The sequence below is a fragment of the Rhinoraja longicauda genome, chromosome 16 (assembly GCF_053455715.1).
Source record: "Rhinoraja longicauda isolate Sanriku21f chromosome 16, sRhiLon1.1, whole genome shotgun sequence".
Taxonomy (NCBI): domain Eukaryota; kingdom Metazoa; phylum Chordata; class Chondrichthyes; order Rajiformes; family Arhynchobatidae; genus Rhinoraja; species Rhinoraja longicauda.
The window spans coordinates 43,756,944-43,977,413 of NC_135968.1; the positions used below are offsets into that span (position 1 = coordinate 43,756,944).

At 41.7% G+C, this 220,470-nt stretch overlaps 2 protein-coding genes and 1 pseudogene across 3 annotated transcripts; 2 read left to right on the plus strand and 1 right to left on the minus strand.

Annotated features, from left to right (window-relative positions):
* Nucleotides 1-2,877: 2,877 nt before the first annotated feature.
* LOC144600837 (protein CC2D2B-like) lies at nucleotides 2,878-111,050 on the minus strand. Its single transcript, XM_078412727.1, has 31 exons — nucleotides 110,796-111,050; nucleotides 104,726-104,857; nucleotides 95,373-95,541; nucleotides 95,064-95,200; nucleotides 82,242-82,451; nucleotides 80,051-80,136; nucleotides 78,839-78,979; nucleotides 76,092-76,239; nucleotides 64,947-65,220; nucleotides 61,795-62,165; nucleotides 60,090-60,243; nucleotides 53,752-53,899; nucleotides 50,762-50,888; nucleotides 49,570-49,773; nucleotides 37,549-37,641; nucleotides 34,939-35,033; nucleotides 31,149-31,316; nucleotides 26,650-26,746; nucleotides 23,760-23,869; nucleotides 21,073-21,169; nucleotides 19,901-19,996; nucleotides 19,648-19,812; nucleotides 19,419-19,445; nucleotides 19,097-19,300; nucleotides 13,241-13,330; nucleotides 12,865-12,978; nucleotides 10,372-10,506; nucleotides 8,813-8,932; nucleotides 8,013-8,071; nucleotides 4,852-5,029; nucleotides 2,878-3,066 (listed from the first exon to the last, which is right to left on the minus strand). The coding sequence occupies exons 1-31, from the start codon at nucleotides 111,048-111,050 to the stop codon at nucleotides 2,878-2,880; spliced, it is 4,593 nt and encodes a 1,530-aa protein (XP_078268853.1).
* Nucleotides 111,051-155,146: 44,096 nt separating this feature from the next.
* LOC144600838 (uncharacterized) lies at nucleotides 155,147-155,770 on the plus strand (annotated as a pseudogene).
* A 12,883-nt stretch (nucleotides 155,771-168,653) lies between these two features.
* LOC144601503 (RNA/RNP complex-1-interacting phosphatase-like) lies at nucleotides 168,654-218,623 on the plus strand. Of its 2 annotated transcripts, none has more exons than XM_078413710.1 (13): nucleotides 168,654-168,680; nucleotides 169,375-169,428; nucleotides 200,129-200,204; nucleotides 202,613-202,744; nucleotides 202,837-202,960; nucleotides 207,656-207,716; nucleotides 208,676-208,722; nucleotides 208,815-208,890; nucleotides 211,299-211,418; nucleotides 212,738-212,827; nucleotides 213,990-214,205; nucleotides 214,731-214,820; nucleotides 216,080-218,623. In XM_078413710.1, exons 2-13 carry the CDS (start codon nucleotides 169,400-169,402, stop codon nucleotides 216,384-216,386), a joined length of 1,368 nt encoding a protein of 455 aa, XP_078269836.1. In that variant the 5' UTR covers nucleotides 168,654-168,680; nucleotides 169,375-169,399; the 3' UTR covers nucleotides 216,387-218,623. The 2 variants fall into 2 exon arrangements, with proteins under 2 accessions (XP_078269836.1, XP_078269835.1); XM_078413709.1 differs by lacking the exon at nucleotides 168,654-168,680 and adding an exon at nucleotides 169,074-169,166.
* The last annotated feature ends 1,847 nt before the right edge of the window (nucleotides 218,624-220,470 follow it).

Sequence of the window (220,470 nt, forward strand, 5' to 3'; positions counted from 1 at the left end):
CAAAGAAGGAAAGGACAGACAGACTGTTGGCGAGGAAGCCATTGCTGGCACCACCTGGTTATATCTCATGACTTTCATCAATATCTACAGATGCACCTTAGAAAGCATGTATCCAGATGCATCACAGCTTGGTTTGGCAACAGCTCAGCCCAAGACTGCCAGAAATTGCGGAGTATTGAAAGCAACCCACTCTATCACGCAAACCAGCCTCCCCCCACCTCCCATCAATTCCATCTACACTTAATGCATCCTTGGGAAAGCAGCCAACAAAATCAAGGACCACTCACTTTCTCTCTTCTCCCCTCTCCCATGAGTCATAAGATACAACAGCTTGAAATTACATACCATGAGATTCAAGAACAGCTTCTATCCCGACTCTTGATTGGCTTTTCATATGGATGAATTTTCTTGTTCCAGTTTCATCCATAAGAAGGAACATCCCTTCCATAACTGCCTTGTCAATGTCTTAGGATCCCAAGGTCAGGATCTTAAGTGTTTCAATTAAGTCTCCTCTCACTCTTTTAGACTCTAACAGATACAAGCTTTGCCTATGCAATATTATGTCATAAACTACTTGCTCAATTACAGTATTTGACTTGTAAATCTTATCTGAACTGCTCCTAATGTTTTATCATCCTTCCTTAAATAAACATAACAATGCAATGCACAATATCCTGAATTGCTCTCACCAAGACCCTCTCTCTTTTTATTTAATTCCCCAATTAAAAATAGTAGCCTAATGTTAGATTTCTGAATTCCTTCTTGAACCTGCATAGGAAGCTTCTGTGAATCTTGTACTGGGACATGATTCCTCTGCATCACGGAGCACTACATATTCTCAGCATTTCAGATAATGTTACAGGTACCTTTTTATTTTTCCTCAAAATGGAATACTTCATATTTCCCCATGTTATATTTCATTTGACTTATATATGGCCATACGTATAACCTATCTATATCATCTTTATATCATCTTCACAACTTACCTTTTTACCTATCATGTCATCAATCAAGTTAGCAACTATATTTTCTTTTTTTTCATCTACATCCTTTACATGATTTGTAAAATATTGAGATCCCTGCACCAATCCCCCTTCGCCCACCACTCATTACATCTTATTAATCAGAAAGGTTCAATTTATGCCTACTCTCTTCCTCTTATTAGCCATCAATCTTACCCATCCCAATATGTTATTCTCTACTTCATGAGCTTTTATGTTCTGCAATAATCTTTTATGCTTCTTTCATTCTGAGTGAATTGTTCACTATTAGAACTTCCCTGTGACTTCTTTTTCCTTTTTTTTTAAACGCTTAAATCTTCCTGTGATATGCCCATTATTTTCTGTTTTAGTTCACTTTTAAAATAATCTTTATTATATTTATATTGACTCCTTTTGCTATTTATTTATAGATTTTCAATAATTTTAAAGAATCCTAGTTATTTTACGTCTTTTTTTCTATTTTCCCTGAGCCTTCTATTTAGCTTTGGTTAAAAAATCATATTTGTTTGTCAGATTAGTGTTCCTCAGTCTATTTAATTCACCCCAAACTCCTATGAGAGTAAATCATATAAACTCATCTACAATAACCAATGACAGAGGATTTAATCAATTACAGATTTTCAAATCCTACATATAAAAAGAGAAATCTGATCGGAGAACCATCAATATATGTTTATAAGAAAGTTCCAAAACCAGTACAACATCAGAAACTGATAGACACTGGCCTCCTCCAGTGCTATAGTGAGGCCCAACGGAAATTGGAGGAACAGCACCTCATATTTCGCCTGGGCAGTTTGCAGCCCAGTGGTATGAACATCTACTTCTCCAACTTTAGATAGTTCCTCTGTCCCTCCCTTCCCCTCCTCCTTCCCAGATCTCCCTCTATCATCCTGTCTCCACCTATATCCTTCCTTTGTCCCGCCCCCCTGACATCAGTCTGAAGAAGGGTCTCGACCCGAAATGTCACCCATTCCTTCTCTCCCGAGATGCTGCCTGACCTGCTGAGTTACTCCAGCATTTTGTGAATAAATCGATTTGTACCAGCATCTGCAGTTATTTTCTTATATAGACTCAAATCCTCTTTCGTCTCTGATAAGATGAGGTCACAGTTGCCATGGGTAAAAGCTCTTCCCCCAGTTCCAACTAACAAACAGGTAATTTGGGAGAGTATTCTGCCACCTTAGTTCTGTGTGTGTAGCTACATGATAAATGATCTTTAAACTTTTTGATTTATATTTTAAATCTAAAATGGTATTGAGTATATTTTAATGAAATATTTGTGAGATATTATCTGTTTTTCGTATGTACACCACCAATATTTTTAATCTACACTTGCAACTGGACACAAACGTTTATTTCCAAAGTGAAAGTTGTTGATTTTATTTGTACAGAAAAGATAATAGAATAAACTGAAAATGTTCGGTCTCTTTACACTTACAAACAGGATTGCAAAAACTGAAAATCAATTGTACGTTTACAATTGGGTATCTCTTAATGAATGATTTATATTAACTATTGGTTGCTGATATTTGTTTTTTTATATTAGAGTTAAGAACACATCTTGATGAGGACAGGAAATAAATGAATTTCATAAAATAGTAACAGGAAGCTCCAATGAAGCAGATTGATGGAGCATTTTTTTATTTTTCTAGAAAGCAGAAAAGGTTGAAGTGGGTGATTTGAAAATTATTTAATGTGCTCAATTTATGAAAATAGTGCAGCCCATTGGACTAGAGAACCTAAACTTTATTAATAATGTCCACGTACAACCAACAATAGGAGCTCATGTCAATAAAATGTATAGCATAGAAAAACATTACAACAAAAGGGTAAAGCAAGGTAAAAAATACTAAACAATGACAAGTTTAAGTATTTTTTAGATGTAATGAACTAAAGATGCTATGTAGATCCATACTGATAATACATTGCTGGGGTATGGATAAATGTACACGGCAACAGCAAACTCAACATTTGGAATATCAGTTTTATGAATACCGGTACTGTAAACTTTATCAAATATTGACTCCAACTTTGAATAACACATTTGAATAGGAAATCCAGAAACCTGTCAAAATAAAAAAAATACATTAGTTGTCTGAATTATATGCTTCATAAACCAAAACAGATTTTCAAATCAAAGAATGAGTAATCAGAGTAATCAAAATTGTTGGCAATTGTTGACCAAGTTGACAATCTTCATGTGCTATGCAGATTCAAACACCTTTATTCATTTAACCCTTTCTTTTCCCTTCCCCCTTTCATATATAACTTTTTCTTAATTACAACCTTGTTATTCTTGATTGCACTCATTGTGGATGCAAAGTCCTATTTTCATGCAGAGAATTTCCAATGTGGGAATGTGATTACAAAGAAGGATGTTAAGATGCTCCAGACGATAATGGACAAGCTAAGTGAGTGACTGAGAACATGGCAGAAAATGTGTGATCATCCTTTTTGGTGCACATTACAGAAAAGCAAAGTATTTGGTAAATGGTGAGAGATTGGGTAGTGTTGATGCTCAAAGGGTCCTCGGCGTGCTTTCACGGAAGTCACTGAAGACCAATAGGCATTTGCATCAGGAGGGCAAGTAGTCTGTTAGCCTTTACTACGGGAGGGTTTGATTGCAGTAGTACAAAAGTCTTACGGTAAATGTATAGGGCCTTGAAGACAACATGGAGTAGTGTATATAGTTTAGTCTTGCATTCAAGCAGCTCTGCAAAATTGGACTCATGGGAAGCCTGGCCAAGCTGATCTTAGAAAAGTGGAAAATTTAACTCCACATTAAAACTAGCTGGACCAGACATTCAGTATGAACTCACAGGTTAGTGATACTATGGAAGCATAGGTGTTAATAAACACACGCAGGGCCATTAATCAGTGATTGGATATTCAACGAAAGTGTCAGTCAAGGGAAAGAGAAATAATAGAGATGCAGACTGAATGTGGACTCACTTTCCTGCCTCTCTTATTTGAGGGATTGTTTTCAAAGCTTACCCCAAACCTATTATCCATTAATGATGCTCCTATCTTGCTATCCAATTAAGAACAGGCATACTCCTGCACCTATTGTCTATTGTCTAATTAAGCCATGAGAAGTTTTTTGTTATATCATAAGCTAAAACCATAATTAAACCCCATCAGTAAGTCAGGGCGTTGATAATTCTACCTGGTGATCAGTGCTAATTCCTGCTGGTGGTAAGCAGTGCAGTCAGTGAAGCCAGGCCTCAAAACAAGAGTCAGAGGATGGCAACAGCATCATCAAAGGCAGGAGACTAACCTTCATGAAGAGCAGACAACCCTTTACTCCAGGAGCCCAACGAAGGCACCTGTGACAAGCCCCAAACATGATGGATAGCAATTTGAGACTTGGACAGATAGTTAGAACCTAAATATTGCATGCTTAACTCTGTATGTGTTTGAACTGATTGTATCTATTTATGGTATATCTGATCTGTTTGAATAGCATGCCAAACAACATTTTTAATAAACCTAAAACCTAAAGCTAACATAGAAATATGATACCACTGTAATATAAATTGTTGCCAGCACTTTGAAACTGAATGGCCAGAAAATAAAGTTTCATTTTCAACTGTTGATAATGGGTAGCTAAAAATGAGGAGTCAATTCATTTCAAATGTTAATAATATAATATATTCCTTTATTCGTCCCGCACCGGGGAAATTTAAAATTCTATACCTTAATAAATATAAAGTTCATTACCAAATTTAAATGTAGTTATATGTTTTACAGATACTAGAACATATTTTGTATTATATCAAAGTTCAGAAAATTTAATGTTCAGAATAATTTAACTCCAAAAATATGTTATGGCCTGAAGGGCATAACCAACCTTGTATTCTTTTAAAAGGCTCTCTAGACCAGCGCTCTGTTCTTCACTTACTGAGCGACCAAGATTTTGCTCCAGCAGAGGAAGAAAATTTTGAAACACTCCAGTACAGTATCGATTCCATCGAGTGGGGCGTTGGACTCTCCATTCCATGATTTTATTTTTCAGTGCCCATTCAATTCTAAGTCACAGTGAATAAGCAAAGAGTAAATCATAGACCAATTTTTTAAAGTAGCAACCCAAATAATTTGCCATTTTATTGATCTCCCTTGCAGGACTCTGACTTTTCGTTACCCATTATTGATCCAATGATGGGGATATCATTTTGTGGACTTAAAGATAGTGTTGGAACTTTGTCTGGCTACACAGTCATGAGTACAGAGAGAGTAGAGCATGGAACTGAGCATGTATCCATGACATGCCCCTGTGCCATGGCTAGCGAGGGGTAGGTATTGTTGCCAATTCGATTGCGATCTGCCAATGAGAAAGCCAAGGAACCATTGCATAGGGAGAAACAGAGACCTAGTTCCAAGTTTGACAATTGCTTTGGAAAGAACGTTGGGGTGGAACATTGAGCTGTAGTTGATGAACAATAGCCTGAGGTATATGCCCCGTTGTCCAAGTGGTCCAGCGATCACATCTGCTGTCGATCTTGAGTGGCAGTAGACAAATTGAATTGGGGCCAGATCATAACTAAAGCAGGGGTTGATTTGCATTATAACCAACCTCTCTAAGCATTTTATCACAATGAACCTGAGCGTTGTTGGTAGTCATTGAGGCATGTCATCTTGCTCTTCTTGGGTACTGGCATTATGGATTTTCTTTAAAGCAGATGGGAACCTCGGGCCTTGGTAGTGAGAGGTTGAAGATGTCAGTGAAAACTCCAGCCAGTTAGCCAAGTTCTGCGAACACAGACAGGAACACCATTAGTGCCAAAAGTTTCTGACGTTGGCCTTCGAGACTGAGATCACAGAGTCATCGAGAGCTGTGGGGGCTTGTAAAGTTACATTGGTGTTCTTCCTTTCAAAACAAGCATTAAGCTCGTCTTGGAGTGATGCATCACTTTCACTTGAGCTGTTCATTGCCTTGTATGAACTGATTTGTGCAAGTCCTGCCACGGTTGCCGAGCCATCTGGGCCTCCATTTTAGATTGGTAATGTTTGTTTGCATTGTTGATGGCCTCTTGACATCGTACCTGGATGTCTGGCTCACCTGACTTGAACGCCTGACTTGAAACTTTTGGCCCTAGGTAGATTGCAGGGCTCCTGGTTCATCCAAGGCTTCTTGTTAGGGAACACAAGGATGTTCTGGTAAGAAAACATTCCTCCACACATTTCCGTAAGAAGTCACTAACTTCTTCGTGTGGCGTATTCATTCACGTCCATTGCTGAATCCTTGAACATCGCCCAGACTACTGATTCCAAGCAGTTGTGAAGACACTCCTCTGCCTGCCCTGACCAACTGTGTCCAATCCTCTACTTACAATCTGAGCTCTTCAGTCACTACCCATAGAAAGGAAGAAGGTCCAGAAGCAAGTAGTCCGATTTTTCATAATGTGGGCGAGAGACTGAACAATAGACATCTTTGATGATGGAATAGCAGTGTTGACAGTATTTGATCCCCTGGTGTTGCAGGAAATGTGCTGATCAAATTTCAAGGCAATTATTTCCTCTTTCCTGGAAAGGTTCATTTTCCTGCAGAGAACTCGGTGTGCCATGTAAGTTTTTACTCATATTTTTTTTTAATTCATTTTCACTTTGGAGACTGTACCTGTTTCCCCAACAACAAGCCCTGGGTCACCAGTGATATACAGGCCCTTCTCAACCAGAAGAAGAGGGCTTTCAGAAATGGTGACAGGGAGGAGGTGAGATGTGTGCAGAAAGACCTGAAGGTGAGACTAAGACAGGGCAAGGATGACTACAGGAGGAAGCTGGAGCTGAAACTTCAGCAGAACAACATGAGGGATGTGTGGAGCAGTATGAGGAGCATTACAGGCGACAAGAAGACCAGTGGCCTGGGAAGGGAAAGCAATCAGGATTGGGCCAATGAGCTAAACCTGTTTTTGTTAGTAGATTTGATGGTGGGGCCTCTGCCCACGCTCCCCTCTGCTCCCCGACCGACTCTCACCCTCAATTCCCCCTGTCCACTTCCTCTGCCCCTTCTTTGTCACACCTAACCATCAAGACTGAGCAGATGAAGAAGGAGCTGAGCATGCTGTGGATGCAATACAGATTCCTCAGGGATATCGGTGCCATTTTCACCCAAATTAACAATGTACTTTATCCTTTCTCTATCTTCTTTCTTTTCATGTGAACTTATCAAATGAATTTTGGTAGACAACATAGATAATATCTTAACATCTCCATTATTCACCACTATAGTATCATCATTAACAGTTAAGCAAATTAGTCAGACATTACTCAATATTCACAAATTAATACTGAGTGATCGTTTGAGTGCTCTGTAAATCCTGAAAGATAATTTCTAGAATTGACAGTAGACAGGAATGTCCAGCATTTTTAAATGATAGATTTAATTTATTTTCTAATCCAACAGCATAATTTATGGATCAAGAAATGCATAAATGCATCAGAACAGTATTGTTAATGCATTTAAAATGTCCTTACTAAATTATTTTGTTACTCTGGCATGGAAGCCACTGGGCCCTAGAGATTTGCTTTACTTGAGCATCATCATTTTCTCTATTATTCATTCTTTTATTTATGTTAAATCCAGTCACTTCTATAAATAATTCATTTCATTTTGCACTGTACTCCTGGTACTTTGACATTTTTCTCTACTTTAAAGAAAAATGCAATGTTTTCATATACTAATTCTGCTATTTCCTTTATTGCCAGCTGTATACTCCCCTGGCCATTGTTTCACTTAAATATATTTACAGGATATTTTATTGTTAGCCTTGCTATTCTTTGCAAGTATGTTTTTCATATTTACTTTTGGTTGTTAACATTTTCATAATGAGTTATACTTGTAATCTCCCTTTCCATGATATTTCCGCTTGTTGCATTTCTGTAAGGTATGTTTAATTTTATTCTGTATCTTGCCCCTTGCTACCAAACTGACACAGGTTAAGGTTCTGTCATTACACAAAGATCATGTATTGTACCATTTTTAAATATATGACAGTAAAAAAATGTTCCTACCTGTTCTGTAATTTATCCACCAGGGCACTTTCAGTGGAATAGTAGATTAATTCTTGTGGCTAGAAAATATTTCCGTGTTACATGTTGCAGATTTGCTTAAGATCTAACTCTTGTAAAAATATTATTGAATCAAAAGACTTAAAATATCCTATGCACAACAATCAGAACAAATCTTCATTGTTAATAAAATTAGCTTTAAAACAAACTATTTTATGTTTAGAGTTAAATGTTAGTTCTTGACCATTAAGGTTAACAGAACCAAATTTCAAAAGTGGATGGCTATGTACAGCTAGTACTATTTAGAATACAGTAAACCCTCATTACAACAGGCCATAAGGTGGGAGGGGGAGGGGAATGGTGTCCGTTATTGCTGATTATCTGCTATAAGCAAGCCCAATATATGGCATTTCATGTGTAGAAACCCAGCAATAAAATTTAGACTGAGCAAGAAATGCATTGACAGAGATGCCTTTTTCAGCTGCGATTCAAGTGCCACTAAACCATTGCCTTACCTGCCCTAAGCTACAAAACTCCAAGGTTTCAATACAGCAATACAGGCAGTGGTGGCAGGCATCGCCAAGAAGGCTGTGTGGGCTGGTGGTGGCATTAGCAGGCATGTGCCAAGGAAGCGGGCCGTGGTGACATCAGTAGGTCTGTACACTATAACTGAAATCCATTATAAAGAGGTCCAAAAAAACAAGGGTTTACTGTATTTATATTTTCAACTGTGGATAAAACTGTGGATAAATTACTAGCCAACAATGGCATCTGAAACTTCCAAAATAGTAATAATAAATTACCTGCACAGAAGACAATGCACGATGTTGGGGATTCTTGAAGAATGGCTGCCAATTATGTTCTTTTGAGACGTCAAAACTTATGTTCATAGGACGACTAGTCTTTTGAATATTAAACCAGATCTATATGAATATATTTTGAAATTCATTATAGAACTTTAAAAATATTTTTTTCTATTATACAATAATTAAAAGTACCTTATGCAATAATTAAAGTCGTAACATTAGTTTTATCTTGCCTACCATCTGTCAAATTTACAAAGATGGATCATTTTGTTTTTGCAGAAGAAAAGGAAAGCAACAGATCAAGATTAAGTCAGAGTGTGAGCCGCGGTAAATTAATATTCACAGCGGGCACCACCTCCAGATCATACGATAATGCTTTAAAGGTGAAAACCTGCTACAACCTGATAATTTGAATGGTGAAGAACTTGCATTTTGCTGTTTTTGTGTTGTCTTTAATTTTATTTCATGTATTTGGTTGAAATATTTATTAAATATACAATTAGTTTAGTTTCGAGATGCAGTGTGGAAACAGGTCCTTCGGCCCACCCAGTCTGCGCTGATGACCAATCACCTCACACACCAACACTATCCTACGCACACTAGAGGCAATTTACAATACTGAAGCCAATTAACCTAGAAACACGTTACTCTTTGGAATGTGGGAGCATCGGTAGAAAACCCACGTGGATAATGGGGAGAACAAACAAACTCCGTGGAGACAGCATCTGTGGTCACGATAGAATCTGGATTTCTGTTACTGTAAGGCAGCAACTCTACTACCGTGCTGTGCCATGGTGTGGGGCTTATACATTTTTTATAATGCTTATAAATCTTAAAATCTTACAAATCTTATAAATGCTTATAAAAATCTTAACATTTTATTTCACATGTCTGGATTGTCTTCAAGCTACTTTTACAAACTTATTTTCGGTCTGGATTTGAGCTCTCCATTATAGTATTTGTTTAACCTAATTGGTTGTGGTTTTAATAATGATTCTGAAAGTTCATTTACATGTTTGTTCTCAATTACTGGAGGTCCTACAATGTATTATATGTTAATTTTCAAATGATTCCAAAATCCAGAACCATCTTTAAAGTGTTTGTGGGTACTGCAACCACTTTTGTTTGCTGTATGCACTCATATTTTGGATAAAGTGATTAAATGATATCATAACATGAAAATCATGCCAAATAATGCCAAAATCCGTCAATGCTTTAGAAACGAAAGGGGAGGAGGAAGGGAAAAAAATTACTAGATAGGGAGAGACAGACAGTTGCCGTAATTATGTATAATTTTGTAGTCAATGCCTAATTTTCCATACATTCCCACCCAGTGAATAATAGGGTGGAGTCCACTTCATTTAATGTTTTATTTGGACAACCTGAGTAGCTACATGGCATATATGCATCATTTTCAGTCTACTTATTATTCGACGCAAACTCAACATGCAGATGAAATTTTCAATATTTGTGGTTTAATTTGCTAATTATTATTTGTATAGCTTTTTTATGCACATTGATTGAAAAAATAAGATCTTATTTTCAAGAATACTCACATTTTCACTATTGATCAAACAATCAGCACTTTGCAGTGGACAAAAAGCATTAAATTGCTCATAGCAATCCCCAGTTTCAGGATTCCAAATCATGGTGTTCATATTATCTTGAGTAATCACATAAGCTGATGGTCCCTTCAAATAGAACATTTTGGATTATGAGTCAGAATACCTTATGGATAAGGATATTCAAAGTACAACAAAAATACACAACTAAATTAACGTGAGAGATATATTTTATTCCACATGTCTGCATTGTCTTCAAGCTACTTTTAGGTAAACAAGTACAGGCACGAGGGTAGAAATTACTAAAACATAAATTTGGAGAAATCTTTCAGAAATTGGCAGTAATTTTGTGAGAATGTTGCTATTAGCTATGGAGCCGATGGTATGGAAAGGCCATACATAGGATTGACATTTCACTCCATCGTCCTTCTAGATTATCACAAAATTAGGAAGATAGCCCACAGTTTGTGGGATGCATGTATCTGAAATGGGCTCACAATTTCGCAAAAAAAAGACTGAGGAGATTAAACAGAATAACATTAGAAAATGAATGGGTGGGAAAAACAGGAGGAACATTCACCCTTGGTAGAAAGGTTGTTTGATACATTAAATTATTTACTAATGGCATAAGATGAGAGATTAGCAAAAGTCTTGGAATTCAATGATAGGTAGTACTCCTTCACATGAACTGGAGGCATTCCAATGATTGTAGAGCCTTTCAAGATCACTCAAAGCTGGAGCAATTATCATTCAAGTATTATTGTTAAAAGTGATTCTTATATCATTACCTTTGAAGCAGGAGCTCTTTGAAATGATGCCTGGACAAAATATTCATAGAACGAAAATTAATGCCAAGCTGTGTTGTCTCTTTAGCATGACCTCATTCCCTTATTGCAAAATGCTTAGTCAGATATAACTATCATTTCTAATAATCCACTAGAAGTGATATCATTCCCAAAATTATGCCTTCATTTACATTTTCTCCTTCGAGAAGGCCCATGCATTCTGATATCATTTAATGAAAGATCACCTTTTAAAAGCACTTTGAAAATCTTTGATCATTGCTTAACCTGCTCTGCATGTGGTTCCAGAGTCCAAATGTACAATTCAGTTGTGAGAAGGAAGACCAACATAGCATTAAATCCTTGCCTGTACCTTTAAGTCACAGGCACATAGACTCAGATGAGCACACAAAAACAAATGATATATAGATTACACATAAATTAAACATAACATTTCTAAAAAAAAAAGAAAACTGCAAAAAAGGTGATGTTGGTGCAAAACCATAATTAGAAAAAAAAACAAGGCTGTTTACTACAAGAAGTAAACGGTACAGTTCCATTGTCAAGGCAGAATTAGAATTGTGCAGGGTGATTTAAGACTTAAGATAGTTGTGGGTTAAATATCAAAATATTTAAGGGATCGTCATTTTCCTCTTGGTCTCTACAGTGTATTTCATCTAATTGGGAACTGAAAATCACTCCGTCACATCTTATTGATTATCACTTCTTTCTAGGTTGGACACTAGCCATTTACAATCATTTTGCAGTAATAACTGCAGTCGTGAGAGTAAACTCTGAATGGCAGTGAGGCAGCACAATGGCGCAGTTGATAGAGCTGCTGCCTCACAGCACCAGATACCCAAAGTGATCAAAGTGATCCTCACTTTGGATGCTATCTGTGCAGAGATTGCACATTCACCCTGAGACCACATGGGTCTCCTCCAAGTGCTCCGGTTGCCTCCCACATCCCCAAAGACGTGCAGGTTTGTAACTTAATTCTCCCCTGTAAATTCCACTGCGTTTGTAGGGAGTGAGTCCAAAACTGGGAAAACTTAGAACTAAATGAATGGGTAATCGATGATTGGCATGGACTTGATGGGCCAAAGGGCCAGTTTCCCTGCTGTATCTCTAAACTAAACGAACTAATGCATAGATTTAGCAAACCGATGCTACCATCATTTCCCAGGCTCTTAGATGTTTTCAGTCAGCTCCATTAGCAGGCCACATTGTTTGTATACCCAACACCAGGCACCCGAAGCTGATGCTCTCTTCCAAATCTGTTGTAAAAGGAGATTTCCAGGCACCAAGAAAAAAAGTTTCAAGGATGTGCTCAAAGCTTCCCAGAAGAAATGCAACATCCCCATTGATTTCTGGACACCTCTGGTCCAATTCTGCTCAAAACAGAGAAAGAACATTTGGGATGGTACTGAGAAACTCAAGGCTATACATTGAGAGTCCACAGAGAAGGATGACTCGTGTTAATTCTACTACATTTACCTGTCAACCCTCATTTCAGCACTATTATTTTCAAACCAGTATATTTGAAAAAATGTTTAAAAGCAATGAGATCAAATTGTCTGCATGTCTTGTTTCTTAATCTTCCCAGCTTTTCTCTACCTTAAATATCAGATTTGCCATGTAATTAGATACTGTAGATTGGAAAACGGTCAGCAAAATAAAGTTTTATAAATAAAGTTGAACTTACTTCGAGAATTGAGGTTCCTAAGAGTACATATGCATTCATTCTCATGTACAAGAAATAGTTACAAAGAAGAACTGCATGATCCTCTTTACCTCCAAGTATTAGATTAAGAAATTGCTGAAAGAAAGCACCATGAATTTGGGAATTTACTATTTGTTGACAGATAACTTTGCAATAAAAATTGATCATGCATGAATTGCAAAGATGATTGTAATAGCTGTATCATGGCTATAGATTTATATGGAAAAAACATCAATGGACTACCTACCATAAATCCTCTTGCAAACTATTAATAATTAAACTATCACAGGAGAGTTAATAACGTAATTTACCATTTTATAGTTCTTCCTCTTCCCTTAAATACACCATTATTGCATACCTGTGATGTCAACCAAATATTGCAAGCATCGGAAAATCCTAAATGATCTGGAAGGTACGGAATCAAGGAGACAAATCTAGCTACAAGATTCTAAAATGGAAAAAATATATCAATTATTTTGTGTTGATTATGGTCTAAATGTATAAATGGATACAATCAATTCTTTCAAAAAATGCCAATCATTTGGTATGCTTTTATTAATTTAAGTACAATAGATTCTCAGCAGGGAACAATAACAGACAAAAAACCCAAACTAAATTTTAATATGTTTGAACATCTGAGTTCAATATATCCACATAATTATAATATTACTTCTACCCTTCATGTCTCCGATGCTCAATAACAAGCATGGTGTACACTAGTTTAATGTAATGATAGGGTGATTTATCTGGAAACAATTCAAAGATGGCATTTGGAGGAATTGTGTAAAGAGATAGCAAGACTAAAATGAACGCACTATGATTGAAGGTACCGCCATGGTTTAACATGCTAAATGATATTATGTGGGAGGCAGTGGGAAGCAGAAAGAAGATCATTTTCCCTATCAACAGAAGAAATAAAAATGTTGCCATTGCTAAGATGTTGAGATTGATGCAGACGGTGGGAGGTGCGCGCATGGCAGTGTAGTTAGCAGCTTGTGCATTAAGGCCCACGCTTGTGCTTGAATGACTTAACCTAGTCAGGAAATATGAATACAGTTGCATTTTCACTTTCATTTTATCTCACCCACCTACCCACATTTAACCTATTATGTCATCTTTGTCTCACAACCACAAGTTTGAGAAGCACTGTTGCTTACTTTCTTTGAGCTTCCTTATATTCCAAACTATCCAACAATCAGGATCAATTAAACTGAGTGAAACATGTAGATGATAATCACTGTCGACACATATTCTCTGCCTGAAAATTATACCTGCAGTCTCATGATGTCCCCATCACTGAACATATTTTCAGCTATCAAAAGACATACTTCCAGGCATAATTGCAAATACTTGAATTTCAATTGATACTTTTACACTAATCGAAGGTATTTATTCACAAAATGCTGGAGTAACTCAGCAGGTCAGGCAGCATCTCAGGAGAGAAGGAATGGGCGACGTTTCGGGTCGAGACCCTTCTTCAGACTGATGTCAGGGGGGCGGGACAAAGGAAGGATATAGGTGGAGACAGGAAGACAGTAGGAGGGGGAAGGGGAAGAGAGGGACAGAGGAACTATCTAAAGGTGTCGAAGTCAATGTTCATACCACTGGGCTGCAAGCTGCCCAGGCGAAATATGAGGTGCTGTTGAGGCACCAATTTCCGATGGGACTCATTATGGCACTGGAGGAGGCCCATGACAGAAAGGTCAGACTGGGAATGGGAGGGGGAGTTGAAGTGCTCAGCCACCGGGAGATCAGATTGGTTAACGCGGACCGAGCGCAGGTGTTTAGCGAAGTGATCGCCGAGCCTGCGTTTGGTTTCGCTGATGTAAATAAGTTGACATCTGGAGCAGCGGATGCAATAGATGAGGTTGGAGGAGGTGCAGGTGAACCTCTGTCTCACCTGGAAAGACTGTTTGGGTCCTTGGATGGAGTTGAGGGGGGAGGTAAAGGGACAGGTGTTGCATCTCGTGCGGTTGCAGTGGAAAGTGCCCGGGGATGGGGTGGTTTGGGTAGGAAGGGACGAGTGGACCAGGGAGTTACGGAGAGAACGGTCTCTGCGGTACGCAGAAAGGGGAGGGGATGGGAAGATATAGCCAGTGGTGGGGTCCCGTTGTAGGTGACGGAAATGTTGGCGGATGATTTGTTGGATACGCTGGCTGGTGGGGTGGAAGGTGAGAACGAGGGTGATTCTGTACTTGTTACGAGTGGGGGGAGGGGGAGCAAGAGCGGAGCTGCGGGATGTAGAAGAGACCCTAGTGAGAGCCTCATCTATAATGGAAGAGGGGAAGCCCCATTTCCTGAAGAATGAGGACATCTCTGATGCCCTCCGGTGTACACAACTCGGTGTATTTCACTCAGTGTCTCACAATTTATAAGTGAACATGAACATGTGAATTATAATGGCAGGGACAATAAGAGTTCATATCCAAATGCTCCACTTTGAGCTTTGCTCAGCAATTCACATTTGGAAATTCACATTAGGCAGGAAATGGCGTTGGGTAGACTGATGGGACTGAAGGCTGATAAATCCCCAGGGCCTGATGGTCTGCATCCCAGGGTACTTAAGGAGGTGGCTCTAGAAATCGTGGACGCATTGGTGATCATTTTCTAATGTTCTATAGATTCAGGATCAGTTCCTGTGGATTGGAGGGTAGCTAATGTTATCCCACTTTTTAAGAAAGGAGGGAGAGAGAAAACAGGAAATTATAGATCAGTTATATTATAATCAGTGGTGGGGAACATGCTGGAGTCAATTATAAAAGACAAAATTGCGGAGCATTTGGATAGCAGTAACAGGATCGTTCCGAAGGGGAAATCATGCTTGACTAATCTTCTGGGATTTTTTTGAGGATATAACTAGGAAAATGGACAGGGGAGAGTGTAGTGTACAGGGATGTAGTGTACCTTGACTTTCAGAAAGCTTTCGACAAGGTCCCACATCGGAGATTATGGGGCATAATTAGAGCACATGGTATTGGGGGTAGGGTACTGACATAGATAGAAAATTGGTTGGCAGACAGAAAGCAAAGAATGGGGATAAATGTGTCCCTTTAAGAATGGCAGGCAGTGACTAGTGGGGTACTGCAAGGCTCAGTGCTGGGACCGCAGCTATTTACAATATACATTAATGACTTGGATGAAGGGATTAAAAGTAACATTAGCAAATTTGCAGATGACCCAAAGCTGGGTGGCAGTGTGAACTGTGGGGAACATGCTATGAGGATGCAGGGTGACTTGGACAGCTTGTGTGAGTGGGCGGATGCATGGCAGATGCCGTTTAATGTGGATAAATGTGAGGTTATCCACTTTGGTGGTAAGAATAGGAAGGCAGATTATTATCTGAATGGTGTCAAGTTAGGAAAAGGGGAAGTACAAAGAGATCTGGGTGTCCTTGTTCATCAGTCACTCAAAGTTAGCATGCAGGTACAGCAGGCAGTGAAGAAAGCTAATGGAATGTTGGCCTTTATGAGTTGAGTATAGGAGCAAAGAGGTCCTTCTGCAGTTGTGAGACCGCACCTGGAGTACTGTGTGCAGTTTTGATCTCCAGATTTGAGGAAGAATATTCTTGCTATTGAGGGTGTGCAGCGTAGGTTCACTAGGTTAATTCCCGGAATGGCGGGACTGTCGTATGTTGAAAGACTGGAGCGACTAGGCCTGAATACACTGGAATTTAGAAGGATGAGAGGGGATCTTATTGAAACATATACGGTTATTAAGGGATTAGACACGTTAGAGGCAGGAAACATGTTCCCAATGTTGGGGGAGTCCAGAACCAGGGGCCACAGTTTAAGAATAAGGGGTTGGCCATTTAGAATGGAGATGAGGAAAACCTTTTTCAGTCAGAGAGTTGTAAATCTGTAGAATTCTCTGCCTCAGAAGGCAGTGGAGGCCAATTCTCTGGAAGCTTTCAAGAGAGAGCTAGAAAGAGCTCTTAAAGATAGTGGAATCAGAGGGTATGGGGAGAAGGCAGGAACGGGGTACTGATTGTGAATGATCAGCCATGATCACATTGAAAGGTGGTGCTGGCTCGAAGGGCCAAATGGCCTCCTCCTGCACCTATTGTCTACTGTTTATTGTCTATTGATGTCAGGGCTTCTCTTTCACTTGCCATGATTGAACACCTTCATCCCTCAAACACCACTGGTTCTTTTTGACCCCATCTCTAATAATTTCCTGAGTGATTACCAGAATCATCTTTGAGGAAACTCTTGACTGCACCCTCCTGTTTTTCCCCAACTGCTCATTGACAAAACTATAATTTTGATTAGGTACCAGATAAAAGATTGAAATGATGTTCTCGTTTGAAGTTTAACACTTGCCCTCCACTATCACTGACAACATTCTACCAGCCTATCCCCCTTATAACCCCTAACACTCACTTCTGTACAGTGCTTTCTCAAGGTAAAGGCACACTCATTTCATAAAGCCATCATTCTCACAAGATGATTTTAGCTACATAACGCAACATGTAGAATCAGGCCTTTAATAAGCCTCTAAGTGTGGTACTATGATATCATGGCTAAGGGTGAACCCACCATAAAGAGGTACTAAATTTCATGAATCTATGTAAGTAAACACTAACACTCCGAAATAACCCATACTTACTTATGTGACTCTGGAATCGTGCAAATGGAAAAAGTTAGCAGAATACAAATGTCGTTGGGCGAGTCACCTGAAATACTTGCTCCACATAAGCATGCTGATAAAAGATCTACCACACTGTTATATAGTTAATAAAATTGGGCTAATTGTACTTTAAAAGGGAGACGTAAACTAATTTAGAATAAGGAACAGAAAGTAAAAAATATAACTCAGAGCATTCAGTATCCCTTGTACTTATGTAGACCAAATAAAAATAGCAGAGATAATGGGATTGGATGAAGGGATTAAAAGTACCATTAGCAAATTTGCAGATGATACAAAGCTGGGTGGCAGTGTGAACTGTGAGGGAGATGCTATGAGGTTGCAGGGTGACTTGGACAGGTTGTGTGAGTGGGCGGATGCATGGCAGATGCAGTTTAATGTGGATAAGTGTGAGGTTATCCGCTTTGGTGGTAAGAATAGGAAGGCAGAGTATTATCTGAATGGTGTCAAGTTAGGAAAAGGGGACGTACAACGAGATCTGGGTGCCCTAGTGCATCATTCACTGAAAGGAAGCATGCAGGTACAGCAGGCAGTGAAGAAAGCCAATGGAACGTTGGCCTTCATAACAAGAGGAGTTGAGTATAGGAGCAAAGAGGTCCTTCTGCAGTTGTACAGGGCCTTAGTGAGACCGCACCTGGAGTACTGGGTGCAGTTTTGGTCTCCAAATTTGAGGAAGGATATTCTTGCTATTGAGGGCGTGCAGCGTAGGTTTCCTAGGTTAATTCCCGGAATTGCGGGACTGCCATATGTTGAAAGACTGAAGCGACTAGGCTTGTATACACTGGAATTTAGAAGGATGAGAGGGAATCTTATCGAAATGTATAAGATTATTAAGGTGTTGGACACGTTAGAGGCAGGAAACATGTTCCCAATGTTGGGGGAGTCCAGAACAAGGGGCCACAGTTTAAGAATAAGGGGTAGGCCATTTAGAACGGAGATGAGGAAAAACTTTTTCAGTCAGAGAGTTGTGAATCTGTGGAATTCTCTGCCTCAGAAGGCAGTGGAGGCCAATTCTCTGAATGCATACAAGAGAGCTAGATAGAGCTCTTAAGGATAGCGAAGTCAGGGGGTATGGGGAAAAGGCAGGAACGGGGTACTGATTGAGAATGATCAGCCATGATCACATTGAATGGCGGTGCTGGCTCGAAGGGCTGAATGGCCTACTCCTGCACCCATTGTCTATTATCTATTGTCTATAATATATTGCTGCTTTTATTTGACACATGGAAATGTTTGTGTATTGTTTGATACCAACATTTATGCACATGTAATGTAAATGAGAACCTCCAGAGTCCAGATTGTCAGAGAACATTGAAACCTATCAGGATCAAGGATGTGGAGTAAGTAGTTCAAGGGATAGTAATTAGGTACAATCTAATGGACTGTTGATCACATCTAAAATTGCACATTAGAGTTCCCGAAAAAGGTAATGCAGGGAAAGAGATGGTAGCGGTGGCAGAGGGTTACTTAGCCAAGGATGGAGATGAGCATCTCTTTCATAATGTTGCACTTTTATTATCTCCACTTGATTTGTTAGCTCCGGTTCCATAAATAGTTAAATGTGACTTACAAAGGTCGCCTCTGGATTATCTGGAAATACATCAAGTAGCTCTTGTGGTGGACTAAGCGGCCTGATATATCTCGTAACAATGCCAACTCTGCATTCACTGTCAATAATATTGACAACAACTCTTCTCTTTGGGTAAAGATTACCAATCTCCTTTTGAAATGTATGTGCCAAGTGTAAAATCTCCTCATCTTCTATTGTTTCTAACTAAAAAATTGTCAAAAAAGAAAATATTATTCAAGCGTACTTTAAGAAACAACGGTATTGTTGCAATGTATTAATATATACAAATGAACAAATATTTATTCCTAAATAGATTACTAACCTGCCATAGAGGGGGCTGTTTGTCTTCCTAAGGCAAAATAACACAAGTTTAGAAAACAATTACAATTTACAATAAAGAACACCAAAAAAAATGCACCAATCAAATCAATGATTACTATTTACCACAAAAATTATTCATATGTTTTTTACAGATCTAAGAAGTGAATAATTATAATTGTTTCAAATTTGAATTGTACATTTAAATAAATTGCAATGAAATAAGGACTTACGTTGTCTGAACAAGCAACTTGAGGATCCAGGGTAATAAAAATTGTTAAAAGTGAGCTTTCTGCAAGTCCAAATTCATAAAATTGTTCACAAGAACCTGTTTCTATTTTCTTCCATGTGTATCCTAGTAACATTACTGGGGTGTCTATTCTGAAAGTTCCACTGACCTAAGCAAGCATTTGCAAAAAAAATTATATATTTTTTAAAAACAATGATAGTTGGCGCAGCTACTTTATAATGATTCAATTAGAATACCTTTGATTGTTCCAGGATAGTACTGAAAGGGATAGAAATGCATCCCAGCCAATTCTGGATATGTGGCTTAAGTCTGCATGTCTCAGGGCATTCGATCTATGATCAAAGATATTCATTTCATTATTTGTTTACTCATTGTATCAAATCTACGAAAACTAAAAATATCTAATTACAAAGTAAGCAAAGCAAACCTGATTTTCTAGAAATCACAAAATGTGGATAAACTTTTTCCAATTCAATTTCATGAATTTGTTCAGAGGAAGAAAACAAAATGACATCAAATTGATGAAGGGGATTGATTTTGAAGTGATTAACATACTGCCCTTATATAGCAGGTACTTCTGTTCAAAATCAAGGTTCAAAATTTGCTTATCAATGAAAGATCGACCACATCTTTCTTTTTATGTGGAGTTCTATGAAGCAATAAATGATGAAAAACGTGATAAAATAATATGATAAAATGTGAGTTGATGACAGGAGACATACAACATGACACAAAGAAGCACAGCGAAACACTAGGAAAGAGGCAGATTGATAAATAACATGTAAATCACCAGGAACGTACAGCAGGCTGTCGCATCTGCCTTAACCACCACCTCCAGCAACATGTCCCAGCCACTCACCTCCCTCTGTGTAAAAATGCTGCTCTGCACATCTCCTTTAAACTTTACCCCTCTCAAGGTAAAGCGATGCTCTCTAGTATTTGATTTTTCCATTCTGGGAAAAAGGTTCTGACTGCCTACCCTATCCATGACTCGGGTCATTTTATATAGTTCTATCAGGTCTGCCCGCAGGATCCAGTGTTCCAGGAAAACAATCCAAGTCTACCCAAGCTCTCCCTGTGGGTTATACACTCTAATCCAGGCATTGAAACTCCCCTGCACACTTTCCGAAGCCTCAACATTCTTCCTTGTAATGGGGTGATCAGAACTGCATGCAATATTCCGAAGTCCTATAAAGCTACATCACAACTATTTTGATTCTGATGAAGTGTACGGTCATGAACTTTAGTAGTAGGGATAAAGAAATTCCTAGATTATTTTCTAAACAGAAGGAGGATTCAGACACCGGAGGTGCAAAGGGACTTGTGAGTGGTGGTGCATGATTCCCAAAAGGTTAATTTGCAAGTTGAATTGGCAGTAAGGAATATTGTATTATGTCAATTTTATTACCTCTGCAGTAGCAACAGTTAAACTATCAAATACATTAATTAATATTTTGTCCTTCATTTTGCATAAGGCTGTACTGTTGTAATCTCCATTGGGTGATCTACAATTAAAGAAATATGATGAAGCTTTCATAAATTAACCAACAACAAACATTTTTAAATATCTTTTGCATTAAAATTATGGCATCACTCTTTCCTATCCTTAAACTTTGCTGTTACTGTGGAGTTATTCTTTTACATTGATTGTCATTCTTTGGGAAGAAAAGATGATAATGATATCATCATTTGCCAAATTCCAAGACACGCAAGAATGGAATCCAATCATTTTATTTACTGATTGGTTTTATCGACCAGTCAGTAAATAAAATGATTGGATTCCATTCTTGAATGCCTTGGAATTTAGCCTAATAATATATCATTTTATCTTCCCAAAGAATGAATTGCAATATGAAAGAATAAGTAGGGAGTTACAACAAAATTCAATCTTACCCAGTTCGTATATCAGTGATTTGGATGAGAACATGCATGGCAAGATGAGCAAGTTTGCAGATGATACAAAAGTGGGTGGTATTGCAGATAGTGAAGATGATTGTCAAAAATTGCAGCAGGATCTTGATCGGTTGGCCAGGTGGGCTGAGGAATGCGGAATGATTGATGAAATTTAATACAGAGGAATGTGAGGTGTTTTGGAAAGTCTAAAATAGATAGGACCTACACAGTGAATGGCAGGGCTCTGGGAAGTGTAGAGTAGAAGGATCTAGGAGTGCAGGTGCATAGTGAAGGGGGTGTCCCAGAGAGAAGAGGTTGTCAAAAAGGCTTTTGGCACATTGGCCTTCATCAGTCAGAGTGTTGAGTATAGAAGTTGGGAGGCCATGTTGCAGTTATATAAGACGTTGGTGAGGCTGCATTCAGAGTATTCATAAGATCATAAGTGATAGGAGTAGAATTAGGCCATTTGGCCCATCGAGTCTTCTCCACTATTCAATCATGGCTGATCAATCTCTCCCTCCTAACCCCATTCTCCTGTTTCCGCCCCATTACCTCTGACACCCGTGCTGATCAAGAATCAATTTATCTCTGCCTTAAATATATCCACTGACTTTGCCTCCACAGCCTTCTGTGGCAAAGAATTCTACAGAATCACCACCCTCTGACTAAACAATTCCTCCTCATCTTCCTAAAAGAATGTCCTTTAATTCTGAGGCTATGACCTCTAGTCATAGACTCTCCCACTAGTGGTAACATCCACTCGATCCAAGCCTTTCACTATTTTGTACGTTTCAATGAGGTCCCCCTCATTTTCTAAACTCCAGCAAATATAGGCCCAGTGCCGTCAAATGCTCATCATATATTAACCTACTCATTCCTGGGATCATTCTTGTAAACCTCTTCTGGACCCTCTCTAGTGCCAGCACATCCTTCCTCAGATATGGTGCCCAAAATTGCCCATAATATTCCAAATGCAGCCTTACTCAGCTATTGTGTTCAGTTCTGGGCACCATGTTAGAGGAAAAATGTTGTTAAGTTGGAAAGGGTGCAGAGAAGATTTACAAGGATGTTGACAGGACTCAAGGGTCTGAGTATAGGGAGAGGCTGAGCAGGCTAGGATTATTTTCCTTGGAGCGCAGGAGGATGATGGGAGATCTTATTGAGGTGCATAAAATCAAGGGCGGCACGGTAGCGCAGCGGTAGAGTTGCTGCTTTACAGCGAATGCAGCGCCGGAGACACAGGTTCGATCCTGACTACGGGTGCTGCACTGTAAGGAGTTTGTACGTTCTCCCCGTGACCTGCGTGGGTTTTCTCCGAGATCTTCGGTTTCCTCCCACACTCCAAAGACGTACAGGTATGTAGGTTAATTGGCTGGGTAAATGTAAAAATTGTCCCTAGTGGGTGTAGGATAGTGTTGATGTACGGGGATCACTGGGCGGCACGGACTTGGAGGGCCGAAAAGGCCTGTTTCCGGCTGTAGATATATGATATGATATGATAAGGGAGGAATAGATCAGGTAAACACTCTTGCCCAGAATAGATCAGGTAAACAGGTCTCTTGCCCAGAGTAGGGAAATTGAGAACCAGAGGGCAGAGGTTTAAGGTGAAGGGGGAAAGATTTTATGGGAATCTCTGGGGTAACTTTTTCACACAAAGGGTGTAGGTGTATGGATCGAGCTGCCAGAGGAGGTTGCTAAGGCGGGGACTATCACAATGTTTAAGAAGCAATTAGACAGGTGCATGGATAGGACAGGTTTAGAGGGATATGGGCCAAACGTTAGCAAGTGGAACAAGTGTAGATGGTTGGTGTGGACAAGTTGGGCCGAAGGACCCGTTTCCACACTGTATGACTCAATGACAATCTTCACTTAGTAATAATGAGAAATTATTTTACTGGTCATAATTTTTTAAGATAAATTGCACCAAGTGTAATCACAATCTGAAGATAAAGACTTCTCCACAACATGAATTTTGAAAATTGATGCCCGCGTAAACTTCAGCTCTTTCAAGTTTTCAGCATACTCTGTCAGAAATTTTCAATTGACAAGTACAATTTTCTTCAAGTTTAAAAAGCAAAGAAAAATCCAATTATTATGCATGCAATGATCTGCATGAATTCTCAAAAGCATTCCAAATAAATTCTGATTTGATGATTATACATCACATACATTGTACAGAATAAATGATTTTAAGTAAATTACCTGAAATCCATTTCGAGTTTTTCATTCCAACATGGCTGGGATCCATCAGCAATACTTGTCTGATACATTGATTGCTGGAAGGTTACTTCCACAAAGGGTTGCACTTGAATCTATACAAGATAATAATACATCTTACTTTCATGTGCTTTCACCTTCCTCTCCAAAAACAAAGCTGATATTTTGCTCAAGTCATCGTTTTTGTAAAATGAGTTCAGTTTGGAATGTGGCAATTCTGGTAAACAGAAACTTTGTCCACAATGCTATTAAAGCAAAAATAAATTGAACATATTTTTTCTTCAAAAAATCTTGGTTACAGGCATAGAACAAAATTGTAAACAATGGTAAGACTCTCTTAACTGGTAGTAGTTCCCAGTTTGGGAGCCAATATGTTATTGTGGGAGAAATCCAAGCTCATAGGGATGAAATATTTAAGTGTACAAAATTCTGAGGTTCATTGCAAGCTTCATCAATTAACAAAAAATATCTATGTGATCTTTCTATTCCTACCAAGTCAGTTAGCATCTGGCTGGATTATCATTTATTGTGATATATTGTGACACTTCTGGCTATCCCAATGTCTGAGACATTTTTATTTGGGAATCTTCAAAGCAGATCACTGCCTCTAAATTTATTAATCCACTTTCTCATCTTGAATTCCTTGCTTTGTTTTATTGCGATATCTGCAACCTCCTAAAATAATTGTCAGTCTTCACATATCTACTCTTTTCTCACTTTGAATGCAAAGCTGTACTTTTCTTTCACAGTTGGTGACGAAGCTTTTATCAAATGAGACTGTGTTTTGAGCCCTCTCCCCCTTCCTCTTCCCCTCTGTTCCTGGATTTCTCCCTACTTCTCTCCCTTTCGGAAATTAAGAATATTACCTATAGTCAGAAGAACAGTACTAATTTACATTTGGAAATGTAGGGATTAACCAAAGATGGTTAGCATGGCTTTGTTTTGCGGAGGTCCTATCTCAATAATTAGTGCATTTTTTGAGGAACATTATGTATAGATAAGGACTATGCAGTTGATGTAATCCAAGCGATCTTAAATATGGTCTTTGGCAAGGTTTCACATGGCCAACTGGTCTAAAAGGTTGTAGTCCATCTGATCCAAGACAAGTTGGCGAACCAATCCAATATTGATTTGCGGAGGCAGAGGGTGATGATGAAGGGTTGTTTCTATGTTTGAAACCCTGTGACCAGCAGTGTAGCAATGGGGTTAGTGCTGGGACCTTACATTTTATTATACACATTAGGGCCATTCTTAGTCACGTGTGTGACCAAAAATGTGAAAAATTGTGGAGTACATCTCTTCTAATTCTGAAAGCATTACAGGTATATTGTTTTTTACTGTATATATAGCTTATATATGTCGAAGTTTATCAAGTGAAATTTTTATATGTTATGCTGACAATGTTTGTTTAAGGTCAGAGTTCAAATATGACTGGTCACATGTGCAACCATGTGAGGTCACACACCAGTCATTTTGAAGATTCCGCAAGCCCCTAGAGCTCTATCTAACTCTCTTTTAAATTTATCCAGTGAATTGGCCTTTACTGCCTTCTGTGGCAGAGAATTCCACAAATTCACAACTCTCTGGGTGATAAAGCTTTTTCTCACCTCTGCTTTAAATGGCCTCCCCTTTATTCATAGACTGTGGCCTGGTTCTGAACTCCCCCAAAAATGGGAACATTTTCCTGCATCTAGCTTGTCCAGTCCTTTTATAATTTTATACGTTTCTATAAGATGCCCTCTCATCCTTCTAAATTCCAGTGAATACAAACCCAGTCTTTCCAATCTTTCCTTATATGACAGTCTCGCCATCCCGGAGATTAACCTCGTGAACCTATGCTGCACTGCCTCAATAGCAAAGATGTCCTTCCTCAAATTAGGAGACCAAAACTGCACGCAATACTCCTGATGTGGTCTCACCAGGGCCCTATACAACTGCAGAAGGATCTCTTTACTCCTATACTCAAATCCTCTCGTTATAAAGGCCAACATGCCATTAGCTTTCTTCACTGCCTGTTGTACCTGCATGTTTACTTTCAGTGACTGGTACCTGCACGTTTACTTTCAGTGACAGTGGCTTGCTCGAGATTTACAAAACTATGAGGGACATAGACAGGGTAGATAGTGAAAAAACTTGCCCAAGCAATAGAATGTCAAAAACTGGAGACCATAGGTTTGTGGCTAAAGGGGAAGAGGTTTAGAGGAGATCTGAGGAATTTTGTTTTCACTCTGTTGGTGGTTGGAATCAGGAATGGACTGCTTGAATGATGGGTGGTACTCTCACATTTAATAAGTATCTGGACAAGTACTTAAATCACCAACACATAGATGGCTGAAGAACAAGTGCTGATAAATGAAATTAGTTAGATAAGTATTGATAGTTGGCATGGACGGTGGGCAGAGGGACCTGTTTCTGTGCTGCTCAGAAGGAACCTGTATGACTGCATAGGCTACTATTTAAAGTAAAATCTTAAATCTAGCAATGCTGCTGTAACTATTGTGATAGAACAAGAATATTTACTATGTTGATTTGAGATTTTACAGATGGTCCGATGTCCCAATGCATTATCCTGCCAATGTGCAATGATTTTAGCCATCTACATCTGATAATTCAGAGCTTTCGTATCTAATGCATATCAACACTATAGGAGTGGCATAACATAATTGTTACTACCTTTTTGAACTGGAAAGAAATTGTTATTAAATGATCACTTTTGAAGTGTTATCATATTAGCTGTAAAATATTTGTCATGTATTGACGTTGTAAAAGACACGATTTATTTCTTATTTTTATTTTTATTTTTATTTCTTATGTTTTATTTCTTATATATAATTTTCCAACACTAAATTTTTAACCATTGGCATTATTTGACTACCTGGTTAAAAGGATCCTCTTCACCTTCAGGTTTCCTATAATGCATGTTGCTTGACATTCCAGACACTGGAGACATTAGACCAAAAAGTGGCTGTGCCCTAAAAGTAAAAGTATTCCACAATTTATATTGATTATTAACGACTAGGATGACTGACAACATTCAGAGCCACAGCAACAGATGTCCACAAAATATATTAAATTACACAATGATTTAATATAGCATTTAAAATGCTTTTAGATATCCAAAACACAAAATCAGGTATTTGTGCACAAACAGCACACTTCTGAATACGGAATCTGGGTCTTGTGTGTTGTAAGATACATTTATGCACTCAGATCATAGGTCACATGCACTGAAATGTCAAATGACTAATGCTACTTCAGCGAAATGTTACCTTTAATACTAGACTTTGAATACTGGAGGGTTGAGACCTTTTTTTGCCAGTTAGTTAAAGGCTCTTACCTACCTGGGCAACTACCAGGGACTGCAGGTCCTCTATATTCTTCCAAAGGGATTCAATATCTTTAGATTGTTAATGAACATTCCAGATCTTTTTCTCCCTGTCAGATATGAAGCTTACCTCAACCAGATTAACTACCCAAATCAAATTCCTTGGTTGCACCAACTATCTCCCCAGATTTTATTTTCATGGATTATCTGTCTCTATTTATCTATTCCCATGAACTTTTGTGTTCTAGGCTTCCAAACTGTCTCCCTGATCAATCATCTACCTCGCCCATCCTGACTGGTAGTCAGTGAATTCCTCCACACACCACTCTCTGCAATGGTAGGAGATTGCAAGGATAAGAACTCTGTGCAATTGGGATTTGCCAGTTTAAGCATGATTTTTTTTTTAATCAACCATTTCCTGATTCCTACATCATCCCATATGAATTGCAACATAGCTTTTCTGTCATTTAACCTTAGGTGCAGCTCCTTTGTTGTATCCAAAGCTTAACTAAGGAAACTTCATAAAACCTAGTGTTTGTCTTTCAGTTCCTTTATTCTTGGCAGAAACATTATGCTCACTAATTTTTTTAGAGGGTCTTGTGTGAATCCTTTCAAAGAAATGGGTGTTGCTGAGTTTTGATATCTGCTGCAGCAAAGATTATGAGATAACTTTGGATCTGAATTAGATCAGCACCATGAGGAAGTAGTAAGGGGTGTTTAGGCAGTAGAAGAGAAGCAGCATCCTTCTGTCATTCCACTACATGGATTGTTAGAGATAGACATAAAGTGCTGAAGTAACTCAGCAGGTTAGGCAGCATTTCTGGAGAAAATGGATAGGTGATGTTTCAGATTGGGACCCTTCTTCAGACTGATTGTAGTAGGACGGGCAGGGGGATAACCACAGGCAAAGAGGTTTTGTGATAGGTTGAGGGAGAAGAGGAGGAGGGAGGTGTTTGCAGGAGTTACCTAAAATTGGAGAATTCAACGTTCCTCGTACTGGGTTGCAAGCTACCCAAGCAAAATATGCAAAATATGAGGTGCTTTTACTCAAATTTGCATGTGGCCTCACTCTGGCAATGGAGGAAGCCCAGGACAGAAAGGTTGGAATGGGAAGGGAAGTGAAGTTAAATTGGTTAGCAACTGGAAGATCCAGTAGGCCTTGGCAGACCAAGTGTAAGTGTTCAGCGAAACGGTCGCCGAGTCTACGCTCTCTCGCCAATGTGCAGGGGCCTTCATCAGGAACACCGGATGCAGTAGATGAGATTAGAGAAGGTGCATGTGAACCTCTGTCTCACCTAAAAGGACTGTCAGGGTCCCTGGATGGAGGGAGAAGGTATAAGGACAGATGTTACATCTCATGCATTTACAGGGGAAAGTACCTAGGGAGGGGTTGGCTGGACAGGAAAGGATGAGTGAACCTAAGAGTTGCGGAGGGAACGGTCTCTGCAGAAGACAAAAAGGCGGTGGGATAGGAAGATGTGATAAGTTGTGGGATCACATTGGATGATAACAATATGGATTGGTAGCTCAGCTCCATGCTCCCTGCATCACCCATCCATCTTCTGTCAATTTTACAGCTCATTACTTTCAAAACACATACAGCACTAATACTGTTTGCCTCCATCTTTTGTTGCCCTTAGAAATTGTATAGTTAGAAACATTGCTTCTTTTTTAAAAGTTCTCTTGATACCCATATTCACTAAATGGAAATAAGTTAACAAATAAATGAAGTTTCTCTAAACCAATTTCCATCTGACTCTCTTCATTTAAGATCTCCGTAATTGTCGCATTATTGTAGCATTATCACATTTTTTGTAATTTCCTAAATTTTCTTCTTGATTCAGAATTCTTTATTTGATTACATAGTGAAGCTATTGAAATTATAGCACCAGTACCAACTTTTCAATAATAATTTTTTTTCCGATATTGGGAAAAATGTTCTGGGGAAACAAAGACATTGAAACTGATGTCATGGGATTTTGTGAAATTCTCTCAGAGCACACCAGGTTTGAAGAAATATATTTTTACCCACCAATCCAGATCTCTCCAAATAATTAGTGTAGATGGATGGGAAATTATGCCAAGGTATCACCTTGGAAAGGGAATAGTCAAGGATTTCTCCAGATTGCATCATTAGATCATGGGTTAGGCTGGGGGGGGGGGGGGGGGGGGCAAAAGGGGGAGCCGGCGTGCTTTGTAACTTTGTCAGCGCAGTAGGTGGCTGCTATTTGTATACATTGTGTATGCAAGCAAAGAATCCCACTGTGCCTGTCACACGTGACAATAAAGTATTCCTATTCCTAGTTTACCATCATTATCAATTGGTCTGCTATCAAGGCACAAAGAAGAAAAGGCCAATTTCATATCCAAGAAGCTAAAGGCTAGAAATTACTGGGCATTGCACATGAGATAGAAATGCTTCTACCCACAATAAACTTTACTACAGGTGTGATTTTATTGCTGCTAGCGTCCAGTTTTCAATCACATTCCACATGTAAAGTTGCATGCTTGGTTTTACACAGAGTGCACAAGTTACTAGGCACTTGGTAAACCAGGTGGACCTGTTCCTGCATTAGTTAACATCAAAGCAAATCCCAATACTAACTCTAACATTAGATTTATGGTTAGCATGGCAGGAAATTGTTTCAAGTCATTGTGGTGAAATAGATGCAAGGACAACTTTACTTGGCAGGGTGTCGATCCTCGGATTTACAGATACTGACTTGAGTAACCTCATGGATGAGGTGGAAACATACAGGGAAGTCTGGGTAGGCAGTGTGGCTTTTTTGAAAACTATCTATATACTAAAACTCTCGTTTGTTTGTTTGTTTGTTCCTGAACTACAGCCAAAACGGTACATGATAGCACGACAATTTTAGGCCCACCTTACTCACCGTCATCCCTTTGGTGCTAATGGAAGAGGTTTTATTGAAATCGGTGCTATTTTTTTAAAAGTTATTCACATTTTTAAGTTTAAATCTATCTCCTAGGGAGGGAGGAAGGTGGAGGGATAAGGAGGGAGGATAAGGGGGGTTGAGGGGGATGGAGTGGGGGGTAGGTGAAGAGGGAGGGGAAGGGGGAAGGGAAGGGGAGAGGGAGGGGAAGAGGGGAGGGGGAGGAGAGAGGGGGTAAGGGGAGGGAGGGAGGGAGGGAGGGAGGGAGGGAGGGAGGGAGGGAGGGAGGGAGGGAGGGAGGGAGGGAGGGAGGGAGGGAGGGAGGGAGGGAGGGAGGGAGGGAGGGAGGGAGGGAGGGAGGGAGGGAGGGAGGGTGGGAGGAGGGGGTGCTGCACCAATGCAGAGAAGGGTTAGGTCCAAAGGGTCCACTTGGTCTAGTAATATGTAAAAGAAAAGATAGTGAGACGTGACCTATCCCAGAGTGAAGTTTATTTCACATTCCAACAGTTGTTTTGTTTAAATGTTTCCTGATATCTAAAGATCACACAATTGTCACATCAGGAGGGTGAACGGGGTAATGTTTCCAGCGCCTTCAAGGTCGGCTTCAGGAGGTACCCCCAGAACATAAAGATGGCCGGGTCATGAGAGGGACATCAGTTTGCAGGCCAATCCAGTTGTAGGCAACGGAGGGAACCCTGGGAGATGCCTGAATCGGGGGCCGCTCCAGTAGACCGAGCACAATGGCGGTCTGGACTTTGGACTTTGAAAATGGCGCCAAAATGTGGCGGCGCCTACATGTGTAATTATGCAATAATAATTTCACTGTGCAGTTGCACACGTGACAAATAAAGCACCTTCCAATATAGCAAACCTGGATTTCTCAATACCTTTGCCAGCGATGTCTTGCTGTATGTTAAAAAAAATCGCTGTCAAAACCGATGCATATTCTTTGAGAGCATTATTTTGGTGGAATTGTCTGGAGGGTAGAAAATGTTAAATTATCACCCTTTAGAAAGGAGAGTGACAATAAATTGGAAATGAAAATTACCTAATAACCATATTGAAATTAATAATCATAGCAACATAATATTCACGTGGAAAGAATACGAGACATAATTTCTTACAAACCTTCACAAAACGTTATACATTTCGTACCTGGCAACACACTTCCTCATTGGTATGTTGTATGCTCCTATTACATTAATAAGCATCTTAATATCTCCATCCGACAAGGCCTGAGCAGGTATTTTCTTTCTTTCCTTACGCAGAGGTTTCAATGTTTTTCGAGGTGCAATTACGTCGAACAAGGTGATGCTTATTTGGCTTTAATACAATAATTAACATTGATAAGTTAGGCAAGTGTGCTGCTGGCTTTCAATTACAATAGATAAAAGAATATAAAATGTAAATTTGTGTTCATTTTTATTTCTCTAATAAAAGATGAGTATGAAGAAATAATTTTTGTGAACTTAAACATAGTGACTTCCTTCCTCACAAATCTTTTGGAAGATTTATGGTGAGACAGGTGTGCAATACTAACCAGACATGTAGTTCATTACTTCTAAACATCTTTAATGGATATCTATTTTTCATTCACTGGGGCCAAACTGATTCATAGTTAACAGAACATGTGGATAAACACCTTCCTCTACCAAAACATCTTTGCCATGGTGTTGTTGGGACATCAAACATTCTTAAATTCATGTTCTTAGAGGATGCAAACAGGAGGAGGATGACACAGTTAAAAGGGTAATTTGCATCAATTGGATTGTCACAGGTACGCTATTTGAATATAAAATAATCAGAACTCAGTAAAGATTTTTTAACACAACCCTACCTCAGCACCAAATTAATATGGAGTCTGAATAAGTTGCAGTGCATACTTCAGTTTGCACAATTATAGTCTGATTACTAAAATTACTGATAATTTATTATTGATTATTGTATATTTATTTATTTTGCATTTATGTGCCTTTATAGCTGCAGCAAGTAAGAATTCCATTGTTACATTCCCGGTGAATATGACAACTAAACATCCTTGACTCTCTTTGGAGCATTTGTTTTCCACAAACTGAGTGATAGCAAAGGTAGGTTCTGTCACAGATCACCTAAGGTTTAAGAACAAAAAACATTTACATTTAAAGAATAGCTTCCAGAGGAACCAAAACCAGATCTGACTACTATGAGTCAAGAGTAAATATGTACATGTGTGCCATTGGTTATAGTTAAAGGTCAAAGCTACTCCAAAGACATACAGATATGTAGGTTAATTGACTGGGTGAATGTAAAAATTGTCCCTAATGTGTGTAGGATAGTGTTAATGTGCGGGGATCGCTGGGCGGCGCGGCTCGGTGGGCCGAAGGGCCTGTTTCCGCGCTGTAACTCTAAATCTAAAAAAATCTTTAAAAAAATCTAAAAAAAATGTATTGTATTTAGATCAGGTCGATACTGGACCCCATGGAAGGGAATTTGTCGAGTGCCTCCGAGATGGATTCTTAGAGCAGCTTGTAGTAGAGCCTACCAGGGAAAAGGCAATTGTGGGGATTTAGTGTTATGTAATGAACCGGATTTGATAAGGGAACTCAAGGTAACGGAACCATTAGGAGGTAGCGACCACAATATGATAAGTTTTAATCTGCAATTTGAGAGGGAGACGGAGCTATGGCAAAGGGGACTACGGAGACATGAGGGAGGAGCTGGCCAAAGTTGACTGGAAAGGGACCCTAGCAGGGATGACAGTGGAACAACAATGGCAGGAATTTCTGGGAATAATCAGGATGATGCAGGATCTTTTCATTCCAAAGAGGAAGATTCTAGGGGGAGAAAAAGGCTGACAAGGGAAGTCAAGGACACTATAAAACTAAAAGCGAATGCGTATAAAATAGCAAAGATTAGCGGGAAGCCAAAGGATTGGGAAGCTTGTAAAGAACAACAGGGTAACTAAAAAGAAAATATGGGGAGAAAAGATGAAATGCGAAGGCAAGCTAACCAATAATATGAGGATAGCAAGAGTTTCTTCAATTATATATAGAGCAAGAAAGAGGCAAGAATGGACGTTGGAGCGCTGGAGAAGGATGCAGGAGAAGTGATAATAGGGAATAAAGAAATGGCAAAGGAGTTGAATAACATTTTTGCATCCGTTTTCACACTGAAGAGACCAGCAACGTGCCTGGAATTCAAGAGAGTCAGGGGATGGAAGTTAGTGGCGTGGCTATTACCAGGGAGAAGGTGCTTGGGAAGCTGAAAGGGCTGAAGTCACCTGGACCAGATGGACTGCATCCTAGGTTTCTGAAAGAGGTGGCTTTAGAGATTGTGGAGGCATTGATAGTGATATTTCAATAATCACTGGAGTCAGGAGTGGTTCCAGATGATTGGAAAATTGCCAATATTACTCCGCTGCACAAAAAGGGAACAAGGCAGAATAGTGGGAACTATAGGCTGGTTAGTCTGACTTTGGTGGTTGGTAGAGATTTTAATAATAATAATAATAATAATATTCATTTATTGTCATTGCAACGAGTACAACGAAATTAAAAAATAGCCAATCCTGACGGTGCGTACAAACATATATGCAATAAATGCAAAAACAAATAAATACATAAATACAATTATGTTAAGTACAAAGATTTTTTAGTGTTGCCTAGTGCAAAGGTAGTGTTCAGTTCTCGTATGGCCCTGGGGTAAAAACTGTTCTTAAGTCTGTTTGTTCGGGATTTTATCGACCTGAAACGTCGACCAGAGGGCAGATGAACAAACAGACGGTGGCCGGGGTGGGATGGATCTTTTATTATTTTGCCTGCTCTACTGAGGCAGCGTAGGCTGAACAGGTGCTCCAGGGAGGGCAGTGAGCAGCCGATGATTTTCTGGGCCATTAAAGTCCATTATAAAGGATGAGGTTATGGAGTACTTAGAAGTTCACGATAAAATAGGCCGAAGTCAGCATAGCTTTGTGAAGGGTAGGTCTTGCTTGACAAATTTGCTGGAATTCTTTGAAGAGATAAATAGCAGGACAAACAAAGGAGAGTGAGTAGATGTTGTTTACTTAGATTTTTAGAAAGCCTTTGATAAGATGCCACACGTTAGACTTTATAAGGCACTGGTCAGGCTGCATTTGGAGTATAGTGAGCAGTTTTGGGACCCATATTTGAGGAAGGATGTGCTGGCATTGGAGAGGTCCAGATGACATCTACGAGAAAGATCCTTTACCTTAAGCTCCCTAATCAAATCTGGTTTGTTACACAATACCAAATTCAAAATTGCATTTTCCCTACTGGGCTTGACTAGAAGCTGCTCTAAGAACCCATCTCATAGGCACTACAAATTCCTTCTTTTGGGATCCAGTACCAATCTGATTTTCACAGTCTACCTGCTAATTGAAATCCCCCATGACCACTGTAACATTGCCTTTTTTATGGACAGACAACGTTTTGGGTCAGGACCCTTCAGTCTGCAGAAGGATCCCAACCTCAAACATTGCCTATCTATTCCCTCTACAGCTGCCTGACAGCTGAGCTCTTTCAGCATTATACTTGTGGTGTTTGGTCAGTTTTAATAAGCCTTTTAAAGGAATCCTGTATTATTGTGCTCTGTAAGCCTTGACTAGTCTTCACCACCTGAAAAGGCTTAGTCTGAAAGAGAATAGGTGCAAGAGAAACTATTTACATTCCTCACATATCCATCAGCTGGTCCACTCTATTCTTTACCTCCTTTCCCAAAATCTGTAACAAAGTATTACCTCCTATGTTGTGATATTCTAAAATACAAACTCACTGGGGATAGCAGTAACTGCAGCTTATCAGCTTCTATAAATATTGCCCAGGTATTAATACTGATTGGGATCATTTTTACTCAAATTTTGCATCATTTGAACATTAGTTTAAATAAACTAGGCTGAAATCATTTCAGCTACTATTCCATAATTTAGTAACTATATTAATCAGCTCACCTTATGGTCCTGATATCTTCACATTCCACAACAATATCTTGCAAAGTAAAATGATGTTTGACCCTTAAAAGTCTTTTCATCACAGAAGTTTTCACCTTCAAGAAAACATGTTAAAGAATTATGTACACAAATTGTTTAATGAAAATGTTTTCTAGGGTGTAAAAAGCTGATTTAATACCTCCAGTGACAATGTCAATCTTACACTGTGCACATGAAATGAATGCTTTATTTTGCTAAAAATATTCACTTGTAGATTTAAACGATATAATTCCAGTAAACTGAACAAATTATTAAATAATATTAACACTAAATCATTACTACAGCACATTCATCCTGGAAGTAACATTTTCTTGATAATATAAAATGTCACAAATAAACGAATGGCATTTTATACAATGCTTAATCGATAACTGAATAGAAGCAGCAATCTGATTTGGGGCAGGAAGGTCAGGAATTATAAATTCAAGAAACAGTTTTCAAGTTAAAGGAGTATAAATCTAAGATAGCACTAGTAGATTAAATAAAAGACTAAAATGTATTTACGTAGAGCATGCTAAGAAAGTGAAACTCACTGTCACATAAGATAGTTGAAGCAAATAAGATTAATGAATTTTAAATCTACTGTACGTGAGAGAGAGGAAATAGGATATGGGAGCAGGGAAGACTGGGCCTTTAGAGTGGGAAGTGGAAATTATCTGGATTATAAAGACCAATGTATCTTAATTATTTAGTCAATGCTGTAGGTACTATGGAGTGCATATGACATGTGCAATGGGTATGGATATAACAGTCTTCTTTGGGCAATTCATATAACTATAATAACAACAGAAACTTGCAACAGCAAGCCACAGGGCCCTCTGAGCCTACTTCATCAAATATATCATCACCATCATCATCTGGCTGGATGTCAGGGGAAAGTACTAAATTGGGGGAATTAGGCAGGAAACCGGGAGAGTAAATTGGGAGCAGCTATTATTGGGTAAGTCTACATCTAACATGTCGGAGTGATTAAAAGGCCAGCTAGTTAGAATTCAGGACTAACAAAGCCTGTGAGGAAGAAAGACAAGGATGGGAAGAATTGGGATCTTGGATACATGAGATGCTGTAAATTTAGCCAAAAAGAAAAAGGAAGCATTTGTAAGGTTTAGAAAGCCGAAAATGGGCAGCCTTTGGGGAATATAAAGGAAGCAGTTAAGAATTTAAGACAGGAAATTAGCAGGGTTAAAAGGGACCCTGAAATGACCTTGGCAAGTAGGATTAAGAAAATCCTAAGCATTTTATCCAATAAAAACAAGAGGGTAGCTAGGGAAATTATGGATTACTCAAGGAGAAAGGAGTGAATTTATGCCTGGAGCCAGGGAAGTGGGCAATAGTAAATGAGCATTTTGTATCGGTAGTCATCAAAGAGGATATTGAGATCATTGAGGGGTATGTGGATATTACTCGGACATGTTGATATCAGGAAGGAGGAGGTGTTGAGTACTTTAAAGAATGTTACGGTGGATGCCACCAGACCCTAGTATCTATTCAATTATTGAGGGAGGAAAGTGAGGACATTATTGGGCCCTGGATGGCGATCTTTGTATCCTCTTTAGCCACAGGGAAGGTCCCAGAGGACTGAAGGATAATCAATGTTTTACTTTTTTTTTGAAGGACAATAGTGATAATCCAGCAAATTATAGCCTGGAGAGCATATATCATTTGCAGGGAAATTATTGGAGTAGATTCTTAGCGATAGGTTTTACTGACACATGATAAAGCATGGACTTTTAGAGATAGTCAGCATTCTATCAAGTTCCTCATGGTAGGCTGATCCAGAAGATTAATGCACATAGGTTTCAAGGAATCTAGATTGGATTCAAATTTGGTTTGGCAATAGAAGAGGGTAGAGGTGGAGAAGTGTGATTCTGGCTACTGATCTGTGACCAGTGGTGTTCGCAGGGATGAGTGATGGGACCTGTGTTGTTTGTGTGTGCGCGTGTGTGGGCTCTGGTCAGGAATAAGGAGGCACACATCAGATTTAGGCAGTCGGGATCAACAAAAGCTTTCCTCGAGAGGGTTTGATTCAGATGCTTGATTCAGCAAAACCTCAGAGGAGGAGCTGATAGAGCCATTCAGGAAGTGTGAATGCAGAGTCAAGCATCAGGCAATGTTTTTAATAACACTTACCAAGAGCACACCAACTCCTACAAATTCCATGGTAAGTAAATATGTTTTGGAAAGTTGGTACAGAGACTTCACACATTGACAGTTCCTGATGTTTTAACCCAGTCTTAGTGAGGCCTAGAACACCAAATAAATCAAAATACTCAACCATCGAGATTAATGTGAAACCTTAGCAATGCAGACCGTGTGTTTGGAAGAAGAGAATGTTTCTCTTTTAATTGTTGCCAGGCGAAGAAAGCAAAAGGAACTAAGGATAAGTTGAGGATGAGTCCTATCAACAATCCCAGCCCCAAGCAGATGGTTGTCATATTTTCATGCAGGAAACATACATTAAAGGGACATTGGCATTCACTAACTGAGTTGTCAAGATCAAAAAACAACAGATGTTCCAAATGTGTTTTGTTACTTTGTTAATCTATATTGTTTTTCACCACACTTTGCTACCTTCTCAAGATATTTAAGTGCCATCATTCTCTGTTCTGTCAGTGAATCTTCTCCCATTATTATAAAAATATCATCCTTTTGAATTTCAAATTCCTAAAGAAAGATGAAAAACATACTGCTTTATAAAGGTAAAAGCAAAATGTAATAAAATGATATTGGAAGATTTTATAATTGTAAACAAACTCTAAATGCTCCTTGGCCTCTTACCATAGCCCTGCTAATACTTTCCATTCAGATCTTTATGCTGCTCACATTTGAGTACTACAATTAAATCTGCCTCTATGGATATTGCTGGCAATGCTAAAGAGATGTGAACAACTCACTACATTGCAAGATTACTCTTCATGTCATTTTTCATTCTTTTACAAATCACTTTCATTTCAAGACTCGTCTTCTTGATCCTGCTGCCAATGAAAATAATTATTCTTTATCTAAATCTGTCTATATCTTTGGCGATTTTATATACCTCTATTATGAACCTCAGCAACTACCTCTATGTCCAGGTCAGCTCCAGTTTCTCCAGTCTATCCACATTTCTATGCCGATCCCTAGAATCATTTTAATAAATCACTTCTGCACCCTCTCCAAAATCTTCACATTCCCTAAAATGGACATGCTGCCCATGTTGTGGCCAAATTAGTATGTTATAAAGATTCACCATGACTTCTTTACTCTTCCACTTAATGTTTCTATCCTACTTGGCCTTTTAACCACTTTCTCATATTCCCTGCCAATTTCAAAGGGCTACGGGTCCTCCCAAGTTACAGCAGGATTCTGCTCCTGGAACTATTCGGGTTATAAACAGATCACAAGTTGCAAATGCGTCAGCGGACCAATGTGCCACACACCAAATGCCTACAGTGGTGGGTTTTCCCACAGGAATAGATAGTCTAGAGAACATTTTAAATCTCGGTTTGCCATTCTTAATAACAAAGTTGATATTAACAAATTTAGCCCAGACCTATCTCATATTAAAACAGATATTATTTTTAAAGATTTTACTGGCAACGAGGCTTTAAATGCTATTGATGGTTTTGAAAAGGACATTGTCGTAGGTCCATATAGCGAATCTTTAGATTCGATTTGCAAAATGTACATCAAAGTGTTAACTAGAATGTATTCTTCCTGGGTTCAAAGTGGCAAAATTCCAGCTGGTGTCAAGATATTCACCAGCAGCCAGCATATCATTGGAAATCTGGCATATCACCCTGCCAGACCCAAACGCATGTTCATACAGTGCATTCAAAAAGTATTCAGACCTCTTCACTTTTTCCACATTTTGCCACGTTACAATTATTTTGAAATGGATTAAATTCTTTTTTTATCATTAATCTACACACAATACCCCATAATAAAATAGCTAAAACAGGTGTTTAGAAATTTTTGCAAAGTAATTAAAAATAAATAACTGAAATATCACATTTACATAAGTATTCAAACCCTTTGCTATGACACTCAAAATTGAGCTTATGTTCATCCTGTTTCCATTGATCATCCGTGAGATGTTTCTACAACTTGATTGGAGTCCACCAGTGGTAAACTAAATTGATTGGACATGATTTGGAAAGGCGCACACACCTGTCTATATAAGGTCCCACAGTTGACAGTGCACGTCAGAGCAAAAACCAAGACATGAAGATGAAGGAATTGTCCATAGACCTCCAAGACAGGATTGTGTCGAGACACAGATCTGGGGAAGGATATAAAACAATTTCTGCAGCTTTGCAGGTCTCAAAGAGCACAGTGGCCTCCGTCATTCTTAAATGGAAGAACTTTGGAACCACTAGGACTCTTCAAAGAGCTGGCCGCCCAGCCAAACTGAGCAATCGGGGGAGAAGAGCCTTGGCCACTCTGACAGAGCTCCAGAGTTCCTCAGTGAAGATGGGAGAACTTTCCAGAAGAGCAACTATATCTGCAGCACTCCACCAATCAGGCCTTTATGGTAGAGTGGCCAGACGGAAGCCACTCCTCAGTAAAAGGCACATGGCAGCCCACTTGGAGTTTGCCAAAAGGCACCTAAAGGGCTCTCAGACCATGAGAAACAAGATTCTCTGGTCTGATGGAACCAAGATTGAACTCTTTGGCCTGAATGCTAAGCAGCACCGCTCATCACCTGGCCAATACCATACCTACGGTGAAGCATGGTGGTGGCAGCATCATGCTGTGGGGATGTTTTTCAGCGGCAGGAACTGGGAGACTAGTCAGGATCAAGGGAAAAATGAACGGAGCAAAGTACAGAGAGATCCTTGATGAAAACCTGCTCCGGAGTGTTCTGGACCTCAGACTGGGGCGGAGGTTCACCTTCCAACAGGACAACGACCCTAAGCACACAGCCAAGACAATGCAGGAGTGACTTTGTGACAAGTCTGTGAACGTCCTTGAGTGGCCCAGCCAGAGCCCGGACTTGAACCCGACCGAACATCTCTGGAGGGACCTGAATATAGTTGTGCATCAATGCTCCCCATCCAACCTGACAGAGCTTGAGAGGATCTGCAGAGAAGAATGGAAGAAATGACCCAAATCCAGGTGTGCCAAGCTTGTAGCGTCATACCCAAGAAGACTTGAGGCTGTAATCGCTGCCAAAGGTGCCTCAACTATGTACTGAGTGAAGGGTCTTAATACTTATCTAAATGTGATATTTCAGTTATTTCTTTTTAATTACTTTGCAAAAATTTCTAAATACCTGTTTTCACTTTTTTATTATGGGGTATTGTGTGTAGATTGATGATTAAAAAATGAGTTTAATCCATTTTTAAAATAAGGCTGTAATATAATAAAATGTGGAAAAAGTGGTCTGAATACTTTCTGAATGAACTGTATGTTGTGGGCTGCATATAAGTCAGGCGTTCTTAATCCAGACACAACTTGTATGCACATATACCATCATATTTTTCTCCTTTTATGTTTATTTTTAGGCCTTGACATCATTGAGAAGACCAGCAATTAGTGTCCATCTTTGACCCTGAAAAGGCGATGGGAAGCACTTTTTTGAACTGTCCTCTGGTAATGGTGTTCCCAAAAGAGCATACCTCTAAATCAGTATGCTGTTCGATGTGGAGAAGAGCGTGTAAGTGGTGGTGTTTCATTGTGCCTGATGGCCTTTCATTTCTTGGTGATAGAGATCACAGGATTGGATGATGCTTTCTGATTTGCTTGGGTGAGCAACTGCAATGCATTTGTATAGTGAACACACTGCAGCCACAGTGTGCCAGTGATGAAGGGTATTAATGTTCGGGTTGGTTGATGGAGTACCAGTAGAACTAGTTGCTCTTTCCTGAATTATGATCAGCCTCTGAAATGTTATTATCTCCATGGTATTTACCTGACTGGTGTAGCTGTGAATAAACCTGTGGTGGCTAATTAAGCTGTACTTTTCCAAGAGACTGTGGCCAATTCATATGCTTTTGGGATGTGGGATTAAATTGAAGCATCTGGAAGCAAACCTGGTCACTTAAGTGTTTTAATATTATCCATGATTATTGTTTCTGCAAATTTCCCCATTACCAACATTAAACTGACTAATTTGTTGTTACCGTTTTTTGAACCAGGATGAAACATTTGCAATTTACCAGTCCTCTGGTCCTCAGTTACAGTCCCTGAATCGATAGTCTTGTGGAAGATTATTATCATGATGCCTCGTACAATTCAATTAAGTCCTTCTCACTCTTCCTAAAGCCCCTGTCCCACAGGCGATTTGTTAGGCGACTACAGACGACTAGGCTGTCACCACACGGTCGCCGGGGTGTCGCCTGTATGGTCGTGTGTAGTCTCCAAAGAGTCGTATCGTTTTTCTGGTCGCCACTGGATTTTGAAATGTTTAAACATTTTCGGCGACTTTTAGTTTGATGCTAATGACCGTAGCTTGATGTCTCCTGACGTAGGCACTGTCGTCGGTTGTCGCCAGGTTGTCGCCAGATGACGTAGGTTGTCGCTGGTGCTGACTTCGGTGAATTCAATTGGCGACTACCTACGGTAACCGGCGACAGGTTCCGGCGTCAAAACCGGAGGTGAAAATGTTTACTGAATTGACTTCAGTTGTTGCCGACAGGGTCGTAAGCTTGTCGTAGCTTGTCGCAGGGACGTAGTTTGACTTCAGTTGTCGTAGGTTGTCGCCTGTGTGGTTGTAGGTTGTCGTAGGCGTGGTTGTAGGTGGAAGTCCTAAGTCGCGATGATTGGGTCGCTGGTTGTCAGTGGCTTGCCGTAGCTTGACAGGTGGTAGGTTATTGTAGCTTGTCGTAGACGTTTTTCGTAGGAGGGGTCCAGTCACCGGTTTTTCGGTGACCTGCTACGACTATGACAGTCACCGGCAGTCACCTAAAAAATCGCCTACGTGGGGCAGGCCCCTAACTCTAAAACATAAAAGCCAAGTTTCCTCTAAGCCATTCCAGGAATTAACCAAGTAAACTTTCTTGATCAACTTCCAACATAGTAAACATTCTTTCTGAAATAAGGAGAGCAAAGGCTCCAGATTACGTCCTATCAATATTCCACAAAGCTAAAGCATAACCTCCCTACTTTGTACTCAGTTCCCCAACTATGATTAATAACATTTTGTTAGTCTAATTAGTTGCTAAACCTGCGAGCCTTTTGAGAATCATGTACTGGCACTACCAGATCCTTCAGTATAGAAACATATGAACAGAAGTGAACTAATCAGACCTGCAGACCTTTTCTACTGCATAATATCATGGCTAATCTTTGACCTCCCTCAATGTGCCTACATATTTTCTATATGGCTTACTAGATTTGGTGAGCAATATCGACCAGCCTGACATTAAATAGTAAAAATTGCCATTTTCTGAGTTAGCTACAAATTACTACCATCCACTATTACCTTCACTTCCAAAAGGCCACGTTCCAATTTTTTGACCATATAATATACGTCTAGACCTACAATCATCAGACTCCATGGTGGATGGCCCTCAGTGTACAATATAGTACAAATTGTGCTTTTGACACCAGTTTTGAAATTTGACTTGATTAGAACAATGGCAGAGCTAACAGAAGTGGTGTCTCCTGGCTCAAGTGACTAGGTTTGTTTCAAGGTGCTTCAGTTTCCTCCCACATCCCAAAAGCATGTGAAGTGGGCACAGTATATTAGCCCTAGTGAAATAGGTGAGTGGTGGAACTTGGGAGAAGTGATGGGAATAAAATAATGGGATTAATGTAGGAATAGTGTAAGTGGATGCTTAATGGTCATGGTGGGTCAGAAGGACTTTCTCCTTACTGTATGACTCAATGTTTAACTCGCATGGACCCATATTTTTTGACGCAGGATAGAACTTATAGTCACTATCATGTGATGCTTTTAGTGCCACAGAACACCAAGGACTTTGAAATAAGCTCTCTTGTCTGAGCTTGTAGCACAGTTAAAAATTGGTAGGTACGACATTGTGGGCATTAGAGAGACATGGCTGAAAGAGGATCGGAGCTGGGAGGTGATTATCCAAGATTACACGTCCTATCAAAAAGACAGACAGGTGGGCAGTGGGGTGGGGTAGCTCTGCTGGTAAGAATGAAATGTGGTCCTTATCAAGGGGTGACATAGGATCAGAAGATGAAGGATCCTTGTGGTAGAGCCATGAAACTGCAAGGGTAAAAAGATGCTGATGGGAGTTACTTTCAGGCCCCAAACAGTAGCCAGGATATAGGGTACAACTTGCATCAGGAGATACAATCGATATGTAAGAAAGGCAGTCATGGGGGATTTCAATATCCAGGCAGACTGGGAAATTCAGGTTGGTAATGGACCACAAGATAGGAAATTTGTAGAGTGCCTACGAGATGGTTTTTTAGAGCAGCTTGTAGTTGAACCCACCAGGAAAAAGGCAATTCTAGATTTGGTGCTGTGTAATGCACCAAATTTGATTAAGGAGCTTAAACCATTTGGAGGAGTGGCTATTACTAAGGAGAAGATGCTTGGGAAATTGAAAGATCTGAAGGTGGATAAGTCACCTGGACTGGATGGACTGCACCCCAGGGTTCTGAAATAGGTGGCTTTAGAGATTGGGGAGGCGTTAGTAGTGATCTTTCAAGAATCACTAATCAGGAGTGGTTCCAGACAATTGGAAAATTGCAAATATTACTCCGCTGTTCAAGGGAGCAAAGTAGAAGAGTGGAAACTATAGGCCGGTTAGCCTGACTTCAGTGGTTGGTAAGATTTTTGAGTCCATTATAAAGGATGAGGTTTCTGAGTACTTAGAAATTCATGTTAAAATAGGCCAAAGTCAGCATGGTTTGTGAAAGAGAGATCTTGCCTGATGAACCTGTTGGAATTCTTTGAGGAATTAAATAGCAGGATAGACAAAGGAGAGTCAGTGGATGTTGTTTACCTGGATTTTCAGAAGGGAAATACTAACATGGATGGCAGGTTGACTGGATGGCAGAAGGCAAAGAGTGGCAATAAAGGGTTTTTACTCGTTGGCTGTCAGTAACTAGTGGTGTTCCGCAGAGGTCGCTGCTACTGTTCACGTTGTATATCAATGATTTGGATGAGGGAATTGAAGGCTTTGTGGCCACATTTGCAGATTATACAAAAATAGATGGAGGGGCAGGTAGTGTAGAGAAAGCAGGGACTCTGCAGGACTTGGTCAGGTTGAGAGAGTGGGCTAAGAAATGGCAGAAGGAATAAAGTGTAGCAAAGTGTGGAGTCATGCATTTTGGTAGTAGGAATAAAGGCGTAGACTATTTTCTACATGGCGAGAGTATTCAGAAATTAGAGGTGTGAAGGAACTTGGGAGTGCTAGTGCAGGATTCCCAAAAAGTTAATTTGCAAGTAAGGAAGGCAAATACATTTATTTCGAGACGACTAGAATATGAAAAAAGAGTGATGTAATGTTGAAGCTTTATAAGGCACTGGTCAGACTGCATTTGGAGTATAGTGAGCAGTTTTGGGCCCCATATTTGAGGAAGGATGTGCTGGCATTAAAGAGGTTCCAGAAGAGGTTTACAAGAAAGATCCCAGGAATGATTGGGTTAACATAATAAGCATTTGATGGCATTGGGTCTGTACTCATTGGAGTTTAGATGGATGAGGGGGGGGGGGGGGGGCTTCATTGAAACTTACCAAATAGTCAAAGTCAAAGTCAAAGTCAAAGTCAAAGTCAACTTTATTGTCAATTTCCAGTTAGTTTACACAGACAGAAAATCGAAATACCGTTTCCCACAATCCCGAGGAATAAAGTGCATTAAATTAAGTTAAAATTAAAAAGGCACAGCAAACAACAATCAATATAAAATATAGTCACTTCAATGAAAAAAAGATGAAGATGAATATATTACAATAAAAAATAATGAACAGTAGTGCAAAGCCTGTCCATAGCAGCGTTAAAAAAAGTGTCTGGTGCTGGATGTGCGTGTGTGTGGGGTGTTAAAGTCCAGGTCCAATGGGGGCAGGGGAGAGAGGAGGGAGGGAGGGGAGAGAGTTCAGCATCCTGACAGCCTGGTGGAAAAAACTGTTCTTTAGTCGGGTGGTGCTCGACCTCAGGCTGCGAAACCTTCTCCCTGAAGGCAGGAGGGTGAAGAGGCTGTTGGAGGGGTGGGAGGGGTCACCCACAATGCTCAATGCTTTGCGGGTGAAGCGGGTGGTGTAAAGGACCAGGAGTGTTGGGAGTGAGGCGCCAGTGATCCTCTCAGCAGTGTTCACTATGCGCTGCACGGTCTTGCGGCTGGAGGCTGTGCAGCTTCCAAACCACACAGTGATGCAGCTGCTGAGGATGCTCTCAATGGCGCCTCGGTAAAAAGTGTACATGATGGGTGTGGGGGCTCCCGCTCTCTTCAGCTTGCGGAGGAAGTAGAGGCGCTGCTGGGCTTTCTTGGCGATGGACGTGGTGTTGTTGCTCCAGGAGAGATCCTCGGTGATGTTCACCCCCAGGAATTTGGTGCTGCTCACCTGCTCCACAGCAGCACCATTGATGGTCAGTGGGTGGGGGTGTTGGGTGTGCGTTCTCCTGAAGTCGACAACAATCTCCTTTGTTTTCTCCACATTCAGGAAGAGATTGTTGTCTGTGCACCACGCGGCCAGCTGGTTCACCTCTTTCCTGTAGTGGGTCTCGTCGTTGTTGCTGATGAGACCCACCACGGTTGTGTCGTCCGCAAACTTGACGAAGTGGTTGGAGCTGTGGGTGGGTGTGCAGTCGTGGGTCAGCAAGGTGAAGAGCAGGGGGCTTAGCACACATCCTTGTGGGGCCCCCGTACTCAGCGTGATGGTGTCCAATGTGTTGCTGCCGACCCGTACGGACTGGGGTCTGGCAGTGAGGAAGTCCAGCAGCCAGTTGCAGAGAAGGGGGCTGAGGCCCAGATTTGTTAGTTTACAAACCAGCTGCTGGGGGATGATGGTGTTGAATGCTGAGCTAAAGTCTATGAACAGCATCGTAACATATGAGTTTTTAGTGTCCAAGTGGGTGAGGGCTGGGTGTAGAGCAGAGGAGATGGCATCCTCAGTGGACCGCTTAACTCGATATGCAAACTGAAACGGGTCCAGGGAGGGGGGGAGGTTGGATCTGATCTGCCTCATGACCAGCCTCTCGAAGCACTTCATGATGGTTGAAGTCAGCGCTACAGGGCGGTAGTCGTTGAAGCAGGATGGAGAAGACTTCTTGGGCACAGGTATGATGGTGGTTTCTTTGAAGCACGAGGGAACAACAGCCTGGCTCAGGGAGATGTTGAAGATGTCTGTGAGGACATCTGTGAGCTCAGCTGCGCAGTCTTTTAGCACACGACCAGGAATGTTGTCAGGTCCAGAAGCTTTTCGGGTGTTAATCCTTAACAGTGTGCTCCTCACACTGCCTGGAGACAGACAAATAGCCTGGTCGTTGGGGGGGGGGGGTTGTTTTCTGTGCAGGTGTGTTGCTCTGTGCTTCAAAGCGAGCGAAGAAGCCGTTGAGGTCGTTCAGGAGAGAGGTGTCACTGTCACAGGTCTGTGGTAAGGGTTTGTAGTCCGTGATAGTCCTAATACCCTTCCACAGGCTCCGTGTGTCTCTGCTGTCACTGAAGTGGGCTGTGATGCGCCGGGTGTAGTGTTGTTTGGCTTTCCTGATGCCACTGGAAAGGTTGGCCCTGGCTGCTCTGAGACCGGCTGGATTGCCCTCTCTGAAGGCAACGTTGCGGACCCTCAGCAGCCCATGGACCTCCCCTATCAGCCATGGCTTCTGGTTAGCCCGGATGGTGATGGCTCTGGTGTGGGTCACATCATCAATGCATTTGGTGATGTAGCCTGTAACTGTCTCTGTGTATTCCTGAATGTTGGTTGTGTTGTTGTATGTTGCTGCCTGCTTGAACATGTCCCAGTCTGTAGTCTCAAAGCAGTTTTGGAGTGCAGCTATGCTGTCCTCTGACCACACACGTACCTCTTTTGAAACCGGTTTGGTGACTTTCACCCGGGGTCTGTATGCCGGTTTCAGCAGAACGGTGAGATGATCAGAGAGGCCGATGTGGGGGAGGGGGGAAGCCTTGTATGCTCCTTTGATGGTCATGTAAACAAGGTCCAAGGTGTTGTTTTCTCGTGTTGGGAAATCAACATGCTGGTATATTTTAGGCATGACAGTTTTTTAGGTTAGCATGATTGAAGTCCCTAGCTACGATGAGAAAACCATCTGGGTGTGCTGTCTGCTGCTCAGAGATGGCCCGGTACAGTTCACAGAGTGCCTCCTCTCTGTCCTTGTTGTTGGAACTGGGAGGGATGTAAACAGCGAAATACCTAAATAGGGAAAGACCTGGATAGAGTGGATGGGGAGAAGATTTTTCCACTAGTGAGAGAGTCTAGGACCAGAGGTCCATAGCCTTAGAATAAAAGGACATACCTTTAGAAAGGAGAAGATGAGGAATTTCTTTAGTCAGAGGGTGATGAATCTATGGAATTTGATGCTGTGACAGAAGGCTGTGGAGGCCAAGTCAATGGATATTTTTAAGGCAGAGAGTGATTAGTACGGGTGTCAGGGGTTATGGGGAGAAGGCAGGAGAATGGTGTTGAGAGGGAAAGAAAGATCAGCTATGATTGAATGGTGAAGTAGACTTGATGGGCTGAATGGCCTAATTCTGCTCCTATAACTTATGAACATGAACTTTCCATCCATTCTGTCAGTTCTCCATAATATTTTTAATTCTCACCCTTCAATTTTATAGGTTTCAGGAAATGCAACCCTCATTTGTATAATCAATTCTTAGAATTTAATCCTTTGAATATTATAATGGTAAATCAATGCAGTATTCTCCTATGGTCCAATAGTAAGTTGTCATGTGTGGAACTATTCATAGTTCTCAATGCAAGTTTGAACTGGGGTTTGTATATCTGTAACATAACCTTCATGTCCTTGTATTTCAGATCCTCTGCACATAAAGATCACACTTGCAGCGACATTTTTGATGATATCTGAAAAGTTTCATGACATTTTAAGTTCTATGTACATGGATCAAATTTCTTTGGACACCGATAGTAATGAAGTGCTTTGAAAGGTTGGTCCTCTCCCACATCAAAGCCTTCACCCCTGCCTCACTAGACCCACATCAGTTCGCATACAGAGCAAATAGATCCACAGAGGACGCCATCTCTCTGGCTCTTCATACCTTCTTGACTCACCTGGAGAGACAGGGCACATATGTGAGGATGCTATTTATAGACTATAGCTCCGCCTTCAAAACTGTCATCCCCACTAAGCTCACCTCCAAACTCCACCAGCTAGGCCTCAGCTCATCAATATGCAACTGGGTCCTGAATTTCCTGACGGAGCGCCCTCAGGCAGTGAAAATGGGCCTCCACCTGTCCTCCACTACCACTCTCAATACTGGCACACCACAGGGTTGTGTATTGAGCCCCATCCTCTACTCCCTCTTCACACATGACTGTGTTCCTGCATTCGCCACCAACACCATCGTCAAATTTGCGGATGACACAACGGTGATCGGGCTGATCTCCAACGGCGATGAATCAGCCTACAGAGCGGAGGTGCAGAACCTGGCGAGCTGGTGCTCAGAGAACAACCTGTCCCTAAACACAACTAAGACCAAAGATCTAATTATCAACTTTAGAAGATGACAGAATGCGGAATATGCTCCAGTCCTCATCAACGGGGATGAAGTGGTGAGAGTGTCCAGCTTCAGGTTTCTGGGCACACACATTTCAGAGAACCTCACATGGTCCACTAACACCACTGCGCTAGTCAGGAAAGCACAGCAACGGCTGTTTTTCCTGAGAACGTTGAAAAAGGCCGGTCTGCCCCAACAGTTACTGATGACCTTCTACTGCTGCACCACAGAAAGCATACTGACATATGGCACCTATGTGTGGTATCTCAGCTGCACGGATAGGGTAGGAGAGCTCTTCAGCGGATCGTCTGCAGAGCGCAGAGGATCATTGGAATACAGCTACCAGCCCTGGATCTACTACGCACGTTGCCTCAGGAAAGCTACCAGCATCTACAAGGACTCCACACATCCGTGCCACCGTCTGTTTGAACTACTTCCATCTGGCAGACTTTACAAGGCCTTCTACGCCCGCACCTCCAGACTAAGAAACAGCTTTATTCCTAGAGCTACAGCAGATCTAAATCAGACCTGCTGAGAGCCCGCCATGATGATCTGTCTCTGCCCCCAGGGTCATCTGGCACAACTGACCCTGCATGAACCTTTTTTGCACTTTACCTTGTTTCCTTTTTTTTCCCCCTCCCTTTCTGTTGTTTTTGTTTTCGCCGTGATTTATTATTTTATAGCATCGATATGGAAGTGGCATTCTTAATCTCATTGTACTTGTCCAATGACAATAAAGATATTGTATTGTATTGTATTGTATTGTTGCTTCTGTACTTGTTGCTTCTGTTCTCTATGTACTTGAAGCTACATTCAGATCCCCTGCATGTGCTTGAAGATACTTGAAACTTGGTGGTCAGAGCTTCTGCTATTTTCGTTGCAACATGCTTAGTTAACTTCTCATATTATCCTTCACATTTTGTACCACTACATTATGCTATACCCATTTTTCTACCAATGTAGCACTTTAATATTTTGAAAGATAATTCAGTTGCTAACCTCAAAAATATGCTCTGGTATCTCTCTTTCATATGGCGGCACTTGCTTAAAACAACAATATTCAGGAACTCCAGAATTTCTATGCATCAGTAGACGAAAACGTCTAGACAGCTCCAATTTTTCATCTGTTATAAAGTTAAACTCATCTTGCATTTGCTGTAATCTAAAGTATTTTGGGACACTTTGACCCTCCTCAGTGGCATACTGTCAGAAAGAGCAGAAGTACAAATTACACCTTAGAATCTAATCTTGTTTGATAGATAAGTTATGTTACCTGATAGATGTGATGCAGGTTTAGATAATATTTCTTTTAATATTTCAAAGAAATCTTAATTCCCTAATTCCCTAGAAATGTAATCACAGAATGCTTATTTTTTTCAACATCATGATACTTAAAATTAACTTACCACAGCGTAAATCATGCTTCCAACCATTTCTAATCAATTCATTTCAATTGTACTAATATAAAGTTGTTCAGAGAAGGTCGTGCTGATGGAAACATGCCCTTGAGCCTATTATTCATGCTGACTATCAAGTACACATTTACACTAATCCTAATTTTCATTCTCTCCATTTTCTCATCGACTCCCCTTGGATTCTACCAGTCACTTACATAGTCGGGGCAATTTACATTGGCCAATTAACGAACCATTCCACACACCTTTGGGACGTAGGAGGAATCCCATGTACGTGATCACAAGTGGTTTGGAGGGAGTTGTTGGGAAGAATTACAAATGGGATAAATGTAAATGTGTAATCGGTGTTTGGGCATCTTTCTGTGCTATGACATGCAAACAATGCCAACAGTACCAGGAGATCAGGATTGAATCTGGGTTGCTGGAGTGTGAGTAGCAGCTCTACTACCCAAGCATCACGGACCACATGCACAACCAAGCTTGGATCAGCTTCTTGAACCAGGTTGCAGAAATATGGGAGGATGGGCACAATTTCAAGTGCAAGTATATGAAATGACTGTTAATGCGTATTCTCGGCCTTAGATCTCCATTATAAGTGGCGTCAAAGCAGCGAGACATCAGCCAAAAAGACTTCAGTTCCTCTGTGTTAATGCAATTCTGCACTCCCTTCAAAGTGCACTGGAATTTCTAGGCAATCATGGATAATATGTTTTGTAAATATATATATATATAGTTATTCTGCTTCATCAACCAACATATTCTCATTTTACACTAACCTTAATTACATGCATCAAGTTTAAATTCTGGGGATCATTGGGATCAATTCTGGCTTTTTTTGCCCACTTGGCAAGTTTCTGTAAATCATTTATCCGAGACATTCCAATTGAGGCAATAGCATCCATGCTAAAATTAAATGGAAAAGAAAAGCTAATTTGTCACATTTGTTTCATTGCACACGTTATTCCACTCGCAAAACCAATTTTTACAATATGAAAGTTTCCTCTGAGAATTGGCTCCAGCAAAATTTGATTTAAAAAATTTGGAGCTGCATTCAAGGAATTTTTGGTAAAGCCATGTTGTAAATCAAGTAAAGGGTGCAAGATTCATAAAACAATTCAGGATCCATATGTCAAATTTATTTGCGAATTTCCTATATTCTTCTGACTCTGGCTCTCATGATTACAGTTTGTGGTATATTGAATGTTTTTTGATAAATCCAGCACACCGAAGGAAACATTTAAATGACAACAAAACATAAATATTGTATTGACAACTTGTATACTGCGGACTAAAAGTTGCTGTTAATTATTGACAGTTTTAATGTGAGATATTCAAAAACAGTTGAAATAAATGTAAGCAATTAAAATGAACTAAAGTATTTTAAATTTTTTCCAAAGTCTTTAAAAATGCATGTTACTGACATAAATCGAGTAAAAGACAAAATAAAACACAAAAACAAACCCTTCATTTCTCCACAGTGACTCCACTCAGATGAAATAGGGCTGTGCTCACAGTGCTGGAGTTAAAGTGGATGCCACCCTCAGCTCCGTTTACTGAGATTCAACACTGCTGAATCAAACATCAGAGTTGGTGGTCAGATATAGCCCAATATTTTCTGTACAATATCTCCTCCCACTCAACTTTCTGTAGGCCATTTATTCTGCTCATCCGATTTCTTTGACTACATTGTATCTGTTCCGATGATAATACCTTCCACACCAAGGTTTATGAGATTTTCTTTTTTTCTCTCATCAATGAATTCCCTTCCAGGATTCTCAAGACTGTTCCATTTCCCACTTTTTGCTCTTACTTCCTCTCCATCCAGTCAGAGCCATGATAGGATTCACCTTGTCCACCTCAATAGTCTTCACATTCAGTCAATCAGTCTCCATATATAAGTGTTATTCCCTCTTCCCTCCTGTTCTTTTTCAAAATTCCAAAGGGATTGTTGCTTCCATGGTTTCCTTGTATACTCATCCATTTCTACGACCCCCATGATCTTCTCATATTCTCATGAATCTGACTTTTCATCTGAAGGGTTCAACATCTAACTTTTTACCTCTTTGATTCCTACAATTCAAGGACCAAAACTCACCTCCAAGATCAACCAGCCTGTTCTTCTTCCAATTTGGCACATTACATTTGATGTTCATCATGTGCCTTCCTCCACCTTGGAGAAACTAAACTTAAGTAGGGTTGATGCTCTGTAGAATATCTGGGTTCAGTTTGCAGTGATAACTTTGAGCGTCCAGCTGCCTTTCACTTTAATTCTACTGCTCCAACCTCTCATTCTTTGTTTCCTGCACTTTTCCAATAAAGCCTGTAATGTTGTCCAGATCTCTCTTTTCACAAATGCTCCTGATATGCCTGTTTCCCCAGGATTCTGTGTGTAGGAAGGAACTACAGATGCTGGTTTACTCCGAAGATGGACACAATATGCTGGAGTAACTCAGCAGGCAGGCAGCATCTCTGGAAAAAAGGAATAGGTGACGTTTCGGGTCGAGACCCTTCTTCAGACTAAGAGTCAGGGGAAAGGGAAACTAGAGGTATGAAAATGTACAAAGAACAAAAGAATGAAAGGTATGAAAAGAACAAATCAAGGCCAGCAAGGATGATCACGGAAAGGTGGAGCCCACAATGGTTCATTGTCGGCTGTGGAAGAGATGATAACGAGGGAGTGCAAACAGTGAAACTAAGCAGGATGACAGTAAAACTAGAAGAATAGGGTCTGGGTCCGTTTCTTCATTTCCCTCTCCACTGACTCTCAGTCTGAAGAAGGATCTCAGCCCAAAATGTCACCTAGTCCTTATGCTCCAGATATGCTGCCTGACCTGCTGAGTTACTCCTATATTTTGTGTCCATCTTCCCAGGTTTCTCTTTTATTTAAGGCTGCCAGAATTGCCTTGCTTTGAACCTCACAGTTCCAGATTTCCTTTCTTATTCTGACTCCTTTAATGTAATTCAATTCCTTTATTGTATTTCCGGTTGATAGGACCAGCTGTAAATAACTCCGTCAGCCAGTTCCTCCTCCACAAGACATTTGATCTGTCAGTCACCAGCCTATAAACAGACATTCCCTTTATTCTCTCAACCTTCCCTTCAACTTAATACATAATGATTTCTAATACATGTTCCTTTTCCCCATTCTGATGAAAAATGACATGCCAACTACCTATCTCTCTCCCTTCAGATGGTGCCTGACTGTTCACCATGTCCAGCGATTTTGGATTATATTTCACATTTTCCACATCTTTTCATTATCCTATTATGTTTGTCTGGTTCAGAGTCATTTTTTGTTTATCAGCACTCCTGTGAATTCCCCAGGTATTTAGCTAACAAAGCTGCCATATTAACAGATGTTTGGGTAAGCCTGTAAGACTTCTGCTTGATTATCTTTGTTATTATTTAATTCACTCATTTCTAAAACTTGTGCACCATATCATAATTATTACAAATTAATACCAACTGCAATCTAACAAAACTATTTCCTTTATTGGTATTTATCAGTAAAGATACAAAATAAATTAATTGAAGAAAATGGTTCTCAAAAAGGACTACAAGAATCTTTAAAAAATTGAATAATTGGCATTCATTCGTTTAAAACGAACAATTGATCCATCAATGGGTTGTTTTTATTGGAAAACAAAGTGAAAAAGAATTAGAAACTAATAGAGGCAATAACATTCCCAAAATACCATTAAATTTAAATAGTGGTCTTCATTTAAATTAAAACCATTAATTCTTTATCTGGTCCACAACTCTTTACCTTTCTTTATAGGTTTTTGGCTTTGGTGCTGGTGGAGCAAGGGAAGTGCCATTCTCATCTATTCCCCATGATACGGCATATAGTAATCTTCCAGATGTCAACAACAAACGCTCTCCAGATTTCCCCTCATCTATCACAAACGGTGTATCTATCCATAGAAAATAAGTCAATTGTTAGATGGGCAAAATATTAAACCTTTGGCTTACACATATTCCATTTATCATAGCCATGACAGATAATTCCTCAGATATCAGATCTTGAAATCCCTCTAATGCCCTTGATGATGAACATGGTCATCTTCATGCATAAAATTTAAGAAAAAATGGATCTGGAGGAACAAAACTCGTAGAACCTGGTACTCGTGTAGAAATCAGTTGTGCTGTGCCTATTTTCATGTTGTGCTTTCTACAATCCTTACAAGCCCTCAATGTACATATTGATCGATATATAAGAGATGAATTCACGTTGAGAACCTCCATGACAATCCTAATATAAACGCATGCTGCAAATTGCAATATGTCATGACAGCCACAGCACAAACATAGAAAAACTCAGATGAAGAAATATATGTAGTGTCACCTTAACAGCTTCCAGGAAAACAACACTTAAATGAATCTTTGACTGCACCAGACATTTTATTTATAGGATTTTGAGTTTCCAAAAACATTGGTCTTCAATGAGGTGCAGTTTAGAGTTTTCCTGTCTTGATATCCTTGTAATTGAGGGTTTACAGTAAGATCAACTTTCTCCCTCCAACTTCACATTTAATTTCTTTTTTCCTTTATTTTTGACACGTCAACGAGGCCCAGTGGTGCAGCTGGTAGAGTGGCTCACAGTACGAGAGGCCTGGATACAATTGTGATCTAGGATGCTGTCCGTGTGGAGTTCACACTATCTCCCTGTGACCGTGTGGGTTTCCCCCAGCTATTCCAGTCTCCTCCCACATCCCAAACTTTTGTGTGTCTTATTCTTGTCTGTTTGCATATTCTATTACTTTTGACATGCAACTGATGGTAGTTTCAAGTGATTTTCTCTTTGGCATCTGAATAACCTTCCTCTGGAAGGAAACCACTTGAAAGAAATTGAAGTCTTTCTCTCTTATTGAACATCATGGACTCAGCAATAGCCCTGAAGAGGGAACCTATCATCTGAATGATGAACTGACAGTGTTTGTTGACTAGAATGAGTAATGTCACAACAGATGACTTAACAAAAAAGCTGGTCAGAAAAGTGGCTTGAAGGTAGGAAGCTGAAGGTGATGGTGGAGGGTTGCTTTCAGACTGCATACCTGTAATGAGTAGCGTGTCACGGGGTTTGGTGCTGGGTCCACTGTTGTTATCTATATTAACAATTTGGATGTGAATGTAGGTATTGGGATTAGGTTTGCGGATGACACTAAAATTAGTTGTATAGTGGACAGCGAAGTTTATCTACAAATACATTGGAATCTTGATTAACTTGGCAGATGACGTTTAATGCGGATAAATATAAGGTGTTGCATTTTGATTCGACAAACCAAAGCAGGACTTGCACAGTTAATGGTAATGCCCTGGGAGAGTGGTAGTACAGGAAAACCTTATCCCATGATGTTGACAACACAGAAGACAGGTAAAGAAGGTTTTACCACACTTATCATCATCGGGCAAGATAATGTAAGAAAATAACTGCAGATGCTGGTACAAATCGAAGGTATTTATTTCACAAAATGCTGGAGTAATTCAGCAGGTCAGGCAGCATCTCAGGAGAGAAGGAATGGGCGACGTTTCGAGTCGAGACCCTTCTTCAGACTGATGTCAGGGGGGGCAGGACAAAGGAAGGATATAGGTGGAGACAGGAAGATAGAGGGAGAACTGGGAAGGGGGAGGGGAAGAGAGGGACAGAGGAACTATCTAAAGTTGGAGAAGTCAATGTTCATACCGTTGGGCTTCAAGCTGCCCAAGCGAAATATGAGGTGCTGTTCCTCCAATTTCCAGTGGGCCTCACTATGGCACTGGAGGAGGCCCATGACAGAAAGGTCAGACTGGGATTGGGAGGGGGAGTTGAAGTGCTCAGCCACCGGGAGATCAGGTTGGTTAAGGCGGACTGAGCGAATGTGTTGAGCGAAACGATTGCCGAGCCTGCGTTTGGTTTCGCTGATGTAAAGAAGTTGACATCTAGAGCAGCGGATACAATAGATGAGGTTGGAGGAGGTGCAGGTGAACCTCTGTCTCACCTGAAAAGACTGTTTGGGTCCTTGGATGGAGTTGAGGGGGGAGGTAAAGGGACAGGTGTTGCATCTCCTGCGGTTGCAGGAGAAAGTGCCCGGGGATGGGGTGGTTTGGGTAGGAAGGGACAAGTGGACCAGGGAGTTACGGTGGGAACGGTCTCTGCGGAACACAGAAAGGGGAGGAGATGGGAAGATGTGGCCAGTAGTGGGGTCCCGTTGTAGGTGACGGAAATGTTGGAGGATGATTTGTTGAATACGCTGGCTGATGGGGTGGTAGGTGAGAATGAGGGGGATTCTGTCCTTGTTACGAGTGGGGGGAGGGGGAGCAAGAGCAGAGCTGCGGGATGTAGAAGAGGCCCTAGTGAGAGCCTCATCTATAATGGAAGAGGGGAAGCCCCGTTTCCTGAAGAATGAGGACGCCCAAGAAACACCTCATCCCAGGCGCAGATGTTGCGTAGACGGAGGAATTGGGAGTAGGGGATAGACTTTTTGCAGGAGACAGGGTGGGAAGAAGTGTGGTTCAGATAGCTGTGCGAGTCAGTGGGTTTATAGTAGATGTCAGTCACTGTCTCCTGTGATGGAGATGATGAGGTCCAGAAACAGGAGGGAGATGTCGGAGATAGTCCAAGTATATTTAAGAGCAGGATGGAAATTGGAAGTGAAGTGTATGAAGTCAGCGAGTTCTATATGGGTACAAGAGGTAGCACCAATGCAGTCATCGATGTAGCGGAGGTAGAGTTCGGGGATGGGGCCAGTGTACGTCCGGAACAGGGATTGTTCGACGTACCCGACAAAGAGGCAGGCATAGCTAGGGCCCATGCGAGTGCCCATAGCTACGTCTCTGGTTTGGAGGAAGTGGGAGGAGTCAAAGGAGAAGTTGTTAAGGGTAAGAACCAGCTCTGCCAGGTGGAGGAGAGTGTTAGTAGATGGGGATTGGCTGGTTCTACGGTCGAGGAAGAAACGGAGGGCTTCAAGACCATCCTTGTGGGGGATGGAAGTGTAGAGTGACTGGACATCCATGGTAAAGATGAGGGAGTGGGGACCTGGAAACCGGAAGTTATCGAGGAGATGGAGAGCATGTGAGGTGTCTTGGACGTAGGTGGGGAAGGATTTGACCAGGGGGGATAAGATGGAGTCGAGGTAGGTGTAAATATATTCGGTGGGACAGGAACAGGCAGAGACAATGGGTAAAATCATCGGGCAAGGTGCTGAGTTGAGGATTTGGAACATTATGTTACAGTTGTAAAATATGTTGGTAGGACCACATTTGGAGAAATGTGTAATTCTGGTGGCCCTACCTATGGGAAGGATGCCACTAAACTAGAAAATATGCAAAAAATATTTACATGGTTTGAGTTATAAGGAGAGATTGGAAGGGCTGGGTCCTTTATTTTGAATCACAGGGGGCTGAGGGTTGAGTATACAGATGTAAAAAAAAAAGCACGACGGGAAAAAGGTAAGGTGAATACCAATCTTTTACAATGGTTGGGGATAGGTTTAAGTTAAGAGCGGAAATTTAAAATAGACCCAAAGGGCAACCTTTTCGCACAGTGGGTGGTGCCTGTATGGAATTACCTGGATGGAGAGAGGTATAATTACATTTATAAGAAACGTGGACAGGTAAGTGGATAGGAAATGTTTGGAGGATAATGGGCCAGGCACAGACAAGCTTGGTTATGCAACTTGATCGGTGTCGACATGTTGTTCAGCTCTCTGCTGCTATTTTTTTGAAGCTACATATTCATTCCATGTATGCACCACTGGATTTAAGCTTCAAGTTGTAAAGGGGTCATTTTTGTATGAATAAGAGAATGTATAATAAAAACATAAAGAGTAAATGGGAATTTGTCCCATTGCAATGAGTAACAAGATCTAGGATTGTGTAGTGCCCTTGTACTCATAAACCAAAACATCCAAGACCCCTCGGATGAAATGAGAGAATAAAAGGTTGCCATGCCAGCCATACAGAATTAAGGCCAGGCAGCCTTACTGTTCCCACAGTTCTCCATCAGGTCTTGCTGGAGGAAGAGCTACAAGGTATGGATAAGTTGGGCTGAAGGGCTTGTTCAATGTTGGGCAGCTCCAGGATGCTATTTTTTCTGAAGCTGCGCACATTCCATTTATGCACCACTGGATTTGAGCTTCAAGTTATAAAGCATAAGAGCTACGAGGCATACAGTGATCATAAGTTCATCTCAACTTTATTGGCTCTGTTCTAATAAGAGAATGTTTGTGTATTGGGTGAAGATGTTGTAAGATACTGTACCACGTCTCTGATTTTGCATTAAATTGTAATACTTTGTACGGTATGAGTGATTCTTTTCATCACAAAAGAATGACTAAAAAAATTAGTTTAATTCACAAATCAAATAAAACCATGAATGATGCTACGACATTGCCGCGATTTTTAGGTGAACATCTTTCTTCTTTCTCCTTCTTTATGACACTATTAGTATGATGCTGTGTCACCACCTGTACCTGCTGCTAAGTTCATGGAAAGCTCCTATTGTCACTCATGGTAAGAGTAACATAACAGGGACTGCTTTACTGCTGCGTCTTGTCATGATTGCAATCTGGAATAATTGGCGGAAGACAGAAATGAGAATCAGTGTAGGAGGAGAGATACTAATTTTCTGAGGGACAGCAGTACCCTCAGGGTTCAAACTGCCAAAGGAATTCCCCTGGAACTGATCAAACAACAGACTGTGTATCTGCTGTAAACCAGATTGTACAACTACATTTACAATCTCTAGAAACACATTAACTGTACTGGTGTTCGTATGGGCTTTTCTATTGTCACATGTACCAAGATACAGTGAAAAACTTTGTGCTGCATGTTACCAAGGCAAATCATAGTCGTGCAAAAGTGAAAATAAATAGAGTGCAGAATAAAATGTTACAACTACACAGAAATTGCAGTTAAATTTGTGCAAGGTCAGTAACAAGGCAGATTGGAAGTTTGGCATTCATCCTTAACATAAGAACGGCCCGTTCAAGATTCTGATAACAGTAGGGATGAAGCTATTCTTGAATCTGGTGATAAGTGCTTTGTACTTTCTGCCCAACAGGAGAGGAGAAAGAGAATGACTGCAGGGGTGTCAGGTGTCCTTGGTAAGGTTGGCTTCTTTCTTGAGGCAGCATGAAGTACAGATAGAATCATGGGGGGGGGGGGGGATGGTGAGACAAGTCCATCCAGTGTTTTCACTGGAATGCTAAAATTTGAGAGAAAACTTGATGGAGGTTTGTAAAATGATGAGAGGCACAGATAGAATAGACAGTCAGAACATTTTTCCTAGAGTGGAAATATCAAAGATTGGAGGGCATAGTGGTAAAGTGAGAGAGACAAAGTTTAAAGATGTGCGGGTCGAGATTTTACACAGAGGGTTGTGGGTGCCTGGAATGCACTGCCAAGGGTTGTAGTTGAGGCAGATATAATAGTGGCATTTAAGAGGCTTCCTAAGCTAACTAAGCCCTGGGAGTTTTGCCACACTGCATTTATACAGTTTTGGAACATTGAAAAATCGGCATATATGCCCTGGTGACAGTGATAAAAATAATTTTCAAAATTACAATATGCACAAGAATTGAGATATTGAAGCAAATTATGGAGAAAAACCAGGTAGGTACTTTATTTAGTGAAAGAGGGGAGACTTGGGAAAGACTTACTAGACCTTTAAACATGAAAGGCTTGAGGTGGAAGGAATGTTCCCCTTATGGAAACTCCAAATTGAGGAGTTTGATAACAGTACAATTATTGTAAATTCAACAAGAAATAAGAATTGTGTTTTACTCAGTGTTTAGAATGTGGAACACACTACTGCACAATGTGATTGAGGCAAATTGTTGAGATGTCTTCTGAAGAAAACTTAGAGAAAGATATACTGGTAAGCTGCAATGGACAGGTGGAAAGGGAGAAGGTTTACACTGTGTATGAACACCAACACAGAGTAGTCGAAGCTGGTTTCAGTGATAATATTGTCTGCAGTCTGCACTAGGTTTTGCAAGAATGGGCAATCTGTTTCCAGCATTGAGGTTCCCATATTTCTAGGCTAGGATTTGAAGAATCCTTAAAAAAGCCACAGTGTTTTAAAGTTTATATTTTCGGTATTTCAATACTTGTAGTTATACTTACTGCTTCCAACTCCATCATGGTCAGTTACAACTATCTCATCACTACTGAATTCTATCTCTTCCAAAGCAACTGTGCTGGTAATCATGGTTACTTCAGGAACAGGTATGTATAGTTTTGCCAACATGTTCATCCTTGTGTTTATTAATTCATAAATCTATCAAATAGAATGACATAAGATTGTTAGCAGGTGGTATGATTTTTGTTGTTGTTTATTGATCATCTAAATCAATACCCCTTGATATTGTCCACAATTCAGACAAGAAATCAGTTTCAGAGCAGTTGTAAATTTGTGGAATTCTCTGCCACTGAAGGCAGTAGAGGCCAATTCACTGGATGAATTTAAAAGAGAGTTAGATAGAACTCTAGGGGCTAGCGGAATCAAGGAATTATGGGGAGAAGGCAGGCATGGGTTAATGATTGTGGATGATCAGCCACGATCACAATGAATGGCGGTGTTGGCTCGAAGGGCCGAATGGCCTCCTCCTGCACCTATTTTCTTTGTTTCTATGTTTCTAAGTTACTAAATTGCATGTCTAACGCATGCGGTCAAAGGGATGTAGGGTAAGGACAAATTTCTAGTCCATATAGGATAGGATAAGTCCAAAATATATGTAATTAAAACTTTGTGTGTATATATAAAAAGAGTGAGACAGATGCTAGAATACCCATGAATTCTATATTGAACCCATGACTACTCAAGATTTGCTTTATTTAAGTGAACATATAAGCACTAACTTGGCACATTCATAGTGTTATTTAAATATAATGCTGGGTGGCCACATTTCCGACTTGAAACTTGTTTGAGTTACAAACAGTTCTTAGGCACAGAACCAACCCTGTATTAACCAGGGAGGACCTGTATCACTATTCAGTCTGGAGAGGTGAGCCTTAGCTTCCAGCTATACATAACATGAATTTCCCATCCCTTTCCGACCAACTTCTCTGCCTTTGATATTCAATGCTATCACAAAGAAGTTCAATATAAAGTATTTCTATCAAGCATTCTAAGGGACTTTAGACTAGTCCCTTGGAATTGTATGACAGCTATAGACATAAGGGAAATACTCAAAATTGAAGATAGCTCAAAGATATTTCAGTGGTCATTAGGAGGTTTTGTTTGAGGAACCGATGTGGAGAATGGAGATCCTTAGCCCCATCACAGAGGTAGTAATGCCTCCAGACAACCAGTGAGAAATGTTTACAGAGCAGATCAATGTAAAAGGTTTAATTCCCAGGATGTGGATACAAAAAGTTCAAGACCTTATTCTACGATCACACAGCCTGTATCTTATCCCACCGAATAATTTCTTCCTTTAGCTGATGATAAATGTTATAGCACTTGCTAACTGCACTGCAGCAGCTTGTCAACAATATCCATGCAACACCCCCCCCCCCCCCCCCCCTCAAACCCCTCATCCGAAATCCACAACACCTACCACCTATAATGGCAAAGGAAGAAGTGCATGTTCTGTCAGTACTTGCGGGTTTACCTCCAAGTCAATGACAACCCAATCGAAAATGTATTTATTCTGCCTTTGGTTCTATGTACCACAATTTGCAAGCTAACAATACAATGGTAGTACCTTCATCAGCACCATCATCATTAGGACTGCAAAAGTAAAAAAAGTCACATTATCTGGTCATTCATAATCCAATACTCTTGCTACTCAAGCCTATAACAATAACTAGTTTTAATAATAGTTACCTCGAATCTAATGTTTTCAGGTTTGTGTATAATCTGAACATTGAATATTTGTCGAAATTGTACAGTAAAATCTGATTGCAGTTGTGAAGTGATAGTGGATGAAACGAGTTTGTCATTATAAAAAATACTAATGAAGAATTTATGGTTTCGCATTTCCATTCTTCTACGTTGTTCTCCCCTGAAATCAGATACGAACAACATTTCTTTACTACTGCAATATTTCATACTGTAATGAACGTTAAATATTTGTCTTAAATATTTTTTCATAGTGTATTCAAGTTGAAGTAAATGCACCCTTTTGTATTGTTTAATGTGAAATGCGCATAATTGGCAAGGCCAAAGGTTATCATCTGGCCTTAATTTCCCTTGAGCTGAATAAGTAGGACAATAAGTAGGACAATTCAGAGGACAATTAGACATAAAAGGACAGATTTTATTTCCCTGAAGAATATTTGTGAACCAGATTTGTATTTTTAGGGTTATCATTACTAACACCAGCTTTTAATTCTATATTTATTTCATTGCATGAATTTAACTTTCTCAGTGTCACAATGGAATTTTAAATTCATGTCTCTGGATCCTCCCTTAGATTGCTGCATATCACCTTGTGATTTAATTGCTAAACTATCACACACTAAAATGTAGCCTTTAAGGAAAGTTACTTCATCATAATCATAATCATATTTTGTTAGCCAAGTATGTTTTGCGAGGAATTTAATTTGCCATACAGTCATACCAATAAAAAGCAACAAGACACACAAAATACATTTTAACATAAACATCCACCACATTCCTCACTGTGATGGAAGGTGAAAAAAAGTTCAAACTCATCCCTTCTTTGTTCTCCCGCAGTCGGGGGCCTCGAGCCTTCTGTTGACGGGATGATCTTGGCTCCCCTAGCCAGCGGTCAGGCCCTCCACATCGGGGCGATCAAGCTCCCGCATTGGGGGGATCTCAGCTCCCCCGCGCCGGGCGCTCAGACCCTGGGTCGGGGCTGGTCGAACCTCCTGTGACTTTGGAGCTTCCCGACATCAGTCTCCACCCGAGACTGCGAGCTGCTCGATGGTGAAATCCGCAGGCCGCAGTTAGAGCGTCGATCCCAGGCAAGGGATCGCAGGCTCCAATGGTAAGTCCACGGCCCCACGGTGGGGCTCAAAGTCAGTCTTGAGCAAGGTCGCCAGCTCCATGATGTTAGGCCGCAGGGCGACCGGAGATACGATACGGAAAACGATCGCATCTCTGGCAAGGTAAAAGATTGAAAAAAAGTTTTCCCCGACCCCCTCCCCACCCCCCACATAAAACAAACCAGAGAACAATAACACAAACTTTTTTAAACACACTAAAAATTAACAAAAAAGACAAAAAGACAGATAGACCGTTGGCGAGGCTGCCATCGCTGACGGGGCCACCCGGTGGACTAGCGGGTGTACTTTGCCTTGAAATTAAAATGATCGCTTCATAACCCCTTAATAATCAATAAAGAGTCTCCAGTTTTGGTTGCTAATAAGCTATTAAATATGCAAACCTGATTAAATAGTTGGATTGAAAACACAATGCACCCAGTTCCTTAGAACGATGCACAAGATTTTAAATCAAACCTGATGTATGCCTTTACTTTGCCAAAATTATAAGGATGAGATAGATATTTTCTATCTTTGGTTTAAATAGCCCAGAAAGGAAACACAGGAAAAAGTTGTTTAAATCTTCAGCTAACAGCTGTTAGCAGATGATCTGTTCTTGAAATAGTGTTGATGGCTCTCCCAGGACATCATTAAAGCACTGTTGGTGAGACTGCTACACATGTTGGTTACAATTCATGAAGCGGCTAGGAATCAGTCCAAAACATAGTGACTTGACAAGAAAGAAAACAGATAAGACATGAAACATATGAGACTATTAAGGGATTGGGCACGTAAGGGGCAGGAAACATGTTCCCAATGTTGGGGGAGTCCAGAACAAGGGGCCACAGTTTAAGAATAAGGGGTAGGCCATTTAGAACGGAGATGAGGAAAAGCTTTTTCAGTCTGTGGAATTCTCTGCCTCAGAAGGCAGTGGAGGCCAATTCTCTGGATGCTTTCAAGAGAGAATTAGATAGAGCTCTTAATGAAAGCGGAGTCAGGGGGTATGGGGAGAAGGCAGGAACGGGGTACTGATTGTGAATGATCAGCCGTGATCACATTGAATGGCTGGTGCAGGCTCGAAGGGCCGAATGGCCTACTCCTGCACATATTGTCTATTGTCTATTGAAAGAAAACAAGATATTTAGTCTGAGTAATCATAAAGCCATATCATAGAGGGCAATGCACTGAGGTGCGAAATAGGATTCATGTTAATATGATGGATCAAATAGCCTCCTCCCATGCCATTAATGTCTATATCTCTATGGAGTGGGTGAAAGAGATTTCCCTTTTCATCTGCAGTAGAATTTAGCTGCTCATTAGAAATTGTGTTGAGGGGAAGTGAAACACCTAAAGAGGAACAGTCAGTTTTAGATCCAGAAAAAAAAAAATTGTAAAATATACATCCAGTTTAATGTAAAGTTAGAGTTTTGAGAGACTAAAAGTACTCTCCATCTTGTACTTTGTGCTGGCCTCTGACAATTCAGGCCATTTCATTTTTTACTGTTCTTCGAAAGATACAACTTCCCTAAGCACCCCAACAGTCCGCTGGACACATCTGGAGGTATCTTTCACTCCCATAGGAAGCCAATGGATCTCCAGAAAAGTTGAGCTATACTGCACGAAAGGGAACGTCATGAGTCAATAAATGTTGGACATGTTGGAGGAGCAAAGTTCTGTAATACAGCTTCTTTCAGTGATTCTGCAGACGAAAATAAACATGATCCGGCCAATATAACAATTAAGGAACATTGTTGTGTCTTAAAGATAATCTTTAAGATTAAAAATAATCAGAATATTGAAGGAAAGACTAGATTTAGAAGTAGAATTTCATACAATTTCTGAAAGTTAAATGCCTTTTGTACCCAGCCATCCCAAAGCTATTGTAAATCATGCATAAGGATCGTAAATGCATAAAATAGCCAATCACATATAATAATTCAATTTTGAAAACAATCTGTTGCAAGGTGTCTAAAATATTGTCATGCAAAGCAGAATTTCTAGTTGCATGGAATTTAATGGCCTATTTAATACAAATTATGAAAAATTGAGTAAACAGCATATATTTGAAGAACAATTCATACCCAGAGCAATTTAAATCTGGTGTCACAACCATACTGTGTGACAGATTAGGAATCAGAATAGGTTTTTCTCTTTGACGGAAATTAACTGCAGTTCTTGATTTTGCAATATTTTCTATTGTTGCTCTATCAGTTGGCACAGAAAGTTTTGGAGGCTCTTCTGATTCATCATCAGTGTATTCATTGACTGATTCATCTCCTTCTATACGTTTGTTTTCCTTGGCTTTCTGGAAACATTCAAAAATATAGGCTTAAAATTTAAATTTAGTTAGTTTTATTATTAAAATTAACTACAAGTAGCAATCAAACATACCAGAAGGAGTAGCATTGCTAAATGGTGGAAGTTTTAAGTGTAAGGCTATGAATCTTTTCAATCTATTTTCCTATAAGCATCAGATTTGGCACATATAAAACCAGAATATATATTTGGAAACACTTGTTATGAGAAAGCACTTGGATGCAACTGAAAATTGAAATGGGAACTGCTCTTTCCTATGCAAAGAACCTATCATTAGACCATCAATATGAACTATCCAAATTTAACCAGTAGCTAAATTGTTCCTTAAAAATGGCATCACAGGTAGATGGGATGGTCAGGACGGTTTCGGGCACATTGGGCTTCATCAGTAATTATATTGAGTATATAAGTTGTGAGGTCATGTCACAGGTGTACCAGACATTGACGCACTGTGTTTTGTCGAAGTCACTCTGTTATAGGAAAGATGCTATTAAGCTTGAAAGGGTGCAGAGAAGATTTATGAGGATGTTGCCAGGTCTCAAGTGCCTGAGCGTTGAGAGGTTGAGCAGGTTAGGATTTTATTCCTTGGAGCGGAGGAGGATAGGTGGCGATCTAATAGAGGTGTATAAGATCATGAGAGGAATAAATAGGGTAAATACACAGTCTTTTACCCATAGTAGGGGAATCAAGAACCAGAGGGCATAGGTTTCAGGTAAGAGGGGAATGATTTAATAGGAACCTGAATGGCAACGTTTTTACTCATAGGGTGGTGGGTGTATAGAACAAGCCTCCAGAGGAGGTAGTTGAGGCAGGTACTATCACAATGTTTGAGAAACAGGTACATTGATAGGATAGGTTAAGAGAGATATGGGCAAATGCAAACTGATGGAACTAGTGTAGATGGGGCATATTGGTTGGCATGGGCAAGTGGGCCGAAGGGCCTGTTTCCACGCTGTATAACTATGACTATTATCAACTTTTTTTTTGGAATTATATTGGAAAGTATCCTCTTATAAATACTAATATTTTCAGTTTATTTCATTAGCCCAAGGAGAAACAAAACCTCAGATATTGCATTCAATGTGCTATGGCACAGGGTAGGACATCAGTCTGAAGAAGGGTCCCAACCCCAAATCTTCCTTCTATCCACTTTCTTCCTGCCTGACCTGCTGACCCTCCAACATTTTGTTTTTTTGCTCAAGATTCCACCATCTGCAGTCCCTTGTGTCTCCAGGGTATGATATGTGTCTTTTCCCTTATCCTCAGAACTATGTAATTTACACAAGGAGGAAAATTACTATTTCACTTATAATTCTACTAGCCATTCAGAACAATGCTTTTCAGCTCCAGTAAATGACAATACTGAGAAATTCTAGGATCAGCTGGATGTAAATTACCTAAAGGGGAAAAAAATGACAAAAGCTAAATGACCCTTTGTTGTACCAGGGCCTGATGGTCTGCATCCCAGGGTACTTAAGGAGGTGGCTCTAGAAATCGTGGACGCATTGGTGATCATTTTCCAATGTTCTAAAGATTCATGATCAGTTCCTGTGGATTGGAGGGTAGCTAATGTTATCCCACTTTTTAAGAAAGGAGTGAGAGAAAACAGGAAATTATCGACCAGTTAGTCTGACATCAGTGGTGGGGAAGATGCTGGAGTCAATTATAATAGACGAAATTGCGGAGCATTTGGATAGCAGTAACAGGTTCATTCCGAGTCAGCATGGATTTACGAAGGGGAAATCATGCTTGACTAATCTTCTGGAATTCTTTGAGGATGTAACTAGGAAAATTGACAGGGGACAGCCGGTGGATGTAGTGTACCTTGACTTTCAGAAAGCCTTCGACAAGGTCCCACGTAGGAGATTAGTGGGCAAAGTTAGAGTACATGGTATTGCGGGTAGGGTACTGACATGGATAGAAAATTGGTTGGCAGACAGAAAGCAAAGAGTGGGGATAAATGGGTCCCTTTCAGAATGGCAGGCAGTGACTAGTGGGGTACCACAAGGCTCAGTGCTGGGACCGCAGCTATTTACAATATACATTAATAACTTGGATGAAGGATTAAAAGTAACATTAGTTAATTTGCAGACGATACAAAGCTGGGTGGCAGTGTGAACTATGAGGAAGATGCTATGAGGTTGCAGGGTGACTTGGACAGGTTGTGTGAGTGGGCGGATGCATGGCAGATGCAGTTTAATGTGGATAAGTGTGAGGTTATCCACTTTAGTGGTAAGAATAGGAAGGCAGATTATTATCTGAATGGCGTCAAGTTAGGAAAAGGGGACGTACAATGAGATCTGGATGTCCTGGTGCATCAGTCACTGAAAGGAAGCATGCAGGTACAGCAGGCAGTGAAGAAAGCCAATGGAATGTTGGCCTTCATAACAAGAGGAGTTGAGTAGAGGAGCAAAGAGGTCCTTCTGCAGTTATACAGGGCCCTAGTGAAACCACACCTGGAGTACTGTGTGCAGTTTTGGTCTCGAAATTTGAGGAAGCATATTCTTGCTATTGAGGGCGTGCAGCGTAGGTTTACTCGGTTAATTCCCGGAATGGCGGGACTGTCATGTGTTGAAAGACTGGAGCGATTAGGCTTGTATACACTGGAATTTAGAAGGATGAGAGGGGATCTTATTGAAACATATAAGATTATTAAGGGGTTGGACACGTTAGAGGCAGGAAACATGTTCCCAATGTTGGGGGAGTGCAGAACCAGAGGCCACAGTTTAAGAATAAGGGGTAGGCCAGTGGAGGCCAATTCTCTGAATGTATTCAAGAGAGAGCTAGATAGAGCTCTTAAGGATAGTGGAGTCAGGGGGTATGGGGAGAAGGCAGGAATGGGGTACTGATTGAGAATGATCAGCCATGATCACATTGAATGGTGGTGCTGGCTCGAAGGGCCGAATGGCCTACTCCTGCACCTATTGTCTATTGAAGTATAGAATTTTGGATCATACATCCAGTGTGCATGAGCATATACTAGCAAATATATCTGATTTGTGCAGCATACATATGGGAAGCAATACATGATTATTAGGAAGTTCAACATAAGACCACAAGAAACAGGATTGGGAGAAAGCCATTCCATCTCTTGGGACTGCTCCACCATTCAATAAGATCATGCTTTTCTGACTTTCTGAAGGTCTGCTCTTGCTCCTTAATGCTTGATTCCCTCACAAATTAAGAATCTATCCATTTCTACTTTGAATATATTCAAGGATCCAGCCACCACCGCTATCAGAAGCAGTGAATTCCAAAGACTCACAACCCTTAGAATAGTGAAATTATTTCTCATTTCAGTCTGAAATGGGTACACCTTCTTCTGAGATAAGGAAGGACACACTGTGCTGGAGTAACCCAGCGGGTCAGGTAGCATCTCTGGAGAACATGGCGAAGTGACGTTTCAGATCGGGACCTTTTTCTGGGCTAATTGTGGGGGGAGGGGGGGAGTAAGCTGAAAGAGGGGAGGGGCAGGACAAAAGCCTGGTATGCACTACATGTATACAGATGATGAGGGCTTTGAAAGGCAGATAAAGGCCAGAGATAAAAAGGCAGAAGGGGCAGACAAAATGATTGAAGAGTTACAAATTATGAAGCTGGAGGAAAGAATTTAGGTGGAAGAAGAGGAGGAGAGAAATAGATGCATGTCCAGGTGGGGAGAATGGGGGGGGGGGGGCAGGGCTGGGGAGAGATGGGGAGTTGGGGGAAGAAGATAGAGGAGGATTTTGTACTTAACAACATTTGGAAAATTCAATGTGCATACCAATTGGTTATAGGCCAGATAACTGTGGCAGTCGGTAGGTCTGTAGTTCAATTATTTCCCCTTTTAGTCATTTACACCAAGTTGACCCCAGAATTTCAGTCTTGCAATTTTAATGGAGCTGAACACCATTGTTCTGAAAGGCCAGTAGAATTGTATGTAAAATTATCATTTTCCTCATTGTGCAAATTACATACTTCTGAGGAAAAGGGGCAAGATAGAGGAACAGATAAATGTCACTGAGAAGCTGGTGCGACTTGGGTGGGGGAGGGATGGAGAGAGAGGGAATGCCAGGGTTACTTGAAGTTAGAGAAATCAATATTCATACCACTGGGCTGTAAGCCGCCCAATCAAAATATGAGACGCTGTTCTTCCAATTTGCGTTTAGCCTCACTCTGACAATGGAGGAGGCCTGGGACACAAAGGTCAGTGTGGGAATGGGAAGGAGAACTAAAGTGTTTAACAACCGGGAGATTAGGTAGGTCCAGGTGGACTAAGCGAAGGTGTTCAGCGAAACGATTGCCCAGTCTACTTTTGGTCTCACTGATGTAGAAGAGTCTACATCTTGAACCACGGATATAGGAGATGAGGTTGGAGGAGGTGCAAGTGAACCTCTGCCTCACCTGAAAGGACTATAGGCGTCCCTGGACAGAGTCGAGGGAGGAGGTATAGGGACAGGTGTTGCATCTCTTGCGGTTGCAGGGGAAGGTACCTGGGGAGGAGGTGGTTTGGGTGGGAAGGGATGAGTTAACCAGGGAGTTGCGGAGAGAACGGTCTCTGTGGAAGGCGGAAATGGGTGGAGATGATAAGATGAAATCCACAACAAAACATGGAGATGATAACCACAACAAATCATCCTCGAACATTTCCGTCACCTCCAACGGGACCCCACTACTGGCCACATCTTCCCATCTCCTCCCCTTTCTGCATTCTGAAGAGACCATTCCCTCCGTAACTCCTTGGTCCACTCGTCCCTTCCTACCCAAACCACCCCCTCCCCGAGCACTTTCCCCTGCAACCGCAGGAGATGCAACACCTGTCCCTTTACCTCCCCCCTCAACTCCATCCAAGGACCCAAACAATCTTTCCAGGTGAGACAGAGGTTCACCTGCACCTCGTCCAACCTCATCTATTGTATCCGCTGCTCTAGATGTCAACTTCTCTACATCGGCAAGACCAAACGCAGGCTCAGCGATCGTTTCGCTCAACACATTCGCTCAGTCCTCCTTAACCAACCTGATCTCCCAGTGGCTGAGCACTTCAACTCCCCCTCCCACTCCCAGTCTGGCCTTTCTGTCATGGGCCTCCTTCAGTGCCATAGTGAGGCCCACCGGAAATTGGAGGAACAGCACCTCATATTTTGTTTGGGCAGCTTGCAGCCCAGCGGTATGAACATTGACCTCCAACTTTAGATAGTTCCTCTGTCCCTCTCTTTCCCCCCCTCTCCCTTCCCAGTTCTCCCACTGTCTTCCTGCCTCCTCCTATATCCTTTCTTTGTCCCGCTCCCCCTGACATCAGTCTGAAGAAGGGTCTCGACCCAAAACGTCACCCATTCCCTCTCTCCTAGATGCTGCCTGACCTGCTGAATTACTCCAGCATTTTGTGATACCATAAGATGAAATCCAATCTTTTTATTTACTGACTGATCGATAAAACCAGTCAGTAAATAAAATGATTGGATTCCATTCTTGCATGTCTTAGAATTTGGCTAATAATAAGATATCATCTTTTCTTCCCAAAGAATGACTTGCAATGTAAAAGAATAACTCCACAGTAACAGCAAAGTTCAATGATAGGAAAGAGTGGTACCATAATTTTAATGCAACAGATCTTTTAAAAAGTGTAGGAAGGAACTGCAGATGTTGGTTTAAACCAAAGATGTCTTGACTTTCTATATTTCATGTGCAATGATTCGCTTGCAGCCCCCTTCCCATAATGGCTTAATGTTGCAATGGTCTGCAGTCTTTACCCATATGATAATCTGTTTTATCATTTGTCAATGCAAGTGAACAACTTTACATCTTTCTCCATCTTTTGCCTACTCACAATCTATTTTCTTTTAATTATAGCTTACAGCTTATCTTTCCACCTACGTCTATATCATTTGCAAATTTAGCTATTTCACATTTGCTTCCTTTCTCTAAATCATTCATATAATGTCAATACAGCTGATTGCTGTGGCACCCCACGAATAACAGATTCCTACCTAAAAATAACCCTTATCCTTACATTCTGCTTCTTGTTAGGTAGCTAATCCTTTTTCTCCAGCCTGATTTATTACCTCCAAACAATAGGTCTGATCTTACAAAGTAACCATTTTTGTGGCACCGTATGAAATACTGTGAAAATCCAAACATATTCCATCTACTAATTCATATTTATCCTCTCTAGTTCATAGTTTCCCAAATAAACTGATACTTTGTCAGGCATGGTTTCACCTTCATGAAGCCATGTTGACTCTGCTTGATCAGATTACGATTTTGTAAATATACTGCGGTTCCCACCTTAATAACAGACTACAAAGACGTACAGGTATGTAGGTTAATTGGCTGGGTAAATGTAAAAATTGTCCCTAGTGGGTGTAGGATAGTGTTAATGTACGGGGATCACTGGGCGGCACGGACTTGGTGGGCCGAAAAGGCCTGTTTCCGGCTGTGATATGATATGATACAATACATTCCATTAATAAACATTCAGTGAACTGACCTATATTTACCCACAATTTACCTCCTACAATTTTGATATGAGTATTATCTTGATAATTTTGCAAGCCTCCAGAATCAAAGGATTTTTAGAGGATTACAAACACTGCATCAGCTATCTCTGTAGCTACTTCATTTAGGATCTGAGGATGCAAACCATCATATCACAAGAACTTGTCAGACTTTACCTCCATTGGTTTCCCTAATTCTTTAATGATATGACAATATTTAATTTCTCCTTTGGACTTTTTATTAATATTGGGACAGTCATAGTATCCTTTATTGTAAAGACTGATATAAAATATCTTTAGAATTCCTCTGCCATTTTTTTATTCCCCGTAACTATTTCCCCAGCGTCATTCTCTTTCACACCTCTGTTCACTTTTATCTCTCTTAATATAGAACTGAGAACACAGGAGAGTACAGCACAGGAATGAGCTCTTCAGCTCACAATGTCCAGGCAAACAGAATCTCCTTTGCCTGCACGTGATCTATATCCTACAAATGGTATCCTCCATTTCCTGCATATCCACGTGCCTATCATAAACCTCTTAAATGCAGGCATGAGACAGGGAAAAGCAGAAGAAAGAGGAAGAGAGCTGAAAAAAGAGGAAGAGAGATGAGGGCAGCAGCCCCTTTATGCAGAACATTTTTGATAATTATACCTTGAAATGACACAATTTCCTTGCTTGTTTACCCATAATTTATCCTGCTTTTTAAAAATTATACCTTACAATAACACATTTTACCTGATTGAATCAGGTGAAAAAAAGAACATTATAGTGTCTATGACATACAGACTCTTGAATGCTTTTGTTTTTCAAATAAGACAGTTCTTATATTTTAACACCATAACAAATCAACTTAAGCAAGTTATATATTAGATGGATGCAATGTATTTCCATTATCTTTCATGGGTTTGCCAAGTCTTGATACAGACTCCCTTTTTTGTGCAACATGTGCTTCTAACATAAGCTCACATACCTTTATTTCTGATATTGATGAATGAGAATCAGCTGTTAAAGGACAAAGTCATGTTTAAAATCTACACGCTCAATCTCTGGCTTTTCTTCTGCTGCTGTAGTTTATGAGCTTTCTTTGCAAGCTTCTGGGCTACGTCCATCTTTTGCTTTGCTCCATGCTTCCTCTCAACAGGCTTGGTCAAAGCTAGCCTTTTGCGACACTCTTCAGTGACTTTTCTGTTTTCCTTCTAGCTCTTCTGCATACCGCTTCCTTGCAGTTCTGATGTTATGATACATCTTGACGTCTACTGGGTCATGCTTTGGGTTCTTTCGTGTGTACAGCTGTAGAGCACCTTTCCCAGTTGCGCGGTTGACATACTTGACAGTCTGAATTGTTGAGTATGTGAGGCATGTGAGAAGACTTGGGATCAATAACATCTCCCATCACATTAAATGACCCTTCCACCTGAGGGCCATGGAAATAACTCATAATAGAGTTGCTGCCTTACGGTGCCCGAGACCTGGGTTTGATCCTGACTACAGGTGTTGTCTGAACGGAGTTTGTATGGTCCCCCTCTTACCTGCGTGGGTTTCTCTGAATGCTCCAGTTTCCTCCCACACTCTAAAGGCGTACAGGTTTGCAGTTAATTGGCTTGGTATAATTGTAAATTGTTCCGAGTATGTAGAGGATAGTGTAAGTGTGCGAGGATCGCTGGACAGCGCAAACTCGGTGGGCTGAAGGGTCTGTTTCCGCACTGTATTTCTAAAATAAACTAATTAGTAAGGGTATCAGGGGTTATGCAGAGAAGGCAGGAGAATGGGGTGAAGGACGATAGATAGATCAGCCATGATTGAATGGCGGAGTAGACTTGACGGGGAGAATGGCCTAATTCTGCTCCGAGAACTTACAAACTTCATCCAATTCCTCTCCTTTTCACATCCTGGGAGATGTTATAGAAATCCTCCTTAGTTTAGTGTAGTTTAGAAATACAGCATGGAAACAGGCCCTTCGGACCTCCTACACACTAAGGACAATTTACAGAAACTTATTATCCTACAAACACGCATGTCTTTGGAATGTGGGAGGAAACCCAAGCTCCCAGAGAAAACCCACGCAGGTCACAGGGAGAACATACAAAGTCAGTACAGACAACACCCATAGTCAGGATTGAACTCGGGTCTCCGGCACTGTAAGGCAGCAACTCAGTTTTTAGTTACGATTCTTCACTTGTCCTTTCTGTTTTATAACAGTTTCACTGTGGTTCCTGCTGTTTCTCCATTGTTATCCCTCCATTCCATTTCATCATACCATGTAATACCCCTCTATTGCTTTCTAGCTTTTTTAAACAGAACATAGAATTGTACATCACAAGAACAGGCCCTTCAGCCTACAATGCCTGTGCCGAACATGATGCCAAGACTAACTCTTATCTGCCTGCACATAATCCATATAATCTCTATTCCCTGCATATCCATGTGTCTGTTTAAAGTCTCTTAAACACCACTATCATATCTGCCTCCACCACCACCACAGCAACACATTCCAGGCACCCACCACCCTCTGTGTAAACAAACTTGCCCCGCACATCTGCATTAAACTTTGCTCCTCTCACCTTAAAGCTATGTCCTCTAGTAGTTTATATATCCAGGGGGAAAGGTTCTGTGTCTACCCTCTCTATGCCTCTCATAATTTTTATATACTTCCCTCAGTAATATAAAGGTCTCCCCTCAGCCGCCAGCATTCCAGAGAAAAAAATCCAAGTCTGTCCAACCTCTCCTTGTAGTTAATACCCCCTAATTCAGCCAGCGTTCTGGTAAACCTCCTCTGCACCCTCACCCTGCACCTCACCCTTCCTGCAATGTATTATCACGTTAACTCTGATATTCATCATTCCGCTATCATTACAATTCAATTCTACCGTGTAAGGTTATGTTATTGTGATCCCCTGCCCTTCCCTCTCTATAAATGCAAAGAACTTCTCTCCTGGAGTTTAATCTCCCGTTCCGTTGGACAAAATGCAGGCTTACTATGACTGCTGTGGGTGTTTGGAGTTAATCTACCCTCCACCCGAGTACCTTTCACCACCAAAGGCAACAACCCATAAACCCCGACCGCTTTGACTGACAGAACTCTGGCCATCGAGTTCCGCCGGGTCCTAGCGCCCGACGAACTCCAGCAAAAAATATGTTTTTAATTTCCTTTACCGAATTTCTAAATCCGTGGAAATCCACGGAGAAATTTCACGGGTGTAAATGCCATATCTGCTTTCATCATCAACCCTGGCACGTGTTCCAGGCACTCACCACTCTCGATTAAAAAACTTTTTTTGCAGCTATATCATACACTGTATATGACACAAACACTCAAACAACACACAAAATATAAATTCTAGATAAATTATACATGATAATGAAAAGAAAAAGATTGCAAAAACAAGACAAAAGTGTAAACCACAATTAGAAAACAAATCTATAGTAGTGCAAGAGGTGGTCCATTGTGTTCTATTGCTGAAGCAGGATTGTGGTTGTGCAGGTCGCTTCAAGAACCTGGTGGTTGTTAAAATAGTTGCTGTTCCTAAACCTAATGGTGTGGGACTTTAGGCTTCTGTACCTCCTGTAGCAGGAAGAGGGCATAGTTGGAATGGTGAGGATCCTTGATGATGTATGGCATGTGTATTTACTGGCAAGGTATTGTACAAGCATTTGTTGTAAAACTCCTGGGTCAATTTTTTTGCATTTAAGCCAGCACATTTAAAAACATGAAGATTAAATAACATTTCCAGGTTTTAAGTTAGTTTTAGATATTCTCAATTTAAAAGGTTTGAAATAAATCTTTCTGTTTTAAAATGATCTTAGCGATGTCCAGGAACTTTGAAAATCTGTGCTAGGCCGGTTTCATGGCAAAGCTTGTTCTCCCTGGCAGGGTTCACATCTGCTGGAATTACATTGTTCAAAGGTCTATTTCTGATCATGAACTTTTTGTTCAGTTCTAGCACCCTTTTTACCAATAAGATTGACTTCTTAAGCTTCAGAAGTAAGTTCTGGAGAATAAGGAACAAAGCCTGTAAATAGGGAGCCTGTAAATAGGGAACAAAGTCCTGGCCAATAATAGCAATGCCAGTTCATTCCAATATGTACGCCAAATTTTGAACATATTTTGACTTCGTACTTGATTTAGTTAACAGTTAGCTTGATCATATCTACTACAGTGCTACCATTCAATCTTAGGAATAGATTTTGAAGTTAAAGCAAAAAAAAACATTCAGACATATCAGACAAGTGGAAGTACCATCAGTGTATAATGAATAAATATTAATTCTGTGAGCTGCAGGAAACTGTCAAGGTCCTGGTTACATGAAAAACATCACATGCACAGGCAAAAAAAATTGCTCATTCCATCGACATACAAAGCATTTGACTATCATTACTTACATACCTGTTTATTTTTCCAAACTTCTAATTTTTCATTATATATCTCCATTTCTTTATTGAATTTATCTTCAAATTCTTGTTCTAGTTCAATAACTTCTGCAGTGTACTCCACTTCACATTGCTTTCCAAGTGATTTGTAATTCACTTCCAACCTGTTTGCAACATTACCATATACTGAAAAGAATGTTGAATTTTACATCCCTTCCAACAAAAAGAAACTTCACCTTTAAATAAGAGAAACCAGATGCTGAAATCATGTGTAAAACACAATGTGCTGGAGTAACGGGTCAGGCAGCAATCTGAAGCACATGGATGGGCAATATTTCAGGTTGGGACATTTGAAGAAGGGCTTGACCTGCTGAGTTACTCCAGCATGGTGTGTTCTATTCACTTTTAATTATTTTATTTTGTTACTGGGAAACATTGTTTTTTTGTAAACTCTGATGTCAAAAAGGATTCCAAAATGAATTTCTTTGTCTTGAAAGACCACCTGGAAATTAGGTTGTACCTGCTGATTAAGCAATTATTTCCCCAGGCACATAAAATAAAAGGTAACAGTTGGAAGATTGGGAGAAAGAAGACAATCTAAACACCTGATTTCTTATTAAGATGGGCAGAGAGATGTTGGTTAAGATTGTCAACAAAGGGATTAAATGCTGATCGTCTCAATCAGTTATGCTTAAAAGTAAAGGAAAGATGAATGAAATAAATTTTAAATATAAAACAATTTTAATAGAAAGATAAATAGAACAATTAAATTAAGCAAGCTGGGTAAGATTAAAAAAACTTTCAAAATAGGTATTTATTAAATGAGCAAAATCTTTTTATTATCATGCATTGAGGGAAGAATGCCTAGAAAATTATTTTACAGGACAATTTAAATGTAATAGCTTTAACAGGAACCTGGCAAAAAATGAACAAAAATGGAAATCGTACAATACAGAAAAGTTGGATAAAAATCACTTTCCTGATGAAAATAATCCTAACATGTTATATAAAATAGTTTGCATATGTCGTTATTCAATGCGGGAAACTATAACCCACTGCAGCAACTTGCAAATTTCTTAGAATTTTTTTGAAAATGACTAGTCAAAATACTATTTAAGAAATTCCTTTTCCTTACTTAGATGAGTGAATGAAATCAGTCAAATTTGGAACAGAAAATTTTAGCCCATAATAAAGTGCTGTATGAGCGTCAGAAAATAACAGCTTAATTCTTAAAAACAAAAATGCTGGAAATACTGTGCAAATTCTGTGGTAAGAGAAATAGAGTTAACGATTCGCGTTAATGACCTTCCATCAGCACAGTATTTCAGGGAATTATTGCATCCAATAAAATCTCCAAAAACCATCTTATCATCATATCATATCATATATATACAGCCGGAAACAGGCCTTTTCGGCCCTCCAAGTCCGTGCCGCCCAGCGATCCCCGTACATTAACACTATCCTACACCCACTAGGGACAATTTTTACATTTACCCAGCCAATTAACCTACATACCTGTACGTCTTTGGAGTGTGTGAGGAAACCGAAGATCTCGGAGAAAACCCACGCAGGTCACGGGGAGAACGTACAAACTCCTTACAGTGCAGCACCCGTAGTCAGGATCGAACCTGAGTCTCCGGCGCTGCATTCGCTGTAAAGCAGCAACTCTACCGCTGCGCTACCGTGCCGCCCTATCTTCTCTTTGGATTTGAAGAATACGAGGATCAAAAGCACTGCTACTTATAACTGTGCCAGCTCCTTGTGCAGAAACATCAAAGGAAGAACTTGTCCCACCCACAGTCACCACCAAGCTGTGCTGTATATCAGAGTAATTGCAGTTGGCCCAATATGTTCCCCAGGTGAAAAGTAGACCATTTAAAAAAATGTTGGCATGCCTTATCTTTGGCCATGGTGTTTATCTAACATATAATAAAGATATTGCATTCATTAGCAAAAATCACACATTTTATCATAAATTAACCGGGGGGGGGGGGGGGGGGCTATAAATCTGCCTTTTTCTGTTATTGTGCAAATATTGACTTAAAATGCATGTTGCATACTTTGTATGATGTTTTGGAAGTGAAATAAAGATTTGAACATGTAGAATATAAATACAATTATTCTGTTATAATTAACCACTAATATAACCACAATTAAATAATAATTATTTTTCTTATTAAATTGCATGAATAATTAAGGTTATCATTTTAAATGGCTCTGTGGCCTAGATTACATATGGCACCACTCTTGAGTAAGAGACACAAATTGCTGAAGTTGATGTATTCTGGAGCAAAAAAACAAGCTGCTGGAGGAACTCAGCGGGTTAGATAGCATCCATAGAGGAAGAGGAATCATCGATGTTTTGGGGCAAGACCCTGCTTTGGCCCTGAGAGCTTAGAGGAAAGATAGCAAGTGTATAGAGGTGAGTAAATAGGGTGAAGTTGGCTCTGCCAGACAATAGGCAAAACCAGATGAGGCAGAAGATAATCTGCAGATGGAGGCAAGGTGGGGATGGGTCAGTGGGGGGTGGGGGAATAGAGTTGGGAGACAGCAGCTGGTGGCTGCCAGGTAACGACCGATAGAGGGAGAGAAAAAAAGGCACAGATGGTGTCGTGGGGATAGGGGAGGGTGGAAATAGAGACAGAGGCTGAAAGGTGATAAGTGGAGACAAAAGAGTCTGCAGGTGCTAGGATTTGATAAGTAAATAAAGGTAATACATGGAACCAGATATGGGCGGGATGAATATTTGTAAAATTAACTTACTTTCGCACTTGGAGCTTTATTGGTGTACGGATGCATTTCTCAAATTTTCTCAGACGTTTTATTTGTTTCCAGACATTCAAAATGTTTGTAAGAAGGGTGCGGTCTTTTTCCATTTCCACATTCAGAAACCTCTTTGTTTCCCTAAAATACATAAAGGATATAAATATCTAGTACAGCATATGTGTCCAACCTGTGATTGATAAATTCCTGTATTGTGAGCTGTGACTGTGGCAAGCATGTCATCATGGAGGAGTCTCAGGATTCAAATGTATTTTTCAGGACAACCATAGGTGGATAGGATGTCCCATAAGAGTTCCCTTGATACCGAGTCAAACTGACAGAAAGGAGAACTCGTATGGAACATCATTTTCTGTCAAACCTGTGAGCATTTTTTTCATAGTTTTAATAATTGGATTTTGGCTTTCATCTTATATATTCAGAAATATTTAGATAACAAAAAGTATAATTATTCTTAAGCAGGATTCTCATTCAGAAAACGTTATTTTTTTCGGCTGGAAACTCTGACTGGTGTGGGATAAGACTCCCTAGTATAATCAGCGGAATTTTTGCAAGACAGGATTTTGCCAATTGATTTCATTTCAGAGCAGCTGACTGCCAGTGATACCCTTTGGAAATATAATAGAAATTGCTGGAAATACACTGCAGATCAGTCTGCTGCTGTGGAAAGAGAAACAGAGCTAATGTTTCAGAGCAAAGTTTCTTTGTCAGCCTTGAAGACCAGCTATTTTAGATTTCTAGCATATGTTGTTTTTTTAAATTCCCCTTTGGTTTCATTCTGTGGATGGTCACAACATCCACATAATAGCCCATTAATTTTTACCAGCAGCTTCAGGTACAGTAAGAAATAGCAAATATTACAAGTAGTCAAAAAATCTTAGATAAATAGTTAAGAGCCATCAGTGTGTGAAGAACGAGAGCTGGCAACAGGAATATACCAGATGATGCAGAGAGAGGCCAGTAGTAGAAGAGAGCCTCAAGGAATTAAGTTTAGTTTGATGCTTAGTTTCAAAAGCTTGTGGCAATAAAAATGAAATTATATAAAAGTTATGCTATCTTTACTTCAGGCATGTTAAAAATATTATGCACACACATGCAATTAATGATAAGATTGTGGAACCGGAAGTCAACAGTAAAATTAAACCTTCCTAAGAAAACACAACCGAGAAGAACATAAGCTATTGGGATACTTACCCTATTTGCTTCTTTATATCTTCAATTCTACTGAGATTTATGGAATTTACCTCCAAGCTCATTACCATCTTATTTAAGGTTTGAAGCTATGATAAAGCAGATGACTATGTAAATTGAACATAGTTCTAAATTAATTAAATCATTACATGGTTTTGCAAAACATTTTGCATTTTTGAATTGATTTAATTTCCAGCTCTTCTTCATTTTCTGCATTTCAAGGCAGAGCCACAGAAGATCTGTGCACACTTGACAGCAAATGGGTGACAGAGGTAGGCACAGTTTGTTCCATTATCTTTATTTTCATAACCAAATGCTGGTATCAATTAGCTTTATATTTCCTCTATAATTTGATATGCATAAGTCATAATGCAGTGCCCTAACTTAAAGAATTATTTATTAGTCAAATATGAGATGGAATTTTAAACTGATCTTTTAAGCAGGAAACTGACCAACATATTGATCAAAAAGACATTATAGTGTGAAAATGCATCAGCGCACTTGCACACAGTATCCTGAAGTTAATTAAATCATATCAGATGGTGACATGTAACGTGGTCAGTTTCCTGCTTGTTGTTGTTTGTCACTCATTCACCTGGTCTATGGTATAATATATTACAGAGATGGCTAATTAAATGGCTGATTAGGCACAATAGTTTATTCCACGCAGGAGAGAGTTGCAGCAAATCTGTAACACCAAGGATTCTTGATTTTCAAGATTCTCATTTCCTCTTTGCTTCTTCCATTGCAGCTTCCTCATATGAGTGAGCACTGCTTTTTGTGTGGGTATGCCAAACAAAACAATCAATGCTTGTTGCTCGTAGTAGTGTGTATCAATGTGGAAACTCTTCAGGGATGTTCTAAAAGACTATGAATCTCTTTTTCTGTCCACCACTGATTGTTTGCCCACAGCTATCTCCCCATAAAGTAGCTGTTTTGGTATTCTGCCATCATATGTTCTTTTGACATGTCTTGCTCAATTCCTACACAAGCTTGGTTATTCACTTGAACTCCCAGATCTAATTTTCTTTCCTTCTGCCAATATTTATAAAATTTCAGCCTTCCCTATTTCTGTACATGTTCTATAATTTCTCAAAGACACGTCTCATCAGCACAGAAAGTAAGTTTCATTTTGGCTCTGCATGTCACAAAGCAATCTGATAACTAAAAACCAAATGTTGAATTGGATGAAGTTGTGGCTTTTTATGTTAACGGTATAAATATGAAATCTGTATAGTGTTTTTGCAATTTGTTTACTGTGGCAGGCACACATTAGAAATAAAGATCTAAGGACAGATCTGGGATGCAGCAATAGATACAGCATTAACAATTTTAATACTTCTGCCAATAAGCTGCCCCACTATAGGCTTCTGAAAAAAAGTTAATGTTCATAAAGTGAGAGGAAATGTCGTGGAACAGAGGGAATGTTATTTGTTAAACAGCAACAAAGGTTGACAATTATTTGGAAAACTCTGAACGGGAGACTGACTAAGGGCAGTGTATTCCAGTGATTAATTGATAAGTGAAGGTTTATCAATGACTTGAAATTAAGCAGAGCGACCACAAGAATGAACATTTTCTAATAGTACACATCCAGCAAAAAAAGTACAGATGTTGAAAGATTAAGAGATTCATGGAAAATTGTGGTACAATACAGGGAATTTTATATCAATGCATTATTGATGGGTAAACAATAGAAAGATTCTGACGTACAAGAAAAGGTTAAAATAATTATTAGTTGAAAATTAAAATACATGTAAATAAAGGTCTATGAAAGAGCAATTACATTTTAGCAGAGCAAGATGTGCAAGCCAATAATTAGATCGGATTTACGGTGCTTTTAATGACTTTGGCCATCCCACTAAAAAAAGTGCATTGGGCCTAAATCCCCACAATCATAATAATCATCTATCCTCATAAAATGGACCTTTGAAAGTGTAGGTAGACACAAACTGCTGGAGTAACTCAGCAGAACAGGCAGCATCTCGGGAGTGTAGTTTGGCTTTTACATTGTTAAAATCAAATGTTAATATCAAATGAAGCATCTTAAATTGAAGGCATTATATGCAAAATTACTAAAGGTAATTATTCCTTAAAACGTTCCAAAAATTGACAGTATTGCTGGGTTATTTTCAATGTCATAGTTGGTAGAAATATTAAATAACATGTTTATTATCATAACATTGCCACTTACTTTCTCAATCAAGAGCTGGCTGATATTTTTTCCTTGCCTCTGTTGGTAATTGTCATGAAGCTGCATTAGCTTTGCAGCCAAAACATGTTCTCTGCTGAATAAAGGATGATGAATAAAACGCAAACTTGCAATATTGATATCCAGCTGATAGATTTGAGAAACCTCCTTAAAATTACCAGCTATATCAATTACAAGCTCACTAACTATTGCCTGTAAAAACAATACAAAACAGAATAATCTTAAGAGTCAAGGTTATTAAACACAAAGTACTCTGTAATCATATTAAAGAAACTCAACATGGAATGGAGTATTTAAAACAGTCTTGGTGTTTGGATGATTCTCCATGATTTATGAAGTGTTAGCTTAGTTCATTTGGTAACATTATTATCCACATCAGAAATTCAGAAGTTGAACCATGAATCCAGGCGTCCAGAGCTTTTCCCTATTGCTGTTCAATCCAGCTAGTAGGAGGCTTAACCAATTTCAAAATTCTGGATGCCAAATGAATAATTTGCTGCAGCTCATTCACATCTCAGTTGATCCAACGTCTAGAACTCTGTAGAGAGATTCAGCCAGTGAAATTTCAGGTTGCAGGTCTGGAAATGCCAATCAAAGAGTAGGGCATAGCTCATATATGAAAAAGATGGAAGATTCTCGTCATATCTTACCCAATATTCCATTATACTCTAATGTAAAATAACTAATTGCCGCTATATTTTAATCATTTACTATATTTGATTTTCAGATTTGCATTTACATATATAATAAAAGTGCCTTATTACACCTCAAAAGTTGTGTAGGAAAATAACTGCAGATGCTGGTACAAATCCTGGAGGAACACCACCTCATATTTTGCTTGGGCAGCTTACAGCCCAGCAGTAATAACATTAACTTCTCTAACTTTAGATAGCTCCTCTGTTCGTCTCTTCCTTTTCCCCTTCCCAGTTCTCCCACTGTCTTCCTGTCTCCACCTATATCCTTTCTTTGTCCCGCCCCCCTGACATCAGTCTGAAGAAGGATCTCGACCCGAAACATCACCCGTTCCATCTCTCCAGAGATGCTGCCTGACTCCATGAGATACTCCAGCATTTTGTGATACCTGTGACACCTCAAAAGTTTATTAGCACTTAGCAAAAATTCTACACATTTTTTATAACAGATTTACTTGGAAACAGAAATCCTGAAAGAGATCATGCACAATTACAATCCAGAATATATATTTCCTTTCCAAAATTATCTAAATTATAGTGTGACCGAACAATCATAAAGTCAAACTCTAAATGTCCACTTGTTTTTGCCATCTTACCGATATTACTCTATGTTCTACACTTTCAGAAGGTTGGGGGATCGTTGCGACGCTTGTAAGCTAACTTTGCATAAAATAGATTAAAAAACAACATACCATTTACATAATGAAATATAAATTCCTAGTTCTGTGAAAAATAAAATTAGTTCTACAGCTGACCTAGACCTTTTATTTGTTCACAAATGCAGATCTCTCTAATAATGCTAGCAATTAATATCCATCTCCAATTACTCATGAGCAGGCATCAGCTGGCAGTTTAGAGCCAAGCACGTTGGTGGGTCTCAAGTCATGTAGAGGCCAGCCCAAGGCTGTGGATTTAAAGGGATTAGCACAGATGGGTGCAATGGTCAGCATGGATCTGGCAGGTTGAAGGGTGTGTTTCTGTGCTATACAACACTACCATTTCCCCCATTGTCCTAACTCATTCAGTCATACAGCACAGAAACAGGCCCTGTGGCCCAACTTGGCCATGCTGACCAAGATGCCCATCTAAGCTATTCCATTTGCTTGTTTGGCCCACGTCCCATTAAACCTTTCTGATCTGTGTATTGTCCAAATGCTACCTGCCTCAATTACTTCCTCTGGCAGCTCATTCCATATGCCCACCACCCTCTGAAAATGTTGCCCATCAGGTTCTATGAAATCTTTCCTCACTCACCCTAAACCTTTGCCTTGCAATTTCTTCTCCAACTTCCCACAGTTTTCGTGGAAATATCTGATCAGGTACGGGAGATTTATCTACCTTCATTCATCTTAGGACATTCAGCACCTCTTCAATTGTAATAGGGACTGTACTCAAGAATTCTCCATTAACTCTCCCAAGTTCCCTAGTCTTTATATTTTTCTCCGTGTCAAAAACAAAGGAGAAATATTAATTGAGGACCTTGCTCAATTCCTGCAACTCCACACATAGATGACCACTTTGGTTTCTGAGGGGCCTTTTTCTTTCTCTAGTTATCCTTTTTCCCTTAATATACACATAAAATATATTAGGATTCTTATCTGCCAGTTATCACATGCCCCCATTTTGCACTCCTGATTTCCTTCTTAAGTCGACTCCACAACCCCCTATACCCCTCCAAGGATCCACTTGATCCCAGCTGCCTATACCTGACCTATACCTAATTTTTCCTGACCAGAGCCTTAATTTCTCTTGGGCATATTTTGCTTGGGCAGCCTGCAACCCAGCGGTTTGAATATATTGATTCCCGTAACATCAAGTAACCCTTACTTTCCCTCTATCACTGTCATTCCCCCACCCTAGTTCTCCGACTAGTTTCACTGTCCTCGTGATTAAATGTTACTGCTGTATGCCTCATTGTCACCTTCTTCTCAGCTAACAATGAACCATTCTCCATTTCCTTGATCATTGTCTGATTTGATCTGTCATTTCACATCTTACCCTTCCACATCTCTCATCTCCCTCTCCCCCGACTCAGTCTAAAGAAGGGTCTCGACCCAAATCGTCGCCTATTCCTTCTCTCCAAAGATGTTGCCTGTCCGGTTGAGTTACTCCAGCATTTTTGTGTCTATCTCAATTTCTCTCATTATCCTGGGTTCCTTACTCCTACCTGCCTTGCCCTTCACTCTAACAGTAACATACATAAGCTGAACTCTCACTATCACCCTTTTAAAAAGCACCCCACTACCTGGATGTTCTTTTGCCAGCAAACAACCTACTTCAAGCAGCTTTTGCAAGTTCCTGTTTAATACCATCAAAGATGGCCTTACCCTAGTTTAGAACTTTAACTTGTGGATCAGCCCTATCCTTATCCATAACTACTTTAAAGCTAATAGACTGTGGTCATTGGCCTCAAATGGCTCGCCCACTTGCACTTCATTCATTTGCTATGTGCAAGTTCCCAACAGTAGGGGCAGCACAGTGGTGCAGTGGTAGAGTTGCTGCCTTAAAGCACCTGAGACCTGGGTTTGATCCTGACGATGGGTGTTGGCTGTACGGACTGACCTGCACGGGTTTTCTCCGGGAGCTCCAGTTTCATTCCACACTACAAAGATGTGCAGATTCGTAGGTTCTTTGGATTGGTAAAATTGTAAATTGTTCCGAGTGTGTGTAGGATAGCGTTAGGGTATAGGGATCGCTGGTTGGTGCGGACTTGGTGGGCCGAAGGGCCTGTTTCTGTGCTTTATCTCTAACCTAAACTAAACTAAAGTAGGTCAGGTTGTAGGGCTTTCTTTGTAACGCCTAAGGAAACGTTCATGAACACACTTGACAAATACCACCCCAGCTAAGCTTTTGGTACTATTGCAGTCCTAGTCTACATGTGACTAGTTGTGGGTTCCATATCTGAGGACGGATGTGCTAGCATTGGAGAGTGTTTTTTGGGGTGGGAGTCGTTGTCCAGCAGTGATGTTATCTTTGCCATCATCCTCCTCTCTCCCACCGCCTGTACTGAGTCGAGGGGGCAACCCAGGACAGAGCTGGCCTTCCTGATCAGCTTGTCAAGTCAATAGACAATAGACAATAGGTGCAGGAGGAGGCCATTCGGCCCTTCGAGCCAGCACTGCCATTCAATGTGATCATGGCTGATCATTCTCAATCAGTACCCCGTTCCTGCCTTCTCCCCATACCCCCTGACTCCGCTATCCTTAAGAGCTCTATCCAGCTCTCTCTTGAATGCATCCAGAGAATTGGCCTCCACTGCCTTCTGAGGCAGAGAATTCCACAGATTCACAACTCTCTGACTGAAAAAGTTTTTCCTCATCTCAGTTCTAAATGGCCTTCCCCTTATTCTTAAACTGTGGCCCCTTGTTCTGGACTCCCCCAACATTGGGAACATGTTTCCTGCCTCTAACGTGTCCAACCCCTTAATAATCTTATATGTTTCGATAAGATCTCCTCTCATCCTTCTAAATTCCAGTGTATACAAGCCTAGTCGCTCCAGTCTTTCAACATATGATAGTCCCGCCATTCCGGGAATTAACCTAGTAAACCTACGCTGCACGCCCTCAATAGCAAGAATATCCTTCCTCAAATTTGGAGACCAAAACTGCACACAGTACTCCAGGTGCGGTCTCACTAGGGCCCTGTACAACTGCAGAAGGACCTCTTTGCTCCTATACTCAACTCCTCTTGTTATGAAGGCCAACATTCCATTGGCTTTCTTCACTGCCTGCTGTACCTGCATGCTTCCTTTCAGTGACTGATGCACTAGGACACCCAGATCACGTTGTACGTTCCCTGTTCCTAACTTGACACCATTCAGATAATACTCTGCCTTCCTATTCTTACCACCTAAGTGGATAACCTCACACTTATCCACATTAAACTGCATCTGCCATGCATCCGCCCACTCACACAACCTGTCCAAGTCACCCTGCAACCTCATAGCATCTTCCTCACAGTTCACACTACCACCCAGCTTTGTATCATCTGCAAATTTGCTAATGGTACTTTTAATCCCTTCATCCAAGTCATTAATGTATATTGTAAATAGCTGCGGTCCCAGCACCGTGCCTTGCGGTACCCCACTAGTCACTGCCTGCCATTCTGAAAGGGACCCATTTATCCCCACTCTTTGCTTTCTGTCTGCCAACCAATTTTCTATCCATGTCAGTACCCTACCCCCAATACCATGAACTCTAATTTTGCCCACTAATCTCCTATGTGGGACCTTGTCGAAGGCTTTCTGAAAGTCAAGGTACACTACATCCACCGGCTCTCCCCTGTCAATTTTCCTAGTTACATCCCCAAAGAATTCCAGAAGATTAGTCAAGCATGATTTCCCTTCGTAAATCTATGCTGACTCGGAACAATCCTGTTACTACTATCCAAATGCTCTGCAATTTCGTCTTATATAATTGACTCCAGCATCTTCCCCACCACTGATGTCAGACTAACTGGTCTATAATTTCCCGTTTTCTCTCTCCCTCCTTTCTTAAAAAGTGGGACAACATTAGCTACCCTCCAATCCACAGGAACTGATCCTGAATCTATAGAACATTGGAAAATGATCACCAATGCATCCACAATTTCTAGCGCCACCTCCTTAAGTACTCTGGGATGCAGACCATCAGGCCCTGGGGATTTATCAGCCTTCAGTCCCATCAGTCTACCCAACACCATTTCCTGCCTAATGTGGATTTCCTTCAGTTCCTCCGTCACCCTAGGATCTCTGCCCACTAGAACATCTGGGAGATTGCTTGTATCTTCCTTAGTAAAGACAGATCCAAAGTACCAGTTCAACTCGTCTGCCATTTCCTTGTTTCCCATAATAAATTCCCCCGCTTCTGTCTTCAAGGGACCCACATTTGCCTTGACTATTTTGTTCCTCTTTACATACCTAAAAAAGCTTTTACTAACCTTCTTTATATTATTCGCTAGTGTACCCTCGTACCTCATCTTTTCTCCCCGTATTGCCTTCTTAGTCATCTTCTGTTGCTCTTTAAAAGAGTCCCAATCCTCTGGCTTCCCACTCTTCTTTGCTTTGTTGTACTTCTGCTCTTTTATTTTTATGCTGTCCTTGATTTCCCTTGTCAGCCACGGGTGTCTCTTACTCCCCTTGGAATCTTTCCTCCTCTTTGGGATAAGTCTCTTCCCCTCCGCTGCTGAGATGCTGCAGACCACTCCATAGAAAATGGCTGATGCCACCACAGTGTTGTAGAAGGTCCTTAGGAGTGCCCCCTGCACTCCAAAGGACCTGAGTCTCCTCAGCAGGTAAAGTCTGCTCTGGCTCTTTTTGTACAGTGCATTGATATTTTCGGTCCATTCAAGTTTATTGTTAAGGTAAACACCCAGGTACGTATAAGAGTCCACTCTCCCGATGTCCATTCCCTGGATGTTCACCGGTGTGGGGGGGGACGTGGCTGTGCCTGCGGAAATCCACCACCATCTCCCTGGTTTTCCCCGCGTTGATCCGGAGGCGGTTCCGCTGGCACCAGTCCACAAAGTCCCTGGTTAGTTCTCTGTACGCCCTGTCATCGCCGTCTGTGATGATGCTGACGATGGCAGAGTCATCAGAGAACTTCTGTAGATAGCAGTTTGCTGAGCTGTGCCTGAAGTCCGCAGTGTACAGGGTGAACAGGAAAGGAGCTAGCACTGTTTCCTGCAGAACCCCTGTGCTGCAGACCACCATCCGAAACATAGTCCTTTGTCCTCACAGACTGTGGTCGGTTGGTGAGGTAATCCAGAATCCAGGATGTGAGGTGGTGATCCACTTCTGTGCGCTCCAGCTTGCCCCCCAGAAGCCCAGGCTGGATGGTATTGAACGCACTGGAGAAATCAAAGAACATAATTCTCACAGTGCTACCAGGCTTCTCCAGGTGTGAGAGAGCTCTGTTCCGCAGGTAGATGATGCGAGTCTGGTAGGCGAACTGCAGCGGATCCATTGATGGTCTCACCAGGGGTCGGAGATGGGCGAGGACCAGACGCTCCAGTGTCTTCATCAGGTGCGATGTCAGTGCCACCGGCCTGTAGTTGTTGAGTTCCTTCGGGTGCTGCGTCTTTGGCACCGGTACTACGCAGGATGTTTTCCACAGCTGTGGAACTCTCCCCAGTTTCAGGTTCAGATTGAAGACATGCTCCACTATTCCGCACAGCTGGTCTGCTCAGGACCTGACGAGCCTCGAGCTGATGCCGTCCGGACCAGCCGCCTTCCTCACATTGATTTTTCTGAGCTCATTTCTCACCTGGTCTGTCGAGAGAGACAGATTGAATGTGATGTGGACAGAATAGATGTGAAGAGGATGTTTCCACTAGTGGGAGAGTCTGGGACCAGAGGGCATATCCTCAGAATAAAAGGACGTACCTTTAGAAAGGTAATGATGAGGAATTTATTTAGTCAGAGAATGGTGAATCTGTGGAATTCATTGCCACAGACGCTGTGGAGGCCAAGTCATTGGGTATTTTTAAAGCAGAGATTGAAAGGTATTTGATTAGTAGGGTGTCAAAGGGTTAGGGGAGAAGGCAGGAGCATGGGGTTGAGTGGGAAACATATGATTGAATGTTGGAATAGACTCGATGAGGCCTAATTCTGCCCCTATGACTTCTGACCTATGACAACCCGATTAGTCTTGAATCTGCAATCTCCTGGCATTTGTGTTCTAGTTCCCATTAAGTATTCTGGAGCCGATAGTACAATCCTAAAAAGGTGAACATTCCCTTCGCATTTCTCACCTCCACCCGCATAGACTTACTGAATGATCCTTCAGTAATGTCATCTGCTGTGATATTAACTTTAACTTATAAAACAACTTTCCCCTCTCTTTCCCGCACCAACCTCTATCTCGCCTGTAGCACCTGTACCCTGGAACATTTAGCTGTCAATCCTGTCCCTCCTTTAGGAAGGTTTCTGTAATGGCTATAACATCCTAGTCGTACATATCTGTCCATTCCCCAAGTTCATCCGCCATACCTGTCAGGATCTAACATTGAAATAAATTCAATTTAATCTAACAGGTTTTCCTTGCTCCCTGCTATGTTCCTGACGTTGCTATCATTTCCTTCCTTACCGACCTCTAGCCCTCCACTTGCCTCACTCCTGCATTGGATCCTGTCCCCTTGCCTATCTGGTTTAAACCCTTCAGCGTAGTGTCAGCAAAGCTGCCCAAAGGATATTGGTTTCCCTCCTCTTCAAGTGCAAACCATTCCTTTTGTACAGGTCATTTCTGCCCCAGAAGAGATCTCAACGGTGCAAAAATCTGAATCCCTGTGCCCTCACCATACTGCTCAGCCATACATTCATCTATCCTATCTTCCTATTCCTATATTCACTAGCATGTGGCACCAAGTGTAACTGGAGAATACCACCTTTGAGGTCATGTTTTTAACCTTTTGCCCAGCTACCTATATTCATTTTGCAGGACCTCATCCATTTTTCTGCCTAGGACAGAAAACTGCAGATGCTGGTTTAAATCGAAGGTAGACACAAAATGCTGGAGTAACTCAGCGAGTCAGGCAGCATCTCTAGAGAGAAGGAATGGGTAACGTTTCAGGTCGAGACCCTTCTTCAGACTGATGTCAGGAGAGGGGGCGGAACAAAGATAGGATGTAGTAGGAGACACGAAGACTAGTGGGAGAACTGGGAAGGGGGAGTGGAAAGAGGGGGACAGAGGAAGTATCTGAAGTTAGAGAAGTCAATGTTCATACCGCAGGGGTGTAAACTGCCCAAGCGAAATATGAGATGCTGTTCCTCCAATTTGCGCTGGGCCTCACTCTGACAATGGAGGCCCAGGACAGAAAGGTCAGATTGGGAATGGGAGGGGGAGTTGAAGTGCTGAGCCACCGGGTGATCAGGTTGGTTAAGGCGGACTGAGCGGAGGTGTTGAGTGAAACGATTGCCGGGGTCAGATTGGGAATGGGAGGGGGAGTCTCTCTCTTTCGCAGGAGACAGACTAGTGACCAACATCTACTACAAACCTACTGACTCCCATAGCTATCTTGACTACACTTCTTCCCACCCTGTTTCCTATAAAAACTCTATCACCTACTCCTAATTCCTCCGTCTACGCCGTCTACATCTGCTCCCGGGATGAGGTGTTTCATATTAGGGCATCAGAGATGTTCTCATTCTTTAGGAAACGGGGGTTCCCCTCTTCCATTATAGATGAGGCTCTCACTAGGGTCTCCTCTATATCCCACAGCTCCGCACTTGCTCCCCCATTCGTAACAAGGATAGAGTCCCCCTTGTCCTCACCTTCCACCCCATCAGCTGTCGCATACAACAAATTATCCTCCAACATTTCCGCCACCTCCAACGGGATCCCACTACTGGCCACATCTTCCCATCTCCACCCCTTTCTGCTTTCCACAGAAACAATTCCCTCCGTAACTCTCTGATCCACTCGTCCTTTCCCACCCAAACCACCCCCTCCCCAGGTACTTTCCCCTGCAACTGCTGGAGATGTAACACCTGTTCCATTACCTCCCCCCTCGACTCCATCCAGGGACCCAAACAGTCTTTCCAGGTGAGGCAGAGGTTCACCTGCACCTCCTTCAACCTCATATATTGTATCCACTGTTCCAGATTTCAACTTCTCTACATCGGCGAGACCAAGCGCAGGCTCGGCGATCGTTACGCTGAACACCTCCGCTCAGTCCGCCTTAACCAACCTGATCTCCCGGTGGCTCAGCACTTCAACTCCCCCCTCCCATTCCCAATCTGACCTTTCTGTCCTGGGCCTCTTCCATTGTCATAGTGAGGCCCAGCGCAAATTGAAGGAACATCATCTCATATGTCGCTTGGGGAGTTTACACCCTAGAGGTATGAACATTGACTTCTCTAACTTCAGATAGTTCTTCTGTCCCTCTCTTTCCCCTCCCCTTCCTAGTTCTCCCATTTGTCTTCCTGTCTCTTACTACATACTATCTTTGCCCCACCCCCTCCCCTGACATCAGTGTGAAGAAGGGTCTCGACCCAAGACATCACCCATTCCTTCTCTGTAGAGATGCTGCCTGACCCGGAGTTACTCCAGCATTTTGTGTCTACCTTCATTTTTCTGCCTATGTCATTTGTCTATTTGCACAACTTCTTGCGGCTAACAACGACCTCTGGCTGTGCACAGCGACTTCCCAGAGCCTAGTCCAGTCGCAATCCTCAATGGGCCAGAAACATCAAGAATGTTCTCCTGAACACACTATAGATGTTCTTTCCCCCTCTTTGACCCTTATACTCCTGTTACATTGTTCTATATTTAGATGAACAAAGTTCCTATGCCACAGTGGCACAGCAGGTAGAGCTGCTGCCTCACAGCACCAGAGACCTAGGGTTGATGCTGACCTCGGATGCTGTCTGTATGGAGTTTGCTCGTTCACCCTGTGACAATGTGGGATTCCTCCGGGTGCTCCAGTTTCATCCCACATCCCTCAGACCTGCATGTTTGTAGGTTAAGTGGCCTCTGTAAAATTGTCTCTATCGTGAATGCAAAAATTGGATAACATAGATCTGGTGTGAACAGGTGATCGATGGTTGGTGTGCATTCAGTGGGCTGAAGGGCTTATTTCCATGCTGTATCTTTAAACTAAAAGCTAAAATAAATAAGCATCTGACCCATCATCATCAGCAATGTAAAATTAACCAGGCAGTGAAAATATGTAAACACTGTTACACTGCGAAGTGGGATTAAAAAACATCTGCTAGTATTGCAAGGGTAAATCAGTATTGGTTACCTATACAGTGCCACATGGGCCACCTATACAGTGCCACTGTACAGTTGAGCCCATCTATTTGGGAACAGAAGATTTTCAAGCTCCATATCTTTTCCTTCACTCTCAATAGGATAGCTATTCATTCCATTAAATGACCAAAGATGTAAAAAAAGAATGTGCTTGACCCAAATGAGACTACGCTACAATTCCGACTCTACTGTGCCTCAAATTCATCACAAATATGGAGGAAAGGTGCTTTGCAAATTGTGCTGACCATAAACTCACAGTTAAACTGTAATGTCCTGATGACTTCACTATCACCTATAAGTCACAGGACTTCCATAAGACATATTCCAGCATAAAATATTTAACATTCAGCAGAATCAACTATCCAACAGAGACAATCCCTTCAATGTAGCAACATTTCCACCCATGTCAAGCAGAAACCCTAACCAACATGATCACTCATAATAAAAACAAGGAACTGCAGATGCTGGTTTAAACAAAAGGCCACAAAGTTTTGGAGTAACTCAGCGGCAGCATCTCTGGAGAACATCGGTCGGTGAAGCTTGGGATCAAGACCCTTCTTCAGACTGATATACAGGTACTAATGTCAAATTAATTTCCAAACAGCATTTATTATCTTTTCATATCCTGTAATTTGAAATCTGTGCCACCAGGAAATGAAGTAATTACAAACCTTCCTATACACAGTTTCCAGACCTGGCTGAGGGTCATCTGCATTGCGATCTGATGGTGATTGTCTACAATTCCAGGGAAGCTTAATTGGATCTGGTAATGCGATTATATTTCCATCTTCTCCAAACCAGCATTTATTCTGTTACATTATAAATAATGGGGAAAGCATTTAATTTTGTTATTACAATAATCACGACTCACAACTTTCTCTAAAAGTGCTACATAAAATCAGCAAATTATGTTTGACATTTTGAATTTTCGGTTACTGATTTTAAAAGATAGTAAATATCCTGATATGTTTCAAATCATTTGTTGGAATCAAGTAGTCAGACTGTATAATAACAACAAATGTAGCGATAAAATTTATTATCAACTCACACACTATATATATTCACGGTGTTAAAAAAATATGTACAGGCCCAGGTCCTCTGGTTTCCTCCTGCACCCTAAATGTTGCTAGGTTAATTGGTTATCCCCAAGTAAAGGTAGGTGGAAGCAGAATTGGAGTGGGCTAAGCAAAAGAAGAAAGGAATAAGGATGGGGGAGTGATAGGATTACTCAGGGAGCCATGTAAGCTGAGCAACCATATGAGAATATGAGAACTGGTGAAATACCTATTTGAAGGCCATTAGTAAGAAAGGCTGCAAGAAGAAATTTCAAATTATATTGCTTTGAAATAAGTTTGATACAATACCTTGTGGTCCATCACAGACCAGGGTCCTGACAATTGACGCCAACCACACTTCACGGTGCCTTAAGAAAGAGGTCAAGGACCTTTTCTACCCTGGTAATTTCCTCATCTCCCCACTCCCATCAGGCAGAAGATACAAAAGCTTGAAAGCATGTGCCACCAGGCTCAGGAACGGATTCTTCCCCTCTGAACAGTTAGAGGGGAACAAGCTAGAGTACAGTCCCAATTTTCGCAACTTACCTCATTGCAGACAATAGACTTTTTTCTCTGGAACAGATATGCTACAATGCTAAAGAAACTATATTCAACACTGGTATTTTTATCTTTGCTATACCTTTTGTACTTGTCTATGGCTTGATTGTATCATGTATAATATCTGATTTGATTGGAAATTCGTTGAATAGAAGATTGGTCAAATCTTAGCTAGTGAACAGCATTCAGGTTAGTGACCCAAAGCATGAGAAAGGTATGCTGCCTGTCAAGCTCAAAATGTTAAATGAGGACAGGCTATATAAAGTTTTTTATCCCTCAGGGTGAGATGGTTTCATGGTGATCTAACTGAGGAATTTTAAATGATTACGATACAGATAAACTATTTCCTCTGGTGGGGCATTCCAATGGAAGTGGGGATCATTTTAAAGTTAGCTAGATCATTTGCAGTGAAATATGAAGCGCATTCTCACAGAGACTATTAGAAATTTAAAACTATTTCACCCATAAGGCTAATAATGCGAGGTCAACTGAAATGTTCTCGTCCAAGATTGATAGGTTTTGTTAGGCAAGTGATAGACACAAAGATAGGCAGGTGGAACTGCAGTAGAAATCAATCTTGAACATTGATAAATGATGGAACTGGCTCAAAGTATGAATGAATTATTCCTATATTTTCTCTCCTGTTCAGCTATATACTGTTGCCCTTCTTACTCTTGGGAAGAACCATTGCACTTCAGCTTGTTATTTTCCATTTTCTCTCATGGGTTCTATCCATAGGAATAGATAATAAAGACATATTTATCAAGTTACCTCTCTTTGCATAAGAAGACGATTCTCCATTTTGTTAACTACTTTTTTCAAAACGTCTGGTTTTTGACTGACATAAATGCCTTCATCCTTCAAGATGCGAGGTGCAAGGCTTCTTGGAAGCTTGCTACTTACAGCTACTAAAGAAAAAAATAATTTGATATACTTCCAATTTTTTGAAAGATATTTATTTGATGCAGTAATTATTTTTCATCGTTGAACAGTGGTATGAAAAATATCATAATAATATATTGTTCATTGTATAATACAATGACAATTCTATTCAAAATATAAACAGTCGTTTTATAATACCTTCTGATGTACTGGGGTTAAAAAGATTTAAATCCCTTTCTCTCCGTAATTTTTCATGCTCATATTTAGCAGGTATCCTTTCAATTAACTGTTCATTTATATACAAGTCAAATTTGGCTTTCTCTTCTGACATATTACTGGCATTTTCAAGTTCATTCTCCGGCTCTTCCTGAAGAAGTAAAACAAATGGACGAGTTTCAAAAGTAAAATCATTGTTTTTGTTAATCCAGTACAATTATATTGTGCTCTTAGTGCCAAAGTTTGCTCAAATTAATGATAAAATGAATAACAGTAGTAACTGACCAGATTTAACACAATTTGTATTATATTCAGTTCAGACATTTGATATTTATACAAGAGTAAGCTCCTAAAGTGAATAAAGCTGTTCTTCCTCTTTGGTCACGAAATAAGTGCAAAGAAAATGGAATGACCTGGAAGTACTTTGCACTCAGATTATCACATTGCACCCATATTTCCGCCTTCTGCTCATTACTCATGCACACTGAGTGTGTGTCCACCTGATTGCATTTTTCCACTGAGCATATATCCATCACAGGAAAGAAGATCATTATTTAAGAAAAATCTTGATCATTCCAACCTTTTTCCTTTGCATGACTGTCTTTCCCTCGATCTTTTTTTCTCTTCATGGTTACCAGAGTGTATTTTCCACCAGCATTCTTACCCATAACTTATTTCTTCAGCATACCTTACTCTGGACAACCTATCAAAATCATTTTCATGTGCTTTTATCTTTAAAAGCTTAAAGATAAGCTTTTGTTATCCCTAGAGTCCCTTTTACATCCCTGATCAAGATATACTCCATTCAAATCAATTTTCTCATATCTTTTTTTTTTAAGAAGTATGCAGACCATCAGGCAAACAGTGATGGACATCCAGAACGAGTTAGTAATAAAGTAATTTCCCCATTTGTACTTGGACATGAAACATCTACAGAACTTTGCCAGTTGCTTGCCAAGAGTAGCAGTCTTTTACTCTGTCCCTACAGTTGTCCCATCTGTTTCTGCAAGAAAAACATATTAAGCTAGAATGAAAGAAAAAGCACCAATATGGCGAGTCCGAAAACTTGTTGGTTGTAGAAGAAGTTTATTGCAGCCGCAATATTCGAATACAGAGTTAAACAACAAGGTAAAGGACAACCATCAAAAACTTACTGTCTTCTTCGAAGACTTCGCCGAACTCTATTTCGGGCGCCAAAAGCGCACATGACCACGCTGGCCAATCAGCGATGTCGCTCTCTGGACCAATCCCCACGGTCGCGTTCACACGTGACCTCGCTGGCCAATCTGAGGGTTCGACGACCCGGACCATTCTCTATGGTCGCTACATGACCCCCCCAGAACCCGAGGTACGGAACCTAGCAGGGAGCCGGATTTCGCGACCATAACGAGTACGGAGAGGGGCAGCCTGAACCACAGGAGCCGGGGGTTCCGGACTTGGAGGAACTGCCGGAACGGGGGGTCCTGGTGGAACTGCCGGAACGGGGGGTCCTGGACGAACTGCCGGAACGGGGGGTCCTGGACTGAGGGGAACTAACGGAGGTCGGCCTCTCCTAGGGGTTTGGCCGACCAGGACTGGTTGATCCGGATCCAAGTGTGCAGGTTTGAGCCGGGACACCGAGACGAGCTCACTCTTGCCGCACATGTCTAAGGTGAAGGTAGCCGTTCCCTTACGCAAAACCCGGAACGGCCCTTGATAGACCCTCTGCAACGGGGCACGATGGGAATCTTTTCGCAGAAACACAAACTCACAGTCCTTCAGGGAAGGCGGTTCATGTATCATGGGACACCCATGACGTGAAGTCGGAACTGGAGCCAGGGAACCCACCCGTGCCCGGAGAGATGCTAATACTGATGGGACTGTAGGCAGCTGGTCTGAGGGGTCCGGAAACAAATCTCCGGGTACTCGAAGTGTCGAGCCATATACTAGCTCCGCGGACGACGCACCGAGATCTAGCTTAGGAGCAGTCCGGATGCCCAGAAGAACCCAGGGGAGTTGGTCTACCCAGTCCGGGCCTTCAAGCCTTGCACTGAGGGACGCCTTAAGTTGACGGTGGAACCTTTCTACAAGTCCATTTGCCTGGGGGTGATATGCAGTAGTGGGTTGTAACTTGGAACCGTACAGTTCTGCGAGCGCGGCCCAGAGGGACGAAGTGAACTGCGGCCCCCTGTCAGTGGTAATAACTGCCGGGACCCCGAAACGAGCTACCCAATGGAGGGCCAAAGTCCTGGCACAAGACGCTGACGAAATATCAGACAATGGGAAAGCCTCTGGCCACCGGGTGAACCGATCCACCACCGTGAGGAGGTGGGTGTAGCCCCGGAAGGAAGGCAAAGGCCCGACTAAATCCATGTGGATGTGGAAAAAACGAACTGCTGGGACCTCGAACTCCTGTACGGGGGGCTGGACATGGCGCTGGACTTTAGCGGTCTGACAGGGAACGCAGGCACGCGCCCAACCCGCTACCTGTTTCCGTAGGCCATGCCAGACAAACCGAGCTGCTACCAAAGCAGAGGTGGAGCGGATGGACGGGTGCGCCAGCCCATGAATGGCATCAAAAACCCGGCGCTGAAGGGAGGGCGGTACTACCGGCCTGGGACGGGGAAGGGAAACATCACACCAGACTTTCGTGCCTTCCGACCCGCAGGCTACCTGAGCCAACTTCAATCCCGAAGTGGTGGACTGGTATGCCGAGGCGGTATCCGCTAGAAGCTGTGCCTCCGCAAGCTCCTGGGGATCCACCTCGCAGTCCACCGCCGAAATAGGGGAAAAAGCAGGTCTAGACAGGGCGTCAGCAACGGCATTAAGCTTACCCGCGACATGACGGACATCGGTGGTAAATTCGGAGATAGCAGTCAGGTGCCGCTGCTGGCGGGCCGACCATGGGTCAGACAATTTGAAAAATGCAAATGTTAAAGGTTTGTGGTCCGTAAAGGCCACAAATGGGCGGCCCTCAAGGAAATACCTGAAATGACGAACAGCTAAATAGAGGGCCAGAAGCTCTCGGTCAAATGCGCTATACTTCAGCTCAGCCGAATTTAGTTGCCGGCTGAAAAACGCCAAGGGCTGCCAACGGCCACCGACCTGCTGCTCCAAGACCCCGCCCACCGCCACGTCAGAGGCGTCAACCGTCAGGGCCGTGGGGGCGGAGGGGCTCGGGTGGACCAACATGGTGGCGTCTGCTAATGCTGCCTTAGCTGCTGTAAAAGCCGACTCTGCGGCCGGGGACCATATCAACTCTACCGGTTTTCCCGCAAGGCACTGGAAGAGCGGGCGCATGACCCGCGCAGCTGCCGGAACGAACCTATGGTAGAAGTTAACCATGCCTACGAACTCCTGTAGACCTTTTACTGTGGTGGGCCTGGGAAATGCCCGGATAGCCTCCACCTTCTCGGGCAAAGGGGAGGCGCCGGCAGGGGTAATTCTGTGCCCTAGAAAATCAAGAGAAGGGAGGCCGAATTGACACTTGGAGGGTTGGATAATGAGCCCGTGGTCTTGGAGCCGCTGGAACACAGTCCGCAAGTGGACCTGGTGTTCCTGCACTGAGGGGCTGGCGACCAGGATGTCGTCTAAATAAATAAACAAAAAGGGTAAACCCCGACCCACACGGTCCATCAGTCGTTGGAAAGCCTGTGCCGCGTTCTTTAAACCGAAAGGCATACGCAACCATTCAAACAACCCGAACGGAGTAATCGTGGCGGTTTTCTGTATGTCCTCCGGACGCACCGGAATCTGGTGGTATCCTCGCACCAAATCGATTTTGGAGAACACCACCGCTCCTTCCAGCCCAGACGAAAAGTCCTGTAGGTGCGGTATGGGGTAGCGATCAGCCGTGGTGACAGCATTGAGACGCCGATAATCGCCACATGGTCTCCACCCCCCAGATGCCTTGGAGACCATATGCAACGGCGAGGCCCACGGGCTGTCGGACTGACGGACAATGCCCATTTCCTCCATCTTCCTAAATTCCGCCCGTGCCACCACCAGTTTGTCTGGCGGTAGTCTCCTGGCCCGAGCGAAAACGGGAGGGCCCTCGGTGCGGATGTGATGGACCACGCCGTGCTTGGCCGAAGGCGTGTCAAAACGTTGGATGAGCAGCTCTGGAAACTCCGCCAGGATCTCAGCATACGTGTCAGGGGCCGCGACGACGGCCTGGACAGTAGGGCTGGGCGGGGAGGCGATTGTCGGAGCGACGGGCTCCTCGCCGGCAGAGGGTCGGAGGTCGTTACCGCGGACATCAGGGACCAGTGAAAAAGCCCAGAGAAAATCTGCGCCCAGGATCGCTTGTCTGACGTCTGCTATGATGAATGGCCATTCGTACGTGCGGTGGCCTAACACAAGGGACATCTTCCGTATACCGAAAGTGCGAATGGGGCTGCCATTAACCGCGATGAGGGTGGGACCTGTCTTACCCGTTCTGGTTTCGAGGTCGGTCGGCGGCACTATACTGACGATGGCTCCCGTGTCCACCAAAACTTCTGTGTCCGTGAATCGATCGTGGACGTAGAGGCGTCGGTTCTGGCCAATCGTAACTGCCCCTATGTACGATCGGCCGAGGCATTTCCCGCGAAGGTACAAGGTGAGCGGCAGTTGCGGGATTCTCTACCCCATCGTAGGTGATAATAGCACCAGCCGCGCTTGTGCGGATCTTTTTGGCGGGCTTTCGGAGAACTGGCGGGAGACGCGGCGCCATCTTGATGTCGCTGTGGCGTGGTCACTGATGTCGAGACCTTGTTGATCGAACCGCTTGCCTTGTTTTTAGCCGCTATGAGCGCGTCCGCTTTCGCTGCATATGCTTCGGGGTCCTTAAAAGAACAATCCGTGAGCAGCAGTCGGACATCCTCAGGAAGCTTCTCTCGGAATGCCTGTTCGAACATAAGGCAATCCGTATGCTCACCGGCTAGCATCATCATTTCGGCCATGAGAACAGACGGCCGTCGATCTCCGAGGTCCGGTAGGTGCAGAAGTCTTGCAGCGCAATCATGCCTATTAAACCCGAAGGTTTGCAGTAACACTTTCTTCATTGCCTCGTACTTGCTTTCCGCAGGCGGATTAACGATGAACCGCATCACGCGTGTGGTCGTCTCCGGTGATAGAGCGCTGACGAGGTAGTAATACTTCGTCGAGTCGTCCGATATATTCTTTATATGAAATTGAGCTTCGGTGTGGACAAACCAAGATTGCGGTGAATGTGTCCAAAACAACGGAAGGTGAACGCTTACCGCGCTTAACTCCGGTGTGCCAGGCGCGGCAATCAACAACGAGGCGTCGTGTTCCTGCATAGTCGGTGATCGTCCAGATCACGTCGGGGTCACCAATATGGCGAGTCCGAAAACTTGTTGGTTGTAGAAGAAGTTTATTGCAGCCGCAATATTCGAATACAGAGTTAAACAACAAGGTAAAGGACAACCATCAAAAACTTACTGTCTTCTTCGAAGACTTCGCCGAACTCTATTTCGGGCACCAAAAGCGCACATGACCACGCTGGCCAATCAGCGATGTCGCTCTCTGGACCAATCCCCACGGTCGCGTTCACACGTGACCTCGCTGGCCAATCTGAGGGTTCGACGACCCGGACCATTCTCTATGGTCGCTACACCAAGTACATTAGCATATTAACAGGGAGAAACCACTGTGGAGAACAGCAAGAATACTGACAGTACTTGATAATTTATATGCAGACCTCTATTCCAGAAGGAAGTGTCATACATTTGCACGGAGGATGAATATTTCTCCATCTAAGCTTGAGCTATACATCTTTTGATCACTTTACAATCTACTAGCACCAACAACTAGTAACTAGTTCAACCTTACATTAGAACCTCTGCTTTCATAGGTGGCTGGCACTGACAATGTTTTTGCTGTAGCTATCCTGACGCTCCCCACATCACAGGTCGGGGTGGGCCAGAGGGTTCCTATAAAATGGTCCAAATCATGATTTCCGTAACAAGACGTCGTGTCATCTGTGCATATTTCAAAAGTTTAAAAAAATATCTTTATTTATTTAGTTCTCCCATATGAATTTCCTGAGGGCAAACTTTATTCTGTACCTACATGTTTTCATGATGATTTGTGAATATTGGAAGGGCAAGTTTTGGCAACACAAATGGCCATTAGAGGTTGCCACTATATATATTTTCCGGAACAAAGTTCTGGAAGTAAATTATTTACTTGTCTCATTATAAACTGTGGATTGGAGTGTAGCTAATGTTATCCCACTTTTTAAGAAAGGAGGGAGGGAGGGAGAGAGAAAACGGAAAATTATAGACCAGTTATTATGTTATAGATATAATATAAAATTATATAATTAAAATTATAGATCAGTGGTGGGGAAGATGCTGGAGTCAATTATAAAAGAAGAAATTGCGGAACATTTGGATAGCAGTAACAGGATTGTTCCAAGTCAGCAGGGATTTACGAAGGGGAAATCATGCTTGACTAATCTTCTGGAATTTTTTGAGGATGTAACTAGGAAAATGGGGAAGGGAGAGCCAGTGGATGTAGTGTACCTGGACTATCAGAAAGCCTTGGTAAGGTCCCACATAGGAGATTAGTGGGCAAAATTAGAGCACATGGTATTGGGGGTAGGGTGCTGACATGGATAGAAAATCGATTGGCAGACAGGAAACAAAGAGTAGGAATTAACGGGTTCCTTTCAGAATGGCAGGCAGTGACTAGTGGGGTACCACAAGGCTCGGTGCTGGGACCACAGCTATTTCTAATATACATTAATGACTTAGATGAAGGGATTAAAAGTAACATTAGCAAATTTGCAGATGGCACAAAGCTGGGTGGCAGTGTGAACTGTGAGAAGGATAATATGATGATGCAGGGTGATTTGGACAGGTTGTGTGTGAGTGGGCAGATGCATGGCAGATGCAGTTTAATGTGGATAAGTGTGAGGTTATCCACTTTGGTGGTAAGAACAGGAAGGCAGATTATTATCTGAATGGTGTCAAGTTAGGAAATGGGGAAGTACAAAGAGATTTGGGTGTCCTTGTTCATCAGTCACTGAAAGGAAGCATGTAGGTACAGCAGGCAGTGAAGAAAGCTAATGGCATGTTGGCCTTAAAGAGGTCCTTCTGCAGTTGTACAGGGCCCTAGTGAGACCGTACCTGGAGTACATTGTGCAGTTTTGGTCTCCAAATTTGAGGAAGGACATTCTTGCTATTGAGGGAGTGCAGCTTAGGTTCACTAGGTTAATTCCCGGAATGGCGGGACTGTCGTATGTTGAAAGACTGGAGCGACGAGACTTGTATACACTGGAATTTAGAAGGATGAGAGGGGATCTTATTGAAACATATAAGATTATTAAGGGATTGGACACATTAGAGGCAGGAAACATGTTTCCGTTGTTGAGGGAGTCCAGAACCAGGGGCCACAGTTTAAGAATAAGGGGTAGGCCATTTAGAATGGAGATGAGGAAAAACGTTTTCACTCAGAAAGTTGTAAATCTGTGAAATTCTCTGCCTCAGAAGGCAGTGGAGGCCAATTCTCTGGATGCTTTCAAGAGAGAGCTAGATAGAGCTCTTAATGATAGCGGAGTCAGGGGTATGGGGAGAGGGCAGGAACGGGGTACTGATTGTGAATGATCAGCCATGATCACATTGAATGGCGGTGCTGGCTCGAAGGGCCGAATGGCATAGTCCTGCACCTATTGTCTATTGTCTATAAACTATTGCTTCCTTTGCCAGAGTGACCTAAGCACCTTCCTTCAAAGTTCGATGTGTCTGACTGCCTACGTCAATGTTTCTCTTTTCAGTGCCATTTGGACAATCATCCCATCATAAATTAATCACTCCTGTCATCATATCGACCTTTCCATTTGATATTCATCCTATCATACTTCCCTAACTCTGCAATTGCTATAAAATGTTAAATCTCTCACTTCTTCCAGTTCTGGTGAAAGGTCATCAACATGAAATATCAACTTTGTTTTTCTAATTACAGGAAGCATGTGGAGGCTTTGGAGAGGGTGCAGAAGTGGTTTACCAGAATATTGCTTGAATTAGAGTAGATGAGCTATAAGAAAAGGTGGGACAAACTTGGATTGTTTTCTTTGGAAGATCTGAAGTTGAGGGTAGAAGTATATAAAATTATGAGAAACATAGATAGGATAGACAGTCAAAACCTATTTTGCCAGGGAGAAAATGTCAAAGAGTAGAGGGCACAGCTTTAAAGTGAGAGGAGGAAAGTTTAAAGGAGATGTACGGGGCAAGTATTTTTTACACAGAAAGTGGTGGGTGCCTGGACTGCACTGCCAGGGGTGGTGATGGAGGCAGATACGATAGAGGCATTTAAGAGGCTTTTTAGATATAGACACATGGATATGCAGGGAATGAAAGGATATGGATCACATGTAGGCAGAGATTAGTTTAACGTGGCATCATGTTTGACAGAGACATTGTAGGCCAAAAGGCCTGTTCCTGTGCTGTATCGTTCTATGTTAAATCCAAGGGTGAACATTGTATAATCACTTTGTTAAAACAATAATTCTCATTTTAAATGATCACTAATATCAAATTTTTACCATCAAATATTAATTAGTAGCCATCTAATCCCTTTGTATAAAAACATATTTTTAAAATTGTCAAAACAACATCTTCTTTTGCATATCTTGTCAGGTTTTTTTTACTAACTAATGTCTAGTTTACATATCCGGGATACTGCAGTGAATGCTCTTTACCATAGCCAATGAATGAAGGGCATAATGATTAAGGGCACATTTAGGATAATGTGCTCCATCAATTGTGTTAGGTGATCAATAACCTAAGGGTGGCAGCAATATTCCATATGTAAAGCTGGTAAAATTCAAACTTCACCTGTCCCAAAAGGAAAAATTTAATAAATGTTGACTCTGAAATATAAACTAAAACAAATCCACGATTGTAATACGAGGTGAAAAGGACTAACCATTTGAAAAAGCATCGCCCACATGTCTCATGAGATGGCTTGATGTACCTCACTGGCCTATTTCACCAACATCAGGTGCTGAAAACTAATCAAAGCCCTGACCTGTGTTCTATGATCTAAAATTGTGCATATATCCTGTTTGCCATATTCACATGAAGAACTGTTCTGAATCATTTTCTCGTTGCTGGTAAATTTGAAAGAGTTTTGTTTAATCAGTTCCAAAAGGAGAAATGTTAATGGATATTCACAGATATATCATGAATCAAAAAGTTCTAATATTTCATTAGAAAGTCTGATATGCCCCATTAATTCTGTCTATATTTTCTTATCTCTTCCCATTTGTTCACCATAAATTATTGTTAATGTTCAATAATAAACATGACATTTTTACATTTTTCACCTTTTGTTTTACTTCTAGTTACCTCCAATCCAGTGAGATGAAATTCAAGGGGTAAATCTCTCTGCTGTGCCATTCCATGTTGTTGTAATGCTGATTCCGATGTGTCATCCAAAACACAGGTAAAAAACTGATTTGCTTCATCTGTCTCTATTTTCTTAAATATGGAAAAAAATTAAAATCAAATCAAATCTGTAAAATCCTCATTATATGTCATAATCCCCAAAGATATTTCTCAGATTTAGATTCCCCGTCATTCTTGAATAAAGTAATAGTCATAGATGTTCTGTTTTTTTTAAAAAAGAGGGGTGTTAAAATGCCATAGTAGATAGTGGATACGTAACCAAGATATTCATAGTGCCAGTGTCAAAATTTGGTCAAAATGAAAAAGAACACACATGCAAGGTTTAAGAGGATGGAATCAGATAGGGTCTTTGAAGAATATAAAGAATGGAGGAAATAACTCAAATGGGCAATTATTAGGGCCAGAAGGGGCCACAAAATGATTTGACTGGTCGGATTCAAGAAAATCCCAAAGCTTTTTATACCTACAGTAAAAACAAAAGGGTCACCAGGGAGAAGGTACGACCGCTCAAGGATAGAGGGTAGTTGTGCCTGGAGTCTGGGGATGTAGACGAGGTACCATACAAGCACTTTACATCTGTTTTCATTAAGAAGGACATTGAGTTCAGTGAGATTAGTGTGGAGAATACTAATATGTAAAGTAGACACAAAATGCTGGAGTAACTCAGCGGGACAGGCAACATCTCTGGAGAGAAGGAATGGGTGACGCTTCAGGTCAAGACCCTTCTTGTGACTAATTCTTTCTTACTAATATGTAAGGGCAGTGTGAAATTATGAAGGAGGAGGTGTTGGGGCTCTTGGAGAACATGGTGGATAAATCCCCAGAAGCTGATGGGATCTATCCCAGGTTATTGAGAAAGACAAGAGAGGAGACTGCAGGTGAATTAAGGCATCTTCCGTAGCCATTGGCAAGATCATGGAGGACTGGAGTAGCTAAAGTTGTTCCTTTATTTAAGAAGGGAAGTAGAGAGAATCTTATGAAAAGATGACAAAGGTGGTCGATGAGGGAAAGACAGTGGATGTTGTCTACATGGATGTTAATAAGGCATTTGATAAAGTCCCCAAGGTAGGATGATCCAGTAGACTAAGATGCATGGGATTAACAGTAACATGGTTGTATGGATTCAAAAATTGTCTCACTGGTAGAAGACAGAGGATTGTGGTGGAAGGACAATATCCAGGCTGATGGTCTGTGACAAATAGAGTTGTGCAGGATCTCTGCTCCAAGGAGTGGTGCTTGGATCTCTGCTGAATGTGATATATACAAATGATTTGGGCATAAACATAGATGGGTTGGTTAGGAAATTTGCTGATGACACCAAGATTATTGGCGTCGCAGACTGCAAAGAAGGCTGTCAATATATATATCAGCTATAGTCTATATATCAACTATACTCAAAGTATAAATCAGCTACTGAAATGGGCTGAAAAATGGCAGATGGAGTTTAAACCGAGCAAGAATGAGGTGTTGCACTTTGGGAGGACAAATGCAAAGGGAAAATATGCAGTTAATGGCATGACCCTTAACAGGATCTTAGGGTCCAAGTTCATAACTTCCTGAATATCACAACACAAGTTGATAGTGTGGTAAAGAAGGCATTTGGTATGCTTGCTTTCATAGGTTGGGGCACTGAATATGAGTCAGGAAGTCCTGATGCAGCTATTTAGGATGGAGGGTAGGCCACATTTGGTATTATGTGTAGTTCTTGTCGCCCCATTATAGGAAGGATTTGGAGGTTTGGAAAGGGTGCAGAGGTTTACCAGAATGATGCCTGGACTTGGGGGTATTAGCTACAGGGAGAGGTTGGACAAACTTGGATTGTTTTCATTGGAACACCGGAGGTTGTGAGACCTGACAGAAGAAAATAAAATTATGAGAGGCATAGATAGACAATCAGTATCTTTTACCCATGTCAAAAAATATATATTAGATACTACAAATATTAAAATACTAAATACTACTACAAATAGAAAATTAAATTTATGTCCTACAGATCAACTGAAAATATTGCACTCTGAATAAACAAAACACCTAAATAGATGAGTAGAACTTCTGTTGGCTTTGTACATGAAGTAGTCAAGACCAATGAAAACTTCAGATGTATTATTATTCAGAGGTATTATGCATGAAATAATTTGATAAGAACACCCTGATGAAATTCACTCACTATTTTAAATGCACTTATTTTAAAATTCCAGTGGCCACATTAATATTGGAAGAATATAGTGGATCAGGCAGCATCTGTGTAGGGAAAAGGCAGATGACAATTCGGGTCATACCTGGCCAGTTAGAAGGATCCTAATTTAGAACATCATCCGCCCATTCTCTCCACAGATGCTGCTATATTCCTCCTTTTATAGACACAAAATGCTGGAGTAACTCAGTGGGTGGGGCAGCATCTCCAGAGAAAATGGATAGGTCACATTTCGGGTCGGGAGCCTTCTTCAGACATTATATGGGGGAGGGGGGAACTGGAAGCAAGAAAAGACCATGACACATCAGGGCCAAAAACAGATTACCTCAGGAAGGTAGGTTCCCAGATGGGCTGATTGTTGGCTGGAGATTGTGTGATCTTTAGTGGCATTTGGTATGCTAGCTTTCATAGGTTGAACCAATGAGTATGAGAGGGTGGTTTTGGTGGGAATTTTCATGCATTCCTTCCCATCTGAACCACACCCTCCCCAGATAATTTACCTGCAACCACAGGAGATAGAAACGTACAAAAATAGGTGCAGGAGTAGGCCATTCGGCCCTTCAAGCCAGCACCGCCATTAAATATGATCATGGCTGATCATCTAAAATAAGTACCCTGTTCCTGCTTTTTCCCCATATCCTTTGATTCCTTTAGCCCTAAGAGCTAAATCTAACTCTCTCTTGAAAACATCCAGTGAATTGGCCTCCACTGCCTTCTGTGGATATAATACCTATTCTTATACCTTCTCCCTTAGCTCTATCCAGGGATCCCAACAGTCCTTCAAGGTGAGACAGAGGTTCACATGCCCCTCCTCTAACCTAATCTACTGCATCCAGTGTTCTCAATATGGGCCCCTGTACATTGTCAAGACAAAGTGTAGACTCAGACACCGTTTAGCTGAACACTTTAGTATGCTTGGTCTACAAGGCCTATGCATCTCCTGGTTACTAACGATTTTAACTCCCCTTCCCATTCTGGTCTTTCTGTCCTGGGCCTCTTCCATTGTCAGAGTGAAGTCACACTCAAATTGGTGGAACAGCACCTCACATTTCACTTGGGCAGCTTACAACCCAGCAGTATGAACATTGAATTTTCAAATTTTAGGTAACTTCTACAAACACTCCCCTCCATCTTCTCCACCTTCCTCCACTAAAGGTTGGTCAACCAGTTCCAGCTCGCAACAATGTATTCATCTTGGGACAATTGGCCTATCATGGAATCTCCCTGCTTGAGGTCATTTGTTGCCGGCCCTGATTTGTCCTGGTCTTTTCTTGCTTCCAGTTCCCCCCCACCCCACCTCCACTTCCTCCCCTCCACACAAAATTAGTCTGAAGAAGGATCACGAACCGAAACATCACCTATCCATTTTCTCCAGGGAAATCCAGCATCTGCAGTTCCTTGTTATTACATTTATTATATTCTTCCTGTTTATTGCTCAAGATTCCAGCATCTGCAGTTTCTTGTGTCTTACGACTGTACAGATCTCTAATGCTCATATTCATACAAACTGACGGAGAAGCAATGTCTCCCGACAGTGTACTTACAAATGATAAGATCACTTAAGCATAAATGTGAACATGGAATTTACTTAGAAACCTATAAAAAATTATTACAAATTTGAAAAATCAGCTTCTCACATGATTATGCATTACCCAACACAGCATATATGCCTGGAAATTCATCTTTCAGTACTGATAAATAGGCAATGGCATGTTGCACTCTGTTTCCAAAATTGAGTTCCAAAGAAAATTCCTCAGCAGTCAAAATGAGCCCAATCTAACGTCCGGTACCTTTCTCACATGAGTTGATGTCTGTGATCCAGAAAGACTTTCAATTCTATCTAAAACAAATTCCTTAATCTAAATTGGAATTGTATCTCTGTTCCTTCCTGGGTTATTTAAGTAAAATAAATTGAGGGGACAAGTACTAGGCCTGGCAACGAGTCAATAGATGATAAAGAAAAATAAACAAAAGATAAACAACGGTAATGATATAGGTGAGGAAAGTAAAACCAGATAGGAACAAGAAAGGCAAATAAAGATTCAGGACTTAGAATTGGTCTTTATATGGGCAATGGGAAGGCAAAACTAATATTAACTGGACCTGAAAACCTTAGGGTGAGAGGGGCAAAGTTTAAAGGAATGTGCGGGGCAAGTTTATTTTGCACAAAGAGTGGTAGGTGTCCCTGGAACCAACTGCCAGGGGTGGTGGTAAAGGCCCATACGATAAGGACATGTAAGAGACTTTCAGATAGGCACATAGCAGGGAATAGAGGGACATGGTTCATATGTAGGCAGAGGAGATAAGTTTAATTTGGCAACATATTCGGCACAGACATTGTGGACGGAAGGGCTTGTTCCTGTGCTGTAATGTAATGTTTTATGAAAGAGTAGGGAGAGTGAAACATAAACAAAAATGTTTTAAATAAACTTAGGTCAGGCAGCACCTGTGGAAAGAGAAACGCTCAACATTTCAAATCTGCAACCCTTCATCAGAACTGAGATTGTTTACATTGATTGAAAGAAACAAGAGAAAAAACACAATATGAAAAGCTGGAAGATTAATGTGCAGGCAGTTGCAAAGATGCTGATCCACTAGTTGGAATTTTGAGTTGCAGGAAGATAACAACAGACTAGAAAATTACAAATACGATTCCATTGTTCAAGGAGGAAGGCAGGCAATGTAAACAACTATATGCCCATTATCTTGAAAACCTTTGTTGGGAAGATACTGATTTCTGTAATCAGGGAGAAATAACTGGTAATTTGGAGAAACTTAATATAATTAAATCGTCAATGTGATTTTATGAAAGGTAAATCATGTTTGACAAATTTGCCTGAGTTCTTCAAAGATGCAACAAGGAGAGTCGATTGAGGGGAAGCCATGGGTGGAATGTATTTGTTCAGTTCAGTTTAGTTTGTTCTCACATGTACCGAAGTACATGAAAAGCTTTTGGTGCTATTACGTATGCGAGGAGCAAAGAACGACCAAGGTAGACCGTGTATAAAAATGTAGGTTTATTCAGTCACGGGACAATCGGGAAGTGAAGGGTGTGAGATCTGGCGGGGACTAAATACATGCGTGAGTGTGGACAGACATGGAGTGAGTGACACGTAAATGACCCGCTCCAATCGGACCCAATACAAACAGCTGAGTGACAGACAGGGTAGCGTGCATGCGCCTGTGCGCGTTTCACGGGGCTATGCGGGCTACGGCGCCCGCGATCATTGCGTGTTAACCAGTCAGCGGAAAGATAATACATGCTTACAAGCGATCCAATCACAGTATCCAGATGCATGATAAGGCAATAATGTTTAATGCAAGATAAAGTCAGTAAAGTCCAATCAAAGATAGTTTGAGGGTCATCAATGAGGTAGATAGTAGTTTAGGACTGCTCTCTAGTGCGGTAGGAAGTGATAAGATGGCGGCGCGCTCAGACGCAGCGGCTATAAGCTCTCCAGCTCGGTGCTATTTAAGTGTGTTTTGTTTGTTTTGTCTACTTGTTAATGTTGAGTTCTGTTGGGCAAATTACAGTTACAGCTGTAATTACAGCTACAGCTATAGTCGACCAGATATTTTAAATATTTTAAATAGAGGACAACGAAGCAACCAAGGAATTACAAGTGAATTTCTGTAATCACACAACATACCGGAGGAGATTGCCAGAACACCGGGCTCTCCGTGGATTGTTTTCGACCTTGGCGAACGTCGAAGGAGGAGGAGAAACAGGAAACAAAAGTGCGGATAATGGTCGGGTCTACTTGCTAGACTAAAGAAACAACCGCATAAACCACCTCTTCCCAGCGTATTTCTTACTAACGCCAGATCCATTACCAACAAAATGGACGAATTACATCTACAGATTTCCACGAACAACCTCATAAAAGACTGCTGCATCCTACCAATAACAGAGACGTGGTTAAACTCGCTCACACCCGATGCCGCCATGGAGCTAGCAGACCGCACAGCGTTCCGTTGGGACAGAAACAAAGACTCCGGTAAGACCAAGGTGGGGTTTGCATCTACGTTCACAACGACTGGTGTACTAATACCAACATCGTAGACAGCCATTGTTCTCCTGATCTGGAGTACCTAACGGTCAAATGCAGGCCCTTTTACCTTCCTCGGGAGTTTACCGCTATAACTGTTACAGCTGTTTACATTCCACCGGACGCCAATGCTAGCACAGCTCAAGGCTACCTACTAAACGCCATAAACTCTCAACAGAAGACTTATCCCGAGGCTGTCCATATTATAGCCGTTGATTTCAACCACGCAGACTTAAAAGCAGTTCTCCCGAAATTTAATCAACACATTAAATGTGCAACCAGGGGGGAAAATACTTTGGACAAAGCTTATTCAAACATCAAGAGTGGCTACAGGACAACATCACTACCTCACTTGGGACAATTAGACCACCTATCCATACTCCTAACCCCAGCATACACGCCCCTAAGAAGGAAAGCCCCCCCTGCCATCAAAATTGTTAAAATGTGGCCTGAAGGAGCATCCTCGCAGCTTCAGTATTGCTTTGAAAGGACTAATTGCGACATTTTTGAGGACTAGGATTTGGAGGAGTACACATCAACAGTACTCTGTTACATTCAGAACGGTGTTGACATTGTCATTGTCGACAAATGCATCCGGGTGCACTCAAACCAGAAACCCTGGATGACAAAGGAGGTCAGAACTCTCTTAAAGGATCGTAATGCTGCCTTTAGGTCCAAGGACAAAGCCCTCTACAGCGTGGCTAGAGCCAACCTTAAGAGAGCCATCAAAAGAGCAAAAGGAAATCACAAAAAGGAGATTGAGGACCACTTCACCCACAAGGACCCACGACAACTTTGGAGGGAATCCAGCACCTCACAAATCACAAAACCAGCAACTACAAGATCGCTGATGCAAACGCCTCGTAGGCAGAGGAACTTAATGGCTTCTTTGCCTGTTTTGAGGTGAGAGCGGCAAAGTTCACACCATCTACACCTGCCTTCAACAGCCACACGTTCACGGTAGAGGAGCATGAGGTGAGGCGTGTGCTCAGGGCTGTCAACATAAGGAAGGCTGCAGGCCCGGATGGAGTGACGGGAAGGGTGTTGAAAGAATGTGCAGACCAGCTCTCAGTGGTCTTCACGAAGATCTTTAACCTGTCCCTGTCCAAAGCCATCATCCCATCCTGCCTGAAATACGCAACAATAATCCCACTGCCAAAGAAACCAGTCATCCATAATCTCAACGACTACCGTCCTGTTGCACTAACCCCGGTCATTATGAAGTGCTTTGAGAAGCTGATCCAGCAGCACATCAAAGCCAGCCTCTCAGTCACTATCGACCCACACCAATTCGCTTACAGATCAAACAGGTCTACAGAGGACGCCATTACTACTGCCCTACACACCGCACTGACCCATCTTGAGCGGCAGGGCAGTTACGTGAGGATGCTCTTCATAGATTATAGTTCAGCATTTAACACGGTCATCACGGTAAGACTGGTTTCTAAACTAACTGATTTAGGACTCTCCCAATCTATCTGTAACTGGATTAACGACTTCCTGACCAATCGGCCCCAGATGGTCAGATTAGGCCCTCACACATCCTCCACTCTCACAATCAGCACCGGCTGCCCACAAGGATGCGTGTTGAGCTCCCTTCTCTACGCCCTCTACACCCATGACTGCACCCCCACTCATCCTACCAACACCATCATCAAGTTTGCAGATGACACGACTGTGGTTGGACTCGTCTCAGGAGATGACGAGACAGCTTACAGAGATGAAGTCCAAAAACTGATAGGATGGTGTGCGGAAAACAATCTGGCTCTGAATCCTTCCAAGACAAAAGAACTCATAATAGACTTCCGAAGACACAATACGAGCTACACACCACTGCATATCAGCGGGGTTTGTGTGGAAAGGGTCCCTGCCTTCAAGTTCCTGGGCACGCATATTGCTGAGGATCTCTCCTGGACCACAAACACCATAGCGGCAGTCAAAAAGGCACAGCAGCGGCTCTACTTTCTGAGGATCCTCAGGAAGAACAACCTGCAAGAGCAGCTGCTAGTGACTTTCTACCATTGCACCATCGAGAGTGTGCTGAAGTACTGTATTTCTATGTGGTACACCAGCAGCTCAGAGGCAGACAAGAAAGCCCTTCAGAGGGTCATCAACTCTGCAAAGAAAATCATTGGTTGCCCACTGCCCTCTCTAGAGGAACTTTACTCCGTCCGCTGCCTCAGCAGAGCAGCCAACATCCTGAGGGATCCTTCCCACCCTGGTCATCAGCTGCTCGAACTGCTGCCCTCTGGTAGACGGTTCAGGTCCATTACATCACGGACTAATAGACTCAAGAACAGCTTCTACCCCAGCGTCATACGTGAGCTGAACACTGCCAGACACTCACATAAAACTGAATGGAAGGAACGGAACTGATCGGAACACCATCAGTTACTTGTCAGAAAACATAAGCCTCAATTTAATACATGTTTACATCCTAATGCACTTATATTGCTTAACATTTGCTAAACTTATTACATGTTACACCCGACCGCACCTTATATTTAATTACATTATTTCTTTTATTTTTTTTTTAAATGGCACTACCGATGCATTTGCAATATGTTAGCTCTCATTGCTGTGCAATAACTTGCTGTCTTGATTGCACTGTACACTGCCTTGACCGTATTGTAATTGTTTTGCCTATATTGTATTAGAGGTCAGTTTGTTTAATGTAGATTAGATTTAGCTTGTTATGGATAAAGGTTTATCCTTTGTACTGTCTGCTGTGTGTGATTGCATCATCTGGACTGCTTTAATTTCGCTGTACTTTGTGTAGTGACAATAAAGGTTTTTTTACATTTTTTTACATTTTTACATTTTTTTTTTTTACATGGTTCAGTTGCCTGATAACAGCTGGAAAGAAGCTGTCCCTAAATCTGGAGGTGTGCATTTTCACACTTCTACACCTTTTGCCCGATGGGGAGAGGGGAGAAGAGGGAGTGACCAGGGTGTGACTTGTCCTTGATTATGCTGCTGGCCTTGTCGAGGCAGTGTGAGATAGAAATGGAGTCAATGGACGGGAGGTTGGTTTGTGTGATGGTCTGGGCTGCGTCCGCAATTCGTTGCAATTTCTTGCGGTCTTGGATGGAGCTGTTCCCAAACCAAGCTGTGATGCATCCCGATAAAATGCTTTCTACAGCATATTTGTAGAAGTTGGTGAGAGTTGTTGGAGACATGCCGAACTTCTAAGGAAGTAGAGGTGTTGGTGTGCTTTCTTGGTCATTGCTTCAATATGGGTGGTCCAGGAGAAGTTGTTGGTGATATTTACTCCTGGCACCGTCAATGCAAACTGGGGTAGGTGTATCGTTTCACTTCCTGAAGTCGATTACTATCTCCTTTGTCTTGCTGACATTGGGAGAAAGGTTGTTGTCTCAACACCAGGACACAAGGTTCTCAATCTCCTTCTTTTCATTATTTAATATCCATCCCACAATGATAGTGCCGTCTGGGAATTTGCAGATTCAATTAGATTTGTACATGGCTGCAGTCATGGATGTACAAGAGTAAACAAGGGGGCTGAGAATGCATCCTTGATGAGCACCAGTGTTGTGGATTATCGTAGAGGATGATTTGTCCTCTATCCGCACTGAATGAGGTCTGTTGATCAGGAAGTTGAGGATCCAGTTGCAGAGATGAGTGCTGACTCCAAGTCCCACATGTTTGGTGATGAGCTTGGATGGTATAATGGTGTTAAAGGCAGAGCTGTAGTCTATGAATCGAGTCTCACATAGGTGCCTTTCTTATACAGGTGTTCCAGGGATGAGTGTAGGGCCAGGGCAATGGTATAGTCCGTGGACCTGTTCTGGCAGTAGGTGAACTGCAGTGGGTCAAGGACCTACAAGTGGCGTTTGACAAGATACCACATAAGAGTAGTGACTTAACTCATGGTAAGTTGTTGAGTTTATTTTCATATGCATAAGTACGATGAGGCACAGATACAATGAAATTCTTGCTTGCAGTTGCATCAAAGGCACATAGACAGCACACAAATATATAAATTGTATATAAATTGCACATAAATTATACATGACAGTGAAAAACAGTGGCAACTTCAGTCCTTCCCACTGAAGTCCTCTCCGGTTGCCAGCTTCACGGAGGAGTGGAGTGATCTTTCTTGACCCAAACAACAACAGAGATCATCACAATGTTTCAGTTTAATTAGTCGTTTATTGAAGTATTGATACAAACAGATTAGTATTTCTCCCGTCATAAGTCTGGTAAGAATTATATCCTGCCACAGCTTCTCCACGTCTGATGCATCACGTCTCTGCATTCCCAATTATTATACTCCTAATTCTGGCTCCTCCCAGTCCATATATGCCCATATATGTATTCATCTTACGACAACCCCCAAGTGTCCAAAAATAATACTGCAAGATACAAAATAATATAATATGCTAATAAACACAAATGGTTCCTACACACTGCCCCTAATTGTTCTATGTATATAACGAAATAATTACTAATAAACATTAAAAGAAGCCATAAAAACCATACATATTCAAAATAAAGGATGTTTATTATGTTCGTTGGCATGTAATCTACTTAAGTGAATCTTCAATCTTAAATGCCACCAGTCTTTGCTGCACTCAGGTATCATGTTCTAGGAGCAGACATATCTTCGTTATCGGTCTTTCCAAGATGTTGCTCTTAGTCTGAAGTCGAATTGTGCGCACAAGACCTTGTGCATCTGGTATGGTCTCCAATATTCTGCTCATTAGTCAGGATCTTCTTCAATCTTTTTCTCTTCCAGCTTAAGAAGCGGTTTGCTGTTAATCCTCTTGATGTTTCATCTGCAGGATTTTCCTTTGTGCTAATATATCTCCATTGTGATATATCAGTATCATCCCTTACAAAACGTTGTTAATGTATTTATGCCCGTTGTGCTATCGGTCCAGAAGATGGATTTGTCCAGTTGAAGCTGTAAATCTTTTCGCAGCATTGTGTCAACTCTGACAGCTAGGACTGCAGCTATAAACTCCATTCTATGAATCGTCATTTGTTTTCATGGTGCCACCCTGGATTTTCCCATTATGAAAGCAATATGCACCTCTTTGCTATTGTTTTCCAAACTTAGATATGAAACAGTGCCTTAGCCACTTTCGCTGGCGTCTTCTTGCTTCAAAAGGTAGGTCTAGACAATAGTGTCCATCTTCCACTGTGCTCTGGTTTCTCAGTTCACCATCCAGAGTTGCCATTTGTAACAGACATTTCTGGATGGTCATCTTCAGTTTTGCTGGTGATGGATTCATTTAGTTTTCCACCATCAATAAAAACTGTAGAGTTCTCTGCGGAACTAGTTTTTTCAACAATTACTTTGGTTGAAATGTCTTCAAGGTGTGCTGGGTTTACTGGTGCAGGATCCCCTGAAGTTTCCAATTCTATCATTTCTTGATCCGAAGATTCACGATTTTCTGGTACTACTTCAGTTGAATGCAACAGCGATGCATTCTCCTCCAGCACTTCATACGGTGGTTGTGGATTAACACTAGAATCCCAAACAAAGCCCACAACTGCTTTGGAGGAGATGCAGGTTTCATTGTACACAGTCAGTTTAATATCTGGTATTAGTTCAGAGTTGTTCTCAGTCATCTCTGTGCACAGACAAGTATTTTCAGGCCCAGATTCTCCAGCCAATGGATCCGCTTGGACTGCTTTGGAGGAGATGCAGGTTTCATCACCGGCCCCAATATGGCGACACGTTTGAGATGGGAGAACAGCATCACTCGCAATTGGCTTTTAATTCTGTTTTGCATGTTCTCTTAGTTTCCGCTTTCTTTCCTCTAACGCTTCAATTAACAATTCTATGTCTTTCAATTGTTCTTTTCTTAGTCTCCTGATCTGTTCTTCTTCTTCAATCTCACTCTGGCTTTTCAGGGAGGCAACCCATTCCAAGATGTAAGAGAACTTTGAAGTTCCTTAGAAGGATGAGGGGGGATCTTATTGAAACATATAAGATAATTAGGGGATTGGACACATTAGAGGCAGGAAACATGTTCCCAATGTTGGGGGAGTCCAGAACAAGGGGCCACAGTTTAAGAATAAGGGGTAGGCCATTTAGAACGGAGATGAGGAAGAACTTTTTCAGTCAGAGAGTGGTGAAGGTGTGGAATTGTCTGCCTCAGAAGGCAGTGGAGGCCAGTTTGTTGGATGCTTTCAAGAGAGAGCTGGATAGAGCTCTTAAGGATAGCGGAGTGAGGGGGTATGGGGAGAAGGCAGGAATGGGGTACTGATTGAGAGTGATCAGCCATGATCGCATTGAATGGCGGTGCTGGCTCGAAGGGCTGAATGGCCTACTCCTGCACCTATTGTCTATTGTCTATTGTCTATAAAATGAAGAAAAACCATTTTCCGTTACGGAATCCATTCTGATGTCGCCACCTTGTGGCTGAACATCAGATCTAACCACAGACATAGGTAGGTATCACAAAATGCTGGAGTAACTTAGCGGATCAGGCAGTATCTCAGGAGAGAAGGAATGGGTGACGTCTCGGGTTGAGACCCTTCAGACTAAAGAAGGGTCTCGACCCGAAACGTCACCCATTCCTTCTCTCCTGAGATGCTGCCTGACCCGCTGTTAATCCAGAATTTTGTGATACCTTCGATTTGTACCAGCACTGTAGTTATTTTCCTACACAGACATACTTGTACATCGTATCTTCACAAGAATTCAAAACAAGCTGATATATCTTGAGATGCTCAAGGTCACTTCTTTGTTCTCAGAATTCCAAAGCTTTCAGTCCCTCTGCATAGCCCTAACCTCTCCCATATCTGGCAAGGCCATTCTATTTACAAGGATCTGTGGGCCTAAGGGGATCCTAAGGGGGGGGGGGGGAGTCTTAGCAGCTGCCTTTGATGTGGTGGCAGCAAAGGCATTGCCCTGAGAGACCGGATCAGAGATGCCAGTATGGGCGCTGCATTTAATTATTGTGGCCGGGAAGGGCGAGGGCCTGCAGTGTTGCAGATGCTAGCCATGCCTCCTGCTGCTTGCCTGCCCTGGGCTTGGGGTATGGGGGTGGAGGAATGTTCCATTCTAGGTCGCGTTGCTCCACTTCTTCATCTATGAACAGGGTTTACTCGTTTTTTTGTTACCAATTGTCACTTAATTTTGCGACTCAATCAGACCTTTTTCCTTTGTTTATCATGCCAATTACATTCTGCTTGTAACTTTTTCTTACTTTACCCAGACTCCACTCTCTGCGGTTTCTTCCCAGAGACTGGTTTCAAGTAGTCTGAATGTCCAATTATTATTATCTTACTTTACACAGACCCCACTCTCCACGGCCTCTTCCCAGAAACTGGTTTCAAATAGTCTGTATGTCCAATTATTATCTTACCTCAGTCTTCCTCTGGCTCTTGTGGTTCTCGGCAGGGAACCAGATCAACCTCAGACAAGGGACCAGGGTGTTCCTGTGAGCTCGCTCAGGAGTTCAGACTCAATGGATCTGATAGTGCACTTTTTACTTCCCTCGAGGTCCCGGCTGCCTCGTGGCCACTTACTCAGTCGTCGGAGATTGTCCCAGTGAGATTCTGCCAACTACGCCAATGTTAAAGCCCATTCCCACTCTGAAATAACAAACACTGTCAGACACTGATAGTAAAAACACAACGTTATTATGCTAGCGGGGGTGGAAGAGTCACTGCAAGTATGGTCAGGGGTTCAATAAGATCCCCTCTCATCCTTCTAAATTCCAGTGTATACAAGCCTAGTCGATCCAGTCTTTCAACATACGACAGTCCCGCCATTCCGGGAATTAACCTAGTAAACCCGCAATACCAAGAGTATCCTTCCTCAAATTTGGAGACCAAAGCTGCACACAGTACTCCAGGTGCGGTCTCACCAGGGCCCTGTACAACTGCAGAAGGACCTCTTTGCTCCTATACTCAACTCCTCTTGTTATGAAGGCCAACATTCCATTGGCTTTCTTCACTGCCTGCTGTACCTGCATGCTTCCTTTCAGTGACTGATGCACCAGGACACCCAGATCTCGTTGTACGTCCCCTTTTCCTAACTTGACACCATTTAGATAATAATCTGCCTTCCTGCTCTGACCACCAAAGTGGATAACCTCACACTTATCCACATTAAACTGCATCTGCCATGCATAAACTGCATCTGCCATGATCTACTGATTTCCTCCAACACTGTTCTTTCCACCAACGTGCAAGTAGTATAAATTATATTTATGAGTGATTTGTTAATGTCCATATCAAAATTCTTCTTATCTTACAGAAACTTTGAATGAAAGAAGTTAAAAATTCATTTTCTATAACTTGGTGTCACACTATGCTTCTCTCCAGGTTACAATGATTTTTTTTTAAATTCTCCATAAATTAAGTACAATAAAGTTTTAATAGAAACTAGAGCAAGTGGACCCGTTGGGTCCAAATCTCTCCTGCGGGCCTCTCCTGGGGCAACCCTCCCCCACCACTCCCCTACTTTAAAATTTCTGTAACTTTAAAAATATAAGACCAATTTGAATGAAACTTGGATGAAAGGGTCCCCACGACAAAGGTGAGTATCTTCTTCTTAAGCCCTTTGCTCCTCTAGGGAGCATAGGCCATTGACAAATGTCCTCCGCCTCACTCGATTGTTGGCGGTTCTTTCGAGATCTCCCCAGTTGAACCCACTCCCAGACATTTCTGCCTGGACACCTCTTCTCCAGCTGTTCCTGGGGCAACCTCTTTTCCTTTTTCTTTGTGGGTTCCATCTCAGGGCTTGCCGGGTGATGTTTCTGCTGGGTTTTCTGAGGGTGTGTCCAATCCATTTTCTCCTTTGAATTTGTAAGTCAATGGGATCCTGGCTTGTTCTTTTCCACAGGACCACATTGCTTACTTTGTTTCTCCACCAGATGTTTAGTATTCTCCTGAGGCAGGTGTTAATGAATGTTTGCAGCCTGTTTGTAGTGTGTTTTGTTGTTTTCCATGTCTCTAATCCATACAGCATTACCTGCTTCACATTTGAGTTAAAAATGCATATTTTGGTGTTGATTGAGATGTATTTTGAGCTCCAGATCTTCCTGAGCATGTTAAACACCATCCTAGCCTTATTGATTCTGCTTTTAATGTCTGCATCTGCCCCTCCAGTGGTGTCCACAACACTGCTTAGGTATGTGAATGTTTCTACCTCCTCCAGGGCAGTGCTGTGCATGAGGATAGGGTTGCTGGTTTTGGAGTGGATCTTCATCACCTGTGTCTTTGCTGTATTGGGTGTAAGACCAAGTTCTGTTGCAGCTTGTAAGAGTCTGTCCGTCTTCTCCTGCATTTGTATCAGTGTGTGTGAAAGGAGACCTATGTCGTTTGCAAAGTCAAGGTCATCTAGCTGCTCCCACATTGTCCATTGAAATCCATTTCTTTTCCCTTCAGTTGTTTCCATCAAGATCCAGTCAATTGCCAGGAGGAACAGGAATGGTGACAGTAGACATTCCTGCTTGATGCCCGTCTTGACACTAAAGCTCTGGGAGAGCTGGCCTGCATGCATAACTTTGCATGAGGTTCTATCATACGAGTTCATAAAAGCTGCTTGGAGCTCAACCTGTGAGGAGGCGCTAGGGAGAAGGACCCAAAAGCACAAGGAGTGGATAACACCAGAAACCCTCAACACAATCCAACAGAGGAGAAAGTTCAAAGAGAAAGTGAACAACTCAAGAACAAGAGCTGAAAAGGCTTTGACCCAAAAGGAGTACAACAGATGCCACAAAGAAGTGCGAAAGTACACCAGGAGGGACAAGAGAACACTGGTGGAGAGGCTAGCCAAGGAGGCAGAAATTGCGGTGACTCAAAGGAACATGAGGGAGTTGTATACCATCACAAGGAAATTGTCCGGGACATACCTGCACAGTAATAAACCAATTACAGACAAGAACCGCCAACTGCTTTCAACCCAGGAGGCGCAGCTCCACAGATGTGTAGAGCATTTCGAAGAGGTCTTAAACAGGCCACCACTGGCAGTGCAGCCACATATTCCCAAAACTAGGATACCACTACATATTAAGTGTGATAGACCAACAAAATCAGAAATAAAGGCTGCAATCAAGCAACTGAAAACTGGCAAGGCTGCTGGCCAGTTTTCCACCTGAAGCCCTTAAAGTTGATATAGACTCATCAACAGACATGCTCTAAGGCCTCTTTGGGAGAATTTGGGAAGAGGAAAAGACACCCACAGAATGGGAAGAGGGATACATTGTAAAAATGCCAAAAAAAGGTGACCTAGAAAATGTAAAAACTACCGAGGGATCACCCTACTTTCTGTACCCAATAAAATTCTCAACCGGGTCATCCTCAACCATCTTCAGGAAGCTGTAGATGAGAGGCTACGGGACAAGCAAGCAGGATTCAGGAAGGATCGCTCATGCACAGACCACATAGCAGCACTACCCATCATCATTGATCTGTCTATTGAATGGAACACATCCCTGTACATCAACTTCATCGACTTTGAGAAAGCGTTTGAAAGTTTAGACAGGACAACACTATGGTGCCTAATGGACCACTATGGAATTCCCACCAAGATCATAAACTTAATCAAGAACAAAGGTGAGTATGGTGGTCCTAAAACTGTAGTGCAATCGTGTGACGGGAGCACAAAAACACGGCTGATAACTAACATCCTGACGTAATAAATAACAAACAAATAACACAACAAACAGGCAGAGAGTTTTAGATATACGTAGATAGATAGATGCTCCTTAAAGTTATATTTTCTATTTTTATTTCTGGAAATTTGCATTTACCACCCTCCGTAGACCACCAATGGGAGTATTTTTGAAAACAGAGCACTCAAAAGAAATTCTATTTGTGATCTGCAGAGCTAATGGAACATGCCACCACAAAGTAACCGGTCCTTTTTGTAATTGGCTGAATATGTCCGTGCATAAACTCCATGACGTGCTATGAAGCAATTTAAAATAATTTTCTGAGAAACTCCATGTTTAACTTTACATAGTAGTTTAAATAACTTATTAAATATAAGTATTTGCTTACTAATATCTTATCCAATCTTGTCACTAATCCCTCATCTTTTATCTGCTGCAGACGGTGTGAAGAAACGGGTAAATCTCGTGCCAATGAACTTGCAATCCCTCCCTATGAAAGAGATAGGTCACATTTTCCATTCACAATATCTCAGAAGATGCAGAAATGCTATATCTTTAACAATTATTTTCATGATAACATTCTCACCTTTACAGCTTTCAGCTTTTCTCTAACTCTGCTTCGTATCACATCAGCTAGTTTTTTATCACCTGTAACAGAACCTGTCCATGGAAGCAAAATTCATAAGATCCACTCCAACTAGGCAAAGTAACCATTTCAACGTAATACTAAATACATATTAAAATAAAATTTACTGTATACTCAGGCATAGGTTAAAATCACATAAACCTAAAAAGTCATAAATTGCCTATATTTTTAAAAGGTGAGAGTTCAGTTTTTTGTTCAAAAACATTAAGCAAAATATGGTTCATCTCATTTCTTCTGCCTCCACATGAAAAATTCTCTTTGTATCCTTGCAATGCCCGAAAGTTCCTAGATGTTTTTTAATTAGTGGAATTAAAAATATTTGGTAATGACTTGAGGAAAATAAGCTCCATTTTTTTTCTTTAAGACAAATGCATCCATATCTTGCATTTTATTCCTGTTGCCTTGATAAGTAAATAGGTCTAATACATAACTAAAGATCCCATTTTGATCTCAATAGATTCTCTATTAGTTCGTTGGTTCTTAACTGCAATACTAGACTCAATTTGGTTAACCAAACAAAAACTGCTGAAAATGTAATGCTAGATGTAATGATTAGAATTTTTTTTTTTCAAGAACTTAACTTAGAATGCTAGGGAAATCATACCTTGAAAAAAAATTAAAAACAAGACCATTAAAGAGAAAGTCGTTTATGTCTCAAAACTTTAAAAAGCCCATTGGAAGACAAGTTTAAAATTGTATTAATTGTTATATGCAGAGACAGATCAGATTAACCAAATACTTAAAATGATTAAAGAACATAATTCTGAAGATAAAAGGGCTAGGTATTCAGGTTCAGGCAAAAAAATAATAATCATGACAGCCAAATGTTTATTGGAAGAAAGTTTCAATGATTAACTGTAACAAATAGTAAAATATCAGAGTCATCTTCAGTTATTAACATAAACTACTGTAAATACATGTCAAATCAGGCAACATTACACTTGTGAAGCATGACAATTGTGAAAAAAATAACTTATTTCTCTGCCTTTCTCAACCCGCCGACAGTCTTTGAGGCAATTGACCTTATAAACCCTCCTTTGATGTTCACCACACTTGCCTGCCAGGATGAGGAGGGGGGACGGATGGGAGGCACAGTGGTGCAACTAATTGAGCCCTTGCTTCACTGCTCCAAAGACCCGGGTTTGAGCCTGACCTTAGGTGCCTTCTGTGTGGAGTTTGCACGTTCTTCCTGTGACCGCATGGGTTTCCTCCGGGTGCTCGTTTCCATCTCACATCCCAAAGATGTGGGGGTTTGTTGGTTAATTGGCCTCTGTAAATTACCCCTAGAGTGTCGGAAGTGGGTGCAAAAGTGGGATAACATAGAACTAGTCTAAACTGTCAGAATGACCAACATCTTGTACTGAATGGGCAGAAATTGGAGCCTTGTTCCACAAAGTCTTAATTGAAACTGTTCTCCAGTGCTGATACCAGGCCTCTACCTGATATCTGTCTGAATTGATTGAAACCATTTGCTGCTTCTATGTTTTATTTGACTCTGAGATCAACCTTGGATCCCCTATTTAATCCATCACTGAAACTATTGCAAGCTGATTATTATCACCTGACTTTATCCCTACTTCAGTACATCTACTGCTATGTTGCTCTGTGACTTGATTACTCCAGGACATCCTTGCCATGTTTATTTTACTTGTTCAATTTTCAGGATCTGGATGTCATTGGCAAGACCAATATTTATATCTCATGCTTAAATGGCCTCCTGAAATTGGTGAGCCTTCTTGAACTGAGTAGTCCTTCCGGTGAAGTTTCTCTCACAAAGCTATTGGGTAGGGGACTGCAGGATTTTTATCCAGAAACAAAGAAATAATAGTGTTAGGATAGTGGGCAACTTGGAAAGAAATCTGCAGATAGTGGTGTGGAGATCATCCAGAACACTCATCCCTGCTTCCTAACATGCAAAATGTACTGTTTGTCCATCTCCACAATGCTTATTCACCAATATTAGTTCCCAGTTAAACAAAGATTTAAATTTTAAATTTTCAGATGTTTAAATTTTGTTCATTGCATCATTTCATTCAATCTCCATCATCTCCTGGAGCCCTTCAACTCTCCAATATATCCGTGCTCCTACAACCTTATAATATTGATCATTCGCAAATTTAATTGTTCATCAATGTAGGTGTGATTTCAACAGTCAATACCTCAAGTCTGGAATTCTCTTGGCCCGTTCATCTATTTCTTTCCTCCTTTAAGATACTCTTTTCTGTCCAGGATTTTGGATATTTTGCCTAATATCTCCTTTTGTGTTAACCTTAGTTTGATAATGTTTTGGTGAAAAAACCATTGGATGTTTTACTTTATTAAAGGTGCTAAAGATGTTGCTGATTTAAGACCTTTTATCAGAGAAAATTCCAAACAAATCTATATGCTGGGGAAAATATGCTAAAAGGTATTTTGTTATGCCATTAAATGATAGAAGTCCTGGAATCAATGAAGTGGAGAACCACAAAAGTAAAAGCTAGTTTACCCCTGGTTACCATGAAATACAGAAACTGGCTATCTAATTCTAGAAAAGCATAAAGCTGCATGTTTAATTGTTGATTAAAATAATAAAGACTTGGTATATGAAGCATTTGGGATAGATAGTAGGAGGACTTCGCTCATATCATTAAGGTAAGGTAAACCATTCCTTAGGTCATCCGTTTGTGGAATTGCCATAACTGTCGAAAAGGGATAGGTTTCCATTGGCAGCTAACATAACATTGCACAGTTGAGCTTATAGGACTTGGTATTACAATCCCTACTGTAATCGGCACCTTCTTAATCTCTTGAGTGGGGGTAGGGGTAAAGACTTCATTGGGGTCATCAGGTGGGCATCCTACTTCTTTGGTGTTTCGTTGATAGGCCCACGACACCTCCAGAGGGCTCAACAGTGATACCTGGCGTCCCTGTTGCGCTCCCCTCCGTTTTTACCCCGTTGCTGGTCATTTTGCAGCCCAGTTGGAGTCTTTCCTCTTCAGCCACAGCCAGTTGCTGCTTCGCTCGGCAGCCTCTGACAGCAACCTGACAGCTTGCCGGAAGGCCTGTCCTCGGACTCCCATTCCCTTCAGGAGTCTGGTTGTTGACGAGGCTACAAACCCTCTACAACCAACCTCTACAGGGAGTACCTGGGCACGCCAGCCGCGTTGTTTTGCCTCGGCTGCTAAGTCTGAATACTTCAGGCATTTTCGTTCATGCGCTTCACCAACTGCAGCCTCCCAAGGCACAGTTAACTCCACGATGTACAGGGACTTCTGTGAGGTTGACCACAAGATCAGGTCCGGCCCGAGATTAGTTGTGATGATCTCTGATGGAAATATGAGCTTCTGATCTAGATCAGCTTGCATTTTCCAGTCCCGGGCAGTGTTCAGGAGGGTCGGTTCCTTTCTTGCAAATGGAACTCTGGAAGTTGTCCTGCTCTTACAAAATGGGTGGTTTTCAAGAAACCAGGCATTGGGGAAGGGAGGGCATTGGTGGTAGTTCTCCTTCCTTCCAAGGTAATCGCCAGTTGTCGCAGGACCTGATTGTGCCTCCATGTGTAGCGGCCTTGTGAAAGACTGGTTTTGCAACCAGTGAGGATGTGCCTTAATGTTGCTGGGGTTTGGCAGAGGGAACATGATGGATCTTCTCCAAACCACTGGTTCAGGTTCTTGGGTGTGGGAAGAACATCGTAGGTGACTCTAATGATGAAGCTAAGACGGCTGCCTTCCATCTCCCACATATCAATCCAGTTAAGCCTATGATGCTCCAGGTTTTCCCAGGTAGTCCACTGGCCCTGTTTGGACTGTGAGACTGCCTTTGCGCATCTCTCTGCCTCCTCTTGCTGACGGATCTCAGCAACTACCGGCTTTCTTCTCTGGATGGATGTTGCCTTGTGACTTGTCCCGAGTCCAATCCACCTCTTCCCTGCTGCACCCGTCCTACAATGTCTCTGTGCCTGAGAGCAGATTTTGCTTGCTGTACAGCCTCCGATGGGGTCCATTTCCTCCCAGTTGCCAGTCTGGGAGCAGCCGCTCGTACCGCATCATCTTCAGACTCGGTCAGGGTCATGTGCAGCCTCACTTTAGTGCATTTATATTCTTCTGTGAGGCTAGAGACAAGCAATTCCAGAGCACTGTGTCCATACAAGCCGATATTGCTGAGGCAACGTGGGAGTCCAAGCCACTTCTTGATGTATGAACTGACTGTTCTCTCCAGCTTCTCGACTTTGGTGATGGGGACCTCGTAGACCGTCAGAGGCCACATCAGATGGAGGAGCAATCCAAACTGCAGGCACCACAGTTTCAGCTTGCCAGGAAGCAAGGTCTTGTCTATGCTGGCAAGGCCTTTGATGGTTTCTTCCCTCAGTTGGTCACACTGGTGTGAGTCTTTGAGGCTTGCATTGTACCATCGCCCTAAACTGTTGACTGGCAGCTCTGACACCATCGGAATGGGTGTTTCATCAATGAAGAATCTGTGGTCTACGATTTGTCCTCTAATGATGGATATACTCCGGGATTTGCTGGGTTTCAACTTCAACCGGGCCCATGTTATGTTCGCATGAAGCTTTTCCAGCAGGCGCTTGGTACATGCAATGCTTGAGGTCAGGGTGGTCATGTCATCCATGTATGCACGAATAGGAGGTAGCCGCTGCCCAGACTGCAGCCGCTCTCCTCCAAAGACACACTTGGAAGCTTGGATGATCACTTCCATCGCCATGGTGAAGGCTAGCGGGGAAATGGTGCAACCTGCCATTATTCCCACTTCCAGTGATTGCCACGATGTTGTGTATTCTGTTGTTGTAATATAAAATTGCAAATCTTGGAAGTAGTTTCTGACCAGGAATGAATGGATATGGGTAAAAAGCCAGAATGGGGACAGGACAACTGAGTTAGGAATTGATAAAGATATTACAGAAATTACAGCCTATAAACTGTTTGATCAGCTTCTGTTTAAATGAGAATTTCTAATTTTTCTGCTTATTTTACTCTGATTGTTTTTCTACATAATTGTTGATGGATGAAATTGTCTGGGCAATGGGAGTGATGATGTCAATGGAACAGGCTGAATAGGCTTCATAGATTTGTTGGTCCTTTTCAGTGAGTTATTTTTGTATGGTTTTATTTTTGTATGTACATCTAAGCACAGAACAAATTATTTTGTTTTGATGTATGCATTTGCTCAATGTGAATTGACTAAATGGCACACATACGTTTTTCTATCCTGCTGTAATCTTCACTTTGGTCAAGTAACAGTGATTGTTCAGACTCTTCTGCAAGCTGTAAAGCAAACAATACTTAAATGATAAATTAGTCGATATATATTCAATAGTATATATTACAATAAATATTGCTTAAAATATTAGGTACATCAAATTATGATTGCCAGGGTTCTTTAAAATGGCAAAAACATTAATGGTTACCACTGATAGAACTGAATTTCAGCCTTAAAGTTGCAAATATGCAAGCAAATGTTTTGACTGTAGAGGCATGGGTTGTAGGGGCATATAAAGGGGAAGCAAAAGTGGTTAGGGTTAGGAAAAGGTGGACATACATACCTTTGTATAAAGGCATAACAGCTGCCTTTTATGTCTCTTTCAGAATGCTTCATCCACAATTAAGTATTTTTCAATTGCATTGCAGGAAATAAGCAGTTTGTGCACAGCAAGCAAATTTTACTAACTTGACAACGAGGAAGGATAAACATTGGCTAGAAATTGGAGATAATTTCTATGCTCTTCAGTGAAATAATCACATGAAATTTCTCACGTGCAGAGGAGTAAAGATATTAATTTCAAAAGAGAGACAACATATTAGACAGCACATCACCTCAAAGAACTCAAGCAAGCGACTTGAAAGGCTAAAAAGCCCATTAAACGGTCTTTGGCAAGTCGGATTAAAGTGCCCAAGGTTTTTATTTCTACATTAAAAACAAGAGGGTAACCAGGGAGAAAATGGTCATTGGATGGAGTTGAGGGGGGAGGTAAAGGGACAGGTGTTGCATCTCCTGCGGTTGAAGGGGAAAGTACCTGGGAGGGGGCGGTTTCGGTGGGAAGGGACGAATGGACCAGGGAGTTACGGAGGGAATGGTCTCTGCGGAAAGCAGAAAGGGGTGGAGATGGGAAGATGTGGCCAGTGGTAGGATCCCGTTGGAGGTGGCGGAAATGTTGGAGAATAATTTGTTGTTGGCTGATGGGGTGGAAGGTGAGGACAAGGGGGACTCTATACTTGTTACGAATAGGGGAGGGGGAGCAAGAACGGAGCTGCGGGATATAGCCTCATCTATAATGGAAGAGGGGAACCCCCGTTTCCTAAAGAATGAGGACATCTCCGATGCCCTAGTATGGAACACCTCATCCTGGGCGCAGATGCCTCATAGACGGAGAAATTGGGAGTAGGGGATAGTGTGGTGTTCCATAGGGATCTGTGTTGGGACCTCTATTGCTTGTGATATATATATATGACTTGGATATTAATGTAGATGCGTGGGAAGAAGTGTAGTCAAGATAGCTATGGGAGTCAGTGGGTTTGTAGTAGATGTCGGTCACTAGTCTGTCTCCTGTGATAAAGAAGGTGAGATCCAGAAACGGTGGGGAGATGTCGGAGATGGTCCAAGTATATTTAAGAGCAGGATGGAAATTAGTGGTGAAATTGATGAAGTCAGGGAGTTCTGCATGAAATTGATGAAGTCAGGGAGTTCGTCAATGTAGCAGAGAAAGAGTTCGGAGATAGGGCCAGTGTACGCCTGGAACAGGGATTGTTCGACGTACCGTACAAAGGGGCAGGCATAGCTAGGGCCCATGAAAGTGCCCATAGCTGTGCCTTGGGTTTGGAGGAAGTGGGAGGAGTCAAAGGAGAAGTTATTGAGGGGAAGGACCAGCTCTTCCAGGCATGGTATGCTTGCCTGCATGTATGGTATGCTTGCCTGCATTGGTGAGAGAATTGAGTAGAGGGGTCAGGAAGTCATGATGCCCTCTAGTCTTTGACATTTTCACTCTAGGAAAAAGGTTCTGGATATCTACCCTATCATTTCCTTTCATACTTCATGTACTATCAGGTCTCCTCTCAGCCTTTTGTACACCAGATAAAATAATCATGTCGAGGAAGGTAAGATTACATAATCTTGGCATCATGTTCTAGTGCTGTATTGTTTTACGGTTTATGTCTAGATTATAGAGTACAAATATCAAATAATATTTAAATAGGAGATGGAGGTTGTGTGCAAATGGACTCCATCCACATGAACGATTGAAAAGTGGTATTGCTTTTGCCTATCCATGAGCTTAAATTAGTCTGCTAAACAAAAAATAAGATTGCATGACAGCTAAGAATTATTGTCTAAAAATATGATTCTATACCAAGTGTAGTATATTTGACTTTTAGTTGTCTGCTTAAATGCTCTGGTAAACCAAGCAGTCAAATATAATTAGTAAAGAACAAGAAATGCTGGGTGTTGCCTGTGATGCCACCATCTTGTGGAAGAATTAAAGAAGAACTTCTGAAGATATTGGAAATATTGGTTTCAGGGATTTAGTTGGAAAGTAACAACAAAGCAGATAGTAATTTCAAATTCCTTGCAACTCCTAATTGGAATGGAACACTAGATGAACTTTTGATGATGACAATCAATAAAGGTAAGTAGATGCAGCCTGAGCAATAGGGGCATTGATAAATAGGTGGAACGGAAGGACATACAATTAAGATGGCTAAAGATATGGCTGAGCAGATCCATGAACTAAAAATGAAATGCATGAATTCTTATTCTTCAAGGATAAAATAAGGCATAAAAATGAAAGAGGAAGTTTTAAAATAAATCCTGTTGTTTAAGAAGATCCAAATGAATCAGACAAGGACTGACATGATCAGTCAAACCCAATGTTAATCTCATATTCAAAGGAAAAAGTAGGATTCATAGTCATACAGCGTGAAAACGTACCGTTCGTCCAATTTGCACACCCCAACCAACATGCTCCATCTACACTAGTCCCACCTGCTGTACCTGGCCCATAACCCTCTAAACCTATCCCTTCTGTGTACATGTCCAAATATCTCTTAAACATTATGATAGTACCTGCCTCCACTACCTCCTCCGGCAGCTCATTCCATATATCCACCATGCTTTGTGTATAAACATTCCCCTATGGGAAGTACTAGATGCAGGAGATAGCAAAGAGGAATATGAAAGCTTGCAACATAAAAAGCTTTGGAACAGTTCAAAGCAGCAGAATAAAGCAGAGGAATCTGAGGGATGGCAGGTGTAACATCATTTTTTTCCAAACTTACATTGTTTTTAACGACCATTAGAATTAAGCATGAAAATGCAGGTGTGGTGTATTAGCAGATGACAAATACATCAGAAATGGCAAGGTTTCAAATGATTCTGTGGGAATAGTTAGGGCAACAATAAAAATGTAACAAAGTAATTGGGCAGTTGAAATCGAGCGTATCAGGCTTCATCCGTGCAGAAGTGATGTGGGAGCGAACAAAGAAATGACGAATATGGAAACTGGCAATGGGATAAAATAAAATTATGCACAGAGATCTCCGATGTATAGAAACTGAGCCTCTTTCAGTGTGCAACACAAATACATTACCCTTTTTCTTATATTTTCTCTTCTGATTGAAATCCGTCGCCTTATATGTTCTTCTTGTGCATTCTCATCCTAAGGAAACAAAATTATGTTAATAAGAAAGAGTCTATATTGCAAAATAGGAATTTGCAATTCTGCCTGAGTGGCTTCATCATGCCACTATTTTCCCCTAAATGCTGATCTCCCCAAAGCCCATCCTTTCAAATTATGCTTTCAGCCAACTCTCCCATCTCTATATCTGCATTTGAAGAATCTTGAATCTTTTACTAACTAAAAACACAATGTTTTTGCTTATAATTGATCCTTTTCCATTAATGACTTGATTTATAAAGGTTAACTTTTAGGATGTTTACTGAATGTCATCTTTTTCTCCCAATTATAAAACAAATATAAGGTAATCTGGTTGAAAGTAAGTTTAGTTATTAACAGAAAAGTAATTAATAAAAACATGTCACCTACCCATGATTCATCACTGTCACTTGGAGAATTTTGTGTTTCACCTGGAATTTTGTGTCTAAAGAGTAAAAGGAGGTTAGCTTCAGTTCCAGTAAAATGTTGGACTGTTGACACTGACATGTGTTAGAAAGATTAAGCGACTGAAGTTACTGAGTGGGGTTTTCATGTGTAAGGTTTGAGAAGTTTTCCCTCATTCGGAAAGCAACACCAAACCAAAGAGCTGCAGTTTGGACATTTTAAACGGGAGACTGGGGCTGATAGCGGAGAAATGCTGCAGTCAGTTTACCAAGGGATGTCACAATCTGTGGGTCCTAAGATGGCTGCAGGACCTCGTGACCAGCCACAAAAGTAAAAACCTTACAGCCCAGTCTCTAGGTTTCTGCAAAGCCACGGCCAGAACAATGGATGGGTATTGGCCATGCAGAAACCTGCGAAACCAGGTCGAAGTTCAGACACTGGGGCGCTGACATCAGCATACTCACAATGCCCCAAGCCGACCTACACAGTTAATCTCGTTAAGGGGGCACAATAGCCCATAGAAAACTACCTGGTAGGTGATGGGAAACCAGTTAAACCCATCACCTCGCAACGAAATACCAATTAACACCGTCTGGCCATCCCCGGTACCCCCGGACATAAGCGCAGATCAGAGAGAGAACTCATACATATCTTTTTGAACAAAGAGATCCCAAGATCTGGCGGGAGATAGGACGGGTCAGAATAGTATAACTGGCCACGACTTTTGGGTTTTAAACTCAAGTCAAAAGCTCATGCTAGAAGAAACCTGCAACTCACGCAAGAAGGAAGTCAAACGGATGCAGGAGGAAGAAAAGACAGGCAAGAAGAATGGATGCAAGAGAGAGGAACAGGCACGCAACTCGAGAAGAAATACTGAAAACCGAACAGCCAGTAACCCCAGTAATAGCCCCATGGTGAGCATGTACCCCGATCTTACATATCCTGGACATAGTTTAGTGTAGAGGGGAGGGTGGTTTGAATAAACGTGGGTGTGTTAAAGGAATATGTGTTGGTCAATTTTGCGATGTGTCGTACGTTCCCCATCTTACAGTCGTGTATATGTCTTGTAGAACTGTGCGTTTTAGAATTCGGAGTAAAAGGTATTCATGTATTCGGTATGTGTCTTATGGATATGTCTTATAGAACTGTATAAGTATTCATGTACAATAGTCCCAAGCGCTAAATAAAAGCCTTTTTTCATTTAAACCCTGGTTTTCAAATCTGGTCTGGTGAAATTTTCTGCACTATAAACGCTCCTGCATCTAAGTCCAGTGTCTAGAACCGTAAGGGGTGAGTGGGTCGAACCACTCACGGGGAACCAGTGTGCGCGGCCTGGTCAAGGGATCAGAGTAAGGCACGGGGACCTTAGGTCGGGCGAAAGCTCGGCGCAGAAACCCCTTACAGATAATGGCGACCACGAAGGGACACTGGCAGCAGGATGATAGTGTACCAGAAAAGGATTTTAAAACTAGGGATATAATGGACGAGCGCATTGCGGACTATGTTTTTAGCAAGGTGAATATCACCAAACAATGGATGTGTGGCTTGTTAGAGAACAAGCACCCACTGGATGCAGCGATCCGGTGGACGGCCAGTAAAGCCCACAAGAAATCGGTAGAGAAGGCGGTCTGGCTGACCTGCTATAAGAAGCAGGTCCAGCTTTTGGACCGCGTGGTTGTGGCACAGGCAGCCCAGATCAGGGACCTTCAGGAGGAGGTAGAGGAGAAGGCTGCGGGTGGGAACCAGTTGATCGAGGCTCTGGACTCTTTAAACAAGGAGCGCCGGGTCGTGACCAACCGCCACGAAGCCAGGGTAGAGCTGATGGAGTGTCAGATCACTGAGGCTATGCTCAGTGAGGGCAGGCTCCGGGAGCAGTGCGCTTCCCTGAGCCACCAGCTGGAGACCCAGGAAGAGAACCTCAAGGGGGTTAGGGCAGCCTACAAAATGGTTTTAGAGGACAGGTCGGAAGGGGCTGACCACGGGGCCTGCCTGCAGGAGATAGAGGGTCTGCGGGGTGCTTTAAATAAAGCAAGCGGGCTGGTCTGTTTGATGAACCCCCCGCGGGCCAGTCACTAGCGGGTGCGAAGGTCCCGGTTCAGGTCCCCAGAAAGACCATGGTGGCTTCAGCCCCCAAACTCCGCGATGCCCCTAGCTACGAGGCATCCTGGAAAAGGGGTAGTATAGGGGAGAGAGAGAGAGAGGAGCTCCCGGTCGAGGACTCGGCACCGGCGCCCATGTGCCCGGTCCTGGAAACCAGACGGGGACCCGCCGCGCTGAATGGGGACGCCGGACCCATTCAGAGCGAGATCGTGGTGCCCCACAGCTCCCAGCAGTTAAGAGCCATGATCGGGCATGTTACAAAATTGTCCGAATCAGGGGACCCTTCGCTGCATTTCAGGGAGATAGAGCAAACCGCCGCAATCAACGGTTGCGACGAGGGAGAACGGGCAAAATTGTTGCTGTTCTCCCTGGACAGCTCGATCCTCCAATGCCTCTCAGATGAGAGTAAAAGAGGGACCAGGACCTACGATCTCCTACGGGACGAGGTCCTGGAAGTCTTGGGGATGGGCGATGAGGGTCCATTTGCCCGATTGGGGAGGACCCTCCAGTTGGAGGGAGAACCCCCAAGGGTTTTTGCGGCGCGACTGTGGACAGTGTATCAGAGCAGCTGCCCGCACGTCCCCGCGCGGGATGTCCTGGTCGGGAATGGGAGAGCCCAGTGACTCCGATGCTTGGTGTCAAACAGCCTGGCAGCCGTCAGGGAGCAGGCGAAAGCCTGGTTTGATCCCACAAACAGCACGGAGGAGGCGGTTTTGGACCATCTCACGGTAGAGTATAGAAACACCCGGAGTACGTCTACCCGACTAGTAAAAGGGAAGGTGCACGTAGCGGAGGCTACTGCACCGGCCCAAAAGGGGTGGCGACAGGAGGGTAACCCTACCGCACAGTCCAAGTGTTTCAGGTGCGGTAAGGTGGGGCACTGGCGGAAGGATTGCAGGGCCCACACCAAGGAAGATAGGGTTTGCACCACCCTGCGCGCCGAAGTCCCAGTTAAGCCCGAGATCAGGCCGCTTATGGAGATGGTAGTGGAGAGGCAAAGGGGCAATTATCTGTTGGACACGGGGGCTTCATGCACCTTGGTCCACACAGAGGAACCCTTTGACTCTCCCCTGTCCACAGGGGTCCCTTTCGCACTGGCGGGGTTCACAGGGAAGGAACAGGCTGGCGCACGTTCCATCCCGCTGTCCGTTCATTTGGGGGCACTGCATACCACATGGGAGTGTATCCTGATGAAGTGGACAGAAGGGGGTGGAAAGGGGATCATTGGATCCGATTTTTTGGTAAGCCATGGGATCCTTATGGACTTACGGAACCACTGCCTTTGGGTGGACAAGGGCGGTAAGGGTGAGATAATGGTGATTAGGGGAAAGGAGGGGAAAGGGACTCTGTGCACCATGAAGCCGCCCAAGGGTTACGACCTCGAGTGCATGGTGGCGGAGGTCCCGGCTGAACTACAAGAGTGTGTGGGGAGCAACCTGAACGTGTTTGCGACCCACAAACACGATTGTGGTAGGGTAGTGGGGTTTGAGGTCAGCATAGACGGGGACCCCATGATCAGACCCCAGAGGCAGTACAATTTCCCCAAGGAGGCGGAACCCGATTTGGAGATAGCCATATCTTCATTGGTGCAGCAGGGCGTACTGAGGCCGATAGCCACACACGTAAACTCTCCATTGCGGCCGGTTAGGAAACCGGATAACTCATGGAGGGCCACGGTGGACTACCGGGTCCTCAACAGTAACATCCCCGCCTGCGTACCCACGGTGGCAGCAGTTGCCGACCTCATAGGAAGTATCCCAGCATCCGCGACCACGTTCACGGTGCTGGATATTTCAAATGGGTTTTGGTCCATTCCGCTGCGGCGGGAGGACCAGTACAAGTTTGCCTTTACTTTTAAAGGGCAACAGTATACCTGGAACTGCTTACCACAGGGTTTCCACAACAGCCCCAGTATTTTTCACCAGTGCATGGCGGATAGCCTGAGGGAGTTTAGCCAGCGCCACCAGGTCGTGCAGTATGTGGACGACCTCCTCCTGTTCACAGACACAAAGGAGGAGCACGGTCCACTGCTGGCCGAGCTGCTAGAGCTGCTGGCTAGGAAGGGTTCTAAGATAAACCCGAAGGCACGGATCGGTCTGCCAGAGGTAAAATTCTTGGGTCTGACCATCTGCGCCGGGGAAAGGGCTATAGATCAGGCTAGGAGGGAGTCAGTGCAGGAGTTGCCGATTCCCTATACAGTAACGGGTGTGAGGTCTTTCCTGGGACTGACCGGGTATTGCAGAGACTTCATCGAGGACTACACGGCCACCGCAGCCCCGCTACTCCGACTCCTACACAAGGGAGTGGAGTGGGCTTGGGATGAGGGTTGCCAGGCCGCGTTCGAGAAGTTGAAAGGGGATCTGCAAACCGCACCAGCCTTAGGAGCCATAGATGGGGAGAAAGGGTTTTCTCTGGAGGTGGCAGCCAGTGGGGACAGCCTGAGTGCCGTGCTGCTGCAGGAACGGCACGGTAGGCTGCGACAAGTGGTGTACTCCTCCAGGGTACTCACCGATGTGGAGAGGAGTTTCTCCAATTGCGAGAGGCACCTTTTAGCCACGCATTGGGCTGTGAAGAGGGCTTTAATCTTCACAGGTACCTCTCCAATCACTCTCCTCACCCATCACACACCCACCCAGATGCTTCTGGATGGAAGGATCAAGGATGGGACTGTCAGCAGCGCCCGCATCGCGCGCTGGACCCTCCTCCTTTCACAGATGAATCTGAAGATTGAAGGTCTGTGCGAGCCCAAGCTCGCGGCAAATTTAGTATATCCCGGAACGGCCCATCGGTGTTCCGTGGAGGGGGTCTGGGATGTCGACATAGGTCTACGGGCTGGGGTCCATCCCACAGGCCGGGAGATCTATGTGGACGGCTCCAGTACGGTGTCGGCTGGCGAACGACTCACGGGATGTGGAATTTATGACCCCAAGGCAGGCATTGCCTTGGCAATTAAGCTCCCCAGTCTCATGAGCGCGCAGCAGGCCAAGCTGTCCGCAGTGGCGTACGTTGTCACCCACCCAGAGAGGTTCCCAACCCCGTACACGATCTGCTCAGACAGTATGTTTACCTGCAATTCGTGTACCGAGTACCTGGCCATCTGGTCCCGTCGCGGATACACTTCCTCAGACAGGAGGCCTTTAACTGTTAAACCCCTGCTAGAGCAGATTTTGGCCGCGGTAGGGGAGAAAGGGGAGGTTTTTATTCATAAGGTGAAGGCTCATTCCGCCACAGAGCCCCGGTGGGAGGGCAACAAGCAGGCGGACACCCTGGCTAAGGAGGGCGCCCGCAGTGGCATTTTTTGGGACCCCTATGGGCACAGGCAGATAGCAGCGATCCAGGGTAAGGAGGGTAACGTCGGGACCCCAAAGGTCACATTGCCTCTGGACCTGAGGACCGTCCAAGCTCAGGATCCTGTTTTAAAAGCCGTTCTCAGCGCTGTTAGTGAGGGCGAGCAGGTAGAGGGTCTCTACGATAAGGTGGCCCTCTCCGTAAAAGAAGGCATGCTCTTCCATGCCGAACAGTGGGTTGTGCCACAGCAGCACAGGAGGGAGTTCCTCCAGCTGGCACATGAGGGTCCATGGCACACGTCAGGAGGGTGGAGGGACCATGGCAGTCGATCCAGATCGACTACATCGTGAGGGGGGAAGACATTCTCCAGGAATGGAGGGTCTCGCGTTTTGGGTGGGATTCAGATGAGGAAGGGCCGGATCAGCTCGACCAGGGGCTGGATCCCATTACGGAGGAAGAGGAGTCGGAGGGGGACGACAGTAACGTCCCCGACTCAAGCACCAGGAAGGCGAGGGTAGCGGGCGAAGGCTCACCACCTGTAGGTACAGGCAGGGTGAGGCCGGATGCCGCGGGTATACCCAGCACCAAGGGGGCAGAGCTGGATGAGGAGGGGCCAGGGTCGGCAGCTGCGGGGGGTACCCGAGCTGCGGCATGGCAGGAACCGGTCCTCAGCCAGGCTGTCCAGGGGGCAGTGCCTAAGGTGATTCTCCGTAGGTCCAGCAGGAAACCCCAACGTAGAAAGCTTTGGCCAGAGGTCAATCACGCCCCGAGGTACGGGAGCCAAGTGAGGAGGAGGGAGCTAACGTTTCAAAGGAGGCCTAGCCCCCGCCAGGCAGCGACAGGCTGCGGAGGATCAAAGGTGGGAGACAGCGCGGTGCAGCCGCAGGAGACGACCCGCTGCAGCCCTGACAGGGATTAGCTGAGCCGCCCTGGGAAGGCGGCGCTGTATTATATTTTAGGTAATATAGATAAGGATTAGGTAATATAGATAAGGATTAGGTATTTTAGATAAGGATAAGTAATTTAGATAAGGATAAGTATTTTAGATAAGTTTTGTGGGGATAGTTAGAGTTTTAAATAAAGTTGATGCGTCCAGGATGTGTGGGTGTGGGGTGCAGGCTGGTGGTCAAGAGACCCGCCCGCAGAGGCGTTAACAAAGCCAAGCGCTCCCCAAGAGGCTGGCTATACCATATTCCTTTATCTGTTTTTTCTGGAGTGGAAGGAGGCACTCGTATGGTGGATCGTTGCCACGGCAATCGGATGTGGGTGGGCCTATCGGGGCCGCACCAAGGACATCATCATTTACGGCTGCTCCGGGGATACGGCTCCCATCGCGACCGATGGGACTGGAAGGAGAGAAGCGGAGGAGACCGCAGTTCACTTCCATGAAGGCCGGTGGCCGGGAGTGGCTGGGATCGAACTCTTCAGAGTATTCCAGCGCCCCAGGCTTTGCTTATCGGGACACTTCGTTATTGTGCCCGAGAGTCAAGATCATCGCCCAAAAGATCAGCGCCACCGTTGGCAAAAGGAACTGCCTGGTATGCACGGGGAAGGTCCCCGCGAGCAGGCGGTGGTGGCTGAGGAAAACGAGCAGGACAATGGCCAACTCCACTGTTGAGTGGGAGAGACTTGACAACGACACTCACAGGACTATTTCTGGGACTAAAGAACAGTTGAGTGTGTGTTGGGACAAATGGTGGGAACCGGATGAGGGGATTTATATGTGTATGTGGGGTTCAAGGTATCGCTGCCCCACGGGCAACAGCAAATTTTTCCAGAGACAGTGGCAGGATGACGGTAAGGGGATGAGGTGGGATGTTAGCTCGCGGGCTTGTGTGGTCCCCCTTTCCCCGATCCCGGTAAACGCCACTGAACTCATCGCACGACCACGCATAACACCTCCCACAGTTCCGCTGGCAGTAGCACAGGAGGGTGAGTGCCCAAAAACCACTAAGGGGCCCGGGAATGGCCTGGTACTGATACCGACTGACCAGGTATTGTACCAGGGGGTGCACTACGCGGTAGCCTCGGTGATTTTAAACCTCACCAAGGTGCGGTTGCCGGAGTGGTGCCCCAGGGAAACTGAAAGACTAACCGGGTATATCAAGGAGAATGGAGAGACCGTTACGTGCGGGTGGGCGGGCAGGACCCAGCCGCAAGCTGCTAGAAGGACGGGCCCCCTCCGCACCGAGTAAACTGTGTTTTTATATTGTCCTCTTCGAATTTGTATAAACTGTGTTTTTGTATTGTCCTCTTCGAATTTGTATCAAGAATGATTGTGTTGAAGGAATGTAAAAAAATGTATCGTTTTGCTGTTGTGTATTTTCATGTCCTACATTAAAGCTGACACCAGTAGGAGGATGGCGGAGGCATCGGCCTGGGACAAGGTGTAGGTGTATATGTCTGACATGAAAATGTACATGCTTGTAATATAGTTTTGCCCGGGACACGGGCAGTAAAGGTCAGCCTAAAAGATGGGGACTGTACGTTCGCAATGGAACACTAGTTTAGTTAAAACCTCAGGGGTCTGGATGTGGAGAATCGGGAAAACATTGCTCAACCACATTATTTAATTGATTCGATAAGCTGGGGTTATGCAAATCAACAGGAGGGACTGTAAGATTTGAGAAGTTTTCCCTCATTCTGAAAGCAACACCAAACCAAAGAGCTGCAGTTTGGACATTTTAAACGGGAGACTGGGGCTGATGGCGGAGAAAGGCTGCAGTCAGTTTACCAAAGGATGTCACAATCTGTGGGACCTAAGATGGCTGCAGGACCTCGTGACCAGCCACAAAAGGTAAAAAACCTTACAGCCCAGTCTCTAGGTTTCTGCAAAGCCACGGCCAGAACAATGGATGGGTATTGGCCATGCAGAAACCTGCGAAACCAGGTCGAAGTCCAGACACTGGGGCGCTGACATCAGCATACTCACAATGCCCCAAGCCGACCTACAGTTAAACTCGTTAAGGGGGCACAATAGCCCATAGAAAACTACCTGGTAGGTGATGGGAAACCAGTTAAACCCATCACCTCGCAACGAAATACCAATTAACACTGTCTGGCCATCCCCGGTACCCCCGGACATAAGTGCAGATCAGAGAGAGAACTCATACATATCTTTTTGAACAAAGAGATCCCAAGATCTGGCGGGAGATAGGACGGGTCAGAATAGTATAACTGGCCACGACTTTTGGGTTTTAAAGGCAAGTCAAGCTCAAGAAAGAAGAAACCTGAAACGGATGCAAGAAACTCAAGTCAAACGGATGCAGGAGGAAGAAAAGACAGGCAAGAAGAACGGATGCAAGAGAGAGGAACAGGCACGCAACTCGAGAAGAAATACTGCAAGAAAATCTGCAAGGAACGCAAGAAACGGAAGGAAGAAACTCAAGGGACAAGCACGACCCTCACGGAAAGCAGCGGAGAAGCAGCACGAACAGCCAGTAACCCCAGTAATAGCCCCATGGTGAGCATGTACCCCAATCCTGCATATCCTGGACATAGTTTAGTGTAGAGGGGAGGGTGGTTTGAATAAACGTGGGTGTGTAAAGGAATATGTGTTGGTCAATTTTGCGATGTGTCGTACGTTCCCCATCTTACAGTCGTGTATATGTCTTGTAGAACTGTGCGTTTTAGAATTCAGAGTAAAAGGTATTCATGTATATGTCTTGTAGAACTGTGTGTTTTATGATTCATAATCAAAAGTATTCATGTAATTCGGTATGTGTCTTATAGATATGTCTTATAGAACTGTATAAGTATTCATGGACAATAGTCCCAAGCGTTCAATAAAAGCCTTTTCCATTTAAACCCTGGTCTTAAAATCTGGTCTGGTTGAATTTTTCTGCACTATAAACGCTCCTGCATCTAAGTCCAGTGTCTAGAACCGTAAGGGGTGAGTGGGTCGAACCACTCACGGGGAACCAGTGTGCGCGGCCTGGTCAAGGGATCAGAGCAAGGCACGGGGACCTTAGGTCGGGCGAAAGCTCGGCGCAGAAACCCCTTACACATGATGGGAAAGACCTCTGTTTTATAGGCTACAGTATTGCAGAGAGCACAATGAAAAGCACAAATGACTCAGAGACAAAGGCACAATAGAAAACATGAGTAACTCTGAGACCAGAGCCAATGGTTTGCCAGGGGAAGAAGCCCAATGGCGATTAATGGGTGGGGTGTGAGGTGAGCAGTAGATGCGTGGTTTGAGAGACAGGAAGGTTACATTTTCAATAATCAATGGTGATACAGCGAGTAGAGTCATTTAATCGTGAGTGATGTGAAGACACTGATTTTCAGACAGTGTGAAAGCTAGTGTCTCAAGTACGATGAGGTACAAGTACAATAAAAATCCAGCATGCAGCATCACAGTCGCAGACTTAGACAACAATAAAACATAAACTATACATAGAATGTACAAGGCAGTGAAAAAGAAAAAGTGTGCAAAAACAGGACAATAGTGTAAAAACACAATTAGCAAGCAAGTCCATGGTAGCACAAGAGGTGATCCAGTGTTCCATTAACAAGTTTGAACTGTTCAGTTCAAGAACCTTATGATTGAAGGGAAGTAGCTGTTTCTGAACCTGGGGTGTGGGACATCACGCTACTGCACTTCTTTTCTGATGGTAGCAGCAAGAAGAGGGCATGGCCTGGATGGTAGGGATCCTTGGAGATAGATGCTATTTTCTTGAGGCGGCCTTGACGTCAGCAACACATTTGATAAGGTTCCACATTGCAGACTGCTCTGGAAGGTTAGATTGAATGGGATCCAGGGAGAGCTATTTGACCGGATAGAAAATTGGCTGCATGGAAGGAAGAAGAGGGTGATGGTGAAAGGTTGTTTTTTGGACTGAGGGCTTTTGACTAGTTGTGTGCCTCGGAGATTAGTGTTGTGCACATTGCCCCTGATGGTTTATATCAACGATTTGAATGAGAATGTACAAGGCACGATTATCAAGATTGCAGATGACACTAAAGTACGGTGGTAGATATTGAAGATGGTTATCAAAATTTACAGCGGGATCTTGATCAGTTGGCCAAATGAGGTGAGGAACGGTTAATGGAATTTAATGCAGATAAGTGCGAGGTGTTGTATTTTGGGAAGTCAAACTAGGGCAGGACCTTCAAAGTGATTGGCAGGCCCCTGAGGAGTGTGGTAGAACAGAGGGATCTATGAGTACAGGTACATCATTCCCTGAAAGTGGCATGATAGGTAGATAGGGGGTTAAGACACTTTTAGGTACATAGGCCTTCATCAGTCAGGATACTGACTATATGTTGGGACATTATGTTACAATTGTATAAGACATTGGTGAGGCCACATTTAGAGTATTGTGTTCAGTTTTGGTCACCAGGTTAAAGGAAGGATGTTGTTAAACTGCAAAGCGTGCAGAGATTTACAAGGATATTACCAGGATTTGAGGGCTGGAGCTATAGGGAGAGGTTGGACAGGCTCGGGCTTTATTCCTTTGCGCACAGTAGGATGAGAGGTGATCGTAGAGAGGTGTATAAGAACATGAGGGAAATAGAAAGGATAAATGGGTAGCAGAATCAAGAACCAGACATAGGTTTAAGCTGAGAGAGACAGATGTAATGGAGACCTGAGGGGTAACATTTTCACACAGAGGGTAGTGGGTATATAGAACAAGATGCCAGACATAGGTGAGGCAGGTACTATAGCAACATTTAAAAGGCATTTGGACAGGTAGATGCATAGAAAAAGTTTAGAGGGATACGGGCCTAATGAGGGCAGGTAGAGCTAGTGTAGGTGGGGCATCTTGGACAGCATAAACAAGTTGGCCACAGTACACTATGACTCTATAACAGATCATATAGGTGCTCTCAATGGTGGGGATGGTTGTGCTCGTGATGGATGACGATGAATCCACCATTCTCTGCATCCTCTTGCATTTCTGTGTGTTGGAATTGCCATACAAGACCATAAGGCAAAGAATCTACCATCCATAGCCGCCCTAAATATAGTATGGTATTGAAATAAGTACAGGATTTTTGTGTTGAAGTTTTGGGGTATCCCATTATAACATCTGTTAAAATATGATATGCTTTGGTCTTGTGTGGGTATCTCCACAGGAATCACAACATTATTTGGAAGCCATAGATTGGTCAAATAGATAAAACATGACATGGAAAATGGATTAATTACCTTTTATGGATTGTATATGGCTACAATCGTAAGCATTCTGTTCCAGATGCTTGGTTGCATACTTGGATTACGCAGAATAGCCTTTGTTCAAAATTAGCAACGTTTCAGATTAAAAATTTGAAAATAAATTCAAATGATTGATGCTTTGGCAGTGAGGTTGATCTTTATAGATTTAATCACTTATTCATTGCCATTACCTTTTCTTCCCCCCATTTACTGGCATTTCCATTTACTATGGTTTTTCCCTGCCAATCCCAAATTTGCAAAGGCTGACCCAACAAACAGCATTTGAAAACAATCAGACACTTTCCTGAGGCACGGCGTAACAAAGGTATAAAAAACATACTTCTTTCTGTCCTCAGTCTTAGTTAAAATGCTCTGTGGTCAAACTTTAACCAGCAATATTAACCGGTTGACTAACTAATAAACTAGTTTACTCATTAATCAACTAGCTCGTAAAAAATATTAACTTGTGTTGGGGAAGAAACTTTCATGCTGGTTTAGGTAATGAAGTGCTCAGCCAAGTTGTGCAAAGCGCTGGATCAGGCCAAATTAACAAGCATCTCAATTGAGTTTTTATACTTTAAATATTGCTGTGTGTGATCATGGAACAAGAAGTGCCTCATCTAATATTTCCAGAGAGGAGATTAGAGTCAAGAGAATGCAAAAGCTGGAATCTGAAACAAAAAGCAAGCTGCTAGAGGAACTCTGCGGGCCAGGCATCACTTATGGGGAGAATGGATAGTCGAGTTTCAGGTTGAAATTATATAATTATATAATGTGTCTTGTCTTTCAAACAATCCAAAATATTTCACATCAATACTGTTTACATTATCAGCAACCATTATCTCCAAACATTTCAATGCATTTAAGCAGTGTCAGTTTGGGCTGGTTTGGTTTCGAACTGAAAGTAATCATACTTACTGTGCCATTTTATTAAGCTTGAATAATAGTCTTCAACTGGATATTTTCAACAGGCTCTTAAAGCAAAATAGAATAACAAATTATAGTCCAATTAAAGACTTTTAATTACAATATTATTATTTAGTTATTTGTTACATGCTCAATGTGATTTTTTTGCTGATAAATCAATTAAAAATTTTGAATTAAGAAATTTTAAAAGTCTTTCATTTTTAAAAAAAGGTAAAACATTTAAGTGACTATTGAAATTCATGTGGTTCAAATTGAAAAATATACAAGGCAATATAATGTTTCATCAGCTTGAGCTATCTGTCAGTTAAGCATCATTCATCCTTTATTTTAATCCATGTAATAGTTCCGAGGTGGTTTCAGGTCTATTTATTAATTGCAACTGCACCAAGTTATATACGATTATGGCTGCTTTCTCATCAGACACTTGGATTCGCCCTCTCAGGGTCCCTTCCTACATAAGAGCAAAAATTCTGCAAAACAGCACAATTTTTGCTAAACTCATCAATCCAAACTTCAGGATATCCCTATTAATCCAGATAAAATCTTTTATCTTTTGATGACAACCCATGTGTCAACACCACCGTTGTTGGATGAATTACAAATGACGGTGAATCAGAGTAAGGATGGAGATCAATCGACTGAGCAAATGATGCCAGAACAACTTTGCTCTCAACATCAAAATAAACAGCAAAATGTATACTATACATACATTCGTACACTCGTGTATACCTCATATATACATAGCCTGATGGTTGTGGGAAAGAAGCTGCTTCTGAACCTGGGTGTTACTGTTTTTGTTACATTTGCAGTATTCAGGCTCCTATACCTTCTTCCTGATGGCAGTAGTGAAATGAGAGTTTGGCCAAGATGGGGTGGGTCTCTGATGATGCTGGCTGCATTTTTGAGGCAGTAAATCCTGTAGATCCCTTCGGTGGTGGGGAAGTCACCAGGGTCCCAAGTTCTAGAATTCTAATCAAATATCTCTATGCCTCTCTTTTCTTCTCTGTCATCTTTTTTTGCTCCAATATCTACTTACCTGGCTGGATGCAAACTCCTATTGATAATATTTTTAAGTACGTTGGATGTGTTGGGAAATTTTCTCACTTCTTCTCATTTCCTTTTCCTACATAAAGATTCCATGGCAGAAAGATGTAAAGCAAAAGATTCCATGGCAGAAAGATGTAAAGCAAAAGATTTCTCAGTTAAAAGGCAGCCTGCAAAATTATAATAAAACACTTGCTCCTTTACCTCACTTCCTTCCACCATGCAAGGATACAAAGAGTCAATGGGTATTTTTTAGGCAGAGATAGATTCTTGATTAGTATGGGGGTCAGGGGTTATGGGTTGAAGGCAGGAGAATGGGGTTAGGGGGGAGAGATAGATTAGCCATGATTGAATGGCAGAGCAGACCTAATTTTGCGCCTATTACATATGACCTGATGAGGGCCATTCTTAGTCACGTGTGTGGCCAAAAATGTGAAAAATTGTGGCATACATCTCTTCTAATTCTGAAAGCATTACAGGTATATTGTTTTGTATTGTATATATGACTTATATATGTCGAAGTTTATCAAGTGAAATTTTTATATGTAATGCTGGCAAAGTTTGTTTAGAGTCAGAAGTCAAATATGACTGGTCACATGTATGACCTCACATGGTCTATGACCTCACATAGACTATCGAAAGTGAAATTGAGTTAGTTTGTAAACATTGGAGAAATGTTCAGCAAGTCCAAAAACATGCAGAGGGAAGCTTGTATAAAACACAAGGACGCAGCACTGGAGTTGCTGCATTACAGTGTTTGCAGCGCCAGAAACATAGAAACATAGAAAATAGGTGCAGGAGTAGGCCATTCGGCCCTTCGAGCCTGCACCGCCATTCAATATGATCATGGCTGATCATCCAACTCAGTATTCTGTACCTGCCTTCTCTCCATACCCCCGATCCCTTTAGCCACAAGGGCCACATCTAACTCCCTCTTAAATATAGCCAATGAACTGGCCTCAACTACCCTCTGTGGCAGAGAATTCCACAGATTCACCACTCTCTGTGTGAAAAAAAAGTTCTCATCTCGGTCCTAAAAGACTTCCCCCTTATCCTTAAACTGTGACCCCTTGTTCTGGACTTCCCCAACATCAGGAACAATCTTCCTGCATCTAGCCTGTCCAACCCCTTAAGAATTTTGTACGTTTCTATAAGATCCCCCCTCAATCTTCTAAATTCCAGCGAGTACAAGCCGAATCTATCCAGTCTTTCTTCATATGAAAGTCCTGCCATCCCAGGAATCAATCTGGTGAACCTTCTCTGTACACCCTCTATGGCAAGAATGTCTTTCCTCAGATTAGGAGACCAAAACTGTACGCAATACTCCAGGTGTGGTCTCACCAATGCCCTGTACAACTGCAGCAGAACCTCCCTGCTCCTATACTCAAATCCCCTCGTTATGAATGCCAACATACCATTCGCTTTCTTCACTGCCTGCTGCACCTGCATGCCTACTTTCAATGACTGGTGTACCACGACACCCAGGTCTTGTTGCATCTCCCCTTTTCCTAATCGGCCACCATTCAGATAATAGTCTGCTTTCCTGTTCTTGCCAACAAAGTGGATAACCTCACATTTATCCATATTATACTGCATCTGCTATGCATTTGCCCACTCACCTAACCTATCCAAGTCACCTTGCGGCCTCCTAGCATCCTCCTCACAGCTAACACTGCCCCCCAGCTTCATGTCATCCGCAAACTTGGAGATGTTGCATTCAATTCCCTCGTCCAAATCATTAATATATATTGTAAATAGCTGGGGTCCCAGCACTGAGCCTTGTGGTACCCCACTAGTCACTGCCTGCCATTCTGAAAAGGACCCGTTTATTCCTACTCTTTGCTTCCTGTCTGCCAGCCAGTTCTCTATCCACATCAATACTGAACCCACAATACCGTGTGCTTTAAGTTTGCATACTAATCTCTTATGTGGGACCTTGTCGAAAGCCTTCTGGAAGTTCAGATATAACACATCCACTGGTTCTCCCTTATCCATTCTACAGAGACCCGGGTTCGATCATGACTACAGAGTTTGTATGTTTTCCCCGTGACCACGTAGATTTTCTCTGAGATCTTCGGTTTCCTCCCACACTCCAAAGATGTACACGTTTGTAGGGTAAATGACTTGGTATAAGTATAAATTTTCCCTAGTGTGTGTAGGATAGTGTGAGCCGAAGGGCCTATTTCCATGCTGTATCTCTAAATTAAACTAAACTAAAGCTGTAGTGACAAAGAACTGGCAATGGAAGTCAGGAAGATTAAATATAGTTAATTACATTCCTTGTGCAGATCCAATTGACAAAACTTTAAAGTAAATTATTGAAGAACACAAATGGCTGTGAGACAAATGAGAACCTTGGAAGCAAGGTGAAGTGTGCACATGTGCGGGACTCTCGGGCGGGCGAGGCCTGCGGAATCAGCGATAATTTCCAGATGCTTTGAAGATGTGTATTACAGAAATGAGTTGCTTAAAGCTTAAATAAAATTTAAGTAAATTAGAATTTTCATTTGCCTCACAACAATTTAGGCAACTCAATCTCAGAAGTTAGGCAGTGTGACATCGAGATGGAGAAGCTATTGAAACCACAACGCTTGGATCTGGATCCCAACTCACCTACTGCAGCAAAGGAATGGAAGCACTGGCTTCGTACACTGGCTTCTTTGATGAGTGTGGCGACAATGCACCAGACAAATTCAGGACATTAATAAGCTCTGTCTCTTATGATGTATATGATTACATAGAGGAATGTACAACTTATGATTCTGCTATTGATGTACTAAGCAGACTCTTCGTTAAGATACCTAATGTAATATTTGCTTGACACCTCCTTGCTACTCGTAAACAAAAACTTGGTGAGTCACTTGATGAGTTTTTACAAGAACTTCAAAGACTTAGTAAAGACTGTGCCTTCAAAGCAGTTACAGCTGATCAATATCGACAGGAACTTATTCGAGACTCGTTTATCAATGGTTTGGCATCGCCTTTAATACGACAGAGACTATTAGAAAACAAAACCTTGGATTTACAGTCAGCTTACAATCAAACTTACTCATTAGACTTGTCTCAGAGAAATTCACATGCTTATGGCTCATCTAATGTGTATTCTGCTGCAACTACTACAAAAGAATCTCACCCAAGTACTAATATGGAGCAAGCTGAAACAATTTCTACTGATAAATGTGCCCTTGCTGCAGCATATACTTATCCAAAAAGGAAGTGTTACTTTTGCGGGGTTGATATTCATAATAGAGAGATATGTCCTGCTCGAGAAGCAACTTGTAATAGTTGTGGCAAGAAGGGACATTATTCTAGAGTATGCAAGTCCAAAGCAACTACTAAAAGTGTGACTGCTGCCATGTATATGCCTTCTTTATGTGCAATTACAGCTGCATTTCCTCAGAGCTTGTCTCATGCAGCTACAACTGTATCCATCAATGGCCATACACTTAATGTACTACTTGATTCTGGCAGTTCAGAAAGTTTTATAAGTGAACAAGTTGTGTCTCGACTAAATCTATATAATTCCTTCAAATAGAGAAATCTCGGTGGCTCTGACATCTCTCAATACTCAAATTATTGGATCTTGTATTGTATACTTTATTCTGAACAAAACTAATTATAAATCTGTATGTCTTGGTATTTTGGAAAATTTGTGTAGCGATATAATTCTAGGTCAGGATTTTCAAAAACAGCACAGATCACTTCAAATAATGTATGAAGGAACTATGCCTGATCTTGTATTGTCAAAGCCACCAGTATTGTGTGTTTTTTACTGCTGCATCTGTTGAATGTCCTTCATTATTCACTCATTTATCCTCTAAGTGCAGGCCAATTGCTACAAAATCAAGACATTTTAGTAAAGATGACAAAAACTTTATCAACACAGAAGTAACTAATCTTTTACGAGAAGGTATCATAGAGCCCAGCCCCTTGGAGGGCACAAGTTGTCGTGGTTAAGGACCCCTTGGAGAGACATGGAAAGAGACTGCATTGATTACTCTCAAACTATAAACCAGTTCACGGAGCTTGATGCATATCCATTACCTCGTATAGAAGATATTATCAATACATTAGCTAAGTATAAGGTATTCTCTACTTTTGACCTAAAAAGTGCTTACTACCAAATTCCTTTGAAAGAATCAGAAAAGGAATACACTGCGTTTGAAGCAAATGGAAAATGATACCAGTACTGTAGAGTTCCTTTTGGTGTAACTAATGGTGTGGCAGTTTTTCAGAGAGAGATGGACAAACTTGTTGAACAGGAAAACCTTAAAGATACTTTCCCTTATCTTGATAAATATAACTATTGCAGGAAAAGAACAAGCTGAACATGACAAAAATGTACAACGGTTGTTAGAAGTTGTACATTCTAAAATTCTAACATTAAATGAGGCTGTCAATAACATCAATGTCATCAATTAATATTCTTGGTTATTGGGTTGGAAATGATGTGATCAAGCCTGATCCAGAAAGACTCCGCCCACTCCAAGAGATACCTGTTCCAGCTACATTAAACTCTCTACGAAGGGTTCTTGGCATGTTTGCATATTATGCTAAATGGATACCAAATTTCTCTGACAAAATTCAACTTTTGATTAGAGCAAAATCTTTCCCCCTTGACCCTACAGCAATTGGTGCCTTTACTTCTTTAAAGAAACAATTAGAATCTGCGACATTACACGCCATCGATGAGGATCTCCCCTTTGTTGTTGAATGTGATGCCTCTGATTTAGCAGTATCAGCAACATTAAATCAAGGAGGACGACCAGTGGTTTTCATGTCTCGTACTCTCCAAGGTAGTGAATTGCATTACCCACCCGTTGAAAAGGAAGCTCCAGCAATTATTGAAGCAGTGAGAAAATTGAGTCATTTCCTTGCTCGCCAGCACTTCACTTTGATAACAGATCAGCGTTCAGTAGCTTTTATGCTAGATAATCGGAAGCGAACGAAGATTAAAAACAGTAAAATTCATGAATGGAGGGTTGAATTATCTGCATATAGTTATTCAATTGAGTACCGCCCTGGTAAGGATAATGTTGCTCCGGATACATTAACTCTGGCATTTTGTGCCTCTGTTCATTCTTCTGCACTCACTGATCTTCACAATGGGCTGTGTCATCCTGGAGTCACTCATATGTTACACTATGTTCGTTCCAAAAACTTACCTTTCTCTACAGAAGATGTGAAGATGACGTGTGCTTCATGTAGAATCTGTGCTGAATTAAAACCAAGGTTTGCCTGTCCTGAAGAAGGAAGATTGATCAAAGCTACTCAACCTATGGAACGTTTGAGTATTGACTTCAAAGGGCCTTTACCATCCTCCTCTCAAAATGTTTATATACTTACCATAGTTGATGAATATTCGGTTTCCATTTGCCTTTCCTTGTCCAAATATGTCAGCTGCTACGGTTATCAAATGTTTAGATCAACTGTTTTCATTCTATGGATTTCCAAGTTACATACATTCTGATAGGGGCACCTCATTCATGTCAAAAGATTTAAAGGACTACCTTTCTAATAGAGGAATTGCAACAAGTAAAACTATTATCCTATCATAAAACTATTCTATATAAAACTATCATCCTATTGGAAATGGTCAGGTTGAGAGGTATAACGGAATCATTTGGAAAGCAGTGAAACTGGCTTTAAAGTCAAATGACATACCAGATCAGCAGTGGGAATGTGTTCTACCAGATGCATTACACTCCATCAGATCTCTACTGTCAACCGCTACCAATACTACTCCACATGAGCAATTCTTTAACTTCAAACGGCGTTCTTCTAGTGGTACATCTCTGCCATCATGGTTGACTAGCCCTGGGCCTGTGTTGCTTCGTTGATATGTCCGATCAAAAAAGAATGAGCCCTTTGTTGATGAAGTTGAACTGACTCATGTCAACCCTTCTTATGCAACTATTAAGTATCAGGATGGACGACTGTCTCACTTCGTGACCTTGCACCATGTCCATCTTCTCCATCAGCTCCATCACTCCTTGATAATATTAATCGAGAACTTCCTTCAACACTCCCATCATCCCCAATGAAAACTTCTATAAGTAATTCTAAAATTGAAAATGTAAATAACAATATGAGTGAAGTTGATGACCAATATGTACCACCAGCTATTGAAACACCATTATCTCCTGATGCTCCAGTGCTGCGACGGTCATCAAGACATACTAAACCTCCTGGCCGTCTCAAGTTATAAATAGGAGGGGAGAATGAAGTGTGCGCATGTGCGGGACTCTCGGGCGGGCGAGGCCTGCGAAATCAGCGATAATTTCCAGACGCTTTGAAGATGTGTATTACAGAAATGAGTTGCTTAAAGCTTAAATAAAGTTTAAGTAAATTAGAATTTTCATTTGCCTCACAACACAAGGTAAACAAGAACACATAATTGGAGCAGGTAAGGTTGCTAGAAATTTGCAGAATCATGGCTTGAGGATCTTGTGCATAAAGAAGGTGCAAAATTAGTCAAAGCAAGAATAACAGATGTAAAATGTATCAAAGAGAAACTATAATCAAATATGCTCAACACAACTTCAAGAAGTGAAGTACGGTCACAGTGCAAGGAGTGGAAGGATAGCAACATTGGGAACATACACATCTCCAATTATTCATGTGTACGAAGGAACTGCAGATGCTGGTTTAAACCGAAAATAAGACACAAAAAGCTGGAGTCACTCATCGGGACAAGTAGCATCTCTGGAGAGAAGGAATGGGTGATGTTTCAGGTCAAGTCAAGTTTATTTGTCACATACACATACAAGATGTGCAGTGAAATAGAGCAATAAAAATAAGCAATTTCACACACAATCACAACCAACACAAAAAAAAAAAAAGAAACATCCATCACAGTGAGTCTCCTCCAGTCACCTCCTCACTGTGATGGAAGGCCAGAATGTCTTTTCTCTTCCCCTGCCGTCTTCTCCCGCGGTCAGGCTGTTGAAGTTGCCACGTTCCAGGACGGTGAAAGGTCCGCAGTGAAAGGTTCTTCAGTGAAGAAGGGTAGAAGGGTCTTGACCCGATTATTAATATTATCCTTTAGACATTGAATTCCCAAATGTACTTGAAGACAGTACTATTGTCAACCATAAATAAGCTACAAAGGAAACGTATGTAGCACCTTACTGAAAGGGTTAAGGATGCTCTCGCCTGGCAAGTTTAGTTCTGTGGATCTAAACCAATTTAGTGCACTGTGGTATTCAAGCAGTGGATGTTGGTGGCAGCCACAGGCAGCAAAATCCAAACCATTGTCGAAAACATTTGTTTTGTATGAAACAATTAGAGAGAAAACAAATGTTTATAATTCTGAAATGATTGGAAATCAAAAACCACTATTGTTAAAAATCTGAAATAATGATGCCCAAAATCTCAACAGAGCAGGAAGGAACATTCATTCAGCATCAGTGGAAAGAGAAACAGAGTTAATATTTTGGGTCAAAGACCCTTCATTGTAACTGGAAAAGTGAGAAAACAAATCAGATTTAGTAGGTTGAGGCCACATTTCTTTCTGACACAAAGTGAGGAGGGGAGCATTTCAGCCCTTTGGGTCGATGGTGCGTCACTTCTCACTTCTTCACCCCACTCACTTCTCCTGTAACCTGTTCTTCCCACATTCTCATCAACTACCCCAAGATTTGACCACTCACTACTTACACGAAGGGAAAATTACAGCGTCCAGTTAACCTGCGAGCCTGCACGTTTTTTTAGGATGAGGGTGAGGGGTGGGGAGACCCACACAATCCGAGCTCGCTGACGCTGACGCTGACGCTGGAGCTGGAGCTGGGGATGCAGCGCCGCCAGCGGGTCTACTTGTCTTTGCACGGTGCCCCCCGCTGCTGCAAGAGGAAAGGCGCGGTAGAGAGGAAAAAACACACAAAAGCGGAATCGCCGGCTGTCCACATTCAACCCGAAACGAATGTCTCGTCAAAAGTGGCCTCCTTGCAAGCAGCTGCGGGATGTATGAGCGGCAGCTGCCTGAGCTAACGGCCATACCATACCTCGACAGATGCAGCCACAAGCCGTGCGTGCGGTGCAGTCCGTCGCTGCACGAGCGCCCCCCCCCCTCCTCCCGCCCGCTCTGACCGCGTGCTGCCAACGGCCGCCACGCGCCCGCCGTTGGGCGATACCTGCATTGGATGATGCCCACATTTGCTGGATACCCGCATTGGGCGATGCCCTCGTTGGGCAATGCCCACCATTGGGCGATACCACCTGTTGAGTGATGCCTGCTGCTGGGTGATGCCCGCTGCTGGGCGATACCTCCTTTGGGTGATGCCCACATTGCTGGATGCCTGCATTGGGCGATGCCCACTGCTGGGCAATGCTGCCTGTTTTGGGTGATGCCCGCCATTGGGCAATGCCTGCCATTGGCGATGCCCGCCGATGGGCAATGCCTGTCGATGGGCGATGCCCTCGTTGGGCTATTCCCACCATTGGGCGATACCAGCTGTTGAGTGATGCCTGCTGCTGGTTGATGCCCACTGCTGGGCGATACCTGCTTTGGGTGATGCCCGCATTGCTGGATGCCCACTGCTGGGCAATGCCCGTGTTGGTGGATGCCTGCGTTGGGGGATGCCTGCCATTGGGCGATGCCCGCCGTTGTGCCGCCAGCCGGGCACGGCGTAGTTTAGTTTAGAGATACAGCGTGGAAACAGGCCCTTTGACCCATTGAGTCCACACCGGCCAGTGATCCCCGCACACTGTCAACTATCCTATACACACTGGGGACAATTTACATTTATACCAAGCCAATTAACCTACAAACCTGTGCATCTTTGGAGCGTGTGGGATACCGAATATCCAAAGGAAAACCCACGCAGGTCACAGGGAGAACGTACAAACTCCGTACAGACTGCACCCGAAGTCAGGATCCAACCTGGGTCTCTGGCGCTGTAAGGCAACAACTATACCCCTGCACCACTGTGCAACATGCGGTGATGGCTACACGCAACATGGCTCGCCCAACATGCGTTGAAACCATTATGTAGGGAAGAGCTGCAGATGCTGGTTTACACCAAAGATAGACACAAAATGGTGGAGTAACTCAGCAGGACAGGCAGCATCTCTGGAGAGAAGGAATGGGTGACATTTCGGGTCAAGACTCTTCTTCAGACTCAAGGAGTCTGAACACAAGACCGATGGAATCACATGTAAACAGTAAAATCAATCCTTTGTGTAGGAAGGAACTGCAGTTGCCGGTTTACACCGAAGATAGACACAAAATGGTGAAGTAACTCAGCGAGACAAGCAGCATCTCTGGAGAGAAGGAATGGGTGAAGTTTCGGGTCAACACCCATCTTCAGATCGGTTAGTGAATATAAAACGGCTTGAAAAAAAATCTCTTACCAGGAATTTTAGTTATCACAATTACAAATAGTAGAATATCAATTTATTTTTCAGATTTCAGTCACAAGATGCTCCATATCCTCTTTTTCCACCTGGCTTGCTCTCCCATGGCCCGAAGCTAAGTCAACAGTCACAACCCTAAAATCATACCAGCGTAATGCAACACCTTCAAAAGTAAAACAAAGCTGCATATGCTGGGGTCTAAATTCAAACTGAAAATAGTCAGCAAGCCATGTGGAATCTGTGGCTATGATGCAACCAGTTTATACTGTACACCTGTAGAAGTTTTATAGACTATTGGGTGATGTGCTGAATCTCCTCAATCTTCTAAGGAAATAGAAGCATTGATTAACTTTCTTTGCACTTGCATTGATGTGCCAGGATAGCACAGAGATAGCCCAGGAACTTGAAGTTGTTGTCCCTCTCCATCGTGGTCCCCTCAATGAAAACATGTTCATGGATCCTCAACATTCCCTTCCTGAAGTCAACAATCAGCTCATTGGTCTTGCTAACTTTGAGATCAAGATTGTTGTTCTGGGCACCATTCAATCAGATTGTTTTAACAACAGTTGTACAATGCATTCAGAAAGTATTCAGACCCCTTCACTTTTTCCACATTTTGCTACGTTACTGCCTTATTTTTAAATGGATTAAATTCATTTTTTTATCATCAATCTGCACACAATACCCCAGAGTAAAAAAGCAAAAACGGGTGCTTAGAATTTTTTCCAAAGTAATTAAAAAGAAATAACTGAAATATTACATTTACATAAGTATTCAGACCCTTTGCTATGACACTCAAAATTGAGCTTATGTTCATCCTGTTTCCATTGATTATCCTTGAGATGTTTCTACAACTTGATTGGAGTCCAATTGATTGGACATGATTTGGAAAGGCACACACCTGTCTATATAAGGTCCCTCAGTTGACAGTGCATGTCAGAGGAAAAACCAAGCTATGAAGATGAAGGAATTGGTCGTAGACCGAGACAGGATTGTGTCGAGACACAGATCTGGGGAAGGATATAAAACAATTTCTGCAGCATTGCAGGTCCCGAAGAGTACAGTGGCCTCTGTCTTTCTTAAATGGAAGAATTTTGGAACCACCAGGACTCTTCATAGAGCTGGCCACCCGGCCAAACTGAGCAATCGGTGGAGAAGCGCCTTGGTCAGGGAGGTGACCAAGAACCCGATGGTCACTCTGACAGAGCTCCAGAGTTCTTCTGTGAAGATGGGAGAACCTTCCAGAAGGACAACTATATCTGCAGCACTCCACCAATCAGGCCTTTATGGTAGAGTGGCCAGACGGAAGCCACTCCTCAGTAAAAGGCACAGCCCGCTTGCCAAAAGGCACCTAAAGGACTCTCAGACCATGAGAAACATGATTCTCTGGTCTGATGAAACCAAGATTGAACTCTTTGGCCTGAATGCTAAGCAGCACCGCTCATCACCTGGCAATTACCATAGCTACGATGACGCATAGTGGTGGCATCATCATGCTCTGAGGATGTTTTTCAGCGGCAGGAACTGGGAGACTAGTCAGGATCAAAGGAAAGATAAACAGAACAAAGTACAGAGAGATCCTTGATGAAAACCTGCTCCAGAGTGTTCTGGACCTCAGACTGGGGTGGAGGTTCACCTTCCAACAGGACGACCCTAAGCACACAGCCAAGACAATGCAGGAGTAACTTTGTGACAAGTCTGTGAATGTCCTTGAGTGGCCCAGCCAGAGCATGGACTTGAACCCGATCGAACATCTCTGGAGGGACCTGAAAATAGCTGTGCATCGACGCTCCCTATCCAACCTGACAGAGCTTGAGAGGATCTGCAGAGAAGAATGGGAGAATTTACCCAAATACAGGTGTGCCTAGCTTGTAGCGTCATACCCAAGAAGACTTGAGGCTGTAATCGCTGCCAACGGTGCCTCAACTATGTACTGAGTAAAGGGTCTGAATACTTATGTAAATGTGATATTTCAGTTATTTCTTTTTAATTACTTTGCGAAAAATTTTAAACACCTGTTTCACTTTTTTATTATGGGGTATTGTGTGTAGATTGATGATTTTTTTTAAATCCATTTTAAAATAAGGCTGTAACGTAGCAAAATGTGGAAAAAGTGAAGGGGTCTAAATACTTTCTGAATGCACTGTATCATCAGCAAATTTAAAGGTGGTGATGGAACTGTATCTGGCTACACAGTCAGGGGTATAGTGTAGAGTAAGGGACTGAGCACAGCTTTGCGATACTGAGCACACAGCTTTGCGGTACTGAGCAGTTGGTCATCGAGGAGAAAGTGTTGTTGTGAATTTGTACTGATTGAGGTCTGCCGATGAAGTCAAGTTTCCAATTGCATCGGGATGAGTAGAGACCCAGTTTTCTGAGTTTGATGATAGATGATGGTGTTGAACACAAAACTGTAGACAATGAACAACGGCCTGACATATGTGTTCTTATTGTCCGTGCTCCAGCCCAGGCTGGGGAGTCAATAAGATGACATCCACTGTTGATCTGTTGTGGCGCTAGGTGAATCGTAGTGGGTCCAGGTCATTGCTATGGCAGGAGTAGATATGTTTCTTAACCAATGTCTCAAAGCTCTTTATCACAATGGACGTGAGTGCCATCAATCAATGGTAATTGCGGAATGTTAGCCTATAAACTATATTGCAAATTTGATTCACCCAGTTTTTATGAAGATTTAATGTACCTTTTTATTATGCTTCAACCTTTTCTTGGTTATTTCTTCAGGGGCAGAAAGCTGCTTTTCCAGTTTGGCCTGAGTGTGATTCTATTCCTGCTGCAATGTGAAGAAAAACATACCCAGATGGACCATCCTGCCTACTGAATCACTACTATACAACCATTCCCAGTGAGATTAACAGGATTGCATGGATAGAAACCAAAGTCAAGGTATCAAAAATGTCAAAACAAAATTGGTGTTGGTGAAATCTGCGAAAAATGAGCCCTTCTCATAGAAAACATGAAATACTGGGAATGGTCTATGCCTTTATCCCTACTAGCATAGTGCATGACTACACACTTTGCTGTACTGTATTCCCTCTGCCACATCTATGCCCATTCTCCCAACCTGCCAATGTCCTTCCGGAGACTCTCTGTTTCCTCTACATGAAAAGTAGCAGACCCAATACCGGTCTCGTACTTATCAAATAATGAAAGGCCTGGATAGAGTGGAGAGGATGTTGCCATTAGTGGGAGAATCTAGGACCAGAGGACCTCAGATTAAGACATACATTTAGAAAGGAGATGAGGACAAATTTCTTTAGCCAGAGGGTGGTGAATTCATTGCCACAAATGGCTGCGGAGGCCAAGACTTAGGGTAAAGGTGTCAAAGGATACGAGAAGACAGGAGAATGGGATTGAGAGGGAAAGATAGATCAGCCATCATTGAATGTTGGAGCAGACTCGATAGACCGAATTGTCTAATTCTGCTCCTATGCCTTATGAAGTTGTGAGAACCAATTCCACCACACAGAGAATGATGATTCTGTTCAAAGAAAAGGTGATAGATTGTCAAGCTATCTTGTGGGACATTTGGAAGTCTAGAGTGATTCGACATTCATGGTGAACATGAGCTGGTTTAGACCAAGGAACTGTTAAATTAGCAATATATATCAGAAGTGTTGTGGTTGAAAAATGGAATAAACAATGGATGAAAAGATTGTCAAGGTAGAAAAATTAATTTTTCTAGGACAAAAAAAGGTACAAATAATGAGGCAAAGGTAATGAGCTCACTGAAGAAATCAAGCCTATGAATGAGGAGGTAGAAGTGGATTGAACTTGGTTGGGCAACCATGAGTTTGGAGACAGTAGAAGGAAGATAAGGTCTGTGATGTCTGGAAAACAGTGGCCTGATGTTCAAAGCAGGGTCATGGTACAGATGGAGATCTAAAAAAGAGTCAGGGAATGATTATTCATCCACTATAAAGAAGATATCACAAAATGCTGGAGTAACTCAGCGGGTCAGGCAGCATCTCAGGAGAGAAGGATGTGTGACGTTTCAGGTCGAGAAGGATCATTTTACCAATCTACCGCACTACCCATTGGGTTCCTATTGTGACATGGGAAAATCGCGTTTGTTCCTTAAAATAAATGGCATTTTTTTCTTAAAAATAAATCTTATCTGGAATGTTTTTGCTTTGTATGGTTAAAATCCTCTCTTGGAAATCCTCGAGACTTGCCCTCATTCAGCAGCAGTGTCAGCTGGACCGCGACAGCAGTTGCTTTGAGCGGGAAGAAACCTCTCCCCCCATGTGGGATCCGGACCAATCGGGCGTCATGCGGGAGGTCGGAGCCAATCATTCGACGCGACGTGGGGACGCGGGCCAATCGGCCGTTGAGCGGGAGGTTGGAGCCAATCAATGGACCCAACGTGGGGGTGAGCGGCAGGAGCAAATGAGGACGCGCCGGCGACCGATCAGATCAGTGAGCATCAGCACTCCCACGACGTGGGGACCCGGGCAAACCGGGCATCGAGCGGGTGATTGTAGCCAATCAATGGACCCACGTGGGAGTGAGCGGCAAGAGCAAATCAAGACGCGCCGGCGCTTCCCCCATGTTGGGCCCAAAGCTCTCCTACATTGGTGTAGCACCCTCCCCTCCCCCACTCCCCATCCCATCCTCCCCACTCACCCACTCCATCCCCCCTCAACGCCCCTTATCACCCCCTCCACCCACCATCCCCCCTCAACCCCCTTGTCCACCCCACCCCCCCCCCCCTCCACTCTTAGGGGCTCTCTGGCACTCCACCCCACTCACCCACTCCATCCCCCCTCCCCCCCCACCATCCCCCCTCCCACTCATCCACTCCATCCCCTGTCACCAACCCCACTCATCCACTCCATCCCCTCCCCTCCCCCCGCTCACCCTCTCCCTCCTCCCCACCCACTGCATCCCCCCTCACCCACTCCATCTCCCTCCCCCTCACCCACTCCATCCCCCTCACCCATTCCATCTCCCTCCCTCCTCACCCACTCCATCCCCCCCTCACCCACTCCATCTCCCTCACCCACTCCATCCCCCCTCCCTCCTCCCTCCCTCCCCCACACATCCACTCCTCCCCCCTCACCCACTCCATCCCTCCCCCCCTCACCCACTTGATCCCACCCACACCCACTCCATCCCCTCGCTCCCCCCACTCCTCCCCCCCTCCTCCCCGCCTCCCCTGACGCTCTTGTCACCCTCCCCACTCATTGGCCGCCACTCTCGTTACTCAGGCGGGTGCCGCTCCCCTCCCGGCGGGTGCCGCTCCCCTCCCGGCGGCAACCACTGGGGCCGGGCTGTGACTACAACTCCCAGCAGTCAGTGGGGCTGCGGGAGGCGTGCACATGATGTCGGAGCGGGAGGAAGAGGAGGAGAAGTAGGAGAGCGGCCGCAGTGTTTGTGTCTGTGTGCGTGCGATGCCCGCTGGGGGTTGTAGTCCACTGAATTAGATCAAGGGGCCACAACTGCGCAGGGGCGGACGCGTTGGGTTCCCATTGTGACGTCATACGCGAGTGACGGCGAATGGCAGGCACAGACTTGGACTTCCCGTTGTGACGTCTTACGCGGGAGACTGGCAAAGGAAAATAGAAAAATTAGTTTTTTAAACACAAAAAAGTGATTTTGAAAGATTAAAAAGTGGAATTAAAAAAAAAATTAACATTCATTTGAATCCCAGGACAATGGTGAGTAAGGTGGGCCTAAAATTGTTGTGCTATCCTGTACTGTTTTGGCTGTGTAGAGGGCATAGTATACACATAAAAATATACACACAAACAAACGGAGAGTTTTAGTAATACACTAACTAGACCAAGTGGACCCGTCGGGCCCAAACCTCTACTTTATTGGTGCAGCACCTTCTCCTACCAACCCACCCCCTCCCCCACCAGGCCCCTCTCCCCCGCCTTGCCTCCTGTGCCCTCAGTGGCGCTCCGGATGTTCCGAGGTCGGCTGTGGGAGGTGCCCAGGGCATGGAAGCTGAACGGAGGCGGAGCAAGTCATTCTGGGGAGAAAGTATATTTGACTGTTTCTATGTCATCTTCTTCCATGCCAGTGAACATAGAGCTCAAATATACTGGTGCTAAGAACCATGTTCAACAGTTAGTTTATGTGAGTAATCTGCCTCATTAATCATCAGCTATTTTCTTCAGCGCCAATACACCTAATTTTGCCTAGTTTTCACACATTTTTCCAGAAATGTGTACTGTAAGACATTGTCCTTAGTTAAACTGATGGATAAAATTGCACCTTTGGGTGTCTTGTCCCATGACTGAGTGATCTGCTGTGGCATCACTATTCAATATAATATGCTAACTACTTATTCATAATGTTTTATATTCACTGTAGTTCTTTCCTCCTACATCATCTACAGAATACCATGCATATCTTAGCTTAGATTTTGTTTTTAGATTTAGAGATACAGCGCAGAAACAGGCCCTTCGGCCCACCGGGTCCGCGCCGCCCAGCGATCCCCGCACATTAACACTATCCTACACCCACTAGCGACAATTTTTACATTTGCCCAGCCAATTAACCTACATACCTGTACGTCTTTGAAGTGTGGGAGGAAACCGAAGATCTCGGAGAAAACACACGCAGGTCACGGGGAGAAGGTACAAACTCCGTACAGACGGCGCCCGTAGTCAGGGTCAAACCTGAGTCTCCGGCGCTGCATTCGCTGTAAGGCAGCAACTCTACCGCTGCGCCACCGTGCCACCCAAAAACATCTGCCAAAACCCGGGCAGGTTTAATGATCTTTAAACCTTTAATGATCTTTAAGATACCTCTGAAATATTTATTTTCCTGCCTACGAGATACATGAATCAATAGAGTAAGGCTGCATGATTTCACCAGCATTGATAACTGGTTCTCTGACCTTTTAAAAATAATACAGTATTAATCCTACAGATTTCCCATCCTTTGGATCTCCATAAATTGATGTTTTCTCACTGAAACCACCTTTTCAATTAACAGCGCCAAATCGTGATGATAAAGACAGTTATCATGTCATTATGGCCCATAACAATGTACAATGTTCACGTAACTGGCTCTTGAGCAGACCAAAATTCTCACATTATTTCAGTACATTTCCATTGCAATAGCATTCCTAATTGCCTTTTCAAACATGAGGTCTGGAATATGAAAGAGCTTAACCAATATTTGCTCATCAGCTAATCTACCCAAGATCATTCTGTGGTGTCTTATTAGCTCCTTTAAATTCACCAATTACTTTCACCAGCATCTGCTTACCTCTACTGATTTCATAGTAATGAAATATGGGTTGTATTGCAACTTTATCAAATGGGATATCTGTTGCACCACATTGTCCCTACAAATTAACTAGAGCCAGATAATTGTCCAAGTCCATTTCCAATAGTAAGGATTACAGACCTCCCAACATTTGATTTTACAAATTCAGAATTTTGATGTCCAAAATTCAGAATTTTACATCAAAATTCATATGGCGCGTAATGCAACTTTTCAGCCAAAAAATAGGTATGCACGTCAAATGCGCATACGCGTTGTGCTACATTCATGTGTGAAAAACGACTATTATTTCCAACAGTCTGTAGTTCTTGGACCACATATACAATGTCAGGCCTATCATGAGTATATTCTGCTATTTATAGAAAGGTTATTGAACAGAGATACTTTGTGCAACACAAAGAAAAAATTGTTTTGCTATTTTGCGTTTTCCTTACACATCCCAATTCTCTTGGTATTGAATAAAAGAACAATGGTCATAACATGTATGACTAAGTTGTGAAGGAAGAGTTGATGTATGTGATTCGACTAAGCATACGGATCTTTTCCCCTTCACCTTAAACTTATGTCCTCTGGTCCTCAATTTACCTACTCTCGGCAAGAGACTCTGTGCATCTACCCAATCTATTCCCCTCATGATTTTATACACCTCTATAAGATACACCTCTATAAGATACACCTCATCTCTCATCCTCCTGCGCTCCAAGGAATAGAGTCCCAGCCTCTCTAGTTGCCTCACTCTCCCCTTAGAATCTTGCTCCCTCTTTGGGATGAAAAGATCCTGCATTTTCCGAATTACTCCCAGAAACTCCTGCCATTGCTGCTCCACTGTCATTCCTGCTAGGGTCCCCTTCCTGCTAGGGGACCTGTTCAAGAGTCCCAGACTAACCACACAAACAACTGTTGATTATAACAAGGTTTGCATGCTACAATGGGCTATGGTGAGAAGTTGGTCAGAATTGCTGGCAACAATGTACTTCAGCGAGCTCAATGTGTAGGAAAATAACTGCAGATGCTGGTTCAAATCGATGGTAGACACAAAATACTGGAGTAACTCAGCGTGTAGGAAAATAACTGCAGATGCTGGTACAAATCAAAGGTATCACAAAATGCTGGAGTAACTCAGCAGGTCAGGCAGCATCTAGGAGGGAGGGAATGGGTGACTTTTCGGGTCGAGACCCTTCTTCAGACTTATGTCAGGGGGGCGGGACAAAGAAAGGATATAGGTGGAGACAGGAAGACAGTGGGAGAACTGGGAAGGGGGAGGGGAAGAGAGGGACAGAGGAACAATCTAAATTTGGAGAAGTCAAGCGAAATATGAGGTGCTGTTCCTCCAATTTCCGGTGGGCATCACTATGGCACTGGAGGAGGCCCATGACAGAAAGTGGGAGGGGGAATTGAAGTGCTCAGCCACCGGGAGATCAGGTTGGTTAACATGATCTAATGTTGAGGTTGAATTCTCGATCTTCCAATCTAGTTCGATGCAACTCTTTTACTGTATCTCAATATATGTGTCAATATAAATCAATAATACCAGTAAACTAATAGTAAATTTCCAAACCACAACTGCGCCCATTATCGTCAAGTTGAGTTTATTGTCATGTGCACAGTACGTTAATGCAGATAGAAAGAACATTTTGTTTGCATCACATCACAGATAAACACGCAAAACGAAACATATATAAATGATACCTAAATTGCACAAAAAATCTAAAAGACTGCAAAAAACAAGACATTAGAGCAAAAACATAATTAGTAAACAAACAAATCCATAATCGTGCAAGGGGGGTGGGCAGAGTGTCCATTAATCAAGACAGTATTGAGGTTGTGCATGTTGGTTAAAGAACATGATAATTTTAGGAAAATAGCTGTTCCTGAACCTGGTATTGGGGGCTTTCAGGCTTCTGTATCTTCTGCTTAGTGGTAGCATGACCCAGATGATCATTGATGCTAGATGCCACTTTCTTGATGCAGCACTTCATGTGGATGCTTCTGATGGTGGGGTGGGTTGTGCCCGTAATGGACCAGGTTGAGTCTACCATTTCTATAATGTCTTGCATTACTGTGTTTGAATTGCCTTCCCAGACCATGATGCAGTTAATACTTTCTACAGTACATCTGTGGAAGTCTGTTCTATTTGGAGAAATGTTTTTTAATGAAGATGAGGGAACTTGGGAAAGTTGATGGTGATGTCTTGAGGACAATACGTATTGCAGTCAAGGAGGTGCTGGATAGCCTAAGATGTACGAAGATATATAAATCTCCTGGGCCTGATCAGATATATATAAGGACACTGTGGGAAACAAGAGAATAAATTACAGGACCTCTGGTTGAGATGTATGAATTAGGACAGAACAGATCTTTTGAGATGTTAATGCCCAGGAATTGGAAGCTGCTGATTCTCTCAACAACTGACCCACCAATAAAAACTGGCATGTAATCTCCCAACTTCCCCTTTCTAAAGTCAAAGGTTAGTTCTTTGGTTCAGTTGACATTGAGCGAGTGGTTGTTGTTGCGACAACACTCAAGGTGTTCCATCTCTTTCCAGTGATTTGGCCAAGCCTCTTTAACAAATTTCTCGATAACATTGGAGTTGTGCCGAGCCACACAGTCATCGTTGTAAACGGAGTAGAGCAGAAGGTTAAGCATAAGAAAATAACTGCAGATGCTGGTACAAATCGATTTATTCACAAAATGCTGGAGTAACTCAGCAGGTCAGGCAGCATCTCGGGAGAGAAGGAATGGGTGACGTTTCGGGTCGAGACCCTTCAGTCTGAAGAAGGGTCTCGACCCGAAACGTCACCCATTCCTTCTCTCCCGAGATGCTGCCTGACCTGCTGAGTTACTCCAGCATTTTGTGAATAAATAAGAAGCTTGCAGCAGCTTTAAGGTTCACCTGTGTTGATGGTCAGTGAGGTGGAGATGTTGTTTCTGACGCTCACTAATTGAGGTATCTGATGAAGAAGATAAGGATCTAGTTTCAGGGAGGTACAGAAGCCCAAGTTTTGGAGCTTGGTAATGAGTTTGGAGGGGTTGATAGTATTGAATTTTAATCTGTTGTCAACAGCAACCTAAAGTATGTGTTCCTGATATCCAGATGTTCCTGATATCCAGATGGTCCAGATTAACTGATGATGCTAAGGCTGGTTCTTAGTGAACAAACTTAATGCACTGCAAGTTTGAGGGGGGAAGGGTGTGGTAAGTTAGAGTGGGTATGAGGACTAGAAAAATCGAGATGGAATATATCACATTGTCAATTATTGATAAATGACATCCCAAAACCCTGCTGGTAGATTAATTAAAGGGCGATTAATTAAAGGTGGCGCAGCGGTAGAGTTGCTGCCTTACAGTGCTTGCAGCACCGGAGACCCAGGTTCGATCCTGACTACGGGTGCTGTCTGTACGGAGTTTGCACGTTCTCCCCGTGACCTGTGTGGGTTTTCTCCGAGATCTTCAGTTTCCTCCCACACTCCAAAGACGTACAGGTTTGTAAGTTAATTGGCTTGGTATAAATGTAAATTGTCCCTAGTGTGTGTAGGTTAGTGTTAATGTGCGGGGATCGCTGGTCAGCGCGGACTCAGTGGGCCAAAGGGCCTGTTGCCGTGCTGTATCTCTAAACTAAACTACTGTAAATGACCATTGATGGCAGAGGAATGGGATGGGTATTCATGGCAAGTGTGAGAGAAACCATGTTTCAGGGAAATAAGCAGAGGTAAAATTGGATTTACGGCTATGCTCTCCTGAGAGCATAGACTCAATGCATTGAATGGCCTCCTTCAGTGTTATAGTATTAATATGTATCTATTATAAACCCTCCTAATGCCACCTACCTTGACACAATGCCAATCTACCAGTTTCTCTGTCTTCATTATATCTCTCTGATGAATAATTTGTACACACCAGTATCTTTAACTTCTTTCTTTACCCTATATTTTTGCTTTGCTTTTCCTCCACCATTTCTAGATAACATTGGTTGATAGGGGTCTCAAACATTTCTATATATTTTTTCCCTCATGTCCCTGCAAAATAAGGCCAGGGCCCCCCTTTCCAATACCTTGCCCTGTTAGCCTCTACATTCATTGAACCATCCTTAATAATTTTAGCCATTTCAATAGAGCTGTTATCACCTAATACATCTTCTGCTCCCTTGCCTTTCAACATTACAAGGGGACCATTTCCCTTGTGACTTCTCGATTCACTCTTCTATCTTCAACTGCCTTTGACAGCTTTTTCCATGCAACTGAAGGAAATGCATCACATATTTTATCCAGGACAAGTGTCATTCCAGGTGAGACCGTGATTCACTTGCACATTTTACAAATTGGTGCACTGCCTTCAACGCTCACGTGGTCTCCTCTACATTGTAGAAATGAAGCAGATAATTTTGCAGAACATCTGTTCAGTCCACAATGAGCCTCTGAGTGACCCTGAGCCTCCAGTTGCTTATGAATTTTCTGTCCCACACTAATTCTGTATTCTCTGCTTTTATCCTCCCACAATGTGCATCAAAGCCTAATGTAGGTTTGAGGGATAGTGCACCATCTTTCTTCTGGGCATGTTGTAGAACATAATATTGAATTTAATATTTTATGGTAACTGCCTTTTTTTGTTCTTTCCCCAGATGTGGCTGGAACATTTTGTATCAATTTGTTTCTTTTCTTCTATCACTGCCAATTTGTAAAGTACCTAGTCACTTTATTGCCAATTTTGGTCTGCATCTTGTTGGATTCTCTCGATAACCTAAAACACATTTGTGTCCTCACTTTTTCAATTCAATGAAGTGTCCTTTATCTGAAACATCTGTTTATCTACCCAAGGATGCTGAATGATTTCTGTAGTTGCTGTTTTTATTTTCTGTTTTCTGGATGCATATTCTTGCTCCAATAAATTCACAAGTTCACAAGTTATAAGAGTAGAATTAGGCCATTCGGTCCATCGAGTGCACTCCACCATCCAATCATGGTTGATCTCTGCCTCCTAATCCCATTTTCCTGCCTTCTCCCCAAAACCCTTGACACCTGTTCTAATCAAGAATTTGTCTACCTCTGCTTTAAAAAAATATCCACTGACTTGGCCTCCACAGCCCTTTGTGGCAATGAGTTCCACAGATTAACTACCCTCTGACTAAAGAAGTTCCTCCTCACCTCTTTTCTAAAAGAGTGTCATTTAATTCTGAGGCTATGACCTCTGGTCTGAGACTCTCCCACCAGTGGAAACATCCTTTCCATATCCACTCAATCTACACCTTTCATCATTCTATAAGTTTCAATATGGTCCCCCCTCAACCTTCTGAACTCCAGCGAGTAGAGGCCCAGTGCAGTCAAACACTCATCATATGCTAAAGGGCCTGTCCCACTTAGGCGATTTTTTAGGCGACTGCCGGCGACTGTCAAAGTAGTAGCAGATCGCCGAAATTTTCTTTTACCCTACGACAATGACCACAATGCCGTCTTCTTCAGTCTGAAGAAGGGTCTCGACCCGAAACGTCACCCATTCCTTCTCTCCTGAGATGCTGCCTGACCTGCTGAGTTACTCCAGCATTTTGTGAATAAATACCTTCGATTTGTACCAGCATCTGCAGTTATTTTCTTACACGACAATGCCGAGTCAGGTCGTGATTACACCGTCTCCGGAAAAATAGCGAAATTCCCACGCTATCAATGCTTCTCCGGCGCCCTCATTTTCGCTGAAATCACTGACAAGTCGGTAAGTACTTGAGAGTTTTGAACTATAACATCTTGTATGGGTTACTTAAAAACCAAGCTTCACGGTAACAAGGCATAAACTGAATTTACTTCCAGTTTACTAATAGTAGTATTAAGAAATTTAATTTTAAAAGTGATTAAATGGATTTTTGTGAAAAGTGTGTGGGCATTCTTTGAAAACGTACGGGAGATGCATATCTGGTTTCTGGGTTGCATATTTGGGTTTGGAGCCCACTTTAAATGTGATCGCTGATGGCCATAAACATCGCGAAAATTCCCACGCTTACTGGATCGTCAAACTGTCGCCTCCAATCTACCTGTCAAATGTCCTGACAGTAAATAAATTTGTTAAACACAAGTATTTTATGGTATCTTCAAATGACTTTACTTATTTTAATATTATGTACTTCTAAATGCATCTAAGAGAACCTAGCAAACCTGGGGACAGCATGCGACAGCGCCCGCAATAAGCAACGATACCTGGCGACAAGCCAGCTGTCGCCAAGAAATTTCACTCCGGATGATTTCTCAGCGATGCGCTGAGATCCACTACGATTCTTGGAAGACTCCTCACTTCACCCCGGCGAACTGTCGGCGAAAGCCTAGTCGCTGGCAGTCGCCTTAAAATCGCCTAAGTGGGACAGGCCCTTATCTCACTTGAACTTGGAGTATCAACAAAACAAATACTTTTTTGCAGTCGATTCACTAAACAGAATCTAAATTAACCTTGCGGCATAACTTCCTCGAGTAACACTAAGCCCACTCATCTTAACATTGAACAATACAGATAATATGTTAAAAATATACATACAAAATGCTGGTGTAACTCAGTGGGACAGGCATCATCTCTGGAGAGAAGGAATGGGTGACGTTTCGGGTCGAGACCCTTCTTCAGACTGAGGTGTTGCCTGTCCCGCTGAGTTACTCCAGCATTTTGTGTCTACTTTTGGTGTAAACCAGCCTCTGCAGCTCCCTCCTGCACATATGTTACGGCGATATACACAATCCAGAGTATCATTAAAACTTTTGATTTGTTTGAATCTATCTATCGTTATTTCCATTCTCTTTAGAAAAAGTTAACACGTTATTTAATTTCCTCAATCGTCTTGGAACTTAGTTATAACCCTTTATGCAAAGTTTTTTAAATCAAGGATGTTCCGAGGGTCACCAAAGAGGTAGATAGTAGTAGTTCAAGGGTCTCGACCCGAAACGTCACCCATTCCTTCTCTCCCGAGATGCTGCCTGACCTGCTGAGTTACTCCAGCATTTTGTGAATAAATACCTTCGTAGTTCAGCACTGCTCTCTGGTTGAATCATCCAACCACAGAGAGCAGTGCTGAACTACTAACTACCTCTTTGGCCACCCTCGGAATATCCTCGATCGGACTTTGCTGGCTTTACCTTGCACTAAACGGTATTGCGCCATCAATGTATCTATACACTGTAAATGGCTCGATTGTAATCATGTATTGTCTTTCCGCTGACTGGAGGTTCGCACGCAGCAGAAGCTTTACACACTTTGGGAAGTGTGATGTAAGTAAAGTGAAGGGGGGGGGTGTGATGTAATTAAAGTCAATTTTACATCACAGGAAGGAACTGCAGATGCTGGTTTAAACCGAAGTCAAGATAAGGCACAAAAATGCAGCGGGAACAGGGAGCATCTCTGGGTAGAGGGAGGGAGGGAGGGGTGACGATACGGCTCGAGACACGTGACAGTAAACTAAACATCCGTGCTCGTATCTTTCTGGGCTCACATTAATCGCCCACTTCTTTTTGTAGTAATGGACATAGATGGAAGCGAGCATTCTCGGGTTAGCTGCACAGTGACAGTCCGCGCCGAGCCGCGCCGCTCCGTTCCGTTACCGAGTCTGCGCCCGCCTTGTGCATGAGGCGAGTCGCGGCACTCTGCACATGCGCGGATCCACATTCTGGAAATTTCTCTGCTGGGGTGTTGGTTGTAGGGAATAGATCAGGACAAATAATTGCATATTGCTTCAAACATTGTATTAAAAAGCCGGGGTAGGTTTTCTATCATATTTCCGCTGATTAACAGATACTGAATTGCGACATTAAAAAACCCAACCGTTGAGCTGGAGGTTAAGCGCAGTCACGCAGATAGATGACTTTAGTATGAAAGGATCGAGGCCTGGCTGGCCTGTGGTGCCTGTTGACTGAACCAAATCGAAGTTAAAAACGTTTAACAGCGCGATTTTTCTATTTGCTGCAGTGACTTCCATCGGCTCCTATAAGCCATGGTGAAGAAGAATACGGTTCCCGAAGGGTAAGTATAACTAGACTGATTTTTAGAAGGATTTAGTTGCAGACCTAAAATATTAGGTGAGTCGGTATCTAAAATGTCGGCCACCGGGTAAGTAGGAGGGAATCCGCGACCATATAAAGCAGCGCTTTAGTTCATCTGTTGGTAAGTAAACGATCCCTTCACAATTGTAAGTGTCACGCTTACGAGTTTTGCGTTTTTGGAGGATGAATCCCACAAGGTGGTATATTTACGTGTGAATGTCTGTGTGTGTGCGTTCGAGCTTTGCGTTCAGTGCGCAGTGACAGTAGTGGACTCCTTTCTAATTCATATCATAAACTTCCAAGTGCCAAGAAGTAGCACTTTGTGCCAAGAAAGGACTTTGGGTCGTCAAGAAATATGAAATGTAACACGTTTCTAGATCTTGCATATAAACGTTAAGATTTAATTCTTTGGCGTGGAATTACGCCTGAAAGAATTATCAGGTGCGTTAATATGCAAGCTGTAGTAGGTCAGATTCACCAGCATAACCTGATGCAGCTTTCCTTTATAACGATTTGTTAAAGATAAAACTAGGATCAGACTACGGTCTAATTGAGAATCAATAAATCTCCAAGGCTTAAGAATTAAGATGTTACTCAAACATCAGCCTTGCCTCTTATCTCGATGTCCTGTCCAATGTACCACTTCCGGCAACAATGATGCCAAAAATAGATTTTCATTATTATTAGTTTGACCGGTTATGTCGAGGTATGTCAATAATTGGTAATTCGGAGAGACAAGAGACTGCAGATGGCGCAATCTGGATGATCAAACAATTTACGAGAGGAACTCTGGTGGGTTATATCTGTGTGGAGGGTGATGTTGACATTTTGGATTAACAATCCGTCCTGATGTAGGATTATGATCCAAACCAGACAATTTCTTCTTCTCCCGCCCCCAGATGTTACTCAACCTGCTGAGTTCCTCCAGCAGATTGTTTGTTGCAAAGGATAATCCAGAATCTGTAGTCAGTGGCAATCTTTTTCATGGCAGAAAGGATGTAAAATTTATACCAAATACTGATCAATATTGAAGTCTTGGAGATGCCTTATGAAAGTTGGAAAAATTCTAAGTAAGAATAAACCAATTGCTATGAACGGAACAAGTTGTGTTTTTTATCATGTGCACGTACAGTTACCATGAAAATCTTGCTTGCACCAGTATCACAGCCATGTCGACATGGACAACACACAAAAATAAATTGTGCATAAATTACACACATTCTACATGACAAAAGAAAAAAGACTGCAAAAAAACAAGAAATTAGTGGGGGGGAAATGGAATTAGAAAACAAGGCTGTGATAATGTAAGTGGGGTCTGCAAAGTTCTGTTGCCAAGGTAAGATTAGGGTTACATAGAATAACAAAACAGGATCAAGCTCTTCAGCCCACTATATTGTTGCCGAACATGATGCCAAGCTAAACAAATGTCCACTGCCTATACGTGATTCATTCCATGTTTATAAACGTGCCTATCTAAAAGACTTAAATGCTACTATTGCACCTGCCTTGACCTTTCCTGGCGGTGCTTGCCAGGCACTCTCCAATTTGTGTGGTTTAAACCTTTTTTGGGGGGAGGGGTTGTTGGGGGAAGGTTCTGACTGTCCAACCCATCTATACCTTTGTGTAGGAAGGAACCTCAAATGCTGGTTTACACCAAAGATAGACACAAAAAGCTGGAGTAACTCAGCGGGACAGGCAGCATCTCTGGATAGAAGGAATGGGATGTTTTGGGTCGAGACCCTTCTTCAGACTTCAGTCAGTTTCAGGTCGAGACCCTTCCTCAGACTTCAGCATTCTGTGTCTGTCTTCCATCTATGTAGATACATCTATCGGGTCTCCATTCAGCCTCTGACGCTCAAGTGACAATTTCCAAGTCTGTTTCCAACCTCTCCATTTTATCTAATTTCCTCTATTCTAGGCAGTATTCTGGTAAGCCTCCTGCACCCTCTCAAATCCTCCACATCCTTTAATGGGTTGACCAGAACTACACACAATACTTAAAAGGTGGTCTAGACAATGTCCTATAAAACTGCAACGTGACTTTCTGACTCTTGTATACAATTCCCCGATCGATGAAAGATTGTGCAGGTTGGTTCAAGAATATAATTTGTAGGGAAGTAGCTGTTCCTGCTGGAGTACATCTTCGGGCTTCTATACTTCCTGCCTGATGTTGTACGAAGAAGACACTGCTGGTAGAGATCATTGATGATAGATGCTGCCTTCATGAGACAGCACCACGCTGATGGTTTTGGTGGTGGGTAGAACTATGCCTGTGATGGACCGGGCTGAATCAACCATTCTGCAGCCTCTTGCATTTCTGTGCATTGGAACTGCTGTACCCGGCCACGAGACAACCTGTCAGAATACTTATCTATTCAAGATAACAGTGATTGTGTAAGAAAAATCAAAGCTATATCGACTACATGGGAAATCTGAGATTGAGGAAATTGAACAAGAAAATGGACTGGAGGCGAAATATCAGATCAGCCTTAAACTTTTATGGTGAGATACGCTCCCGGTGGGAGTGAGCTGTAAGCACCTACTATGTCATATTTGATGCTTACCTATGCTTTTATGACCACCAACAATGATCAATGTAACTATTTACCACTTTGTACCGATGATGACATTTATTTCCCAGAATTTTCTCTCAATTCATTGTCATTTGCTGTAGCTATTAATCCCTTGTTATACTGGAAAATACGCAGGTTGCATTTTCATCAGTATGAAGAAGGGTCTTGACCCAAAACGTCACCCATTCCTTCTCTCCAGCGATGCTGCCTGACCCACTGAGTTACTCCAGCATTTTGTATCTACCTTCAATTTAAACCAGCATCTGCAGTTTTCCTTCCTTCACAGGTTGCATTTATGTTTTCAACTACAGAACAATGTACTTATGCATACAACCCTGAGCAATTTACTTAAGCATACAGACCAATATTATTTGCGCATAAACTATCATAATTGAAAAACACAATGGATTAATAAATCATAGACTAATATTTAGTAATAGAAACAAGTTAATCTAAAAGGGTTATTTAAGAGTCTTTTGCACTCTGCTAAGCAAATGATTGGGTTTGCATTTGCAATCAACATTGGATTCACTCATCACATTTGCTGTTGGTTCTCTATAAAGTGCTGTAGTTTTATTCTATGAAATTCTGTCATCTTAAAAAGTATAATTTCAAAGCTTTCATTTACAAAAGAACATATTTTACACTGGTTCTCCAAAGATTTTTTTTGATAGGGAGAAAGTTTAGTAACTTGAACATCTCTAAGTACAATAGCTTGATTTGGGTTTTTTTAAATCTGAAAATATTGGTAGTGCACATTACTACAGCACTCTTGCACATGAGTACAACAACATAATATGAACCTGAACATCGAAGACAGTGAAAAGAAGTTTTGATGTTTGGTTATATCCAAGTGAAAAGATCTTCAAATTACTGTTTTTTCGATAAAATATAATCTGGTAAATACTGAAGGTGCTGTGTCATTAACTCCTAAATGTTAAATCGGTGTGCCTCAAAACTGAATAATTTAACCAAAGATTCAATCTTTCTAGATCTTAGTTGAAGATAGCAAGTCTAAGGACTTGCAAAATGCATTGCTCACTGTTTCTATACATTGCCATATTGGCTATTTTACCACTTTGCTGCTTTTGCCATCTTTATGAGAAATTATTTTTGACTTGCAATTAAGTGTGAAATGGAATATTAGAAAAACAAACATGTTGCTGATTTCAAGCCACATAAGAAATTAAATGGATGCGGCATCCCGTTGGGTAGGTTAACCAATCAATATCAAAGAATAAGATTGTGGCAACTAGAATAATGTAAAATGACCTAATGCAGGTTACTGAATTCATAAAATTACATTGAAATTAAAAATAAATGAGGGTAACCCTTCCCCATCTGTGTCTTTATACATAATTCCCAATTGCAATAAAATGCCTAGAATTTTAGAGAAAATTAATGCCAAATGCAATCATAGATATTGCTAGTGGCTGTGATTTATCATAAACATTGGCAATGGATATCTGTAGGTAACTTGGTTTTCTGAATGTGGTAATCAAGCCAGTTAATTTTGATCCTCATTCATTGATGTGGTAGAGTGATCGACTTCCATTGATTTTTTTTGGGTGAAAATTCTACTTTTATATAACTGTAAGAAGGATCACTGGTCCATTGCACAGTTGTCAATCTGGATATGGATCATGACATGGACATGTGTAGCAAGGAACTGCAGATGCTGGTTTACACTGAAGATAGACGTAAAATGCTGGAGTAACTTCGTGGGACAGGCATCATCTCTGGATAAAAGGAATGGGTGACGTTTCGGGTGGAGACCAAGTCAAGTCAAGTCTACTTTATTTGTCACATACACATACAAGATGTGTAGTGAAATGAAAGTGGCAATGCCTGTGGATTGTGCTAAAACTACAAAACAATAGAATTTTTTTTTTTTTAAGACACAACACAAATAAATAAATTAATACAGTAAATTAGTCCCTGGTGATATAAGAGTTAACAGTCCTGATGGCCTGTGGGAAGAAACTCCATCTCATCCTCTCTGTTTTCACAGCGTGACCCTTCTGTAAACAGATTCAGGGGAGAAGGCGACAGGGTGAGGTGTGAAAACTAGATATCAAAGAGGACGAAGTTCAAGGAAAATGTAGAACAGATCATTGTTAGCTAGGGGAAGGTGACAATGAAGCATACAAAGATAAAATTTAATCAGGAAGACACAGGTCGGAGAACTAGGATGGGGAGGGCTGGAGAGGGAAGGAAAGGGTTAATTGAAGTTGGAGAAGGTGCTGTTCTGTCAATCTGGATACGATAGATTGTCAAATGTGCATGTCCTACAATTTTCCCTATAACCAAAATTACTATTTGTTTCAAGACCACCAGTATTATTTATTCAAGATTTACTAGTACAAGAAGTAATGTTTTCCTGTGCAGGAAGGAACTGCAGAAGCTGGTTTAAATCAAAGATAGACACAAAAACCTCGAGTAACTCCGTGGGTCAGAAAAGGAATAGGTGATGTTTCTTCTTCAGGGTCTCGACCCAAAATGTCACCTATTCTCTGGAGATGCTGTCTGACCCGCTGAGTTACTCCAGCTTTTTGTGTATATCGTAGTGTTTTCCGTGATGTATGCTTAATTAGTTTGCTGGTACTTATTAACACCTTTAAATTTGAGATGTGTGATTCCTTTTTTGGTTTTGTACCTTTAAGTTGGATTTTGATTGCAGCAAATTCAACAATATAAATTTTCTTCCATTTGCAAATGTCAAACACGCTATTAGATGCTGCCAAGTTTAATTTAAACTGCCAGTGCATTCAATTCGAGGTTGCTGTGCTCAACAAATAAGTAATGAATCTTTGTCAAGAATATCGTGCTGACTGTTATGTTGTCCAATATTGGAGTAGGAATACTTGAGCTCCATGAGAGAATTGTCTTGCATAGAGCTTTGACATGTATCATGGCTGTATGTGTAGATATCTCATTTAAAATGTTCACTTCCTGCTGACCTCTAATTCTATCTTCGGACAATTGTTTTTCCCCCAAAGGAATGCCCTAGTGGGCATTCATCCATGCTAACCAAATGCATCTAGGCTAGTAGCATTTGACCCATATCCCTTCAAACCTTTCCTATCCATGCACCTACCCAAATGTGTTTTAAATGTTGTTGCAGTACCCTCAACCATTTACTCTGGTGGCTCGTTCCATTTAGGCACCACCTGTGTGAAAAAAGATGCCCCTCAGATTACCATTACACCTTAAACCTTGATTCCTCAATCCTGGAGGAAAGACTGAGCCTTCATCCAAATTACGCCCCTCTTGATTTTAATCCCGGTCTGCTAAACTCTAAGGAATAAATTCATAGCCTGCCCATCGCTCCCAAAAACTCAGGCCTTCAATTCCTAGCAACATCCTTGTAAGTAGACACAAAATGCTGGAGTAATTTAGCGGAACAGGCAGCATCTCTGGATGGAAGGAATGGGTGATGTTTTGGATCGAGACCCTTCTTCAGACTGAGTCAGGGGAGAGGGTGATACAGAGATAAGGAAGGCTAACGTGTGAATATGAGGTCAAAATAGATGAGGTTCCAGGAAAATGTAGAATAGATCAATGTTAGCTAGGAGAAGGTGACAACAAAGCAAACAGATAAAATGTAATTGGGGACAGTCATACTGGTTCGAGAACTGGGAAGGGCAGCAATCGAGAGAGAGGGAAAGCAAATAGATGAGGTTCCAGGAAAATGTAGAATAGATCATTGTTAGCTAGGAGAAGGTGACAACAAAGCAAACAGATAAATGTAATTGGGGACAGTCATACTGGTTCGAGAACTGGGAAGGGCAGCAATGGAGAGAGAGGGAAAGCAAGGGTTACTTAAAGTTAGAGAAGTCAATATTCATACTGCTGGGGTGTAAGCTGCCCAAGTGAAATATGAGGTGCAGTTACTTCAATTTGTGCTGGGCCTCACTCTGGCAATGGAGGAGGCCCAGGACAGAAAGGTCAGTGTGGGAATGGGAGGGGGAGTTAGTGTATAGCAACCGGGAGATCAGGTAGGTTTAGGTGGATTGAGCGGAGATGTTCAGCGAAATAATCACTGAGCCTGTGCTTGGTCTTGCTGATATATAGGAGTCTACACTTGGAACAGCAGATACAGTAGATGAGGTTGGAGGAGGTACAAGTGAACCTCTGCCTCACCTTAAAAGACGGGGTCTTTCCTCTCTCAAACTCCACTGCATAATTGATCTTTTAATGATGATTTTTTATCATAAATCTCTTCTGCTCTCTTTCCCACTGGGCGGCATCAATGGTAACCAAAACTGAACACAACACACCAAGTGCAACTGCAACATTGCATTCCAACCTATATTATGCCCTTATTGATAAAGGCTAGCATGCTGGAAATCACCTTTACCTGTGATGACACTTTTGGGGAACTATGTACTTGTATTGCCTAGGACCTGCTGTTCTGCAACACTCCCCAGGATCCTATCATTCATTTTGAAGGTCCTGTCCTGGTTTGACTTCCCAAAATGCAATACCTCACTCTTCTTTGAGTTAAACTCAATTTGCTGCTCTCACTTACCCAGCTGACTTACTAACCATGCCTGGTAGCTTCTCATGCAAATCGTTGATACAGATGATAAACTGCAACCAACCCCTAAGGCACACCACTAGTCACAGACCTCCACTTTGGCAAAACAACTTTTCACCATCTACCATCAACCAGTGATGTACTCTATTAGTTAGCTCTTTCTGGATCCCATGCAATCTGACATTTCAGAGCAGTCTATCATGGGAAATCTTATCAAAGGTCTTTCTAAAATCCATGAAGGCTACGTCTACAACCTTGCTCTCATCCACCTTCTTGGTTACTTTTTTTTTTTAAAGTTAAATTAAATTCAAACTCAAATCCAAGGTGACTAGCCTAATCACCCCTTCGCTCCGGTAACTTGCCAACTACAGATGTTCGGCTTATTGGTCTATAGTTCCAGGTTTTTATTTGCAGCACTTCTTAAATAAAGGCACAACATTAGCCGCCCTCCAGTTCTTTGGCACCTCACCCATGGGTAATGACGATGCACAGGATCCCATAATTTATTTCCTCTCTTCCTGCTGTGTTCTTGGATGTACCTGATCAGGCTCTAGAGATTTAGCTGCCTTCGTACTTTTAAAATGTCTATACCTCCTCTACTATAATGCAAATCATCTCCAAGGCATCCCGATTAACTTTCCCATGTTCCCTCGTCTTCATTTCATTCTTCACCATATAGGCTATTCAACTGATGAATTGGATATTCCATTGTTTTCTGATTCTGCCCTTAGAATTGAAATAGTAGATATTTTCTGAATGTTGCAGGTGCTTGATCATAATTTTAATAAAAGGCACATTTACGTACAGAAACAAAATTATAAAACAATTTTAGTTTTTGGAATATTTTTTCAAATCGAACTTTACTAACATCAATAATTGCTCCAAGTCTGCTTGGGCATTAAAGTATGTTTTTGAATCAATAAAGGTTAGTGCTCGGGTGTAGTTTTTCGATATCTGAATGAAATCTGATGCTGAAGAAATTTTGATTAAATCTGGAAGTTGCTGAGCAGTACTGTTTTTGGCCATATTGGGTATCTGTAATTAGTGCCTGTACGCAAGTTTGTACGTTTTATTTATTACAGCAGTTGCTACTTTAAAGTTTATTTGGTTTTGAATCATTTCGAAATATTGTGAAATAAACGTGGAACTCCTTTTTGAATGTAATATATTAACAAAATACTTTGTAGAATAAGAACATCCATTAAAATTGCTCAAGTTAAAATTCTTCCACTAGGATTTTGATCTGTTAACTTGATTCTCCGCGTTAGATTTTTCTGTCAAGATAAATTTTATTTGTTGTGCACAACATGGAAAATACATGGCTTTTTCAGAATATGAAATATTGCAGTTCTGGTGACTAACCTTTCTAGTAAACCTGATATGTACCTCATCTGGTACCCATTTATGGATTACTTAACCAGATGCAAAATTGATGCCATGCAAAGGAACAATTACCAATGTCGAGAATTGCAATCAAAAGCCATATAAAGATCTGCAAATTATAACCTGCTACAGGCATAATTAATTTTGGACTGCCTATCTGAATTTTAATTTAATTGGGCTGTCAAAATTTAATTTGAGGGTGTTTTTAAAAAGCTGGTGATTTTGCTTCCTGTGGTCAGTGGAGTAAAAGTAAATATACCTAGAAGACAGTTGTGTTATTTATAATTGGAAAACCATTGGCTGCCTGAAGTATGTATTTTCTGAATTTGTGCACTGTATTGTAAATATATGGAATGTGTTGGAATTCAAGGACATTCTATAAATTCAGCTGAGGAGCTTGATGTACTCCAAATTTGGCTGACCTACAGCTGATAGAATAAATCTGCTGTATCTAATATGATACAATTTATTCCAAGAGGGTTTCTGACATTTTAAAAGGTAAGTTTAGCTAAGTGTTTATTTAATAATTTCACTCTACTTTTAAATGGCAGTCTAATATTTAAATCAATTTCAACTGAAATGTCGCTGATTAACGGACATTTGGTAACAGTGAAAGACATTTATTAGCGGGTTGCTGCAGGGCCACGCCATCTATGTTGGAAACTCCATGGCGACAAATGGTTATTTGGACGCTGGAGGACTTGCCTGATCAGCGGATCAAATCTGCACAATCTGATCTGTTATCGATATTTGTGCAACTTGTAGGTTTAGAGTCAATGCTGTCTGAAGGTCAGATGCAAGAATCAAATTTGTTCATGAAGTTGAGTGCCACGTTAAGAGTAATGATGCAATCAAATTTGTTTGAGCCAGATATATACTTGGAGCAAGTAAACACATTTTCAGAAGGTTAATGCTTTCAATTTGTGTTGGGGAGAACTCTATCATCTATTTTCTCATCCACAAATGTTTTTTTTTGTTTCTGTGGCATGACAATCATTCAAACAAATCAATTCCCACGTTGTACATCTTGACAAAGTCATATTCAATTGCACCAGTTTGGATGCCTTTTTTTTCTTTCTTGCTTTTTTTTGTTGTTTTAAATGCTCATTAGAAGTAACATACCAATCGCCATCCTGATTTAAAAGTATCTGATCAGTGATCACGTTCTTTCTCTTGAACGAAAGTATCTCCCAAAATTATCTAAATATCAATGTTTAGCACTTACTTTTTTGAAAATGTTGTTTATCAAATCTTTTATTAACAGTCGATGACTTCAAACTTTACACTCGACAATAACAAATTGATGTAGGTTGTTTGGTTATGACCTCTTTATGCTCTTGCAGTTCTACTATCTTTGTATAGCAGGGAGGTTTGGCCATTCTTGGGTAGCTTGAATTCATAGAATTTGCGAAGTTTTTTGAAGATCAAAATAATCCATCAAAATTAATCCACTGAAATATAGTTTATCAAAACTTAGTCTCATTACTTTCGCTGTTGCGTTTAAAATTCCACACTCATTTATGCACAATTTCCAATAAATGCTCTTACGGTAGACAAAGTAATGTCTCTGTGCCACATTCACTAATTCATGGAAGTAACATTTACTTTCTGCAATTGCTTATGTAAAATCGACTGCAACCTTTCTCTTTGCAATCTGTGCCTCTGACTTAATGCTTCTTGACAAATTTGAAAATTGTTTGTAACACTTAATCAGTTATCCCCGGTTCTGGGATCTTGTTTCACCCCTGCTCATGTCTACCAAAACCCAGACATAGAAAATGCTGCATGCACTGAACCATTTCAGCAGTATTTGTGGGGAGAGAAATACTGCTGAAACTTCGACCGCCCCGAAGCGCGAGGTACGATCGACCCGCTCGCAGGCCCTTCATCGCCCTGCGTGGCTCGGCCGCAGCACTTTCCATCGCCCGGTGGGGGCTCAGGACCTGCTCGGCTCGGCTCGGCCCTGGGACTTTCCATCGCCCGGTGGGGGCTCAGGACCTTCATCGGCCTGCTCGGCTTGGCCCTGGGACTTTCCATCGCCCGGTGGGGGCTTCAAAAAGTTGGGAGCCTCGATCACCTCGTGGCACCACGGGAGAAGAATGAGGAGGAGATAAGACTTTTCTTTGCCTTCCATCACAGTGAGGGTGTGCCTAGAGCAATCACTGTGATGGCTGTTTGTGTAAAAATTGTACCTGTGTGTCATGTGCTTTTTGTTGTCTACTGCCGGACCCTGACGTGAGAGGACGCTGGCGCTGTTTATTCGCCGCTTCTCCATTAGGATAGTTTGTTTGTTTTTATGTTATGATTGTTTTTGTAAAGCGCTTTGAGCTTCTGGTAAGGCGCTATATAAAATAAATGCTTATTATTATTATTATTATAGAAATAGTTGACTTTTCAAATAAAGGACCCTTCCCCAGAACTGGCAAAGTGGGGATAAGAGTATCATGTTTTAACATGTTAGAAAAAGTATGCATGGGGGGGGGCGACTGGAACTGCAAAGAGGCAGAACAAATCAAGACCGACAACAGATTACCTCAAGCGAGTGGTTCCATGGTAGGCAAATTGTTGGATTGAGATAGGTGTGAACCATAAGAGGGATAAATAGTTGCAAACTGTGGGGGGGAGGAGAAATGGGTGCAAGGTCAGCCAAGGTTCAGGGGGAAACAGTGGTGGGGGGGGGAGAAACAGGAGGGGGAAGATAGGTATTTGTACGTTACCTCTAATTGGAGAATTCAATGTTCATACCGTTGGGTTGTAAACTACCCAAGTTCAATATAAGATGCTGTTTCTCCAGTTTGCATCTGACCTCACTCTAGCAATGGAGATGGTCCAGATTAGAAAGGCCAGTAAGGAAAGGGGAGTGAAAATGGTCAGCAACCCAGAGATCCGTAGGCCTTGGCAGACCGAGCGTAAGTGTTTGCCGAGTCTACGCTTGGTCTCGCCGATGTACAGGAACCCATGTTGGGAATACCGGAAGAAGTAAATGAGGTTAGAGGAGGTGAGTGTGAATCTCTGTCTTTGAGCGAGAAGGTATAAGGATAGGTGTTACAACTGTGGTTGCACAATTGAAGTACTTGGGGAGGGAGTAGTTTGGGTGGGAAAGGATGAGTAAACAAAGGGATTGCAAAGGACTGGTCTCTGCGAAAGGCGATAAAGGGTGTGAAGATGTGATTAGTGGTGGGATCACGTTGGTGGTGATGGAAACGTGAGAGGGTGATGTGGAGGCTACTGGAGTGAATTTTGAGGACCAGGGGAACTGGCCTTGTTGCATCTGGGGAGAGAGGGAGTGAGAGCAGAACCATGGGATGCAGAAGAAAAGCTACTGAGGGAGGGAACCACACCTTGTTTCACTCGTTTCCTTTCCCACTTCCCCACTCGCCTTACTTTCCCTCCCCCACCCGCCTTGCTTCTCCCCCCCACCTGCCTTTTTCCCCTTAACCTTGGCTGACATTGCACCAGTGTCCCCCCACCACTAAAAGTCAGTTAACTACCTTGACAGTTTGTAACCCTTTTGGGCTCGCTCCTGTCTCTATCCAACTATTTGCCTATCGGAACCATGTCACCCGTGGTAATCAGTGTTAGCCTTAATTTGGCCCGCCTCTCTTCACTTCCCGCTTTGAATTCCACAGATTCACCACCCTCCGACTAAAGAAATCCCTCCTCATCTTCCTAAAGCAATGTCCTTTTACTCCGAGGCTATGTCCTTTGGTCCTAGACTCTCCCACTCGTGGAAACATCCTCTCCACATCTACTCTATCCAGGCAAGTAGAGGCAGGTGGCTCATTTGTCTATTAAACAAGTACATTGGGCTTACATTGAGCATCATTGAAACAATGTATGCTGAGCATGGGGTGAAGAATGGAGAATTTCTTTTCGGTGTAGGAAACAACTGCAAATGCTTTTTTTAAATCGAAGGTAGACACAAAAAGCTGGAGTAACTTACAGGCAGCATCTCTGCCGGTGATCAAGCTGGGAGTCATGCTTATGGACTAGAGTGATAGTTGAGCTTAATTATATCGAAGCATGGAGCAAAATACATTTAAATCATGGAAACAAAATGTAGAGTTTGCATGGTTATAGTTAGCCTTGTAGATTTCTGAGTGTATTTGTGTCAAAGTATTATCTTATTAATAATTAGTAGATTGATTCAGTGAAAACTTGGGCAATGATAATATGATATTTTTCAAGGAATCTGATTTATTGCTACAGTGTGTAATAGAGAGCACATCAGCTATAGGTATTGAGCTGACTGATTGGATATCATGTTAGCCTTTTTAATTTTGGGGTAGAACTCAATTGGGCATCAAGTCAATAATACTTTGAGACTTTCAAGCGGCAGCAACAGAGCTTCAAGAACCTTTGCTTCCATGTGTCAATTTTTTGTAGTGTATATTTTGACTTTACAGGAGGATTTTATGCCAGGAAATGTTTTCCAGGCATGCAATCACTGCCAAAGGCAATGGAAAGAAAGAACCAGGAAAAGATCTGCCACTTTTTTAACTTTGATGGGATTTTGAGTCCATGCACCTTCCTTGTTCTGCTGAAAAATGTATCCAAATAGAACTGGTTTATTTGGATGCCAGTGACCTATTTGCAAGGCAAGATACTATTACTTCAAGGATATTGTCCAGATTTTTGATGAATTAATTTGCCTTGTTGGAAAGCATTGCACATGACAGGTTCTTGATTCGTCGGATGACGTTCTTGATTTGTCGGTCATTTTTGATCACAAATGATGAAAACGTCTATATACTGGATCTTAATGGAATGAATCAAGGGGACATATATATACTTGCTAATGAATAGCAAGAGTTGGCCAATTAGCCATCTTTGAGCCTGCTCTGGTATTCACTAGATCATAGCTGATATGATTCCAACCTCAACTCTACATTCTTTCTTACTCCCAGTAAACTTTCCCCTTGTACTTTTCAAGAATTTGACCACTGCTACCTTAAAAAAAAAATTGAGTGATTCTTCTTTCATGTCCTATGAATAACAGTTTCAAAGAAAATTCACTCTGTCTTGAATTTAAACCGTGACCCCCTTTCTCTAGATTCTCCATGAGGAAGTATCCACTCCACATTAACCCTGTTGGTCCTCTTCAGGATCGTCTGTGGCGTAGTTTGCTAGGACAGGTCAGCAACTAATTTTCCGGCAACTCGTCCGGTCCCCCGAAAATGTGCCTAGGCTGAGTGAGGCGGTCGATTCCGACCTCATCGGGAATTCTGTGCCGAATGGCGGGTCAAATGTACCGCCTGCGGCTGGGGCACTGGAACTCTGGCCCGGTTGGAACCGCCATATATGTTCCCATAGTCGACTTTGCAGGCTGGTATTCTGACCCCCCCCCAAGGCTGTGACCTCTGTTGGTCCGACAAAACGGATAATCCAGAAAATCGGCGGTGCACCTGTAGTGATATTGCCCATTCTTTGATTTAAGAAGTCGTATGTTGACTTCTCCCATTGCTTTCAAGCTAAAAAACCTGCAACCATTGGAGGAAAGGGGAATTGAAAGTAACACTTCTGCAAATTGCATTTACTTCATGACAAGTCAACTGAAATATAGTCAGATATCTAAACCACCAAATGCAAAGTAGTCAATTCCAAACTAGATTTGGTCTTGGGCACTGAATAAAAGTTGATTCTTTAAGATAGTGAACCAGAACCGTTCATTTGGTCATTTTTGTTCAATTTGCAGCTTTCACCAAGATTTATGTTGGTCATGGGATTTCAAATGTTACGAAGATTTTCGATAATTGTGACCTTGATGGTCTTAGAGCTATTTCTGTTGTGGTTACCAGGAAGACGTGCTGATGAAAACCCATGGGGCTAATATGGCCTGCCCCAGAATAATATTTCGGTTTAAAGGCAGTATTTCAAGTTGAGTTTATGTCATGCAAAATTACAGTGAAGTACAGGTACAATGAAAATTGTGCTTACAGCAGAATCATAGGCACATAGTTCGTTGACAACACACAAAATGTATATATCAATTGCATACATTCTGCAAGACGGTGAGAAGAAAAAAAATCAATCAAGAAATATGGGCAAAACACAATTGGGCAAAAAAAAAGTCAATTTGATACAAGAAATAGTGTTCCGTTGCCAAGATAGGTTGACAAAACATTGAATATTTCTAACATTTAGAAGCATTCCAAAGGTATTAAAAAGCTATCATTTAAAAAAAATCGCATTTAACTAATTTCAGTTTTGAATTGAATCCTGTTTCTTACCCTGCCTTCCTAGCATCAAATCTGATGCAGATTTATCAACCCAGGTGCTTTTTTTCATCCCAGATGAGGAAGATGTGCTTGTTGGTAAGGTAATTTTATCTCTGGTTTAGGAGGTGGAGGGAGAAGGAGGTTGGAATTTATGTCCCTGAGAGACAGAATAGGTTACAGGAAAACATGGGGAAATGGAATTGCTCTATGAGCTGGCATTATCTTGATGGGACAAATGGCCATCTTGTATGTCGTAAGAAAACACGATCCAAAAGAATTCTGTAAAAATCGGGGATGAAAATGGGAGGCACATAAACTGCTGAGATAAGTTGAAGATTTAATAGCAGTTTGCATATTGAGCCAATGACAATTATGAAAGAGGGACGAACACTAATTGAGGGAAATCAACCAATAACAATGTCAACTAATAGGGCCAGGAAGGCAAGTTGGAAGGTCAGCAGTGTGGAGAAATCATTTTTAAGGGAACAGCAGCTTGGTCTGAGAAATAAAATGGGAGTGAAGTTTTGTTTCAAGATAGATTTGGTCCTTGGGAGAAGGGTAAGATAAGGGGGGAGAGAAGCAAGAGAAAGTTGATTGGGTACTTAGAAAGAACAGTTACATATAAATTTGCACTTAAATAAAATACATGCATTCCAGTATGAGTAGCATCAGAAAAGTTGGCAAATGAGAGCAGGTTTTATTATCACGTGTATCGAGGGACATTGTAAAAACTTTGTTTTGTATGCTAAATCAGATAATACTATACCTGGATACTATCAAGATGATGTCAGATACAATAGGTAGAACAAGGGAAAGATACAGAGTGCAGCATTGTAATGCATTATTTCCAAAGACCCAAGTCCAATTTCTGCGACAGAGGGGAGGTGCATCAGACTGTACCTAGCTCATGTAATGACAGTTCGGAAGCTTGATATCAGACGGAAAGAAGCTGTTCCTGACTCTGGGGGTTGGGGGGGGTGGGGGGGGAGATAGGATAAGTCAGTGTGAATTGTAGATTAAGTCAATGGTGTGGGGGGGGGGGGGGCGGTCTGGTCTGTGGAATGGACTGCTGATGTTTTGAGGAATTCGAGGCATTGGTTTGTTTTTCATGCTGTCGCTTCAATGTGGTTGGTCCACGACAAATCATTGTTAACATTTATGTCAAGGATTGATAGCCTATGATAAATCACAGATTAGCAGTGAATAGTTAAACTGAATAATTTGTCTGGTATTTATGATTTTCTTGTGGATTTAAGGAAACAACGATGAAAAAAGAATATATTTTTCAAAAATAAATTTACTTGTAATAAAAATGTACAAAATTAAAACCGTGCAAATACATTCTTCGTGTCTATACATTTAATATTGCTAGTGTCATACTCGGTGATGTTAGCACCTGCTTTTACACAAAACGCCCTTGCCACTCATGCCCCCCCCCCAGGGTGATATCCCTTCCCTTGTTTGAGGGGTAGGCCTGCTGGTCTCAGTCCCGCAATGTCCAGCAGCAGAAGAACCCGAGAGCATTTGCATTGGTGAAGTACTCTGAGTGAATGTCTTAAATGTGGATCAAGACACCAGAGCATTGGTTTGGTTAAGTACAATAACAGTGTGAAGGATCAAATTTTCCATGGAATGGTCATTTTAATTAGCCCATGCCCTCGGAATCCTTTTTCAAACAAAGGATGCCACTTACTGTCAAAATAAAAATTAGAATAAGAATTGGACTTAAAATTCCATTTGTTGACAAAAGCTTGCATTTTACAACATTTTTTTTGTCCTCTATATGAGACCATAGGATATAGGAACATAATTAGGTTATTCCGTCCATCTTGTCTGCTCCGCCATTCAACCATGGCTGATCTATTCTTCCTTCGCTCAACGCCAATCTCCTGCCTTCTCCCCGTAACTCGTGACACCCTTGCTAATCAAGAATCTGCATAAAAATATCCAATGACTTGACCTCAACAGCTGTCTGTGGTGATGATTTCCACAGATTCACCACCCTCTGGCTAAACACACCTCGTATGTCAACCCAATCATCCTCGGGATCATTCTCATAAACCTCGACCTGTATTCCAAAAGTGGCCTGACCAGTGTCTTATAAAGCCTCAGCATTATATCTCTGCTTTTATATTCTAGTCCTCTCAAAATTAATGTTAACATTGCATTTGTCTTTCTTACTAACTATTCAATCTGCAAATTAACCTTCTGGGAAATTATACACCCGCACGCACCCAAGTCCCTTTGCGCCTCTGATCTCTGAATCCTCCCTCCATGTAGAAAATGGACTATGGCTTTATTCCTTCTGCCAAAGTGCAGGACACTTTGCACTTTGCAACACTATTCAATTTGTCACATTTTTGCCCACACTCCCAACCTGGTCCAATTCCTTCTGCAGACTCCATGCTTCCTCAACACTACCTGTCCCTCCCCATTGTATCATCAGCCACCTCGACCATAAAGCCATCAATTCCATCACCAGAGCATTGACTGATCCAGTCTGCTCTCGTTCCTATAGACTTTTTATTACGGATTTTGGTTATAGTGGATGAAATCTGTTGTAACCGAGGAGTCTGTTCGTATCAGGAACAAAGTACCGAGTCCGAGTACAAAGTGTACCCTCAATTAGATCATGTTTTTAGTCAAGTGTTCAGTCAAATTAACATTGTTGAACATAGAAAAGTACAGGTCACACAGCATCTCTTGAGAAAATGCTAGGTGACGTTTTGGGTTGGGATCCTTGTATTAACCAATGTGTCAATTTCCTTGTTTCTACATAGAAAGGTACATCAGAGGATCAGGCCCTGCGACCTGCATTGACTGTGCCAAACATAATGCCAAGCCAAACTAATCTCATCTTCCTGACATGATCCATACCCCCCCCCCCCCCATCCCCAGAAGTTTAGGAATTGCTATGTTATGTACAAAATGACAAGAATTTTAAAATAGACACAAAATCCTGGAGTAACTCAGCGGGTCAGACAGCATCTCTCGAGAAAAAGGGTGGGTGACATTTCAGGTTGGGACCCTTCTTCAGTCTGAGGAAGATTGCTGACCCCAAATGTCATCCATCCTTTTTCTCCAGAAATGCTGCCTGACCTGTTAAGTTACTCTAGCATGTTGTGTCTATTTTTGGTATAAAGCAGCATCTGCAGTTCTTTGTTTCTACAGGGAAAGAAACTTCTATTCAAAGGAATGTACATGTGTCACAGTTTAAAATATATAATTATAAAGGGACCTCTTGTGTGTAAAGGTGTCCCAAAAATGAGGCCTTTTAAGAGCCTGTCCCAGTTAGGCGATTTTTATGGCGACTGCCGGCGACTAGGCTGTCACCGCACGTTTGCGGGCATGATCATGAGTACTCTCCAATGAGTCGTAGGAGATCTCGGGTCGTCGCGGAAAATTGATTCTGTTCGAAATTTTTCAGCGACAGCTGGCTTCACGCCAATGATCGTAGCTTGTCGCAGGTGCTGTCGCAGGTTGTCGCCAGGTGTGGTAGGTTGTCGCCAGTACTGAGGAAGGATGAATTTCATTGGCGACTACCAACGTCAACCGGCGACAGGTACCGGGGACCAGGAGAAGACAAGGTGCGACAGGAACTGTCAAAACCCGTCCACAGAAGTTCAGCTACAACAGCCAGCTGTGGAATGGGGGCGGTGACCGCGATGCTGTCAAAGGGGGGGCGGACACCTGACCACACCGACAGCAAGGTCCGCCCAGACCACTTTTTAGGTATATTTTGTAATTGAAGTTTAAAAAAAAAAGAGTTTTGCATGTAGTTATCCTCCTTTCATAGGAATATAGTTTGAATAAAGTAGATTTTGGACATTTAAAAAAAAATTGGAGTCTGAAGTTATTGCATTTCTAAGTACTTTCTCATGGCATCTCTTTCAAATATTCTAGTTTCATTTATTTTGACCAATGGAATAAACACTGACACAGGCATTGCACTGCATTTAAAAGAGAACTCTTTTAATTTATTTAGATCAATGAAGCAAACACAAAGACAAGCAATTCACTGCATTGAAAGGCAAACTCTTTTCATTTATTTCGATCATTGAAACAAAACCAACACAACCAATGCACTGCATCGAAAAATAAACTGCTTTGGGTGGGTGTGGGGGGCACTGAAAAGGGGCTTGGGTTGTGGTCTTTTGGGGGCTCTCTTCCTGGAGTGGTGGACCTCTGCTTGTGGAGTGGGCTGTTTACTGCTGGTCTTCAGATAATGTCATTCTGCCATGGTACGCTGCCTAGTTCGGAGTTGTAGTAAGTGCAGGTTGTCGTCGGTTGTCGTAGTCCCTGTCGTGGACGTCCTAGGTCGCGAAGACTGGGTCGTCGGTTGTCGGCAGCTTGCCGTCGCCTAGGTGGTATGTTGTCGGAGCTCGTGGTCAATGTCGTAGGGCAAAGTTTTTAAATTTTTCGGCGATCTGCTACGACTGGCAGTTGCCTTAAAAATCGCGTAACTGGGACAGGCCCTTTAGTAGTAACCCAGGGACGGCCTGTTTTAAATGTGTGGCAGAACATTCAGATTTGCAAGATAATTTGGTGATTATTTGTCAAATTGTTGAGGGAAAACCTCCAAGTGTTAGACCAGAGTTAGTGCTAGTTAGTACTATTTAATTTGGCATGATGACCATTTAACCTATTTTTCCGAAAACAAAAGTCTGGGGAAAGTACTTTTGAAGAAAGCAGGTACTGAAACACAACATTGGAGTTGTGTGGCCATGGCACAACTTGCTGTTACCCACTTCTAGACGTTCTTGAATAACACCAACACATTTTTTTTTGCAATGAAAGAGTCCAGCTAGCAAACATGATATTAAATTTACACATGATCAGATTTTGTGTACATTTTGTGCAAGTTTAAATCGAAGATAGACACAAAGCTGGAGTAATTCAGTGGGACAGGCAGCATCTACAGAGATGCTGCCTGTCCCGCTGAGTTACTCCATCTTTTTGTGTCCATCTTTTTGTACATTTTAACCTAAAGCACCATGCATTTTTAAATGTGACATCTATATACTAAAACTCTCGTTTGTTATCTTGTTTGTGACTGAACTTCAGCCAAAACGGTACACTTGAGCGCGGCAATTTTAGGCCCACCTTACTCACCATTGTCACTTTAGTGATGATGCAAGTAGTTTCATTGAAATCCGTGTTATATTTTTAGTTATTCTCTTTTTTAAGTTTAAAAAGAGGAGGGGGAGGGGGGAGGACAGGGTGCTGCACCAATGCAGGAGAGGTTTGGGCCCAACGGGTCCACTTGGTCTAGTATTATCTAAAATGGGCTTTCTATTACATTTTAAAATCCCCCCATCCCCCGGTTTAAAACAATATTTGTTTTTAATCTAAACTTGACAATTATCTGGGGGGGGGGGGGGGGGGGAAATCATCCTTATTTTTTTTAATCAATTTCTTTTGTTTCAATTCTTGATTTATTCTTTTTACTCTGAAAACCACCCGTAATTTAAAAAAAAAGAATGGAAGAATAACCATGACTGCCCGCTGTTTGGCTAAATGAAAGGTTGAAATGTAATTTCATTTTTAGTGAAGCATTTTGAGTGCCAAAGATGTTTGAATGGATATTAAAACAATCAACATATCGAAGAGAAATTAATTGTTGTTATCCTTAAAGTGAAGGGAAGATGTTTTTACTTTGAAAAGTGTTATTGCCCCATTCCTATAACCTAATTTCTCACAAATGATCAGAGTTAGTAAATACAGGAGGACTTCATGCAAGTTAATTTTTGAGAGTGAAGTGCATTACTTGTCTGCGAGACACAAGGAACCTGCAGATGCTGCTTTACAAAAGACACAACGTGCTGAGTAACTCAGCATGTCAGGCAACATTCTGGAGAACATCGATAGGTGCCGTTTCAGGTTAATAATATAATAATAATAATATATTCCTTTATTCATCCCACACCAGGGAAATTTACAGTGTTACAGCAGCAAAGTGGATAGCAAGAGAGCAAGAGATCATTCATTATAAATAAAAGATGCATAAATTATCATCAGTTTTCTGTGTGTTCTTAGCTGTTATTGTTGACTCGTCTGCTGGGAGCAGTGCTGGTTGTGCAGTCTCACAGCAGCGGGAAGGAAGGACCTATATCCTTCACACACTTGGGGTGAAGGAGTCTGTCACTGAAGGAGCTACTCAGTGCAGTGACAGTGTCCTGCATGGGGTGGGAGTCGTTGTCCAGCAGCGATGTTAGTTTTGCCATCATCTGGCCCATCTTCAGACTGATTGTGGTTGGGAGAAGCTGGAAGAAATGTGGGAGCAGGACAAAGCCTGGCATGTAGCCTGGATATAAGTGGTGGGGGGGTGGGGTGGGGGGGGGGTGGGGTGGGGAGGGGAGGGGTGGGGAGGGGAGGGGGGGGGAGGCGGTCAATTGGCAGGTGATTGGACAAAGGCCAGAGATGAAAAGACAAAAAATGTGAGAGATGGATAGGAGATGTTTCTATGAAATGCAAATTGTGAAGCCTGAGCAATGAATATAGGAGGGAGGGGAATGGGAGAAATGGCTGTTCATCCAGGTGGGGCACAAGGAAGAGGGGAATTATAAGGGGGGAGTGTTGTTTGTCGGTCAGTTACATAACATTGGATGACGATTTATCTGACAATTTGCCTTTAAGGAGATTAAGCTTCGATGGACAGACAATGTGGCTGATTGGGGTTGTAGGAAGGGGGGAGGAAGGGTTGCAAGGGAGGGAGTGGGGGAATTAAAATAAATAACAAGCCTCTCACCCTTTTTGTAATGGTTGAACAATTTACGAAAGAATATTAAAATGATCGACTCCATAAATGAAGAACTGGTGATTTTTGTTAAAACTTAAATGAAGAGCCTGAAGAGAGAATTGGTGCATTGAATTGAAGCTTGCCAGTAGTTTTTCTGTTGAATTACTGTTCTAACGTGCTTTTCAACTAAGGATGTAACTCAGTATGATAATTTACATTTATCTACATAGACCGCATATTTGTAATACTTAAATTGTCATTTTAATATCTTGGGCCTGTTATGTTTACTATTCACTGAATTTCACCAAGAACTAAGTTGTGATTGTCTCATTGTCAAAAATAAAGTTTTTAACAACCACAGAATGTGGCCCTAATAACTGGCTTCTAACTTCTTCATTTTGGTTGGTTTTGTTCTCAAAAATGTTCTTATAACTTTCTTGAGCTTATTCTTTGAGTGAAGGTCATTTTACAATATCATTTGGTTATACAAGGAATGAAACAAAAGGAACATGGGGTGAAATAATTGTAGCCAGGATAATGTTTGAAAATTAGCAGGACCCTCAGAAGCAATTTAATTTTCAATGAGATCTAGCGAAGAGTTAACATTGTTCAGAGTAAAGAATTTGCATGCTTATGTATTTCAGTAATGTACTTTAAACAATTAAGGAACAAAATAGCAAGAAAGACCAGTGGAGTGAAAGCATCTTGAATTAAAAAGAAAAAAAGTTTTGGCATTTGAAAGAGTGATATTTCAATTTTAAAGAGTGATATTTCCATTTTTCTTAAGTCGTGGGATTGAATTAATTCGACAAATTTACCAAAAAATATATAGCACTCTGCCAAAGAACAAGGATTAACCAATATTTGAGTACATGTAAATAAGATGGGGCAAGCTTAATTTGAAAAAGAAATAAGAACAAGCTTCATATTTCTAATGTTAAACTAATTCCATAATTACCTAAATCTTTAGGTAATAGGTTTAGGTTTAGGTTCCATGTATTTTTAAAGGATGTAACCTTAATCAGTTTACCCCATAAAATTACCAAGCCATGATATATTTGGACATTTGAGATGAAGATTACTGCTTACAATGCCAAATAACAGTGACCAGCATAAAGAACAGATGGTGAAATAAAAACTGGCAGTAATTGAACAGATGGTTCTTGGACTAGTGAGGTGAGGTTCTGCATACCCAAGATTTGCGGTGGATTTATTCAAATTTACCTAGTTTCAAATCATCTTGAAGTGGTGTGCATATACTGTTGGCGACAAATTAGGGTTAATAACCACAAAGCCACAAAGAGTCGGCGGAGAGGGAAACTCGAGAGATGGGGAGGGTAAGGTGTGGCCAAAGGGACTTAGACAGGTTGGGAGAGTAGGCAGAGAAGTTTCAGTTGGAATACAACATAGCAAAGTATGTAGCATGCATTTTGGTAGTCGGAATAAAGGCATAGACTATTTTCTAAATGGGGAGAGAATCCAGAAATCGGAGGTGCAAAGCGACTTGGGGGTGCTGGTGCAGGATTCCCAAAAAGTTAATTTGCAAGCTGAATCAGTAGTAGGGAAGGCAAACGCAATACTAGTATTTATTTCAAGAGGACTAGAATACAAAAACAGGGATGCAATGCCGAGGCTTTATAAGGCAGTGGAGAGGCTGTATTTGGAGTATTGTGAGCAATTTTGGGCCCGATATCTGAGAAAGGTTTTGCAGGCACTGGAGAGGGTCCAGAGGAGGTTTATGAGAATGATGCCAGGAATGAATGGGTTAACATTTGATGAGTGTTTGACGGCACTGGGCCTCTACTCGCTGGAGTTTAGAAGGATGAGGGGGGACCTCATTGAAACTTACCAAATAGTGAAAGGCCTGAATAGAGTGGATGTGGAGAGGATGTTTCCACTAGTGGGAGAATCTAGGACCAGTTATAGCCTCAGAATTAAGGGACGTTCCTTTAAGATGGAGGTGAGGAATCTATTTAGTCAGAGGGTGGTGAATCTGTGGAATTCATTACCACAGAAGGTTGTGGAGGCCGTCAATTTTTGATTAGTACGAGAGTCAGGGGTTATGGGGAGAAGGCAGGAGAGTGGGGTTAGGATGGAGAAATAGTTCAGCTATGATTGAATGGCGGGGTAGACTTGAAGGGCCAAATGGCCTAATTTTGCTCCGATTAAGAATTTATGTTTCATGTTGAGACCCACCTCCATTATTTTCCTTTCTTTGACTGAAAGCTTTGCAACACTACAAATTTAGCTGCTTGCATTTTATGGGGTTTTCCCCACCCCCACTCGTTTCATTTTTACACTTTGACCACTATGGTTTCAGTTTAATTTATAAATCTGAAGTGTTGCTGCTTAAAACTTAATTGTGCAACACATAACTAAAGTTTTCTTACAACATTCCTATGTAAAGGCTTAGGATGTTTTTACTACGCTAAAGGTATTCTGTTAAATGCAAGTTACTGTGCAAGATCTTAAAAAGCAGGATCTGTAGTTGATAAAAACAAAATGAGTGCAATATTGAATTTTGTATACAAAGAAATTAAACCAGTGATCCGATTCACAATATGTCTGTCTAAATCTGCAATGGAATAACTATTTTAGGTCATGAGAAAATGCATCATCTATTAGAACATTGAAGAAATTAAAATACAGTTTTGGAAAAATTGTGTTTTTGAAAGATTTTTTTGAAAGATTTTACTTTACATTCGATCAGTGAAGAAGGCATACACTCAGGAATTGAATACTAAAATGTAAAAGGATTTCTAATAATCCTATCATGATGAATTTTGTATCATTCTAGTCTTTCTTCATCATGGATTAAACTCAATTTCTAGCAATTAAATTTGACAATAATGAGAAACCTGGATGTTTTTTTGATTATTTTCTCCACTCTAATATGGCCCATTGGGGCAGTGGTGAGGCTCTGACTGCCTGATTGAATACTTTGGTCTAAATTTGGGATTGCATCTAATATCTTTCCACTCCATATGGCGCTATTGCCTTATGGGACAAATATGTTGACCCTTCAGCCATTTGTTATACATCATGAGCTTGATTATTTTGAAACACAATTTATTTTCACATTATCTTTCAATCCCAATTTGGCAGTTAGGGCCACTTGCATCTCAGGTAAACCACCTTCTCACCTGCATCTCAGGTAAACCACCTTCTCACCTGCACCTCAGGTAAACCATCTTCTCACTTGCATCTCAGGTAAAGCACCTTCTCACCTGCATCTCAGGTAAACCACTTTCTTACTTGCATCTCAGGTAAACCACCTTCTCACTTACATCTCAGGTAAACCACCTTCTCACTTGCATCTCAGGTAAACCACCTTCTCACTTGCATTTCAGGTAAACCACGTTCTCACCTGCATCTCAGGTAAACCACCTTCTCACTTGCATCTCAGGTAAACCACCTTCTCACTTACATCTCAGGTAAACCACCTTCTCACTTGCATCTCAGGTAAACTACCTTCTCACCTGCATCTCAGGTAAACCACCTTATCACTTGGACGTATGAAAATCTTTACAATTTGCTTTTGCCAGGTGTTGTCGATGCACAGTAATTGTATTTGTTTAATAGTGAAATCAATAAATTTTGGTTTTGTCCCACCCACGAACCCTGTGGTTTGGAAACTGGGACAGAAAATGAACTTTTTACAGGATTGATTGGACTAAAAAATAAAGAAAGCCCCAGAAGTCTGCAATTTTTGCTGTTTGAAAGCCATTAATAAATATTTTTTTGTGTTAATGAGAATTCTTTGATAATATTTTTAAATTATAAGGATTTCAAACTAGCATAGTGAATTGGGCATGACAGGCAGTCATAAATAGATACATTAGAGAAATAGCATATAAATATTGAAAGCAAATACTGTAACACCCAGTGCAAATCAAATAAATTGTTTCATCTCTTTGGCAGCATCAGAGCTCCTAATCTACTCAATACAATATAAGATTGACATCTAAAATCGAACAGGAAAATTGCTTCCTAAAATTGTTCCATACAACCATTAAACATTTCTTGATTGAGTATTTCTCAAAACGCGCATCTCCTGACAATTTAGGTCAACATTCCAGTTAACTATGAACCTTAAAACAAATGCTGTTTTTTTTTACACATTTACTGACTGAGCAACAATCGTGGACTCTGAAAAAGCAAGATAGGGTTTCACATTTCTATATTGAATACTAGTGTAAAGATCATAATTCCACTATCTTTCATTAATGCTTGAATTTTGCTGAGCTCAATATGATTCACTTTATTCAGTCAGCATCTGGATGAATTGTAATAATTCACTGGATCTGAGGTATTTACAAAATTTGTTAAATCTTTCATCAACTGCCAACTGTGCGGGTGGACCTTGTACTGAGGTTTGTATAAACTTGATCAGTAATTCAATAATTTACAAAATATGTTGACAAAAGTAGAAAATATTCAGATTTCAAGTAGACATAGTTTTGTCATTCATAATGCATATTGATAGCTCTTTAAAACATAATAATCAAAATGACACCCAAACCTCAAACTATGTTGAATTTTGTGCTGAACAACTCCAATTCATAAAGCCGTAAGGTAGATTGTTTTTGAAGAAGATGAGTTAATATTATAAATCACAAATCTTTTGTGAAAATAGATCATCCTGTCAATTTACATTTGTGAAAAAGCCAGGTGCTCTAGATTCCAAAGTCTCTTAGAAATAACCTAAACTAGGAAGTGTCAGACCATTCACCTCTTCAAGACTGATCTATCACTTAATGAGAGATTGTTGCTAATCTAATTTGATATTTCTACCTTTATATCATATCCCTTTTAATCCATTTTTAACAAATTATCAACTGATTTGAAGTCGATAATTACCCCAGCATTAATTACAATTTGCTGTAGTGTTCACAAGAATGCAAAAAAAAAAAAGCAGGAGAATGCCACCAAACATCCCAAGACTGCCCTGCTATTCAAGACCCAAACAGTCTTTCCAGGTGAGGCAGAGGTTCACCTGCATGTCCTCCAACCTCATCTATTGTATCCACTGTTCCAGATGTCAACTTCTCTACATCGGCCAGACCAAGCGCAGGCTCGGCGATCATTTCGCTGAACACCTCCACTCAGTCCGTCTCAACCAACCTGATCTCCCGGTGGCTCAGCACTTCAACTCCCCCTCCCATTCCCAATCTGACCTTTCTAGCCTGGGCCTCCTCCATTGTCAGAGTGAGGCCCAGCGCAAATTGGAGGAACAGCACCTCATATTTCGCTTGGGCAGTTTACACCCCAGCGGTATGAACCTTGACTTCTCCCACTTCAGGTGGCCCCTGCTTCCCCTCTATCCCCTCCCCCTTCCCAGTTCTCCTACTAGTCTTCCTGTCTCCGACGTCATCCTATCTTTTTCCCGCCCCCTTCCCTGACATCAGTCTGAAGAACCGTCTCGACCCGAAACGTCACCCATTCCTTCTCCTGAGATGCTGCCTGACCCGCTGAGTTACTCCAGCATTTTGTGTCTTCTTGCCATTCAATATCATCATTGATGATCTAGGCTGGCCATGATTCCTGTGCTAGTTCCCCATAACTCTTAATTTCTTGATTTTTCAGATATTTATCCATCTTCATTGTAAACACATCTAATGATCTGGTCTCCACTACTCTCTGGAACAGAGAATTCTAGGATTCATTCCCTTCTAAGAGAAGAAATTTCTGTGCACCTAGTTTTAAATAACCATCCCCTTATTTTGTAGTTATTTCCCTCATGAGTTTCCCATTAGTGTTTTCCAAATTTCTACCACAGCCAAGGAAGCATGTTTCAACTAAGTCCGTTTATCTTTATTTTAATTTAATTTTTAATTTTATCGCTATATTTTAGGTATTAAATGATAGTTGCTTTCAATCCAGCCTTAATCTTTAGCTCAATTATTTATTTTGCATCCGAATTGAAGGAAAAAGCATTATTATGCTAATGGAACACCCACCCAATCAATCCCCATTGTGGTCTAATCAGGGCTTCGGAGAGCTGTAGAACAACAATAGATCTGTACTCTATGGCTAGCATCCAGTCATATTTTTGATATGATATATGGAATATTATAGGAAAATAACTGCAGATACTGGTACAAATCGAAGGTATCACAAAATGCTGGAGTAACTCAGCAGGTCAGGCAGCATCTAGAAGAGGGAATGGGTGATGTTTCGGGTCGAGACCCTTCTTCAGACTGATGAAACTCAGCCTGACCTGCTGAGTTACTTTTGTGATACCTATGGCATATTATATATCTTTGGACTTTAACAATTTAGTAATCACTGCAGTCTGTCCCAATGTGGATGGTCTTTCTTTTGACTGCATTACCATAACTTTGGCAATCATTTATAATATAACATTTTTATAATTTGGTTATTAAGCTCTCTTACCGTTGTATCCAGGGTTTAATCTGAAGATGTCATTTATGTTCATTTGTTTGTAATGTATGATTCTTGGTTTACATTTTTTTTTTAAGCTGCGTTATCCAATTTTACACTTTTCATAATTGTAATTGCATATCAAATTAGGTTTAGGTCAATTGAATGTTTTGTACAGCATCCCTGTGTTTTTCATTATTAGCTACTAATTATATATGATGTCCTTTTATAAGCTTGGAGCAAATATTTCCCAACTAATGCTAACATTAAGATAAGCAGAAAATGATGAAAAGCTCAACAAGTCGGGCAACATCCGTGGCAATAGAAACACAATCAATGTTTCAGGACAAAAAAGTAAATGTGTTTTAAGTTGCAGAGAGGTGGTCAGGTGAAGTTTGCAGAGGGAATGTCTGTGTTAGAGGGCAGATCCAAAGTTGACAAGATAACAATTGGTCTAACTAAAACTATAGTTTGGAGGCAGAAGGGATAAAGTAACCAATTGATTTAATAGTACAGCCACGTCAACAAAAATAGAAAGTTAGACACAAAATGCTGGAGTAAGTCAGCGGGACAGGCAGCATCTCTGGAGAGAAGGAATGGGGACGTTTCGGGTCGAGAGCCTTCTTCAGACTGAGAGTCGGCGGAGAGGGAAACTCGAGAGATGGGGAGGGTAAGGTGTGAAAACGACAGATCAAAGCAGGCGATTATTTTGTTTTCAGGCCTTACTCTTCCTTATCCCAAGTTACCCTCTCCCCCGATTCTCAGTCTGAAGAAACATCACCCATTCCTTCTCTCCAGAGATGCTGCCTGTCCAGCTGGGTTACTACAGCATTTTGTGTCTATCTTCAGTGTAAACCAGCATCTACAGTTCCTGCCTAAACAAAAATAGGAAACTGGGTGGCTACTAGAAATTGTGAAATTCGTTATTTACTCCTTAGGGGTGTAATTGCTCAGAAAGAAAATGTGCTGTTTCTTAAGTCTACATTGAATATTGTTGGAGCAATGTCGAAGGCCAACAATAGAGAATTATATTGAATTAAACTGAGAACCAACTGAAAGCTCAGGATCCCCTAAATCAACTGAATGGAGATATTCTACAAAATGGTCACTGAATCTGCATGGTTTTTTCAATGTACTGTGAATTGAAGCTTTGGCTATAAGCACTCTCTGGAATCCTGGATGGTGGGAAAGAAATAGGCAAACCACCCCCTGTTGTATTGGAACATATTGTGAGAAGCCCAATGGTTGATGGAAATGACAGGCCAGACCAATGAATTGCTGAGGAACGAGTCCCTTGAATGCTGAAAAGGGATGGAAAAGTGTTAAGGAGGAATTCCATTAAAGGTTGTGCAAATTGTAAACATGATCCTTTCAATGTGGAGCCGGGCAAAGTGGAAGATGAAGAAAAGGAGAATCTCATTCTTGCCCTGGCTAGAAAAAGAAGGGGTGAGAGCAGAAGTATAGATAAATGGAGGAATAAAGCTGAGAGCCATGTTGGCCACGGTCGACAGATGGGTCAATACTCTGCATAAAAATGAGCTTGCATCCTTTCATTTTAACTCCATCACACTCTCACATCTCTACCTTCAATCTTCTACAATATTTATTGATGACCATGGTAAGCTTTAACTTCAGTCTGGACATCCTGCAACATTGAAGACAAAGTATTCAAAATTTGAGTTCACCCTTTTTACAATCTCCCTCTCCACAGATTTAGCTTCACTTCAGTTTGTTTTCTATTTTTTAATCTGTTATTTTTTTAAATCATTGTTACTTTGAAAACTTTGGTTTGGACCATATCTGATCTCTTTACCCCTCTCTGCAACTTAACATATTCGTCTCCTCACTTTTCTGGACGAGTGAAGGGTCTTAGATCTGCAACACTGACTGCATGTCTCTCCCCACTGGTGCTGTCAAACCTGTTGAGTTGCTTCTATCATTACCAGTATATGTTTTTCAATTCCAGCATAGGCCTACCGTTGCTGCTCATGCCAATATTATATTATTTCATTGCAGTAAATGGAAAATTTGGCGAACTGCAAGCAAACAGTTATTCAGTGAACTTTGGCATTTGCCAATAATAAAACAGAAAATGGTGTAATCACTCATCACAACAGGCACCATCTGTGGAGAAAGAAATATTTAACATTTCAGGTTGAAGATCATCAGAAGCAGGAAAGGGGAAACAAAAAGTACAGTTTTAGTGTGCAGAGATGGTGTGGGCAGGATAGATAGGATAAAAAATATTTTTGATTTAGCCATGGCTAGTAATAATCAATTCATAGCATTTTCTGTTTTTAGGATTTTCAGCTCTACAACGTTTTTAATTTTCATTTAGAAATTGCCACATACATGCCACAACACTGTTGTCATCACCCAATGTTCTTACCCATTGGAGGACTCCTACATTGTATTTTTCTCCCAGAGAGCTCTTCCATTTTCTGACCTTTTGTTTTATCTTTCTGGCTCATCTCATTGGTGATGGGGCTTTGGCTCAAAGCTCCACTACATTTCTTTGCAGAACTTACTAAACAAATTGTTTCAAAAGGCTTGATTTTCCCTTCCCTTATGTATTTCTAACTGAAGCATCTTGGATCACTTTGCATTAATATTTTCTAATAAGAATCAACAATGTATATTTAAGTGAAATGAAAATAAGGTAACAATTTCATATACATGTGCCATATTCAATTTGCTATGTAGTTTTAGCTTAATACTCCTGAAACCTGACTGGGATTAAAAAAATAAAATAGACCATATTAAAATAGTGTAATGTTTGTTAAATTTCATTTATAAATATTGCAAATGATAACTTAAACACTTTTTCCATGTATTTAATACAGATGGCGAGGCCTTATACCTGTTGGCCGACGTATACCAAGAACGAGATTTGTTGCTTTCAAAGTCCCATTGAAAGGAGTAAGCACATTTTTTGGGGGTTATTTTGAATGCATTCTTTGATATGGAACAAATTGAATTTGTAAATTCTCGCACACAATTATTCTGGTCTGTTTGAGCTTTAGACTCAGAGAATTGTGAGGGGAATAAATGGTAAAGGTATAAATCACAGCTGGGCAACCTTTTGGGGGAAATGCTTAAACTGCTTCCAACTTTATTTCACTTGACTCAAATCTCATACCACACATGGATAGCAAAGAGATTTGTGCTTAACCTTTCATAACCTGTCCATGTTAGAAAGCAAAGGTATTTATTCACAAAATGCTGGAGTAACGTTTTCGGGTCGAGACCCCAATGTGCGAAAGGCTAATGTACAAAACAATCTGAAAATTGAACATTATATTCCAATAGCAACCAAACCTGTTATCTGTCTGAGGCTAATTCATTATTTTTGTACTCTACCCCTTTTATGAAAACATGTTCTAGTATTTTTTTTAATGGCTTTTTCAACCTGCCTTCCCATTTTCATTTGTTCTTTTAATTCACATTATTTTGTATCTTTTTAATTATTCTGCAAAATGGCACAGCTTTTCACATTCTGCATTGAATGTCCTAACTTCCCACTCCCCCATTTCTTCAACTTGCATAGAAAGGTTTTGTTTCAATTCATTTTCATTCTATCATTTTCCATTTGTAAAATTACATCACTGTTCCACTTTGCAAAATGCTAATAACTCTTCACAATTTCAGTGTTTTAAAATTTTCCCCTCAACTTTCTCTGTTCTTTTGATTTCTTTTGGTCCCAGTATCCCTGAATTGTCACTTTAGAGGGCTTGATTTCAGTGAGAAATGCTGGCAGTTCTATGAAATGCACGATTGGAAGCCTATGATTTTTAGTCCCCACACTCTAGGAAGGATGTGATCAAGATAAAGAAGGCACAGAAAACATTCACAAGCAAGTTGTCTGGAAAGGAAGGCTTGAGTGTTGAAGGGGGATTGGAAAGGCTATGTCTATTTTCCGTGGAGCGAAGGAGACTGAGAGATGGCATGATCGTGGTATATAAAATTATGAACAGGATTGATAGCGTAGATTGCCAGTGTCTGGTTCCTTGGTAGAGGCATCTAAACCTAGGCATAGGTTATAAGTGAGAAGGAGAAGATGTAAACAAGATCTGAGGGAAAATTGTGTAGGAAGGGACTGCAGATGCTGGTGTAAACCGAAGATAGACACAAAAAGTTGGAATAACAGTGGGATAGGCAGCATCTCTGGAGAGGAGGAATGGGTGGCGTTTTGGGTCGAGACACTTCATCAGACCCGAAACGTCACCCTTTCTTTCTCTCCAGAGATGCTGCCTGTCCCGCCCGCTGAGTTACTCCAGCTTTTTGTGTCTGTCTAAGGGAAAATGTGTACACACAGAGTAGTTTGTATGTTGAATGAGCAGCCAGAGGTGGTGTTGGGGGCAAGAACAATAACACCATTTTTAAGAAGCATTTGAACAGGTACTTGGAGAAATAAGGCATGACGACATAAGGAATTAAAGCAGGAAAATGGTGAATTTGCTTTGGAATGTATTCCAGGTTAGACGTGATCCGTTTCACCAATTCCATTCATTTCAATGGACAGAAATAGCAACATGAATAGGTGTAGGAAAGAAAACCAGATGGTGGTTTAAATTGAAGGCAGACACAAAATGCTGGAGTAACTCAGCGGGTCAGGCAGAATGGGTGACGTTTCGGATCGAGACCCTTCAGACTGTTTTTATTTTTGTTTCTTTTTGCAATTGCTTTAAATTAATTGAGTTAATATATTTTATTCGGGTCTTTAAATTATTTAAAATAAATTATGTACATTATTTAGCAGCCAGTTAAGGCTGAAGACATGGCTTGACTGGCAGTCATAATATATATGGGTGAGGATTGTTTGAGAATGCCATGTGATTGAAGTCCTTCTGCTGCAGGCATATTACCAGCTAGGTTGAAGCAGGGTTCTGTAGGGAAGTTGTTGCCAAAAGGTCTAATCCAGGTAATATGCACTGGATGAGTAATTCGTGGGCAGGCTTGGCGGCTCGCAGCTGCCATCAATTCTTGATCAATTAGATCTTTCTCCTTGCAGAGCGTCCTTATTTACTGACAATTGTGTATTATCACTTCCACTTTGAACATTCATCTATCCAATCTTGAGTCTCTTAACAACTTCTCTGAATTAATTCCCTATTTTATTTCAGTCATTTTTTTTTTAACTTCCTTTCCCTATAACCACAGAAACTTGCGTTCCTGCTTTCTTGGAAGTTTCGTAATTTATCAGTTTGCCTCGCTACAGTTCCTAAAACTAGATTCAAGACTCCTACTCTTTGTAGAACACAAGTGTCTTGCTCTCCTTCATACAGGAAGCCTAAAGTAAATATATTTGTTATGTTTTCTCTTTGCAGACAATAAGTCAAAGGCTTTCAGCTAATCAGAAGTTTTCTCCAAAAGATCTTATAGCAAATATAAAAGAGCAAAATGAAGAACTTGGATTGATAATTGACCTGACATATACAACTCGCTATTATACTGAAAAGGTATAAATAATCTTCACTTCACCATTAAATTTGACTATCATTGAAATTGAATGGTCAATTTATGTGTCCACACAATGCTTTATTTGGTTTAGGATTTGCCTAAAAGCGTACAATATCAAAAGTTATATACAGTTGGGCTTGAAGTACCAGATGATGCAACCATTCTTCAGTTTAAAAGAAGAGTCAGAAAATTTTTATGGGAAAATGCTGACAATGGTAAGTATTAAACAATTCTCGTTAACCTTTCTTAATTGGTAGATGTAGCAGTTTATACCCTGAGGGCAAACAAGAGTTAACACCAGAAGTATACACTGATCAGCCAAAACATTATGACCACTGACGGGCAAAGTGAATAACATTGATTATCTTGTTACAATGGCACCTGTCAAGGGGTGGGATATATTAGGCAGCAAGTGAACAGTAAGTTCTTGAAGTTGATATGTTGGATGCAGGAGAAATGGGCAGGAGTAAAGACCTGAGTGACTTTGACAAGGGCCAAATTGTTATGGCCAGATGATTGGGTCAGAGCATCTCTGAAACGGCAAAGATGTGGGGTGCTCCCAGTCAGCAGTGAGTGGTGAGTACCTACCGACAGTGGTCCGAGGAGGGACAAACCACAAACCGGCGACAGGGTGTTGGGCGCCCAAGGCTCATCGATGCGTGAGGGAAATGAAGGCTCTCCCGTCTGGTCCGAAACGACAAGGTCTACTGTGGCACAAGTCACAGAAAATTTTAATGGTGGTTACGGGAGGAATTTGTCACAATACACAGTGCACCGCACCCTGCTGCGTATGGGGCTGCACACGGAGGACCAACAGCATATTAGGCAGGTGGTCAAAATGTTTTGGCTCATCAGGTCATAATGTTTTGGCTGATCGGGTGTATGAAACTTTGACTGGTTTGGGAAGATGTAGGATGGATTGGGATAGTGTTCAATCAATTTATTTAGTTTATGCATTGTCTCTGAGATGCTTGTTGAATTCAGCATTTTGAATTAGATCATTTCTTTTACCAGGTAGAAAACTTTTTGCACCTGTTATTCATAGACTATTTTCAAAGATCGAATCTGTGTAGCTCGGTACTCAGGAGAAGCAAACCATCAGTCACCCTTTATGCATTTGTGGGATATTAATAGAACCTGGTTGGGAAATATTATGAGATTAATGATTGGAGAGCAAAGGTTCAGTCAATAATATTAGCACATTGGTTGGTTCAAATGCATTGACATCCATTTTGTGCTGGAGCATTCTGGTTACATGCTGCCCCTTCGTAGTATTCTCTCACTGAAAGCAATAGTTCATCACAAGTTTAATGTTACACACAAATTTCCTGGCATCTTGTGGATCAGAAACAAGAATAAAATGCAATGGAAACTGGGGGAGAATGGTAACTCATGATGTACTGCTGTGAGCTCTCGACTGCTTTTATGCAGAGTTTTAAACTGTGCACTAACCATGTGAAGCAGTTTGTTCATAGTAATCTTGCTGCGAGTTTACTTTCTCACAGGAGATTTTGTGAATCGCATCAGAATAGATGGTGCCCTTCATTGCCTTAAGAGTGTATTTTCCAAGCCAACGGTGGTGTTATTCATAGGATGCACTGCCCACAGCACAAGTTATACACCTCTAAGATTAGTTTCCCTGATGTGTCGGCTAGCAGTTTCTAGAAATTTGTGTTGACATGTTAGCATTGGAACAGTTCTGCGATATCCTCAAAGTCCTGTTTCATGGTGAGCTGGTCTGTTAACACCCCACAAACTGAAGAAAGGAGTGACTAACAGTTTGTTTCTCATGGCTGACAACAATGTAAACAGTGTGAACACTTGGTATGATCTGTTAGACTGATTTCACACAGATGCAACAGACCAACTAGAAGCAGATGTGAATCAGAGGAGCTTCCACTGTTTTAGTGTGCACCTGGTGTGCATTCACCAAGATATTTGTGGGCATTTGCATGTGACTGCTGGGGAGCTGAACAAAGGTTTCATCTAATACATTAAATGTTCCCTAATCCCCAGATCTATTAACATCTGGGTATTAGGGATTGCACGGTGGCGCAACGGTAGAGTTGCTGCCTTACAGCGAATGCAGTGCCGGAGACTCAGGTTTGATCCTGACTATGGGTGCTGTACTGTACGGAGTTTGTACGTTCTCCCCGTGACCTGCGTGGGTTTTCTCCGAGATCTTCGGTTTCCTCCCACACTCCAAAGACGTACAGGTATGTAGGTTAATTGACTGGGTAAATGTAAAAAATGTCCCTAGTGTGTGTAGGATAGTGTTAATGTGCGGGGATCGCTGGGCGGCGCGGACTTGGTGGGCCGAAGGGCCTGTTTCCGCGCTGTATCTCTAAATCTAAAAAACATCCTAAGCATACATATACTTAAATCTAAGTGGTGAAGCCCAATGGCATTAAGATGGAAACCATTGATCAACAAATGCAAAAGTGTGATCAGTAGTTCAGGGCCTTGGGAATACTGAAGATACCTTTCAGTATACCTGAGCCAGAGTAGTTTGAATAGTGCATTGTCTGCACAGTTTGAGAAACGGTGAAATTTGGTCATTCGGGAGAAATTACATTTGGCATGTTATTTGAAGGTGATTAACAAGATCAAGAAGGTGATGACGATAATACAGCATTATATATTTATTGTCAAGGACACTCTTGAAGCAAAGTTTTATTTTGTTCTACTGTAACCCCCATCAGATACAGACTGTATCCACGTTCTCCACAGATGCTGCCTGACCCACTGAGTTAATCCAGCACTTTGTAAACCAGTATTTGCAGTTCCTCGTATCTCTTTTTTACTGACTGTATGATAGTGTGTGAGAGATGAGAAAATAATGAGAAGAGTAAGTTCTTTGACTTTAGTCTTTCTTCCTTGTCTCCTTTGCCAGTCATCCTTTTAAAGGGACGGGCACTCACATTTTCAAGTGGACAGCTTGAGGCAGAGAAAGGATACAGCATAGTTAAGGCAATGTTATGGTGTCTTTTCTCCTTGTTGCGACTCCAGACGCATTGACAAAATTGGATGGCAGTGGCAAAGATGGGCATGAAGTATTTTGCGGTTTCATAAAGTTTCCTACTGTACACATGCAAAAAATATTGCAAACCATGCTTTCTGATTCCATGTTCTGGACTAAACACAAGTGGGTTTCTCCATTTTCTTCACATTCATGGTCAATAAGCATGGAATGACCTGTCATTAAATTACACAATTTGCTCCTCCTCAATTATTTTTCATTTTTGTTAAGTATTCCTCGCCCATCTGTTTGTGATGAGCATTGTTTGAAATGGCACACTCTCTGGTGTAGTGTGGTTTTCTGGATACTATTGTTTGCTCACTTGTGAAGAGTGACTAAGTGAAAAACACAGAACTGTATAATTTAAAAATTGAGTGGTAAAGGACATTTGGGCAAACTGGAATATGACCAAGAACCTGAGAGAAGGATATACACTCACAAAGCAAATGCTATGGAGGTTAATGTGATCAAATAAACATGAAAATACAAAGTGGAGTGAGATTTTATTGCATAACAGAACAAAATGCAAGTATGTGTGCATCCCTATTTGCCTATGCTAACCCATTTAGGCAGTTAATAGGCTACCCATACTGACTCCAAGATTCTTTCTACCACAGCATTGCTCCTGTTGACATTTGAGCTATTTGTTTTTGTGGCAGCAGTTCATTTACTACTGGGGAAGAACAGCTCTCCACTTCATCCAGTAATACATATTATTAGAGTGGAGCACATGATTTAACCTTTCTGAATTTGTTGCTGCCATTCAATGTCGTTTTACAACTATCAAAGCATCCAAATTCCAACTCTGTATTGATTTGTTTAAAATAATGGAGTTAGCCTTCCATCTTACAAATCTTCATATTTTTCACAAACTCCCTTCTTGCAAGTAATGCCAAAACTGGAACTTAAATGAAAGGTTGTGCATTCTAGCAGTGAGCCAGGTGCCAAACTATCAGAATTTCTTTGCAATCAGGTAGCAGATTATCAGAGGTTTAGAGTACTGGAAATATGCAAGATCATTACTCTTAGTTGTTGTAAGGTGGAAGTTTAGTTTAGAGATACAGTATGGAAACAGGCCCTACGGCTCACCCGGTCTGCGCTAACCAGCACTAGTTCTATCCTTCACACTAGGGACAATTTACAGAAGCCAATTAACCTACAAACATGCGTGTGTTTGGAATGTAGGAGGAAACCAAAGCATCCGGAGAAAACCCTTGCAGTCACAGACAGAATGTACAAACTTTGTACGGACAGCACCCACAATCGGGTTCGAACCCAGGCCTCTGGTGCTGTAGGGCAACAATTGTGCCACTGTGTCTTTAGTTTAATTTCTGAGTGCTGCCAGATTGCACGCTGACGTGAATGGTGTAAGAGCAAGGCAGTTGGTCTTGATGAGTTTGTGACGTTTGCTGGGGAAATGGGGAATCTTTGATCACCTATGTAGATGATCAAAAATTCCCCCATCTCTGCCAACTGGCCAATTGACCATGTCAATATTTATAGACCCATGCTGCAGAGTACAATGTACACTGAAAACAGGGTCTCGCACGCCCTTTCCCTGTTTCAGTCCCACTCTATCATCTCATGGGAAAATGTTTTGTGCCTGTTAGCTAGAATCGTGCATGAATGGCTGTTTGATGTTAATCATGTAAACATATCGCAACAAGATCTATTTTTATTATGGGAGAAACTAATTATTGACAATCACATGCGTCAAAATGAAAATGATTTATTTTATCCCTAGATTGAAAGTTGAATAATACATAGTTTGTCTACTATTTTATGCCCTTTCCAAGCACTGACGAATATCATGGTACCTTTGCCAAAGTGCAAAAAAGCAAAATAATTTATGGCAAAGTTTTAATGATGACTCGTTTGAATTTATCTTTAGATAAAATCATTGGAGTTCACTGTACAGGTGGGATTAATAGAACTGGATACCTTATCTGCAGGTAAATATTGTTGAAATCTGAATTATTTTATTTTAGTCTTTAATCTTCCTGGGATTCCCCTATGTGAGGAATCTCATACAAATATAGGATTGTCATTGTAAGTGTTTGCAATATTATAAAATTCCTATTTATTTATTCGGTATGAATTAAATATGTTAATAACTTCTCTATGTGCCAACTAATGAGGTAAAATGTAAGTCAGCTCTTTTAAATCAAGTATGTTTTTCTTAGTTTATAGAACATGAGAGATGATGAGAGCCCATTGCTTTTTCACTGGCTCTTTAAAAATCAATCTAATCTATTTTCTGCACCTTATCTAAAGCCTGCTAATGTTATCCCCTTCAATTTCTTATCCAATTCTCCTTTTGTAATTTGAATCTTTTTCCATGACCTTCCATGGAACTGCTTTCCAAAACCAAGCAACTTATTGCATTAAAATCTACAGTTCTTTTTGCTGCTTTTGCCATTTACCCTCACCTTCTCTCATCTGTTATCATAACTGGTGTCCTTTGTTCCATTCAAAGAAATTTGGTTGCTTCTTCTCCAAGGCCTTGATGTTCTTCCTAAAGTCTGCTAGAATTTATATAATCAAGATTGTTTTAATGCCATATGCCAAGAAACGGAACAATGAAATTCTTACTTATACTGAACTTTTAAATTTGTTGTTTATTTAGTTTTCAGAGTACTATGTTTACATGTCACAACAGACATGTAAACATAGTACTCTGAAAACTAAATAAACAACAAATTTAAAAGTTCAGTATATATATATTTTTAAACGAACAGACAAACAAACAATCTTTATAACACATCGAAGGATTAAAGAGATGGTGGCAACATGGAAAATTAGCTCAGATAGATAAAATCCAAAATTAGCTCAGATAGATAAAATAGTTTTTAAGTGATGTCTAAGCTAGTACTAAATTAAACGTATATTTTTTGTTTTGGTTTCAAATTAGATACCTGATTGATGTAGAAGAAATGGACCCTGACACAATAATTGAACGTATGTATTTTATTTATCCTAAAGGCATTCATTTCCGTATCAAAGGTGGACCTTTCTTAATCACCTTTTTTCCATGCTTTTCAAATATCAAGATTTCAATACTGCTCGGGGTCACAAAATGGATGGAGTTGTATATCTGGCTGACCTTCGATGTGGACCAACGAGAAGGTGACTTTTTAAAATTATTGTTTTATTATAAAATTATAAAAGCTATTGAACACATTATTTCATTTTTATGCCAGGCAATGTGGTGAGATTGAGAACCTGTGTCATTCGCATCCAGAAAATTTAAGTTCAGCTCATAGTCAGTGTGTAGTATATTTGGACTCGATATCCTCTGGCAAGGAGAAAAAATTCTGACTTCTCAATATTCTTTCCAGTTCACTGCTTCTGGTGTTGGTACTTGATTTCCTTACTCTGGGTAAGGTAGACTGTGCATCTCCCCTATCCATTCCCATCATGATCTTAAACACCTTTATAAGATTACTGCTTGTCCTCCTGCACTTCAAGGAATAGAGTCTTAGCTTACCCAACCTCTCCCTATAGCTCAGGCCCTCAAATCCTGGCAGCATCCTCATAAATCTTCTCTGCATTCTTTCCAGCTTAACATATTTCCCATAGCAGGGTGACCAAAACTGAATCTCAATACTCTAAATGGTGTCTCACCAATGTCTTGTACCCGATGTCTTGTACAACTGTAACATAACATCCCAACAGCTATACTCAATAACCTGACTGATGACGACCAATATGCCAAAAGCATAGATGAACACCCTATCTATCTACCTGTGACACCACTTTCAAGGAACAATGTACTGCACTCCTAGATTCCTCTGCTCTATACTTCCCAGAGCCCCGCCTTTCACTGTGAAGGTCCTGCCCTGGTTTGACTTCCCAGAATGCATCAAATTCCATTAACCATTCCTCAGCCCCCTTGTCCATCAAGATCCTGCTCTAATTTTTGATAACCATCTACTATCTAACTATCTACAATACCACCCACTATGGTGTCATCTGCAAACTTGCTAATCAGGCCTTAAACATTCTCATCCAAGTCGTTGATATAAATCACAAACAGCAATGGGCCTGACACTGATCCTTGAGGCACACCACTGATCACATGCCTCCAGTCTGATAAATAACCTTCCACCATCTCCCTCTTTTTCCTTCCATAAGCCAATTTTCTATCCAGAGGGCTAATTTTCTCCCTGGATCCCATTTGATTTAGACTTCCAGAGCAGCCTACCTTGCAGAACCTTATCAAATGCCTTGCTGAAAACTATATGGACAATGTCTACGGCTCTGCCCTCATCAAACTTTTCGGTTGCATCTTCAAAAGACTCAATTAGATTCGTGAGACACAATCTCCCAGGGTCAAGATTAAGAACCTTGTAACCTGATGCCAAGACAACAACCTCACCCTCAAGGTTAGTAAGATAAAAGAGGTTGTGATTGACTTCAGGAAGCAAAGCTGTACACATACATTGATGGCTCCGCAGTAGAGATTGTTAAAAGCTTCAAGTTCTGAGAAGAAGAAAGCATTTTATCAGGACGTATCACTGCATGGTTTAGGAATAGCTCCAGCCATGACCGCAAGAAATTGCAGAGCTGTGGACATAGCCCAGATCATCACGCAAACCAACCTCCCTTCCATGGACTCCATGCACACTTCATGCTGCCTAATCAAGGATCAGTCTTTTCCCGGTGACTCCCTCTTCTACCCTATCCCATCAGGCAAGAGGTACAAAACACATACCTCCAGATTCAGGGACAGTTTCTTCCCAGCTGTTATCAGGCAACTGAACAGTTCTCTCACCAGCTAGGGTGTGAACCTGACCTCCCATCTGCCTCATTGGAGACTTTTGAACTATCTTTAATGGACTTTATCTTGCACTAAATGTGATACCCTTTAATACTCTTATCTGTACACTGTCGTCAGCTTGATAATAATCAGATGTAGTCTTTTCATTGACTGGATAGCACTCAACAAAAAAGCTTTTCACTATACCTAGGTATATGTGACAATGATGAATTAAACTAAACTAAAAAACCATGGTCACTATCCCTATTCAAACCCTTGTCTACCCAAACGCATATATATTTTATCCCTCAGAATACTCTCCAGTAACCTGCCCACCACAGATGTTAGATTCACTGGTCTATAGTTCCCAGGCTTTTCCTTGTAGCCCTTCTTAAATAGAGGCACATTTGGTACCCTCCAGTCTTCAAGAACCTCGACCATATCTAATGATGATTCGTATATCTCAGTGCAATTTCCTCTCTAACTTCCCACAGTGTCCCTGTATATATCTGATCAGGCCTGTGGGTTTTGTATACCTTCATACGCCTTACGCTCAACACTTCCTCCACTGTAATACTGACTGCAAATAATAATAATGTGAGGGAGAAAAGGCTGTTTTTCTGTCATGAACACCAAATCAGTAATAGAAAGACAACAGTAAATCAAATATTGAAACTAAATGTATTCCATGATATTGAAGCCACCAGTATTACCATTTTACTTTGCATAGCGGCAGAAAGGAGCTTTGTTTGATTTTTGTTTTTTTCATTTGCAGTAATCTGGGAATTGATGTGTTTGATGCAGAGCCGGAACCGGAACCAGAACTATTGGAACCTTACCCTTCGTACTCTTTAAGACCACATGGCCCTAGGCATATGCTTGATGATTTTCCGGAGTAAGGAACCAAGTTATTTTTTCATTATGGTTTCTGGAACCATGACAGATGCACATGAAATACTTCAATAGGTTGTTGGTATTTGTTTCGATAATCACCACAGACTTGCGATGTGAGGCCTTTTAGTCCATTGTGCCAGCCGAGAAAGAGATATCCAGATAGATCTTGCCTTTCAGCTTTAGCTCTGTGCATCCTTGCAGGTTACTGCTCTCCAAATACATATCTATGTAATGCTTAAATATAGTAGGCTATTTGCCTCCATCATCATTTCATGCTGCAAGTTCTAGATCCCCTAGTATCCTCCCAGGTGAATTATATTTCCATTTCTCCGTAATCAGTTTTCTTTAACGAAATGACCCCTCTGCTAAGGAAAATAAATCGTGTCTCTTGTTCCTATGTCCACTGTGTCTATGTTCCTTATATTATACACTTCAATTAATTCTCCCCTCTGATCTAAGGAAGACAACCCTGACCTATCCAATTTTTTCTTGGATGTTTACTTGAAGAATTGTGACCTGGAAGGCTATGGATCTGTTGTTGGAAAGTGAGATGAGATTGGGTCACTGCTTTTTAACTTGCACAAGTATGTTGGGCTGAATGGCCACCTTCCACGTCATAAATTTTGTGTCTAAATTGCTTTATTTGTAAAAGGCTTATTGGAAGAATTACAAGTGTATTCGTGTTCCAAACATCTGCTTCAGATCTAATTCTACAGTTTAGAAGTTTTGTATGTTTCATCTGAGTGCATTTTGTACCAGATTTTAAACTTTAGAGATACAGTGCGGAAATTGGCCCATTGAGTACACACCGACTAGCAGTCAACCCATACACTAATACTATCCTACATACTGGGGACAATTTTACAACTTACCGAAACCAATTAACCTGCAAACCTGTACGTATTTGTAGTATGGGAAGAAACTGGACCATGTGGTCACAGGGAGAACGTACAAACTAAGTACAGACTGCACCTGTAGTCAGAATCAAATCGTCGTCTCTGGAGCTGTAAGACAACTCTACCGTTGCACAACTGTGCCACCCTTTTTACAATCTTGCAAGCTTCTCAATTTCAACAAGATAAAATCTCATACTTGAATATTTTCTCTCAATAACTTCATTAACAATTATTTAAAACTCAAAACAAGTTACATTTGAATATTTAGCCTAACCTCTCTTGCAGATTATTTTCCATTACCCATATCTAAAGATTAGATTTCTAAAATAACATTTGATGTACACTTGATATTTAGCCTGATGCTGTATAATACAAATAATGCTATGTTTCTTGTTTCTCCATCCTCGCCTCCATCCAAAAATAGGCCCGATTCAAGGCATGGATCATTGTATGGAGCATTGTCTCTTTCTGCTCGAGTATTTGACGTTGCCCCATCTAATAGATGGCATGACAGGTAAATTACTATATTTTATATTCTTAAACATGGAAACTTTGCAAGCACTTTAACTTGTCAGTCACATAAGGCCTACAATAATCTTCTCATTAGAAGGATTCTTCCTGGCATGGTGTGCATGTCAAAATAACCACATACATCATAGCATGAACACACCAAAATGACCTGCATGCAATGAGTTTAAAAAAAAAATTACAGATCATCTAAATTGTATCCCCTGATTTGTCCAGAAATTCAAAACATTACCTACATTCAAAATTACTTCAAAAGATCATACTCCAATCAGAGGCTCCGAGCCCATTCCTTTTGTTCAACTTGGGGATGACGATACCTTCTATCTGGGACAGATTTTTTTATGGCAAATCCAATATGTTCGTAGGGCATGCCGCCCAAGTTCCCCATCCATCACCGATCTCCCTAATAAGTCCAGCATTGAAAAATAGAGTACTGCCCATCGGTGAATTTTTGGCAGCATGCTTGATATACCCTGCCTACATATGCATTGCGGAAATGCCAAAGTTTCTCAATAGCTCAAGGAAATTATGGCAAATGCTGACAGGTTTTGGTCTGAGCTGTTTTGTTGAACTTTTTTCCCCCCAATTAGTTGATTCCTTTTAGATACTAGACGAGTTCCGCAAGGAAGCCTGTTTTGGTAGGTTATACGGCATGGCATCCATGGAGTGCTAGCTGCCTGGATACAGAATTGGCTTCATGAAAGGAAGTGGAGGGTGGTGGTGGAAGGCTATTTTTGGACTGGAAGCCTTTAACGTGCCTCAGGGTGCTAGGCCCCATACTTTTTGTGGTTTATACCAACAAGTTAGATGAGAATGCACAAAACATGATTTGTAACATTGTAGGTGACACTAAAGGAGGTTGTATCGTAGACAGTGAAAGTGGTTATCAGAAATTACAGTGGGATCTTGATTAGCTGGGCAAGTTAGCTACAACTAATAGTCCATTTATTTTGGGAGCATGTGCTCTAGTTTTAGCAACATATGGAGGATATGCCCAGATCAATTATACAATTATTCCCTGGAGTTCTAAGTTTCATTTGGATAGGAGGATGTGTGATTTTGTTGGATAGGTTCTAAGAAAGAAAATAACCGTTATTATGGCCATTACAACGATGCATACAAAACTTAACAATCACTTTTTTATTTAGGTCTCGACCTCTTCCTCCTCCACTTCCTCCACCTCCACCTCCACTTCTTTACGGTGAACGCAGATCTCTTCCCCATTTTGATGACTATGGTCCAGATGAATATATTGGACATATTTGGAGTAATGGAAGAAACTGGACCACGCGGTCACAGGGAGAACGTACAACCTACGCACAGACTGCACCTGTAGTCAGAATCAAATCGTCGTCTTTGGAGCTGTAAGACAACTCTACCATTGCACAATAGTGCCACCCTTTTTGCAATCTTGCACCAAAGCTTCTCAATTTCAACAAGATAAAATTTCATACTTGAGTATTTTCTCTCAATAACTTCATTAACAATTATTTAAAACTCGAAACAAGTTACATTTGAATATATGGCTTAACGTCTCTTGTGGATTATTTTCCATTACACATATCTAAAGATTAGATTTTTAAAATAACATTTGATGTACACGTGTAGGAAAATAACTGCAGATGCTGGTACAAATCGAAGGTATCACAAAATGCTGGAATAACTCAGTAGGTCAGGCAGCATCTAGGGGAGAAGGAATGGGTGACGTTTCGGGTTGAGACGTCTGAAGAAGGGTCTCGACCCGAAACGTCACCCATTCCTTCTCTCCTAGATGCTCCCTGACCTGCTGAGTTACTCCAGCATTTTGATGTACACTTGTTAGCCTGATGCTGTATAATACAAATAATGCTGTTTCTTGTTTCTCCATCCACGCCTCCATCCAAAAATAGGCCCGATTCAAGGCCTGGTCCATCGTATGGAGCATTGCCTCTATCTGCTCGAGAACTTGACGTTCCCCCATATAATAGACGACTTGACAGGTAAATTACTATATTTTATATTCTTAAACATGGAAACTTTGCAAGCACTTTAACTTTAGATAGTTCCTCTGTTCCTCTCTTCCCCTCCTCCTTCCCAGATCTCCCTCTATCTTCCTGTCTCCACCTATATCCTTCCTTTGTCCCGCCCCCCTGACATCAGTCTGAAGAAGGGTCTCGACCCGAAACGTCACCCATTTCTTCTCTCCCGAGATGCTGCCTGACCTGCTGAGTTACTCCAGCATTTTGTGAATAAGCACTTTAACTTAGCGGCGGCACGGTAGCGCAGCGGTAGAGTTGCTGCTTTACAACGAATGCAGCGCCGGAGACTCAGGTTCGATCCTGACTACGGGTGCTGCACTGTAAGGAGTTTGTACGTTCTCCCCGTGACCTGCGTGGGTTTTCTCCGAGATCTTCGGTTTCCTCCCACACTCCAAAGACGTACAGGTATGTAGGTTAATTGGCTGGGTAAATGTAAAAATTGTCCCTAGTGGGTGTAGGATAGTGTTAATGTACGGGGATCGCTGGGCGGCACGGACTTGGTGGGCCGAAAAGGCCTGTTTCCGGCTGTATATATATATGATATATGATATATATATATATATATATATGAACTTGTCAGTCACATAAGGCCTACAATAATCTTCTCATTAGAAGGATTCTTCCTGGCATGGCGTGCATGTCAAAATAACCACATACATCATAGCATGAACACACCAAAATGTGACCTGCCTGCAATGAGTTAAAAAAAAAATTACAGGTCATCTAAATTGTATCCCCTGATTTATCCAGAAATTCAAAACATTACCTACATTCAAAATTACTTCAAAAGATATACTCCAATCAGAGGTGTTCAAGGTAATTAGCAATTTCCTCATCAAGAGTAGAGATGAGTATTGAATACTATGTAAAATAATTGTACCATGGGATCAGGGCTTTGATTCTGAATTCCCAATTTCCAGTATTATGTAAAAGAATATTTAGAACATTTATTTTTAGCTTCCCTGTGCATGTTATTTTCAGATGTATTAGTAATGTGCCTATTGGTGCAAAGTGTATAAATATACAAGTGTACAATTTTTAGCATCAATATTGCAGATGAAGTTCAAGTGGGAATTGGAAGAAACCAGACCTATGCATTAAATGATGGGACTTCAGTTTTGGGAGGTTAGCCTAATGATTGCATTCTGTGAACTAAATGAATACAGAAAATATATTTTATCATAGGCACATTTGACAGAGATGTGTTCTTTTAAATCTAGGTTTAACCATTTCAATGAGCACAAAGTGGTACGCAGTCTGGACGAAAATTCACGTCTACACAGTAGATATGCTCCATATTCTACAAGACTTCCAGTGCCTCAGGATCACTTCAGGGACGATTTTGAAAGAAAACCTTATTCCATTTCAGGCAGAAGAGATTTAGAACCACAGGGCTCTGCCCCAAACACTATTTTTACACGCGATTATAACCATGGCAATCCACCTGAACGTGGACCTCGGTTGAATAAATTAGGTGGTGGGCTGTATGATAATTTTGCTAGCTTCCGTGACTTTGAGTGGAACTAAATAACTACTGTCTGTAATGTATATTCATTTGTTTTTACTTTTGGGATGGTAAGTAAGCGCTTGTATTTTTCATTAGAAGTTTGTTTTATCCACATTTTTATACTGAGGGACCACAAACCTCTCCACTCCAGGCCTTTTATTATTTCTGTTGGCATCATATACTTAGAGAAAACTGCTAGCTTTAGCAGTATGTAATATAATGCAAACAGAAATATTTGGTCAATGGCTTTCTATATAAATCAATATGAAAATATGCTTATTGGCTTGGTTTCAAATTTTTTTAAAGAAAGTTTTCTGAGCACAACAGGCTAGATAACTTTACAAAATAAAGTTAGAGTCCTTAAATGTAACAAAATTGGGAATTGCACAGGTTGCCTCCTTGAATTAACCACCAGAAATTCATTTTTGTATTTGTATTCTGCACGTGTTTAGAAATGCGAAATATATCAAGATCGTTTTTAAATCTTGGTCATTTCTTGCTCCAAATAAGACAACTTCTGTGATGAAACATGCCGACTAAGTCTTGCAATTCAGCGAGGTAGCCCTGGTTATACCTGCTGAGTTTATAGAACCATATTCAGTGAAGTACTAAAAATAAATGTTTGTGTTTTGAAATAAATGTGTTGATGATTCTTTTCAATTTTTTGTACTCTACTATGAAAGGTCATTTTTAAAGGGGCTTTTTACAATTATATAGCAGCATGTCATATTAAATTGCACATGGAATAAATCTGCCATGCAGAGTTCTTAAAGCTTTTTGTGCTTATGTGGAATTTCACGGCTGGTGATCTTTGTGTAAAAAAAATCAAATGGAAGAGCTCAACCATACGTCAACCATATGAACAAAAATGAAAACAGTGAAGCGAAGATAAAGTCAAAATAATGGCTCAGTGATGCAACCATAATGCTTCCAAGTTTTTTGGTCCTGAAGGACAAACTAAAGATATTCTACTAAAGATTTAATATTTGCGGAAGGTGTGGTGGATGAGCAATTTGAATTTACATCTGTGCAGAAAAAAACCTGGAACAGTGGAAAAATACATTGTATTTTCATTTTTAAACATGGTTATATGAATGATTTTAATGGAATTAACTTGTAACATTGCAGTTTTGCACAACATGAATTGTTGGGATAATATTGAATAAAGTTTTGCAAAGTTACTGTTACAGGCATAAGATAATAACAACAAAGTTTGAAATTGCAATGAACATTAAATGGAATAATATCAAACTAGATATTCTAGCTGGAGTATGCAAATGAAGATAATGCACCTATAAAGAGAAGCAATTAATGCTTAGGCAATGGCATTGTATTGATCTGAAACATTATTTATTGTTCTCACTACAAGTGCTGCCTGACCTGCTGTGCATTTCCTTTACTTTTTATTGTTATTTAAAATTTCCGGCATTTTAAATATTTGATGTTCCTATTTCATCCAAATGACAAAAAATGGTAGAAATGGCACTGGCTGAGTATTGCGAAATCCTATTGCTGGCAAGAAACCAAATGTACTTAGAAAAATTAAGATCTGAAATTGAATTAACTGCAATGGTTTGAACACCTTTTAAAAAAAGGGAAATGAAAGTGTTGTCTGTGTAAAAAATGTCATTAGGAGCTGACTTGGATCAAGAAAATATGATTAATTTCAGGATGTGTAAAGCAGATTGAGATTCACTTAGAAATAATGGATAAACTTATTCAACTTTTGCTACTGAATTAGTGGATGAAAAGTTGAGAGCAATGGTACCATTAATCGTTTTTCATTTGCTTCCCCCTGCAAGCTTGATTTCCCTGTTTTCTCCTGTCCCACTCTGCCACTTCTCCCTCTGTGCTTCCCCCTCAAATTGGGATTGCCAATTTGGGTGTATGGTCTTGAGTCTATGGCTATTAGGTTGTTATTCTATAACTCCACTCCTGGTGTGCCTGGGAATTCAATCAATTTGTTACAAAATATTTTATAGAAGCAAACACATTAGGGCAGGTAGTACTCAACTCTGAGAACTATTTAATATATTGACATTCTCAGCATCCACAGATGGAATTCGTATGCTTCTCGGCTGCATTGGAAAAGTTATTATTCAAGCCCTTTAGTTTTTGTTTCATGTCTTTAAAGATATTAAAAGATGCAAAAAGTCATAAATGTAATCACTTTTTTTTAAACATATGGTTGACAAAATTGTATTTAAAAAAATCTTTTGATACATCTTTTTTTGTTTTTCCTAACTATTCATTGAAAATTGTGTCTATTAAATTCTGATGTAGTTTCTCTTGTGCAATATTCTTCCTGGTTTCCTCTTGCCTGCAATTTGATTTAGGTTGTTGATTTGTTTGATTTCAGTAGAGTGTTTCCCTACAGTTAGTTAGCAAAGTAAAACAAAAATACAGTAAGCATGTAAAAGAATTTGGATGCGTTTGATAAATTCATAATGATGCCTTACTAGATCAAACATACTCTTCAGATCCTAATAATGTTTGAGGCCAAGATACTATGGGATACAACATTAAGCAAAAAACTTTTCTATTTTTCTTATCCTTAATTTGCCCGTTAAAATTAATTAGATCAGAGCAGGGAAAATGTATTGACCTGAAGCATCGACTCTTTCTCTCCACAACTACCACCTTGCTTGAGTATTTCCAGTATTCTGTTCTGAGGTATCAGCGAATCAGAGCGTAGGTACAAAAAAAAATCAAACTGGCCTTTAATATAAAATTTTGGAGAATAGTCACGGAAAAATTTGTCATTAACTGCACAATGTTGCCTCTGGAGGTGCTATAACTGGGGAAGGGGAGAGATCCATAGAAAATAAACCATGCACAATGACAAATTACAGCAGATACAAAGATAGATTTTCCATGGAACTACAGTGAGATTTCATGACTAAATATAGAATGTAAGTGAAGTGGCAATGGAGGATAACTTGATAAGAAAATTCAGTACCGATTTTTCCTTTCAATTGGTTGCAGTGAATGGTTCAGACAATCTTATCAGTGCTTGAAATGTCAAATTTTGACGATACGCTCCACCGTGGCGAATAGTTTCGCAGCCACGTTGTCTGTGGAAGTTCACATGTTTATTGTGTCACGTAGAGCCTCCATGATGCGTTGAGCAGGTACTAGAGGTCATAGCCTCTGAATTAAAGGACATTCCTTCAGGAAGAAGAGGAATTTCTTTGGTCAGAGGGTGGTGAATCTGTGGAACTCATTGCCACAGAAGGCTGTGGAGGCCAAGTCAATGGATATATTTTTAAGGCAGAGGTAGACAGATTCTTGATTAGTACGGGTGTCTGGGGAGAAGGCAGGAGAATGGGGTTAATAGGGATAGATAGATCATCCGTGATTGAATGGTGGAGTAGACTTGATGGGCCAAATGGCCTAATTCTGCTCCTATCACTTATAACCTTATGACTTGTTGCTCCACAAAATGCTGGAGTAACTCAGCAGGTCAGGCAGCCATCTCAGGAGAGAAGGGAATGGGTGACGTTTCGGGTCGAGACCCTTCTTCAGACTGGTTGCTCCTCTGCCAGTTGGTCAATCCCGCCCCGACGGCCGCCGCACGGAGCATTGAGTGGGTACTTAGTGCTCCTCTGCCAACCAGTGCCAGTCCCACACCAACGGCTGCCGTAAGGAACATTGAGTGGGTACTTAGTGCTCCTCTGCCAGCCAGTGCCAGTCCCACACCAACGGCTGCCGTAAGGAGCATTGAGTGGGTACTTGGTTTTTTTAAAATGATCAAAAAATACTTTATTCAAGAAATAAATATATGCAAACCATGTTCCTTCCAAAACTCCATCCGACATTCTCGGAGGCTATACATACATTCAATACACCACTTACACAAAATTACCCCCCACGCTGGCCTTGCCACTCATGTGGCCCACTGGCGTGGAATGCCTTTCCTTATTTTGAGGGGTGTCTCCACCATACCCGTCCCTGCCCCCCCCCCATGTCCGGCAGCAGAAGGGCCCTAGACTGCGGCCCTGGTACTTGTTGCTCTTCTGCCGGACGCCGCACGGAGCATTGGATTGAGCGGATACTTGCTACTCCTCTGCCGGGCAGTGCCGGCACCGGTCCCGCACCGACGGC

What these genes read in the sequence shown, in the direction of transcription:
- LOC144601503 (XM_078413710.1), top strand. Translation starts at nt 169,400, where the DNA reads ATGGTGAAGAAGAATACGGTTCCCGAAGG. An exon ending in CCCTGACACAATAATTGAAC is followed by an intron (nt 208,723 to 208,814) that starts GTATGTATTTTA and finishes TCAAATATCAAG; the next exon opens with ATTTCAATACTGCTCGGGGT. An exon ending in CGATGTGGACCAACGAGAAG is followed by an intron (nt 208,891 to 211,298) that starts GTGACTTTTTAA and finishes TTTCATTTGCAG; the next exon opens with TAATCTGGGAATTGATGTGT.
- LOC144600837 (XM_078412727.1), bottom strand. Translation starts at nt 111,050, where the DNA reads ATGGCTGTCTACGATGTTGGTATTAGTACACCAGTCGTTGTGAACGTA. An exon ending in GCCAGCTCTTGATTGAGAAA is followed by an intron (nt 80,137 to 82,241) that starts GTAAGTGGCAAT and finishes GCTTTATCATAG; the next exon opens with CTTCAAACCTTAAATAAGAT. An exon ending in TAACTGTTGCTACTGCAGAG is followed by an intron (nt 19,997 to 21,072) that starts GTAATAAAATTG and finishes CTTTGATCATAG; the next exon opens with ATCGAATGCCCTGAGACATG.